The sequence below is a fragment of the Cynocephalus volans genome, chromosome 8 (assembly GCF_027409185.1).
Source record: "Cynocephalus volans isolate mCynVol1 chromosome 8, mCynVol1.pri, whole genome shotgun sequence".
Taxonomy (NCBI): domain Eukaryota; kingdom Metazoa; phylum Chordata; class Mammalia; order Dermoptera; family Cynocephalidae; genus Cynocephalus; species Cynocephalus volans.
The window spans coordinates 81,265,388-81,523,701 of NC_084467.1; the positions used below are offsets into that span (position 1 = coordinate 81,265,388).

Below are 258,314 nucleotides of genomic sequence, written 5' to 3' on the forward strand. Positions count from 1 at the left end.
AGATAATAAATGTTTAGCCTGATTTAATCATACCACATTGTAAACATATATCAAAACATCACATTGTATCTCATAAATACATACAATTATTATGCCTATTAAAAATGAAATGAAATAATAATAAAAAGAAACAAAACAAAAAGTAAGTGTTAATGAGGATGTGTAGAAATTGGAACCCTCATCATACACTGCTGGTGGAATTGTAAAATACTGCAGACACTTAAAGCAGTTTGGCAATTCCTCAAAATGTTAAACATAAACTTATCACATGGCCCAGAAATTCCACTCCTAAATATATATTCAAGAGAATTGAAAACCTATGTCCACACAAAACCATGTACATAAATGTTCATAGCAGCATCATTCATAATAGCAAAGAAATGATAGCAACCCAAATGTTCATTAACTGATGAACAGATAAAATGTGGTATATGCATACAACAGAATATTATTCAGCAAATAAAAAAAACACAAAAAACAAAGTAATGAAGTACTAATACATGCTCCAACATGAATAAGCCTCAAAAACATTATATTGAGTGAAGCACACACAGAAAGCCACATATCGTATGATTCCATTTATATGAAATCTCAGAATAGGCAAATTCATAGAAATAGAAAGTAGTTTAGTAATTGCCAGGGCTTGGCAGGAGGGAAAGGAGAGTTACTGTTAATGGGTATGAGGTTTATTTTTGGGGGGTGATGAAAATATTCTGAAATTAGATAGTAGTGACGGTTGCAGAACTCTGTTATACTAAAAACTATGTAATTGTACACTTTCTTCAGGCTGAATTTTATGGTGTGTGAATTGTACTGTAATAAAATATTATTTTAAAAATATACTTAGAGTAGTTGTTGGTACAGAATAAGTACTACCTTCCAAATATTCACTGCTTCTCCCTAGGGGCATCTTAGTCATGCGACTTACCTTAGCCAATAAAATGAGCCTGGAAGAGATGTACATGACTTCCCAGCAAGAATTTTGGGGGCCGGCATGTGGTTCACCATATATCTCTTTTCCTTCTGCCATAACAATCAGCAATTTCCAAAACAGAAGTGACTACATTAGCCTGGGTTCCAGAGAAAAAACAATGTAGAGCAGAGCAGTAGCCAACTTTTGATGGACATGTAGCATAAGTAAGAAACAATGTTGTAAGACACTGAGATTTTAGGGTGTTTGCTACCACAGCATAATCCAGACTATTCTGACTGATACAGGATGTTATTCTTATACAATAATAATAATAACTATATTATTATTACCATCAGTAATAGAAATCAGGAAATAGAGATTGTTGAGCCATCACCTCAAACAATACATATGTGAAAACACCATGTAGACAGTGGAACTATAACTGCAGCACAGATGAGAAGTCAACTCAGAAGAAACACTCAAATCAATAACTATTTACTGAGTGGCCTGTACTGGTCCTGGGGAATTCAGAGATACAATGTACAATCTCTCTTTTTTAAGGAACTCAGCTAGTAGTAGCAGCTAACATTAATTGAACACTTACTATGTGCCAAGCCCTTTTGGGCTCCAGCACATGCATTGTCTCCAGTCCCACCAAAGAGCAGTTTGGTGATGAACAAGAAGCTTCTCCAATTTTGACCCACAAATAAACAATTCTATTTTAGAGAAATTAGTGAAGCAAATGAAAGGTTGTGGGATACGTTTAAAATAGCTACAGAGTGCCAGGGGCTGTGAGCCAGACCAAACAACACACCTTCCCACACACACCCCACTTGGGCCTGTGATTACTCAAATCCCAGCACTGGCCCAGGGAGCTGCCCACCAGGAATATCCCTCTAAAAAGCACAACTAGAAGGCAGTTTGCCAGAAAAGGGCAGAATTGGACCTGACTTTAGCCTTTGAGTTGACTGACTTAACTGGGGGGAGATGCATGAAGTTTTTCTTTAAATTTGTGCTTAACATCATGACTCTCCTCTCTGGTTTTCCACCACCTTACCTGGCAGTTTGCTTTTGCAGTTGTGGCAATAGCTCAGCTGGGCTGAGGGGGTGAGGGAGAAGGATGTGGCTCAGAGACTCCTCTAGGACAAGCAGCCGAAGCCTGACCATGGGTTTATGTGGTGGTTAAGAAGCTTCAGAGATGAACATTTATTCATATACCAAAGATTTTTTAACTCTCTTTATAAAAAACAAAATGTGGTTGGTCCAATCCTGTGCTCCAGTGACAGAAGCTGGACCTCAAGACATACAAAACAGAAGGGACAATGCAGGCCAGTGGGGAATAAGATGTCTCTTCCACCGTCAGGGAAGATTCATCCTGGTTGGGACTAGGCAGGTCCACACACAATTGTGCCTTGAATGGAAGAGTATGGCAAGCACCAAGGAGAGGCATCTGGTCCAGTCCTGGGATGGGAAGAGCAGAGGTGACACCAGAGACCAGGAGAGCCTCTGCTGGAGAGGAAGAAAAGCCCCGTGGTGGGGAGAAGAGACGAGGTTTAGGGAATGGTGACTTGACTGCCTGTTCTGCTCTGGCCCACTGTGGAGGGCTGTGCACAATGACTGCCTGTCTCTGCCCCCACCCCCCCACCCCCTTGAAGCAGAGGCAGGGAACAGTTAGGAGCTCCCAGGTGCATCTCAACTGCCACAGCATCGCTCAGCCTTGGAGTCTCTCATGTATGGAGTATGCATTTCCTTTAAAAAAAAAAAAAATCAGAGAAACATTTTTAAAGTTAACTAGTTTCTTTCCACCTAACCCTGCTCTCTCCTCTTACTGAGGACAGCCTCAGAGAAGACCCTATAGTGGCCAGCCCTGGGCAACAAGGAAATGAGGACACGGTGCTTTCTGATCTTACTGTGGACACAGCAGCAGCTACCTTCTGAGTCAATTCATTAGGATTTAAAAAGGTTCTCTGGGCCTAACTCCCCCCCTCCCCCCAACACACAGCCCTCCACTGGTTTAAGATGCTGCATTTCCAGACATTCTTGGTAAAACCCGGAGTGCAGGAGAGATGTAGCTATAGACCCAATCAGGTGACACTAGCACCTATTGAGTAGGTCATAGGACAGGAGAATGGGGTATAGTACGTAAGAGTTGTGGTAGGGTTATGAGCCTCGCCTTGGTACACAGGATGGTGATTTTGGATGGGCAGGGAGGGGGAAGGGATAGGAGAGAGGTCCCTCCCATAAGTTGGATGTAATCTCTCAATTCCCACAGCATTGCATGTGTACCCCTATATCTCTTATCCTACCTGTGAGGAGAGGAGCTGGTCTGGCTCATCTTTGCCTCAACAGTGCCTGGTCTATACCTTGTGCCAAAGCGGTATTCAGTATTAGAGGACTCGAGCTAGGCTGGCTGTATTGGAATTCTGGGTTTTCCACTAACATTTGTATGAGGGCACTTCAAAAAGTTTATGGAAAGAGTCGTATTTTTTAATTCTATTTTTCCACGAACCCCTTTGAAATACCCTATTTCACAGACTTCCCCGTTTGAATAGTGAAGAAACTGAGATAAAGTGACTTATTCAATTATTCATTCATTCAACAAATATTGAGAGCCAAGGCACATTTGTGCATACTGGGGATAGAGATAAAAATCTCTGCACTCATAAAGCTTGCATTCTAGTGTGAGGAGAAAAACAATAGACAAATGAAGACGTCAAATGTGCAGGACATCAGACTGTAATCAGTGCTATGGAGAAAAGTAAAGCTTGACTTCTCATAGGCTTTTTAAAAGGAAGAGTCTGAAAAGCACTCCTGTGCAGGTGATACTTGAGCAGAGGCCTGAAGGAGGTAGGAAGCCAGCCTCATGGTATCTGGCAGACGACCATTCCAGGAAGGGCAAGGCCCTGGCTGCGAGTCTGGTGTGTACAAGGAACAGCAAGGTGGCCATGAACTTCTGTGATTTATCCAGGTTTACTCAACACAGAGCTCGAGTTCCAGTCTAATGTCAGAATTCTACACCTATTTTTTTTTTTTAATTTCATGAGCACTGTAAGTTTTATAACTCTTCAGGATTTACTTTTTCCTCTTCTATATATCTTTATTTGAATATCTTTAATTTATAAGCCAACTCTAAGTTCGTAACATGCCTGTTTTTTGTTTGTTTTACCATTATAACCATTTTTAAGTGTATAATTCAGTGGCATTAAGCACAGTGTTGTGAAACCATCACCACTATCCATTTCCAGAACTTTTTCATCACTCCAAACAGAAGCTTTGTATAACCCCCATCCCCTGGTAACATCTGCTCAATTTTTCTCTATAAATTTGCCTATTCTAGGTATCTCATATAAGTGGAACCATTCTGTGTGTCTGATTTATTTCACTCAGCACAATGTTTCCAAGGTTAATCCATATTGTAGCATGTATTGGAATTTCATTCCTTCATATGGCTAAATAACATTCCATTATATGTACATACATTTTATTTACCCATTCATCTGTTGATAGTCATATGGGTTATTTCTACCTTTTGGTTATTGTGAATCACCAAACAATTGTGCACAAGTATCTGAGTCCCTGCTTTGAGTATATATCTAAAAATGGAACTGCTGGGCCATATGGTATTTCTATGGTTAACTGTTTTGAGGAACCACCAAACTGTTTTCCATAGTGGCTGCACCATTTTACATTCCCAGCAGCAATGCACAAGGGTTCCAATTTTTCTACACCCTTGTCAACCCTCGTTATTTTCCTTTCTTAACAGCTGTCCTAATAGGTGTGAAGTGGTGCTTTACTGTGGTTCAGTTTTTACTTTTATTCACTGACTACTAGAAATAGTCAAATTTGTGACTCATCTTCAATAGGTATATATATTTTTATGTTTGGCCTTAGTGGCTCTGTTGCTTGATCCACTTCTAAATTTGTAGCAGTGGTTCTCAACCAGGGGTGATTTTCATTCTCCATCCTCCCTGCTACTGACATTTGGCAATGTCTGGGGACATTTCGGGTTGTAGAACTGAAGGAGGGCATCTATTGGCATCTGGTGGGTATAGGCCAGGATGCTGTTAAATATCCTATAACGCACAGGATAGCCTCCTATAACAAAAAATTATTCAGCCCCAAATATCAATGGTGTCAAGATGGAGAAACCTGGATTATAGTTACCTTGTCATATTTCATATATCTTCATAAAATGCCATAAATCCTTTTGGAAAAAAAGCATAATATATAGTGAACTATTACTTCTGAACTAAATGACATTAACATTGTGATAAGATGAAGCCATAACTTTCCTTTTACAATAGCCTCCATATGCATATCCAAGCTCTATATATTTGAATGTATTTATTAAATTTGTTGCTAATTTAATAACCTAAAGTAGAATTTGAGATGAAAATATTGCCATCGATATCTTCACAAAATTACCGTTTTCCTGAAGGAAACAAATCTAGACATCTGGCCTTTCATTAAACTGAAAAATATTTACTGATTTCACATCACGTACCTGACTCGCTGTTTGGCACTAAATATACATGTGTGAACCAGATGGATGTAGTCCCTGTACCCATGAAGCACAAACCTCAGTAATGATAATTTCATATAAGGCCAAGCATTCTTTAACAATGTTTTGATGTCCCTTCTCTTTTAATGTTGAATAGTTTAAGGAAACAGAAATTCTTATAAAATGGAAAACTTTAATTGTTTAAAGCAAAGGCACAAGTAAACATTTCAGGTTATCATACAATGTTACAATTAAAAAATTCCGACAGTAAAATGAAATACATTATAACTTTGCATCTCTGTAGTATATGGAATGTATTATTCTGTCATCTCTTCTCTGGAGTGAAAACAAGGGATAGGTATATTAATGGATGTGATGTAAAAATTTGAGATTATAAATAGCATTCACTCCACCTTTAACCAGAAATTTAAAATTCAATAGAATTAAAACTAATTGATTTAAAAACTTACTGTTTTGTTAATGATAGAGCAGCAGTAACTTTCAAGCTAACTCATTGTTTTGAAAAGTAGATCACTGATTTCATGAAATGTTAGTTGTCAATGTCTGGTATTATACAATAATCAAACTGGTCACAAAACAGCTTTACCAAGACACAACTCATAAACTTACTTTAATTCTGAATATTACAGTGCATTATGTAAAAGATAAATGAGAATGAGGAACCAAATGATTTCTTATGGATGTCAGAAATAATATACTTAAAAATGTCTAGACCTTATTTTCAATCAAAGGCACTATCTGGAGATTAACAAGCTGCATCATGTTCAAAACTGAGAAAAAGTTTTTTTCTTCCAAAATAACTGGCCAGTAAGTTTGCATGTGATGTCTGAATTAGTCAGCAAACACTGACTGCCTATTATCTAGGCAAAAAAAAAAAAAAAGGAAAAGAAAAAAAATTGTGTATATTTACATCTATGACTTCCTTTTTCAGGAAGAAAAAGTTTACTATTAATTTTTTAAAAGGCTGAAGAATTTTCTTGCTCTAAAAGATCTGTTTGATTACCTCAGTGCAATTTCCATTTTATTCAGATCACCTCTAGTTTATACTCTTAGCATTTCAATCCAGGATAGCAATGGCACCAGGAAGGTAACTATCCCAAGGGAGCTAGTTTTCCTATTGTGAGTCATTTCATTCATACATACTCTTCCCCCCACCCCACCAAATATTCCTGAATTCTAAGTGCTTAATTGAATAACATTTAAATGACACAAAAATATCAGTATTAAATAAAATCTATCAAGAGAACATTGTCCAAGACCTCAAAGTCTTGAACAACATACTTATATTAATTTGAATGAAATGGAATCAAATCAGGGCATAGTATTCTATTGCATCCTAAACGCCAGGAAAATTTTTAAACTCTTTGAAAGTGTGTTTGAATCAAAGACCTTGAGTGAGAAGAATGCTGTTTCTAGTTTTCCCTTAACCAAATTACAAGCATTATCAATGGATAACACTTAATTCCTAACCAGAAACCGTTCTTAAAAAATTCTCTAAGAATATCTTTCCAAGTTTAGAATTCAAGCATGATTCTAGAAAGATGTTCTTATAATTAAGTCAAATTATAACATTTACTCAATGAAGCATATCCTAAAGGTCAATGATGCATGCTTTAAAGAACAGTGCTAGGATTCTGGAATTCTTTCCTTTCCTTCTCCTCCAAAGGTACACGTATCCTTCCAAATTTTCTATGGAATCAAAAGACTTCATCATATAAAATAACTACGACACTTTCCATTTTGAATAGTTCTGAGCATAAGATCCACCAGGAAATTTTACATCTTCAAATCATTAGCTCAACAGCAAAAGCATATGATTTCATCTTCTATTGAGCCAAACTGAAGAAGTAAACCTACATTTTAGAACTTCTAGATCAAGGGTTAGCAAACACATTCTGTAAAGGGCCAGACAGTAAATATTTTAGGCTATGTGAGTCATATGGTTTCTATCACAACTACTCAACTCTGCATTGTAGCACAAAGCAGCGACAGACAACATGTAACTGGATAAGCACGGGTATGCTTCAGTAAAACTTTATTTAAAGACACTGAACTTTGAATTTCATATAATTTTCCTGTGACACAAAATATTATTCTTTTGAATTTTTCCCCCAACTATTTCAAAAAGTAAAAACCAGGCAGCTGACTAGAACTAACTTGTGGGCTGCAGTTTGCTGACCCCTGGTCTAGATCACTGAGATTTCTTGAAGTGGTGCTAAAAGCAGTAATGTGGTCATGAATCATCTCACTTCACTTAGGCACTGGAAGCCTTCTGGCTGACAGTACAGAACCCCAAAAGAGAATTCCAAAGCACCAGGTGATTCTAAGTGTAGTATCTACCCTCATAAACTGTGTAGAGCTTAAGAGTGTTGATCCTCATCCATCTATCTGACTATCTATTTATCTCTATATATATATATTCAGGAAACATATTTAAATCAAATTTATTTAAATCACATTGTCAGAAAAGCAGGAAATTGAGAAATTCATTAGCCGAATCTTTTCAAAAGCTTTAGTGTCAGAGAGGCCCGGATTAAAATCCTGGCTCTGCTACTTACTAGCTTGTGACCACAAGTAACTTACTTAAACACTAGAACTTAGCCTGGTGCTACAGACACAGGGCATGTTTTCAGTATGATTTCTCAGACAATCAAATAGCTACAATGGTTTTGCTGAAAAAGCCTAGTTCACAGTGTACCATAAAGCTTAACTCCTGGTTTTAGACAGAAAACTATTTTCATTTCTTCTATACCATTCCATCATAATTTTTTTTCTGCATGCAACATACTGTGCAAAACTGTACCTCCATACATACTGAATTCTACTTTCTTTTTACCCTCCAAGGCTATTTTTTTCACAGGCTGCTAACAAAAATGAGAGTGAAAAGTATCCATTGAATACATTCCTGTTGTCTTTCCATAGTATAAGTGTAATTTGGGTATTCCCTCCAATGATAGGCATTCGGTTTTCTAGGGAAAAAAATCTAAATGATAAAAAAAAAAAGAGAATTTGTAGGAAAGGATTCTTATGGCTTTATCTATAGATTAAAGACTCTGAAGATAATGTTCATAGATTATTTGCAGATATAATTTCTATGTATCTTGGACCTTGGCCCATTGCTTAAATTATATTAAGTAGAATATTAGCACTAAGTAGTATGTGCTAGAACCTCTTTAATCATGAAAAATTTATTAGTTACATACACACAAAGTAAAAGATTTCACCAATAGTGTCTATGAACAGGCATCAGTTATGAATCTGCTAGTGTTGAATGCTAAGCAAAATACTAAAACTATTGAAATATTAGTGTTTGGTTTTACATTTCAATTTTCCTTCAACCTATTATTTACAGAAGTCCTGTTAGAATGCTGAAAACAGTCATTTTGCAGCATGTATGGTTCCTCATATAAAATGATGTTCAGTGTTGGGTAATGCAGATTTATAAATATGTACAAATAAACACTATACTGGTAGTTAACGTACTACTCTGACCAGTAACCAACAAATGGAAGCATCATATGTACAGAATTAGAAATGAAAACAAAACTTAAAACTCTCAAAAAAGCCATTAATTTGTGTTTAAAAAATTATACAGAAAAAAGGCTTTGTGTTTGGGAACTTTCAGTGGCCCACTAATAAAATGGTACTTTTAATTTTAAAAAATCCCCAAAACACAAAAACACAAGGTAATCGATGTACATCTTGGTCAAATAACAGCCACCTTGAAAATAAACTGAAAACATAAATATACAATTTGTTCACTGAGCATAAAATATTGCACAAGAACAGTTTTGTCTGAAGAAAACTCAACTTTCCACAGTTTTCAACTTCAAAATGGTTCTCCCATATAGATATGGTTGCATTTTTTAAACAAGAAATATTAATATTCAGTAATACTGTTAGAACCTTATTATACCCATTAACCATATTCCAATCTACTTTCTGGCAACAGTTAAGTCAGTGGTGAAGATCTGGCAAAGATAAAAAGGCAGATAGGATTGTAAAAAATATATATGTACATATGAAACAGATATATTTCAAAAATCCCTAATCATATGATAACTGATCCCTTAAAGAAATCCACAGCCTAGGTCACAGTGACGGTCAGACAGTGGTTGAGTACGATGCTTTTCTTCTTGGGGGCTGCTCCTTTTGAACCACTTGATCACTCTCTCTGGTCTCCAACACACTGTCTTCTGTTTCACTCTCACTACCACCTGCCACAGTAGGGTCCAAAGACATCGGGACAGATTTTCTGTGCAAAGGAAAACCAACGCCACTTTCCTGTAAGGAATTATCTATAAAATCTTCATCGGAGGAATGGAATGATTCATCATCTCCTATTAAATGGTTGACAATGTGGATTCCATCAAAAGGAGGTTGGCCTGAGAAGCTCCTCTGGCCTTTTAGGCACCTGAGCTGTTAAAACAAAATCCAAGTTAATATTCTCAAATGGGGAAACACAAGCACACACATAACAAGAAAACAAATGTTTCATTTTTAAGAAAGAAGATACCGTGGTTTTTTTTTCTATTTATAGATATAACAACTACCAATTTCTGAGTGCCTTCCATGTGTTATACAATGGACACATAACTTTTTAAAACTGAATCATCACAACAGTCCTATGTGGTAGGGTTTTTTTATTTTTTTTATTTTGTCCATATACAATGTGGTTGATTATTGTGGCCCATTACCGAAACCTCCCGCCCTCCTCCCACCCAACACTGTCCTTTCTGTTTGCTTGTCGTATCAACTTCAAGGAATTGTAATTGTTATGTCTTCCCCCTCCCCCCTGGTTTTTTTGTGTGTGTGAATTTATTTATTTATTTTTAGCTCCCACCAATAAGTGAGAACATGTGGTATTTCTCTTTCTGTGCCTGACTTGTTTCACTTAATATAATTCTCTCTAGGTCCATCCATGTTGTTGCAAATGGCAGTATTTCATTCGTTTTTTATAGCTGAGTAGTATTCCATTGTGTAGATATGCCACATTTTCCGTATCCACTCATCTGATGATGGACATTTGGGCTGGTTCCAACTCTTGGCTATTGTAAAGAGTGCTGCGATGAACATTGGGGAACAGGTATACCTTCGACTTGATGATTTCCATTCCTCTGGGTATATTCCCAGCAGTGGGATAGCTGGGTCATATGGTAGATCTATCTGCAATTGTTTGAGGAACCTCCATACCATTTTCCATAGAGGCTGCACCATTTTGCAGTCCCCTATGTGGTAGGTTTTACAATGCTCATCTACAGATTAGGAAACGGAGACTCAGGTAGAGTAACTTGCTAAGGGCACATAACAGCAGAGTTTAGATTCAAACTGAATCTTCATTATACTAGAAATAATATAATGATAATATAACTTAAAGACCATACTCTTAAACTATCCCACACAATCTGAAGAGCATGTCTCTATAACTCTGAAAATTCACAAATGATAAGTCATTAAAATTTGCTAAGAGACTCCATCATGTTACAATGCCTCAAAGACCACTGTCATGGTTAGGGCAGGAATGCTTCTTCCTACTTATGATGTTTCCTTCTGTGTGTATGTGTGTGTGTGTGGGGGGGGTGCCAGTCATGTATAACATTTCTGCCTCCTCTCGCCTACTCCTCCCCAGAAAGAGGAGGAGCAACTTCTCTCACCAGGGAGTAGGCGACAAGAATTGCATGCATTGCTCAGCTCTTTTCCCTCTCCTTCCACCTTTGGGAACCAGGCTCTGTCTGCTCTTCTATCCCTAGAGTCTTACAGGTGCAGACCGTCATGGGCGGAGGGCTAAGGGGGTCAAATTCTATCTGTTACTGGTGGGCAAGTCCAACGAATTCTAGAGTTTAGTATTGAAAAACTGTTGTCACATCGAAATCTAAACCACATTCTCCAAAACAAGTTTTTATCAGGATTAAAGGTGATTTCTTTTCATCATCTGCCACTTCTTTGCCTAAGTTCCCTTAAACCACTAAACCCACCATCACAGATACCACTTTCATTAACAAATAATTTACATACCAGCCCTGTCCTCAAGAGTTTATGTTTTAAATATAAAGTTTAATTTTGATATTCTATCACTTGTTTTATTTTCCCCATACACCATGAATTTTCTCTTACAATAGAGCAGAAGAGTTAAAAAAAAAAAAAAAAAAAGAAAGAAAAAAAAAGAACCAAAACAACAACAAAAACCAATAATATCTACCAAATACCAACCCTGACAATTAAGAATCTTGTTAAAATATACTACCCCATGTCTCCTACCCTTACCGTTACTATCAACCATCATCCTTGTTTCTCAGGGACAAACTTTCAAGTCCTGAGATAAAGGCATATGAAACATTCAGGAAATATTACATATACTTTCAAAACTAACGGTTCTTAAAGTAAAGGCATTACAGCCTTGCCATAATACCTCTCAGCTTTCCTGACAGACTTCCAGGAAGAAGTGAAGAAACCCTGGCACTTCCCTGCTTGTATGTGACAACAGGAAACAAGAGGGATGCTGGGTCTCAGTACAGTGATGTCTGGCCCAGGCAGACTTAGAACTATAAAGAAATTCCTGTGCCCTAGACCAAGAGAACAAAATTATATAGGCACCATGTAATTTAAATAATATCTTTCTTTGTGGCAGAACAGAAGGGATCTAAACTTGGGGTTGAATCTTTAGGAAAAGGGCACAGAGTGCCACAAAGACCTCCCCAAGGTTGTGATACTCAATGCATCATTACAACTGCTACACTCTGATGCAACATCCTATCACCATATTGCAACACATGATTTATAGCTCCAAGTGTTAAATTAAGACAGTTAATCTCTTCCTTTCTTTTTTCCTCAGACCCTTTTGAAGAAATAATTTGGAGCACATGTCTTCCTTCTTCCTGGCTGTTATAAAGGAGGAGTACGACAGAAGAACCACAACTTCCCAATTGTTTGGAAAGCTGTGGCTTTTCTTTGCTCCAACAAAATTTATTGCAGTTAAAATACTGCAGCCTCATATCAGATGTAATTATAGAAAATTAACTATAGGTTGAGGGGTCATTTTCCTCAACATCAAAGGAGATACTTAATGCCTCTTTATTTTTAGACTGCTAACATAGAATAGCAAAAGCAGAGGAATTTTTTGATGGAGAGAAGAAAAAGGTGAAAGTAAGGGATTATCTGGCAAAACTGAAGCTACACCTTAACTATCCCTTGGACTTAGGAGTATGCACATTGGTTCTGATGAGGGAGGAGGCCTGTATAGGCTCTGGAAGTGGGTTTTTGTGAAAGGAATTCCAGGGTACTGAGTACCCAGAGTACACTCTAGAAGGGGTTGCATAAGCTTCAGGTGGGCATGTCCTCTGGGAGTCCTCATCCTGTGGAGTGGGATTTGGCTGGAAGGCAGCCAAAGCTGGGCTCTCTAAAGTGTCAGAGTCTTGGCTGCCTGGATATAAATGCTGCACTGCTTATCGTTATTACACCAGACTTTCAGGAGCTGATTATATTTAAACAACAACAAAAAGCAGACAATTAACCTTCCCAACCCCCCTTCCCTCCAGAAAAAATAACAACAAACAAATTTCATGGGTATTATCGGTAGCAAACTTAGATTAGCATATTTAAAAATATGACCCACTAATCATCTGCATCGGGGTACTGAGGATACCTGTTAAATATGTAAAATCCCTCCCCAGATCTAAATCCTGAGAGTGAAACCACAGAATCAACATTTTTTTACAAGTCTTCTAAAGTTGGAGAATCACTGCGGTAGAACTTCTGTTCAAACCAAATGGGGCTGAGCCAGAAAGGAATTGATTTAGCTGAAATAGAATTCTTAATTATTTAGGACAAAAGTGCTTCTGCATTATGAACATCTGCCTTGTGTGCGTCTGGTATATACAAATAGACACATCTTTCCAGTAGTATATAACCAAGCTGTTCTGGGCCAACTCCACCATCTGGTGGTTGACACAACAAACACTCTGTTTAAACAAAGTCTTTATCTGGAAATTCCTCCTGGTATAAATGTAGGGTCTAGGAATGCATATGCTTTTGAAGCTCATTGCCTTTACTAATTTTTGGATAAATAATATAGGAATACCTTCATGATACTGAGCAACAACAAAAATTCTTTCATTGTGAAATACCAGTAACACATTCATATCACTGAAAAAAAAAATGTTTCCAGGTAAAATTAGATATAGGTTTTAAAGTCACTGAATGTGCGTGTAAGTACTTTTGAGATTCACCAAGGAAAAAGAGGCACCAGGACTCTCTGGAATTATAAGGGACACTTTTCTGGTTAATCTTGGGATTCCCCAAAGAAGGGTCTCAGCTACATCATCCTGCTATGAAGGTCACAGTCAATAGGTCCTGCCGAAGGATTCAGAACTTACAAGCATTTTAGTTCTCCAGTCTTAAAGTTTGACGAGAGAGTCAAATATTATGAGAGATTTGAGGATAGCATCTAGGAGAAGACCAAAAAAAAAAGGCAACTAGGAGGGAAGAGACTATCTGGGAGAAGAAAACTTTTAAAAAATCATTTATTCCCTCTGAAGACACTTCATCTATGCAAAAGAAACAACAGGATGCTCTAAAAAAAAGAAGTCTTAGACATAAAATTCTCTAACCTGAAAGACACAAGCTTTGTGATTGAAAAGGCCTATCAAGTGTCAAGGACAATGGATAAAAGTGGACCTATACCATGGTACGTCACAGTGAAATTTCAGGACACTGGAAACAAAGAAAAGACAGAGCTTCCAGCCAAAAACAAAAACATGTTTTATACACAAGATTGAGAATCAGAATAGCATCAGTCTTCTCAATTGCAAAAGACAATGGAGCAGTGCCTTTAAAAATCTGAGAAAAAATGATGTCTAACCTACATTTAAAAAATTTATAGTTATTTTTTCAATTTTTTCAATATCCACCCAAACTATCAAATAAGTGTGAGGCTAAAATAAGAATTAAAAGCTGCAAGGACTTTTTTAAAAAGGCTCTTTTGGGTCAATCATGAGACTTGAGAATCTGATAAAACCTTTTTATGGTTTATCTCCCATAAACCATTTTTTCAGCAGGTAGTTAATATTCTTCACCCAAAATGAAGTACACCAAGAATGAAAAAGACATCTTTTGTCTTTGATTGAGGAAAGAATAAGTCCAGCACAAAAATGGGCTAAAGGAATCCCTAGGATGATGAAAAATGCCCCAAAGATGATAGCTGTGTAGAGGCCTAGAGGTATCCAGTCCTGAAGAATATTGGAGCAGGTGAAAGGAAAGATTTCTTCAAGAAGATGAAACTAATAGAACATCTAAATTGTTTGAACAGAGGAGATTAACATATAAGAAGAGATCTACATGGAACTAGAGGAGTTACACATAAGAGAACACACCAAGCAAATGAAAAAACTAAGACAATCATTTGAGTAAAATATAAGCAGGCAAAACAATCACATTAAGACACTGTTTCCATGCAACTGAATGCTATTTAGCAATAAAAAGGAATAAAGTCCTAATGATGCATGGAAGAACCTCAAAAACATTAAGCTGAGTGAAAGAAGCTAGATACAAAAGACTATATATTGTATGATTCTATTTATATGAAAAAAAAAGTTGTTTAGTGGCTGCCTAGAACTGGAGTAGAGGGGAGAAGAAAGGGAATGACTGCAAATAGTTATGATGTTTCTTTCTGAGGTGATAAAAATATTTTAAAATTGATTGTGATTATGGCTGTACAACTTTGTAAATATATAAAAAGCTATTGAATTTTATACTTAAAATGGAAAACTTTATGACACATAAATTGTCTCTCTGCTCAACATCACTAATCGTCAGGGAAATGCAAATCAAAACCACAATGAGATATCACCTCATTCCAGTTAAAATGGCTATTCTAAAAAGACAAAAGATAACAAATACTGACAAGAATGCAAAGAAAAGGTAACTCTTATACTACACTGCTGGTGGGAATGTAAATTAGTACAGTCATTATGGAAAACAGTATAAAGATTCCTCCAAAAACTAAAATTAGAACTACCATATGATCCAACAATCCTATTGGTGGGTATTTGTTCATAGGAGGAAAAAAAAAAAAAAAAAAAGAACCATACCAAAGAGATATCTTTACTCCCTTGTTTACTGCAGCACTATTCACAATAGCCAAGATATAAAGTCAACCTAGGTGTCCATCCACAGATGAATGGATAAAGAAAATGTGGAATGGAATACTACTTAGCCATAAAGAAGAATGAAATCCTGTCATTTGTGGCAACATGAATGAGCCTGGAAGGTATTAGGTTAAATGAAATAAGTCAGGCACAGAAAGATAAATACTTCATGTCCTCACTCACATGTGGAAGCTAAAGAAGAAAAAAGGTTGAGCTTATAGAAGTAAAAGAACTATGGTTACTGGAGGCTGGAAAGGGGAGAAGAGAGTGGTGACAGAGAGAGGTTGGTTAACAGATACAAAAACATAGCTAGGGAAGACAAATTCTAGTAGTCTACAGCAGTGCTAGGCATCTATAATTAATAATAATTTATGGTATATTCTCAATTGGCTAGAGGAGAGGAGCACAAATGCTTTCATCACAAAGAAATGATACATTTTTTTGATGACAAATATGCTAATTACCCCTATTTGATCATCATAGGCTGTACAGATGTATTGAAATACAACGGTGTACCTTGTAAATAGGTACAATCAATACATGTCAAATAAAAAATAAAATAATCGTATCTCAATGAAGCTGTTTTTAAAAAGTGCAGCCACAAAAACAACCAAAAAAACAAACTCCATTATTTTCTAACTTCCCTGTTAAGACCACCTTCAAAATTTGTAAAAAGTAAAACTTCCCAGGCCTGTCTTCGGTCTCTACTCCAAAGGAGAGGCCTGAGAAGAGGTATACTCTTCTATATATGTGCGCTTGCTGTTCCACTATGAATGACATTTATATAGTCCTAATGATGTAAATGCAAAATAATGTAGGTCCTGAATACTAGTCTAAGAAAAATCATTACATTATATTAGAATAGAGGGATGAAAAGTTTGCGTGTTTGCCTAAAACTGAAAAATCAAGAACTAGCACTTAAAAAAATGACCTGCAAACAACAACAAAAGGCAAGTAGGAGACTTTTTATAAAAGCCTTTTAATTATTCTTTGACTCTTTAAATTATATATATGATAAATGTAAACATTTAAAAATTAAAAATTCTTTAGAAGAAAGAAAATATATGCTTCCTCTGAAAAAGGCATGTAAGTTTAAACTGGGAAATCCTTCCTGTTTCTCCAGTCCCACTCCCTATGGGTAGCCACTATTGAGATTTTGGTGTTACCAATACTAATTTTTAATTTCTTTGTGTTAAATGTGATACAGACCAGTCAGCCTTCCAATTTTCTGCTTTTTAAGATCAGCCTGTCTAATTACTCATCAATATCAAAGACTGATGCTAAATAATAATCAATTATTGTCCCAAAATTATTAATAATTTCATATACTTCTTTTTCTGTAGGTATTTCCACAGAGAAGTCAACAGCATGAGAAATTACTGAGAGTGACGTCATCAAGATGGTAGATAGCCAATATCAAGAGGTAGCCAATTGACAGCTATTGAAAAGCAAAGACTGCCCACCTAGGGAGGTGAAGAGGAGGAGAGTCCCTCAGAGTTCATGAAGGTGAAAGAGGCCACGGTAAGAGGGTTTAGGGACAGAGCCTATCATTCTGGCCTCTGGCTGCTTCCAAGCCAGCCTGCTACAGAAGTGAAGAGTAGCTGCTACCCACAGATTGAAGCTGGACAAACATGCAGCAGCACCCTTGGCATATACCTTCTTGGAGTCTGCAGGGGAGATGAGAGCTTCAGAGTGCACTATACCAGCCCACAGGCCATAAAGACAACTGGCAGGACTTCCCTGGGCCTGCACAGGAGCAAGCTACAGCAGCTGACTGGAGAAAGGAGACACCCAGAGGCGGGTGAGATATTGTGGGGGACACATTCATGGCCTGCCCCACGGGAAGCAAATGGAGTGCAGGGGAAAGGCTGTCCCGCTAGGGGAACACTGGGAACAGTTTGGGCAGCTGGTCTCTGTGGAAATTGGTCAGGGCAATAAAACTGCAGGGGGCACAATCTGCAGGAGAGACTCAGCCCCAGCCAGAATTTCCACACAGCCCAGACCCAGAAGTTATTAATGATCTACACAAAAACCCTTCCCCAGAGAAGCAGCAGCAAAGCAGCAATTTAGCTCAACCACAGAGTTCAAGTTCTGGTCCCCACAAGAAGTTCCCCCAACTCAGAAACTACCCACAGGACAGCACAATAGTTCCAGTGCAGAGTCTAAGTGGTGGTGGTAGCTATTAATCTACCACAGAACAGAGACAAAGCTCTGATGTTAGCCAGTAAAGGTCTAACACAACCAAAGAACACCTATATTTGAGGTACCAGTCTCCTCAAATGCCTGGGCATCAGCATAAAGACACAAAGACTGAGAAAGAAGAGAGAAATATGTTGCCACCAAAGGAAACAAAGCATGAGCAATGTACACAGAGGAAAAAAATCTATGAAATCAGAGGCAGATCTATGAAATGTCTGACAGAGAATTCAGAATAATCCTCTTAAGGATATTCAGGGAGTCATAAGAAAATACAGATAGAAAATTAAAGGATATCTGCAAAAAAATTCAGGAGCTGAATGAGAAATTTGACAAAAAAATCAATTAAAAAAATAGAAATTCTAGAAATAAAGAATACATTATCTGAACTGAAAAACTCAATAGAAACCTCCAATGGCAGATTTAATCAAACAGAAGAAAGAATAGGTGAGCTCAAAGACAAAACATAAAATTATCCAGAGGAACAGAAAAAATGAAACAAATACAACAAATATGGGACTCCCTCAAATGAAATAACCTCCACATAATTGGCATACTCAAAGGAAAAGAAAAAGAAAAAGTCATATTCAAGAAAAATAATGACTGAAAATTTCCCGAGTATGGAGAAAGATGACAATATCCAGATACAGGAAGCTCAGAGGTCACTAATCAAATTCAATCCAAAGAGGAACATCCCACAAGGCACATCATAATCAAATTATTAAAAACCAAAGAGAGAGAGAATACTGAAAGCAGCAAGAGAAAAGAAACACATAACACTCCATAGAACCCCAATACATCTCTCATCAGATTTCTCAGTAGAAACTGTACAGGCCAGAAGAGAATGGGATGATATATTCAAAGTGCTGAAGGAAAAAGACTGTCAGTTAAGGATTCAGTAACCAGCAAAACTAACCTTCAAATATGAAGGAGAAATAAAGTCTTTCCCTGACAAACAAAAGCTAAGGGAATTTATCAATACTAGACCTGCCTTACAAGAAATGCTAAAGGGAGCTCTTCAATCTGAAAGAAAACATCTGAAGGTATATAACTCACTAGTAAAGAAAATACACAGACAACCTCAGAATACTCCAATGTTGTAAGGATGGTAAATAAACCACTTACATTAGTATAAAGTCTAAAGGACAGACCTAACAAGACAATAACATATACAACAACCAAAGAAGAGATAGGCAATATTAAAAGATGTTACTTGAAATAATAAAATAGCAAAAAGTGGGGGAATAACACCAAAATGTAGAGTTGGCTTTAGTTTTTTCTTTTTTCTTGGATATAAAAGTTAAGTTGTTGTTAGTCTAAAATAAATTGTTGTACCTATAACATGTTTTTTGTAAGCCTCGTGGTAACTGTAACACAAAAACTAATGAGACATACTAATCCACAGAGTGGCTGAGTGGATTATAAAACAAGAACCAACAATATGTTGCCTACAAGAAACTCAGTTAACTGACAAAGACACACACCATGGATGAAAGTGAAGGGATGGAGAAAGATATTTCATGCAAATAGGAACCAAAAAAAGAGCAAGAGTAGCTATACTTACATCAGATAAAACAGACTTCAAGCCAAGGAAAGTAAAAAAACATAAGAAAGGTCATCATATAATGATAAAGGGATCAGTTCAACAGGCAGATGTAACAACTCTTAGTAAATTAAACAAAAAAAAAAAGGACAACAATTCTAAAGACATATGCACTCAACTCCAGAGCACCCAGTTATATAAAGCAGTTACTACTGGACATAACAGGAGAGATAGACTCCAACACAATAATAGCTGGGGATTTTAATACCCAATTTTCAGCAAAGGATAGATCATCCAGACAGATAATTAACCAGGAAACATTAGAATTAATTTCCACTATAGGCTGACTTGACCTAACAAACATTTATAGAACATTTCAGCCAACAGCTGCAGAATACACATTTTTCTCAGCAGCACATGGAACATCTCTAGAATAGACCAGATGTTAGGGCACAAAATGAGTCTCAACAAATTTAAAAGAATCGAAATCATATCAATTACCTTGTCCAACCACAATGGAATAAAAAAAGAAATCAACAACAAAAGGGACACTAGACACCATACCAGGAAATTAAACAATATGCTCCTAAACAACGAATGGGTCAAAGAAGAAATCAATAAGGAAATTAAAAAATTCCTGGAGATGAATAAGAAAACAACATACCAGAACCTATGGGATACAGCAAAAGCAGTTCTAAGAGGGAAACTTATAATAATAAATGACTACATCAAAAAAGAAAAAAGCCTCCAAATAACCTAACGTTACACCTCAAGAAGCTGGAAAACAAGAATAAAAATCCAAAATCAGTAGAAAGAGAGAAATAACAAACATCAGAGCAGAAATAAGTGAATTAGAGATTTAAAGAACAATACAAAAGATTGATGAAACAGTTGGTTTTTCAAAAAGATAAAATTGATAAACCTTAGCTAGATTAATGAAGAAACAAAGAGAAGACTCAAATAAAATCAGAAATGAAAAAGGAGACAATACAACTGACACCACAGAAATACAAAGGATCATAAGAGACTACTATGAACAACTATATGTGAGCAAACTGGAAAACCTAGAAGAAATGGATAAATTCCTGGATATACACACCTTACCAAAATCGAATCATGAAGAACTAGGAAACCCAAAGAAAACAATAATGAGTAATGAGATTGAAGCAAGTCTTCCAACAAAGAAAACTGCAAGACCAGATGGCTTCACTGCTGGATCCTACCAAAAAGAACTAATACCAATTCTTCACAAACTCTTCCAAAAAACTGAAGAGTAAGGAATACTTTTAAATTCATTCTATGAGGCCAGCATTACCCTCATACAAAACTGGAAAAAGACACAACAAAAAAAGAAAACTATAGACCAATATCTGTAATGAATACAGACACGAAGATCCTCAACAAAACACTAGCAAACACATCAAATGGATCATACACCATGATCAAGTGGGGTTCATCCCAGGGATGTTAAGATGGCTCGACATACAGAAATTTATAAACGTGATACATCACATCAACAGAATGAGGAAAAAAAACTGTTATGATCATTTCAATAGATGCAGAAAAAAGCATCTGACAAAATCCAACACCTGTTTCATGATAAAAACTCAAATTTCTCAGAAATAGAGAAATAGAAAAACTGTTCCTCAACACAATAAAGGCCATATATGACAAACTCACAGCTAATATAACACTGAATGCACAAATATTGGAGAATTTTCCTCTAAGATCTGGAACAAGACAAGGATGCCCACGTTCCCCACTCTTATTCAACATAGCACTAGAAGTTCTAGGCAGCAAAGTAAGGCAAGAGAAAGCAATAAAGGTCATCCAAATTGGAAAGGAGGAAGTCAAACTATCCCTATTTGCAGATAACATGAGTCTATACATAGAAAACCCTAAAGACTCCAGTGAAAAATTACTAGAATAAATGAATTCAGTATAACGGCAGGATACAAAATCAACACACAAAAATTAATAGCTTTCCTATATGCCAATATACACCAAAACAGCCAAAGAAGAAATTGAGAAAGTAATCCCATTTCCAATAGCCACCAAAAAAAAAGAAATAACTGGGAGTAAATCTAATGAAGGTGGTGAAAGACCTCTATGATGAAAACTATAAAACACTGGTGAAAAAAACTGAAGAGGACACAAATAAATGGAAAGATATATCATGTTCACGGGTCGAAAGAATTAACATCATCAAAATGCCCATATTACCCAAAGCAACATGCACATTCAACACAACTCCTATCCAAATGCCATTTCTATTTCTTCATAGAAATAGAAAAAATGATTTTAAAATTTGTATGGAACCACAAAAGACCCATATAGTTAAAGCAATCTTGAACAAAAAAAGAACAAAGTTGGAGGCATTGCATTTCTTCACTTCAGAATACACTATAAAACTATAGTAACCAAAACGGCAATTTGTCTGACATAAAAACAGACAAATTGACCAACAGAACAGAATAGACAGCCCTAGAATAAACCCACATATTTACAGCCAACTGATTTTTGACAAAGGTGACAAAAATATACAATGGGGAAAGGACAGCCTCTTCAACAAATGGTGCTGGGAAAACTGGATATCCACATGCAGAAGATTGAAGATAGACCCCCTATCTCTCACCATGCACAAAAATCAAATCCAAATGGATCAAAGACCTAAATTTAAGACCCAAAACTATGAAACTACTAGAAGAAAACACAGGGGAAATGCTACACGAAATGGGAGTGGGCAGTGCTTTTTTGAGCAAGACTACAAAGGCACAGGCAACTAAAGCAAAAATAGATAAATGAGACTACATCAAACTACAAAGCTTCTGCACAGCAAGGAACATTGTCAACAAAGTGAAGAGATAAGACTACAGAAAGGGAGAAAGTGTTTGCAAACCATATCCCAGACAAGAGGCTAACATCCAGAGTATATAAAGAACTTTACTGCAAAAAACCAAATAACCCAGTTAAAAAGTGGGCAAAGGACTTAAATATTTTTCTAAAGATGACCTATAAATGACCAAAAGGCACATGAAAAAATGCTCAACATCACTAATCATCAGGGAAATACAAATTAAAACCACAATGAAATATCATCTCACTCCAGTGAGAATAGCTATTATTAAGAGGACAAAAGATAAATGTTGGCGAGGATGTGAAGAAAAAGGAACTCTCCTACATTGCTGGTGGAAGTGTAAATTGGTACAGCCACTGTGGAAAACAGTTATGGAGGTTACTCAGAAAACTAAAAATAAACCTACCCTATGACCCAGCTATCCCACTATTGGGTATATACCAAAAGGAAATGAAATCAATATATTAAGAAACACCTGCACTGCCTTGTTCATCACAGCTCTATTCACAATAGCCAAGAGATGGAATCAACCTAAATGCCCATCAATGGATGAATGGATAAAAAAAACTGTGGTATATACACACAATGGAATAATACTCAGCTATTTAAAAAATGATATCCTATCATTTGGAACAACATGGATGGAACTGGAAACCATCATGTTAAGTCAAGTCAGGTACAGAAATACAAATGCTGCCTGATTTCACTCATATGTGGAATCTAAAAAAAAAGAGAAAAAAAAGTGGTTGTCACAGAAGAGCAGAATAATGGTTACCAGAAGTCGGGGGGTTAGGGGGATGGAGAAAAAGTGGTGGACTAATGGCCACAGAACTATGCTATGTACCGTAAATGAATCATTGTACAGTATATGCATGTATTAAAACAACACACTCTATCCCACAAATATGTACAAGTAAATGCTAAAATAATTTGAATAAAAAAAAGAAACTATTGAATAACTGTGCCAAACTGGTTTTCCATATAATTTTAGTTTTACTATGTATTTGCCGACATAAACAACATACCAACTAAAGACAACTTAGAAATAAAGAAATCCCATAATCCACATTCCTGAGATAATCCATTAACATTTCAATATATCTTTCAAGAGAATTTTTCTAGCCTTAAATATGTTGGTCACTAATACATATTATTTTATGACCTTTTTTGCTTAATATCATAAATGCTTTTCAGTGTCATAACCTTTTAATGATTGCATGGTATCTCATTTAGGAGTGTATCATCATTTGCTTAACCAATCCTCTTGCTGGAAAATTCAGGTTTCCATCTCCTCACTTGTTATACATAGCACTGCCATGAACATTTCTGAACTCACAGCTTTGCAGAGTTGCCCTATTATTTCTTTAAGACATATAGCAAAAGTATAAAATACAGCGCAAGGGTTTCAACATTCTTAAAGAACTTTATTCTATGTTTACACTGCCCTCCAGAAAGACGGTAAGAATTTACACCCTCAACAACATTGCCTGAAAAGTTCTGGTTTCCCTACAATGTTGCAACACTTTTTTTTTCATTTTTGTCACTCAAATAAGCAAAAAGTTTTAAGCTTTTACTATGGAATATTTTTTTAAAATAGAGAGATATACAGAAGATAGAGAATAATTCAGTGAACCTCCATGTTTTTATCACCCAGCTGTAACAATCATCAAATTATGGTCACTTCTGTTTCAACATAACACACTGACTCCCCAAACCTGGACTACTGGAAGCAACTGAAAAAGAATATATGTATATTTTTTTGCAGCTGGCTGGTGTGGGTATCCAAAGCCTTGACCTTGGTGTTACCAATCAACTGAGCAAACTGGCCAGCCCTGAAAAAGAATTTTTAAATAATAACTTTGACCTGTGGAAGTGGAAGATTTTTAGGAAAAATCTAATTCCAACCTTCAGATTATTTTATCCTCAAACATGGGTATGTAAAATAAGTAAAAACTAATTGTTATAACCTTTGTTTCCTTCTGATGAATGCCTTCTAGTTTCTATAACATTTAAGAATAACTTATTTTAGGTATTAATTAGATTTGCCATTTTCCAAACTACATCAGCTACAAGAGTCACAACTACCAGAGAGATGATCTCACTAGCTATTCAAAACTCAACAAGTTGCTTACTTCTGGTAAGAATGTCAGTGATGTTAAGGATACCCTTCTGACTTCCTAATTCTCTAGCTCAGTAATTCATAAATTTTGGTATGTATAAAAACTACCTGGGTTTTTTACTTTAAAAAGTACAGATTCCTGAGCCCTACTCTCAGAAGTCTAGATTCAGCAGGTAGGACTGAGGAATCTGTATTTTAAACAAGTTCCCCAGCTGATTATGAAAAGGGTGGTCGACAGATTACTCTTTGAGAAATACTGCTCTAAAAAAAATCATATTTAGGAACTGACTATAATAGGATCATTTTAAGAAAATTTGGTAAGGGTAAATAAACTTAGACTTAAAGATTTCTTGTTAATTTATTGCTGCTATCTTCACACTATCCACTGTCATATTTTTAAAATATTTGGGCCTAAATGTGGACACACAACCAAGTAAGGATAAAAAGTAAATCAAAATGGACAGCAGCACGAGGCTAGCAAAAATTTCTTTTAAGATATGACCTATTCTTTGGGGTTTATAGACACCTTCACCATCTAGTTTCAAGTCTAGGCCCAATGGTGGGAGTCATCACTGAAGAGTACCACCTAATTTTAGACACTGGAACATTTCAGTCTATACCTAAGCAACAGAACATGTGCGTGTGTGTATAAACAGTTCCAGAACCTTCTTTTCCTGCTACCAAATGTCAACCTTCAAGTTCAAGTTTTATTCTAAGGACTAGCTTCATACCTAGGTAATGGGCCACACATCCTTTAAGGAATAACATGTCTACCCTTCAGAATATAGCTCTAGTTTACAGACCTTGACAGAATAACTGCTTCTTAATACAACAACTCAACAGCCATATGAGACACATACATGGTTATATGCACGTGGTGGGTTCAAGAGGGTGTTTTGTTACAATAATATATAAGTCAATTCAGAATCGGTGCTGATGACAGTACTACTTTGATAAAATGTTTGAAATTTATGTATTAAAAATGATTAGGTACCACTGCCAACATTTTGAAAAACATTCCCCATGGTTAGCTCATCAGACATTGGTACTATTACCATCAGTCTACTGCTTCTTTTGGATCCAGATTCTCTCATTAGAACAGTAGAAAAGTTTTACTGCAGTTGTGCTCCAGTTTTAGACAGATCTCTAAAGACCATCTCCAGGGAAACTCAGAGGCTTTAAATCACACATGCACACACACAAATTAAATACACCTTTCTTAAGAGCAGAGCCCTTTCCATCACTTTGAGTAGAGTCCTGGATTCTCTCCAAATGACTGAATCTGCACCAATTATTCTTTCTGGTTAAAAGTAGCACATGGTCACCACAGGAAGCTCCCTGGGCTCCTGAGCTGAGGTAATGGGGGGCCTCGGGCCTCAGCCATGCCCCCCCCAACACCTGCAACCAGCCCAGCAACAACCACCAAGCTGCTGCAGTAAGCGCTCTGGGCTCCCGAGCCAGGGCAGTGGGGGGCCAAGGGCTTCAGCCACACCCCACCCAACACCTGCAACCAGCCCAGCTATGATCACCAAACCACCGCTAGAGACCCCCTGGTCTCCCGAGCTGGGGCAGTTGGGGGCCGAGGGCTTCGGCCATACCCCCCTGACATCTGCACCCAGCCTAGCAATGACCAAGCCACTTCTAGAAGCCTCCGGTATTCTCTGCAGGAATGAGGGGGTTGCCAAAGGCCTCAACCATGCCCCTCTTCCTTCTCCCACCCTATTTCCTTTCCCTTCTCCTGTCCCCCTCCCCACCAACTGCTCCACCATATCTTATAGTGTAAAAAAAAAATTAATAAACTTAATAAGAAAACAATTAAAAGAATGAAACAAAACAAAACAAATTTTCTTTCTCTACAGTTAAAAAAAAAAGTATCACATGGTGCTACACATCTGAAAAGCTTTGTTAGGTAGACGAAGCATGTGCTTAAAGTATGGAGGTGAGAGGAAGCATAGTAGGTCTGAGGAATTGTTAAGCAGTTTAATATTAGGGTGCTAGGGTGTTGGGGTTAGGAGAAGTAACAGAGGAATCTTTAATTCATATTGCTAGTCAAAGAAGTTTATCTGAAAAAGCTACATAGTATATGATTACAACTACATGATATTCTAGAAAAGGCAAAATTACGGAGACAGTAAGTAGAACAGTGGTTGACAGGGGATCGGGGGAAAGAAGGAGAGATCAATAGGTGGAACACAGAGGACTGTTAGGCAGTGCAACTATTCTGTACACAAGTCATTATACATTTGTCAAAACACAGAATTTACAACACACAGAGTAAATCCTAATATAAACTACGGACTTCAGTTAATAATAATGTATCGATATTGGCTCATCAATTATAACCTATGTATCAACCTAGCCCAAGACGTTAATAACAGTGGAAACTGGTGGAAGATGTTGAGGGGGTATACAGGTACTTTCTATATTTCCTACTCAATTTTTCTGTAAACCTAAGACTATCTCCCAAGATAAAGTCTACCGATTAAACATTAGATTTTCTGTCGTATTAGTCTATGGCTACAACGCTCAAATGGCAAAACTGCTTAAGAAAATTTTGAGACTATGTCTGTTTCAAGACTATACTTAGGCTCATTTTTTCTTTAAAAAAAAAAAAAAAAGCAAGAGTAACCACAGTAACATGCAGATTTTAAGCATACAAATTGATATATTTTTATTTATGTATATCCAGATCAAGATATAGAACATTTATAGCACCCTAGGAGGCTCCTGTGTATTTTCTCCTCATACAGAGATTACTCTCCAAAGGTATCCACTGTTCTAACATCTATCATCATAGAATTGTTTTGTCTGTTCTTGTACTTAATAAAATGATCATACAGTATGTATTTGTTTGTGTCTGGCTCCTGTTACTCAACATTATGACTGTGAGATTCACCAATGTTGGCATGTAGAGCAATAGAGCACTCTCTTTTTTCAGTGTGGCACAGCATTCCATATGACAATACATCATAATTTACTTATCCATTCTACTGTTAATAGCCATTTGGGTTGGCTCCAGCCTATTACATATAATGCTGCTATGAACATTCTTAAACACGTCTTTTGGTAAATATAAGCACTCATTTCTCTTAAGGATATGCCCAGGAGTGTAACTGCTGGATCATAAAGAATATGTATGTTAGGCTTTAGTAGATACTGACAAACAATTTTCCAAAGGATTTGTAACTCCTTAATTTTTGCAAGAGAACTTTTGCCTTATCCTCTTCCAGGTTGGTTGTCAAAGCAATTTAACTGGTTGGTTGTCAAAGCCCCATAATTGACCATATGAATAATTTCATTCCATGTTCTTAGTAGAAAATACAAGCTGAACATGTGGAGGTTCCTGGAGGGTGGTGTGCCCAAAGAGTGCATGGAAACTCTGTGCTCCTTCCCCCATATGTCACCCTATGCATCTCTTCATCTATATCCTTTATGATATCCCTTTATAAGAAACTGGTAAATGTCTCACCCTTACTGTTTTTAGCTAAGTAAAATATATGGAAACAAATGAAAAAATAGTCTTTGGAAACAAAACATTGAGAGACTTCCAGGAAAATGGCAGAAGAGGTGCCCAGGGTGTGTTCCTCCCACAGAACATAGAAAAAGGCCTACTACAACCACAGTTGACAGAGCCATTGTCTGGTCCCAGAATCAATGCCCAGTGCAAAGCAGCTCCCCACAGAGCAGCCATCCTGTGGGTGGCCTGTCACTGCAGCCATGGACTCTGCAGACAAAAGGGAGGCATCTGTACCCACTGCCACCATTACCACCACAAGTTAATCCCGCTGCTGCCAAATACACTGCAGATGCGAGAGAGATAGCTGCAGCCACTGTGACCATTATGAGGTAACCCTGCTACCACTGTGGACGCCACAGATGCAAGGGAAGCTGTTGCAGCCATTGGTGCTGCTTCTGCCCCCATGAGGTAACCCTGCTGCTGCTGCAGATACCACAGAAGCAAGAAGGCACTGTAGCTGCCAGTGCCACTGCCACCCCTATGAGGTAACTCTTCTGCTGTCAAGGACACTGCAGACACCACAGAGGCAGTTGCAGCCACCAATACTGCTGTTAATGCCACAAGGTACCTTGCTGCCACTGTGGACACTAAAGCTGCACAGGCCACCACTGTGGACACCACAGCCAAGTGGGACAGCTATTGCAACTGCCACTGCTGTAGTTGCCACCACCACTGGCACTGCCAGACAGCCACCATTGTTGTACAAGCAGCCTACCACAGCCACCGCCACTGCAAGGGTGTCCTGCTAATACAGCAGCAGCCACAGTAGCCACTTCTCTTTTGCAGGTGGACTGCTGACGACTTGACTGCATTGACCCAAGGAGAGTCTAGGTAAGGACAGTAATGGAAGAAGCAACTGTTCTACCAGATGACCAGACATCAATGTGGAGATACTTGAAATATGAAAAAACAAGAAAATATGAGTCTACCAAAGGAATACAATAATGCTCAAGTACTAGACCCCATGGAGCAGGAAACATCTGAAATGAATGAAAAAGAATTCTAAGTAAAAATCATAAGGAAACTCAATGAAATACGAGAATATGCAGTTAGACAACACAATGAATGCAGCAAAACTACTGAGGATACAAAGGAGGAAATTTACAAACAGATTAATACTTTAAAAAAGAATATAGCAGAACTCATGGAACTGAAGTAGTCATTCAATAAAATAAAAATCAGAACCGAGAGCTTAAGTAGCAGGCTAGAGCAAGCAGAAGAATTTCTGATCTTGAAGACAAATTCTTCGAAATAACTCAGACAGACAAAAAAAAAAAAAAAAAGAAGAAGAAGAATAAAAGAATTTAAAAAAACAAAGACATTTAGGAGAGCTAGCCAACCACCTTAAGTGCACAAACATCCAAATCATGGGGAGGAGAAAGGAAAAGGGATTGAAAAACATATTCAATGAAATAATAGTGGAAAACTTCCCTGGTATAGGGAGGGACATGGACCTTCAGATCCATGAGGCTCAAAGATCCCCAAACTGATTTAATCCAAAAACTTCCTCTCTCAGACACATTATTATCAAACTGGCAAAACTCAAAGACAAAGGGAGTCTCCATCAGACTAACAGAAGACTTCTGAACAGAAACTCTACAGACAAGAAAGAAAATGGGATGATATATTCAAAATACTAATAGAAAAAAAAAATGCCAGCCAAGAATATTATACCCAGCAATTATATTCTTCAGAAATGAGAAATAGTGTATTTCCCAGACAAAAAAAAAACTATAGTTCACCATCACATGATCAGTCCTACAAGAAATCCTCAAGGGAGTCCTGCAACTGGAATCCAAAAGATGATAAACACTACCATGAATACACAAGAAAGAACAAAACGCACTGGTAGAACAAAAAGGCAAATGAGAAATAGAAAGAAACTGTACCTTACCTCCTACAAAATCCAACAATCACCGAAGACAAACAATAAAAGGTAAAGAAACAAAAGATATTTAAAACATCTAAATGAAAATTGATAAAATGCCAGAAGTAAGACAATACCTTTAAATAACCCTAAATGTAAATGGATCAAACTCCCCACTCAAAAGACACAGACAGGCTGATTGGATTAAAAAGACAGGCCCAACTATAAGCTGTCTACAAGAGACTCACCTCATCTGTAAAGACACACACAGACTAAGAATGAAGGGATGGAAAAAGACATATCATGCAAATGCAAACTGAAAATGAGCAGCAGTAGCTATTCTTATATCAGATAAAACAGACTTTAATCCAAAAACCATAAAAAGAGACAAAGAAGGCCACTATACAATAACAAAGGGATCTATCCAGCATGAAGACACAACAATAATAAATATATATGCAACCAACATCAGAACACCCAGACATATAAAGCAAACACTTTTAGACATCGGGAAAGAGACAGACCCAAATACAATACTAGCTGGGCCATGAACACCCCTCTCTCAACACTGGACAGATCATCTAGACAACAAATCAACAGAAAAACACAGGATTTAAACCACAGATTAGACCAATTGGACTTGGCAGGTATCTATAGAACATTTCATCCAACAACCACAGAATATACATTCTTCTCATCAACACATGGAACATTCTCCAGGAGAGACCACATGTTAGGTCACAAATCAAGTCTCAACAAATTTTTAAAAACTGAAATCATTTCAAGTATCTTTTTAGACCACAACGGATTAAAACTAGAAATCATTAACAAGTGAAACTCTGGTAGTTATACAAATGCATGGAAATCAAACAATATGTTCCTCAATGACATGCAGGTCCAACAGGAAATTAAACAAGGAATCAAAAAATTTCTCAAAACTAGAGAAAATAAGGACACATCATATCAAAACCTGTGGGATACAGCAAAAGCAGTACTAATAGGAAAGTTTATTGCAATAAACACTTACATCAAAAGAATAGAAAGATTTCAAATAAACAACTTAATGCTACAACTCAAAGATCTAGAAAAATAAGAACAATCCAAATCCAAAATTAGTAGACAGAAAGAAATAATGAAGATCAGAGCAGAACTAAATGAAATAGAGACCCAAAAAATGACACAAAAGATCAATGAATCAAAAAGTTGGTTTTTTGGAGAAGATAAATAATATAGACAAACCATTAACTAGGCTAATTACAAAAAGAAGAGAGAAGACCCAAATAACAAAAATTAGAAATGAAAAAGGAGACATTACAACCAATACCACAGAAATACAAAGAATCACTAGTCTATAATAAATAACTATATTGAAAACCTGGAGGAAATGGATAACTTTCTGGATGCATACAAACTACAAAGTCTGAACCAAGAAGAAACAGAAAACCAGAACTGGTCAATAACAAGCAATGAGATTGAAGCAGTAACCAGCAATCTCCCAACAACAACAACAAAAGCCCAGGGCCTGACGGCTTTACCAAAACCTTAAAAAAGAGATTAATACCAATTCTCTTCAAACTACTCTAAAAAATTGGAACGGAGGCCATTCTCCCAAACTCATTCTATGAGGCTAGCATCACCCTGATGCCAAAACCAGACAAAGATAGAACAAAAAAAGAAAACTATAGGCCAATATCTTTGATGAACATAGATGCAAAAATCTCCAACAAAATATTAGCAAATAGAATTCAGCAACATGTCCAAAAAATTACACAACAATGATAAAGTGGGATTCATCCCAGGGATGTAAGGATGGTTTAACACATGCAAGTCAAAACATGATACACCATATCAACAAAATCAAGGACAAAAACCATGTGATTATCTCCAAAGATGCAGAAAAAGCATTTGACAAAATTCAACATCCTCCATGATAAAGACTCTCAGCAAATTAGGAGAATGAGAACAAGACAAGGATGCCCACTAACTACACCTATTTTACATAACATTAGAAGTACTAGTCAGAGCAATCAGGCAAGAGAAAGAAATAAAGGGCATCCACATTGGAAAAGATGAAGTCAAACTGTTCCTGTTTGCAGATGACATGACCCTATGTAAAGAACAGCCTAAAGATGCTACAAAAAAACTTATGGTTGATAAATGATTTCAATAAAATTGCAGGATACAAAATCAAAATGCAAAACTTGGTAGCATTTTTATACTTCAACAATGAACAGGAAGAAAAAGAAATTAAGAAAGAAAGCCCATTTATAATAGTAACCAAAAAAATATAATACCTAGGAATAAAGTTAACCAAGGAGGTGAAAGATATCTACAATGAAAACTACAAATCACTGTTGAAAGATACTAAAGAGGACACAGAAAGATGGAAAGACATTCCATGATCTTGGACTGGGAGAATTAACATTGTGAAAATTTCCATACCATCCCAAACGATCTACAAATTCAATGCAATCCATGTCAAAATATCAATGACACTCTTCACAGAAATAGAAAAACAATCCTAACATTCATATGGAACAACAAAAGACCCCAGATAGCAAAAGCAATCCTGAACAACAAAAAAATAAAGCCGGAGGCATAACACTACCTCACTTTAAATTATACTACAAGGCTATTCTAACCAAAACAGCACGGTATTGGCATAAAAACAGACATTCGCACTAATGGAACAGAACAGAGAACTCAGAAATCAATCCACATGATTACAGATAGCTCATCTTCAACAAAGGCATCAAGAACATACTATGGGGAAAGATTGTCTCTTCAGTATATGGTTCTGGGAAAACTAGACATCCATATATAGAAGAATGAAAGTAGGCCCATACCTCTTGCCATATATAATAATCAACTCAAAATGGATTTAAGACAAACATACGCCCTGAAACTATAAAACTCCTAAAAGAAAACATAGGGAAAACACTTCAGGAAGTAGGACTGGGCAAAGACTTTATAAATACGACCCCCAAAGCACAGGAAACAAAAGGAAAAATAAACGATTGGGATTATATCAAACTAAAAAGCCTCTGCACAGCAAAAGAAACAATAACAGAGCAAAAAGACAACCTACAGAATTGGAGAACATATTTGCAAACTATGCATCCAATGAAGGATTAATATCCACAATATACAAGGAATTCAAACAACTTAAAAGAACAAGTAACCCAATTAAAAAAATGCGCAAAGGAACTGAATAGGCATTTCTCAAAGGAAGATATGCAAATGACCAACAGACACATGAAAAAATGCTTGACATCACTCAGCAGCTGGGAAATGCAAATCAAAACCACGCTGATAGACCATCTCACCCCTGTCAGACTGGCTATTATAAAAAAGACAGAGGGTAACAAATGCTGGCAAGGATGTGCAGAAAGGGGAACCCTCCTAGACTGTTGGTAGGACTATAAATTGGTGCAGCCATTATGGAAAATGGTTTGGAGTTTCCTCAAACTACTACAGATAGAACTGCCATACCTTCCAGCAATTCCACTTCTGGGTATATACCCAAAGGAATGGAAATCATCATGTTAAAGTGATATCTGCACTCCCATGTTTACTGCAGCTCTATTTACAACAGCCAAGAGTTGGAACCAACCTAAATGTCCATCATCAGAAAAATGGATAAGGAAAATGTGGTTTATACACACAGTGGAATACTACTCTGCCATAAAAATGAAAGAAATACTGCCATTCACAGCAACATGGATGAACTTGGAGAAAATTATGTTAAGTGAAATAAACCACGCACAGAGAGAGAAACACCACGTCCTCACTCATAAGTGGGAACAACAACAACAAAAAATTAAACAAACAAATAATAAAAAGAAAGATTTAACAATCACAATGATATGTTGAACTTTCAAAAGGAGAGAACAGAACTGAGGCTACCAGAGGTAGGAAAGGGGGAAGGGGAGGGAGGAGTAAGGGAAGAATTGGTAAGAGACCATGAAAATCCACTACATTGTATAATATTGAATATATTAATTATCCTGATTGGAGCATCAATCACACAGGTATTAATATTCAACTCTGTTATCCCCCAGGTATGTACAATCAACTAAGTTTCAAGAAAAAAAAATTAAATAAATACAAAAAGAAAAAGAAAAGAGAATACAACACTGAAGTTGCAGCTTTCTAATCATGTTAATGAAGATGTAGAATAGAAACTCTTGTACATTGTTGGTGGGAACATAAACTGGTACATGCACTTAGGTAAATGATTTGGGAGCATATACTAAAGTCTAACACCTGCATACCCTATAGTACCTAGAATAGCCATGCATTTCAGTTTGCTTGGGGACAGTCTTGTCTTTTACCTATTGTCACAACAAAATTAATAATGTCCTGTATTCATTCTCAAAAGTCTCCTGGTTTGAAAAATAAATTATAATAGTCACCCAGCAATCCCATTCCTAGGTATATGAACAAGGGAAATAAGTATAATACACCAAAAAAATTCATAACAGGGTTCATAACAATTTTATTCATAATAACCCAATATGAAAATAACTCAAATGTTTATAAACAGTAAAATAAATAAATGATGCTATAGTCATACAACAAGATATTACTATATGGTAACAAAACTGAACAGACTACTGCTGTGTGGAACAACATGAGTAAATCTCACAGCATTGAGGGAAATAAGCCAAATCCCAAATAATTCATTCTATATGATTTTGGACATAATTTGTGATGCTGGAAGTCAGTACAATGAGGAGACTGGAAGGGGTGGGGAGTAGGAAGTGGGAGGAGTGATGAGGGGATTCTGAAATTCTGTTAATGTTCTAGTTCTTGACTTGGGTGGTAGTTAAGTGGGCATGTTCATTTTTGTGATAATTTGTCAAGCTGGACACTTTTGACTTGTGTATTTTTCTGTATATATCTTATACTTCAATAAAAATGTCTACTAAATAAAAGTCTATGAAATAACAACTATGAAAGGTTGCTGGAAAGATGTGCAATTGCCATTCATTCCTCCACTAGTATTTCTAAACTTTAGCTTTGGATCTAATTAGATGACCACTAAGTTAAGTATTTAGACTGCACTGTTTTAGTACATTATAACACTGCTCTTACTTAGATGTTAGGCCATTAGCCTAATACTTTCCTGTCCATTACATTTTCCTATCCTCTTCATATGGACCCATAAGAAAAATTTCTTTCAAAGTTCAGAAAAAGGAGAATAACTGCTTTGGTTTTGTCTTACTGTACTTCAACATATTATTTTCTTATTTTGCTTTTGCTAACAAATAGGTGGCTCACTTTTATACTCTATGAATTTTTGTGTGCTGTATGAATAATAATTTTTTATAGTGTATGAGTAATGTTAACTGTAATATTACTAGATTTTGCCTTAGCAGTGATTCTTTTAACTATTAGATTGAACCATATGATACTGCCATTTTTGTAAGTGAAAGTCAAGTACCAGCAACTTACTTTAGTATAACCTAATATTCAATTATTTCTGTATTATATGTATTCATGCAAACTGCCTCGAAATCTTTGGGGAACAAAGAAGGGTATAAACCTAAAAATAAACAATTGCCATTCTGCATATTGAGTTTCTTTGTTTCAATTATTTGTTTGGTTGTATTCCAGGAATAAGGTCATCAATAAAACACTTAAATAAGCTTCCAAATTTATTTGTAGCTTGACCATTTTGACAGTAATAGACTAACCAGAACAAAAATCCCCAAATAATCCTATAACAAAACAAAAATGAAAATAGCTTCCTTTATTTTACAAGATTTTTTCTGGTTTCCCAGTATCATTCTGACATTTAGTTTAAAATGTGGGCATTTTTATAAATCATTTTCTATAATTTTTGTACCATTTTAAGTAAATCAGTGGGTATATTTTCATAAATACTTTCATTAATATCACACTTATTAACACACATATGATTGAATACACATATTTATAGATCATATAAATCATATGATTTGGAAAAAACCTGATTTTAACACCGAAGCTAAATATTTAAAACAAGCACTGTTTGGAAAAATATAAAATAATTGGTTGCTGTCCATATCTTCTATTTCTTTCATTAGTCTCTTGATGGTAGAGATTATTGCTTAATCATTTTTATATATTAGAACTTAGCATTCTGACTTGGTAAGAACAGGCAAATAAATGTTGATAAACTACACAGAAAAGATGGCACAATTCTTGAAAAAGACTTTCAGAGACTGATTATTCATCCCATTCTTTTAAATGGTGAATGAGAATATTAATAAGCAGATAGATGGGAGTGCTAACATAGAAGTCCCAAATAATATATTGCTTCTTACCTGATGTTGACTGCCTCATCATGTTATGCATTAAGAGACAAAAGTGAAAAAAAGTAAAAACATGTAGAATTTATGTGAAATAATATTTAAGACATCTGGCTCACTCATCACAACTTAAAAAGTTAACAAAATCTTAATTTTGCACTGTCAAAGAGATTAGACTTTAGGATTTCTCTGCATGTATTAAACAATGCTGGCCCCAAAAAGCACTTAGTAATTAGAAAAGGAAAGTGATAAGATATTATACAATTTACAAAGAATACAGCACAAATGCAGTATAGTTAATAAGAAAACAGGAAACTGTCACGTTCATAGCCTGATGAATGTAGGTTTTGACAGGAAACAGCAGAGTTTCTAACTGCATGATAGTAAAAATTTAAACACTAAAAAAACCCAAAAAACAAAAAAAGATTAAACACTATTACAGCTATTTCACATAAAATTTATCTTTGAAATTTTAAAGCAGGGAGAATCTGCAGGTATAAATATTCTGAAGCCCTAAAGGACTTCATAATCATTAAGAATACATAAGTATTTAAACATTTTTTTATTAGTCTACTTTATTAGCTAAACCACTAAATGTAAAGACAGAAGTTTCTTTTGTGAAACAGAGAAGTGTCACACAGTTTTAGAGGTTCATAGCCTTTAAATACAGGTTGTTTGTAAATAATAGAGAAATTTATGCTGAGAAAATCTGATGACCTGAATAACTGTCCATATGGACAGAGCTGACAACATATTCTCTCTGTGTTTGCTTTCTTTTAACACATCATAGGATACCGGTAACCTTAAAAAGGTAGGGTTGATTTTTACACTTGATTTGAAAGAGACACAAGTTATCTTTCTTCAATTTTAACATTTGGGGTAATGGAATTAATAATGAATCCTTACATTTATATGATGATTTACAGTTAAAAGTGCTTTCATGCATATTATTTCAAGTTAAAAAAAATTTTCCCCTGTGTGTGATTGGAGGTTGCATTGTGCAGACAACTACCACTGTCTGAGATTAAAAAGAATAAGAGGAAGGACTGCATTGGGTATTTTGAAAGACAATTAATCCACAACAAAGTGGAAAAAAGTCATCCACACACCAAAAAAACCCCTAACCAAATGAACTTTGATCACTACTAGACAGGGTTTAAACCATTGAAGTGAGTCATGTGATACCAAGTGAACTGCAAAACAGTTGCAGTAAATTTCCAAGACTGAGTCATATCAGATTATAAAAGCTCCTATTTGATCATTTGGGTTTGTATAATCAATCTTTGTAAAACACAGAGCTATAGCTTTTAAGGTAAATGTAACATTTCTGTAAATAATGTATAATATATAAAAATTTAAATAAGTATACATTATACTCTATATGGGAAGATGAATGTAAAGACCAATAATAACATAGATTTATATTTCTAAGTTCTAGAGGCTTTACTTTTTTTTTTCCTTTCAGAGTTTGGTCAATAATTTTGTTGAATTCCTTATAGAACACTTTTAGTAGTTTTCTCAGTTTTCAAAATTTAAATGTGAATGGAAAATGATATGTTAAATTTATTCTCAACTATCAGCTTCTTTGAAAACTGAACTGCAAACATGACAAAGATTAAACTAGCAACAAGCACACAAACCAAAAGATTTCTAGAGAATCAGAACAGGAAACCAATAAAAGGAATCAACTGGAGGTCACGACTTCTTGATCACTGCATTATGTAGACAACAGCCAAAATTCCAACTAATAGTACTAAAAAATCAGAACAAGTTAAAAAAAACTCAAGAATTTCATTGAAATAATAATAAATAGATAATGCTGAAAATGTTTTTGGCTTTAAGCTAAGTAATTCATTAAAAAAACAGATATAACATTTAAAATTTTTAAAATTATATACTGTATGTAATATGTATAAAATACAAGTTAAAACTCATATTTTTAGAAGCAAGGAAAAAATATGTACTCACATTAATATGTAAAAAAGATGGAAAGGAAAGTTTGGAATGAAGAAACATACTGTCCACTTGTCACCAGAGAAGGAGAAAGATAGAGCCATCTACAGAGAATTCTTAGTCTTTCTATAGTGCATACTTAGATCTATCTAGTATTCTGGGCAAACAAAATGACACTTCCACTGAATGTCTTTTTCCTGGCAGCTGACACATCTTGATAAAATTGAAACCATTAACATTATTTAGAAGGAACTCTAATGTCAATGGTGATGAGGCTAGGAACACATTAGGTTCTATGTAAATTTATGACCAATTACAGGAAAAAAATCACTTCATGCTTGTTTCACTCTGAAACAAGCTATATCAAATTACCACATAGATTTCATTTGATTTAACCTTTAGCTGAACCATTTAAAAAATTCAAACCTTTAGGAAAACACTCTGATGAAAATGAAGTACTTCTTTTCTATCTGGATTGAATTCTGTTAAGAGGAATTATTGTTCTCTAAAACCGTGTCATGGGTTTTACCATTCTATTCAATCACATAACCAAATGTTTACTGAGTACTTAGGTGATGAGCACTAGACTAGCACTGGATGCTGGAAAGGCAAAGACAAATAATGACAAGGCTCATGCCCTCAGTGAGTTAAAAGTTTGGAGGGCGAAACAAAACAACAACAACAAAAACCCAAATAGTTGATTCCAAGATGGCACATTAAGTGTGAAGTAAGCCCACAGTAGAAGCAATGCACCAGCTAGAAGTGAGACTTCTTAAGGAAGAAGTAAGATGAAGATGCTTGAGTTGGATCTTAAAGGATGAGCAAAAGGTATAGGGAAGAGAGATCCAGGCACAGTGCCATGGGGAAAATCCTGGAGGCCAGAGAATGTGTTATGTGTTGGGAAACTGCAAGTAGTTTGGTGTTGCTGGATATAGGTCACAAGAGATCTAACTTGAAGGAAAACAGGGACTAAACTATGAAGACTCTTATGCCATGCTAAAGAATTAGAACCTTATCACAAAGGCTATGAGGGAGTCACTGAAGCAGGGTAGTAGAGTCATTAGATTTACCTAATCATTTATAGTACTACACTCTGACTATATAATGTACACGAGGGTACTTCAAAAAGTTTGTGGAAAAACATAATTAAAAGATATACGAATCTTTCCAAGAACTTTATAAAGATCCTTTGTAAGTGTTTTGTGGTATAGGTGGCACAAAAAGAAGTTATTTAGCCCGTACTATGTCTCAGGCACTTTTTAAAGTGCTTTTCTGGTATTAATTTATTTAATCCCCACAATAACCCCCATGGGATAACTGAAGGACAGAGAGGTTAATTAACTTGCCCAAAGTAACAGCTGGAATGTAGCAAAGGTGGGATTCACACCCTATCACTCTGGCTTCAGTCAGTACTCTTAAATGTCCCTAATAAGTCTGATCTGTTAGCAATAGCTGAGTTTTTTCTTAATATTCATCCATTCATTAGCATTTCCTGAGTGTCTGCTATGCACCAGGCACTGTCTCAGGTCCTATATGGTCTACCTGGGCAGAATACAAACTACCTAAATATTTACAAATAAACTAGAATGTGGGATGGTAAACAGTTAACAGAAAATCAAAGAGGTCAATTTAACCAAATCTAAATACGTTATATTACAATTGCTAAGTAACATGGTCTCAATTAATGGCTTAATAATAGTGATCTTAAATTTTTTAGGTGTCAGATCATCCAAGAAATCTGGTAAAATTATCAACCCATTCCTTAAAAGATGTATATATTTTTATACACAAAATATTTGTAAACACTTTAACAGATCCCATCCATGGACTCCAGGTTAGAGAACTCTCCAGAAGACAAAGACTATGAATTTTTAAAAATGGCTTTATTAAGATATAATTCAGATCCCATAAAATTCACCCATTTAGAGTGTATGATTCAATGTACCACAATCAATCCTAGAATATTTTCAGTACCCGAAAAAGAAGCCACACACCCCTCTCAGCTGTCATCCTTTAAATCTCCCCTTTCCCTCAACCCTATGTAACAACTAATCTACTTTCTGCCTCTATACATTTCCCTATTCTGAACATATAAATGGAATGATATAATATGTGGCCTTCTGTCCCTGATTTCTTTCATTTATCATCCATGTTGTAGCATATGTTGGTATTTCATTCCTTTTATTGCCTAAAATTATTCCACCATAGAAATATACCACATTTTATTTATCCATTCATCAGCTGATTGATGTTTAGGCTGGTTCCACTTTTTGGCTAGTATGAACAATATTGCTAAGAACATTCATGTTCAAGTTTTTAGTGTGAATATGTTTTAATTTAGCGTGGGTATATATAACTAGGAGTGGAATTGCTGGGTGATATGGTAACTCCATGTTTAACTATCTGAGGAACTGCCAAACTGTTTTCCAAAATGGCTGTATCATTTTATAGTCCCAACAGCTTTGTATGAGGGTTCCAATTTCTTCCACATCCTTGCTAACACTTATTTGTCTTTTTGATGATAGCCATCCTAGAAAGTATGAAGTAGCAACTTATTGTGCTTTTAATGTACATCCCTTTGATGGCTAATAATGTGTGATTATTCTTTATGCTTATCTGACCAATCACTCCCTAACTCCCTTCCCCCAACCTCTAGTATCTTTAGGTTTGTTCTCTCCTTCTGAAAGTTCAACAGATTCCCTCCCTCCTTCCCTTCACACCCAGTTTTGAGTGAGGACAAGCAGTATTTCTCTTTCTGTGTCTGGCTTGTTTCACTGAACACAATTTTCTCCAGGCTCATCCATGTTGCTGCAAATGGCAGAATTTCTTTTTTTTTTTTTATGGCTGAGTAGTATTCCATTGTGTATATATACCACATTTTTCTTATCCAGTCATCTGTTGATGGATATTTAGGTTGGTTCCATATTTTAGCTGATGGGCATGTTTTCATATGCTTATTGGCCATTTATATCTTCTTTAGAGAAATATCTGGATCCTTTGACGATTCTTAAATTGGGTTGTCTTTTCATAATTGAGTTGTAAGAGTTCTTTATATATTCTAAATATATGTCCCTTGTCAGACATATGATTTAAATTTTCTTTCCCATTCTGTAGGTTCGCTTTTCACTTTCTTGATGATGTTCCTTGAAGCACAAAAGTCTTAAATTTTGATGACGTTCAGTTTATCTATTTTCTTCTTCATTGTTTGTGCTTTTGTATTATATCTAAGACTATGATTTTTTTTTTTTTTTTTTTTTTTTTTTTGTGGCTGGCTGGTGCAGGGAAAAGACTATGAATTTTTAAACAAGTTCCATTTCCTTTTCCTATCAAAACAGAGGCTTAATCTAGAAAGTCAACTACTTTCTCCCTTAGCAATCCACAGAAGAAAGCCTAAAAACCATTCTAGTCATATAAAAGTTGTTCTGGTTTAAAAATATACTGAAGAAAGATGTTTAAAAATCAGAAATCATATATCTGATAAGGGACATGTATTTAGAATATATAAAGAACTCTTAAAACTCAATTTATGAAAAGACAACCCAATTTAAGAATGGGTAAAGGATCCAGATATTTCTCTAAAGAAGATATAAATGGCCAATAAGCATATGAAAACATGCCCATCAGCTAAAACATGGAACCAACCTAAATGTCCAACAGATAACTGGATAAGAAAAATGTGGTATACATACACAATGGAATACTACTCAGCCATAAAAAGGAATGAAATTCTGCCATTTGCAGCAATGGATGAGCCTAAAGAAAATTGTGTTCAGTGAAACAAGCCAGACACAGAAAGAGAAATACTGCTTGTCCTCACTCAAAACTGGGTGTGAAGGGAAGGAGGGAGGGAATCTGTTGAACTTTCAGAAGGAGAGAACAAACCTAAAGATACTAGAGACTGGGGGAAGGGAGGGAGGGGAGTTAGGGAGTGATTGGTCAGGTAAGGAGCATAAAGAATAATCACACATTATTAGCCATCAAAGGAATGTATATCAAAACCACAATAATTTGCTACTTCATACTTTCTAGGATAGCTATCATCAAAAAGACAAACAATAACAAGTGTTAGCAAGGATGTAGAGAAATTGAAACCCTCATACATAGCTGGTGAGAATGTAAAATGGTACAGACACTTTGTTTTATTTTGTTTTTTATTGAAACAATTGATTATTCATATTTGTGGGGTTCAGAGTTGACTATCGGTATTTATGCAGAATATGTGATAAAATCAGGACAATTAGCATATTCATCATTGCAAGACATAATCATTCTTTGTGACCATTAACTAATTTTTCCCTAACCCCCACCCTGTCTCTAGTAACCACAGTTCTGTTCTCTTCCTCTGAAAGTTCAACATATTATTGTGATCTTTTCTTTTTTTTCTTTTTCTCTCTCTCCCTTTCCCTTTCCTTCTTCCTCTCTCTGTTCCTTCTTTCTTAGCTCCCACTTATGAGTGAGGACATGTGGTATTTCTCTTTCTGTGCCTGGAGTATTTCACTTAACATAATTTTCTCCAACCTCACCCATGTTGGTGTGAATAGCAGAATGCCATTCTTTTTTTATGGCTGAGTATGTATACCACACCTTCTTTATCCAGTCATCAATAGATAGACATTTAGGCTGGTTCCAACTCTTGGCTATTGTAAATAGGTCTGCAATAAAAACGGGAATGCAGGTATCACTTTGACATGATGATTTCCACTCCTTTGAGTATATATACAGTAATGAGATTGTTGGATCATATGGTAGTTCTATCTGTAGTTGTTTGAGAAACCTCCATACTGTTTTCCATAATGGGGTACAGCCACTTTGGAAGACAGTTTGGCAGTTCCTCAAGACAGTTAAACACAGAGTTACCATGTGACCCAGCAATTCCACTACTATGTATATACTCAGACAAAGGAAAACATATGTTCGTAAAGAAACTTATCCATGAAAACTCTCAGTAGCAGTAGTTATGATAGCTAAAATGTGGGAATAAATCAATCTCCATCAACTGATGAATGGATAAATAAAATGTATTATCCATATGATGGAATATTATTAGGCAATAAAAAGTAATGAAGTATTGACAGATGCTACAACACAGATGAACCTTGAATACATTATGCTAAGTGAAAGAAGCCAGTCACAGAAGACCACATATTGTATGATTCCATTTATATTAAACATCCAGAATAGGGAAAGCTATAGAGACAGGAAGTAGATTAGTGGTTGCCTGGGGCCAGGGGTGATAGAGGCATGTGGGGAAATGGGGAGTGACTGCTAATGGGTACAGGATTTCATTTCGTAGTGATAAAAATGTTCTATAATTGATTGTGGCAATGGATGCATTACTCTGTACATATACTAAAATCCACTGAATTGTAAACTTTAAATGGGTGAATTATACCAAGTGGTAATAGTATCTCAGTCAAGTCGTTATTTATATATATAAAATCAGACAGCCATTGTGTGTTTATGTTTCTAATGGAGATGTTGCCAAATTAAAAATAAGTACTTCTCTATTTAGGAAATGTAGAAATAATTTTAAATTAATTTTTAAAAATTCACCAACAATATAAATCTTCTATATCCAATTTTTCCTCAGCAGAAAAGACATAGTGGCCACCTCTTAAACTTTCATTTTAAATTGGCAGAAAATATCTGTAATAAAAAGCATAATCCTTTAGACTGAAGATTTAATAAGTAAAAAGAGATGAATGCATTTATGATATTCACTTTTTTCAGAAACTATAACTATTGATGGAAAAATAATTTTAAAATATACATAATATACATATATAGCCATACAACCACACTATTTTGTCATTGAACACAAAATAAGCTGTCAAACAGACAATGTTAGTATCCATCTCTTCCTCATTCTGAGGTGCTTACAAGCTGCTCAGTTAAGATTGGGCACTTGCAAACCACATGACCTAATGAATGCTATCTTATCATATCACAGGTTCCTCAGACTGACCACAACAACTTAAATCAGACAGGCAGCAAAGTTGCTCTAAGTCTTTGACGCATACTATGGGTATGACATTTTCAGCTGTCCAGCTTGTGGGGAGTGAAAATCTGATTACCTCATGTCCAACTGCATCGGTGAGATATAATTCATGAAAAGCACATGATTTACTGCACTAAAGACTTCCAGCCACAATTTAAAATGTAAGGTTTTTATAAATCTGAGAGAAATAGCCATTCATCTTTTATCAATTGCCCTTGAATTGAAACTTAGTAAATTAGTGGAGCAGATTTTCAAATGTTCCTAGTTTGAAAAACTGTCAATACGATTTTATTGTTTCTTTAACTATCAGAATTTTAAAATGAAATTGATCTAAAAAAATCTTTAAAATAATTGACTACATTTCAAAATCCTGGTATAGTTGGAGAAACTGGACTTTTGTATTTAAGAATACACAGCATTAAAAAACAAGTGTGAAGTATTGGATAGCTCAGTGGATAACAGCAGAAGAATATCTAAATTAGACTGAAAAGTTTCAAATTGGTTTTGAAACACACTGTATGGACCAAGACCTCAAAAGGCACATATTCGAAACTATTTCAAAACATAATCAAGGAAGTAGGTTATATTTTATTGATTTTCTCTTGTTTGATTAAGAAAGCTTTACATTCAGCCATCAGACCAATCTCTATGAACACTATTTTCAGTACCACATAATAAAAACAAACTGAGCAAGAGAGTTCTCTCTCTCTGGTTTCAGAGGTGACCCTCTCTACTGATTTCCCTTCCTACTTTACACTGCTCCTTCTCAATCTCTTTTGTGAGTTCTTTATTTGCCTCTTAATCTTTGTACATGCCTCTCTGCTTGAAATACTCTTCTACTCTCATTTCCTTGGCTGTCATCTACTTCTTTAATACAGTTTAGGCTGCTCATTACCAGAGACTTTCTGACATGGCGCCATGTGGTTCTACCATAGCAATGCCCATACTAACTGCCTTTCTCCATCAGTCTGAACTCCTTTTTACATTTTTTTCTATTTTTCATTATTTAAAAAAGAAAAAAAGAAAAAAACCCTTGTGTCTAGGGCTGACTCTCAATAGATCGCAGTGAGGGAACTTCTCTGCTATGTATGAAACCCTGACCCAGAGGCAGGTCGTCTATGAATGGTTTAGCACCAGGTCTCCCAGGAACGTGAGCTGTGTTCTGGACACAGGGGCAGCCCCCTTTCCCAGGACCAGGGGCTCTCAGCACTGGACCCAGGTCTTGGTGTGCTGCAGGGCACGTCAGGCTGGCACTCAACTCCTAACAACAGGGACTATGATGTTTACACACCAACAGCACTGGGGTGGAAGGAACTTTAAGGACCATTCTGTATAACTGCTTTGGGATGAAGAAACAAGGCCTAAGGCATGCCTGGGAACTAAAAGATGGTCAAATGTTCACTGATTGAATATATGAAGTGAATTGAAATCCTAAAGTCACAAAGATGGACCTAGAATCCAGGTCTCCTGACTCTGAGTCCTCTGTACTAAAGATGACAATTTCCCAACCACCTGTAATAAGATGGAGAACGAAGATATGCAAAATCTAGAAACAAAGCTTAACATCAAATTTTAAAAGACAAACAAAACTCTAGAACTGCTATTAAGAACAATATAAACTGGGCCGAGCCTGTGGCGCACTCAGGAGAGTGCGGAGCTGGGAGGCGGCGACGCTCCCGCTGCGGGTTCGGATCCTACATAGGAATGGCCGGTGCACTCACTGGCTGAGTGCTGGTCACGAAAAAGACAAAAAAAAATAATAATAAAATAAAATAAAAATTAAAAAAAAATAAAAATTAAAAAAAATAAAATAAAAAAAAAAGAACAATATAAACTGCACAGCTATCTATTTCTCCCCCTCTTCTCCATTTGTGAACGTGTTTAGAAGTACTGGTATGATAATGAAAGGAGAAAGCAGAAGTTAGATGACGAGTAGGAATAATCAGCTTTTCAAAAAATGGAAGAAATTTTAAAAATGAATATACTCAAGACTTGAAACCTGAGTATCTAAGTTCACAGGGCTTTAAAACTGTAGCTCATTTTGGCATGCCATATCGATTTGAATAAAACCTTCAAGCACATCCTATTAGTATCGCTCTAAATGTTGATAAATATATTTAATACTATAGTCATCCTAAAAGTTTACATATAACTCAAATGGTTTTATACATTTATATTTCATTTTCCTTACGTCTAAGATCTAAGAGTATGCTACTCGTATGATCTCTTCATGGGAACAATGAGAGAAAGAGAATCTCTTCCACCCTTATTGAATTAAATCTTCTTAAGAACAGCTTTTAAAAACTATAAAGCCTGTCAGTGAAGGCTTCATATCTCCATTTGCTTCAAAAAATACTTATTACCATCTGCCTTAATTTCTCATAAACCTAGTGGTATCATGACTTCCAGTTTTCCTTGAAGTGGTTTCTTATGGTTTATGTTTCTATCCTAATTGTCATAGAGTAATTGTTGGAACCATCTTTTAAGAAATTTACTGATCAATACTAATAAACATTGTTCCAGTACTATACATTTGAAATGTAGCTATACTCATGTACTGTAAAGTACTATTTAAAAACTTGCCAGCAGCTCCCGGAACCGAGGGAGGATTCGGGCTCAGTGGGGACGCCCTCCGCTCCCTCTCGCAGCAGCACCAGACGGCGAGTGGGGCCAGGGGCAGGGACGGAGGCCCCGGGACCCTGTCCCCGCGCCCCGAGACCCGCTGGAGTTCGGAATTGTGTAACTGTTGGCACTTTCGGTCCATGTTCCGCTGTTCACGCCTCTCTCCTTGCTGCCTTGAAATCTAAGCTCCGTCCTCCCGCCGCCCTCGAGCGCCCGCCCACCGCCACCGGGGAGCAGCCCGGTGCACACTCGGCACCATGGGGGGACTTGGGACTTGACTGGCGACTTTGGCCGGACTTTTGCTAACTGCGTCAGGGGAGAGGTTTTCAGACTTCTACTTCTACTAAAATAATATTAAAGAGGTTTGTTCTGGACACTCAAAAAAGAGAAAGAAGATTCTTCAAGATGGCGGTGGCTGCGGCAGTTGGCACGGAGTAGCTGAGGTGGAAAAGGTGGCCACTGGGCCTTAGGCAGCCGGGAAACTTGTGGACCTTCCTCTTGCCATATCTTAAGGGAGGACCGCTGCTGGTGGCCAGTCGTGGGGGCTGACCGCCACTTTGCCCTTGGCAAGAGAGGCTGCCTCGTTTACAGGCAACAGCTTTGAAGTATGGAGCGGGAATAGAACTGTTTCTTAGCTGCAAAAGCGAGTCTCGAAACAGGGAACACGGCGCCAGGGCTGCTGTGGATGCAGCCAGGATCCCGGAGGCCGGGGCCGCGCTGAAGGCGGCCAGCTGCCCTATCCAGGATTCGAGGTTTCAGGCCGGCATAAAAGAAGATTCCTGGGAGTGCCCGAGCCGCACCGTGGACCAACTGAGAAGCCCGAGGCGGCGGTGGACGAGAATGGGATGGCAACAAAGCAGAGGCAGTGAGGGAGCAGCCCGACCCGGCCCTGCTCGGGGGGCAGATGCCTGCCCAGCTTCCGCCTGCATCACCGGGCCACTCACCGCCCCCGGGGCTGCCTCCATTTTCTCAGGTGGTGGCAGCTCTGGCCCGGCTCAGCCAAGCCTGTCCTCCTCGCCCGGCTCAGCTCCTCACTGAGCCTTCCCACTTGCTTGCCCTGGCGCGGGGCTTCCCGGGGCCTGCGGGCCAGCCTCCCCTCACACTCCCTCTGCGGTTCTCTGGCGAGGCTGGTGGCGTGCGGCATCCCCGGCCAGCGTCGGTAGGGCAAGGAAGTATGGGCTGGGCTGACTGTCACTCCACTGTACCCTGGGCTCCGGCCCCTGGTAAACTTCCTGTTACTGGGAGGCAGATACCATCTCTGTGGCCACCAGTTCGGAAAAACGCCTAACCGATTTCGGGTTAGGAATAGTGTGGCTGGAGAGTTCCCAAGTCCGCTTGAACCTGCCAGAGAGCTGACTGCGGGCGGGCACTGGACTCGGTCCACGCTGGGGGAATACAAAGGTGAACCGTGTGCTGCGGGCTCCTCCCCCGAGGAGCTCACGCTCTGGTGTTGGAGATAAGACAAGTACACAAATAACCGCGATACCAGGAGGAAGGTGATAAGTCCCGAGAAAGATCTACACAGTGCTACAAAGGCACCCAGAGTGACTGGTTGTCTGCGCCTAGCAGAAACCTGGTAGACTTCCTGGGCAAGGCGGTGCCGAGCACGGTCGTGACGGCCCAGCTGATAGACGAGGGTTGCAGAAGACATGTCCCAGCCCAGCCCAGTGCGCACAGAGTGGGGAGACGTCCAGCTAGGGAGGTGGAGACTCGACTGAAACCACACACCCTGTGGGGTCACCACTGCACGATCCAACAGCCTGGGTCAGAGCGCACAGAACAGGGAGAAGTCCTGCACGGGAAGTGAAAGCTCAGCAGAGAACACACACCCTGAGGTACCGCCCCGTGATCCAGCAGCCCAGCACAGTCCAAGCTGACCAGAAAGGTGGCTCCCCGGAGAGGCCCAAGACCCAAGGCAACCATACACACAAGGCACTAGAGGCCAACTGAGCAGTCACGGAGGTAGCCATACCAAATTGGCAACCACAGCAACATCTTAGTTAGTCAATAGTCTCAAACCGGTGGACTGTGAAACCCCCTGCCACAATGAATAAACACCAAAAAAAAGATACCAGAAATACAAAAAATCAAGAAAGTACACCACCAAAAGTTAATAAATCTCAAACTCTAGATCCTATAGAACAAGAAGCCCTCGAAATGACTGACAAGGAATTTCGAGTGATAATTCCAAGGAAACTGAATGAGATACAAGAAAACTCAGCTAGACATCATGATGAAATGAGGAAAAGTACACAGGACCCGAAAGAGGAAATGTACAAGGAAATCAATGTCCTGAAAAAAAATGTAGCAGAACTTGCCGAACTGAAGAAGTTATTCAGTGAAATAAAAAACACAACGGAGAGTTTAACCAGCAGGCTTGTCGAAGTTGAAGAGAGAACCTCTGAACTTGAAGATGGGCTGTTTGAAATAACACAAGCAGACAAAATGAAAGAAAAAAGATTCAAAGATATTGAAGAAAATCTGAGAGAGACATCAGACAACCTTAAGCGCTCAAATATGCAAGTCATGGGTATTCCAGAAGGGGAGGAAAACAGACATTGCATTGAAAACATATTCAACAAAATAGTGGCAGAAAACTTCCCAGGTATAGGAAAAATCACAGATCTTCAGATCCAGGAAGCTCAACGATCTCCAAACGTACTCAACCCAAAAAGGCCCTCTCAAAGACATGTCATAGTCAAATTGGCAAAACTCAGAGACAAAGAGAGAATCTTAAAAGCTGCAAGAGAGAAGCATCAAATCACCTATAAGGGAGCCCCAATCAGGCTAACATCAGGCTTTTCATCACAAACCCTAAAAGCTAGAAAGGAATGGGATGATATATTCAAAATACTAAAAGACAAAGATTGCCAGCCAAGAATACTCTACCCTGCAAGGCTATCCTTCCGAAATGAAGGGCAAATAGTATATTTCTCAGACAAACAAAAACTGCGGGAGTTCACTACCACACGAACACCCTTACAAGAAATCCTCAAGGGACTACTGGGTTTGGTTCCTGAAAAATAGCTACCACTGCCATAAAAACCCAAGAAAAACCAATACCCACTAGTATAATAAAAATGGCATTCATGAAGAGAAAACAAACAAACAAAAATGCTATCTACAACCTTAGGAACCAACAAACACAGAAACCAAACAGTAAATCAGAAAGCAAGGAACAAAGACACCTATGACAACCAAACAATCAATAAAATGCTAGGAATAAATCAACACCTTTCAATAACAACTCTTAATGTAAAAGGCTTAAATTCCCCGATCAAAAGACACAGACTGGCTGACTGGATCAAAAAGGAGGACCCAACTATATGCTGCCTACAAGAGACCCACCTCACCCATAAAGATTCACATAGACTAAGAGTGAAAGGATGGAAAAAGATTTACCATGCAAACAGAAAAGAAAAACGAGCTGGAGTAGCTATTCTTATATCTGACAAAATAGACTTTAAACTAAAAACCATAAAAAGAGACAATGAGGGACACTACTTAATGATAAAAGGACTGATCTATCAAGAAGACATAACAATCATAAATATGTACGCACCCAATGTTGGAGCAGCCAGATTTATAAAACAAACTCTATTAGACCTAAAGAAGGAAATAGACACTAATACCATAATAGCAGGGGACCTGAACACCCCACTGTCAATATTAGACAGATCATCTAGGCAAAGAATCAGTAGAGAAACACAAGATCTAAACAAGACTCTAGACCAATAGGAATTGGCAGATATCTACAGAACATTCCATCCAACAACCTCAGAATATTCATTCTTCTCAGCAGCACATGGATCATTCTCCAGGATAGATCACATATTAGGTCACAAATCAAGTCTCAATAAATTCAAAAAAACTGGAATTATCCCATGTATTTTCTCAGACCACAATGGATTAAAACTAGAAATTAATAACAAACGAAACTCTGGAAACTATACAAACACATGGAAATTAAACAGTATTCTACTTAATGACATATGGGTCCAAGAAGAAATCAAGCAGGAAATCAAAAAATTTATTGAAACTAATGAAAATAATGATACATCATACCAAAACCTGTGGGATACTGCAAAAGTAGTATTAAGGGGGAAATTTATTGCATTAAATGCTCACCTCAGAAGAATGGAAAGATGGCAAGTGAACAACCTAACACTTCACCTTAAAGAACTAGAAAAACAAGAACAATCCAAACCTAAAGTAAGCAGACGGAAAGAAATGATTAAGATCAGAGCAGAACTGAATGAAATTGAAAACCAAAAAACAATACAAAAGATCAACGAATCAAAAAGTTGGTTTTTTGAAAAGATAAATAAAATGGAAAAACCATTAGCATGGCTAACAAAAAAAAAGAAGACTCAACAAAAATTAGAAATGAAAAAGGCGATATTACAACTGATTCATCTGAAATACAAGGAATCATTCGAGACTACTATAAATAACTATATGCCAACAAATTTGAAAATCTGGAGGAAATGGATAAATTTCTGGACACACACAAGCTCCCAACACTGAACCGTGAAGACGTAGAAAATTTGAACAGACCAATAACAATAAAGGAAATTGAAGCTGTTATCAGAAGGCTCCCAACAAAGAAAAGCCCAGGACCCGACGGATTCACAGCAGAATTTTACCAAGAATTCAAAGAGGAATTGACACCGATTCTTTACAAACTATTCCAAAAGATTGAAACAGACGCAAATCTCCCAAACTCATTCTATAAAGCAAACATCATCCTGATACCAAAACCAGGTAAAGATATAACCAAAAAAGAAAACTACATGCCGATATCCTTGATGAATATAGATGCAAAAATCCTCACTAAAATACTAGCAAACAGAATACAGCAACACATACGTAAAATCATTCAGCACGATCAAGTGGGATTCATCCCAGGGATGCAAGGTTGGTTCAACATACGCAAATCAATAAATGTGATACACCATATTAATAAAGCCAAACACAAGGACCATATGATCATCTCTATAGATGCTGAAAAAGCATTTGATAAAGTTCAGCACTCATTCATGACAAAGACCCTCTATAAGTTAGGTATAGAGGGGAAGTATCTCATAATTAAAGCCATATATGACAAACCCACTGCCAATATCATCCTGAATGGGGAAAAGCTGAAAGCTTTTCCTTTAAGAACAGGAACTAGACAAGGATGCCCACTCTCACCACTCCTATTCAACATAGTGTTGGAAGTACTAGCCAGAGCAATCAGAGAAGAGAAGGAAATAAAGGGCATCCAGATGGGAAAAGATGAGGTCAAACTGTCCCTGTTTGCAGATGACATGATCCTATATATCGAACAGCCTAAAACCTCTACAAAAAAACTGCTGGAATTGATAAATGATTTCAGTACAGTAGCAGGATACAAAATCAACACACAAAAATCAGTAGCATTTCTTTTCTCCAATAGTGAACATGCAGAACGAGAAATCAAGTAAGCCCGCCCATTTACAATAGCCACCAAAAAAATAAAATACTTAGGAATTGAGTTAACCAAGGAGGTGAAAAATCTCTATAATGAGAACTACAAACCACTGCTGAGAGAAATTAGAGAGGATACAAGAAGATGGAAAGATATCCCATGCTCTTGGATTGGAAGAATCAACATAGTGAAAATGTCCATACTACCCAAAGTGATATACAAATTCAATGCAATCCCCATCAAAATTCCAAAGACATTTTTCTCAGAAATGGAAGGAACTATCCAGACATTTATATGGAATAATAAAAGATCACACATAGCCAAAGCAATGCTGAGCAAAAAAAATAAAGCTGGAGGCAGAACACTACCTGACTTTAAGCTATACTACAAAGCTATAATAACCAAAACAGGATGGTACTGGCATAAAAACAGACACACTGATCAATGGAACAGAATAGAGAATCCAGAAATCAACCCACGCACTTACTGCTATCTGATCTTTGACAAAGGCACCAAGCCTATTCACTGGCGAAGGGAGTGCCTCTTCAGCAAATGGTGCTGGGATAACTGGATATCCATATGCAGGAGAATGAAACTAGATCCATACCTCTCACCGTATACTAAAATCAACTCAAAATGGATTAAGGATTTAAATATACACCCTGAAACAATAAAACTTCTTAAAGAAAATATAGGAGAAACACTTCAGGAAATAGGACTGGACACAGACTTCATGAATACGACCCCAAAAGCACGGGCAACCAAAGGAAAAATAAACAAATGGGATTATATCAAACTAAAAAGCTTCTGCACAGCAAAAGAAACAATTAACAGAGTTAAAAGACAACCAACAGAGTGGGAGAAAATATTTGCAAAATATACATCTGACAAAGGATTAATATCCAGAATATATAAGGAACTCATACAACTTTACAAGAAGAAAACAAGCAACCCAATTAAAAAATGGGCAAAAGAGCTAAGTAGGCATTTCTCTAAGGAAGATATACAAATGGCCAACAGACATATGAAAAAATGCTCAACATCACTCAGCATCCGGGAAATGCAAATCAAAACCACACTGAGATACCATCTAACCCCAGTTAGGATGGCTAAAATCCAAAAGACTCTGAACGATAAATGCTGGCGAAGTTGCGGAGAAAAAGGAACTCTCATACATTGTTGGTGGGACTGCAAAATGGTGCAGCCTCTATGGAAAATGGTATGGAGGTTCCTTAAACAATTGCAGATAGATCTACCATACGACCCAGCTATCCCACTGTTGAGAATATACCCAGAGGAATGGAAATCATCAAGTCGAAGGTACACCTGTTCCCCAATGTTCATCGCAGCACTCTTTACAATAGCCAGGAGTTGGAACCAGCCCAAATGTCCATCATCAGATGAGTGGATACGGAAAATGTGGTACATCTACACAATGGAATACTACTCAGCTATAAAAACGAATGAAATACTGCCATTTGCAACAACATGGATGGACCTAGAGAGAATTATATTTAGTGAAACAAGTCAGGCACAGAAAGAGAAATACCACATGTTCTCACTTATTGTTGGGAGCTAAAAATTAATATATAAATTCACACACACACACACAAAACTGTGGCGGGGGGGAGAAGATATAACAAACACAATTACTTAAAGTTGATACGACAAGCAAAGAGAGGGGACATTGGTGGGGGGGAGGGAGGAGAGGGAGGAGGGAGGGAGGTTTTGTTGAGGGGCAACAATAATCAGCCACAATGTATATCGACAAAATAAAATTAAAAACTTGCCATCTAGTGTCAGAGAACAACAGAAGTGCTCAATGACTAATGAGGTCATAGAAAAAAACGAAAACAAAACCAAAAACAACAAAACCAAAAAATCAAAAAACAACAAAACACTGATGACAGTTTCAAAGAGTTCCCACTGGCCAAATTTGGGACAATCTGAATATCAATAGAACTGATTGAATCCATGAGTTCACAGAACTATGCTAGGACTTTCAAAAGATCCTAAGAAATATAAGGCTGAATACGACATAATCTTTGCTATCAAGTAATTCACAATTTAGCTTGCCCCTGAGCATCAGGGAGAATATAACAACCAATAATTAGAATTTAAAAAATTAAGTGCTGTGTTCTCTCTTATTTTTGATCTATTAAGTACTCACTATAAGTACCAACCATAAATCTTTATCAAATTAACTTTTCCACTTTTCCCCACCAGAAAGGATGTTCCTTGAGAGTAAATCTACACAATACTTCTCATAGCGTCTAGTACAATGTCAGAAAAAAATTCCATCTAATGCAGCTTAACATCCAAGTCTGACATTATAATTCCATCTGGTTCTGTTCCTTGACTAGTGTGATATATTCCTTGAGGATATTTATTTGGTCCTATAATTCTGAGTACCAGATCCAAATCCCTAGTTTTAGGTTGATTCTGTATTCTCTAATTTGGCTGCTCACCCAGACTTTATTCTAGAAATCCCTTAAAAGATAAGGCTTTATTAGCACCCACTGGAAACTGAGGCAGAACCTGAAGTGTCAAGTCAGACAAATTCCCCAATCTCGAGTGGAAGAGAAGTCCAGAACCTGCTGCATTAAGAAAGGTAAAGAATATGAAGTGAGAGGAGATTTCTACTAACTACATGTTGGGTTCTCATCTGAGAAAAGTAACTCATTTTAATTCAACTAAACAAATATTAACAGAACTCCTACTAAGTTTATTATGTGACAGTTAAGTGGGTCAGCAGGATTATGGAAGGGCAGCTGGATACAGTACATCAGAAGCCAGAATGCCTGAGCATTAGTTCCATCTCACCTACTAATTAACTGTGTAACTTTGGGTAAGTCACTTAACTCTTGGGACCTTATCTTCCTCATTTTTCAAATAAAATACTAGACAAACTTTAAGAACATTTCTGGTTTAAGATATGAATAAGTCTTAAATCTCAGGTTTAAGTATTTTACATAGTGATATTATTCCAGACATAAAAAATTGTACATAGTAAAATAATTTTTTTAAATCTATAACTTCAAATAAGATAAACTGCTTATACAAGATAAATGGGAACATATAAGAGGAACAGAAGCAATAGCCATTCATTTAAAGAAGTCATCAAGGGGCTGGCCCGTGGCTCACTTGGGAGAGTGCGGTGCTGGTAACACCAAGGCCACGGGTTTGGATCCCTATATAGGGATGGCTGGTTAGCTCACTTGGGAGAGTGTGGTGCTGACAACACCACATCAAGGGTTAAGATCCGGTCATCTTTAAAAAAAAAAAGAAGTCATCAAGAGTTTTTAGGGGCTGGCCAGTTAGCTCAGTTGGAGTGCAGCCTTGTAATACCAAGGTCACGGGTTTGGGTCCCCATACCAGCCAGCCACCAAAAAAACAAAAACAAAAATATCTTTAAAAAAAGAATGAGTTTTTAAAATATAAATGGAAGTTGTAAGATTAAAAAACAGTGTTAAACATTTAATTTAAGGGCTTTAAAGTGATTTTCACAGGAGGACAAATATGATTTCTCACTATCTACATGGGACATTTTGGGCAGTGAAGTAAAGCTATTTACTTGCCCCTCAGGCTTGTGTGAATTGCTGCATAGTATTTTACATTGCTCTAATTAGAGAAAGAATAAATTTAAGGAAATAATTTCTTTTATTAAGAAGCTGCCACACTGAGAAAAGTAACACTTTCTACTGTAAAACCATACATGAGATAATCTTCCGGCCAAGATGGCAGAATAGACAGTCCACAGCATCACTCTCTCCCACAAATCAACCAATTTACAACTATAAAAAAGTAACAACAGCCAAGCTGGGGCCACTAGAGCTCAGGGGAAGAGGAGGAGAGACCTCCGGAGTGCATGAAGGTGGAACAAGCCAGGATGAGAGAAAGAAAAACCCTTTTGATCATTTTGTGCTGCAGCCGCTGTAAGGCTGGAGCTGCTGAGTGCATGGAGCAGGAGCTGGCAAAAGCCTCAGCTGTGCCCTCCGGATGAAGTTGCTTGGAGACGGCAGGGGAGAAGAGGGCCCTGGTGGCCTCCAGGCCAGCAATACCACTAACAGGGTTCCCATGGACCCACATAGGCACAAGAAGGCACAACAACTGAAAAAAATGAGCCACTCAGGCTGGTGAGTCATCACAAGGGACCAGCACATGGCCCATCTCATGGGAAGTGTTTGCAGCACAGGCAGTGGTGGAGACAGGCCCACCAGGGGAACACTGGGGCACAGCAAAGACAGCTAATCTGCACCTCAGTCAGCGAAGGACCACTCAGAGGAGACCGGTCAGGAATATAGAATTGCATGGGGGGCAGTTTGATGAAAAGATTTAGGCCCAGATCAGAGTTTCTACACAACCCAGGTACACTGGGTCTCTGGAGAGCCAGAAGTACCTATAAAGTCAACCATTAAAACCTGAGCTGCACAAAGAGCCTTCCCTAGGGAATCAGCAGCCAAGCAGGAATTTAGCTAAACCACACAGCTCAAGTACTGGTCTCCACGGGAAGTTCCCCCATTTTAGAAGTAAGCAAAGGACAAAAAATTAGTTCCAGCCCCATCCGGGGTCCTGAGGCACGGATCTGGGGACTGGACCCCCCCCCCCCACAATCAGGCATACCACCAGCACCAAGGAGCATGTCAAAAACATCACCTCCATGTTGGTGGCCCACCACAGCCACCACAATAATCACAGCTGCTGCGAAAGCAGCTAGACACCACAACCAATGTGCAGATGGTCCACCAGACACTGGAGTGCACTGACACTAGGAAAGTCACCAGCATAGACCAAAGAAAAGAAGAGGATGTCTCTCTCCACAAAGCCCATTCCAGAGTGACAGAAGCAGCATCTGCTCTACGATAATACTGCGGGAACTGAACACACCTCTCAGCAATGAAAAGATTATCTAGGCAACAAATCAACAGAGTAACCATTACTCTTTCAGAGGGAGAGAAGAAATCTAGGGTAATTAGAGGGGGGAGGGAGAGAGGGATGGGGAGAGATTAGACAAGGGGCATAAAGAATAAGTACAATTTGTAACAATATATATGCTAGTAATATTGATTTGATCAACATATGTCAACAATGAACCCCCAAAATATGTATAAACAAATATGATTCAATAAAAATTTTTATAAAATTAAAGTAGAACTATACATGAAAGGTTATAACTCCATACATTGAAGTTTTTCTCAAACATCAAAATTTTTTCAAAAATTAAAATTCAATCATCGGCAGCCATCAGTATGGACAGAAAGTACTATCTTTGCTTCTTATTTCTACCTCCAGAAGTAGACTGTTGCTATCAATGTTTTTGTGGGTAAGAATGTCAATTCTATTTCTGGGTACCACTCTATAGACTAGGCAACATACTTGGAGCTTTGCAATATCTAAAAGGAAATAAGACCAGTAGAAACAGGCAGTACAGAATAAGTATGCACTTACAAACAAATGACTAAGTGCATTCCTACCTTTAATATTTTGATTTTAATCCCTAGATGAAGATCAGTGTTGAATGAATCTTTAAAAAAAGATTATATATAATCTTTTATATAATAAATTCAAGTTCAAGTGACTTTATTAGCTACTTTTAAATTGAAAACTACAAGGATAAGGGAAAAAAGATTCAAAGAATACAAAAAGGTAGACTGTCTTTTGATTCTTAAAGTTCCTTATTTCAAAAATTCCAGTTTAACAACAAAGTAAGAATGCATATTAAAAACTATATTAAGAATGTTGAGGACATTAAAAATACTTCTTGGTAGATATTTAATTAATTCCATGTCTCAGCTGTACATAAACAGTTATCAGAATTTAAAAACTTAAGGAGTACTCATGCATAAACAGTTTCTAAGCCAAACATTAGTAAGAGTTTTGTTTAGATTTCCTTTTGTTTACTCAATTTCCTAATTCCGTACTTAGCTGGTAGAAATAATATAAGAAGATTTCTATGACATATGATAATTTAACTTAAAAAATTGCCTCCCCAACACAAAGGAGATAGGATGCCACATGACCTTCTGAGTAATGGAAACCAATACAATAGTTATTCCTAGAAAGAAAGTTGGTTCTAACTACCTGAGTTGTATGTTGTTTATAGCATACTATAAGAGTTTCTCTCTCTTCCTTTTTTTTTTTTTTTTTTTTTTGTCAGCCTTGTCCTGAAATAGCTAACAATTCTCTAATTTCTTTAGGAAAGATATCTCAATAATGTTCAGTGACAGAACATTTCTCCTCTCAAGTTCTTTATTAAGTCATCCATCATTCTCTGATAAGTGGTGAAAAATCCTGAAGAAATCTTTCTTAATGAGTTTATTCTTCAGAAAGATCAGGGAAATTTTAAAAATCTAATTAAAATAACTATGCTGAAATGCTCTCTTCTTCATTCTGGGGACTTCTGAGTCTCCATACTCCCCAGTTTTCCTCCTACCCCGCTGGTGGTTTTGGTCTCCTTTGGAGGCTCTCTTGACCTTGAAGGTTGAGAGTATCTCAGAACTTGTCCCTGGACTCCATTCTCTTTGCATACAAATGCCATTGATATGCCAATGACTGCTACAACTATTTTTTAGCCCTGACCTCTCTTCAGAATTCAGATTGACATATACACTGCCGTCTGATATCTTCCTCTGAATGTTTCATGGGACTCTCAACCGTAACATAAAAACAGAACTCTTGATCTTCCACCTTTCCTTAATCTATCTTTCATTAATCTTCTACTTTCCCTTAATCTTAATGGCACCAACCAACCATTCATTCTATTGCTCCAGCCAAAAAATCTATGGAGCCATTGAATGCTTTCTCTTATGAGAGAAACATACCTCTAATACATCCACATTGCAACATTTCCTCTTCTTCCATCCTTCTAAGCCCCCTCTGCTCTTACTTGGATTGTAAGAGACTCCTAATGAATGTCCTTGTTTCCATTCTTTTCTCTCCTATAATCAATTCACCATATGGCAGGCAGGGCAAATGAGATCACATCACTCCCTGCCTAAAACCATCCAAAGGCTTTTCCACTATACTAAGAATAAAACCCATACTATATATCCTGGCTTACAAAGCACTATATATGATCTGACCCTACCTACCTCTCTAATCTTATACTATTTTTCTCATCCTCCACTACACTCCAGTCACACTAGCGTGGTTTCTAAAAAACGGCACTTTATTTTCTTCTACGGTCTTTGTGCTAGTTGTTTCTTCTGTCTGGAATGTTCTTTCCACTCTTATTCACACATCAGGAAGTTTCTTACCATTGCTATTGCAGCTTATAAGTTACATTATCTGCAAAGCTTTTCACAAACATCATTTATTCATTAAAAACATTTTCACAAGGACTGAACTAGTCAGGCAGCAGCCCAGTCTCCTCCACATGCTCCCTGCTCCCTGGACCACTTCCCTCTTCTGCCCACCTGTCTAAGCACAACAGCCTCAGGGCGTCCGCCCCCTGCTTGTACAGAGCCCATTACTGGGACAGTGTCCTGGCCTTTGCCAGAGGAGGAGGATGTTCTCAGATTCAGGCCCGCCGCAGGGCAGGGCTGTCAACTCCTGAAGAGAACACTTCCCATCCATTTTGTCTCTTCCCACCTTCCATATCTGGACACACACACACACACACACACACACACACACACCCTGAACACACACACACCCCTGAAGTGGGGACAGAGGGACAGCCTGGCTAGCAACCTTGGGAACATGTAGGTTCTGCCACCTCAAGGTACATCCATGTTGAGGGAATAAGCCTGGCAGATCAGAACATCAGAAGGATAGTTTTGTGTCTGGACAGACAGTGTGCAACTTCCCCTTCCACCCCCAACTCCTCACATTTCACAGGCTTCCAGATACTTTCCCTTTAAAACACTAGAACACTAGAAGAAAAACGGAAAGATCCCTCCAATAATTAAAAGAAAAAAAAAGAAAAAGGAAGAAACTACAGGAAGAAAACTACAGACCTCAAAATTTCATTTTCCTCCCACCTCTGCTGAGTAACTAACAGGTGGAGGTGGCCCTTGACAGCAAAATAAGGATGTCTAGGTGGTAGCCTGAGAACCTGTTGAGGTCCCACTTAGGTCCTGTCACCAAATTCCCCTTTCCCCAAGAAAATCGTTCAAGCCCTTGGTAGGGAGAGTGGGGGGGCAGGGGGGCAGATTAGCCTGGATCCTGGGCTGCTCCAGAACACACTACATTGCTATAAAAACGTTAAAAAACAAAATTTTTTTACGAAGTAACTCCTACATGCCAACATTGTTCTAAATGCTGTGGAAAGTTACCCAGTCTCATTAGTAGTCAGGGAAATGCACATTAAAACCATAATGAGAAACTTCTTTATAGCCACAAAATGGCTAAAATTAGAAAGACTGACAATTCCACATGTTGATAAGGATGTAGTACAAGAACTTTCTTCACTGCTCATGAGAGTATAAATTGGCATAACCACTTGCAGCAATGTTCTTAACAGAACAAACCAGAAATAATCCAAATGTTCATCAACAAGATAGATAAATAAATCATGCTATGTTTTTACAAAGGAAAATTATACAGCAATAAGAATAAAACAACCTACAGCTGCATTTAAAAATGACATAGTAAAATCTCACAATGTCGAGCAGAAGCAGCAAGGCACAAAAGAATACATATGAGGGGTACTTCAAAAAGTTCGTGGAAAAACAGAGTTAAAAGATAATATAAATCTTTCCATGAACTTTTTGAGTACCACTGTACTGAAGGAAGCCATTTATATAAAGTTCAAAAACTTAAACTATTGTACTAGAGGTAGAGATCATGGTTACCTTTGAGGAGGAGGGAGTGAGTAGTTGCTGGGATGGAGTATAAACAGGGATCTGCGGTCTATTTCTTGGATCTGTGTGATAGTTACATGGGTGTGAACACTTTGTGATAATTTATTAAGCTGTAAACTTGCAACCTGGGCATTTTTCTGTATATTATGTCTCCATATAAAAGTTTTTTAAAAAGAGGTTCTGTTCTTTAAATTGTTTAATTTTTATAATTATGAATCCGTTTTATTATTGAATGCTAAGGATAATAACCAGGGAACTCATACAAGGTCTCCTTTATAAAGAAGCAATGGAGAAACTGCTGTTTAGTCTTAGTATCAGGAATAGTTGTAGCTCTTCTAGATAATTAGTCTGTTTTTATCACACAGACACACGGAAAGGTTTAAGTGACCAGACGTGTTGACTGCTGAAAACCTTAGAGCCAAGTCTGAGGCCAACTTACAGGAAATATATAGATATTTTTGTGGTATGCATTATTTTTTAATAAACAAAAAGACTTATTCATAACTTTCTTTTCTGAATTCACTTAAAACAAAAAACAATTCACCCCAAAATAAAGCCCTTTCCCACACTGATTCCATCAACTATGACTTACAGTATGCATTTTTGTACTGGTCTTAACGGTTCCATATTATATTCCTACAGTTGTTTTCCTTTCCTTTTTCTCACAAAATTGTAGTTTGCTATTTTGTAGCATTTGTAAGTTTCCTTAATTCTATCTGGAACAAGGAAGGGTATTAATAAATAAAAATGCTTCAAAGGTTTTTTTTTTCTTTCTTTCTTTTTTTTTTTTTTTAAGACATATGTAGTTTGTTTGGTTTCGCTTCATTCTAGTTTAATACATTGCAGACTGGTTCAGAATTCCCATTCCTGAATTCTAGCTTCTGCTACTTACTAGGTATGTGACTTCAGACAAGTTACTTAACCTCACTGAGCCTGTAATATGGGAATAATAATAATTTTTACAGGTTAATTATGAAGATTAAAATACTTATGCAAAGGATCTGTAACTGTTTTAGCAGCTACCAAAGAGAAATCTTAAAAACAGGGAAAATTTGCTCTACATAGAAAAGCTGATAAGCAAATAGAATTAGAATTACTTTTGTGAGATTTTTAAGGACATAAAGCACATCAAAACTACTAAGACATCATAAAAATTCAGCAAAGCTGTTTAATGGGGAAATAATTAATTTTTAGTATAAGTGAACTATCCTTAGTCTGAAATAAATTTACCTATTCTTAGAACATCTCTATCAGAACTACAACCATCACATCACTATCAAGAACAAATGAAAATATACCTGTAATCCAAAAATATTTTCAAATCAGTTGTTCTGTATGCATTTTCCCATGAAAAAATACTGTAAATGGCAGCAAGACTCCAAAGGACCCAGAGAAGTCCAGTTAACTGCTAATTTGGTTGAACCATAGGACTATACTTCCCAAGATGTCTATACAGTACTTAAATGAGTCCTGAGTTCTTTCCTTTAGCTTGTAAACCAGAACACCTTTCTGCCTTCTTCTATCTTCCTTTCCTTGCATTTATAAGATACTGTCTTTTTTTTTTTTTTTAAAGATGACCGGTAAGGGGATCTTAACCCTTGACTTGGTGTTGTTAGCACCATGCTCACCCAGTGAGCTAACTGGCCATACCCATATGGGATCCGAACCCATGGCCTTGGTGTTATCAGCACTACACTCTTCTGAGCGAGCCACGGGCCAGCCCCTATTATTTGTCTTTGTTGGTCAACAAAAGTAGAGGGTTTATTACTTCCTGGAACCTTCTGTTTTGTTTCATGTTTCTGATTTAAATGCTCCAGATGTCTAATCTGCCTGATAAATATTTCATTTTACAAAACCCAGCCCCAGATGTTGTTACCATCTTATCCCTGTATATGTGAAAGGAGACTATATAACATATGTTGGTTTGGCTTGGGGTGGTAGGGCTTGGAGTCATATAGCCTGAAATAAAAAATCCTACCTCTATTACTGACTAGAGTATGACTGGGGGGAGTTATTTAATCCCCTGGAACCACATGTAAAATATGAATGATAATGATGCCACCTACATCATAGGACTGTTGTGAAGATTAAAAGAAATAGTGGAAGGGGCTGGACGGTTAGCTCACTTGGTTAGAGCATTTTGGTGATAACACCAAGGTCATTGGGTTTGGATACCCATACCAGCCAGCTGCAAAAAAAAAAAAAAAGAAAGAAAGAAAGAAAATAATGGAAGTACAACACTTAGTACAGTGTTTGGCACAGACCAACTGTTAAATGAATGGTAGCTATTATACTGCTACACTTTTCATAATGTATTGCAATTTGTTTATTTGTATGCCTATTTCCACTGTAGACGGTGAGGCCCTTGACGGTATGGACTGTGTTTCAATATTCTTTATTTTCACTTCTAAATCCAGTGCCTGGTATATAGTAGGTGCTCTGATGATAGATGGGTGGAAGAGACCCAGGAAATCTCTTGAATTGGAGACCCCGGTTCTTTTCTGTGTGGACTAGAGGTAGCAAGTAAGGGAGGATTTAATCTCAACTCTTGCTAGGTCTGGGGAAGCAAGGGTTTCCACAATGGCTCCTGTGAAGATTTTGGCAGGGTATAAGAGGCTCCAAATTAAAAAATTTCTGTGGAAAGCAGGTAAAATTAGGAGCAAAACTAGTCAGGTAGTAAGGGTAGGAATTGCAGGGGATGGGTATCAGAGAAGGCACTAGGATGGATCAGAGTTAGCAGCAGGAAGTGAAGATAAATCCCCATTTGTAACAAGGAGAGATACGAAGTTCTTGTGGCTGCATCAACTGCAGAATTCATTTTCTGGATATGTGCAAATTCATGTTGTCAGGAACATGGGAGGAACAACATAGTTAAAATACTGCTAACTGCCATTCTTAAAATTTTAGATATTGATGACATGTCTAATCTAATGTCTGTGTAACCAGCACAGGAAAGAACAAGCCAAACTTAATTCAATCCAGGCTCAACCATTTACTGCTTGTGTAATGCTTGGCAAGTTACTTAGTCATTATGAGTCTCAGTTTCCACGCCTACGCAACTACCTTCATGTGGGATTGTTAAGAGAATTAGTAATAATAAACATGAAGTATCTGATATAATACTTGGCCCATATGGGTACTCAATAAATAGTTACTATTATTGTTATTTTTATAGATCAACGATGTATTCAGCCATTCATAAAAAATAACCTGCTCTTCATTATTTCTCTTTACTATTTTATTCCTCTTTATTTTACTATTTCATACAGCTGACTATGCTAAGTGGTCACAGTTGTTATAACACTGTTGTATATTCAGGAAAATGAATGTGCAGAGTTTCTCTTAACATTTCCTTCAACATTTACAGAAGTACAAAAATCATCTAACACAGTGACTATTAAGAGTCACATGCCCAAATACAACCTTAACATTTCAAAGTTAATTTTTATGTTGAAAGCTAAAGATTCTGGCAAATCCTAGCATACAGGCAAATGTTAAATTGGAGAGATTAGACTGACTTCGGTTATATATTCTCCATTGTGAAGTGCTATATCAAAGAAGAAAAATACTGCAATAAAAAAGTAACACCTTACTTAACCCTCTTAAAAAAGCTGGCCCCAAAAGTAGTGATTTTTGTAGTAAGTCTACTACAACCAGTATCTTGGTTTAAACTTTCACTTGTTTTCACTTATCTTCTCTTTAGTGATATAACTTTAAAACAGGTGAATAAATTAAAATCTGCCCAGAAAGCATAATAAAAAAGAATCTCAAACTGAATACCCATAACGATTTCACATAACCTAGTAAATTTAATCTCTTCTAGCTTTGAAGATTCACCATAACCTGGTTCTACTCAGTCTACCCATACTTCCCATAACTCACATTAATCCTTCAGTCTGGCTTCCTCTAAACTCCCACCCCATGCTCACTCTCATCACCTCTGAACCTTTTTGTGTGTGGTCCCCAGCTGCACTGTACTCTTCCCTCCTCTCTACCTGACTGAATCCTGCTTAAATCCAGGATTTTGGCTAATCTGAACTGCACAATTAGCATCTCATCACAAACAGTTCCAGTCTTTAATTTGTACAATCTAGCTCTTTATTTTAACAGTATAAAATTCTACCCCGTTGATTAATTTTCTTTTCACGTTTGTATAAGAGACTGCTTTCTTAGGCCACAAATAAAAAACCGACATTGAAGTTAAACCTCATGTGATTATCTTTCTGCCAATCCTGACAGGAAAAATTAGTTTGTTGGCTGATTTTCAAACTAGTTTTAGAAATAAAGTCAATCTATGTATAATTTTCTTAATTCAGCAACATTAAAACTTTCTTATCATTAGACATCAAAATTTTTAATTGGAGATTGCTTTATTTTAGTCACAATTTTCTTTGAGGACAACTTGGAACACAAAACATAATTCCAGGGTTCTCAAAAGAATAAGAATTTATAGAATGCTTATTTGTAACTGTTCTTTCATACATGACAACAGATAAAAGCAGATTATAAAAAAAAGCACACATATTGGTAAATATTATATATAAGATCCTGAATCACTCAAATAATACCATGGCTGAAAATTAATATTTAAAGGAATGATCCCCCAAATTTCAGGACAAATTAAATTGAACCACATCTAAGATTTATCATTTTTGTTTGTTTTGTTTCCTCCTTATTCAGAATTTACTCTTAGATTGACAACCTCCAGGAGCTATTACCCAAAACACTCAGACTTTAACTGAAGGGTGTAACACCAGGAAAGGGTAATGTCTAAACTTTTTCCTCTGAGGTTTAAAATCTTTAGTGGCCAAAATGAGTTTCTTGTTTCTTTTTTCTTTCTTTCTTCTTCTTTTCTTTTTAAACAAATGAAATTTATGTTACACTTTCAAATCTAATCACTGTGAATAAACATAATTTTACAAATAATTCAAAATAAGAAACATGCTTTTCCTTTCATGTTTAGCCAGATATTTATCATTAGAAAATAATAAAGGACAAGGAAACTGACCTAGAGCCACATTAACAAAAAGTATCTCTCTTATCAAAACACATTAGTTTAAGTTGCTCAGTATAAACCTATGAAAACTATGAAAATTTCATGAGTTGGGTCTCACAGATTCAAGGTAGTGCCAGTTTAAAAAGTATTCAAATACTAAGAAATCTGTTAACTGATATTAGGCAAGTATCCTTTTTTGCAATCTCAGTAATACCACCATGAGGGAGAAAGAAGACAAGAGTAAAAAGACTTCCCTCTACCTACAACGGTAAATACCACAAATTTATACTACCCACATAAGGACAATTTTAGTTTAACTGAAGTAACTTTGACTCCTAGGCAAGCTATCAAGGGTTTCCACACCACAATAAAAAAAATTTGCCATGGAAATATCAATTGATCATTTTAGATCATGATTAAGAGGATTAAGGAAAATAAATCCTCAATATTAGAACAGAAAAATCCTTGTAAAAAAGAAGACAATCCTCTAAAATACTATTATCATAATTTATACTCAAGGACTCATAGAAAGTATTTAGCATGAAAAGAGTCTGTCTTATACCAGTAATAAAATGTTGTTACAATACAGAGGAAGGAAGAAAGAAATATGTGAAGATCAAAATTTATCACTTACCTCATGATTCAGCTCTGCTATCTGATCTTTCAGTTCCCTAATGTACTGGTTAGAATCAGACTTGTTAAGCTGTCCTTGAAGCTTTCCTTCTTCTTTCTGTTTTGTGACAATACAACAAAGCAAAAACAAGACACAATTTTCACAGCATGTAATTGTCCAAGATATAGTACAGCATAAGTGTATATCCTTTAATTAGCTGAATTCTGAACAAATTAATTCTCAAATCATCTCTGAAAAATAATCCATATTGAACTATACGGAAAATTTCTAAATAATGCTTAATGGAGTTGTTCACAATAAATACAATTTACATAGTGTACCTTTTGAGGGAGTCTTAGAAATCAATAATTAAATGGGACTAGCAATGAAAAAATTACCCTAGAATTTCAAGGCCATTTGTCTAGTTATTCTTGAGGGCAGATGATTCTTCATCTACACCATAAGAGATTCAATGCTTAGTCAAGAAGATGGCTAGCCTCCCACAGCTACACTGGGATTGCTTTTGTTTAGTTAACAGAGAAGGGGAAAAAAGAAAAAGTTCTCTAAATTACTCTAAAAAGGGGAAGACAGCTCTGAGTCTCCTCTGTTTAATTAAATTAGCTCAGGAATGTGTGTTGGGAGTCCTAGATACAGTTGATTAAAAGGTGCTCCTAATCCTAACAGTTTCAGAAGAGTGCTGGAACCATTTTTTAGGAATGTAAACTGCAAAGGGGAAGAGCTGCCTTTTTCTTATACCACTTGAAAACAAATGTGAACTCTTTAGATAAAGGGCTTATTGATGAGCAAAACCAGAATTGTTTTTTATATCTCCAGGTTATCTATAATTAGGAAGCCCTGTGTTGATGGGTAAAATGTTAAGAAGCTCTGATCCAGAGACATCTACCAAAATTACTGATACCAGAAGAATATGGGCTTACTTTTAACAGTTGCCAATCACCAAGTTTCCTTCCATGGAGACAACCATTGTTAACAGTTTTTTAGTGTAGTCTTCACATGATATTTTGTACAGATATAATCAAACACACAAATACATGCACATGTGTTTTTCCCATACTACAAATAGTATACATGCTGCTCTGCACTTTGCTATCATCTCTCAACAATACAACTTGAAGAACATTCAATATCAGTACATATACAGCAGAAAGATATACATTCTGATTTTAGAGAGCTTTGAAGTCCCTGCAAAAGTTACCTTAGTGTTACCTGAGTACTTACAGTTTTTTAAAAGTAATTTTAAAATGTGTCTTAGGTCCTGTACAATTAATTACCTTGAGAATAATGGGTTGCAGCGAAGATCATTTTCCAATACGGAGATTCCTATTGCTCTTTCAAATCACAGTAAACATCTCTGGTTTAGTCCTCTGACTGCAGCCAAGTACACACTCTACTTTCTTCACCCACACCCTTCCCTAACATCCTTGGCAGGAGGAAGAACTAACTAGAACTGATTCAGCAACAGAATAGGTAGCTCCCCTGCAGAGTCAGGCCCCCATTTCAACAAGACTGTTCTTCTGCATTAACTGCCCTTACTAACTCGACTGCATTCCTAACCACCCTTAAGTCTGTTCTTCAAACCCTTTCATCAAATTATTCTTATAATTCCCCCGTTTGTTGCTTTGTTCTTTCTTTTGCAATCTATCTTAAAAACCTTTAATTGGCATTTCTCAAAGGAAGATATAAAAATGGCCAACAGATATGTGAAAAAATGCTCAGCATCACTCAGCATCAGGGAAATGCAAATCAAAACCACACTTAGATATCATCTCACCCTGGTTAGATTGGCCATTATCAAAAAGAATGAGAATAAGAAATGCTGGTGAGGATATGGAGAAAGCGGAAACTTCCCACACTGCTGGTGGGACTGTAAATTAGTTCAGCCATTATGGAAAACAGTATGGAGGGTCCGCAAACAACTACAGATAGAACTGCCATATGATCCAGCAACCCAACTGCTGGTTATATACCCAAAGGAAAGGAAATCATTATGTCAAAAGGATACCTGCGGGCCAAGCCCGTGGCACACTAGGGAGAGTGCGGCGCTGGGAGCGCGGCGACGCTCCCGCCGCGGGTTCGGATCCTATATGGGAATGGCTGGTGCACTCACTGGCTGAGTGCCGGTCACGAAAAAGACAAAAAAAAAAAAAAAAAAAGGATACCTGCACTCTCATGTTTACTGCTGACCTATTTACAATATCCAAGAGTTGGAACCAACCTAAATGTCCATGACAGACAACTGGATAAGTAAAATGTGGTATATACACACAATGGAATACTATTCAGCCATAAAAAAGAATGAAATTCTACCATTTGCAGCAACGTGGATGAACTTAGAGAAAATTAAGTAAAATAAGCCAGGCACCGAAAGAGAAATACTGCATGTCCTCACTCATAAGTGGGAGCTAAAAAAATAAATAATTTTTAAAAAGATATAACAATCATAATAATTCACTGACCTTTCAAAAGGAGAGAATAGAACTGAGGCCATCAGAGGCAGGAAAGGGGAAGGTGGAGGGGGGTTAATGAGAAATTGGTAAAGGGCTACAAAAAATGATTATATTGTGTAATGTTGAATATATCAATTATCTTAGTTTAAGCATCACATATTGCACACAGGTATTGATATTTAATGCTGTACCCCACATATACGTACAACCAATTGTTTCACTTTAAAAAATTAATAATAAAAAAGAATTTTAAAAAACAAAGAGAAAAACTTTATATATTTGATTAAAACCAATTGTATACAGTTATTCTTTTCAGATTAAATAAAATTTTACAATGCTTAATGTTGGGTTTCTTCTACAAAACTTTTACCTACAAAAAGTCTGACTATGATGCCCAGTAAATCATTGTTTCTGTAGACACACACACATATACACAGAACACGAATAACAACTCTTAAGGCACACTGGGTAAACAGAGGAAAGAGGAAGGGTGATTAAGTAGCTCCAAGCTCTAGCAGTGACCCCAAGAGAAGACAATTAACTATCTCAGCATACTTCTCACACATTAGTGTCGCACCAGTGTAACAGACACACCAATTGGAAAGCTCTGCCTGGGGTATTCTGAGTCAACAGTCTGCCTTAAGGAATATAGCTGATATTTCAAAAACAGAAGTAAAAAGTGAGAGATGTCTTAAATACTATTTAATGAATTAAAATGAATAAATGACCTTTTTTCTAGAAGTCTGTGGTTTTTATAGTCTACCAATGGGCTCTCACTTAAACATGTTAATTCAAAGATTTTTAGGATCCTCTTTAAATGTAAAACCTAAACAGATCCTCTTTGGTATTATATTTACAATACCAAAACCCATACCAATGCACTACTATATTCTAAGAAGTGAATATCAATTTAATTACACTTCTGAGACAGTTCATTCAATTATCTACTGTTTAAGGTTTTTTTCAAATATTTCTATAACTTTCTATTTTCAAACAGTGTCCGCATGGTTGTTTCTGATAAGCAGGTGGGAAAATGTCAGCTACACTAATAAATTTACCAGGAACCTGCATTTTCTTGAGGTTTTCTTTTGGTCTAGCTGATAACAACAGAGCCAGTTAACTGGTTTCCTAAGTAAAACTAATAGGGTAAGTTACAACTTAAAGACAAAGAGACCCAATATATCAACAATTTTGGTTGATTTCTGTACTTTCACTGAAGAGACCCTAAATGCATGCCTTTTGTCACACCAAAAATGAAACTTTATATTAGGAGAGTATAAAGTAACATTTGTAAAAATATAAATGCTCATTTCACTCTTGGATCTATTTCTGAATAATTATTTTAGCAATTACCATTATGATGTCTACAATAATCTGATTCACATTAAGGCCTTAAGCTAGAGAGCTTTGTATATGAGGCTGTTAATCAAAAGGTCATCAATAACTCAGTTAATAAGATGACTGTTTAAATGGCTAAGAGTAAAGTATAACAATGTAAGTATTTTAAAATCCATCAAAAATAAGATGGCTAGAATGATAGACAAATAGCTGATAAATGACAGAAAAAGCAAATAAATCAAAAATATTAATAGCAGAATGGAGGTAGTGAATTTACAGGTGTTTACTGCACAATTCTTTCAACTTCTGTATGTTTGAAATTCTTCATAGTAAAATACCGGGAGGAAAAAATCATCAGTGAAAAACAATTCATTCCCCCTTTCCTCTCACCCTCTGTTAAAAAGTAAGTACTGGTCTACAATGTATTTCACTTACATAAAAGCGTATTTCAAAAACTTCACGGAAAAACAGAATTAAAAGATAATATGAAAATTTCCATGAACTTTTTTTTTTTGGTGAATGGCCAGTATAGGAAATCCATGAACTTTCTGAAATACCCTGGTATATGAAAAGATATAGGTCTCCCAAAGGTAACTTAGTAATTCTTCATTTAAAATCTACTTTTTGGGTCTGGCTGGTTAGCTCAGTTGGTTAGAGCATGGTGTTAACACCAAGATCAAGAGTCTGGATCCCTGTACTGGCCAACCACACACAAAAAAATAAAAGTAAAATTTAAATCTACTTTTTGCTATAGGAATGGATACTACTGTCTTCACATTTTACTGAAACTTAAACTGCAAAGTAATATGACTAAATCATATAAATTAAGGCCTTATTAAAACAATATAATTTCAGAGTAAGCTGAGTTACAGTTCATCTCTATAATATTTTGTAGTTGATTTTGTGGTTGTTACCTCAAGATCTATTCCATCTCTCCCATTATGTAGTGGTGATGGGACTGGAATTATTGCACCTTAACCCCACAGATAGGAGCTGATTGGTAGGGTCTAAACCAAACAGGATAATCACATCTGTTTCGCACAGTGTGATTGGTTCAGTGGATGCTCAAACAGTGTGCCTCTCAAAACTTATTCTGGAAATTATGGGGCATGCCTTCTTATTCTGGACATTGTCATATATGGATATAAAGCTCATCTGTTAGCCATTTGAACACAATTAGGAAAACTTTCTGAGGATAGAAATGATGAAGAGGGCAGAGCCTTCAGAATCATGGTTAACTGCAAGTTGGAGACCAAACCAAACTTTTCCTACGGCACATTCTGCTTCTAGACTTTTCAGTTACATAAGCCAATAAATCCCCTTTATTATTTAAGCCAGTTTGAATTGGATGTTTTGTTACCTGCAATAAAAACATATTACCTAATAAATATTTTTAAAGATATGGGTAAGTAAATGAATACAATAATATAAACAAAATAACCTAGGAAATATTTAAAACAATAATTCCCAAAGATGATTATATAGAAATATCACTTTGGGATTTTTGTAAACATAAAGATTAAGGGAACCTACACCTGACCTACTGAATTTTAAATATTTGAGAACGGGACTTGAAAATCAGTATACTTTGAAAGCTATACAAGGGGTGATCCTGACATAGCCACTGTGTAGACCTACGTTTGAAATGCACTGGTCTGAATCACCTATGAAAATCAACTTTTTTTTTATGGAAATTCAGAATTCTATTTAGATGCCAATAATAAAACACTTTTCATCCTATTTCCCAAGGATCTCAAATAACATTTTACACGTTTAATCTCATTATAGTTTTCTTTAGAATAATTTTACACATAACAAAGATATAAATATTTCTTTCAACTACCACCATCAAGGTAAATGTGGTAAATGACCAAGTCTCATAAACTTATTTACAAATAGTCGCCATATTTCCAGAGTAAATATATTTAAAAACAAAAATAGAGGAAAACTGTCAAGGGTCCTTAAATTAATTTCTTTCATTTCTGCTATCAGTTTCACTTCACATTATTTCCATGTTAGTTTCAGCTGGCCAGTTCCCTGTCTACAGAGGTTGATTCAATTTTAATTCAAATCCTTTTCTTGGTTAACCCAGCTCTCAAAGAGAAAATATTAATTTAAAGCTTAGTAATGTATGATGAGGAACTAAATAAAATGTTCAGGATCTGAGAAAATTCCACATGTATGACCCCTATGACTGAAAATAAGTATTTTAAAGAATGAAGAAAAACCAAAGATTTGGAGACCAGCAGAATAATTCTTCAAATACTTAAAAGCATCAATACCTGTGAAGAGAATGGCAATAAATAAGAGAAATACAGAATCCAATTCTCTAACCTAGCTATTAGGTAACAGGTTTACATAGTAAAAAGAGCCATGTTCTCTAACATAACACATAAATGTATGTAGATGAATACTATATTAAGTGCAGTGATTCTGCTTTTCAACTACCTGGACTGTTTGTTAATGATCTTACGCACCTTAGGTATACACATTCAACTGTTTTATCCCAGAAACCATGGGGAGCTCTAATCAGAGAAAGGATGAGAAAGAGATAAAATGTTCCCAGGATGTGTCACATATTGTTACACTTTATTGAAAAATCAGTAAATGCTGTATGTAGTCCACAGGAAAATAAAAAGTAAATATGTATTTGCCACAATAGAAAATGGACATTTTTTTTCAGAGGTACCTTCACCTACATCTACTGCACTCCAATATATCATTTAAAAAGTTGAAAAATTAAATATGATAATGGTGCATCAAACTAGAAGATTGAAGAGAAAATGAGAAAAGCTTTTCTCTATAGATCTAAGCAGCTGGTTTTGCATGTTATAGTGCAGCAAAACTGAGATAAAATACGATGTTAAGCTGCTTTGAACAATGATTGAGAGAGAAGGGAAAGAAAAGACAGGGACCCCAGGCTTGTTTAAATCCACAAATTTAGTCAGGCTCATTTTTAAAGAGAAATTGTAATGGGCACACCTAAGAGTCCATTCTTGTTTATTTCTTTCTCTATGTTTTTAATGTTGGTTATAACTTACCCTATCTTGCCACAGGAAGGACACTTCCTTAGACAGGAAGATAAGAGATTTCAAAAGCTGTGTTTCAAGCCATAGCTTTTTAATACTCTATACAATCAGACAATTTGCTTACAAGTTTTTGTGTTTTTTGAGAATTTAACCAGTTAACACCTACTTAATGTACAGGATGCATAGTTGAGGTAGTACAAAGCACCTTAGGCCAGAAGACAAATATATAAGCATCAAGTCTATTATTTATATCTTGCAAAAACTTCCCCTACCTTTTTTGTTTTCAAATTTTTCAAATCTATAGAAGAGTTGTAATAATAGTACAATGACACCCATATGCCCTTCAGCTATATTCATCAATTACCATTTTGCCTTGTGTTGGTGCAAAGAAAATTGGCTTTTGTTCTTTCTATGTACATATGTGCACACACAGATTTTTTTTCTGAAACATCTGAATGTAAATTACAGATATGACATTTTACAACTATTTCAGTGTGTATCTCCTAAGAATAAGAAACCGTCCTACACAACCAAATACCATTATAAAACCTAAATTAACAGTAATTCCATAATATCATTGAACATACAGTTCCTATTCAAATTTCCCCCCAAAAGACCCAACATGTTTTATTACTGTCCAGAATCAACCAAAGTTCATGGTTATATATGGTTGCCATATCTCTTTAGCCTCTTTTAATATACAATAGTCTCTCTGTATCTTTTATTTTTCATGACACAATTTTTTCGAAGAGTTCAAATCTATAGATTACGTACTACCCAAGATGAAACAAAGAGATTTCCCATTCTAACAAAACTCCAAATAAAGTACTATTTTTCTTTTCTTTTTCAAACCAAATACACAGCAGAGTAAAACTAATATAATGTATACTTAAGGGTTGGTTGAATTAAGGGAGTAAGTACAGAAGGCACGGGCACAGAAACTTAAATATCGGAAGTCAAAGACTTGGAAAACGTATAGTAAAAGCATCAGAAGACAGTACTTTCTATATTATACTGGTAAATATGTATTTTATTATTTATATATAACATACATTTTATAAAACATAAATATAATAAATATTAGTAGTTACGATTTTTTTCCCCATTTCTTAAGAGACTAACCTATATGGGTTTAACTTTTCAATCCTGTGAGGTCCAAAGAACTCTCTCCACATCTGGCATCACTTTAAACATACATAAAAATCTTTCAGCCTTTTTTTTCTATCATTTGTTTCTCTGGATGAAATATTCTGTAGAATAGGTAGATGACTTTAAATTCTGAGACAAAGATGGGGTTAGTCAAAAAGAAATCTCTAGGAAAAGGAGGACTTGCCATAAAAGGAGAGCATCAAGTAGCTACTCAGTAAGCTTCATCTTGCTCATTGAGACAGTGCTCACACAGCTGGCTTCACCTTCCGGAAAGCTGGAATTATCATATTTTAGTATCCTGATATTCTATGTTATGGGGGTTATCTCAGTGAAAGATTCATCCCCATTTTTGTTTTCTGGCTTTGTTTTGTATTTTTTAGCTTGTTTGTTTATTTTGGATACCACAGAGTTAACCTCCAAATAGATGCTCTTGTGCAGTGTAAAGCAGCTTCTGTCTTTTCCCTATAAGGAAATGATATACAGTGATAACATTCCATTTATTAATGATAAACACTGGAAGCTAGGCTAAGTTAGATCCGGACAAGCCCTTTGGACACTGGTGTGCATCGGATACCAAGACTTTCAAAGAATTAATTCCAAAAGGCCTTTCTGGATCCATGTGAATGTCAATTATCTTTTTGTCATTCTACTACCCACCACTGATATTTCTCTAGATTCTCTTCTCCCAGCTTGATGACTATTATGGCCTACACCTATTACTTCTGTACTCTGGATTCTTATCACCACTTCTTTCTTTTAGCCAGTCTTTCTCTGCAATGAAAAAGTAATAATAAATCCTCTTTTTTAGCATGGTCCCTTTCCTGTGTTTGTCCTCATAGGTGGCTTGAACTAAGCATAGCCTGGCCCCAGCAGCACTAGAGGATTGAAATGGACTTATCAAGAACAATTGCTAGGCCAGGAAAAAGCAAAGAGTTCAGAAGCCAAGTTTCACGCCTAGTTTCATACTCTTTATATCACTACATATTACTCCAATATAAACCATGATTTTATTGGAGAGAGACTACAGCAGCATATATGCTAGAATTACTTTTCTAAAAATGCTGTTGCTTATTTTATGTTATTCATGGATCTTTTCTGGGCCCTCTGTAAAGAGTGACAGCAAGCCAAAGCTGGGAAGTGCAGCTGCTAGTTGTCAGAGTTTTCCATGTACCTTCTTTAGCATCAGGTGACCAGAGTGCTCATACATATTCAACTTATTGATAAACCACTCTCTTCCCTAGCCTGTTTGAAGGACCCATGTAGAAGTGATTTTGCCAACAAACATTTTTGAATTTGATAGGGAATGGGCATTTTAATTTAAGTATGGAAGAAGGCCAGTATGGATAACCAAATTATAATTATTCATGAATTCAGTAGTCCCCTCTCATAAGAAGTCAAGATACAAAGAATAAAATAAGGATAAATAAAAGACAGCCTATATTAAGATAAAAATAATATTTTATTCATTTCAGATAAATAACACATAATACAAAATTAATTTACTTTCTCAACAGTTTCAGTGAGATGGTTTATCCTGGCTGTGACTAATAGTTATTAAGAGTCATTTTCCAATATCTTGCAAATAACACCTTAAATTTAAGTACATTAAATACTCTACTCAAAAGACACAGACTGACAGATTGTATTAAAACACTAGACCCAACTATATGCTGTCTACAAAAGACTCACCTCACATGTAAACACAAACACAAACTAACGAGAGGAATAGAAAAAGATACACCACGCAAATGGAAATTAAAAAACAAGCACGAATACCTATTCTTACATTGGATAAAATAGACTTTAAACCAAAAACCATGAAAAGAGACAAAGAAGGCCATGATATAATGAAAAAGGGATCTATCTAGCAAGAAGACATAACAATCATAAATATGTATGCACCCAACACCACATCACCCAGACATATAAAGCAAACACTATTAGACCTAAAGAAAGAGACAGACACAAGTACTTTAATACATGGGGACCTGAATACCCCTCTCTCAGCACAGCACCCCACTCTTGGCACCTGTCTCTCAGCCCTAAGCAACAAATCAACAGAAAAATACAGGATTTAAATTACACTCTAGACCAATTGGACCTGGCAGATATCTCTGAACATTTCATCCAGCAACTACAGAATATATTTTTCTCATCAGCACATGGAACATTCCTCAGGATAGACCACATGTAAGGCCACAAATCAAGTCTCAACAATTTTTTTTAAATTGGAATAATTTCAAGTATCTTTTCAGACCACAAAAGAGTAAAACTAGAAATCAATAACAAGCAAAACTCTAGTAACTATACAAATACATGGAAATTAAACAACATGCTCCTGAATGAGCTACAGGCCCAAGCATGAAGTAAACCAGAAATCAAAACATTTCTTAAAACTAATAAAAATAAAGACACATCATGCCAAAACCTGTGGGATAGAACAAAAGTAGAACTAAGAGGGACATTTATTGCAATAAATGCTTATATCAAAAGAATAAAAAGATTTCAAATAAACAACCTTTCCTCAAAGAACTTAGAAAAGCAGAACAATCCAATCCCAAAATTAGTAGAAGGAAAGAAATAATTAAGATTACAGAGGACCAAATGAAATGGAGACTCAAAAAATACAAAAGATCAATGAAACAAAAAATTGGTTTTTTGAGAAGATAAACAAAATAGACAAACCATTAGCTAGGCTAACTAAAAAAAGAGAAGACCCAAATAACAAAAATCAGAAATGTAAAAGGAGACATTAGAACTGATAATGCAAAAATACAAAGAATCATTTGAGTATTTTAAACAACTATACACCAACAAATTTGAAAACCTAGAGAAAATGGATGAATTTCTGGACACATACAAACTACCAAGTCTGAACCAAGAAGAAACAGAAAACCTGAAGAAACCAATAGCAATCAACGTGATTGAAAAACTAATCAGCAGTCTCACAACAAAGAAAAGCCCAGGGACTGATGGCTTTACAGTTGAATTCTATCAAACCTTTAAAGAGGAAATAATAGCAATTATCTTCAAACAATTTCAAAAAATTGAAAAAGACATCATTCTCCTAAACTCATTCTATGAGGCCAGAATCATCCTGATAACCAAACCACACAAAGATACAACAAAAAAAGAAAACTACAGGCCAATATAACTGATGAACATGGACACAAAAATCCCCAACAAAATACTAGCAAACAGAATACAGCAACACATCAAAAAATTAGATACCATGATCAAGTGGGATACATCCCAGGGATGCAAGGATGGTTCAGCTTTAGCAAATCAATAAATGTGATACACTACATCAACAAAATCAAGGACAAAAACCATATGATTATCTCCATAGATGTAGAAAAAGCATTTGACAAAATTCAATATCCCTCCATGATAAAGACTTTGAGCAAATTAGGTACAGAAGGAAATTATCTCAACAAAGTAAAAGCCATATATGACAAACCCACCACCAATATTATCCTGAATGAGGAAAAACAGAAAGCCTTTTCCTTAAGAACAGGAATAAGACAAGGATGACCACTCTTACCATGCCTATTAACACAATATTAGACGTACTAGCCAGAGCAATAAGGCAAGAGAAAGAAATAAAGGGCATCCAGATTTCAAAAGATGAGGTCAAACTGTTCCTATTTGCACATGGATGTATATAGGCATATATATAACATGATATTATATATAGGAAAACCTAAAGACTCTATCAAAAAACACTTAGAGCTGACAAACAAATTCAGTGAAGTTGCAGATACAAAATCAACACCCCAAAATCAGTAGTGTTCTTATACTTCAACAACAAACTAGCAGAAAAAGAAATCAAGAAAGGAAGCCCATTTACAATAGTAACCAAAATAGGGAAAAAAAAAGTAGGAATCAATTTAACCAAGGAGATGAAAGACCTCTACAATGAGAAAAACAAATCACTGCTGAAAGAAACTAAAGAGGACACAAAAAAACTGAAAGAATTCCATGCTCTTGTATTGGAAGAACCAACACTGTGAAAATGTCCATACTACCTAAAGCAATCTTCAGATTCAATTCAATCCACATCAAAACACTAATGGCATTCTTCACAGAAACAGAAAAAACAATCCTAACATTCATATGGATCAACCAAAGACCCTGAATAGCCAAAGCAATCCTCAGCAAAAATAAATAAATAAAGCCAGAGGCATAACACTACCTTACTTCAAATTATACTACAAAGCTATAATAACTAAAATAGCACTATACTGGCATAAAAACAGACACTCAAACCAATAGAACAGAACTGAAAACCCAGAAATCAACCTACATACTTACAGCCAACTCATCTTCAACAAAGGCATCAAGAACATACAATGGGGAAAAAGACTACCTCTTCACTATATGGTGCTGGGAAAACTGGACATCCATATGTAGAAGAATGAAACTAGACCCGTACCTCTCACCATATATCAAAATCAACTCAAAATGGATTAAAGACTTTAATATAAGACTTGAAACTATAAAACTCCTAAAAGAAACATAGGGGAAGCACTTCATTAAGTAGGACTGGGTAAAGACTTTGTGAATATGACCCCAAAAGTACAGGCAACAAAAGGAAAAACAAACAAATGAGATTTTATAAACAAAAAAGCTTTTGCACAGCAAAAGAAACAATTAACAGAGCAAAAAGACCACCTACAGAATGGAGGAAAATATGTGCAAACCATGCATCCAACAAGGGATTAATATCCAGAATATATAAGGAATTCAAACAACTTAACAGTAATAAAACAAGTAACCCAATTAAAAAATGGACAGAAGAGCTGAATAGGCATTTCTCCAAAGATGATACACAAATGGACAACAGGCACATGAAAAAATGCTCAAGGTCACTAAGCATCAGGGAAATGCAAATCAAAACCAAACTGAGATATCATCTCACCCCATTTAGACTGCCTCTTAAAAAAAGAGAATAACAAATGCTGGCGAGGATGCAGAGAAAGGGGAATCTTCCTACACTGTTGGTGGGACTGTAAATTAGTGCAGCCATTACAGAAAACAGTATGGAGGTTCCTCAACAGCTACAGATAGAACTGCTACATGATTCCACAATTCCACAGCTGGGTATATACCCAAAAGAACAGAAATCATCATGTTGAAGGGATACCTGCACTCCCATGTTCATTGCAGACCTATTTACAACAGCCAAGAGTTGGAACCAACCTAAATGTCCATCAACAAATGACTGGATAAGGAAAATGTGGTATATATACACAATAGAATACTACTCAGATGTAAAAAAGAATGAAAGTCTGCCATTCACAGCAACATGGATGAACTTAGAGAAAATTATGTTAAGTGAAATAAGCCAGGTACAGAAAGAGAAATACCACCTGTCGTCATTCATAAGTGAGAGCTAAAAAAAATTAACAAAATTTAAGAAAAATAAACAAACAAACAGTCACAATAATACACTGAATTTTCAAAAGGAGAGAACAGAACTATCGCTACCAGAGGTGGGAAGTGGGAGAAGAGTGGTTAGCGAGAAATTGCTAAAGGGCACAGAAATGATTACATTGTGTAATGTTGAATATACTAATTGTCCTTATTCGAGCATCACATATTGCACACAGGTAATGATATTCAATGTGGTACCCCTCAGATACGTACAATCAATTATGCTTCAATAAGAAAAAGAAAAATAAAACTTATTTCCAAAAAACTAAAATGAAATGAGTCCTTTCCCCCCGTACATATTCCTCCATCAAACATTCATTCATAACCTTTATCTTATGATTGATAGTTCACCTTTTGTACAGAGGGATTTAAATGTTTCAGGCAGAAAAAATTAGAAAAAATTTTTAGTTAAAAAAGAAAAAAGAGAATAACAATAATTTTTCTTCCCATTTCTCAGAATCAGTGTTACTATCTTAGAATATGTCCAGCCAGTTTTTTTAATGAAAAATAATTGTTTTTGTAAAATTATACATGTTTAACTTAAATAATGTAAGCAAAGCAAAAAAAATACAAAGAGAAAAATTAAAGTTAAAATTTAGCTAAAATTGATAGAAAAAGAAAGTAAATTGAATGAAAGTGTTTCTTCAATATAAGAGATACATTGGAAATAAAATTTCTTTTTTAAAAAACCTCTAACTTTAAGAAAAGAGATTATGAATATATTAAGATATCGGAGTCCATTTTTTAAATTACATGCTTTAGATTTAGATGGTATTGGATGACTACCTTGCTTTAAAATACGAGATATGAGTGCATTTCTACTTGCTTCCATCTCCCCTCCTTATACTTCCAGATTTTTGTTAGCTATATTATTTTTACACTTTCAAAATTTGTAGGAACATTCTAACCTCTAACCATTATTCTCATATTTGTTTACTGTTAGTATTTAAGTTGATTCAAAATTCACCACTCATTTTTCCTAACAGAGCATGCATTTCTTAATTCTTTGCCTCATTTTATGCTGGATTTCATTATCCAGCTTTTTTTAAATAAAGGATCATGAAACAGTATTCCAGCAGCTTTTTTTCACATTGGAAAATCCCAACCTGTTCCATTTTTAATTGAAACATCATTGGTTATCCACATCTGTGGGGTACAGAGTTGAATATCAATACCTGTGTGCAATATGTAATGATCAAATGAAGATAATTAGCATATTCATCATTACAAACTAAGCATTCTTTGTGTCCATTAACCAATTTCTTGCCAACCTCCCTTCCCCTCTCCCTTTCTTACCTCAATTAACTACATTTCTGTCCTCTCCTTCTGAAAGTTGGACCTATTTTGTGATTGTTGTTTCTCAATTAATTAATTAATTAATTAATTTGCTCCCACTTATGAGTGAGGACATGTGGTATTTCTCTTTCTCTGCCTGGCTTATTTCACTTAACATAATTTTCTACAAGCTCATCCATGTTGCTATGAATGGCAGAATTTCTTTTTTTTTTTTTTTTATCGCTGAGTAGTATTCTTTTGCATATGTATACCACATTTTCCTTATCCAGTTGTCTGTCAATGGACATTTACCAACCTGTTTCTTTCATATATTTGAATGTTATCTTGTTTGGCTATCATATTTTTGGGTCATCCAAACTCAGAATTTTGTAGACTAGAACAGAACTTTCTGTGATAATGGAAATGTTCTATATATGCATTGCCCAATATGGTAGCTAGTGGCTACCATGTAACATGAGGAGCTAGTGTGATTGAAGGACTAATTTTAATTTTGTTTAATTTAAATCAGTTTAAATAAAATTACATGTGGTCGGGGCTACTGTATTGGAGAGTACAGTATAGACACTGTTCCATTGGTTTAGGGCATTGACTATGCAGTGAAGAAATCTGAAGGAGAAGTCTCAATCTTCCCATCCCAGCTTGTAGGTAAATTGCTTCATGTGTTTATGGAGCATTCTATATCAAGTTTTCTTGGAACACAGAGTATTCTTTTAATTTGCACATTTAAATCTTCCTTAATTTCAGGGAACTCTTCTTGTTTATGTCTTTGAATACATCTTCCTTCCATTTGTTGTGGGATACTAATTACCTGTAGTGTTAGATTATGTCATTTATATTTATTAGCTAAAAATTGTTTTACACTCTACTTTCTGCATTCACTGTGATTATCTCAAACTTCCTCCATGCCAGAATTTCACTTTTCAGCATTGTCTAATGAAGTCTATTCTTTTATGATTTCTGCAATGATGTTGTATTGAGTTTTAATTTGTTTCCTTAGAAGTACAATCTTCCTACTCACTTCATTGCTATTTTATCATTTTATCTTTTGATCTCTTAATTTTATTTAATTCATGTTAAGTTGTATTAAAGTATGAATCAATTTGCAATTCCTCTCTTATCTTTGAATTACCTTTCTTTTTGGTTGGAATCTTTTGTTTTGTGAATGGTATTTCTCTCTTCCTCTTCTATAATAACATAAACCAAGTTGCTGTGGTATTTCTTTTCATTATGTTCATGGCTAGGTGACTGTCCACATATTCCAATGCTCTAATAACATGGGTGACAACCCTCTTTCCACCATATTTGAGATCTATTTCCTTTGTCTTTCAAGCTCAAGTTTGTTCTTACTTTTGTATAAAAAGCACAGGAAAAGGAAGAACTTGGTTAAATAAAGGCTCTGCTTACTCTTCTGATATTTTGCTAAATATCTTGTATTATCTAATTTGGGGAATGTATTAGTCCATTTGTGTTGCTTATAAGAATATACGGAACTGGGTGATTTATAAGAAAATGAAATTTATTGCTTACAGTTTCTGAGGCTGGGAAGTCCAAACTCCATCTGGTGGTGGCGACAGTGACCCAAGGGTCTCAAATTGCAAGATGGTGGAAGTAGAGAGAACAGAGAGAGAAAGACAGACTCTCCTCTTCTTTTAAAGCCCTCAGAACCATGACCCTGACCACCATTTTTAATCCATTCACTAATGCACGGTCCTATAACCCAATCACCTCTTCAAGGTCCCACCTTACAATTACCATAATAGGATTTCCCACCCTCTTAACAGTCACAGTTGCTAATACGTAAAACCTGAGGGACACAACTCAACCTTCAGGGAGTTTTGGGGGGACATAATTCAATCCACTATAGGGAATATATTCCAAAACCTGCGTTTTAGGATTCAGATCATTTCCCAAATTCAGGATGTTGTCCTAGGTCCTTCACTTTAGTTAAGAGTCAGATGTTCACTTCCTAATCTCATTCATTGGGTTGTTCCTTGTAGAAGTTTCTGCCACTCCTCAGTCAGATTATCACATGCTCATTTTTATTCTCTCTGCATTTTGGATATAAATAAGTCCTCTTGGGATCTTGCTGACTTACTTACACAGCTTGGAGAGTGGGACAGGAGGGGATAGAGGGTTGAGGTTAGAAGCCAAGCCCTGCTGAGCCTCTACTCTACAAATGTCTATTTCTTTCACTAGCTGTCACTTTTTAAAATTTACTGCATTAGATTATGCTCCTTTTCCTCTCCAGTTGCTTTTCGTGGTAAAGTTCTTGCCTTAAAAAAAACAACTATTATTTACTATTTTGTGAGATGGTTGGGGTAGGTAATTCTAGTATCAGTTTCAATTCACCCCTGGGGCAACATTTATTTAAACAAAAGAATATTTACTAATGAAGTACTTAGAACCTGTTAGCTCCTATGGCACAGAATGTCAAATCTCTTATACATGACTGTTTTCTTCCTCCAGTAAGTCATTCAGCAACTACTTGTGGAGCAGGTGTTATATACTAGGCACTAGGCATACAGCAGTAAATAAGACAGACAAGGTTCTATATGTGGTATGAGAGTTCATTTTTAAAGTGAAGACAATTTCAGACACTGATAAGAGCCATAAAGAATATAAAACATGATGATGAGCTACAAAAAGTAATAGTGTGAGGGGTCTACTTTACAAAGGAGGTCAGGAAAAATCTCTATGAGTCAGTGACTTCTAAGCTGATATTTAAATGATGACAAGGAACCAGCCATGGGAACATGAAGGAGCAAACAATTACAAACACAGGAAAGAACAAGAGCAGAAGCCTTAATGTAGGAATGAAAATGCTTGATTCAACAAATAAAAAGAAGGTCAGTGTTGCTAGAACTAACTTGTGAAAGGGAATGTGGTTTAAGATGTGGTCAGGGAATCAGGAAGGAGGCAGACAACTCAGGGACTTTAAGGCCAGAGAAGGAGTATGGTACTTTTGCTAGGCGGACCAAGTTTCCTTTGTTGCTTTTTTCCTGTAGTTATTTGGAAGTTCTAATTCTTATTTCCCTTCTAGCAATGGCTGCCTTAAAAGTTATTTAAATGTATATACTTCTAAAAAATTATAATGGTAATCATATAAATTCATAGAGAATAAAAAGTGAATTCCGACTCTCTACTCTTTTGCACCAAGTCCTTTGCTGTACTCTCCTCAAAGGGAATATTTCAATAGTTTTGATGAAAATCCCTACATTTCCAATGCACTTAAACATATATGCGCATAACATAGGTACATATTAATATACATGTAAGCTAATGTACAAATTGTATTAAATACATATAATATAGATACACATACATGTATTACATACATATGCATGTGTTTAATATATAAAAATGCACATAATATATATACTTATATGTGCTTTTTAACATATACAAATGGAAATATGATATATACTCTGTCCACAATATGCTTTCCCCCTTCATATGTTTTGCTGATCTTTATTTTTTCTTAAAGATGTAGAATATTACAGAATATGGATATACCAGTTTAACCATTATCCTATTGATGAATAGTTACCAATTTTTTTAAATATTAAAAATGATGTTCGATATATGCAACCACCTTAAGAAGTTACATAAAGAACATGAAAGAAATCTAAAATGGAATGAAGAAAATAAAAATAAAAACAGGAATTGATAAAACAGAAAATAAAACTTATTTAAATTTGCAATTCTTTTTTCAGGGGGGGTTATAAATATTTATTTGAGCATATATTTTGTAGAAATTTTACACTTTGACTTAAATATGAATACCACAAAATAACTAGAGAACTAAAGTGAAAGCTTTGATACCTTTTGATTGGTATTTGCGTGGTCAATGACTACTGTGTACAAGATTTCCTCTATACACATTCATTAAAACTACTGACATGAATTTCCCATTTCACCTTCACAGTCTGTTTTAGTAAAAAAAACTCACTGCCGTAGCTTTGTAGTTCTCTTCCTTTAATTTTACACAAATGAGAAAAAATTTTGCTGATTAGTTGGTATATTCAGAAGTTTCAAATAGGTATGTTTTTTTATTTAGCATTTTTAATAACCTCACAATTTCCTGAGGACATGGTTTCAGCTTCAAAAAGCCAAGCTCAAACTGAGGATCTTGAAGCTAACAGAGATGAGAGTTTTCACAGTAATTAATTTAAAACCTTATAAAATTATTTTCAACTTAATTCAGGAGAACTTTTTTCCCATGGTTCATGAATATGTATACAACTATTTTTTAAATTTCTTTTGTAGTATATCCTTCCAGTTGTGGTATTTAGATTACAAGTATTGGCTAGTGGAAGTACCACTGCTTTCCCCTTTTTAAAACTCTTTTCTGATGTCTAACACACTATCCAATTCTCAGCTGAAACTTATACTTAGTTAATAAATTTTTATGTATTAACTTTAGAATAGGAAATCACTACAGTACTTAATATATTTTAAATTTTTAATCCTGGCAATTAAAATTAAAAACATGGCTTACAAATAGACATCACACCCTTAAAGGAAATAACAGAAACAATTAGTAATCTCTCTATGCTCTTTTCATAGAGATTTCAAAATAAATCTAAGGTTATACATAGGATGTGGGTTTTTCTCTGGGAGTAGTATTACAGAAGGTTTGTGGTATTAGAAGGGTCATGACACAATGCAGGTTGCTAAGTCTCAAATGCAAGTGTAAAGCTTACATTTTAAAAATATTTCATATTATACCCATGGATGAGAAATCTAACAAAAAGAGATATGTTACATAAAGATATAGCCAAGCTCTCTCTCTTTTGTAAAAAGTCCAATCACTTTAGGAACAATTTAAAAAGCAATCTCTTGACTGTTTTAAAGGTTAGATAACACTTTTTTTAAAGGCTATATTATGAAACTATGTTCAACCGTCACAGAAACAACCATATTAACTTACAGCATGGGCACAATTTTTAAGTTCGAATTTGATATTTTCAATTCAAACATTATAGCAAAATGTCAAGAAAATTATAACTGCACATAAAATTACTATAGTACAAGAAAACCCAATGATTTGAGTAAATCGTGACAGTTGATAAGTAATCACCCTGATTAATCAACATAACCTTACTGCAACATCAATAGCAACCACTAAGCTTTAGTAAGTTATTACTGATTTGTACTCTGTCCCAAGAAAAATTAATCAGAACAGTAAATGTGGTAAGCAGTAGCCTCTCTGTGACTTCAAGGTGACTCATTTGAAATGTCTAAAAACAAATCATACTCATAACATGTACTACCGATAAGTTCTTAAAACAGTTTCCTGTAATTTAATGTCATGGAAACAAAGGTTTGAATATTCTTTTTAGTAACTAGAAAAAATAAAACTACATATAAATATCTTTTAAAAAATAATGTAATCTGAATAGTATAGATGGGAGAAAAGAAATCAGATTTTTTTCCCTAGCATTTTTCAACGCTAAGATTGACTGAATTCCATTTCAGAAGAGAAATACACACACCATTTTAAAAATGATGTTTCTTATAGGGTCAGCTAAATTTGCACACATGAAAAAAAACCAGCATTAACATAAGGTTAAAAAGCTAGAAAATGTTCCTTATACGTTATAGTTTAATTGAAAACGAATCAATTTTTGACCAACACTTAAAACTCTATATACGATTCTGTGGGTTCCTAAAAACCATGGAATCACAATTTTCTTATATTAGATATGTTAGAACAGCTTTAAATTTACAGAAAAATTTAGAAGATAGAGTTCCCATACATCCCCGCACTCAGTTTCCCCTACTATTAATATCTTACATTAGTATGTATGTATTAGTATGGTACCTTTGTTACAATTAATGAACCAATATTGATATATTATTACTAACTAAAGACCATAGTTTATTCAGACTTCCTTTTTTTTTTTTTTAACTTAATGTCTTTTTTTTCTGTTCATGGCTCTTTTGGTTCCTTTTGGCTGTGACAGTTTCTCAGACTTCTTGTTTTTGATGACCCTGACTGCTTTAAGACTTACTTGTTCAGGTACGTTAAGGAGTGCCCACAGTTGAATCTGTCTGATATTTTTTTCATGGTAAGACTAGAGTTATGGGTTATTGGGAAGAAGACCACAGAGGTTAAGTGTCATTTTCATCACATCATATCTAGGGTACATACTACACTATCAATGTGATTTATGACTGTTCAAGTTGACCTTGAGCATCTGGCTCTGGTAGTCTGTCAGATTTCTCCACTGTTACTCCTTTTTTCCTCACACTTTCCATACTGTACCCTTTGGGGGGAAGTCACTATATGCAGTCCACACTTAAGGAGTGGGAATTTATACTTCTCTTCCTTGAGGGTGGAGCATTTACAAAAATTACTTGAAATTCTTCTGCATATTTGTCTCTTCTCCCCCATTTATTAATTTACTCATTACTATCAATAATGATATGGACTCATGGATATTTATTTTATACTTTAGGTTATAATCCACTGCTATTTTAAATATTTCTTTCCATCAAATTGTTTTACCTTTGGCCATTGAGAGCTCTTTCAGTTGGATCCTCTGTCCCTTTAACATACCCTTATTAATGTAGGGGTTTTTTTTTGTTTGTTTGTTTTGAGTACTTGCTTACTTTCTGTCATTACAAGATGCTTCAGGCTTATATTTCTTGTCCCGGGTCTAGAATCAGTCATTTCTCTGAGGAGCCCTGGTTCCTTTTTTTGGAGAATGGTTTTACAAACCAAAATCTGGAGGCTAAATGTACATAAACATTTTTAATAATACCAAGATTATCACTGATACCATGGTACTTAAAAGTCCAAACTTCCTTCACTAATTCTTAACTAAGTACCCTACTAAGAGCTGGTCTTGAAAGATCCAAATGATGTCTTTCATTTCTAGATACAGCACTATCCTAAAAACCTCTAGATACTTAATCCCTTTAAATTTAACTGAATACTGAAGTTAATACCAAAGAATCTCTGAACAGTTTAGGGAAAAAGATTTTTAAACAGAATTTCATAATCCCTAATGATTAGATAGCAATTTGAGTAAAACAGTCTACACACCTAACTTCTTTTATTGAGAAGTAGTGTTAGGACTAAAAACAATTACAGAATAGCTATTTTTGCAAATTTTAAAATGCTTAAAATTGAGAAAGTCCTTACAGAAAAATGAAAAATATTTTAATATTTAAGAACCTTGCTAAAAACAGAAACCATAAACTTTAAAATTAAAAATATAATATTTTAAAATCAATGATAAAGGTTTTATCATTTCCTTTCCATCTCTGTCAAAACTACATACTGATCTGGGTACACTGATTTAAACGTAGCTCCCTCATTCTATGTCAGAACAGAATTTTGAGTGGGTGTATTTTAAGCCAAGAGTGGTTGGGGTATTGCCCATCTGAGGCATCCCTAGAGGTTATCTGTTGGGCAAACTAACCAAAGTGGGTAAATGTTACTGGGTACCAGGAAAAGAACCAAAAGTTGGATTTGAATAGACCCGCACTCTTTTAAATGAAAAACTTTCCATTATTTATAACAAAACAACATTAATTTTTATAGATGTGCATAGTCCACATAACCTTTTAATATAATTATGACAAATCAATGTTTATCTTTATAATAACCAATATACAAACTCAATTCCAGGTTAAATATCATAAGACTTGGGTTCGATTCACACCTAATTTTCTTCAACTAACTGGGCAAAAATTAACTATTCTGCATTCTGCTCCACTACCTGGAAAGTAGAGATAGTTCTATTTAGTATTAATGTAAAAATAGATCATCAAATAATAAATAACACTTGGATCAATAGAAGAAAGATGGAAAATTCCACTAACCAAAGGAGAAAACTTAATTTTTAACCACCATTTCCTCCGAATTTAATATTATAAATTCGTACAAGCATTTTTGTGAATTAAGTTCAATTAAGTCTTTTGAATAGGTTAAATGTCATCTAACTGATCATTCCTACACTCAGAACCCTCCAATAACTTTCCATCTTACTCAGAGAAAGGCCAAAGTTCTTAAGCTATACATATTTGGCCCTATTTACCTCTCAGACTTCCTCTACTCTTCCCGTCTCCACCCACACACACTACTCACACTTGCTCCTTTCTTATAGGCCCTTTGCCTTTACTATTTTCTTAGAAAGGAATTCTTCCCTCAAATCTGCATGCCTCACCTGCTTCAAATCTTTGTTTAAATGTCCCCTTCTAATGACTCTTTCCTGATCACATTATTAAAACAGCAACAGTCCTGCACCCTCAATACCATCATCTTCCCTTTCCTACATTTTTTTCTCCATTGTATTCATCTTCTAAATCACACACTATATGATTTATTTATTTTGTTCACCTAACTCTTCCTTCTACCATTAAGTTCAATGAGGAAAAAGATTTTTGTGTTCTGTTCACTAATTCAGTGTTTAGATAGTGACTGGCACATAGTAGGTATTACATAAAAATTTGCTGAATTGAAACCAATACCTCATTTAAATTCATAATGTAATCTGTTCTTCACACCTGAGATTTTAAATGAGAACATTTAATGTCAAAATGATTCAAAAAATAAACTATTACACATGCAGTCTTTCAGTAAATAAACATATTTTGACTGTCTCTAGTATGCTAATGTTAGAAATATGAAGTCAAATAATGGTCCTTACTTTCAACAAGCTTCAGTTGCACACAGTGGATGGAACAGTTGAAAAAAATTAAACAATCACAGTAGTGTAAGATGACATGATAAAAGAGGTCTATTATGAGATATGAGGGTGTTAGAGGAGCAGAGACACACAAAATCATCTGAGTTGGCATTATCTGGGAAGGCTGATCACAACAGGTCAAACTCAAGCTGACTTTTTAAATAACAAGCAACATCAGAAGAAGAGGGAGAAAAACAGTGAGTAAAATGGGCTGACAGATTTGAAGGATTCTCAACTAGTATATTGTGGCTCAAGTACAGGGTACATATGCTGGGAAAGTAGGAAATAAAGCTACAAAGGTAGGCAAGAATCTGAGCAGGAATGGTCTTGTCAGAAGAGCCAGAATTTGAATTTTTCCCCGAAACCTAGGGGAAGCAACTGAAAGATTTTAAGTGATGAACAGAGAACTAGCAGTAACTTTAGCTGTATAGTAAGCAGAGTTACAGGAAGTAGTCAATATGCTATTTAAAAAATTCTTAAAACTACAATGATAGTATTTTCTAACACTAAAGAAAAAATTTCACTTTAATGCTGGAAAGAATTGAAGACTGGGTTCTCATACAAACAACAAAATCTCATTTTAAAATTTTCTCTGTGCTTCAGTTTTCTAACTACAAAGTGGGGACATTAACAATACTTATTTTATATGATTGTTGTGAAGATAAGTGCATATACTTACACGGCTTAGAACACTGCCTGGCATATACTAAGTGTTCAGTAATGCTAGCTATTATTACTTTTATTATTAGTATCCTGGAAGAATTAAAGTTGTAAGTAATAAGTTCTATATTTCCAAACATGATAAATACATAAAAAATGACGAGTAAGTTAAAACAGGGTTTCACAGTGGACAGAAATAAGCTTACTTAAGTATATATTATAGAAAAAAACCAAAAAGCCAAAATAATTCTTACTTTCAAGATATATATAATTTTTGGAAAGGGATAAATTCATAATTTGGGGTTGGTAAAAACTATCTCCAAGAAAACCCCAAAATTTTCAGCACTTTCTAGCTTGGTTGTAATTTTTGGAAGCCCATACAATGTTGAATGTGATGTTTTATATAAGGCTATCTATGAGCTGTTTTTCTGGAGACTAAGTAAGGAAGAAAGAACACTTTTCGTGTGCTTTCTCATTTAACTGCAACAACTCTAAGGCAGATCACTTTAGGATCCTCAGTTTTATTTTATTTATTTATTTTTTCCAGTTCCTGATGGTAACTTCTTTTTTTTTTTTTTTTTTTTTAATTTTATTTTGTCGATATACATTGTAGCTGATTATTGCTCCCCATCACCAAAACCTCCCTCCCTTCTCCCTCCCCCCCTCCCCCCCAACAATGTCCTTTCTGTTTGCTTGTTGTATCAACTTCAAATAATTGTGGTTGTTATATCTTCTTCCCCCCCCCCCGGTTTGTGTGTGTGTGTGTGTATGTGTGTGTGTGAATTTATATATTAATTTTTAGCTCCCTCCAATAAGTGAGAACATGTGGTATTTCTCTTTCTGTGCCTGACTTGTTTCACTTAATATAGTTCTCTCAAGGTCCATCCATGTTGTTGCAAATGGCAGTATTTCATTCGTTTTTATAGCTGAGTAGTATTCCATTGTGTAGATGTACCACATTTTCTGTATCCACTCATCTGATGATCCTCAGTTTTAAATGAGTAAATCAACATATGCATTGAATAACTTGTCAATGATCAGACAGTTAATAAGTGGTTTGACTCCAAAATCCACACCTTAACCAATAAAGAATCTCCAGCAACTAGAAGAATACAAAAAGACCAAAGGTTGTGACCACAGAGTATTTTAGGATTCTAAAACCCTCTTATTCCTAGTAATTAAATTTCCTGAAGCTCATTATTCTGATTGGAGTATATTATTTTTATTTTAGCAGGCCACTGAAATTCCATTAACCTGAGACATTCAACCAAAAAATTAGCTTGTGAATTATATGTAAGGATAATACAAAAGAAAATAAAATTCCTCTTTTTGAAGATAACAATTGGCATCATCTCACATGTAATTAAAGCCATTAAAATCAACAATAAATGCACATAAGTTTTCACAGGTTTAACTTCCATTCAACAACATTCCAAAGAAGGGACCCATGCTCAGTCATTCATTCTGTGTAATGGTAAATACATTTAGGTAGAGGCTGAGTTCATTTTCTCCTTCCTAACCAGTAGTGACCTAATAATAAAAGAATGTATACAAACTGATGAATGTGTGACTATAGCAATAATCTCTGCATTTTAGAAATTTGAACACTCAAATTACACACATTAAAAATCACTTACTGGGACTGGCCGGTTAGCTCAGTTGGTTAGAATGCAACTTTATAACACCAAGGTCACAGGTTTGGATCCCTGTACCAGCCAGCTGCCACTCCCCAACCACCCGCTGCAAAAAAATCACTTCTTGCAGAAAACAAGATCAGGAGATGAGTGAATTACTATATTAATTTGTTCAAATACAAATATTTATTGAGTGATGGTTATATACCAGGGATTATATACTAAGCACTTGGGAATACAGTAAGGAATAAGACAGACAAAAATTATACTCTCATGGAGTTAACATTCTGGTGGGGAATGTGGACAACAAAAAATAAAAATATGTATTATTTATGGTAAAAAGTAATAAATATTTTGAAGAAAAGTAAAGCAGCAGAAGAATATAGTGATTAGGATGAAAATGTTATTTAAGATAGAAATTTTGCCAAAGGAGCTTTACCTGAGAGAGAAATAGAGACCTGAATCAAGTGAGATGACTATATGAGGACACATCAAAAAGTTTCTGGAGAAACAGAATTAAAAGATAATATGAGGGGCTGGCTGGTTAACTCAGCTAGTACAGTGTGATGTTGATAACAATGAGGTCAAAGATTCGGATCCCTGAACTGGGCAGCTGCCCAAAATAAAAAAGATAATATGAATCTTTCCATGAACATTTTGAAGTACCTTTCCATGATAATTACAATTCATAATGGTAACTCTAAATTGTCAAAATATATTAAAATGATATGCATAATAGTTTTTTGTATTTGATGGAAACTTAGAATTTAACTCCTTAACTTTATAGGTATATAATCTGCCCCCAAACAAGCACTATAGCAGAATAGTGACTAAAATCCACCAATAAGTAACAGTCATTGTATTTGAGAAGAAACCTACATAGTACTATTAAAAAGTTTCAGGAAAATGTCTAAAATTTGAAAGCTGCCACACTTAAAAATGGTTAAGTTCACTGTAATACACTAATATAAAAACTGCTCTGTCAAAGATGGGGTGGGGGGTGGGGGAGGCATTATTATAAAGAATATTAAGTAGGTTACAGATACAGTTATATCAGAATAATAACATGGAAGTAGAATATGAACTGTAAATCAAAACAGAAAGTTTCAAGTTGGCAGAAGAATCTTTGAAAAAAATTTAATAAACTTCAGCTTCATTAGTATATATACTACTGATGTTTACAAAAGTATAACTTCCAAAAACTACATTAAAAAACAGGGTTTAATTATATAAAAAGCATACTACATAATAACATTACTTATTAAATGAAGAATCTGAAAGAATTTGGTTTGAGAAAAAATTTTATTCATAAAGATTAACAATAATCAGAAGAGTTAATCTGAAGAGATTTGAAGTACAAAAATCTTTGACTAAGTTGAGTTCTCCCCCTAGTGGAACCTGAAAATGAACTAAGATATTTTCATGACTAAGAATGACCTAAAATGTATTATTTTTATAATTGAAAAAGGAATTTCAGGTTTTAACAAAAGATCTATTTATGGATCTAAATGTACATTAAAATTAAATGCTACAAACACATTTAATAAACAAATTAACAGCAAGTTAGCCAAGGAGTACTCAGTCCTCAGTCCTGAAAAAGCAGAAATATCTCAAAAGTAGAGAAGTAGGAGGTGCAGAAAAATACAGCAATTTAGGAAAACACAGCAGCATGCAGAGTGGTACAGAATTTTGAAAGAATGTGAAAGTTGCAGGAACAGGGTAATTCAGAGTGTAGAGAGAACAGTGTATGTTGAGGAGAGGAGGAGCTAATGATGAGAGATGAAGCTAGAAATACAAGTTTGGGCAATAATGAAAAGATAAGGATTTCATGCTAAGGAATATTGATGTGATTTGGAATGTAAAAGGCAGTCAATAAAAGTTTTTATGTTTTAGAAAGCTCTGATAACTCTGTAGAAGAGCTGAGGCTGGAGAAAAGGAAACTATGAGAGGTTACTATAATAGTTCAGGTAAGGGGTAAGCAGATAAACTAAGGGAGAGGCCAGGGGAAGAGTAAGAAAAAAGTGAAGCTACTACTAGGATGAAGTTACTACTAGGTTGAATAATTTGATAAGATATGATCCACTAAATCGACTTGAGATGCAAAAGAAGGAAAACATTCTGGATATAATAACATGTCTGATTTTAAAAATGTTGAATTTAAAGTACCTGTACCACTTCCAGGTAGAACTGTTTAGTGTCCATTAAAACTGCTGTTCTACTCATCAAAAGACACAATAAAGAAAATTACGGACCAGCCCATGGCTCACTCGGGAGAGTGTGGTGCTGATAACACCAAGGCCCTGGGTTCGGATCCCAGATAGGGATGGCTGGTTAGCTCACTGAGTGAGCATGGTGCTGACAACACCAAGTCAAGGGTTAAGATCCCCTTACTGGTCATCTTTAAAAAAAAAAAAAAGAAAAGAAAAGAAAAGAAAAGAAAAAGAAAATTACAACGACAACAAAAGCCCCCGGGAGTAGATATTGGTAAAACATAAAATCAATATATAAAGAACTATACATCCATAAGGAAAAAAGAGACAACCCAATAGAAAAATATAAACAAAAGTCTTTAACAGGTACTTTAACAAAAAAAGAAATCCAAATTGCCAACCTCCTTAGCAATCAAAAAAGGTAAATTAAAACCATGAGAAAATATCACTGCATACCCACCAGATTGGCAAAAATTAAAACATGTGACACCACCAAGTGTTGGGGAAGATGTGGAACAACAAGAACTTTCATATGCTGCTGTTGGGTGTTTCAACTACTTCAAGCACGTTGGAAATTAAAGTTGAATATTTGCATGCCCTACAACCCAGCAATTCTACACCTTGGTATACATGTTAGGCAAACCTGTGCAAATGTGATCAATGTAGTGTACAAGATTGCTCATCATCAGATCATTGCTCATAACAGCCCCAACCTGGAAATTCCCTAATGTACACTAATAGTAGAATGAATAAATACATTATGATATATTCAAAAGTAAAATATGTACAGCAATAAAAATAATGCCTCTTACAAAAATAATGTTGGACAAAGAATGAAGAGACACAAAAGAAAATATTCAATATGACTACAAAATTGAGAAACCAGGAAATCTAAAGGGTATTGATCAGAAATGCATACAAAGATGACACAACTATAAGGAAAAGAAAAAGAGAGATTATCACAAAAGTCAGGAACAGGGAGAAAGGTGTGACCGGGTAGCCTTCTTGAGTGCTGGCAACATTCTCTATCTTGACCTTGGTAGCATTTATATGTGTAATGGTTTTATACATATTATAATGTAGTTTTATTTTTTGAACTTCTATGTATAAGTTCAAAAAATTATAATTTTTAAAAAATCATAACTTTAAAAAAATGCTTAAAAATTATTAGTCAGGGGAAACAGGCTAGGGCTGAAGATAAATTAAGATTCACTCTTGCAAAGGTGGCTCCAAAAGCCACGTAAGTGAGACCATTCATTTGAGTAAAGGTTTTTAAAAACTTAAACCTCAGATTCTCAGAGGAATACACATACCCAGAACAGATAGACAAATGAAAACAGTCAAGCAAGAAAGAAGAGAATGTCCTGCTGCACACTCAAATGCACTAATAAAAGAAGAGCCACCAGAGAAGCATGCAAATAGGGGAGGAAGTCTTTCCCCTTCTAGCCCACTACGGAATAACAGAAGAAACAAGTGTTCTACCAGATGACCAAACATCAACAAGAAAAATACTAGAACTACAAATAAACAAGAAGATATGACACCAAGGAGGAAATACAGTAATTCTCAAGTACCAGACCCCAGAGAGCAAGAAACACTTGAAATGTCTGAAAAGGAATTCAGAGCAATGATTCTAAGAAAATTCAAAGAGATAAGAGAAGACTCAATTAGAGAACACAATGAAACAGGAAAAAATATCCAGGATATGAAGGAGGAAATTTACAGCAAGATTAATACCTTAAAAAAGAATGTACTAGAACTCCTAGAACTGAAGGATTCACTCAGTGAAATAAAAAACACAACAGATAGCTTGAGCAGCAGGTTAGAACAAGCAGAAGAAAGAATTTCAGATCTTGAAGATGGTCTTTTCAAAATAACCCAGGCAGATACACATACACACAAAAGAATTTTTTTAAATGAAGAAAATCTAAGAGAACTAGCAGATACCTGCAAGCACACAAACATCCAAATCATGGGTATTCCAGAAGTGGAGGAGAAAGGAAAAGGCATAGAAAACCTATTCAATGAAATAATAACAAAAAACTTCCAAGGTATAGGGAGAGATGCAGACCTTCAGATCCAGGAAGCCCAAAGACACCCAAACAGATTCAATCCAAAATGATCCTTTCCAAGACACATTATAGTCAAACTGGCAAAGCTCAATGACAAAGAGAATTCTAAAAGCAGCACGAGAAAAGAATCAAGTCACCTATAAGGGAGCCCCTATTAGACTAACAGCAGACTTCTCAACTGAAACCCTACAGGCCAGAAGAAAATGGGATGATATATTCAAAATAACAAAAGAAAAATTTTGCCAGCCAATAATTCTATACCCAACAAGGCTATCCTTCAGAAATGAGGGAGAAATAGTGTATCACCCAGACAAACAAAAATTGTGAGAGTTCACCACCACATGAGCAGCCCTGAAGACAAAAACTAAAAGGGGAAGAAAGGAATGAAAGATATTTAAAACATCTAAACAAAGAGCAATAAAATGACATGTGTAAAACAGTACCTGTCAATAACAACCCTAAATGTAAACAGATTAAACTCCCCATTCAAAAGACACAGACTGACTGACTAGATTAAAAAGACAGACCCAACTATGTGCTGTGTTCAAGAAACTCACTCACCTGTAAAGACAAACAAAAACTAAAACTGAAGGGATGGAAAAATAAATACCATGCAAATGGAAACCAAAAGGGAGCAGGAGTAGCTATTCTTGTATCGGATAAAATAGACATTAAACCAAAAAACTTGAAAAGAGACAAAGAAGGCCACTATATAATGATAAAGGGATTTATCCAGCAAGAAGACATAACAATCATAAATATGTATGCACCCAACACTGGAGCAACCAGATTTATAAAGCAAACACTATTAGACCTAAAAAAAAAAAAAAAAGACTCTAATACAATAAATGCTGGTAACCTGTCTCAGCATTAGACAGATCTTCCATGCAACAAATCAACAGTGAAAAACAGGATTTAAATGACATCTTAGACCTGGCAGATATCTACAGAACATTTCATTCAACAACTATAGAATATATGTTCTTCTCATCAGCACATGGAACATTCTCCAGGACTGACCACGTTAGGTCACAAATCAAGTCTCAGCAAATTTTAAAAAACCAAAATCATTCCAAGTATCTTTTCACTAGAAATTAATAACAAGTGAAACTCTGGAAACCATACAAATGCACTAAAACAACAGGCTCCCAAATGACCTATGGGTCCAAGAAGAAATTAAACAAGAAATCAAAAAGTTCCTTGAAAGTAATGAAAATAAAGACACATCATACCAAAACCTATGGGATACTGCAAAAGCAGTATTAAGAAGGAGTTTATTGCAATAAATGCTTACATCAAAAGAATAGAAAGACTTCAAATAAATGACATAATGCTACACCTCAAAAAACTAGAAAAACAACAATCCAGTCCCAAATGAAGTAGACAAAAAGAAATGATTAAGATCAGAGCAGAACTAAATGAAATAGAAACCAAAAAAATGATACAAAAGATCAGTGAAAAAAACCTTGGTTTTTTTGAGAAGGTAAATAAAATAGACAAACCATTAACTAAGTTAACAACAACAAAAAGAAGACCCAAATTACAAAAATCAAAAATGAAAAGAGAAGCATTACAACCAATCCCACAGAAATACAAAGAATCATTAGAGACTATTACAAACAACTGTACATCAACAAATATGAAAACCAGGAGGAAATGGATAAATTTCTGGACATATACAAACAACCAAGACTGAACGAAGAGGAAATAGAATACCTGAAAAGACCAATATCAAGCACTGAGATTGAAGCAGTAATCAGCAATCTTCCAACAAAGAAAAGCCCAGGGCTGGATAACTTTACAGCTGAATTCTATCAAACCTTTAAAGAGTAATTAATACCAATTTTCTTCAAACAATTCCAAAAAAAATTGAAACAGAAGCCATTCTCCCAAACTCATTCTCTGAGGCCAGCATCACCCCAATACCAAAACCACACAAAGATATGACAAAGAGAATTACAGGCCAATATCCTTGATGAACATATATGCAAGAAATCCTCAACAAAATATTAGAGATTAGAATACAGCAACACATCAAAAAATTATACACCAGGATCAAGTGGGATTCAGCCCAGGGATGCAAAAATGGTTCAACATAAGCATGTCAATAAATGTAATACACCACATCAACAAAACCTGGGACAAAAACCACATGATGATCTCAATAGACGTAGAAAAAGCACTCAATAAAATTCAACATCCCTCATGATAAAGCCTCTCAGTAAATTAAGTATAGAAGGAAATTATCTCAATACAGTAAAAGCCATTTATGACAATCCAATTGCCAATATCTTCCCAAATGGGGAAAAGCTCAAAGCTTGTCCCTTAAGAACAGGAACAAGGAAGCCCACACTTACCTCTTCTATTTAACATAGTATTGGAGGTACTAGCAGAGCAATCAGGAAGGGAAAGAAAAAAAGGGCAACCAGATTGGAAAGGACAAAGTCAAACTGTCCCTGTTTGGAGATAACATGATTTTTTAATATAGAAAAACCTAAAGATTCTACCAAAAAACTCTTAGAGCTGATTAACAATTTCAGTAATGATGCAGGATACAAAATCAACACCCAAAAATCAGTAGCGTTCTTACACTCCAATAATGATCTAGCAGAAAAAGAAATCAAGAGAGCAAGCCCACTTAAAAAAAAAAAAAAAAAAAGAGAGAGCAAGCCCATTTACAATAGTCACCAAAAAATAAAATACCTAGGAATCAATTTAACCAAAGAGGTGAAAGATCTCTAAAATGAGAACTACAAAACAGTACTGAAAGAAATTAAAGAGGACAAAAAATGGTGGAAATACACATACCATGCTCTCAGATTGGAAGAATTAACATCGTGAAAATGTCCACACTACCCAAAACAATCTACAGATTCAATGCAGTCCCCATTAAAATACTAATGACATTCTTCACAGAAATAGAAAAAACAATCCTAACATTCATATGCAACTACCAAAGACCCCAAATAGCCAAATCAATTCTGACCAAACAAACAAACAAACAAACAAACAAAAACACTAGAGGAATAACACTACCTAACTTCAAATTATATTACAAAGCTATTGTAACCAAAAGAGTATGGTACTGGCATAACACAAATACTCAGACCAATGGAACAGAATAGAAAACCCAGGAATCAACCAACATACTTACAGCCAACTGATCTTTGACAAAGCCAACAAGAACATACACTGAGGAAAAGACTGCCTCTTTAATAAATGTTGCTGGGAAAATTGGACACCCATATGCAGAAGATGAAACTGGACCTGTACCTCTCACCATATACCAAAATCAACTCAAAATGGATTAAAGACTTAAATGTAAGTCCAGAAACCATAAAATTACTAAAAGAAAACAGGGGAAACACTTCAGGAAGTAGGACTGGGCAAAGACTTTATGAATAAGACCCTATAAGCACAGGCAACAAAAGAAAAAATAAACAAATGGGATTATATCAAATTAAAAAGCTTCTGCACAACAAAGAAAACAATCAACAGAGTGGAAAGACAACCTATTGAATGGGAGAAAATATGTGCAAACTATACATCCAACAAGGGATTAATATCCAGAATATATAAGGAACTCAAACAACTGTATGGTAAAAAAACCAAATAATCTAATTAAAAGATGGGCAAAGGAGATGAATAGACATTTTCAAACGAAGACACACAAATGGCCAACAGGTATATGAAAAAATGTTCAGCATCACTAAGCAATCAGGGAAATGCAAATTGAAACCACATTGAGATATCATCCCACCCCCATTGGGCTGCCCATTATTAAAAAGACCGAGAGTAACAAATGCTGGTGAGGTTGTGGGGAAACAGGAACTCTTCTACACTGCTGGTGGAACTGTAAATTAGTATAGCCACTATGGAAAACAGTATGGATGTTTCTCAAACAACTACAGATAGAACTGTCTTATGATCCAGCAATCCCAGTACTGGTTACATAACAAAGGAATGGAAATCATCATGATGAAGGGATACCTCCACTCCCATGTTCATTGCAGCTCTATTTACAATAGTCGAGATATGGAACCAACCTAAATGTCCACCAGTGGATGACTGGGGGAAAATGTGGTATATATACACAATGGAATACTACTCAGCCATAAAAAAAGAAATTAAATTCTGCCATTTGCAGCAGCATAGATGAGCCTGGAGAAAATTATGCTAAGTGAAATTAAGCCACACACAAAAAGGGAAATACTGAATGTCCTCACTCATGACTGAAAAGAAGGAAGGAATCAAGGAAGGAAGGGAGTGAGGGAAGGAAGAATAAACAAAACTTAGTATATACATATAATGAAATATTTTTCATCCCTAAAAAGAAAGGAAATTCTGACAAATGCTACAACATGAATGAACCTTGAGGACATTATGCTAAGTGAAATAAGCCAGTCACCAAAGGACAAATATTGTATGATTCCACTTATATGAGGTTCTTAGAGAGGTCAAATTTATAAGAGACAGAAAGTAGAATGATGGTTGCCAAAGGCTGGGGGGAGGAGGGAATGGGAATTTAGTGTTTAATGGGCAGAGAGTTCCAGTTATGGAAGACAGAAAAGTTCTGGAGATGGATGGCAGTGATGGTTGCACAACAATGTGAAGGTACTTAATGCCATAGAATATACCTTAAAATGGTAAGTTTTATGTTGTATGTATGCTACCACAATAAAAAAAAATGGACTGAAAATGAATAAGTATCAAAAATAGAATCACAGTCATATAAATATATAAGTCTCTGTTCAGGCGCAGAGGGAAGGGAGAGCTATTACATTATTTTTATATGTACTCTACTATTTTCATATGGTACCTGAATTTCAAGCTCAGCAATGTGCTGTTGTAATTCAGCCAGAGCAGCTATGCTATCTGCTTCCCGAAGTCTCACAGCCATCACTTCTTCTTTGTTCTAGGCACACAAAACAAAACAATAAACCAGGAGCATTTGAAATTCAGAATTTTTAGATTTTAGAAAAGTGAAGAGGTGCACAAACCATACATTAGTATTATCCAGCAGGGCCTGAGGCAGCAACCGTAATGAAACAGTATATTCAATGTGCACAATGAAGTTGTAAAGTATAATTATCCACATTAAATGGGATAAATAAAAATTATAAATGGTCTTATATCAATCCAAATCAGATTTGCCTCCAAATGAATTTGTGTAAAATCTGTGAAAAACTTTTGGGTTTCAGAGTGTTCTGAATTTTGAAATTGGGATTCATAGATTTGTACTATTTCATCTTTAAGTGAGAATATTCAAATCCAGTTGTAAAAGGAAAATAGCATTAATATCATAAACAATATTCTGACATTTACTTACTTTTAAAATAAGCTTTAATGATTATCAATTAATCATAAGCTATAATCATATAAAACTAAATGAAAATGAATCAGATTTATACAAATCAAGAAAAGGATTCCCTGAAAAAATAAGATTTGTTCCTTAATTGTTCTGACATAAGGTTAAAATACATACATTTAATCAGAATGTACTAGGGCTAGGGTGACATTAATACACCAGTCATTCTCAAAATCTGCAAAAAGTGTTACAAAAGATTCAATAAATCAATATATAGCTTAAACACTGGGAGATATCAGAGTAGTATCTGTAACATACTTCATAGAGGTTTTAATGAACAATTAAAAATTAAATAAATTCACATATCAGTTCTTAAAATACTCTAATAATCTGAATCTGAGCCCATTACTGCAATAAATTCAGAGTAAATACTTACCTTCATCAGCAAGTTCCCCATATATTTCCAAAGAACACTTTGCTTAACAGGTAGGTGTTAAGCTATTTGAGAAGCAATATTAAATCCAGTAACAATGTTATCAAAATATGTTTAAGGAAAACTTATACCAATAATGAGAAAAGGCTAAATTTAGTTTTCTAGTAAAGATAAGTCAGCACCGACAATACAGCGTCATAAAAACTCAATCAGATATTGGTATGACAAATCGCATTGATATAACCTCATTTCACATCATTTATTTTTAAATTAGTATAGTCATATCCTTCAAAAGGAATTATGCTTAAGTTAGTAAAAATTTCAGTAGTGCCTACAGATTTCTGTCAGCATAAATTGCAACAGCCATGAATATTTATTAGGATGTAATTTCATCTCTGGATTTCAATGACACTGATAAACCACTCAAGCTTCACTCTTGGTTTTTAATGACACCAGAACAAGTTGATGGAATTACAGCTTTATATGTGCCATTGAAAGTCTTATTTCTAATAGAATAATAAAGCTGTATAATCTTTAAAGAATATCATTCCTACTATCTCAGCATGGAAAGGTGGATGTCTAGTTTATTTTTAAAATCCTATAACTTGACTTTAGTAATGTATTCTAATGCTCAGACTACAATCCTCTCTTTAGTTATTTCACACACACACACACACACACACACACACACACACACACACACACACACACACACACACACACACACACCCTCCCCTTCCTTCCATCGCACTCTCTATCCCCTTTCTCTCACCACTGCTATACTGTAAACTTATTTTAAGAAAAAAATGTTCTTTCAAATTCTTTTGTTGCTTTTTAATCCAAACACTTCACAAAAAAAGAAAAAGCGATTAAAGAATCATGGGTAATGTACCCTTTTTTTCCCAACTCCCTGGTACATACACATTTCTTTTGTTCTCTACTCTATACAGAAAACATTTATTAATACTAACTGCTTACTAATCAGTAATCAATGCAGAGGAGCCCTAACCTCTCTAAACTACCTGTCTTTTTTTTTTTTTTTTTTTTTAAATTTTATTTTGTCGATATACATTGTGGCTGATTATTGCTCCCCATCACCAAAACCTCCCTCCCTTCTCCCTCCCCCCTTCCCCCCCAGCAATGTCCTTTCTGTTTGCTTGCTGTATCAACTTCAAGTAATTGTGGCTGTTATATCTTCTCCCCCACCCCGGTTTTGTGTGTGTGTGTGTGTGTGAATTTCTATATTAATTTTTAGCTCCCACCAATAAGTAAGAACATGTGGTATTTCTCTTTCTGTGCCTGACTTGTTTCACTTAATATAATTCTCTCGAGGTCCATCCATGTTGTTGCAAATGGCAGTATTTCATTCGTTTTTATAGCTGAGTAGTATTCCATTGTGTAGATGTACCACATTTTCCGTATCCACTCATCTGATGATGGACATTTGGGCTGGTTCCAACTCTTGGCTATTGTAAAGAGTGCTGCGATGAACATTGGGGAACAGGTATACCTTCGACTTGATGATTTCCATTCCTCTGGGTATATTCCCAACAGTGGGATAGCTGGGTCGTATGGCAGATCTATCAGCAGTTGTTTGAGGAACCTCCGATACCATTTTCCATAAAGGCTGCACCATTTTGCAGTCCCACCAACAATGTATGAGAGTTCCTTTTTCTCCGCAACCTCGCCAGCATTTATCATTCAGAGTCTTTTGGATTTTAGCCATCCTAACTGGGGTTAGATGGTATCTCAGTGTGGTTATGATTTGCATTTCTCGGATGCTGAGTGATGTTGAGCATTTTTTCATATGTCTGTTGGCCATTTGTATATCTTCCTTTGAGAAATGCCTACTTAGCTCTTTTGCCCATTTTTTAATTGGGTTGCTTGTTTTCTTCTTGTAAAGTTGTTTGAGTTCCTTGTATATTCTGGATATCAATCCTTTGTCAGATGTATATTTTGCAAATATTTTCTCCCACTCTGTTGGTTGTCTTTTAACTCTGTTAATTGTTTCTTTTGCTGTGCAGAAGCTTTTTAGTTTGATATAATCCCATTTGTTTATTTTTCCTTTGGTTGCTCGTGCTTTTGGGGTCGTATTCATGAAGTCTGTGTCCAGTCCTATTTCCTGAAGTGTTTCTCCTATGTTTTCTTTAAGAAGTTTTATTGTTTCAGGGTGTATATTTAAATCCTTAATCCATTTTGAGTTGATTTTAGTATACGGTGAGAGGTATGGATCTAGTTTCATTCTCCTGCATATGGATATCCAGTTATCCCAGCACCATTTGCTGAAGAGGCAGTCCCTTCGCCAGTGAATAGGCTTGGTGCCTTTGTCAAAGATCAGATGGCAGTAAGTGTGTGGGTTGATTTCTAGATTCTCTATTCTATTCCATTGGTCAGTGTGTCTGTTTTTATGCCAGTACCATACTGTTTTGGTTATTATAGCTTTGTAGTATAGCTTAAAGTCAGGTAGTGTTATGCCTCCAGCTTTATTTTTTTTGCTCAGCATTGCTTTGGCTATGCGTGGTCTTTTATTGTTCCATATAAATGACTGGATAGTTTTTTCCATTTCTGAGAAAAATGTCTTTGGAATTTTGATGGGGATTGCATTGAATTTGTATATCACTTTGGGTAGTATGGACATTTTCACTATGTTGATTCTTCCAATCCAAGAGCATGGAATATCTTTCCATCTTCTTGTATCCTCTCTAATTTCTCTCAGCAGTGGTTTGTAGTTCTCATTATAGAGATTTTTCACCTCCTTGGTTAACTCAATTCCTAAGTATTTTATTTTTTTGGTGGCTATTGTAAATGGGCAGGCTTTCTTGATTTCTCGTTCTGCATGTTCACTATTGGAGAAAAGAAATGCTACTGATTTTTGTGTGTTGATTTTGTATCCTGCTACTGTGCTGAAATCATTTATCAATTCCAGCAGTTTTTTTGTAGAGGTTTTAGGCTGTTCGATATATAGGATCGTGTCATCTGCAAACAGGGACAGTTTGACTTCATCTTTTCCCATCTGGATGCCCTTTATTTCCTTCTCTTCTCTGATTGCTCTGGCTAGTACTTCCAACACTGTTGAATAGGAGTGGTGAGAGTGGGCATCCTTGTCTAGTTCCTGTTCTTAAAGGAAAAGCTTTCAGCTTTTCCCCATTCAGGATGATATTGGCAGTGGGTTTTAAACTACCTGTCTTTTTGATAGAGATAATTAAAAGCTTCAGTTTTAAAGTCAAAAGAAAAATTGTAAAGAGATACTAGTAAATGCCAATGCAGGAAATTAAGTTAAGCAAGGAAGTGGTTGAAAATGAGGTTTCTTGCCTGAAATCTACCCCAGAAACAAGATGAGCTACTAAGCTGGTCCAAAAACCACCACCAAAACTAAGTTCAAGAAACGTGGGAAGTAAGACTGGCTTTGATTTTATTTTGTCTTAAGACAATATACTTTTGATGCGACAAACCCCCAAAAAGGCACTGACAAAACATAAACCAGCTAGTTGACATATTTACCTTGCATTCAATCTCTGCTTGTTTGCGCTTTGCTTCACTTAATTGAGTAAGTAGTCCTTTGTTCTGTGCAGAAAGATACTGCACCTTCCCCTGTAGACTGATTACCTCTTGTTCTGCTCTTCGAAGATGGTTACTATTGATCTGGTTCTAATAATCAGAAATAGAAATACCCACATAAGAAATATTTATAAAAGGCCTGAAAATTTTTACAAATTTTTATCTACACATTTTATACCTCAATAATATTATAAAATATGTTGTCATTAGTTATGGGTCAAAATTATTTAACAAATAAATACTTAAAAAAATAAGATATTAAACTTCTTTAAAAATTGAATCATCAAAAGATATATATATGGTCCATATTAGAAACCCTCAGTATAGCTTAATATATCATTTATACAAAAAATATCTGTAAACTATAAAGATGTTTGCACACAACTTAAAGGTATTCATTTCTTTTTTTTTTTTTTTTTGTCTTTTTTGTGACCAGCACTCAGCCTGTGAGTGCACCAGCCATTCCTATATAGGATCCAAACCCGCGGCGGGAGCATCGCTGCGCTCCCAGCGCCGCACTCTCCCGAGTGCACCACGGGCTCGGCCAAAAGGTATTCACTTCTAAAATAGGCAATAGGGATACAAAGTGGGTAGATACAGGAATGAATTTAATTCCTCTTTCCAGTTCCCAATAGAAAGCACAAACTGATCAAAAGTTACCATTACCATTTACTAGACTATAAACTCCTTGATATCACAAAATGTGTCATATGTATGTCTACATTCCCCCAATGTCTAGCACAGTCTCTTTTTAAGAAGCACAAAGTAGTTTTGAATTCTGGCTTTGCTATTTGGTGATTAAGCAAACTAGCTAATATACCTGCCTCTCTATATCCTCATTTGAAAAATGCATATAAAAATATTTCCTAGTTCTTACTTGGTTGTCTTCAGAATAAGATAATACGTAAAACAGGCCTAATTCATAGCAGGAATTCAATAAGCTAGCTGCTTATTGTATTATATATAAAACATGCTAAAAAAAAGATAGACCTTGAACTGACTAACATCAGGTAGTTTTCCCATTCAGGCTTGACATAGCCTTGAATTATTCTATCAGTGGCCTGAAAGAAAGACTATGCACTTTCATAACCAAAGACAGGTAAAATCTAACTCCTCATTTAACAGTCTTAAACATTGGCCAAATTATTTAATCCCACCAATTTCAGTGCACTGGTAAAAGCACAGATACTACTACGTGGCTTTCGAAGCTGTGTTGTGAAGATTATATGACAAAAGTTCACGAAAGGAGTCTCACACAATGCCTGACATTTTACAGATGTTTAACAAATGCTTGGTTGTTACTATTATAATACCTACTCTACCTTGCTCTATGAAAATGACCCTGCCTCCAGTTTTAACGAAAAAATCTGGATCACCTAATAGATTTAAGCTCCCAAACTTTCTACCACTTCTGTGTTTCTTCATCTTTACTTTTACTTATCTTCCTGTCTAACAGGAGAATGCCATTGATAGAGTCTGGATGTTACTGTCCCCCTAAAACTCATGTGGAAATGCTGGGAGCTGTTTGAGTCATGGAGGTGGATCCCTCATGAATGGATTAATACTCTCTCTGGAGTGTGGGGGCAGTGAGTGAGTTCTTGCTTTATTTCCATGAAAGCTGGTTGTTTAAGGACTTTGGCACTCCCCCCTCTCTTTTTCTCTCTCTCTCTCTTACTTCCTCTTGCCACATGATCTGCTTGTAGCTGCCTGCTGCTTTCCGCCATGAGTAGAAGTAGCCTGAGACCCATGTCAGATGCAGCTGTCCCAGAATCGTAAGCCAAATAAACCTCTTTTCTTTATAAATTACCCAGTTCCCGGTATTCTGTTATAAGCAACACAAAAACAGATTAACACAGCCATTTTTCTAAGACTATCCTCTATTACTCTCTTCTTTCTAACTTTCAGTCACCAAATACTGTCTGTTTACAAAATTAAGTGAACTTCTTAGTACTTATTCAAAATGTTCCATAACCTCTTTTTACTATCTTACCTGCTATCAGAGCAAATTACTACACTTTAGAAGGACATACTTCAACACAAGCTGCGAAGACAGTTGAGAATTTTTCACAATTGAAGTAAAAGATATAAATCCACAGTTCAGAAAGCACAACTAGTCCCAAGCCAGGACAAATACAAATAAATCCTCACCAAGATACACTATAACACAGCGCTGAGGAAACTGGATATGTACATGCAGAAAAGTGAGACTAGACCCCTACTCCCTCACCATATACAAAAATCAACTCAAAATGGAATAAAGATTTAAATGTAAAACCTGAAACTATGAAATTACTAAAAGAAAACACAGGGGAAATGATCCATGGCATGAAGCTGAGCAAGGATTTTTTAAAATAAAACTTCAAAAGCATAAGCAATAAAAATAAAAATAGACAAGTGGGATTACATCAAACTAAAAAGCTTTTGCACATCAGAGGAAACTGTTAACAGAGTGAAGAGACAACCTGCAGAATGGGAGAAAATATTTGCAAACTACACATCTGACAAGGGGTTAATATCAAGAATATATAAGAAATTTAAACAACTCAACAGAAAAAAAACCCAAATAACCCAATTGAGAAATGGGCAAAGGTTCCTAATAAACATTTCTCAAAAGAAGACATACAAATGGCCAACAGGCATATGAAAAAATGCTCAACATCACTAATCATCAGGGAAATGTAACTTAAAACAACAAGATACTACCTCAGTCCTACCAGAATGGCTATTATCAAAAAGACAAAAGAAAATGAGTGTTGGCAAGGATATGAAGAAAAGGGAACACTTTCACACTGTTGGTGGGAGTGTATACTCGTACAGCCATTATGAAAATCAGTATAGAGCTTCCTCAAAAAATTAAAAATAGAACTACCATTTGATCCAGCAACCCCACTCTGGGTATACACCCAAAGGAAATGAAATTGGTATGTGGAAGAGATTTCTGCACTCCCATGTTTATTACAGTACAATTTACAACAGCCAACGTATGGACTCAACATTAGAGTCCAACAATGGACAGATGAATGGATAAAAAGATGTGGGATATATACACAGTGGAATACTACTCAGCCAATAAAAGGAATGAAATTCTGTCATTTGCAGCTACAAAGATGGACTTGGAGGGCATTATTTTGTTAAGTGAAGTAAGCCAGGCACAGAAAGACAAATACCATATGACCTCACCCATTTACAAAATCTAAAAAAAAAAGTTGATATTACAGAGGCAGAGAGTAATGGTTACCTGAGCTGGGGGCGGGGGTGGAGAAAAGGAGAGGCTAGCCAACAGGTACAAAATTCAATTAGGTAGGAGGAATAAGTTCGGATGTTCTATTGCTTAGTAGGGTGACTACGGTTAACAGTTCAGTAAGGTTTTGTATATTACATAATAGCTAGAGGAGAGGCTTTTGAATGTTTTTGCCATAAAGAAAATGATAAATACATGAGGTGACTGATACATTAACTACCTTAACCTGATTATTATACAACATATATATATGCATCAAAACATCAGATTGCACCCATAAGTATATAAAATTATAATATGCAGATTACATTTTTTAAAAAAGGAAAAAGATATATTATAACAAAACTCTGCATAGGATGTTAAAGAAGGGAAGCAAATCAAGGGGAAAACAGAGTATCCATGAAGGAAGGACAGTAAAAAGTCCTGCAAAAATTTGTAGTGCTTAAAAAAATAAACTTTATCCTACAATAGTATACTCAGTTAAAACTATCATATAAAAGTGAGAAAAAAGTAAATTTATTTTAAGAAGTGACAAAGTTTACAACTCAAGATTGAAACCAGAAAGAAACTGTCAAATAAAAGAAAAGAGAGCAAATTACTGGCAAACAGGTGGACAAATCCAAATGAGCACTGACTCCATAAAACAAAAATAAGAATGTCTAATAATTTTCAGGTATAAAAAAACAATAACTTGTAAGATGGAAGAACACATGAAGTTCTTTTCTATACTGTCTGGGATGGACATAGAGATAAGTACCAACTTTAAACTTTGCTCAATCAGGTAAGCATTTTCAATTTTTTCAGGTAATAAACACTAATAGGAAATAAAAGGAATTATAAAAGTCAAACCAGACCTGAGGCATGGAGAAGGGGACTGGACCCCCTCCCACAACCAGGCACACTGCCAGCACCTCAGGGCCCATCTGGGGACCCGAGGGATGGAGACAGGAACCAGACCCCCCCAACAACCAGGCACACTGCCAGCGCCAAGGAGCATGCCAAAGATATCACCTCCAGTGGGTTGCACACCACAACCACCACAATAACCATGGCTGCTGCGATAGTGGCTAGACACCAAAACCACTATGCAGATGATCTTCCAGCCATGGAGTGCACTGACACAAGGAAAGTCATCAGCAGAGATAAAGAGGATGTCTCTCTCCACAAAGCCCACTCCAGAGTGACAGAAGAAGCATCTGCTCTACGATAACATTGGGGGACCTGATCACACCTCTCAGCATTGGACGGATCATCTAGGCAACAAATCAACAGAGTAACCATTATTTTTTCAGAAGGAGAGAAGAAATCTAGGGTAATTAGAAGGGGGAGGAGGGAGAATGAGGGAGATGGGGTGTGATTGGAGAAGGCGCATAAAGAATAAGTATGATTTGTAACAATATATGTGCTAGTAATATTGATTTGATCAACATATCTCAATGTTGAACCCCAAAAATATGTAAAATCAATTTTGATTCAATAAATTTTTTTTAATAAATTTTTTTTAAAGTCAAACCAGTACAGAGAAAGTGAAAACAAAACAAAACAAAACAAAACTAAATCAATCCAATAAAAAGCAGGAAACAAGAAAAAATAGGGGGCAAAGGAAGTAATAGAAAGTACAAAATAAACAATTCCAAATACATCATAATCAGGACTTTTGATTTCTGATTGGGGAGGCAGAGAGTTGGAGCACTGCTCCTGCCCTTTCCACTAAAAAAGAAGAAAAAAGGGGGCAGACAAACTCTAAGCTCAACCCTGGAGCCTCCTAGGAGAGATAGGGGATTTAAGAACTTTCTCACCTGGGGCAGATATAGCCACGATTCAGCTAGAATATCAAACTTGTGGAGGCCCCGTGTTGGCTACGTAGAGTGTGTAGGGCCCCACAGGCAGCAGATCTAGGGAAGTTCACAAACCCTTGAACACTTTTTCTTCATATACCTCAGCAGGCACACACAAAAAAAGATTAGCAAGAATCCTAAGAAAGAGACCTCACGGCACAGACCTTGGAGAGGGGAATAGCAGCCACGACAGGAGGGGCACTAAACCTTGCCTGTCTCCTCTAGGGAATAAAAGCTTTAATTCATGTGGAGCAGGGTCAACAAACACAGCTGCCCTTGGGATACCAGTGCAAGCCATTGCACTGGGGGAAGGGGCAGGACTATATTTTGGGCCTAGGTCTACAGCTGGGGATAAGCAGAAACACTAAAAGGCCAAATACCCCAATCCAAGGATATAATTCAGTCTAAGACTGGGGAATTATCAGAACAACAGGAAACATTCTGCCCCTCCAGCTCCCTGTAACAAGTAACAGTGGAATACTACTAGAGAGAGGCCCTCTTCTAAGGTGTTGTGCAAAAGGAAGACCCAAAGACACTGAGAAAAACCCTCTGGCAAAGCAGCCCTGACTCTAAAAATAGGGTATTGCTAAAGGAATTTGAAGCCTGTGGTACACTGAGGATAACGACAGAAACAATAAACCTCAAACACAGCTCATCTCCAGACAATATTAACTCAAGTCTCCCACATTAAAAATGTAGCAGGAGGAAAAATGTGCCCATTTCTATGCATAAAAACTATTTACCTTAGTCCACCGTCCTACACAAAATATCCAGCTTTCAACAAAAAATTATAGAGCATAGGAAAAGGCAAGAAAAAGCAAAACACTACCAAGAGACAAAGCAACCAACAGCAGTAGCCACATATGACACAGATATTAAAATTTTCTGACAGGGAATTTAAAATAACTACAATTAATATGCTAAAAGCTCTAAGGGAATGGTGAAAAACATATAAGATCAGATAGGTAATATCAGCAGAAAAATGAAAACTATAAGAATCAAACAGAAAAGCTAGAAATGAAAAACAGTAACAGATGTGAAGAATGCTTTCAGTGGCTAATCAGAATACTCAACAAAGTGAAGGAAAGAATGAACTTAATATGTCAGTAGAAATATTTCAGCCAACAGAAACTAAAAACATGAAGAGAAAAAATAATGTGGGGGAGGGGGAGGAAAACAGAGCATCCAAGACTTGTTAGACAACATCAAAAAATCTAACTGTAAGTGGAATTGGAACCCCAGAAGAAGAGAGTATGGGCAAAAGAAATATTTGAAGAAATAATGACCAAGAATTTTCTAAAATTCAAAGCAGGCACCAATCTACAGATTCAATAAACTCACAGAAAAAATGCAAAAAATCTATCTAGCCAGCTGCCAAAAACAAAACAAAACAAAAACCCACACATCTAGGTATATCACATTCAAACTGCTGAAACAAAAGACAGAAAATTTTGAAGGAAGCTAGAGGGGGGGAAAAGATTACATGGAGAGGAACAAAAATAAGAATTACAACAGAATTCTGGCTTGCATGGTTTCTGACAAGAAGATAAAGGACTGATTTAAAGTTTTGGGGGTCGGGGGGGAAGAAACAGTGGATCCAGAATTCTAACACCCTGCAAATATATCTTTCAAAATTAGAGAAATAAACTTTTTCTCAAACAAAAACTAAGAGAATCCATTGCCAGTAGACCTGCACTATAAGAAATGTTAAAGAAAGTTCTCAAAGCAGAAAGAATAAGACGCCAGACAGAAAGATGGATTTACACACAGAAATGAACAGTGCTCAAATGGAATAACTGAAAGGAAAATAAATTTCATTAGAAAAATTTTAATTTCTATGATAGGTAACTGTCTAAAACAAAATTAGGGGCCAGCCCTGTGGCTCACTCTGGAGAGTGTGGCACTGGTAGCACAGAGGCTGCAGGTTCGGATCCTATATAGGGATGGCTGGTGCGCTCACTGGCTGAGAGTGGTGCAGACCACACGGTGCCAAGGGTTGCAATCCCCTTACTGGTCAAACAAACAAACAAACAAATAAATGGATGGATGGATGGATGAATAAATAAATACATAAATTAGAAAAATTAGTAGCACATATTATGTTTGTACCATGTGTAAAAGTAAAATGTATGGCAACAATAGCACAAAGGAGGGGAGAAGAATTGAGAACATACTATGGTAAGAACCTTATATTTCACATGAAGTACATACTTATCATTTATTATTCATAATTTGTTTATAACAAACTTTATTATTTGAAGGTAAGTTCTGATTAAAGATGTACATTATAAAACCTAGAGAAACAACCAAAAAAATTTCTTTAAAGGAATGATATGTAAGTCAATTGTGAAGATAAGATGGAACCGTAATAAATGTCCAATAAATTCAAGAGAAGGCAGAAGAAGAGGAAGACATAATGAACACCTGGAGCAAACAGAAAATAGCTTAGCAAGGTGTCAGACATCAATCTAAATAGAATCACAAAATGTGAACTAAATATGACAGCTAAAAGAAACGAGGAATGGATTTTTAAAATAGTTTTACTGAGATATAGTTCACATGTCATAAAATTCACCTACTTCAAGTGTACACAGCTCAGTAGTTTTCATTACATTCATAGACTTGAACAACCATTTATCAGATTGGATTTTAAAAAGCATCCATCTGTATGATGTTTATGAGAGATATAAACACACAGATAAGTTAAAATTAAAAGGATGGGAAAATTACTGCACAATTTAACTTATAAATATATGTCCAAAAAAATCTAAAATATTAAAACCTGAATCCAGCAATGGGAATGTGTTGTGTGTGTCTCTGTGTATGTATTCTAGACCACAAATTTGTTTTAGTATTTTGACAACTGTAACTCAATACAACTGGTTTGCTTTGCAATCCTATGTATATTTTATGCAGTAAAACCATTATTTTGAGAAGTAGTCCATAAACTCCAGACTGCCAACAATGTACACAGCACAAAAAAGATAAGAATTCCTGTACTTAAACTCTTGGAAATATACACAAGGAAACACATGCAAGAATGTTCAGAGCAGCACTGTTTGCAACAGCAAAATATCCGTACACAGCAAGAGGAGAGTGGCTCAATGAACTGAGGTATGCTTACTAGATGTACTTTTCTAAAGGTCCTTAAAATGAAGAAATTGGCGTTACACACATCAATACAGACAAATCTCTTAATCTGGATGGTGGATACATGAGTGTTTGATACAATACTCTTTAGATGACTATATACCACCACCATTACATCACACTGTTTTTATTTACCTTTTCTCATTTTTCAATGAGAAAATTTCATGGGTCATCATCAGTCCAAGTACTGGCATTTAGGAACCACTGCCTCACACCATCACCTTCCAGAGAAATCCATCCAAATTCACACTTATTAGTCAGTCATGGTTCAAAACACTAATTTCCTAGGAAGCCTTTCCCAAAAATGACCTAGTTGGAATTATTTTTCCCCTCCTAGTCTCCATAACAATTTCTACCTAACTCTCTACTTACAAGATTTCTGAATTACATTAAACACAAGAGTACTTCAAAAAGTTTATGGAAAGATTCGTATTAACTCTATTTTTCCACAGACTTTTTGAAGTACCCTTGTGTAGCCTGTGCATGCCTGATTTCTCTAGCCTAAGTCCTTTAATGACCGGGACAGTACTTTGTGTTTGACAAGTTCTCAAAACAATGTTTGCTGAATTTAATTCATTCACCTCCACCCACTGTGAAATAAATCCTCAACACTGGCTTAAAAGCTGTGTCTGTATCTTTAATATCTTTACTAAAACACAATCTTATTATAAAAATAAAAATCCCCATTATTAAACCTAGATCTGTATTCTTCAAAATCTTATAGTATCTCTTCCCTGTTATTTTTAATTACACCAAAAAATACAATAATTTTGAACAATATAAAACAAAACATTTATTCTAAAGAAATTACATATTCATGTTATCATGTTTGAGATGAGATGACTGTTTTGCACACTGGAATACAGAATGATACATGAGTTAACTATGCCCCCTACTGACTGAATAAATAATTTGAAAACCGAATGACATTCACAGAGTAGTATATGGAATATGATTCATACAAACATACCACATAAAAACTAAGTGATTTTACAATGCAAATGGATTTCATAAAAAGTCTTCTGCAGATCTTAAGTCAAGTATACTTAAGATAGAATTTATTAGAGAAAGGGGAGACTTGAGAAGAAGGGCAATATTTAGAATTGACTACTCAGGGCCACCACATTTTACAACTTCAGGAAGCATTATTCACACTATGTTCCACATCTGTAGTTCTCAGCTAGCAGTAATCCCATCCCCCCCCCCCCCCCTCGGGGACATTTGACAATGTGTGGAGACATTTTTGGTCATTACAACCCGGGGTGGGAGAGATGTTACTGGCATCTAGTGGGTAGAGGTCAGGGATGCTGCTAAACAACCTACAATGCATAGGCCAGCTCCACAAAACAAAGAATTTTCTAGCCCAAAATGTTAAAAGTGTTAAGGTTGAGAAATTTTGTTCTACATGAATGTTCCCTCTCAAGTCATGCAACAAGGCAACCCTCTGAGTTTTGCCTAATAAAGTCAAATGGAGTTTGATTTGTTTAAACTTTGTTGAATGGGTCAAAGAGATTAAATCTCCAAAATCAAAGAAAACAATTTTTAGCCCTCTTCCTCTGGGCTAGAAAATTGGCAGTCTACACAGTTTAATATCATCACCTCTTACCTCTATTTTGGGATGATACAATCTGTGCATAAACCTTTGATCTGCTAATGATACTTTTTAAAGCTATTTGACTTTCCCATCATACCTGTGTTTCCATTTCCATCATCCTTTGCTTTATTTCTCTTATTTCTGCCTGTGTTTCAGCTTCTCTAAGTCGAATGGTCATCAACTCATCTTGTAATTCATTCACAGTATTTTTCTTAGCTGGATCTTTCCATCTCCCAGTAGTACGAGCTAAGTGGCGCTAAAGCATAAAAATTATATTGCAACAAATACTCTCAGTATCAAAATAAGAGCTAATTTTACTGAACCCTTATTTCAGACTGGGTACTACAGTAAGCACATTCCACACATTATTTTATTTCACCCCCAGAAAATCTTAAAAGGTAGGCACTATTATCTTCATTTTACATTTAAAAAACTGGACATTGTGATTAAGTAACTTCAGGAGGGTCATACAGCCAGTAAGTGGCACATCTGCGATATAAAATCAGATACAGTTCAAAACTTTTTTTCTATATACTGTGGATTAATTTTTGTAAAGAATATAATTTTCACTCTAATTTTTTTATGAGAGATTTTTCACATTATTGTCAATGAAATCCCAAGAAAGCAAAAAAAAAAATGGGGTCATTCATTAAGGAATCAATATTGGAAGTTAAGGGCAGTGTTTCTCAAAATATCTGTGGTGAAGGACCAGTTTTGTTTTGTTTGTTTTTAAATTTCCAGTTTATTGTAGCCTGATACTTCTGTAAAATACATCTAAGTAAAAAAAAAAAAAAAAGCAGCAGCAGCAGCCAGGGCAATGTCAAGGACTTATTCGAGTCCTCGCTAGATGTCCCTTCCTTCCCTCAGTTCAAACCAAGATCACTATTCTGAAACTATGTGTAGTGTTGTTTTTTTTTTTCTTCCTCTCTCTCTTCTGTCTTAAAGATCATTGTACTTTGTTCCTAATCATTAGTTTTCCTAATACATGAATACATTTGTGGGCATACAACTAGCTTAAGGTCATTTATTTTGTGAGATAACTAATTTTTAAAAGAAGTTACAAATTTATAGACAAATTTATATTGGAGTCACCATTCTGATGTTTCACACTGATCAACAATGAACTTAATATTAACATAAGAAAAAAAAATATACTATATAAAAGAAACATTTTCTTACAGTTTTTTAGGAAAAGTTATATAAGCACAGTGGTGCAACAACAAAAATATGACTTGATTTCTATCTTATCTTTTATTTCATTATAAGAATTAGGAAGGGAGAAAGCTTAAACTTACTCTCAAATTTATAAATGCTCTAAATTTTGACATAAGCAGGGTCTTTATCAGTTTAAATTCATCTCCTACTCATCAGCTACCTCAAACTCTCACAAATTGGATATTGGGGTTTTATACTTTTTTATAAAGCACATAAAATATATCGATATACCTGCCAGTGTTCCTCTAAATCCTTGACTTGCTGTCTAAGTTCCTTCAAACCCATAATAGCTTCTGCTTCTCTCAGTTTCACAGCAATTAGTTCTTCCTGAAGACTTGCGATGTTATTCTCATCAGGAAGGGAGTTGTTCCTCTAAAGCAACAGAAAATTTAATTTGGGATTGTTAAATTTAAGGAATAAAATAAAATATAGCACACATAAGAGCTATTTTGTCTCATACATAATTGTACTTAATTTTATACAGCTTTATTGAAATATAATTCACAAATCATAAAACTCACCCTTTTAAAGTATACAAGTCAGTGCTTTTTAGAATATTCACAGGGTTGTTTAACCATTCCCATGATCTAATATCAGAATATTTATATCACCCCTCCACCCCCCCCAAAACTCTATATCTATTAAGCAGTCATTCTATATTTCCCATTCCCCCAGCCCATGGCAACCACTAATCTACTTCCTCTCTCTATGGATTTGCTTATTCCAGACATTTCACATAAATGGAATCAAACAATACGTGGCTTTTTGTGACTAGCTTATTTCACTTAGCACAGTGTTTTCAAGGTTCATTCCTTTTCATTGCCAAATAATATTCCTTTGTATAGACATAACACATTTTTTTAATCCATTCATCAGTTAACAGAAATTTAGGTTGTTTCCACTTTTTTATGAATAATGCTATGAACATTTGTGTAAAAGCTTTTGTGTGGAACTATGCTTTCAATTCTCTTAAATATATACTTAGGAGTAGAATTGCTGCCTCAGAAGATAATTATTCTACATTTAACTTTTAAGAAACTGCCAAACTTTTCCAAAGCGGCTGCGCCACTTTACGTTTCCACCAGCAATGTATTAAGGTAATTATTTTTAATTTTGAGAACACAGAAAGTCTAACTCTGTTTTGTTAATAAAATACTAATCAGAGTTATGGAGCAACAGAATTAAAAATATTTTTCAATATGGCAACAAACTTACTAACCTCTGATTAGAACTCAAAATAAAACATGAACATCATTTACATTTTAAAGATTTGCAGAACAGAAATATTCCAAAACCTGTTTCTGTGGTAATTTCCTCAGCATGTCATTTTAGGAAGAGGTGTCAAGTGTATCAGTCACTATTTACATCAACAGTCAATAAATCAATAAATACCAAGGTAATCTAAACATTTGCATTATGGATACAAGATTTAGGTCAATCTGCTACCATACTAAAAGACTTACATAGGATATAGGGTAGCCATACTGAACTGCTCTAGAGAGTTATCAAGAGATACAAAATCAGTCCCTAACAAAAGCTCCCTCAGTAAACTGAGGTACTACTGACATTTCAAGGCCTGCTTCTATGAAATTTTCTATCTCTAAAATAGTACATTGTAGGCATGAAGATTTCAGTCCACAGGGATGATGGAACAAAATTATTCTCATCAATTACACATTCTTATGGTGAACTATAAATATTTTCTGAACAGAAAGCAGAAATTTACTGCATGTATATTAAAAAGATTGTCAGAGACAAAGAAAAAGAGGATGCTGCACAAAGAAATAAACAATAGGAAGCATGCAACCTTCCCATGTCCCTTCTACTCTATAACATATATACTAACACAGTTGCTTAAGAAATCCATTTTTAAACCAGACCCAAGTACACTTCTTTCTACCAAATATTCAAAATCTTTCTAACTGTAAAACCCAGATTCTTAACTAAATCACAGAGCCCATAATACTCCTAAGTTAGAGACCAAATATTCTGTTACGCATTTCTTTCAGCATTTTTGCTGGCTTTCTCTCTCAACAAATCAGAGAATAAAATTTCCAAAAATAATATAAAAATAGCAAGCATATTTGTACCAAAATTATTCCACTACTGATTCTCACTATACCTATAACATTTCATTAAGAAAATAGTTAAGAACAACTGAGACTGTTATATCCATTACCTGAGACTTTTTGATTCACTAGCTAGATATTACCTAGGGATAAAAAGGAACAAACTCAACAAAAAGCCCAGGCTGTCAATAATTTCATGGAGGGGAGAAGAGAGATTCAGAATTTGTGATCTAGAACACAGACAGACTCTCAATTATGATAGTTATAAGAAACCTAAAAGTTTTTCTATTTCCACTACTTTTTAAATCCTTGATGTTCTTTCATATCCTTCAAAAGAGTAAGTTAACCTTCTGTAAGTACACCTCAGACTAAGGGAAACTTCCTATATTATATCCTGAAGTGACCTTTTCTAGCTTGGACAATTCTAACAATTAGACTCAGATGAAATTTTCCCTGAAATGTCTATGTATTAGTCCTATTCTATCTCTTCTAAATGATATTGGATATTACAATGTTTGAATATAACAGTTAATTTCTGTTCCCTAAGTTTCTCTCCTGCAACATTTAAATATTCTCCCTATGAAAATTATCATGGTTGCTTTCTTCTAAAAGGCCTCTAATCAGCATTTTTGTCCTTAAATATGGGCACTTGAGGAGTATGGGAGCCACGAAGAATAATGTGCAATCTTAAAAATTTTTTTCCTTTCCTCTCTTAGTAACTAATATGTAAGATCTCTACAGTGTACAAACACCATCTCCAATTTAATTGCTCAGTAAGTACAAGGGTACTTCAAAAAGTTCATGGGAGAAGAGAAAGAATCAGAGATCAGAAGGAGAAAGAGGACCTGGGCAGAAGATTAAGGAGGAACTCTCAATGAGAACATGGATGCCTGCAAATCAGGCTGCAAAGTAACTGTACAGCCCTTGTGGACAGTGAGCCCAGTGTGAGGAGCTGCTAGGAGCCCACATGACTGCATTTTTCCAGAAGGAAAGTACACACTGAGTCCTTGCAGCCCCTGTGGTCCCAGACTGCCACTGGATGTCAACATTTTGGGATAAGAGCCAGGGGAAGTCAGAGTCCCACAGACCCATCAGGTTCACCCATTCCGGCAGAGAGCATAGGGAGAAGGTGCCAGCCACGAGGATCCACTCCCACCTTCTTCTAGGGAGCTCAGAGCCCTGTCCGACCCAGCAACCCCATCCCCACAGTGAAGAGCGAGCAGGGAGTGCATCAGTTGTCTCGGATCCATTCCTACCTGATCCAGCAGGCTTGCCCACACCAGCAGAGAACATGCAGGGAGTATAAGGTCCACCTAGATTTATGCCCACCTTCCCTTTCCCCAGGAGCTCAGCATCCCACCTGATACAACAGGTCCACCCACCCCAGTGGAGAGCATGCAGGAGGTGTGCGGGCCACCTGTGTCTATGCCTACCTTTTTGGGGAGCTCAGAGTCCTGTCTGACCCAGCTAGCCTGTGTGCACCAGTAGAGAGTGTGCAGTGGGTATGCAGGCCACCTGGATCCATACCCTCCCTCCCCAAGAGCAAGAAGTCCTGCCAGACCCAGCAGAGAGGGTGCAGGGAGCAAGCTGTCACCTACTACAGTACTCACCGAGAACCAAACCTATGACACCCAACTTGACTATCAATATAGAACACTTCTACAGGTAAGAGATTCTCCCTTCAAAAACTACTCCAAAAATTAAAAGAAGCAACTACACCACCAGATGTCCAGGCATCAATGCAGAGATATGAAAAGTATGAGAAAACAGGGAAACATGACACCACCAAAAGAAGAAAATAATTCTCCAATACCAGACCCCAAAACACAGGAAATGGGGGAAATGCTTGAAGAGGAATCACCAACAGCGATCTTAAGAAAACTCAACATGATGCAAGAAAAAATAAATAGAAATTACAATGAAATAAAAAATAATAATAATCCAGGAAAACCATAAAAATGAACCAAACAAATCCTGGACCTGAAGAATTCATTCAACAATACACACACAGCAGAGCTTAACCAACAAGCTAGAACAAGCAGAAGAAGGAATTTCTGAACTGGAAGACAGGCTTTTTAAATTAACCCAGCTAAATTTAAAAAAAAAAAAAAAGAATTTTAAAAAATAAAGAAAGCCTACAAGATATATCGAACAACCTTAAGCATAGAAACATCTGTATTATGGGTGTACTGGAAAAAGAAGAAAAAGGAAAAGGCATTAAAAGCCTATTTAATGAAATAATAGATGAAAATGTCCCAAGTATTGGGAGAGATATGATCTCCCAGATCCAAGAAGCTCAAACATTGCCAAACAGATTCTACTCAAAAAGGTCCTCCCTGAGACACATTATAGTAAAATTGTCAAAAGTCAAAGACAAAGAAAGAATTCTAAAAACATCAAGAGAAAAGTATCAAGGCACTAAGGGTTTCCCCACCAGACTAACAGCAGGATTCTCAACAGAAACCTTACAGACCAGAAGAGAGTGGGATGATATATTCAAAGTGCTAAAAGAAAAAAACTGCCAGCCAAGAATATTATACCCAGCAAAGCTATCCTTCAGAAATGAAGGAGAAATATTATTTTTCCCAGATTAAAAAAAAAAAAAAACTGTGGGAATTCACTACCATGAGAAATCTTCAAGGGATGATTCAAAAGAGCAATAACATCTGGAATCAAAAGAGCAATAACTATCATCACAGATACATGAGAAAGAATAAAAACCACTAGTAGAGCAGATACACAAATGACAAAGAGAAAGAAAATGTACCTTATCACTACAAAGAAACACCAAACAACAAAGACAAACAATAAAAAGGAAAGAAAGGAACAATAGAAATATAAAACCATAAAAAATTAATAAAATGGCAGGAATAAGGCAGTATCTTTCAACAACAACCCTGAATGTAGATGGATTATATTTCTCACTTGAAAGATATAGACTAGCCAAATGGATTAAAAAACTAGACCCAACTATATGCTGCCTCCAAGAAACCCATTTCACCAATAAAGATACACATAGACTAATAGTGAAGGGATAGAAAAAGATATTCCATGAATATGCAAACCAAAAATGAGCAGGAATTGCCATACTTATATCAGATAAAATAGACTTCAAACCAAGAACTATAAAAAGAGATAATGAATGACATTATATAATGATAAAAATATCAATGCAGCAAGAAGATATAATAATCAAAAATATATATGCACCCAACATCAGAGCACCCAGATATATAAAGCAAATGTTACTGGATCTAAAGGGAGAGATAGGCCCCAATATATGGGTCTTTCTGTATATGTCTGCGTATGACTTGACAGACATATACAAAACATTTCATCCATCAACTGCAGAATCTATATTCTCATCAGCACACGGATCATTCTCCAGGACAGACCACATGTTAGGCCACAAATCAATTCTCAACAAATTTAAAAAGACTGAAATCCTAAAGTATCTCTTCAGACCACAATGAAATAAAACTAGAAATTAACAATGAACAAAACTTTGGAAAATACACAAATACACAGAAATTAAACAACATGCTCCTGAATGACCAATGGGTCAAAGAATAAAGCAAGGAATAAAAAAATTCCTTGAAACAAATGAAAATACAAGTACAACTTATCAAAACCTATGAGATATTGCAAAAGCAGTACTAAGAGGGAAGATTACTGCAATAAGTGCTTACATCAAAAAAACTTAAAGATCCCAAATAAACAACCTAATGTTACACATCAAGAAAGCAAGAACAATTCAACCCCCAAATTAGCAGACAGAAAGAAATAATAAAGATCAGAGAACTAAATGAAATAGAGACCCCAAAAATGATACAAAAGATCAATAAAACAAAAAGTTGGTTTCTTGAGAAGATAAACAAAAAAGACAAACCATTAGCTAGACTAACCAAGAAAAGACCCAAATATCAAAAATCAGAGCTGAAAAAGGAGACATTACAACTGATTCCACAGAAATACAAAGACTCATTAGAGACTATTATAAACAACTAAATGCCAACAAACTTGAAAATCTAGAGGAAATGGGTAAATTTCTGGACTTATACACCCTACCAAGACTGAACCAAGAAAACATGGAAAACTTGAACAGACCAATAACAAGTAACAAGATTAAATCAGTAGTCAACAGTGTCCCAACAAAGAAAAGCCCAGGACTGGATGGCTTCACTGCTGATTCTACCAAATGTTGAAAGAAGATTTAATGCCCATTCTTCTCAAAGTATTCTGAAAAATCAAAGCATTCTATGATACCCTGATACCAAAACCAAACAAAGACACAACAGGAAAAAAAAACTATAAGCTAATATCCTTGATGAACTTAGACACAAAAATTCTCAACAAATTACTAGCAAACAGAATCCAACATTATACATCATGATCAAGTGGGATTCAAGGCAGGGATGCAAGGATAGTTCAACATATGTAAAATAATACATTGGATGTGATATACCACATCAACAAAATGAAAGATAAAAACCAGAATGATCATCTCAATAGATGCAGAAAAAGCATTTGATAAAATTCAACCCCTTTATGATAAAAACTCTCAACAAATTGGGTATAGAAGGAAAATATCTCAATACAATAAAAGCTATATATGGCAAACCCACAGCTAACATCATCCTGAATGGGAAAAAGTTGAAAGCTTTTCCTCTAAGAACAGGAACAAGACAAGGATGCCCACTCTCAACACTCCTGTTTAACAAAGTACTGGAAGTACTAGCCAGAGCAATTAGACAAGAGAAAGGAATAAAGGGCATCCAAATTGAAAAAGAGGAAGTCAAATTGTCCCTGTTTGCAGATGACATAATCTTATATATAGGAAAAGACTCAACCAAAAAACTCTTAGGGCTGATAAACAAATTCAGTAAAGTTATAGGATGTAAAATCAGTATACAAAAATCAATTGTGTTTCTATACACTAACAACAAACTAGCAGAAAAAGAAATCAAGAAAGCAATCCCATTTACAATAGCTACCAAAAAATAAAATACTTAGGAATAAATCTAACAAAGGAGGTGAAAGATCTCTACAATGAAAACTACAAAACACTGACGAAACAAAGAGAACACAAAAAAATGAAAAGATATTCCATGCTCATGAATTGTAGAATTAATGTCCATACTACCCAAAGCAATCTACAGATTTAACCTGATCCCTATCAAACTACCAATGACATTCTTCACAAAAATAGAAAAAGCAATCCTAACATCATATGGAACAATAAAAGATCTCAAATAGCCAAAGCAATCCTGAGCAAAAAGAGAAAAGTGGGAGGCATTAAACTACCTGACTTCAAATTATACTACAAAGTTACAGTAACCAAAACAATCTGGTACTGGCATAAAAACAGACACTAGGACCAATGGAACAGAATAGAAAGCCCAGAAATAAACACACATGCTTAAGCCAATTGATCTTGGATAAAGGTGCTAAAAACATACACTGTGGAAAGGACAGCTTTGTCAATAAATGGTGCTGGGACACTAGACCTCTATCTCTCACTGTATACCAAAATCAACTCAAAATGGATTAAAGAATTAAATATAAGACCTGAAACTATAAAACCTCTAGAAGAAAACACAGAGGAAACACTCCAAGACACAGTACTAAGCAATGATTTTATGAATAAGACCCCAAAAGCATGGGCAATCAAACTAAAAATAAACAAATGGAATTTTATCAAACTAAAAGGTTTCTGCACAGCAAAGGAAACAATCAACAGAGCGAAGAGATAATCTACAGAATGGGAGAAAACATTTGTGAACTAGCATCTGACAAGGAGCTAATATCCAGAATATACAAGGAACCCAAAGAACTCAACAGTAAAAAAAACAAGTACCCCAATTAAAAAATGGGCAAAGGAGCTCTATAGACATTTCTCAAAAGAAGACATACAAATAGCCAATGGTTATTTGAAAAATTCTCACCATCACTAAACAACAAGGAAATGCAGATCAAAACCATACTGAGATACCATCTCATCCCAGGTAGACTGGCTATAAAAAGACAGAAAATAACAAATGCTGGTGAGTATGCAGAGAAAGGGGAACCCTTATACATTGTAGGTAGGACTGTAAATTAGTATAGCCATTATGCAAAACAGTAGGGAGGTTTCTCAAACAACTACAGATAGAACTACCATATGGCCCAGCATATGACCCTGCCACTATGTATCTACCCAAAGCAATGGAAAGCATCATGTCAAAGGGATACCTGACCACATGTTTATTGCAGCTCTCTTCACAACAGCCAAGATATGGAGCCCACCTAAATGTCCACTGACAGATTACTCAATAAGGAAAATGTGGTACATATACACAATGGAATACTATTCAGCCAGAAAAAAGGGTGAAATTCTGCCATTCATAGCAACACAGATGAGCTTGGAGAAAATTATGTTAAGTGAAATAAGCCAGGAACAGAAAGAGAAATACCACGTTTTCTCTCAGATGTGGGAGCTAAAAAAAAGAGAACAAAACAAAACAAACAAAAAATCAAATAAATAACAATAATAATAATAAACTAAACTGTGAAAAGGAGAAAGAAGAACTGTGGTTACTAGAGGTAAGAAAGGTGAGGGGGAAGGAGAGATAGTGAGAGACTAGTCAATGGACACAAAAGCATGGAGAGAGAGGAAAAATAAGCCCTACTGGTGCAAAATCAACCCAGAAATCTACAATCAATAATGATTTACTGCATGTAACCAAATGACTTGAAGAGAGGAGATCAAATGTGTATACCACAAAGAAATGATTAAGTTTTGCAAAGATGAATAAGCTGATTACCCTGAACAGATAAATACACAGTGTATACGTGTAATGAAATATAACTCTATACCCCATAAATATGTACAATCAATATGTTTCAATTTTTTTTAAAAAATGTTCATGGGAAGATTTGTATTTTCTTTTAATTTTATTTTTCCACAAATTTTTTAAAGTACACTTGTACTTAAATATCTATGATATCTTCCCTCTAATTTGGGAGTGACAGCATTTATGTAGTTTCTTACCTTCTCTATATCCAGAAGTTTATCTTGCATCTCCTTTAGGGCGCACTGAGACTCAGCTTCACTCAGTCGGGCTTGGACCAATTCCTTCTCTAGCTGTAGCACAAAATCTTCGTTGTAGTTGGAACTGCATTTATGCTAAAGGTTATTAGACATATACTGAAATCTCATGGAAGTATAAACATGTATACACAGTAAAAATAACACAATTACATAATACAGATATTAAGGGCAACTACGTAAAAGTTGCACCTACCCAATATTCCCAGCATATTTCCTCCAATTAACTTTCAAATGAGTAAAAATGCCCAGTTTTGATATCTATAAAGACAACTACAACTTTCGGCAACTAGTTATTACACTGGCCAAATCCAATTCATATACAATAAATCTCTCCTTTTATCTGTCCATCCATTCAGATACTAAGAATTTGTTCTGACTCTCCAGACCTGCACTGTACAATGAGGAGCAATTAGCCACATGTGGCTACTGAGCACTAGAAATGTAGCTAATTCAGATTGAAAGAGGCTGTAAGTATAAAATACAAACTGGATTTCGATGACTTAATATGAAATAAAAAAGTAAAACATCTCAATGATTTTTGTACTGATTACATGTTAACATAATATTTTGAATATTTTGAGGAAAACAAAAAATATTAATTTTACCTGCTTTTACTCCTTTTAACGTGGCTACTAGAAAACTTAAATTGCATATATGGTTCACCTTATATGGCTATTGGATAGCACTGTCATAGACTACAGAAGACAAGTACACATTTACTGAAATTTCTATTTTAATAAAATGGAAATAAAAACGAGGTACTGACAAAAGAATGATAAATAACATCTTGAATTCCAACAGAACAAAATTATATTTGCCTTTAGAAGTGTAGATGTCTTTAAAAGATATGCATTTAAAATAAATGATTTCTGGAAACAGAGAAAAAGCAGACGCTGTGCAAGGAAATTAACCACAGAAGCATGAAACCTTCCCATTTCCTTTCCTACTCTATAATGTGAATACCAATGTAGCCACTTAAGAAATCTTTTTTAAGTCAGTTCCCATACAAAAACTTTTGTACAAAAGCAAAAAAGATACCTAATTCATCTTTATAAAAGACGTCCTAAAATAAATTGTCTATTACTTTACACTTAACTCATGTAGTAAAGAAAAGGTGGCAACTAAAAATTTCAAAATAGAATCATAGAGAACAATCTCCTACTGAAATCAGCATAAATAAAGAATGGTTCTTTTTATTCTTTAATACATTAGGAACAAAATAAATGTCAAATTAAAACTCTATTAAAATGATTACATGCTTAATTAAAATATATGGTACTCTCCTGCCCTGGTTACCTAAAAAGATGTGCAAATGGAGACTTTTTAAGCAGTGCAGTGCACATTATTTCTCCTAGTAACACAATACTTCATACCATAAGTGCATCTGCAACAGGCATATCACCTCAGCAAATACTTACCTTATCAAATAGGGGGAAAGCACTCTTCTGTAATGACCACATTCAAACTGGAGGTGCCATAATTTGTTTAATGAGATCATAGTTATTTTATGGGTACTACTAGGATTTTTTGCCCTAAAGCCCTGGCAACTGTAGTTCAGTTTTGTTTACCAAGACTGTATATTAGGAGAGCTAGCTGGTTAGTTCAGTTGGTCAGTGGTGTTAATAACACCAAGGTCAGGGGTTCAGATCCCTATACTCACCAGCCGCCACACACACACACACAAAAAGACTATATTAGGAGATTCCCAAGAAAACGTCAAACTCAAACCACCTACATGAGAATGGAACCTTTGGTCTGGTATAAACCAACTAATCCAAGCAAGTACAAAAATCTTCAGTAATATTGGAAACAAATTGTTATCAATAAAACTTACAGAGCAGAAATGCTTTCATAACAAGATATTCTGGATAATACACATCTTATGCTTTTTATACACCAAAACATATTATTTTAGCCTTCTGACTTAAAATCATTCTAAATGTATTACGTAATGTCTTTGCCAATGACAGTCTATAGAACATAATTCTTAATACTTAGGTCATCATGATGATTATCAATTAATACACTCCAAATTATATACTGTCTGAGGAATACAGAGTATTTCTGGTGGTATAATAAATAAAACAAGTATCTGTACCTTTTTTAGGTTTCTGTATGTCTGGTATAATAGTTCTCACTTTCTCTTCCTCTGTTGTCATTTTCTGTAACTTTCAGTCTTAATTTTACCTTGGTTCTCTAGTCTTGGTGTTTAATCTTGACTTTATAGTCAGTCACCTGCTTCACTCTCTCTAGCAGTAATTCTTACCCTTTGCATCAGACTCTTTGGGAATCATATGAAGGCCACAGAACTCTTCCAAAAAAATTATACTCACAAAATTTTGTATATAGTTTCATACCTCCTTAATAGCTTCCATATACTAAGAATATATTAAGAATCTCTGCTCCTACAAGATACTCCCTTTACTTCCCTGGCTATTTTTATGATCATTAATTCTACGTAAGAGACCACACTAAATATCTAATACCAAGTATTGCCACTCTCAGAAGCTCTAGTTCCTGACTGACTGCTGGTCATTTCCACACAAATGTTCTATATTTAAATCAAACTTAACTCAAAGGTTGATGATCATCTTCCCCAAACCATTTCCTTTCCTTGGTTTCCTTATTTGCCACTGGCCTAAAATCCCTCACATGTTCCTTCCATGTTGCTGCCTGTCATGGAACAATAAGATTTTTTGCTGTACAATCTTTCCTTTGTCATTCTTTCCTTTTCAATTCCCACCATTACCCTAGTAACTGGTCTCTGCATTGCCATTTTGACCCTCCAATAATGCATTGTGTATGCTGGCTCCAGAGTTCCCAAAATACCACTTTCAATCATGTCATTCCTTAAATCAAAAACTAGTAATTATCCTCTAATGTTCGAGGGATAAGTTCTAAATTCCATAGTTTACATGTGTTATTTCTCCTTTTGTATTTTCCATTTGTTCCTAAACCCACTGCAATCTAGCTTTAGTCCTTATCTCTAGATAAAACTGCTGTAATCACTAACAATATCAATACTCAATAACAATATGGGTCTTTTATTCGGGTCTTTTGTTCTTAACTTCAATGGACAGTCTGTGACATTTAATACAACTAGCCACTCTTACTTAAAACTCTCTCTTCCCGTATATTTTGAGGCACTACTCCTTCATTGTTCTCCTTCCTATTTTCTCTGTCTCCTCTGCAAATTCTACTACTTCATATAGGTGTGTATGTGTGTATGTTTTTATGTATTTGTATGTGTGTATCAATCAGTAGTCCCCAGGGTTACATCACTGTGTATTCTCGCTCAACCTTTCCTTATTTCCCCTTATTTTATAGATTCATCCTACATGTTTTCACGTACTGTCTATATAGTCTGTATGCATATGCAGTATCAGATACTATCTATCAGACATTGTCTAGATAGACAATGGTTAAAATCATCAAGAAATAATCTATAAAACAGTAAAAAAGGAGATGGTAGAGGGAAAGAGAGATAAAGAGAGCAAGAGAGAGGGGCAGAGAAAATACAATGTTGAAACCCTGGGGACCACAGACATAGACAGATAGATATAGATAGAAAGAGACAGAAAGATAAGACAGACAGACAGTCATAGATAGAAAAGTCAGTATTTCCAATATTTCCAGCCCAGATCTTCCTACTAAGCTACAGATCCATATTTACAACTTCCAAATGGTTAACTCCATCTAGTTGGCCTCATATTCACCATGTCAAAACTGAACTCCCCATCTTTTCTTCATCTCATATTTACTATCCCACAAAAGACACCACCATCTAACAATTGACCAAGTCAAAACTGCTCCTCTATTTAACCTGTACCATTCAATCACAAAATCTTAGTAATTTTTCTTCCAGATATCTCATAAATTTGTCTGCTTCTCTCCATCTTCATTGTCATTATCTCTATTCATGCCCTCATCTCTTCCTTTGTAATCTCACATATATTCCCTCCTAACTGTTGTAGCATATCCTGTTGGTATTATTATTCAATATTTTATGTTCCTTCTCAGACTAAATTATAATGAATAGAAGGCATTTTTACAATTCTACCATCTTGATCGGGTAGGTGTTTTCTGACCCTACTGTTTGGAGCCTGAGGAAGTTTTGATCCCAGGCTTATTAATACAATAATAGATAATAGCTATTAGCCTTCTCCAATTATATCCATATCCATTTTTATTGGACAAAAAGTATTTTCATTAGAATGAATTCTTAATAGGTAAATTTTCCAAATAATTTTAAATTTATTGATTAGAGGTTTTATTGTTTGTTATTTGTTGCATTTCAAATTTGACTCAGTAGAATTTCTTCAACTGAATTTTCTTTTTTAAACATTATTTCCACCATTTCCAATTTTTCCTGTTCAACTTTTTGCAGATCAAAATTTGGACAGGAAGGTGATACTTCTGTCAAAGTTTGTCTATTACAAATTTTACCATGTCAATTTCAGCTCTTTGTACATTTTGGCTTTTATTATTATCAGTCTATGCCATTAGCCAAGCAAACTGGTAGACCTGTAATAATGGAATAATATTAACACTAATTCTAATAATGGCTACCATTTATTGAGCACTCAATATGTGCCAAGCATTGTTTTAGAGTATCAACTCAGTTAAGTCTCAATAACCCTCTATTATTATTACCTCTGTTATACAAAGGCCAAACTGTAGCACAGAGAGGTTAATAACTTGGCCAACGACAACCAACCCGTGAGTGGCAGAATTCACATCAAAATGGCAACATAAAAAGATGCTGCTGTGGACTACAACTGACCTGAAGCTTGCCACTATATTTTCACTTTTTAAAAATTCTCCACAGAAAAAATAGTTTTATAAAACATGTTTTAATGTTTATAACAACAAACATGTTGATAGCAGGTAACATCTACTGAGTGCTTACTATATGCCAGAGACATGCTACGTACTTTATATTCTCATTTAACCTTCACCACAACTACTACTTTACTAATAAAGAAAAAATAAGACTCAGCAAGGTCAAATAACAATTGATAGTGTTGTTAACTGGTATGGCTTATAGAATCCATGTTCCTAACTTTCAAGCCATAAGTGTTGAAATGAAGAGCTTAATGTATTGTTTTAAAATACACCATTCTAAGAATTGATGGTATAATATTTTTAAAAATCTAAGCTTCTAAAAAAGAAACTAAGCATCTAGGTCTCACATATTAGTCTTATAATGAATTTCTAGAAGAATGTATTTCATTTTCAAATTAGTAACTTGGACAGATACATTTGTTTTATCAAATGACAACTGCCACAATTATGATGGCTGATAGTCAGTAAGGGGCCATTTATTGAAAAGTCTATAAACAGTAAATAACTTGTCTACACTTACATCAAGTTAATTTCTGTCAGTGAATCTCCTAATGTTTCTGTGATACCAGCAATCTAATTCCAATGAAACTGACAGAATTTTTTCTTTTTTTTTTAGTAAACAGTTTGTTTTTCAATCCCATGTGCTTTTCTACTGTTGCAAAAGTTTAGAAAGGTAAAGATAAGTTAGAACGTCCTTAATAATCTTTTTTGCTTGTGTCTTGAGTTTTGTTTTTAAAAAACCTCATATTAAATGGTTGAAGGATGTATCAGTGATATAGGGAAATATAAATATTTCTATTTGGGGAAGTTTCTTGCGTTACTAAGTGAAAAAATTCACATTGGAAAAAAGACTCTACACAGATGGAGCAAATATTGCTTAAATTTAATTATACATTAAGCTCCTAACTAATTTCAAGATGTGACATTTTTATGTCCTTTTCAGGAATCCACACATTTCATGAAACACTGTACTTTTCTCTTCTGTAACATTTATTGCAACTCAAATTAAATAATTGAGTAATTTAATGTTTAAAATGTGCATCTCTATATATACTATACAAGCAATGCCAGGGACATTTTGGCTGATTCATCACTGTATTAGCAGAACCAAACTGAGCTTTTCATAGTACGTAAGCACACACTATGTGCTGAATGAATTAGATCGTTAACTCTTGGTTTAACAAAAATAAAACCTCTATACTTTATAACTTACATTAAACATGGAAAGTGGGAGTTCAATGCTGCAAAAAATAACCTACAAAATTGATGGTTAAACTATTTTTTATTCAAGTGCCCATTGATCAATCTTGAACTACTTTTCCAAAAAAAAAAAAAAAGATTTTATTTGTTCCCAAAACAAAATTTTTAAAATCTGGAAAAGAAACACGATTACACAAGGCAAGCACTGCAGAATAGGTTTCTATACCACAAAATCATAGCAGAAAAAAATAAAATAAAAAGTTGTATCTTTCTCTTCCTCAGCATATAACTCCGAAAAGATGTTTATAATCCTTACCACATGCTTTAAAACAGCATTAAAAAACAAAACAAAACAAAACAAAAGCCCTACCAATATGGATGTACTCAAGATCTAATATGCTGATTTGTTGAAAAATTAACACATCATTTTTTTTTTTTAATTTTATTTTCTCGATATACATTGTGGCGGATTATTGCTCCCCATCACCAAAACCTCCCACCCTTCTCCCTCCCCCATCCCCCCCAACAATGTCCTTTCTGTTTGCTTGTTGTATCAAATTCAAGTAATTGTGGTTGTTATATCTTCTTCCCCCACCCCGGTTTTGTGTGTGTGTGTGTGTGTGTGTGTGTGTGTGTGAATTTCTATATTAATTTTTAGCTCCCACCAATAAGTAAGAACACGTGGTATTTCTCTTTCTGTGCCTGACTTGTTTCACTTAATATAATTCTCTCGAGGTCCATCCATGTTGTTGCAAATGGCAGTATTTCATTCGTTTTTATAGCTGAGTAATATTCCATTGTGTAGATGTACCACATTTTCCGTATCCACTCATCTGATGATGGGCATTTGGGCTGGTTCCAACTCTTGGCTATTGTAAAGAGTGCTGCGATGAACATTGGGGAATAGGTATACCTTCGACTTGATGATTTCCATTCCTCTCGGTATATTCCCAACAGTGGGATAGCTGGGTCGTATGATAGATCTATCTGCAATTGTTTGAGGAACCTCCATACCATTTTCCATAGAGGCTGCACCATTTTGCAGTCCCACCAACAATGTATGAGAGTTCCTTTTACTCCGCAGCCTCGCCAGCATTTATCGTTCATAGTCTTTTGGATTTTAGCCATCCTAACTGGGGTTAGATGGTATCTCAGTGTGGTTTTGATTTGCATTTCCCGGATGCTGAGTGATGTTGAGCATTTTTTCATATGTCTGTTGGCCATTTGGATATCTTCCTTAGAGAAATGCCTACTTAGCTCTTTTGCCCATTTTTAAATTGGGTTCCTTGTTTTCTTCTTGTAAAGTTGTTTGAGTTCCTTATATATTCTGGATATTAATCCTTTGTCAGATGTATATTTTGCAAATATTTTCTCCCACTCTGTTGGTTGTCTTTTAACTATTTTAATTGTTTCTTTTGCTGTGCAGAAGCTTTTTAGTTTGATATAATCCCATTTGTTTATTTTTCCTTTGGTTGCCCGTGCTTTTGGGGTCGTATTCATGAAGTCTGTGTCCAGTCCTATTTCCTGAAGTGTTTCTCCTATGTTTTCTTTAAGAAGTTTTATTGTTTCAGGGTGTATATTTAAATCCTTAATCCATTTTGAGTTGATTTTAGTATACGGTGAGAGGTATGGATCTAGTTTCATTCTCCTGCATATGGATATCCAGTTATCCCAGCACCATTTGCTGAAGAAGCAGTCCCTTCGCCAGTGAATAGGCTTGGTGCCTTTGTCAAAGATCAGATGGCAGTAAGTGTGTGGGTTGATTTCTGGATTCTCTATTCTATTCCATTGGTCAGTGTGTCTGTTTTTATGCCAGTACCATACTGTTTTGGTTATTATAGCTTTGTAGTATAGCTTAAAGTCAGGTAGTGTTATGCCTCCAGCTTTATTTTTTTTGCTCAGCATTGCTTTGGCTATGCGTGGTCTTTTATTGTTCCATATAAATGTCTGAATAGTTTTTTCCATTTCTGAGAAAAATGTCTTTGGAATTTTGATGGGGATTGCACTGAATTTGTATATCACTTTGGGTAGTATGGGCATTTTCACTATGTTGATTCTTCCAATCCAAGAGCATGGGATATCTTTCCATCTTCTTGTATCCTCTCTAATTTCTCTCAGCAGTGGTTTGTAGTTCTCATTATAGAGATTTTTCACCTCCTTGGTTAACTCAATTCCTAAGTATTTTATTTTTTTGGTGGCTATTGTAAATGGGCAGGCTTTCTTGATTTCTCGTTCTGCATGTTCACTATTGGAGAAAAGAAATGCTACTGATTTTTGTGTGTTGATTTTGTATCCTGCTACTGTGCTGAAATCATTTATCAATTCCAGCAGTTTTTTTGTAGAGGTTTTAGGCTGTTCGATATATAGGATCATGTCATCTGCAAACAGGGACAGTTTGACTTCATCTTTTCCAATCTGGATGCCCTTTATTTCCTTCTCTTCTCTGATTGCTCTGGCTAGTACTTCCAACACTATGTTGAATAGGAGTGGTGAGAGTGGGCATCCTTGTCTAGTTCCTGTTCTTAAAGGAAAAGCTTTCAGCTTTTCCCCATTCAGGATGATATTGGCAGTGGGTTTGGCATATATGGCTTTAATTATGTTGAGATACTTTCCCTCTATACCTAACTTATAGAGGGTCTTTGTCATGAATGAGTGCTGAACTTTATCAAATGCTTTTTCAGCATCTATAGGGATGATCATATGGTCCTTGTGTTTGAGTTTATTAATATGGTGTATCACATTTATTGATTTGCGTATGTTGAACCAACCTTGCATCCCTGGGATGAATCCCACTTGATTGTGATGAATAATTTTTCGTATGTGTTGCTGTATTCTGTTTGCTAGTATTTTAGTGAGGATTTTTGCATCTATATTCATCAAGGATATCGGCCTGTCGTTTTCTTTTTTGGTTATATCTTTACCTGGTTTTGGTATCAGGATGATGTTTGCTTCATAGAATGAGTTTGGGAGGTTTGCGTCCGTTTCAATCTTTTGGAATAGTTTGTAAAGAATCGGTGTCAATTCCTCTTTTAATGTTTGGTCAAATTCTGCTGTGAATCCATCTGGTCCTGGGCTTTTCTTTGTTGGGAGCCTTCTGATAACAGCTTCAATCTCCTTTATTGTTATTGCTCTGTTCAAATTTTCTACGTCTTCATGGTTCAGTTTTGGGAGCTTGTGTGTGTCCAGAAATTTATCCATTTCCTCCAGATTTTCAAATTTGTTGGCGTATAGTTGTTTATAGTAGTCTCGGATGATTCCTTGTATTTCAGATGAGTCAGTTGTAATATCGCCTTTTTCATTTCTAATTTTTGTTATTTGAGTCTTCTCTCTTTTTTTTGTTAGCCATGCTAATGGTTTGTCAATTTTATTTATCTTTTCAAAAAACCAACTTTTTGATTCGTTGATCTTTTGAATTGTTTTTTGGGTTTCAATTTCTTTCAGTTCTGCTCTGATCTTAATTTCTTTCCGTCTGCTAACTTTAGGTTTGGATTGTTCTTGTTTTTCTAGTTCTTTAAGGTGAAGTGTTAGGTTGTTCACTTGCCATCTTTCCATTCTTCTGAAGTGAGCCTTTAATGCAATAAATTTCCCCCTCAATACTGCTTTTACAGTATCCCACAGGTTTTGGTATGATGTATCATTGTTTTCATTAGTTTCAATAAATTTTTTGATTTCCTGCTTGATTTCTTCTTGGACCCATATGTCATTAAGTAGAATGCTGTTTAATTTCCATGTGTTTGTATAGTTTCCAGAGTTTCGTTTGTTATTAATTTTTAGTTTTAATACATTGTGGTCTGAGAAGATACATGGGATAATTCCAACTTTTCTGAATTTATTGAGACTTGATTTGTGACCTAATATGTGATCTATCCTGCAGAATGATCCATGTGCTGATGAGAAGAATATTCTGAGGTTGTTGGATGGAATGTTCTGTAGATATCTGCCAATTCCAATTGGTCTAGAGTATTGTTTAGATCTTGTGTTTCTCTGCTGATTCTTTGCCTAGATGATCTGTCTAATATTGACAGTGGGGTGTTCAGGTCCCCTGCTATTATGGTATTAGTGTCTATTTCCTTCTTTAGGTCTAATAGAGTTTGTTTTATAAATCTGGCTGCTCCAACATTGGGTGCGTACATATTTATGATTGTTATGTCTTCTTGATGGATCAGTCCTTTTATCATTAAGTAGTGTCCCTCATTGTCTCTTTTTATGGTTTTTAGTTTAAAGTCTATTTTGTCAGATATAAGAATAGCTACTCCAGCTCGTTTTTCTTTTCTGTTTGCATGGTAAACCTTTTTCCATCCTTTCACTCTTAGTCTGTGTGAATCTTTATGGGTGAGGTGGGTCTCTTGTAGGCAGCGTATAGTTGGGTCCTCCTTTTTGATCCAGTCAGCCAGTCTGTGTCTTTTGATTGGGGAATTTAAGCCTTTTACATTAAGAGTTGTTATTGAAAGGTGTTGATTTATTCCTAGCATTTTATTGGTTGTTTGGTTGTCTTAGGTGTCTTTTGTTCCTTGCTTTCTGATTTACTGTTTGGTTTCTGTGTTTGTTGATTCCTTAGGTTGTAGATAGCATTTTTGTTTGCTTGTTTTCTCTTCATGAATGCCATCTTTATTATACTAGTGGGTATTGATTTTTCTTGGGTTTTTTATGGCAGTGGTAGTTATTTTTCAGGAACCAAACCCAGTACTCCCTTGAGGATTTCTTGTAAGGGTGGTCGTGTGGTAGTGAACTCCCGCAGTTTTTGTTTGTCTGAGAAATATACTATTTGCCCTTCATTTCGGAAGGATAGCCTTGCAGGGTAGAGTATTCTTGGCTGGCAATCTTTGTCTTTTAGTATTTTGAAAATATCATCCCATTCCTTTCTAGCTTTTAGGGTTTGTCATGAGAAGTCTGATGTTAGCCTGATTGCGGCTCCCTTATAGGTGATTTGATGCTTCTCTCTTGCAGCTTTTAAGATTCTCTCTTTGTCTCTGAGTTTTGCCAATTTGACTATGACATGTCTTGGAGAAGGCCTTTTTGGGTTGAATACGTTTGGAGATCGTTGAGCTTCCTGGATCTGAAGATCTGTGACTTTTCCTATACCTGGGAAGTTTTCTGCCACTATTTTGTTGAATATGTTTTCAATGGAATCTCCATTTTCCTCCCCTTCTGGAATACCCATGACTCGGATATTTGAGCACTTAAGGTTGTCTGATATCTCTCTCAGATTTTCTTCAATGTCCTTGATTCTTTTTTCTTTCTTTTTGTCTGCTTGTGTTATTTCAAACAGCCCATCTTCAAGTTCAGAGGTTCTCTCTTCAACTTTGACAAGCCTGCTGGTTAAACTCTCCGTTGTTTGTTTTATTTTGCTGAATAACTTCTTCAGTTCAGCAAGTTCTGCTACCTTTTTTTTCAGGACATTGATTTCTTTGTACATTTCCTCTTTCAGATCCTGTATACTTTTCCTCATTTCATCATGATGTCTAGCTGTGTTTTCTTGTATCTCATTCAGTTTCCTTAGAATTATCACTCGAAATTCCTTGTCAGTCATTTCAAGGGCTTCTTGTTCTATAGGATCTAGAGTTTGAGATTTATTAACTTTTGGTGGTGTACTTTCTTGATTTTTTGTATTTCTGGTATCTTTTTTTTTGATGTTTATTCATTGTGGCAGGGGGTTTCACAGTCCACCGGTTTGAGACTAATGACTAACTAGGATGTTGCTGTGGTTACCTATTTCGTATGGCTACCTCCGTGGCTGCTCAGTTGGCCTCTAGTGCCTTGTGTGTGTGGTTGCCTTGGGTCTTGGGCTTCTCCGGGGAGCCACCTCTCTGGTCAGGTTGGACTCTGCTGGGCTGGTGGATCACGTACCACAGGGTGTGTGATCGCTGTTGAGCTTTCACTTCCTGTGCAGGATTTCTCCCTGTTCCGTGTGCTCTGGCCCAGGCTGTTGGATCGTGCAGTGGCGACCCCACAGGGTGTGTGGTTTCTGTCAAGTCTCCGCCTCCCTGGCCACACGTCTCCCCACTCTGTGCACACTGTGCTGGGCTGCGGCGTGTTTTCTGCAACCCTCGTCTATCAGCTGGGCCTTCAAGACCCTGCTCGGCACCGCCTCGCCCAGGAAGTCTACCAGGTTTTTGCTAGGCACAGACGACCGGTCGCTCTGGGTGCCTTTGTAGCACTGTATAGATCTTTCTTGGGTCTTGTTCACCTTTGTATCCCCCCGGTATAAACCGAGTCTAGCGCCCGCCTGCAGCCAGCTCACCGGCAGGTTCAAGCGGACCTGTGAACTCTCCTACCACACTATTCCCAACCAGAACTTGGTTAGGCTTTTTTCCAAACTGGTGGCCACAGAGATGGTAACTGCCTCCCAGTAACAGGAAGTTTACTGGGGGCCGGGGTCCAGGGTGTGGTGGAGTGACAGTCGGCCCGCCCGTAGTTCCTTGCCCTCCCGACACTGGCCAGGGACGCCCCACGCCACCAACCCGCCAGAGAACCGCGGAGGGAGTGGGAGGGGAGGCCGGCCCGCAGGCTCCGGGAAGCCCCGCGCCGGGCCAAGCATGTGGGAAGGCTCAGTGAGGGCCGAGCCAGGCGGAGCTGCCAGCACCTGGGAAAATGGAGGCAGCCCCGGGGCGGTGAGTGGCCCCCCAAACAGGGCTGGTCCAGGGGTCACTCACAGGGCTGTGCCAGGTCGGGCGCTCACTCTCTGCCTCTGGTTTGCCGCCTTCCCCATTCTCAGCTGCTGCTGCCTCCGGCTGTTCAGTCGCGGCGCGGTCGCGGCGCGGCTCGAGCGCTCCCAGGAATCTTCTTTAATGCCGGCCTGAAACCTCGAATCCTGAATAGGGCAGCTGGCCACCTTCAGCGCGGCCCCGGCCTCCGGGATCCTGTCTGCATCCACAGCAGCCCTGGCGCCGTGTTCCCTGTTTCGAGACTCGCTTTTGCAGCTAAGAAACAGTTGTTTTCCTGCTCCACACTTCAAAGCTGTTGTCTGTAAGTGAGGCAGTCTCTCCTGCCGGGGGCAAAGTGGCAGTCACCCCTCACGACCGGCCACCAGCAGCGGTCCTCCCTTAAGAGATGGCAAGAGGAAGGTCCACAAGTTTCCCAGCTGCCTGAGGCCCAGTGGCCGCCTTTTCCACCTCAGCTACTCCGCGCCAACCGCCACAGCCACCGCCATCTTGAAACGCCCCTCAATGTATGTTCTAATTTCCTTTTAGACTCCCCTTTAATGCATGAGTAAAATGTATTGTTTAATTTCCAAATATCTGGGGATTTTCCAGACATCTATTATTAATTTCTAACTAAATGCTGCTAGAGTCAAAGAAGATACTTTGTATGGTATCAATTCTTTTAAATTTGTTAAAAGTTCATCTTACGGCCCAGAATACATTCTATCTTCATAAATGTCCTATCTATACTTGAAAGGAATATGTATTCTGCTGTTATAATGTACAGTGTTCCATAAATACCTGTTAGGTCAAGCTGGTTAATTGTTCAGGTCTTCTATATCAATACTGACTTGCCACCTACTTGCTTCATCAATTACTGAGACGGGTGTTGAAGACGCCAACTGTACTGTGGATGTGTTCACTCCACCTTTCAGTTCTACCAGTTCAGCGATATGCTCCTCTGTTGTTAGGAGCTTACATGTTAGGAGACATACACTCCTAAATACATATAATCCTAAATAAGATTTTTATCTCTTCTTGAATTGACTCTACTGTTATCATAGATAGTCCTCTTTATTCCTGGTACTTTTCTTGTTCTGAAATATACTTTGTCTGATATTAATATAGACACTCCAGCTTTCTTTTGCTTAGGTTAGCATATTATATCTTTTCTATCCTTTAATTTTTTTTTCCCAGTTGTAATTAGCATATTGTGTCCAACAGTTAGAGGCAAACCACCTTGATCCTTCACTTCTGGAAATTCACTGTAGGGGAAGAGTCACTTACTAGCTATCAAGCTATAAAATTTCCAATAACCATATTAGCTATCTACTTGGCCTCTTTTATTTCTAAACTTTCCACCTGAGGCCACTTCACCTCTACCTACAGGCTCAGATTCACTGAGATTCTGGGACTAAACTTATTCCTAAGTAGGGGAACATAAAGAACTCTGTCTGCTCTACTCTGGCATGTTAAATAGAGCTGGCCTATCCAAATATCACATCCCCAAATCATATAAAATTATAGTCATGAGTAATAGCCCTGATAATCACCACTTGTCCAAGTTGCTCTCCCATTAGTCTTCTAACCACTGATACTCCAAATTCTTGTCTCCTCTATTTCTTAATCACCTTGCCTTTGGGTTATAGTTCTATAGGCCACTGGTCTGACAACCTGTTGCAATTCACTTCTCTAGCTGCCACCCCTCACCCGTTCTGCTTCACTTCACATTGCATTCCCTCTTTAGTAGCAATGCGACCACAACTCTGATGAAGAAATGCCCAACTCCAGCACTGAGGGACTCTCCTAATCTTCCCAGGCTCCTCCTACACTCCAGATCACTTGCTTCTGGTTCTAACCTTTCCCCAAAGGATTCTAGAAGTGGAATTTTATATGTTCTCCCAAAAGTTCATCTTTTACCATGATCACTCAAGTTAAATGTGTCACGTTTCTTGGAGCATTACACCTTCGTTTCTTTAGTCTTTTTTTTTTTTTAAACAACTTATTGAAGCAAAATTCAAATAACCATTTTAAAGTAAACAATTCAGTGGCATTTAGTACATACATTCAGAATGTTGTGCAACCACCAACTCTATCTAGTTCCAAATCATTTCCATCACTTCAAAGTAAAACCCCTTACCTATTAAGCAATTTCTCTCCCCTTCCCTTTGAAAGTTTGGTAGAATTCAGCAGTGAAGGCATCCGGTCCTGGGCTTTTCTTTGTTGCGAGACTGTTGATTATGGATTTAATCGTGTTACTTGACAATGGTTTGTTCAAGTTTTCTATGTCATTTTGGTTCAGTCTTAGCATAGTGTATGTGTCAAGAAATTTATCCATTTCCTCTAGATTTTCAAATTTGTTGGCAACTACCAATCTGTGTCCTGTTCTCTATGGATTTATCTATTCTGAATATTTTATGTAAATAGAATCACAATATATGATCTTTTATGTCCAACTTCTTTCATTTAGCTTAAGGTTTTGGAGGTTCATCTGCATTATAGCATACAGAGCATGTATTAGTACTTTGTTCCATTTTATGGCTGAATAATATTTCATTGCATGTACGTATGACATATATGTATAATTTGTTTATCCATCCTATCATTGACTTTTAGTCCACTTTTTTGTGAATAATGCTGCTACAAGTGTATGTACACATGTATGTCTGAGTATCAGTATTCCATTCTTTTGGGTACCTAGGAATTGAACTGCAGGGTAGATGTTTATGGTTCATTCAACAGCCAACTTTTTCTTTCTGTTTTTAGTTTTCTGATTTCTGTCCCAGATAATACTGAATAAAATAAAATCCAGCTTTGTAGTCATTCTATTTGACTTCTAGGCCTGTATAGAGTTCTAGATTTAACACAACTTTTTCTGCCTACTCCTATTACAACCTAGCTCCTATGTGATAACAGAAAATTGAAATGAGAAATAATATCTTTTCAAATATAAACAGTTGGCTTTTCTTTTTAGCCCTCATATTCCTGATTAGGATCACCCTAGTCTGAATCTGACAATAGAAAATATCTAAGTTGCAAGAGATACCAGAGGCTATCTATACCATCAGTAGCTGTTTTTTAAAGGGTTAATTTTTTGTCCTGACAACTTTTCTCCTGTTGGAAAAAGGTAGGAATACACCTTAACCCATAATTCAATGTCTTAATGTAGGAAGTTTAAGCTATAGTATTTCATAAGATATAAATTGCCTCCTTATCAAATCTTTAAATGAGATGATTACATACATTCTGCATGCTGGGTAATATTTTATCTGCACAATGAATAAAAACTAACTGAAATTAGGATTTAAAAATTACCCTTGGCAAAATGATGCCTATTACAAAACAGATTTCTAAAACCCAGCAGGTTTGACATACAGTGCTTATTTTCTATGACTTAGAATATAATGTAAGGAAATATTACCTACTTCTAACAAAACTGTGTAGACAGAAAAAATAAAATGTTAGAAGAAGGAGTCTCTAGGCCACGATAAAACCCCTAAGTATTATAGAACATAAAATGGGGTAATTAAGAGTTAATGTAGAAAACAAATTATTTAAAACAAGAGCACAAAACTTGTGCTTTCAAAAATTGGTTTAAAGGGAGGGGGATGAGAAAGGTGAGAAAAAGCACTACCAGACTCCTTACCCATTGTTGTTGGTGCTGGAGCTTCCTGATGGTATTTTCAGCTTGCTCCAGCTTAGCACTGGCCTCATCACTCTGCTGTTTGATGGTGGCCAACTCCCGTTTTATGAGGTAGTTTTCCTCAGCCTCCTGGGCTCTTGTCACTTGTCCCTTAGGACATAATTTTTGTGTGTATAAAGCAACTTAGGATAGATTCAAGAAAGACTGCCTTGTGAGGTTTAGTTATTTACTTTGACATGTTAAAAAAAAAAATCACCTCAAAGAATAGAACAGCCTAGGTAATTATTAGCTAGCAGCTTGTTATTGCCCCAGCAAATTTTGGGAAACTAACTGAAAAATTCATCTGACAATCTTAAGAACACTTCTTCTTTCAATGAATAAAAATTCAATTCATGCAATATTACTGAATTGTACATGCAGAACTAAATTTTTCCATGAAGAGTTGTTAATTTCTCAGAATCCACTGATTGCCATTTTGAAATAAATACTTTAAAAAATAAGGTTAGCTTTAGAACGTGCAAGAGGAGCCTATTTTAATAAACCAAGATAACACACTGTTATCAAAAATTAAGTTTATACACGCATATTACCACCCCCAAAAAATTATTTCTAGGAAAATGCATGTAAAATTGCATGCATTAATATATGAATTTCTAGGTTTAATACTTTCCTTAGAAGTTAGAGAAAATGCTAAAAAAGAAAAACAAACAAACAAAAAAACTATACCTGTATCAATCTATCTGCCAAGGAAGCACTTTCCTACAAAAGGAAAAATTCAGATAGAAATACAAGAGAAAGAAATAAAAGTGATAAAATTAGGAATAAGAAGAAATAAGCATACCCAAATTCCACCTACTTTTCATTGCTAATTAAAATGGACATTTAAATTTTTAAAGTATTTTTTACTACATTTTTATTCTTAAACCTTAAGAAAAATATATCGAAACAAGGATAGACTGCAGAAAATCGTGTGTTTCTAGAAGAGACCAAACACATATTCCATGTGGTTTTTCCTTGGGACAATCAAATTACCTTCTTTTGAAAGCATACATACATACATCTTCATTTTTAGACTTATACGAAAGGGAGAAGGAATTTGAGTAAGGAATTCCACTTAGAAAGTGCGACGGCAATTTGTGCAACAGCAACTTCCAAAGAAACAAAGCAAGGAAGATATGACAAATGAAATTAATGAGCTCAACTTAATAAACTAATAATAACTGAGTAAGTGACTTTTTGGTTACAAAATCCAATTCATACGTAAGTATTTATAGAATTCTAAGTGCTAAGTGACACTCCTAGGCCATCTAAGCCAGTAAAAAACGGTATTGTACTTAATTTTCTAGAAACAAAATCCGAACTTACTTTCCTACTGCATCTTTACTATTCTGAAGGTTCAATGAAATAAGAATGCTTCTCTGTGACAAGTCTCCAAAGATTAAAAATAAAAAATAAAAAAAAAACTAAGAGGTATATTTTACTGTAAACTAGGTATTTATTGGGGAAAAAAAAGGAATATATAATTAAAATAACTTGAAAACAATTAAGATCAACCTTCTTGTGGAGTCACCAAAAAGGTAGGATTATTCCTAAAGAATCTCTAATATGATGAGGGAAATATAGGAAAACTATTTTGACTAATATAATGTATCTGCAGTTATTATACAAAACAGACACATAATAAACATCCTGTCCTTATGCACTGCTATTTAACATGAAATCATCAATATTTTTCAAATAAGACAGATACTGTCAACTATTCATATTTCCATTTATTTCTTTCTTGAATATTTACCTATAAAATAAAAGCACCAAGAGTTTGTGAATTCAGATATTTTTCTTTTAATACAGAAAAATTCTTAAACTATACTTTTATTACTCAATTCATTCGTACAGCATCAGAAATACAAGTACAAAAGACATTACATCAAAAGCACAATATGAAAGATATGCAAAATTCTCACATTTGCCCAGTTATTTTATATGAAAGAGAAGAAGAGGTAACAAGTAGATATTAAAATAATTCTAAGAACCAAAAGTTTATGCACAATTCTTATGCGTTGAAAACTCAATGTGAGAATGAATTTTCATATAAGAAAACAGTCAGTCACTTTGACTAAATTTAAAGCAACCTCAGGCCTTAAAGCAATCATTGCCACATGCAACATGTGCTAGAAGTTAGGGCAGCATTTGAAACTCATCTTTAAAATGCTGTGTCGGAATGGATCCCCAACTAGATTCTAAAAGAACATACTTTTTAGAGATTATTTCTAAAGAAAACAAATAGCATCAATATGTTACTCTAATAATAACCTTAGTTAAAACTTAAACATGAAAGTTGAAGAACTAGTACGGACAAATTTTTAGTAAGAGCAAGTTATTTGGTTAAACAATAAGCTAGGCAAGCTAAGCAATCAATACTACAACTTACAGGTCATATATGCCAGATTCTTTGAGGATTTATTTAAAATACACAGAAAAAACACTATGCATTTAACAGAAGCTTGTGTAAGTAGTCATTTACTTACTTTTTCTAATGTTTCAATGCGCTGTTTTAAAAGTCTATTTTCTGTGCGTAACCTCTGCCAAAAAAAAAAAAAAAAGTTTTGTTTGTAAGCATTCTCGAGAGGAAGATTACTAAATCACAGTTCTGAAAGTGTACCACCTTTTATAAATAAGAAAAGACCATATGTGAAATTGTTAGAGGCTCAAGGTAAGAAATACATGGCAAAGGAAATGATCACATTTATCATTTCAGCTGTGATTAAATTTTAAATGTAAACTACAGTACATACACAAATAACCCTTCTTTACTATATTTATCATAATTACTAATAATCAATATTTTATGTTTTAACTCTCCATTAGATAGAAAAGATTCTAACTTGCCTATCTCCTACAGAGCCTACCTATATAATTAGTACTCAGATGGCAGTTGAAAGAATAAGAAATCTGAAAAATGCATGTCCATAGAATATCAAATTAAATTCAGTTTAGATTAGACCAGTCTTCATTTATATGTTATAGATGACAAGCTGCAAAATGACTTACATTCTGAAAATATAAAATAACTTGTGAATTGTTTTCTACTTAACAAAATTAAAAGCTCATTACGGCATTTTCTCATAGTTTAAAAAGAAAAACCAGATTTAAAAAAAAAATTTCCCTAGTTTTTGAGTGCCTGACTCCCAAAAACTTTCAAATTACTGTCACTAAGAATTAAATCCAAATCACTCTACATTAAAATCATTTTTTTACACATTCCACCAATATTATTTTTAATCCCCTATGTTATCCCTTCATTTTCAAATCCCTTATATGTTGTTCCTTCAATTTGTCATCACTCAAATTTCAACCCCCCTCATACTTTTATGTAGCAATTTGTTGTTTTTTTGTTTTGCTTTTTGGCAGCTCACCAGTATGGGGATCTGAACCTTGGTGTTAGAAGGCTGTGCTCTAATCAACCAAGCTAACCAGCCAGACCTATGCCAGTTTGTTCCTGAGCTCAATCCAGCCTTCTTCCAAACCTGCCTTCCTCAAAATTTCTCCAAAAAAATTTCTTCCTCAGAAAATTCTTCCATCGATTCAATCTATTCTTTTTGCCAATAAAGACTTAAATACTGTATAGTTTATATAGCATATAATGTCTCAGTTCAGGGAAATAAGAGATTCTATGAATTATGGTATCTTATTAAGTAGATCATCAATTGGAACAATTCTTTGAGTTATTACAAAGATACTTTGCAAATTAAATTTTCTTGTTCCATTCACTAAAACATATTTAGATGATTTGAAATGGACATTATGTATAATCCTAGACTACAAAATAACAGCCTGAGGAGTAGAAAATGTTTCTCATTTTTTGGCTACTCCTACTATGTGCAGCTTAGTGGTCTACACAAATAAGCAATGATTAAATGCTGTTAGTTTGGAAAAATCAAAGAAACATAAAGGATTCTCAAAATGTTCTCAATCATATTTCATCAACAAAAAGGAACGTTTTGTTTATCCTAAAAGATTTAGAAAATTAGATTCCAGCCAGACATCTGAGTGAATAAATTAGTTACAATAAAAATAATACCAATATAATAAAATTTAGAACTAAAATCATTCACCTGGATTTCCTCCCCCCAGCCCTTTTAAATCTTCTAAAATCTGTTTAGCTATACACAAAAATCTAATTTTTCCCCTAACACTTACCCAAATATCTTAATACCACTTTTTAAATAAATCATCACCTCCTCATTTGTAATATCTACTTCATCATGAATTGATAAATAGACTTTGATGGCTTACCAACCATTTCAGGGTTACCTTTAAGTTCAAGTCTTACTAATAAAAAAAAAAAAAAAGGTATCATAGTATTTTGGTAATTATAGCTTTGCAATTCTTTTTAATATCTGGTAGAGCTAATTTCCCCCATTCCTATATTGTTTTATTTATCCTCCCCAAATGCCAATTACTAGTATAACTAAAGTTGTTAAGAGACTGAGTTTTGAACTTAGGCAGATTTAGGTTCAAATCCTCATTTTACAATGAATACCTGTGCATGTCATTCACTGCCTTAGAATCTCCATTTCCTTATCTAGAAAATTACAGTTGTAAAACCTTCAAGGATATCAGGAAAATTAAATGATAGCACAGTGCCTAACATATACCAAACACTCAAGTAATAAGTACTACTCACAATATTTTTGAGGTTAGACATGAATATTGTTTTATTACTTTCATCTATTCTTTAGAACTATTCTTTAGACTTACTCTGGAATTTCACAAGGAATTAAAATTTGAATTTGTTAATATGTACTTTCTTAGGAAATTCATATCTTTATATAACATGGAGTTATTTTTCTCTCTCTCTTTACTCATTTTTTAAAATGTTTATATGTACAGTTTTTTTTTCAGTATTTGTTGGGTTCTATCCCATTTTTCACTTGGGTTACCCCTAGACATGATTTTATTTTTATTTTAAATGAAACTTCTGTTTCTAAGATATTTTTCAACTGTTTATTGATGATATAACTAAAATCTACCACTTGACTGACTTCTCATTAATTTTTCAATATCTTCCTCAAATTTTCTAGAATATTTTCTAAACTTTAAACTGAAAACTGCAAGAAAGATAACTAAAAATGGCTATATAAAAATGTACACCCTGTACATTAAAAAAAGAGAGAGAGACTTTTTGACCTACCAAATTAGGAATGAAAAAATGAAACTAACAGTGAGAACAAGAATTGAAATACCAAGTATTGGCAAAATAGCAGTGAAATGGAAACTCCCTGCTAAGAATATATCCTGGAAACATTCTTTAGGAAATTTACTTAATACCCATCAAAGCCTTAAAAATGCTAATATCCTATAATTCAATAACTCTACTTTTTACAAGTAGAACTTACTGGCACTATCTTATAACAGTAGGTGCTAAAAAAATTTATATACAAAGACAGTAGCTATGGTCATTATTTTTAATAATAAAAAATGAAAAACAACCTAAATATCCCAAAATAGGGGAATCAAAGTTGCAAACAACCCACTCTTCATCATCATCATCTATTCTTTCCAGCTTATTCACTTTATAAAGTAATCCAACCCCAACAATCCTTTTAATTAGAACAATCTAGTGATCCTAACAACTTTTCATTGTCCCTCAACCCCTGATGTCTTCTCTTCCCTCTTTACCAAGTTTAATTTCCAGTCATTATACACCCTGCTTATCTTTTATCTCCCTTTGCTCCTCTCCCCTTAGTAGCATACTTGCCTGATGAAATCACTACTCTGGATTGACTCTCTGACAATTAACTCTGTGTCTGCCTGTACCTATACTGGTAAATTTGACTGAAGAAAAACAAAACCATGATGTTTATTTAAATTAATGATCATTAAATTCAGTTGGATTCTTAATGCTTCCTAGCAATAATAATGCAATGTATTTCCTTAGTCAATTCCTTCCCCCACCCTCCTAGATCACTATTTCATACTTACTCCTTTCTTCAAACCAGCAAACCCTCCACCCCATTGTCACTCAGCTGATAATCTTGCTTGCAATTTCAGTGAAAAAACTGAAGCAATCAGAAAAGAACTTCACAAGCTGCCAAACCACATCCTACACCTAACCTGCATTTCTGCCCATGTGTTTTACTCTATCTCCTGTTACTGCAGACAATCTATTTCATTATACTAAGTTAAGTCTCCTATCTATGCACTAAATCTCATACTCTCCTGACTCCGGCAATTATCCTTGCTCATTCATAATCATCAATTTTTTCCACTTGATTATCACGATAAAAGCTTGTAGTTATCCCTCCCATCTAAAACCAAAAAAAACCTCACATCACTACCCTCTCTAGCTACTGTCCCATTCCTTTTTTACAGTAAATTCCTCAAAAAATATCTCCAATTGTTCTTTCATTCCAGTCAGGTTTTAGTACTCACCACTTCTCAGCTCTTTTCCAACTGTTGCCATTCTGATAAACCCAATGGTTATTTCTCCAGCCTCATCTCACAAAAAATATCTTTGGCATGTAACACAGTAAATACTTCTTTTTCTGAAACACTTTCCCTTGGTTTCCAGGACACTACATTTACTCAGTTTTGTCCTACTTTTCTCCTGACTGGCTGCTTCCTCCTCATCTTCCTACCTTTAAATGTTGGCTTACTCTTAGGCTCATTCCCCAGGTAATCTCATCCATTCTCATGGCTTTCAATACCATCATACTACCAATAACTGCCAAATTTATATTTTAAGCCTGTCTTCTCTTAACTTCAGATTTGAATATTCAAGGGGCTACCTAGACATCTCCTAGCCATCGCACTCTCAAAATACCCAAAATTGAGCTCTTGATATTCCCACCTAAACCATATCTTCCTGTAGTCGTCTCAATCTCAGATAATGGGAACTCCATTTTCCTAACTGCTCAAACTAAAAAGCTTGATTCCTCTCCCTCTCACATCTCTACATTCAACCTATCAGCTTTATCTTTAAAATCTACTCAGAATCCAACTAATTCTTACCACTTTAGTCCAAACCCCCATCTTTTGCCTGCATTACTTCATCAGCCTTCTAGTCAATCTTCCTGCTTCTCCTCTCACCCCCTGCAATTTACTCTAACTATAGCAGCCAAAAGGATCAACTAAAAACTTAAGTCAGTTCTTGTTCTTCTCTACTGAAAACTCCCAGTGGCTTCCATCTCACCAGAGTAGAAGCCAAAATCATTACCATGGTCGACAGCACCCTACATTATCTGCAACCTGCTCTACCTTACCTCCTATCATTTTTCTCATCATGTTGTCCCATCCACAGTGCCTCCTTACTGTTGGTCACCAAGCACAATTCTGACCAGGTTCTGCCCTTCTTCCAGAAGGACACACACCTAACTTGCACTTCCTCAGGTCTTTATTCAAAAATCACCTGGTCAGCTTCTCTAAATTTCCAACCCAAACATTACCATTTTATATTACTACTCCCTGAGGTATTTTTTTCTCCTTAACACTTATCACCATCTCAAATACTATACATTTTATGTTTATTGTCTGATTTCCATATCAGAATGTTAGCTCCATGAGGACAGGAATTGGTCTGTTTCATAACCACATCTCAAGTGCCTAGAACAGTGCTTGGGCATGTAGTAGGCACTATAAATTTTGCCTGTTAAATGAATGAATTATCAAATAAATTATGCTATTGTGCCTCCAGTGAATATTACTATGTAGCCGTTAGTATTTTAATGAAAAAACTGTAATGCCACAAAATTATGGGCATCTGAACTCTTACACGACAAATACATCAAAGTTTCTCTTGGAAAGCAGCACACTATATATGTTAAAGAACAAATATGGGCCTTAGAATAACTAATAAATTAGAGTTCAAATGCTTGACTTTCACCGTTTTCTAGCAACATGACCACTGGCATAATAGTTGAGCTTTCTGAAGCTTAGTTTCTTCACAGAAAAATGAGGATAAGAACCCTTTTATAGGCTGTTTTAAGAATAAGGAGAGAGACTGCATGTAAATGACACATCCTATAATAAATGTTAAATAAATGTGAGCTGATTCAATTCAATACCTCACAATGATTGTTAAATATAATTCCTGGACAACTTAGATGATATTTATCCTGCTTCTTTTTTTATGCCAGGCAGCAGATACACGAATGTTTTTATAGTATTCTCTGGCTTTCAGCATATCTTAAATATTTCACAATTTTTGAAAAAGGAAGAAATATTTAACTTCTGACTAATATTCAGTCAGAATTCCCAACACCTCCCATTTGCAGGGCTTTAGACCTCTATGTCCCAAAGCACACATTTAAATATGTAAATTAGACTATCAGTTTGTATGCCTGTCTAAAGTAGAGTGGGGGAATAATGGTTTTTCTTTTTTAAAGATTTGTAGATTACCCTAATATAAGCTAGAATTTTAATATTCTTACCTCCTCCCCCTCAGGTGGAGCATCAATAGATTGGAAGAAGATACTGATAAAGATGTTTCTAGTAACAAAAAATTTCACACAGTAAAATGTACGATTCTCCATATGAAACCATTATTATCAAAACCTTCCTATAACACTTTTAGAAAAGGGGTGGAAAAAATACTTAAAAGTCACATCTTGACCAAGGAGCTCACTGACAGATATAATTCTTAGAATAAAAGGTCACTACTGCAAAGGTCTTAGAATTTTATAAAATAAAAACAACAGAGACCTTAAACACATTTCACAACACCAAAGGCTGATTTTATACCGCCATATAAAAACATCAAATAATTTGATGATCTTACTATTTGCCTGTGCAGAGAATGGTACAAAATTATCTCCCTGAAGGCTTTTGAGGACGAAGGCAAGAAAGTATTAGTTTAACATAACCCATTCCCTTGTAAAAGAGACCTGCAGGAGAGGGAAGGAGTGTGAGTAAGAAGTGGCATTTCCCATTTTACAACAAGGCTCAATTAATGCATGGCTAATGAATTATAAATAATGTGATCATCTGATCATGACTGAAATGAGCTGTCAGGCCCAAGTCAAAAATTGGACAGACCCAAGTCACTCAAAAATTGTTTTGGTTTTGTCCTTTGGGGATAGGGAGAGGGAAGAAAGAGATAAAAATGATAAGAAAGAACTGCGTGGAAACAAGATTACAAAAAATGAACAGACTACCTTTGAAGTCAGCATACTTTATCTGATAAGTTTTACTAACTTTTTAAACTTTTTTTTTTTCCAAATTCTTCTCTATAAACAATTTTATGCTATCCGCCTGAGACTCATGGAGCTAGTATTCAAAATTATTTTGTGAGGAAAATGAACTATGACTTTCCCAAAGTATGAAAAAAACTGCAAATGTAGGCTAAAGACTACTAAAGTTTTTTGTTGTTGTTTTCTGAAAATGCCTTTTTGTGTTTCTATATTCATGTAACAGTTTTATAAGAAACTTCTTCAAGAGCAACGATTGTTCACAGAACTGTGTTTTTTTGTTCAATCACATAGCATGGTGAAATGAACAGGATGGCTTCCCCATCCTCAGATTCTTGATTTGTAGTTCCAAATACTTATGGTATGCGATAACCCATACTCTCTCCTCATTCATCAGGATGATGTACTTTTTACTTTCAGGAGATTGAAGTGCAGGATATGATTTAGTATTACGCTTACTCATGGTACCTAAAAGAAAAGCAAATGGTAGAGCAGAAGTTGGGTGACAGAATTAAAAAAGGCAGGGAGGGGAGGGAAAAACATCCTCGGTGCTCTTTTCTCTCTCCTTCTATGAAAAATACAAAAGAATCTGTTTCCAATGTATAGGGAACAGGTGATAGAAATGTGAATAGAGCATCTAAAAAAGGGAAGACAGAGTTGATAAGAAAGAGTTCACATAGAAAAACAGGACAGACTATTTCCCAGGAGGCTTTTGAGGAAGATCAAAACAAGAAAGAATACTAGTTTAACAGAATCCATTCCCTTGAAAAGGGACCTGTGGGATGTAAGAAAGTGATATTTTATAGCAAGGTTCAATTAACGCATGGCTAATTAATTGTAAATAAGGTGGTCATCTGATGTCTTACCAGGTCAAAGTCAAAAATCAGACCCAACCCAAACATAAAGTTAAAAAGAGTGAGGGGAAGGGAGTCACTCAATACAAATTATTTTATTTTTGACCTTCTGAAATTAGGGGGTAAAGAGATTAGAAATTGGATCAGCCAGTCCCTGAGTTCCTTGACTCATGCTCCTACTCATCATCCCCATCCTGCAATATCAGCATAAAAGCTAACACAACTTTTCTTAAGTCCCAGCTCCAACAATGCCAAAGATCCTCAACTAAATAATTTCTTGGCTTATAGGGAAACAAATAAGAATTTTAGGGTGATATAGGATATTCATAAGCCCTTCAAATTGAAAATCTACCTGTTTCTCTGGAAAGTAGTTGTTCAAAAGTATAACCCTTGCTTAGAGAAGAAAAAGTTGTATTCGTCAAAGATTCCTGCGGCCCTAAGGTGGCCATAATTAGTTCTTGTGTAATGATTTGCTCTATTTAGTCTGCCTCAGATTATACTGCTACTAGTCTCAACATAGAATGTGTCATAGACTGTCTTCTCTGCCACTTTTTAAAATATGCTTAAATGGAAAGATAATAGAAATTTCCCCATGGGGGGAAAAAAAAATTTCCCCATGGAAGTATTTTCTCTTGATGACCCCCAACAACTCTAGAAAAAGGGAAGAGCTGCTTTATTTCACATTGGAATGAAAGCCACTTCAGTCCCATTATTCTGCCTTTTGAAATATCTATTTTTAACCATAATCTAATAGGATGGTAAATAAATTTATCTATAAATAAAGTAAATACAAACTTCACTGCTAAATTTACTGCAAAGGGGTAACAATATATCAACATTACCTAACATCTATTGCCAAATAATTTCAATCAACTTATCTTCAGCACTTAAAAAGCCCTGAAATGCTTACTTTAATTTCAACTTGCTCTTCCATTTCTTTAGTTTTTATTGTAGTATATTCCTTCTCGAGCCTAAGAAGAAGAAGAAAGTTAAAGATATGTTTTCATTCAAAAGTAGTTATTAAATTATAAGATTTAAAAATAAATATTAACACAAAATATAATTTCTTGAGTTTTCCCCAGCTTATAACTTCAGATACTTGATATGAGAAAAATCACCTGAATAGTTTACAAAAAATCACTTCACAATTGACAAAAATAAGAGAACTATACAAAAGTAAAGTTTAGAAAATGAAATATGTAAAGCAACAAACAGAAAATTTAGTTTACAGATTCTATTCAGACCTAAACTTACAAAAGAACCATCTATCCTTTCCCCTCAAATTAAAACATACCTGTACAGTTTAACTGGCTGTCAACAAAAAAATCCTGGTACAAAAACTGGCTTAAAATATTTTAGTGAAAGAAAAGGGACAACTCTTTCTTACAGAAGAATTTCAATTAATAAATGTAGAAGGAATGAGGTAAATATTAAAATCACTGTTAGAATTCCACAATAATAATTGCCACAGGCAAGAACTACCAATGAATGCTAAAATTAGTATGTCAAAGTATAAGCATACTCTCAAACTATCTCTCCCAAAATACTTAGTAAGTAGTAAGGAAAACAGTATATTTACAGTACAGTAAGGGAAAACAGTATTAAACATTATATTTAGTAAGTACTAAGGGAAAACAGTATATGTGCAATATATTTACATTAATACTTGATAGAGTTTGGATGTGTTGTCCCCACCAAAACTCATGCAGAAATCTGATCCCCAATGTGGCAGTGTTGGGAGCCATTTGAGTCATGGGGGCAGATCCCTCATGAATTGATTAAGGCTCTCCCTGGAGGTGGGGGGCCTGAGTGAAATCTTGCTCTATTAGTTCGAGAGCTGGTTGTTTAAAAGACCCTGGCACCTCCCCGCCCCCCCTTGCTTCCTCTGGCCATGTGATTTGCTTGTACCTACTGGCTTCCTGCCGTTTTCCTGCCATGAGTAGAAGCAGCCTGAGGCCCACACCAGATGCAGCTGTCCCAGAATCATAAGCCAAATAAACCTCTGTTCTTTATAAATTACCCAGTCGCAGGTATTGTTATAGCAACACAAAATGGACTCCACTAATAGAGTTTTTTAATAAACTAGAACAGTTTTAGATTTACAAAAAGACTGCAAAGAGAGTACAGAGTTTCCATGTACCCTTCCTAGTTTCCCCTATTATTATGTTACGCTATTATCATAATTGTTACAATTAACGAACCAAGATTAATATATTATTATTAACTAAAAGTCCACCCTTGAGACAGCACCTGAACTAACTGATCAAGGTTAACATCGCCGGTACTGTATATTGACATTATACATTCCCTGTTAAGATGTACTTTGGCACATCACCTCTGTGGCATCCTTCCCAATAATGCATATCCCCTATCTAATTAAGAGCAGACATCAAACAAACCCTAGTTGAATGGCATTCTACAAAATAACTGACCAGCTCTCTTCAGAAGTATCAAGGTTATGAAAGACAAGAAAAGACTGAGGAACTGTCACTGACTGTAGGAGAGTAAGACATAACAAATGAATACAATGTACTATTTTTGCAACTCTAAGTCTAAAATTATCTTTAAAAAAATATATACGCCACTCAAAAATTAGTCCCACCAAATTATTCATCTTGCTCTCAGCCAAAAATATCAATGCCAAGTTTAACCAGACCAGGCCCCAAATAACTTACAGCTGCTTTCAAAAATCAAATTCTCCCTCAAAGAACAAAAATCTCTTACTTACTACATGCATAATCTCATTTAGCTCATAGCAACTTTACAATACAGGTTGCTACACCCACTCTGAGATTTAGTTTTGTTATTTGGGGGGTTCTTTGGTGGCTGGCAGGAACCCATTCTGAGATTTATAAAATAGGTGGAGAAACTTGCCTAAGGTCACACCCTTAATTGCTACACTACTTTGTCTCTCACAAAAGTATGTACTAAAGCATATCTTAAAAGACTATAAGATAGTCGAAAGAATTTATAAAAGACTAAAAAGAGCTGCAAAATATTTTGAACAATGCCTGCATTGTTGAAATAAATTTATAGCCTTTGCAATCTACCATTATGTACTGTGCAAAAATGTCATTGCTCATCTAAAAAAACTAGGAGTCATCACAATTCTTGCTTCTCAATTCAGTCACCTAGCATGTTTGATTCAACCTCCTAAACAATGCTAGAAAATACATTAATTCTTCATCTCCATTGATAGTGTTTTTTAATAAACTAGATCAGTTTTAGATTTACAAAAAGATTGTGAAGACAGTACAGTTTCCATGTACCCCTCCTAGTTTCCCCATTATTATGTCATACTAGTATGATAATTGTTACAATTAACAAACCAACATTAATACTTTATTATTAACTTAAGTCCATACTTTCTAAAGATTTCTTTAGTTTTTGCCTAATGTCTCTTTCTTATTCCAGGATACTACATAACATTCAGTTGTCAGGTCTCCTCCTCAGGCTTCTCTTGGCTGTAACAGTTTCTCAGACTTCCCTTGTTTTTGATGACCTTGACAGATTTGAGGAATCCTGGTCAGTTATTTTGTAGAATGTCCCTGAAATAGGATTTGTTTCATATTTTTCTCACGATTATACTGGGGTTATAGGTCTTTGGGAGGAAGGCTACTGAGGTCAGTGCCATTTTTATCACATCATATTAAGGGTACAAACTACCAACAAAACATCACTAAATGATGAATTTGATCATCTGGCTGAGGTACTGCTTGTCAGTTTTCTCCACTGTAAAGTTTACTTAGTTCCTCCTTCACTGACAGTGTTTTCAGGCCTTCATTATGGCTTGTCGAAATTACTAGAATAGACTTATAATTGTTCTCTCCGCTGCCAGTTTCATAACTCAGTCTTTTCTGCACACTATTACCAGAGAGGTCAATTTAAAATGTTGATTTGGATCACGCCACTCCCAGAGGTACACTGCATCAGTGATCACCCATTACCTTCAGACTAAATTTCAAAGGCTTACAAAGAGTAATCAAAGCTCTTTGGAGAAATGGCTTATTCCTGAGCAGGAGCAGGGAAGATATAAGATGAGCCTAGAACATTATATTGACCTAAAGAAAGAAAATTCTCAAGGAATCATGGAAACATGTCTAAAGGATATAGCAGCCAGCTTGAAGGGATTCCCACTGGACAGGGACAATTTGAATAAAATAAGAATCCATGAATTCACACTGATATAAATAAATGAAGAAATAAATAAATGAGGGAGAATGAAAAGTTCTTCCTTAAAGTAGAACACCGACTAATAAAGAAGGAATGAGGGAATGAGAAAATAATAAAATGTAAAATCGATGAGGGAAAGTTTGCTAAAGGAAGGGAATATTACATAATGTCAACATACCTTGCCACAAATTACTTATTAATTACAAAAGAGAAAATAACTTTATAGTAATGATACCTGGCAGACATCACCTTAATCAAGTGATCAAAGCTATTGTCAATTTTGATAGAAACCAACATCGTGTATCTATCACATCATGAACTGAGAGGATACATCATTGGTATACCTGCCAAAAATGAACAACCTGAAACTAATCACAAAGAAATCTCAGACAAAATCAAACTTTGGGACTGCCTACAAAATAACTGGCCTGTACACTCTTCAAATATACCAAGGTCAAGAAAAACAAAGAAAGGCTGAGGAACTGTTTCAAATTAAAGGAGATCAAACTGATATGACAACTAAACCCAATACACAATCCTGGAGTGGACTCTGGACTAGGCAGTGAGGGATGGGAGTGGGGAGGTATCTATAAACGATATTTATTTGGAAAAAAATGATAAAAATTTGAACATGCCCTGTGGATTAGGTGACAGTATTGTACCTATAATTTCCTTATTTTTATTAACTACTGGGCTTACATTTTTTAAAAAGTTCTTGTTCTTAAGAAGTATATATTAGACTATTTAAGAATAAAGGGCATAATAACTCAGCTTACTCTTAAATGGATCCCTCCAAAAGTGGGTATGGATTTTACTTATGTATATACACAAATACACACACATTATTATTCATATGTATGGAGGAGAGGGGATAAAATATAAAGTAAATGGGACAAAATGTAAAAAGGTGAACCTGGGTAAAGAGTACATGGGAGCTCCTAGTATTAAATTTGTGAGTTTTTAATAAGTTTGAAAGTATACCAAAATTAAAATCAAAGGTTAAGACTCATCTCTTGCAACTTTCATGTCTTAAAGGAACTGCTGAGCCTCTGTACATCACCCCTTTGTCTAAAATGCCCTCCCCTTCTCTTCACGTAACCAACCCCTGCTTACTCATCTAGACAGAAAAAAGAGTGAAACTTTTAAAATGAGATCATGTCACTCTTTCTCAAAATTCTCTAATAGTTTCCCCTCAAACTTAAAGTCTGGCCCATGAGGAGACCAATAATGTCCAATGGGGCTTTAAACACCAATGAAAATCTGTGTTATATATGTGCTGTTCAATACAGCAGCTACTAGCCACATGAGTAACTAATGAGCACTTGAAATCTGGCTAATACAACTGATGAAATGAATCCCTAATCATATTTAATGTGAATAGCCACAGGTGGGTAGTGGCTACCACAGTAAACAGCATTGCTTTAAATATTCCTAGCTCTCTACCACATTTCTGATTTCATTGCCCATCACACTCTTTGCCTCTGCTATTCCAGTCATGCTGGCTCTCTTGCTGTTCCTTAAACATATCGATCTCATTCTTGCCTCAGTCTTTACACTTAACTGTTCTCTCATCATAGAATACACTTCTCCCAGATAATCACACGACTCCCTCTCGCACTTCCCTCAGGTGTCTGCTCAAATGGTACCTTATCAGACTGTGTGCCTTCTCTCTGAGTGCCCTATCTACAAGAGTTGTCCCAAAACAGGCAAGATAGTATGCCCGGGGTCCTAAGGCAGGAGCCGAGAGCAAACCCCTCCACCTGGAAGCAGGCAAGAGAGCACACCCGGGGGCCTAAGACAGGAGCAGAGGACAGCCCCCTCTGCCCGGAAGCAGGCAAGAGAGCACACCCAGGATCCTAAGGTAGGAGCTGAGGGCAGCCTCGCCCACCCAGGAAGAGGCAAGGGAGCATGCCAAAAGCACCACTTATGTGCCGGTGGCCTGCTGCAGCCACAGCAGCCATAAAAGTGGCATGATGCCACAGCAGTAGCCTCAGCCACCATGCAGGCTGTCCACCAGACATTTAACTGCACTGAAAGGAGAGTCAAAAGTGGAGACCAGAAAAAGAAGAGGACACCTCTCTCCTCAAAGCCCACTCTCAAGTAATAGAAGAAGCAACTTCTTACCAGATGACCAGACATCAACATAAAGACATTAGAAATACAAAAACCCAAGAAAATATGACAACAAAAGAATACAGTAATGCTCAAATACCAGACCCTACAGAGCAGGAAACCCTTGAAAAGACTGAAAAGAAATTCCAAGCAACAATCTTAAGGAAGCTCACTGAGATATAAGAAGACTCACCTAGACAACATAATGAAATGAGAAAAAAAAATCCAGGTTATGAAGAAGGAAATTTCCAAAGAGATTAATACCTTAAAAAAGAATGTAGCAAAACTCATGGAACTAAAAGATTCACTCAATGAAATAAAAAACACAACCAACAGCTTAAGCAGCAGGCTACAACAAGCAGATGAAAGAATTTCTGATCTTACAATCTTTTCAAAATAACCCACGTGTACAATAAAAAGGAAAAAAGAATTTAAATGAGGAAAATGTGAAAGAGCTAACAGACCACAGTAAATGCACAAACATTCAAATCATGTGTGTTCCAGGTAGAGAGGAGAAAGGAAAAGGCATGGAAAACCTATTCAATGAAATAACAACAGAAAACTTCCTAGGTATCGGGAGAGACATGGACCTTAGGTCCAGGAGGCTCAAAGATCCCCAGAGTCAACCCAAAAAGATCTTCTCCAAGATACATTATAGTCAAACTGGCAAAGCTCAAAGACAAAGAGAGAATCTTAAAAGAAGCAAGAGAAAAGCATCAAGTCACCTATAAGGGAGCCCCTATCAGACTAGCAGCAGACTTCTCACCAGAAACTCTACAGCCAGAAGAAAATGGGATGATATACTCAAAATACTGAAAGAAAAAAACTGCCAGCCAAGAATACTATATCCAGAAAGGCTATCCTCCAGAAATGAGGGAAAAATAATGTATTTTCCAGACAAACAAAAATTGTAGGAATTCACCATCATACGACCCGCCCTACAAGAAATCCTCAAGGAAGGCCTGCATCTGGAATCTGAAAAACGATAATCACTACCACGAATACACAAGAAAGAACAAAACCCATTGGTAGAAACTAAATCTTACCACCACAAAAAACCATAATGACAATGTAATAATGCCACTGCTTTATTTCTGATTTTAGTAATTTCAGTCTTCTCTTTATCTTGGTCAGTCTTGATAAAGGTTTGCAAAATTCGTTGATCTTTTTAAAGAATCAACTTTCAGTTCTGTTGATTTTTTTCTATTGTTTTTTAATTCCTATTTCATATATTCCTGTTGTAATCTTTGTTATTTCCTACTTATATTTGCTTTTGGTTTAGTTTGCTCTTCTTTTTCTATTTTCTTAAGGTAGAAGTTTACATTACTGATTTGAGATTTTTCTTATTCTTAATATAGGTGTTTACAAGTATAAATTTTCTTCTAAGCACTGCATGAACACTGCATCCTATAAATTTTGATATGTTGCAGTTTGATTTTTATATCAAAGTACTCTGTAATTTCAGCATGATTTTTCTTTTTACTCACTGTCTATTTAGTAGAGTGTTCTTTAATTTCCACACATTTGTGAATTTTCTGTTTCCTTCTGTTATTGTAGCCAAAGAACATATTTTCTATGATCTTAGTCTTTTTAAATGTATTAAAAGATTTCTTTTGTGGCCAAAAATAAAGGAAGGAAGGAATAAATAAATAAATAAAATTTAAAAATAAATAAATAAAAGAGTAGTCCCATCACTCTATGTCCTTCATCCTGCTTTGTTTCCTTCATGGCACTTTCACTAACGGACATTATACTGTATATTTGTTCTGAGTCAGTCTTCTGCATTTCTGTAAGTTACACATCACAGGGATTTTCTGTTGCAGTTATTGTTTAAACCCTAGCAATTAGAAACAAAGCTCTTCAAAACTGTACCCAGGTGTCATCTCCTTCAGAAAACAACCCAAAATTTCTTCTTCTGCCATCCTCCTACCCGACAATGTCAGTGATCTTCATATTTTTCTGCCCATGTCCCTGCTAAAAAAAATTCCCTCATCTACAATTTAAAGACTTAAAAAAATTCTTTTTCACCTAAAGTGTATATAGTTTCAAAGGATGTAATTTAGATGTGCTTTAAAATCTTTCCACTGAAACTTTAAATGAAATTTATCTCATTTAATTCATGGAAAACGTCTATTCTATGACTTAACTGGCAAAGGCAATTATTGTTATTAAATCAGTGAGTCAAATAATATTTACTTTATGTCATTAAAATCTGCCTTCGTTTTTCAACTCAAATAAACATGTTAATACTTGCCCCATGATTACTAGTCTACTTTTGAATTCCAATTGTAAGAAAGAAAAGGCAGCCTTGCCAAGTGTTTGTTAGCTAGATCAAATAAGAAGTTGCTGCATTCAATTTTTCTTGCTTTGCTCTCTCAGGGGACACTCTCTCGGGAGCAAGGCATTCTGAAATCATACCTTTTGTTTGGTGTCCCAGATATATTTATGACCCACAGTAGTGTCCCATCATAAGATCTGGCATGGGTGACAGGTTTGCCTTCCTTTTATAATGTGGGAGAAGGCAGATTATGAAAGGGATGTTGAAAAGGAGAACCAACAGACCTATACCATAGGAATGTTATTAGATAAATTTTAGGAAAGAATATAGATTGGAATTAAAAATCTAGTTACCAGGACTTCTGGTCAAGATGGCGGAATCAACCGTCCCCAGCATCACTCTCTCCCACTAATCAACCAATTTACAACTATAAAAAAGTAACGACAGCCAAGCTGGGGCTGCTAGAGCTCAGGAGAAGAGGAGGAGAGACCCACAGAGTGCATGAAGGCAGGAGAAGCCATAATGAGAGAAAGAAAAAACCACTCTGACCATTTCGAGCCCCAGCCATGTCCAGGCTGGAGCTGCTGAACACACAGAGCAGGAGCGGGCAAAAGCCACAGCTGTGCCCTTTGGATGAAGTTGCTTGGAGGCAGCAGGGGAGAAGAGGGCCCTGGTGGCCCCCAGGCCAGCAAAGCCACTAATAGGGTTCCCGCAGACCCATGCAGGAGTGAGGAACCACAATAACTGAAAAAAAGGAGCCACTCGGAGGTTGGTGAGTCATTGCAAGGGACCAGCGCATGGCCCGTCCCATGGGAATTGTCTGCAGGACAAGTGGTAGGGGAGACAGGCCCACAAGGAGAACACTGGGGCACAGCAAGGACAGCTGACCTGCACCCCAGTTAGCATAGGACCACTCAGAGGAGACTGGTCAGGAATATACAATTGCATGGGGAGCAGTTTGATGAAAAGACTCAGGCCAGACCAGAATTCCTACACAACGCTGGTGCACCAGATTTCACTAAACCTAGAAGTACCTATAAAGTCTACCATTAAAACCTGAGCTGCACAAAAAGCCTTCCCTAGGGAATCAGCAGGAGAGCAGGAATTTAGCTCAACCATAGAGCTCAAGTACTGGTCCCCACAGCAAGTTCCCCCATTTTAGAAGTAAGCTAACGACAACAAATTAGTTTCAGTGCAGAGTTTAAGTGGTGGTAACAGCAAGTAATCCAACACAACTGAAAGAAAAAACAAAGTACCTGCAACCAGAGACGAAGTTTGATACTAACCAGTAAAGGTCTCATTTCACCAAAGAATACCTATAACACCTAGTAGGGCTGGAAGTCCCCTGGACTACCAAGCCAGAAACGGTGGAGGGCCCGGGTCCTCAGCAATGCCCCCAACACCCGCAACCAGTCTCAAGGGTGGGGGCCTCAGCCATGCCCCCCCCCGCCCGCCCACACAGCCAGCCCAGTGGCGACCACTGAGCTGCCACAGGAAGCACCCTGGGCTCTCCCTAACCAGGGCAGTGGAGGGTCAAGGGCCTCAGCCACACACCCCTGACACCCACAGCCAGCCCAGTGACAACCACCGAGCCACCGCAGGAAGCACCCCAGGCTCTCCCAAGCCAGGGTGTGGGGGGCCGAGGGCTTTGGCCATTCCCCCCTGACACATGCAACCAGCCCAAGCAACAACCACTGAACCACAGCAAGAAGGTCCCCAGGTTCCTGAGCTGGGGTGGTGGGGGTCGAGGGCTTTGCCACAGCCCCCTGACATTTACACCCAGCCTGGCAGTGACCAAGCCACAACTGGAAGCCCCCTGGTCACCCCTGTAGGAATGAGGGGCTGCCACAGGCCTCAATCCTGCCTCTCGTCCTCCTCCCTTCTTCCTTCACATTTCCTTCCCCTTTCCCCTCTCCCCCTCCCTCCCAACTACTCCACAACTTACACAGAATGTAAAAAAATTATATTAATAAAAAAATAAAGATCCTATAATTACTTTTTTAAAAAAATCTAGTTACCATGCTCTGAACATCTTCCTGACTCCCAGCAGACTATATATGCTAATTTAAAGACATATGGGTTAGGCATCTCTTACATGTTATATCAATAGCCAGTTAGATTGGTATCCACAAGACTGTAACTGTAATAAGCTATTTATTTCTCTCTTCTGCCACCCTCCAACCCACAGGAAGCTTGAACATTTTTCAGAGACAGGTCCAAGACTTAGTTTGTTAAATGTTCCAAAAGTGGTTCCTTAGAGAAATGGATAAGGCTCATCTTTTAATACTAACAGAGAATTACTATCCAGTATATACATAAACTACTAATCACTAAGAAGTAGTCAATACAATAAAAAGTAGACACTGCAATAGAAAAGGGAGGCAAAAAACAAGAAAAACATGAGGCCAATAAACATATGAAAAGATGCTTACTCTTATTAACAATCAGGAAGTTGCAAATTAAGTACAAGATGAGATAATATTTTATACTCAATAGACTGGCAAAAATGAAGAATAACCAAGTGTTGGTGATGAAGTAAAACAACGAGAATTTTTATATGTTGCTAGGTGAGATGAGTACCACTTTGCCAAAATTTTTTAATGCTGAATATGGCTTATTCTGCAACCTAGTAACCCCACTCTTAAATATGTATCATAGAAAAATTCTTGCACAAATATACACAGCATTTTAACTGCATAATAACAAACAAATGTCCATCAGAAAAATGGATAGATTATGGCAGATTCACCCAATGGACTATTATGCAACAGTAAAAATTAATGAACTAAAACGACACAAAAAAAACCTAATAAATTGTATCAATGTTACCCAATAAATGCAAGTCACAGATAACATACAGCATGATACAATTTTCATAACACTCAAACATAAGCATAACCCCTTATATATGAATTTTTAAAAAGCAAGAGAATGAATAATAAACCCAAAATTCAGGACAGTGACTACCTCTTGCAGAGGGGCACTTAAGCCAGGTGATGGGTTCATATGCATTTGTTTTACTGATAGGCTTCATAACTTAAAAACATATTATATATATAGTTTTGTTTTTATCAAATATTATATGATAAAAGTTAAAAAAAAATAAAGAAGAGGTGATCACCCATATCCAACAGGGCACGGTAGTACTAAGAGACGTCCTAATAAGGGATCTCTTCGTGCGTCTGAGTCAACAGGCTTCAAAAGGAGTTATGGTGTTGGCTGGGGTGATTGACCCAGACTACCAAGAGGAAATTGGACTACTACTTCACAATGGAGGTAAGGAAGATTATAACTGGAATACAGAAGAACCCTTAGGATGTCTCTTAGTACTACCATGCCCTGTGATTAATTAAGGTCAATGGAAAATTACAACCAAATCCAGGCAAGACTACAAATGGCCCAGGCTCTTCACAGATGAAGGTCTGGGTCACTCCACCAGGAAAAGAACCACAACTAGCTGAAGTGCTCGCGTAAGGCAAAGGCAATACAGAATGGGTAGAAGAAGAAGTTAGCTATAAATACCAGTTTCAACTGTGTGACTAGTTACAGAAATGAGGATTGTAATTGTTCTCTTATTGTGTTAAGAATATGTCTCTATGTATATATACTGTACACATATTAAGCAATTATCTTTATTTTTGTTCCTCTTATTCTTTACCATGTACCATGAGATTTACTGACTTTATACTAGCATTTAAATATTGTTAACCTTACCTCATAGTATTTGCATTTACGTTATGGGATATTGGGAGAAGGGTAAATATCATCTAAGGTCTTTACCTCCTCTTCTGGGAAAGGGATTAATGCATTTTTGGTTGTACGCAGGATAGCTGTATCACGTTAGGTGAAACTATTATATTATTGTACCATCTGAAGATTAAGTATGACTTAAGGAGATCGTACAGACACCAAGTTGACAAGGGGTGGGCTAGTGAAGGGGAATTCTAGGTGTCAACTTGACAGTATGGACACCAAGTTGACAAGGGGTGAACCTGTGAAGAGTTATTTTAGGTGTCAACTTCATTAGAGACATGGAGGTGGAGAAACCTGATAAAGCTATCTTTCTAGGTGTGTCCATGAAGGTGTTTACAGCAGAGATTAGTATGAGAGCCTGAGTGGACTAGGTGGGAAAGATCCAACTTCAATGTGGGCAGGAACCCCATCCAGTTCTCTGGGGACCCAGAAGAACAAAAAACAGAGAAAAAAGGTGAATCTCTCTTTCTATCCACTGGAGCTGGGATACACTCTTCTCTCCTGTCTGTGGACACCATCGGCTTCCCTGGTTTTGAGGCCTTTGGACTTGGACTGAACCATGCTATCAGCATCCAGTTGCACATGGCCTATCGTGGGACTTTTCTTCATAATTTATTAGCTAATTCCCCTAATAAATCCCCTCTCATATATTTATAACATATCCTATTGATTCTGTCTCTCTGGAGAACCCTGATTAACACAGGAATAAAACCCATCTATTAGATTTGCAACTGGGAAACAATTACTTCTTAACATCTCAACTGCTACCCATTCTAATGCAAGTTCTCATTATTCTCTTGTTTGGACTATCTCAATAGCTTAACTTCTCTCCCTAAATCCACCCTGGCCCTATCTCCTCCACTGTCTACTCTTGAAACAGCAGCCAATGTGGTTTTGTTAAAACATAAGTACTTCCTCTACATTTACTCAAAAAATAAAAGCCAAAATCTATCCCAAAGGCCACAAGATCCCTGTTTCTTCTCCAACCCATTTCCTACCTCTTTCCTCCTGGCCCACTGTGCTCCAGGCACCCTGGCCACACTGACCCTTGTCAAATATACCAAGTACACGTCTGCCTCTAGGCCTTTGCACTGCTTACCCTCTACACATCTGGAAAGCTCTTCATAACTTGCCTCTTACTTCAGGAGATCCCCTCTTAAATGCCTCCTTTTAAGAAAGGCCTTTGCATACCACCCTATTCAGAAAAGAATATCACTCACCTGTCACTCTCTAGTCTCTTTACCCAGACTGTTCTTTTTCATAGTACTTATCACAACCTGACATGTAATTTTGTTTAATTTCTGCCTCACCACACAGGCACCAAATAAGCTTCATGAGAATGCATAAATCCAATATTTTACTTCAGGCACCTAGAACAGTGTCAGCACATACTGTATACTCAAGAAATGTTTCTTGAATAAACGAATAAAAAGGAAGATTTCCAAAGAACTAGTTTTAATGGAACAGTAAGAGCAGACACCAGATTACAAAGGATTAAGAAATGGTTAAGAAATTGTATGAAGTCATATTTATTTTCTAATTCTATCCACTGAAAGATCCTAAAAGCTTGCTGATAACAACAAGGTTTAGGGGTTTGCATTCCCTTACCATCCAACCCCCCCCCCACACACACACAAAATCCTAAAAGCTATGATATCCTACATAATAATGAAGACACCTTACACCCAGATTTTATTCTCTAAATACTACTCCTCACTAAAAGAAACCAAGTCTGGGGCAGAAAATATACATAATGAAGCTGAAACATCATCTGTACCTGAAAACAAGGGAATGTTTAGAGACTAGTCGAGTCATGTAAAAAGGACACAGAAGCCATATTAAAAGGGCTCCTGCCGGCTAAAATTGAGACTATTTGAGCAACAAAAATAATGACAACATTAGGTTAAAGCATATTGAATATAAGCCCATAAGTCCTTTCCCCCCACTAAAAAGATAGAATAATTTAAAGAAAAACATCATTTCCATTAACTCCTTTCTCTGGGAATTGTTAATTAAAGGGAAATAACGAAGCATTTACATGTGTTTCCAGCAGGGCAAAATTAGCTCCAGTTAATGAAGCCAACAAATAAATGCAATAAGAATGACAGATTTAGAAAATCATGGTTTTGTTAACCTAAATGAAATTATTTAAAAATGAAAAGTATCACCAATGAAACTTTCGAGCAGACTGGGCCAAGAGGTAGAAGATCACAATGAACTGGATATTCTCATGGTGACAAAGTATCAATTTACAGAGTATTCACTGGTTGCAAGAGGGAAAATATAACTTTATAACAAAGTAATCTGACTGTTATTACCTTAATCCAGTCATCAATCACGGCATCACTATATCAATGAGACAGATAGACATTATGAATCTTTTAAGGTGAATATGAAATACACAGTATCACTTATTAAATATTCTTGCCAAAAGTACTCCTGCTGTTGACCTAATTAAGCCTTTACATTTAGCTTCCAGTTTACAGAAAACACAAGAGATAGAGAAGTTTCATGAAATTACGAGGAAATAATCAGATAAATCCTTAAGATTGGATATTGTCTGCACAACTGATTTGCTCTCTTCATCAAATCAATATACTAAAAAGAGGGTTTGGAGTAGGCAGTGCTGATCTAAATTAAAAGAAATCTAAGAGGCAGAACAACTGAATGCAATGCAATCAATGGCAAAAGCCATTTTTGGCACAGCTGGGGAAATGTGAACACAGACCGGGTATTAGGCACTACTACAAAATTATTAAGTGGTAAAAGTAATGTGGTAGGGGAGATAAATGCTTTTATTTTATAGAGATGAATACTGAAGTATTAGGAGTGAACTGTCACAATTTTTATAATTTACTTTGACATATCTAAGAAATAAAATAAATATGGCAAAATATTAACAATTGTTAAGCGTAAATCATAAGCATATGAATATTTATAATTCTACTTTTCTGTATGTTTGAAAATCTTCCCAATTGGGAAAAAAGGGGGGGTGTGAAATATGATCTGGAGCTAATGATTATAAATTATTCTTTTCCTTCACAGTTAAGCTTCATAAAGGAGAACAGAATGCTAAGCTGACAAAGGTTTCGTTGTGTTGTTTCTAAGTCAGAAGTCAAAATTACCTTCTTAGATTGAAGAAATTGAAATAACAGAAAGAGAGGTTGAAGATAAAAAAACAGAAGGAATAACTAATGGAGAAAGGACCTGAAAGGTATGGAAACCAAGAGCACCCTGTATTCTGAAAAGGGAAAAAAAAGAAAATGGCTAAATCTATAAGACGGAGGACAAAAAGTTCAAGAAGTCTGAAAATAATGGATGTTGACGCCCAGGGTCTCCCTTCCGAGGACTCAGTCTCAGAAGTGCCCAACATGCCTCACACTTTGGCCTAGGAGCCTGGCCCCTTGATATATACCTCGAGCCTGTGATCATTTGGATGGTCTAATCTGACAAGCCCTCGGCCACTGCTTCTCACAGAAGCAGTATAGCTGACCGGAGCTCAGCCCTCAGATATGTAAATATCAGCTGCCTCCTATTTTACTGTTCTTTGGATTTAATACTTGTAAATAAACACACAATTAAGGAAATATTAAACATTTTGGCTAAAAAAAAAAAAGAGAGAGAGAGAAAGAACAGAAAATGATGGCTGATGAATTAAGAATAAGGTAATCTCCTGAAAATTAGATATGGCAAAAAGGGGATGGGAGCTTGAGAAGAATAGTAAGGCTTGAAATTACCACTGTAGGGAATGGGAGAATTACTCAAAGCTAATATAAATATACTTGGAGGGGCACTGGAAACATAATTTACTGTCAGCAATCTCACTAACTATGCAATAACATGGCTACATGAATAAAAGATACAAAAAAGGCAGAAGAGATATACTTATTCAGATGAGAGGAAGGCTACCAGACATAAGACTAGGGATCCTGATAAAGCACAACAGGGATAGTATTAGTAAAGGAATGAAAGAACTAGAGGGTCAGAAATTTGATAAATAAACAGGATAACTGAAGTTTTGGAAATGTATTGTACAGGTGATAAAATCTAAAAGATTCAGTAACCAAGAAACTCATTCTCTATCAGACTTTTAAGGAAATAAATTCTCTTTTTAACTAGTGTGATTTAAATGCGATTTTACCAAAAAGCAAAAATTGAGATGACTTCTTTAAGTTTTTATCAGTTACAGAATAGAGCAGCTTTTCAGTCTATAATGCTTCAACATGACAGTGGTTATAAGAAATGTCACAGTAATTTATTAATAATAAAAGTTGAAACTCATAAATTGGCTTGCTTTTGCCAATTAGAGCTAACTAATTTTAATAACATAATTCTCACTTATATTCTAATATACTTTCTGGAGTAGGAACATCCATGGGAGTATGCTGTACATGTTAATGTAGTTTCGTGTTGTAGCAGAAAAGATATTGATAATTGCTAGCATATTGTACTGTTATCATTTTACAGCATTTTATACCATAGAATTTAGTGTCAGGAATGCTATGACCTCATACTTAAGAATTATTTAAGTATTGGAAGCTAGAAGAATAACAGCTAACATTCTTAATTAACATACTTACCCTATTTCAAGAATAAAACTAATGAGCAAAGACAGCTTATCTTAAACTTTTACGAAATATATACCAAGAAAAGCTTCATTAGAAAGCAACACAATGAATAAACTTTTAAGTTCTCAATCCATACCTCTTGTCTATCTTGCTGGTTATGCTTTGTTTTTGTTTTTTTATAGCCTTGGTGTTATAACAACATGCTTGTTACACAAATCTCGAACTTAAGTGACACCCTGGGGTCAAACTGAGAGGAAAAGAACATCACCGAATGGGACCACACCATAAAAGTAGTTTTTAATATAATAGCACACGCACATATATACCCATACCAGGTTCCTAACTCCTGTCAATGTGGAAAAGGAAAGGGGAATTTTAAAGGTAGTACACAGTAGTCCCATGCACTGCTATTAAAAATATTATGACATTCCAACATTAGCTTTATGTGATACTGAAACCAATACCACCAAATATAATAATGCAGTTCTATAATCTAAAAGGGAAAAATGTACTTATCACAAGAATGTTTTGTCATTTCCATTGAATTTCCTATGTGCTTCAACAACCTCCATAATTAAAATCAAAAATATAAGACTTACTTTTTGGGCCGGCCCCATGGCGCACTCGGGAGAGTGCAGCGCTTGGGAGCGCAGCGGCACTCCCGCCGTGGGTTCGGATCCTATATAGGAATGGCCGGTGAGCTCACTGGCTGAGCGCAGTGCGGGCAACACCAAGCCAAGGGTTGCAATCCCCTTACCGGTCACAAAAAGACAAAGAAAAAAAAAAGACTTACTTTTTCATTTTTTTTGAATTGTATTTCACTTGGTAAGCTGCTTGTATTAATTTGTCTGGACCACCATCAAACTGATGTGGAATGACCTTCTGAAAGTGCTAAGATACAATAAAAGAAAAACATAAGAACTACTTGTACTGTTTATTATTAAATAATTAATAGTAAAATCTAAAGACATTCAAGATATCATAAACTGACTTACCTGTAACATCCCTTCCATGTCAAGTTGCATCAGTTCTGTCTGATTCATTTGAAGAAGCGCTAGTCCTACTCGAAACACTATTTCTAAACCCTGAGGAACAAATTAAATAAAGTCAAATTTGTCTTACTGTTCCATCAATAAAAACTAACTACTCAAAATAATACTAAGGTAAAGATTTAGGGATCTAAACTAGGGGCTGGCAAACATTTTCTGTAAAGAGCCAGAGAGCAAATATTTTAGGCTTAGTGGGCCATATGGTCTCTGTCACAACTACTCAACTCTGCCATTGTAGCCCCAAATCAGACACAGACAGCACATAAACAAATGGGCAGGGCTGTGTTCCAAGAAAACCTTATTTATAAAAGCAGATGGAAGGACAGATTTGGCAGGCAAACCAGGACGATTGGTACATACTTTGGAATGCCAACTCCAATCCAAAGTAATTTAGATAGGTAATACAAATTGACCTTCCCAAAATGTAATTAGTAACAATTAACATGGGGTTCAGAGAATAGAAAAAAAGGATCGCTACTACGTGTCAATGACAATTAAAAGAATAACATGCAAAACATTCACAGAAGAAATTTAACTACACTAATTACTTCTTACACTTTGGATAACCGATGCATTACAATATTAATTGTCAGGCAAATTTTACCTCTCAATAACTCACTATGTAAGTCAGGAGGTGACAAAGAGGTTTGATTAAGAGTATGGGCTTCAGGGGCCCAGCCCGTGGCTCACTCGGGAGAGTGCGGCGCTGGGAGCGCAGCGACGCTTCCGATGCGGGTTCGGATCCTATATAGGAATGGCCGGTGCACTCACTGGCTGAGTGCCCGTCATGAAAAAGAGAAAAAAAAAAAAAAAAGAGTATGGGCTTCAGAATTTCACTGTCTACATTTAAATAGTGGTTACTATACCACTTAAGTGCTGTGTGCCCACAGAAAAGCTATTTAGCTTTTCCTTAAGTCTTAGCTTCCTCGTCTATCATCTAACAAATGAGGACAATAACAGTACCAGGTAGATATTAAAAGGTTTAAATAAGATTATCCCACATAGGCAGTTTAGCATGGGACACATGGGTCTCCCTCATTGCTCTCCTCATTGCCCTGCTCTCATTAACTCAACAACCCCTTTGCTCAGCTCTTGCTTCTAGTCTGTCCATTAGCTTACCTCAGACATAAAGATATCAAATATCCTTGTTGCAATTGGTAGTGGAAAAGTTGTAAGAAAGATAGTAAGAAACCAGGATGATGCATACATTGAGGTATGAAAACTCTGAGACTGAAAATGTACAAAGAGCTCTGGAAGATGCTCCTAAAGAGAAGAAAAGAATTAGTTAAATCATAGGGAAATTGAGTATTTTAAATCAGATCATTGTATTTAACTAGATTAGCCTATACCAAACAGAAAGATAAGATCAAGCATCATATGGAAAAACTAAGATGTAGAAATTGACACATTCAGGATAATAATGGCTATCTGGGAAGAGATGAAGGGGGAAAGGATGTAGAGCTGGAGTTTTGGGTGTATCTATATAACATTTGATTTTTAATAAAAAGAAAAACTGAAACAAAACTTCTATATTTATTTAATCCTATTGGTGGGTACATGATGTCTGATATTTTCTATACTTTTCTATCAAATATAACAGTTCAAAAAATATTTTTATAAGAAAGGAAATGCTATGCTGAAATAGTTTCAGGTTCTATCTAGTATTGATCACCTATCCCTACCTTCTTAAGGAATAGGAAAAATACACAAAATACAGATGCTTCAGACACTCTAGTAATTCAAAACATCAAAGATGCATTAAACTAAAAATGTAACACTAAGAGAGTTTAAGGTTGATAAAAACAAGCTTAATATTTCAGAAAAAAAAATTTTAATTAAGAATCATCTCAAGTCCTATTTTGGCTTTTTCTTTAAAATGTAAAAACAGGGCTGGCCAGTTGGCTCAGTTGGTTAGAGTGCAGTGTTGATAACACCAATGTTAAGGGTTTGGATCCCTGTACTGGCCAACCACCAAAAAAAAAAAAAAGGTAAAACATTTAACATATCACTGTCCTCCCCTAACACATAGAAGAGATTAAAGATTTTATAATTCCTGTGGATTAGGCTGCCAGGGAAAAGAGGACTTAAAAATGGCTTTCATGCCAGCTGAACCACTAACCTTACATTCTTCTCATTTAATTGAAATTTAAGTAAATGAGAATACTTATACCATTATAGGACAATATAGTAAACATACTCATATATATAAAATATAAAAATTAAATCCAGAAAGATAAAATATTTCAAAGGTATTTTTCACTTGATTTTGATCCCACTCCTCTTCTCTCCACCCTCATGCAGTTACTAGACAATATGAGTCTTAAACTAGCAACATAAAATGATGTAAACACTATGAGAAAAAAAAATGTTACAGGCTAGCTAAAAAGTAAAATAAAAAGGGACAGGAAGGGGAGAAGATTGAAAGAGACTCAAAGTAAATGGACTGACATCAGTATCATAATGTCACAAAGCTCTTATAAGACAGTCTACACTATATAACATTAATAGGATATAAGGAAACTCACATGTGCTTAGGTAATGGGTTTATAGTACATTTGGCACAAATGGTTAAAATTTGAATATGAAAATTGCAGTCAAGTTCTAGGCTATAATCTACCAGCAGATAGCACCTAATTTAAAAGAGAGATCTTAAAAATAATAATAATAATAATAATAACAAAATTTTTTTAAAAAAGCAAGGTCTAATTGTGTTAGCCAACCAACAAATGACCACATGATTAAAACACTGATTTTTTTTTCTCAACTGCTTTAATGCTTTTAACATTACATTTTCTTAGTTGTCACTCAGACCAATATGACAAAAAATACAAATGCAATTAATTGCCTTTTTCCAACACTACACTTTTTACCTGTATCATGCATTCAAACTGGTACATACAAAGGCCCAATTCTGCCATACTTGGTTTAAAAAGTTCACGAAGTCTATAATCCTGCATTAATTTAACAAATACACAGAAAGCTTCTTCTTCTGGCATCTACATTAGGAGGAAAAAAGCAACCTATGTTAAAGTTCTGTGATATGCAAATAAGCCAAGTACCCATCCAACCATAAACACTCTTTTGAGTGATCATGTGACACAACATTAAGAGCAATGGACTAAAAATCAGAAAGTTCTAGTCTCCCATTCTATCACCAAGAATTAGAAGTTAGACAAATCTTACAACCTCTGAAACTACCTCAACTTACTAATTAATTCAACCAGCAAATAATCATTTAGAGCCAAATACTTTTCTCTCTCTGCATATATACCAGTGAACAAAATAAACACAACTCTACTTTCAAATAGCTTGAACTTTCTAGTGGGAGGAGAAAGACAGTACACAGAATTAATCAACAAATACATATGTCAGATGGTGACCAGTATTACGGGAATAAAATAAAGTAGGATAATAAGGAGTACTGGGGAGATACACTGCTATTTATGTAGGTCAGAGAAGGTCCCTTGAAAAGGTAACATTTGACCGGAATCCTGAAAGGGGCATCTGAGGAAAGAACAGTCCTGGAAGACAAAAGTACAAAGGCCCTGAAATTGAATCACAGCTGGCATGCTCAAGGAACAGCAAATAGGGGACTACTGTATTTGAAGTAATGTTATGAGTGGAGGTTAGGCTATGGAGGTGAAATAACAGGGAACCAAAATACATGGGGCTTTAGAGGCCACTGTGAGAATTTTGACTTTTGCCTTAGTGAGATGGGAAGGCTTTCCAGGATTCTGGGCAGAAGTTAAATGATATGGCATAAGTGTTAAATGAATTTGTAAAATAAGTTTTCAAATGATCTATAATTGAGGTTTCTGAAAGGTACCAATTTCACATTTTATGTGTAAACCACCAGGAAATTACATTAAATAGGGTAATGGATGTGAAAGCCGGGAAGGGCTACAAAGATATTCAGAATATCTAAGCAAATAACATTATCCAAGGGCCAGCCTGTGGCTCACTTGGGAGAGTGTGGTGCTGATAACACCAAGGCCAAGTTTCGGATCCCTACATAGGGATGTGCAGTTAGCTCACTCGGGAGAACGTGGTGCTGACAACACCAAGTCAAGGGTTAAGATCCCCTTACCGGCCATCTTTAAAAAAAATAAATAAATAAAAATAAAAATAAAATAACATTATCCAATTGTCAAGCCATCTTTTAAAAAATAATAATATTTGCTTATTCTTATTCACTCACATTATGCCACTGTATTTCAAAAGAAAATACCCCAAAGGATCTCCAGGCATTCTTCTTACTAAAGACTGTTGCTAATAAACAATACATTTTCCCTGGACTTGACACAGCCATGGACAGGTTCCAAGACTTACTTGGTGAAACCCACACTTCCTTCCTTCCTCCCAACACACATAGCCACAATTCTGCCTTGGAGACCATCTACATTAACTCTAAGCTCTGCAGTCCCATTGATTGATGTCAGTCACTACAAGAAGCCCAGGATCCCAGAATTCTCATCCTATATAGTTCTACTGTTCCCTAATCTGACCCCATTTCCAATCTTTCCTAAATCTTTTTCATAGCACTTTCTGGAACTCATAATCTGCCATCAACAAAATATTCTACCTATATCCTCAGTCTCTTTTCCAAATATTCCTAAACACTTTCTTTAGCTGAAACCTGGCTCTCTCCTCAGGTAGTTTTCTCTCCCATAGCAATGAAAGGGCACTGGGGTTAGCGAAGTATATATCCCTCCTTGAACCTTATAGCCACTTCCACTGCATTCCAACACATGCCAACAGATATTATCCATTTACTCCTCTTTTTCACAGTACCTACAAACTTCTGGGTCACCTCCCCACCCCATCAACCCGGTAGTCATTTTCATAAAGATTAATTCTCTGGCCTAGGAGATCTTTGACTTCTTTCCTCCAATGATCCTGGGTAGGTAGTTATTAGCTCAGGCTCTAGAGCCACACCAAAACTTGAAATCCCAGTTTCTCCCATAACTATGTGGCCTTGGACAAATTATTTAACCTCTCTATTGCTCAGTTTTGCCATCTATCAAATGAGTAAAATAATAGTACATATTTCACAGGGTTGCAATGAAGATTAATATACATGAAGTATTTACAATTATCTGGCCTTGCCAGGCATACCATTCATTTATACTACACTATCTTTTTTTCTGTTCCCAACTCTTTCCTGTACTCATTTTCCTGATTACCCTGTAATATTTATTCATTTGTTTAAATCCACAATTACCTTGTCTTTCTCTCTATTCTAATTCCAGCTGGCAAAACACCCTTTGACGGATCACCACACTTGCCAGCTGCCAATAAATAAATACATGAATTATCTCCAAGGTTTCTTCTCAGGACTAAAATTCTGAGACTAAAGAGTAAGATAAAGAGTAAGATGGCCTCTTTAAAAAAATTTCAACAAGGTAAAGAGATATCACTATCTGATATTTCCCTGCAAGCTTTGATTGCTGTGTCCCTGAATTCTAAAAACATCCCACCCAGACCCACTCCAAAATAAGTCACTACCAATGTTATATTCCTGGGGCAGTAAAGGTGGCTGAGTAACACTATTTAGAGCCTATAGCAAGATATGCATAACAAGCCCGTAGATCCATGACAAGTAAAATTCTGAATAAATTGCCAAAGATATTATACAACATAAATAAGATTTTCATATCCACAGATTTATCATGTCCTCCTTTGTTAGGAAAAGATTACTCAAATGCTGACAAATAGTTAAGACTTAAAAGTAAATACAGGCTTTAGTAGAATATTATGGTATAAGTGTATATACCAAGAAGCTGAAATTTCATTTGGTGGCAAGGTATTATTATATGTTATTTCAACATTTTCAATCTTTTAAAGTGCAAATTAAATATTTCTATTCAAATTATAACTGGGGAAAAATATTCAATATCCACTTAAACTTAATAAAAACATAATTTTTAAACTCTCCAATGAAACTTTAATAAGGAACTTAATTGGACATTTAATATTTGTACTAACTTACCTGCATAAGCAGCAATCCAACTATAAAAGCACTTCCTTGACAGTAACCAACCTCACGATCCACTAAAGAATATGCCTAAAAAGTAAAAACTGTTGTTCAAAATACTTCAACATGGTATAACTTCCTTCTCGAAAAACCTAAAACTGGTAAGACAAGTAGATTAAAAGACCATTTATTGTTTAGAAAAGCTCTTGCTTGCTTATTGTAGATGTTATCCTATAATTATTTAAAAAGCACGTTTTATTATACAAAATTTTATTTTGACAATTTCCCAACTAGATATTGGCAGCTCCTAAGGACAAGGAAAGAAAGGAATTTGTACTCAGGAAAGTAATAGAGCTCTAAAATCAAATAAAATTTATATCTGATAAAGATAAATAAAACTAGAATAGGGTTAAGGTAGAGCAAAATTGAAATAGTTTAATAAGAAATTAGTATTTCACAGAGGTAGCTGAAAGAGACAGAAACTTTGGAACAGCAAAAGGCAATACTGAAGAAAAAATTACAATGGTAAGTGCTCTTAACAACGCTGTCCACAGCAAGCAGGAAAATTTGCTAACTGTATGGAATACAGTCATAATAGGAGAAACCCACATTCCAGATTGTGAACTTCACATAAGATGAATTATTCATTTTCACAGAGTATCTATAGAATGTAATTTATAAGTATTTTATTTTCATCAACTAATGCCAAATAATATGATGAATTTTCTATCAAGTTCTCCAAACTAGACAGTGATACAGTAACAGAATTAAAGCAGACATTATGCTAAAACCAACTTTTTTGCCAAAACAATTGATTATTGTGGTGGGAATTCATGCCTTATCATGGGAAACGTGTAATTTCAACCTTCTGAGGATTCATTTCATTTCCAAAAATGAATAAATAGAACTTACCTTCATTACATTAAATAAAACTTCCTGTCCAAGGCTATCTTTTTCCTTAAAAAAATTGTGTTCAGGATAAGTTCTAGCAATGTCCCTTCGGATCAACTTTTCACAAGGTGATGTCATTTTCAGAAGTTCTGAATACTGATCCTTAATTGGCATACTTTGTGCACTGCATAAAAGCTGCCAAACTATTGCTCTAAAGTGGTGGGGTATCCCTTTACGAACAAGTTCCTAAAAATAAAAAGTAAAATAAAAATTTTTAAATAAATCATTTAAGTCTCCTACCTTGCAAGCCAAAGAAGACCTATTGGGGGTTGGAGTGGAATGGAAGACTTTATCAATTTATAATTCACAAAGCTAGTTTTATAATAAAACTAGGGAACCTCTACCCAAGGCTAAGATTTGGCCCTTGTGTATATCCTGTTCTCGTCCAGGGGACTACAATGCCATTGATAAATTCTGGTCACCTTGCACAGAGTGTAAACCTTAAAAGTATTAAGGACTTAACCTGTAGAGCTGAGAATGATGGTATAGTAACCATCATGCTTCAAAAGGCTGTTTAGGGTAAAAAAAAAAAAAAAAAAAGTAAAAGACTGCTAATTTCAAGCATGTAGGATGCCACATCTTCATTTCTGAATCTATAAAATAAGAGAATTGAACTAACTTCTAAAATAACTTCCAGCTATCTACTTCTTTTATTTCTACATTTTGAGGACCTCTTATAACAACTGATATTTACAAATCAAAATTTCTATGGATACAAACAAATGAAAACACATAAAGCAGACCTCTTTATTATACAGCTTGGAAATTACTAGAATCTGTTTTTTTTTTTTTTTTTTTTTCCAATCCTCTATTAATCCATGCCTGATGCCCTTTGGGACACGAAGAAGAACTGCAACAAAAACATGAATACCTTAACTTGCTTTTCCTTCTTTCTGCGTACATCTTCCCATTCATTAACAATTCTTCCCCAAAGAATCCAAGAATCTTCTTCAAGGTGGCTGAGATTGCTAGAGGCTGATGAACTTGATACAAGGGAGGAGCCGCTGTTTCTTCTTGACCCATTTACAGATCTTAAAGACTTACTATCCGTCTCTAACAATCTAAAACATAATTAAAAATTGCTCAAGATCTCATCTCACAATAATACCAGATGAAACACAGATGGCACTTCGAGCTTCACTACCACAATTTATCCATTGTTTTAAAATAAAGTTTTAATAATATGCATAATTTCAATAATTTTTGGTTGATATCAGTAAGATAACTGCTATGCATTGCAGTTTCAAAATCTGAAATGGCAAATTATATTAAATATGTTATAGCACTATTAGCCCCATTTTATAATGCTATTAGCCCCTTTCATCACTATAAAAACTCAAATTAGGAAATCTGGTGAGAAAAGTGGTCAAACAGTCTTCAAGAAAAAAGAACCTATACATGAAAGAAGTACACTAAATTCTATGGAATAACTAATCCTATAGTGTGTACAGTGCGTCCTGGGCTAAAAAAGTAAGACAGAGCCACAGAAATTAACCAAATTCCTTCTCTTTTTTCATTTTCCTTAAAGCATACATAACTAATCTTTTTTTTTTTTTTTAAGATGACCGGTAAGGGGATCTTAACCCTTGATTTGGTGTTGTCAGCACCACGCTCTCCCAAGTGAGCCATGGCTAGCCCTATACATAACTAATCTTCCCAAACAAAAAGTGCTTTTTGTTTATGGCTGACATGTTAGCTCAGTTGGTTAGAGTGCAGTGTTATAACACCAAGATCCCCAGACTACCTAGCCACCAAAAAACACTAAACTAAATTTTTAAAAAGTGTTTTGTTTGACCCATGCAGTGTTTGTGTAAAACACTGAACTATTACTAATATTCAAACTGGGATATTATATACTTGTTTATATACATACTTTATTAATAATTCTAGATTCTGTTGAAAAATATAAAGATAGGGCAAAACCAGCCTATAATCTTTCCTGTACAGTAACAACAGGGTGTAGCTAAGTAAGGATCTCTTCCTTTAGATGAGGAAGAACTTCAATTCACTCAATCTCTACAATCCCTACCTTTTCCCCAAAACTCAGGCCAATTAACTGCTGCTATTTATCATTGGTCTTACACTGTTAAACTGGGACCTCTTCACATTCAAGATCCCTATTGACTTTTGAGTTTGCAACCTTGTTTTAAGTCTTTTCCTTATCTGTAGAAAAATGGGCCGAGCTAATTTCAAAGATCCATTCCATGACTCATCACATTAAATCCTTTATTTTTTTGACATATGCACAACCTATAAAGGAGGGTTGGAAAATGTGGCTCTGTAACTATAAAGATGTAAATTGTATCTCATTCAAATAATAAGGGCCCTAAAACATCAATTTGTGTATTTAACAGGCTACCACTCACTTCCAGTAAGTCTTTGAGAAAAAGTCATCTGCATAGGATAGAACAAATGCTCCCAATATTAACTTATGAAATATAAAAACTGAGAAAGAAAAAAAATATAGGCTAAATCCTGTTCAACAGATTATTGAACTACCCTTTGAGAACCAGATTTATAACCTACTCACCTTTACATCCCTTAGAACATTTAGCTCAATGCAATGTACATTAACTATTTATTAAATTTAAATAAATCATAATTCCTATATTTCTTTTCTTTTTTTTTTGTCCTTTTTAAAATGTGACCGCACTCAGCCAGTGAGCGCACCAGCCATCCCTATATAGGATCCAAACCCGTGGCGGGAGCGCTGCTGCGCTCCCAGCGCCGCACTCTCCCAAGTGAGCCACGGGGTCGGCCCATAATTCCTATATTTAAAAAAAACTTCCAAATCTCAAATATGTCATATCGAATAACACAATAGTATAAATTAAACAAATTCTATCTCTATTTAGGAAAAATTTAATATATTTTCATGGCGACAATAATTTAAATAAAATTTCCCAAATATTGCTAGAAACATAAAATTTTATCAAACAGCCAAGTTAAGCTTCAACTAACCGCCATAAATATTTTTTATTTAAAAAGTATTAGAGATGATGTTTTACTTTAAATACTGTTTTTCATAAATGTTACTTCAGTATGTCCATAATATATCTTACGAAAAAATTAGTGTATCTGTAAAAGTAATTTTCTATATGACTCTAAGCCCTAAAAAGTCTAAATGGAATAGAGAAACAAACTTAACTAGTTCTTTGCTTTACTTATTTATTAAATGCTTGCTATATGCCAAATAATTTATACTGCATCAATACCATCAATAAAGAGACATGCAGTTAAAAGAAAATAATGGTATTTCCTAAGTTAAACCTAAGCTTGAAGTACTATGGCAGTCTAGATTTTTTTTTTTAAAGTACCTAAATAGAAGGCTTTTAGAGAGTCAGAAAGGTCTCAGAGATGCTGAGTTGCAACTTTTAGGATAAACAAGAATGCCAAGTGAATTCATGGGTGGCTTGGAGAAGGTTAAGCTGTTCACCTTCAGAGAACACTGAAATAGCATAGTCACTTATACAAAGTTGTGACAAATGCTTACAAATAAAATATTCCAAGTAAAGACATTACTTTTTTAAAGATACCATCCTTATTTCATACACAAAATGACTCAAAATGGATGACAGACCTAAATATAAAACTATAAAGCTTCTAAAAGAAAACACAGGAAAACCTTTTTAAACCTGGGTTAGGCAGAAATTTGTTAATGGGACACAAGAAAACACTAACTGTAAAAAAAAAAAAAACTGATTAAAACATTGGACTTCACCAAAATTAAAAATCTCTGCTCTTCAAAAGATACCATTAAAAAAATGAAAAGGAAGGCCATAGACTGAGAAAAAATATTCTCAATACATGTATCTGACAAAAGATTGGTATCTAGAATATATGAAAAATTCTTAAAATCAATAATTAAAAAGCCAACTACCACACTTTAAAAAATACATAAGAGACACACTGACACTTTCCAAAACAGATAATCAAACAGACAATAAGCATTTGAAAAATGTTCAACATCTTTAGTCATCAGGGAAATGCAAGTTAAAACCACACTACATACACATTAAAACTTTAATTTACATTTATAAAGACTGACCATACCAAATGCTGGCCAGAATGGGAGCAATTGTAACTCTTGTATATTGATATAAGACGTATAAAACAGTACTACCACTTTGAGTAACTGTTTAGCAATTCCTTATAAAGTTAAAATGCATTTCCACATGGCCCAGCAAGTAATGAAAATAAATGTCAAAAAAAGGCTTCTCGTTGAAATTTCATAGAAGCTTTATTCATAATAGCCAAAAACCAGAAACAACCCAAATGTCCAGGAAATATTAAATGATCAAATTGTAGCATACTACCAGCAATTAAAACAAACTGCTGACACATGCATCAACATGGGTGAATCATATAAACGTTAGTTAAATGAAAGAAGCCAGATGCAAAAGAGGTTCCACTTATATAGAGTTCAAGAACAAGCATAATATACAAGAAAATATAGGAGTTAAATCCTCATGATTTTGAATTAGGTAAAGCCTTCTTAAATATGACACCAAAAGCACAAGTGACAAATGAAAAAACAGATAAACTGGAATTCATCAAAATTAAAAACATTTTGTACTCTACTGGCTACCATTAAGAAAGTGAAAAGACAACCCACCGAATGGAAGAAAATGTTTGCAAATCATAAGAGACCTCTATCTAGAATATACATAAAAAATCTAACAAATCAAAAATAAGATGACAAAAATACCCAATTTTAAAATGGACACAATATCTGAAGAGACATTTCTCCAAAGAAGAACTACAAATGATCAATAAGCACATGAAAAAATGCTCAACAGCACTAATCACCAGGAAAGTGCAAATCAAAACCACAATGAGACACCACTTCACAACCACTAAAATAACTATCATCAAAAAGACAGTTAATAACAAGTATTTGTGACAAAAGGGAGACAATGAAACTCTCATACACTGCTGTTGGGATGTAAAATGGTGCAACCACTTCAGAAAACAGCCTAGCAGTTCCTCAAATGGTAAACACAGAATTTCCATGTGACCCAGCAATTCTACTCCTACACATATATTCAAGAGAAATGAAAAATTATTTCCATACAAACTTATACATGAATGCTCATAACAGACCAAATGTCCATCAACTGATGAATGGATAAAAAATGTACAATATATCTGCACAATTTAATATCATGCAGCCATGAAAATGAATGAAGTTCTGATACATGCTACAACATGGATGAACCTTGAAAATATTATGCTAAGATAAAGAAGCCAGTCACAAAAGGACACATATCATGTGATTATACCTTTATGAAATATCTAGAAAACAGAAAGTAGATTAGTTGTTGCTGAGGGCTGGAATAGGAATGGAGGAAGCCAGGGATCCATAACCGCTAATGGGGTGATGAAAATGTTCTAAAATTGATTGTGGTGAGAGTTGCACAATTCTGTGAATACACTAAAAACAATTGTATACTTTAAATGGGTAAGCTGTACAGTATATGAATATCTCAGTAAAGCTGTTATATAAAAAAAAGAACAGGCAAAATGTATCTATAGAGATAAAAATCAAATGAGAAGTTTTGGGGACCTGGGGTTGCTAGAAATGACACACAGAAATTTGGGGGGATGATGGGAATTTTTGTGATAGAAATTTTCTAAGTCTTAATAGGCATTTGGGTTATACTCAGGTATATATATTTGTCAAAACTCAAACTGTACTCTTAAGAACTATGCATGTCTCTGATTGCAAGTTATTCATACTTCTATAAAGATTTATAAAAAAATTTTGTCTCTGTTTAATGGAACTAGGGGTAATAAGAATTAGGTAAGAAACTACTGCCTTTCGTTACTGGAAGCCCTTCAGAACTTTTTAAAAACAATGACTATTACTTTCAAAAGGAAATTTTGGGGTATATTTTGTAAAGGAAGGTATAAGCATTACTTCATTTCTGCCTTTTCAAAACTCTTGGTTATTCCAGCAAATCTTAGAATTCTCTAAAGAAAAACTTTAGAATTTTTACAATGAAGAACTCCTGTCTGAGAGAGTCAGAACACTCTGTAGAAAAAGTAATACCTAAACTGAAACTATCTCTCTCCAGTTAGCTACTTAGTCATGGTATGCTGGAAAAGAATCTACATATTCCTAAAGAATATATATATTCCTTTACAGAATATATAGTTAGAATCAAATATTTGTATTCCTTATTGCTAAAAGTAGTGATAAAACAACTTGGGAAGGCTCCTAAACAGATTGCCACCTAGTATCAACATAAATAAGATACTCTGACTGACGGTAGAAGGGCACATTACCTGAAAGCAAACAATTTCCAAACACCTGACCCTGACAACTGAGAAAATGGTAATACAGCATTACTCATAGATCTGTGGGCTACTGAGAAGTCCATCTAAAACTTATTCACTTATTTTCCTCTTCCCAGATCAGATGGGTTCATTGCCTTGCAGAGATTTTTTGCAAAAAAGTAAACTACCCAATCTGCCCCCAACTCCATCATAATTTCCTTCTGACTATATAACACAAGTGTGCTTTAAAAAGTTCATGGAAAGATTCATATTTATTTTCTTGGATTCATATTATCTTTTAATTTTGTTTGTCCACAAACTTTTTGAGGTACCTTCCTACAAGAAGAAATTAATCAGATTAAAGGAAAAGAAATGGCCCAGCAGGAATATTGTACATTGTAACCAAAGGCATTCCTTCTAGGTTTGTGTGGTTTCCTGTTATTTCTTATCTGCCACTGCTTTACAATAATTCACAGACCCAGATTTGCCCATCCTCCCAGAATGCTGCCAGACATCAGAGGTTGGATTTCTATTAACTGGGGAACAAACAACCCTCAGTCTTCTAACCAGGCAACTCCAAGGTTCTTAGAATAACTCCAGAATCTATGAGCAGCCATTCAAAATGGAGTCACACGCTTTCTTATCAATAACATGAAGCACATATTCATGTCTCAGAGCAACAGAAATAACAAAGAGAGAATTGAGAAAACATAATTAGCACAGGAAACAACTGAGAGACAACAGAAGTGCACAAATGATAGGGATCTCTCCAGGTCTGAAAAACCTGGATTTTTCTTTTGCTTTGTTTCTTTAAGATGAGGGCTCAAAGAAGGTGAATATGTGAAGCTTAAAGCCTCCTCCCAAATATTCTGATCAGAAACTGATGGTTTGGAGATCACTTTATACAGACAATCCAGACAGACAAGCCTAGCAGACTTCGTAGACTTCTTAATCTTAAAATAGACTATCTGAAGCTAAGCTACTTGCCACAGAAAGGGGAGTACAATATATTCTTTTAATTAATTATATCATCAAATTCTTTAGGGAATCAGACAGTTGATAAAAAGTTAAAAACAATCCTCAATCATAAAAAAATAATAAAGAGTTTGAGTGAAGATCTAAAGGCCTTTCCTATGATTAAAAATACATGAGTTTTTAAAACAGAGACTTGAAAATATCTGTTGATGGATGTTTCATGAAGAGTATTTTCAGAAAAACTGAAATGCTGCGGTGGTAAAATTATAATATAAGATGAACATTAGATCATCTAGATCAGTCTGTCCAACAGAAATATAATGTAAGCCATGTATGAAATTTTAAATGTTCTAGTAGTCACATTTAAAAGTTTTTAAAAAAAGGTGAATTTTAATAATTTATTTTATCAAATACAGCCTAAATGTCATTTCAACATGTAATCAAAACATTTTAAGTGAACTAGATATTCTTTTTTTCCCAAATCAAGCTTCAAAATCCTGATGTATATTTTATTCTTACGGCATATTGCAAGTCAGACCAGACACATTTCAGGTGCTCAACTGCCACATATGGCTAGTGGCTACTATATTGGACAATGCAGATCTAAATATTGGTAAAACAAAAAGATATATATAAATTAAGGTTTCAAAGATTCCTGTTTACCTTTTTTATTTTTTTTTGTAGTTGGCTGGCATGGGGATCCAAACCCTTGACCCTAGTGTTATAACACTGCACTCTAACCAACTGAGCTAACCAGCCAGCCAACCATATCTTTAAAAAAAACATAAAATACATTTACTTTAAAAGAACCCTTTCCATTTCTTCATTCTCATATTTCACCCCCCAAAAAATGCTAAAAAGCAAAATCTGGTTACAAATAACAGAATGTAAAAGGAAATAAACATGTTTGCAATGCCAAACTTTTAAACCACACAAATAATGGTCTGTTCAAATTTTAAATTAGCAACATTCCCCTCCTTAATTAAAATACATTGCTATTACACTTAAACTTACCTCCTTAAATTCATCTCTGCCAAAGCCTTTGTATTTTTAAAATAAAAAAGCACATTTAACACATGAGGGGGAAAGCTATTCCTATTTCAACTTTTTTAAGGCTATCAATTATTAACGTTCATCAAACAGATCTCTGACATTTCATTAAACTGTTTCTTCACATCTTTCTGGAGTTGCCACACATACTTATTTTTAAAAAGTAATAGCTGCAGTAAAACTATGGGAAGGAAAAAAGTTTCTTTAAGGAATTGGATATTTTCATGTTTCTTAAATTGTAATTCTCTAAAATATTGCCATTTTTATACTTTCTGAATCAAACAAAGTTAAATAACACAATTAGAGACTTATTTACATTTGGGAAAGAGAAGAATAAATCCTAAATAAAAGCATCTATTCTGTAAAGTGGCAAGTACTTGGGTCTCATAATTTTTACTTTAGATATGTATTACACATCTATATTACAAACCACAGAAGTAGTCATAGAAAATTTAAATTATTGGTTTTATAGGGGGAAGAAGACATAACAACTACAATTCCTTGAAGTTGATACAACAAGCAAACAGAAAGGACATTGTTGGGTGGGAGGGGGGAGAGGGAGGAGGGAGGGGGGTTTCGGTGATGGGCCACAATAATCAACCACATTGTATATCGACAAAATAAGATTTTTTAAAAAATTAAAAATAAAAATAAATAAATTATTGGTTTTATAACAACAAGGTCAAGGGTTTGGATCCCACTACAGCAAGCTGCGCGCCACCCCCCAAAAAGAAAGAAAATTTCAATTATTATTTTTTTAATTTTTCCCTAGACTTAATATGTTGGTGTGGATGAAGGGCAGAAAAGGAGAAAGAGGGCTAGATCTTAGGGTTTTTCATTTTGTTTTTTTGTTTTGTTTTGGGCAGCTGGCAGGTACAGAGATCAAACCCTGGACCTTGATGTTATCAGCACCATGCTATGTCATTTTGTATTAAAGTCAGAGAGATGCGTTTTACCACCAGGATTGTTCTCCTAAGGCAAATGAGATGTCACTAAATTCACCCATTCTCTACACATAAATCCTTCCCATGGATTCTGGGTTTTAATGATTCAAAAAAAAAAAAAAGTTCAACTTTTTCAGTACTTCCACACAAGAACAAAGGGTGACTTAACCTTTCGCTCCTTTTATTTCTTGAAATTCTTATCAAAATCTTTCTGAACATCTTTAAACAATGCTAGTAATTACTCTTTAAATTGTTACCATATACATTAAGCACATCTGGTATTCTGGAGTAAATTGTGAATTACTTAGGAAGAAGTTCATCTATATACCCAAACCTCACCTAGAAGAATTTTTAGAATGGTGCTTTGTGTATTTTAATTGTATAATAATTATTGATTACAACCATAAAAATGTTCAACCTTGGTCACTTGACAAACTCAGTACCAAAATTTATTTTTTGTGCAAACTATATCATCCATGTAATAACCAATTCTGTTGTGGAAATGGGCTCAGCAAGGAAGCGTCTGATACTCAGAGGGTTGGAGAGTCAGGTATTTATCATGCTGGTGGGCCCAGACAAGTTAATGCTTGAAAATCTGGACCCCAAGCTCAGGTCTCACAAAGTAAAGCAGACTCTTCCAGAGTTTTTACTTTTTCTTTTTTTTTTTTTTTTCCCTTTTCTCAGCATTCACTAGGATAGCATATGTGGTCGGTGCAGATAAGCGAGCTTGGTTACAGAAGCCAAAAATACAAGCAGTGATTAACAGCCAGACTAGTGGAGCAAACAAATATAGTTTCAAGGACAAAATATTACTTCGAGGCTTATGAGAAAATTATTTTGGCATTTTCCCCAACAATTCAAAACACACAAATCCTTTATACCTTGGCACTATCTATTAATGCTTTACTTAACCAGTCCGCTCTAGCTTCATATCTCACTAATTTTTCCACCCCCTACCTCCTTTTGCTCTACTGAATGGTCCCTACCATATTTCTTTTTCCTCTGAGGACAGAGAGAAATTATGTTATTTGCTCATAACAGCCTTCACACAACCTAACACTCTACATTTGCTCTTTCAAGATCCTCTTCCGGTCTCACCTTATCCAAGAAACACTGCCAACCTGCATATTATGTTAGAAGACTATCTCTTCCCAAAACCTCTAACGAAAGGTTTAGCTCAAAATCTTTCAAATGTAATAAGCAAAGAGGTAAAAGTTAAAAGCAATACACACATACATACATTAAGCCCACAAAGTTATCACATGCACACAGCTCTCTGCCTTACCCATCAAATCCTGAGAGCCAAAGAAAATCTTTTAAAAGGACATTCTAGAAAATGATCATCAGAAAAGGGTAATTTCTATCACCAGGTTTGCATGAGCTGATATTAGGACCTCTTGTATGTGGCTCAATTAGGTCCAGCTGAAAATCCCTAACTCCTAAATTCTATTCCCCACAAATTTCCCTCATGCCTTTATTTTCTGTCTCCATTACAACAGGAAGGGATCAAGTCCAAGGATAGGTCTTTTTAAAGCAAAAATTTGAATAATTATCTCAGCAGTAAGTTTTTTAAAAAGCTGAGCAGAGGTAACACTCAGAATACACTCATATATGGTATTAATTCCTAAATTTAATTGTCAAATAATATAAATCAATTTTTCTAATCTTATTCAGACTTCTTTCCCATGGCAAAGGAAAATGTAAAACTATAAAAAACTATTTCAGAAAAAAAAAAAAACTATTTCAGGACTGGTCGATTAGCTCAGTGGGTTAGAGCATGGTGTTGTAACACCACAGTCAAGGGTTTAGAGCCCTGTATTAGCCAGCCACCAAAACAAAAAATATATATATTTCATTCTTCCCGTGACAGATTAAGAGAGACTAGATTTACCCTCTTACCTGAAACCAAAAAAAGAACGAACACAATATATGAAATTATATGAAAACAATGGTTTTCAAGACTTTGGACAATAGGCAACAAGGGAGAACAATTCCTAAGATTCAGGAAGTAAGTTACCTGTCAAAAGACAAGAACCCTGTCATTGTTGTCTTACCTGCCTTGAGTTTCTAGGCCCTGATACATACAGGGAAAATTGAGACAGAGCCTAGTGTACTCCCTGAATAGAGGAGATGGAGCTGGGGTCATGACAAGTCAGACAAGCCACATTTCAGGTACTCAACTGCAGTTAGACCAAGGTGGCTAAAGTTCATAGGAAAGAGTACTAGAGAGGAAAGAACTACACAGAGATCTTCAGAGGGTTGGTTGAGTATCCCCACCAAGTATTCAGTTGGAAACTGATCAGTGCATTCATGTAAGGAAACTACCTAAGGCTAAAGAACGAACCACAAGAAAAGATTAGATGTAACCATGGCCAACATTCGCACAGGGCTGGGAATAGTACCTATCCCCACCAGCCAATCTGGAAAAACTGTTTCAAAGCATACTAGATAAACTATATAAAAGAATCTTGTCTCAGTAGAAAGGAATAATAGTCCTAGGCTGTGCACTACTCTAGAGCAAAGTCTTTCCAAGTAATTTAACTGCATTGCAGAACAAAACTCAAGAGTATTTACAGGAAAATGTCAAACGTGATGAGGTAAAACTCATGTCAGGCATCTAGTCAACAATTATCAAGTATGTAAAGAAGCAGGAAGATATAACCAATAATGAAGAGAAAAAAATAAATTAATCAAAAATAGTATTGACTCAAAAGTTAGAATTACCAGACAAGGCCATTAAAAGTTATTATAATTGCATTTCATATGAAATAAAAATTTTTGTTTCAATTCAAAAGTTTAATAGAGACATACAAAAAACACTCAGCTCCAACTTCTAGAGATAAAACTACAAAGTGAAAGATGAAAAATACACTGGATGAAATTAATAGCAAATTAGACATGACAAGACAATATTGAGGGCCGGCCCATGGCTCACTCGGGAGAGTGTGGTGCTGATAACACCAAGGCCATGGGTTCGGATCCCATATAGGGATAGCTGGTTAGCTCACTAGGTGAGTGTGGTGCTGACAACACCAAGCCAAGGGTTAAGATCCCCTTACCAGTCATCTTAAAAAAAAAAAAAAAAAAAAAAAAAAGACAATATTGAATCTGAATACATTAAAACTTTCCAATAACTGAAAACATTATCAATGAGCTGTGGAACAACTTCAAGTGGCCTAATCTTTGTGTAATTAGAGTCTTTGAAGAAGAGGAAAAGGACAAAAAAATTTTGAAGGAAAAAAATTTTTCAAACTTTAAGAAAACTATAAATCTACAAGAAGTTCAAAAAACCCCAAATGTAAGAAAAATGAAGAAAATTACAAGACACCTCAGAATCAAATTGCTTAAAGTCAGTGATAAAGCAGACAAAAGAAAAAAAAAAGATACACATAGAGAAACAGAAATAAGGAACATATCAGATTTCTTGTTTAAAACAATGTAAGAGAGAGAAGTTACTGAAACAACATCATTTAAATACCAGGGGAAAAAAGCTGTCACCCTAGAATTCTATAGTCTGAGAAAATAAATATCTTTAAAAATCAAACAGAAAAATGAAAATTTTCTCAGACATACAAAAGTTAAATAATTCATCCCCAGCAGCTCCACACTACAGGAAATGTTAAAGGAAGTCCCTAGGGAAGAAGGAAAATGATATCAAATAGAAACCTGTGTCTAAAGAAAGAACAGAAGAGCACCAGAAATGGTAGCTACACTGGAGAATACATGAGGTTCTTATACCACACATGAAGTGCTATCATATCCCTTGAAAGTAGACTGTGATAAGTTAAAGATGTATACTAAAAACCTTAACAAAATCACTAAGATAGCAGTTACAGCTTATAAAGCAACAAAGGAGATAAAAAAGAATTATAAAAATATTAAATTAAGTCAAAAGAAGGCAGAAAAATTAAAAGAAACAAAAGTGGAAAACAAGATGACAATAAAATAATAAAAAAGGAAACTAGTAGATGACAGATTTAAATATAACCATATTAATAATCACATTAAATGTAAATGGCCTATTTTCCTCAAAAATCTCAAAAACATATTAAGTAAAAAAAGCCAGTCACAAAAAACCACCTTTGCACAATTCCACTATGGAATCATAATGCAATTCCCAAAATAGGATAATCCATAGAGACAGAAGTAGATTAATGGTTACCAGGCACTGGAACGAAGGTGAAATGGGGAGACTAATGAGTAGTTTCTTTGGGAGGCAAAGAAAATGTTCTGAAATTGGATAATGGTAATGGTCACACAATTTTGTGAATATACTAAAAATCACTAAATTGTAGCCTTTCAAAGTGTGGATTTTATGGTATGTGAATAAATTTAAAATAAAAATACCAAAAAAAGGAGCTGAAATAATAATAATAATAATATACTTTTTCTTAGATCCATCCCTGTAAGATTATACTTCCAATCTCACCCATAAAAAATTTGGCCATTAGATTTGCTCTGGCCAATAAAATGTAGGCAAAAGTTATGTGTACCACTCCCTGGCACATGTTTTAAGGTATTTCTTTTTTGTTTTGTCTTGTTTTTTGTTTTGATGGCTGGCTGGTTCAGCATCTGAACCCTTGACCTTGGTGTTATCAGCACCACACTCTAACCAAGTAAGCTAACTGGCCAGCCCTAAGGTATTTCAACTATATCTCTTTTCCATCCGTCATGAGTCCAGTTTATCGTGGACAGGGGCTGGGTGCTGGTCCTGGAGTGAAGAAGTGTAGAACAAAGAGATGAATGGAAATGAGAGCAAGAAACAAAACTCTGTTTTAATTTTTAAAAACTATAAATACCCCAATTAAAAGGCAAAGATAGATTGTATTTAAAAAAGCAAGACCAAATTATATGCTGCCTAACAAACTTTAAAGATAATAAAAAATAGAGTAAAAGTAAAAGGGTGGAAAAATAGAATAGATAAAATAGAAAAATAGATAAAATGTTAACACTATTGAAAAGAAAGTTACAGTGACTATATTAATGAGATAAAGTAGATTTCCAAGCAAATACTACCAGAGATAAAAAAGGTCATTTCAGAAGAAGACATAATAATCCTAAATGTTTATATACCTAATAATAGGGAACTTCAGATTACTTGAAACACAGAATTTAAAGATAAATGTACAATACTTCTCCCTCAATACCTGATATAACAAGTTTGCAGAAAACCAGCAAAGATATAATAGACTTGAACAACACTGTCAACCAAATTGAACCAACTGATATTTATGTAAACATTTCACCAAACAAAAGCTGAATATACATTCTTCTCGAGTGCACATAAAACATTTACAAAGATAGACCATAACCAGGGCCATAAAATAAGTCTCAATAAATTTGAAAGGATGTTGCTAAAGCAGGGCTTGTAAAGAAATGTATAGCACTAAACACCTATACTAGAAAAGAAATAGCCCATGGACGTTACAAGGTCACAAGACATCACAGATAAAGATCAAAGACATTTCAAGACAACTACAGACCAATTTCCCTCATGAACATAGACGCAAAAATTCCAAACAAAATTTAAGCAAATCAGGGGCTGGCCTGATTGATTAACTCAGTTGATTAGAGTATGGTGCTGATAACATGGAGGCCCAGTGTTCAATCCCTGTACCAGCCAGCTGCCGAAAAAATAAATAAATAGAAAATAAAGACATGGGGCTGGACCACGTATTAGTCTGAGAGAGTTGAGCATTGTGTGTAATTGATGAGTCTGAGCCCAGTCCTCATGGAGCGCTTCAGCTTCAGTTAGGTCAGGTAAACTGTTGTGCCACTGTGGTCTGATAACACTGCACATTCTGAGTGGCTTATTTACCAGGTGAATGTTCCTAACTCACTGGACTTTCTGTAATTAGTGTGGCAATCACCAACCCCATAAAGCGACATAGTACAAGAAGGGAAAGGATTCTCTATGTGCCCACGGAAAGCAGAATGACGACAGGAAGCAGAGTGGCTATGGTGGGCAGACTAAGCCGATTTTCCAGAAAAAGGCCAAAACTACAAAGAATACTGTGCTGGGGCTTGAGTGCATTGAGCCCAACCACAGATCTAAGAGAATGCTGGCTATTAAGAGATGCAAGCATTTTGAACTGAGAAGAGGTAAGAAGAGAAAGGGCCAAGTGATCCAGTTCTAAGCTTCATCTTTTGTTTTATTATGAAGAAAATAAAATCTTGAGGTTATTTTCACTTCATTTTGTTGCAGTTGGTGTTTTGCAAGGGAATAAACTAGAGCCTTTAATAAAATTTCCCTTGTGAGGACAAAAAAAAATTGAAAATAAAAAATATAAGCAAATCAAATGCAATATTTTATAAAGACAATACATCACAATCCCAGGAATGCAAAACTGGTTTAACATTTAAAAATCAAAAGCTGGCCAGTTAGCTCGGTTGGTAAGAGCACAGCCTTAAAACACCAAGGTCAAGGGTTCAGATCACTATATCAGCCAGCTGCCCTCCCTGCCAAAATGTAATTTGACATATTATCAGACTAAAGGAGGAAAACCATATGATCCTGTCAACAGATTCAGAAAAAGAATTTGATAAAATTAAAAATCTATTTCATATAAACTCTCAACAAACAAGGAATAGAAAAAAACTCTCTCAACTTGATAAAAGGCATATGCAAAAACCTCCAGTTAACATCATATTTAATGCTTTCCCCCTAAGATCAGGTAAAAAACAAGGATGCCTGTTCACCACTTCCATTCAAATTTATACTGGAGGTTCTGGTCAGTAATAAAAGTCAAGAAAAAGAGATAAAAAGCATCTAGATTGGAAAGAAGTAAAAGTGCTCTTATTCACAGATCATATACTCATCTACACAGAAAATCTAATGGAATCTTAAAAAAAAAAAAAAAAAACTTACCAGAATAATAAATGAGTTTAACAAGGCTGCAGGATACATGATCAAGTTTTTAAAATTTTATTTCTATATACTAGCAATAAACAATTAAAAATTAAACTTACAAAAACAATACCATGTACAAATAATAAGTAATTGAGAAATATACTACATTCATGGGTTGGGAGACAATATTGTTAGGCATTCAATACAATCCCAACCAAAATTTCAGCAGGCATTTCTGTAGAAGTTAACAACTTGACTGTAAAATTCATATGGGAATGCCAAGGACCAAAAATAGTCAAAACAAAAGAACAAATTTGTAGGACTAACACTATCTGATTTCAAGACTTATTATAAAGCTACAATAATCAAGACAGTATAGTATTGACATCAAGATAGACAAATAGATCAACAGAACAGAATACAGCCCACAAATAGATTCACACATATATGGACAACTGATATTTGACAAAAGTGCAAAAAAAAATTAAGTGGAGAAAGGGTAGTCAATTTCAACAAATGGTATAGGAACAATTAGATGTGCATATTCAGAAAATGACCTTTGATCTACAACTTGCGCCATATACAAAATTAACTCAAAATGGATCACAGAGCTAAATGTAAAACTTAAAACTATAAAACTTCTAGAAGAAAACATAGGAGAGAATCTGTGTAATCTTGAGTCACCAAAGCCATAATCCATAAAAGAATCTGAAATTGGGACTTCAAAACTTTAAATTTCTGCTCTTCAGGGCCGAGCCCATGGCGCACTTGGTAGAGTGCCGCGCTGGGAGCGCAGCGACGCTCCCGCCGCGGGTTCGGATCCTATATAGGACTGACCGGTGCACTCACTGGCTGAGTGCCGGTCACGAAAAAACGACAAAAAAAAAATAAAAATAAAAAATAAAAAAAATAAAAATAAAATAAAATACATTTCTGCTCTTCAAAAGACACTTTTAAGAGAATGACAACCCACTGACTAGGAAACAATATTTGTAAATCATGTATCTGATAAAGAACTTGTATCCCAAATATGTAAAGAACTCTCAAAACATAATAATAAGAAAGCAAACAACCTAACTTTTTAAAATCAAAGAAGATATATAGATGGCAAATAAAAACATAAGATGATGCTCAACGCCACTAAGGAAATGCAAATAAAACCACAAAATACCAATACCTATTAGAATGGATAAAATTAAAAAGACTCATCATACCAAGTATTGGTGAGGATACAGAATAACTGGAAATTTTATGCACAGCTGGTGGGAATGTGAAAAAGTACAGGCCCTTTGGAAAACAGTTTGCCAGTTAAACATACCCCTACTATATTATCCAGCCATTCCATTCCTAGGAATTTTGCAAAAGCTTATACACAAACGTTTACAGTATTTCATAGCAAAAGGTAAGTGGATAAACTGTGATATAGCTATTGTACATAATACTACATATTACTAGGTAATAAAAAGGAAAAAACTATAAATATGTGACATAACGTGACAACTATCAAAATAATGTTGCTGAGTGAAATAATCCATACAAAAAAGGTATATACTGTATGATTCCATTTCTATAAAATTCTACAAAATGCAAGCTAATCTACAGTGGCTGCCTGGGGATGGGAGAGGGATAATAGAGATGTTCATTTTCTTGGTTTTGGTGACAATTACACAGGTGTACACATATGTTGAAACTTACCAGATTGCACCTTTTAAGTATGCATAGTTTATTATATCAATTATACACCAAAAAAACTATTTTAAATGATCTTTGCTATTACCCTTAAAGCCAGTGGTATTACATACTTTAAGCACAAAAGGGTGCTCTTCCTTATATTCTTTTGTAGATGATGCCTTTAAAGAGTTTCTAACAATACACAGTGAAGAGATACAGAGGGTCCAGAGTACACATTCCTAGCGGAGTAAACAACTATTCTATTTCATACCCATAATGAAAAAAGGATATTTTGTTTTCCATGGATAAATTTATGAAAATATTTCCCACTCTAAGTCACAAATCAGATATCCATATTGAATTAAATTATTTTACACTTTAACTAAAGGGGACTATTTAGAGAGTTTAAAATAAAAACAATAGTTTTATTTGCCTTAAAAAATTGATAAAAATCAGAAGAATCTGTGGAATTGGCTACATTAAAAAAAAAAATCTCTAAAGCCATCTGAGCCAGAAGGAAATTTTAGTCTGTTTTAAGACCAACCTCCCCCCCAAAAAAAGACTTAAATACTTCTGTTAAGTAATTTTGATAAACAAGGAGCCAAAAACTAATACTCATCTATATAGAAAATCTAATGGAATCTTAAAAAAGATTCTCACCTCCAAAAAAAAAAAAAAAAAGTTCTTAATATGAGTAAATTTAAAAATTTTGCCTATGGTACATGTATACTCTATATGTGTGTGTATATATATGTGTGCGTGTGTCTGGGTTTGCACAATAAATGAAGCGAGAAAAGCCAAGCAACCTCACTCACCTATTTTGTTCCTCCAGTTTAGCCAGGAGTTCTAAGTCGTCTGGACTCAACTGTGATGGGGAAGATGGTGACAGGGCTGGTGTTGATAGTGTGGTAGATGAGGATGTAGTGTGTAATGAAGCAGATGGACTTGCCACCTGACTGGCCATCTGACTGACTGTATGCGATACTGTGTTCTTCACCCATGAGAGAGTAGAACTCAGCTTTTCTGCAACCTTGTCTGTCGCCACCTAAGGATAAAAATTAAAATTGCATATATTTTAGTTACACTGCATTCATTACCATGAACCTGATAATCCTGGTAAGCTTTACTTAATAATTACCATCAGAATATTCTCTTTGAGGTGATAAAGGTAAAACCTATTTTAGCAACCATAACCCTAACATCCAGCGTTTGAAAACTGTTTATTTCAGTTCTGCAGTATGAACACACCAGAATAGTGTTTTTCAAGCCAAAAGCTGAAATCCATGAGAGTGATAAAATCTTTCTAATAGGTAACATCAGCATGTTTTAAAAGAAAAAGAGCAGAAAATATCAAAGAATGTGTTATCTTATGAAATTTTTGTTTCAGTTACATATATATTAAAAAATATGTACTACATGTATGTATGTATATGGGTATATCGAATCAGGATGTAAAATGTATTGTTTATTGGGGTCTCAGTCAAAAACATTTGAAAGCCAAGGAATTAAAACATGTCCATTAGGTGATCAGGATAGGGAAATCCTATAACATGACAAACAATTCAACAAAAACTGGGTGTGTTTAGTATAAAACATTATGAGACCCTTGATCACTCTGTCTTCAAACCACTAAAGTGTGTTTTTATAGAAGAGAAACTAGCTCCTCAGAGAAACAAAATTATGATAAATGGTTAACAGAATGAGAGAGGTTCAGGGTAGAATAGTTGGAGCTATTCAGAAATAGAATAGGATGCCTAGGAAGAGTATACATTCCCTACCAATAGCTATGGTTAAAGCAGCAATTGTTAAGAGCCAAATGTCAACAGTTGGTTAAGGATGAGTTTCTTTCCGTTTTAGGTGCACAAACAAGAGAGGAAAAGTTTTTAAGACTCCTCTCCTCTCTAACATTCAATGAATTATACATTTGTCCATATATTCATCACACACCATGCCAACCTCCTAAACACAGATATGTATACAACAAATTCAGCTAAAAGAGAAAATCTAGATAAATAATATGCAAACAGGCATTAGCTCTTCAGTAATAAATATGAACAATATGAACAATAATCATATATGAATACCTATTAAAACTAGACATTCTTAATGATGAGTTTACAAAATAAGGTATAATAGGTTTTCTAAGGGATTGTACTTTTAAAAAATGATCATTAAAAGAGCTTCTTGATTGTGAAATACTTAGACATACAAAGCCTACGGTCTATGAAGTGCTTTTATGTACTTTGAGATCTTAAGTTTTATGCAGTAGGTAAATAGCTAAAGCACTATAAATTATTTTCTGAATCAACACATTCTCAGCTAACCTTGGTTTATATATATAGCAATTCATACACACACACACACACACACACACACACACACACACACAAAATAAAACACCAACACATACACACAAATAAAAATTCCACCCAGACTTCTAGTAGTAGATACCACTCTCATCATGGGTCCTTCTCACCTCAATACTAGACAATATCATTGGCATTCTCTTTGTTCCCACTTCCTCCACCTCAACCTAGCAGGAAAATTCAATACAGAGAAAGGATAAAATGGAAAAGGGATTCTAAGGACATTAGATAAGCCACTCGACATGAGGGAATGTCTAAGACAACAAAGATTAAATTATAAGTGCTGAACAGGGGCAAGAGTTTTATTAAGCTGAGTATCTCTCATTTTCTTTTCATTTTCAATGATTTTCCCCTTTTACAACTTACTTCCCTTGGGAATGGTATTATAGAAGGGACCAGGGGGCTCTTACAGTTGAGGGAAGAACTCCCAAGTTAAGACAAGCATGATGAAACATGGCACCCAAGGGCAAGAAGCATGGAAAAGCTCATTTATGTCTACCTCCAGGCAAAAGAAGCCCTTCATGCCAACTCATAGGTCAGCACAGTTCATCAGGGCAAAAGGCCAGATAGGAATCAAAGAATACTTTAGCCAAAACTTTCTTTATGCCAGGAAACAGAAGAAACCATGGCAGGCAACAAAGTAACCTACTGTGTGATTTATTATCCTAGTGATCTGATCTTTAAAGAAAAAACTACAAATTCAATTGTGAAAATGGCACTAGTTTGCATCCCAAAAGCACATGATAATATTTTAAAACAGAAAACCTAATGTGTAAAATTTATAGAAAATGGTACACTTTCCCAATATCAACAATTAATTTCAAATATACTTACAACTTTTAAGAATTAATGCTTTACATTTCCATTATATAATAGTCCCCTACTCAACTGAATTGCTGCAAGGGCAAAAGATATCATTATTTGCTTTAATTTATTAAAACAAGTAAATTTATCATATCCCTTCTGCACACTGTAGCAACAGACTTCCATTTAAAGAGTGTGGAGTAACCAAGAGCACAATTCTGACTCCTTTCAACTCTGCTAAAATGGGGTTCAGCTTATAACTACAAAGACTCAAAACCCATCTTCAAGTTTTAAATTCTTAAAGATAGCTGGAATATTTAACTGCACAGTTGCAATTTAATAAGGTTTAATATTCATGGTTCTAGAAATCCCACAGGACTGAATTATTTTTGCATATATCATCAAGTCCTATTTTTCCTTTAACTCTACTTTTCCAAACTTCCACCTTACCACCTCTCAACCTCTTTCCCTCATCCTATGGTAAGCTGAGATCATAAAGACATAATAAATCTCACAATGTAACTATGTCACAAAGTTCCTATCTACCTCATAGAGGTGTTATACATTTATTTTGAGACGTGAACATACATTGAAAATGCTAAAATCATCATCATAAATGCTTAGTAATCACACACAAAAGGCCACACATTGTATGATTCCATTTAAAGAAAATGTCCAGAACAGGCAAATCCAGAGATAAAGTAGATTAGTAGTTTCCAGGGGCTGCGGAGTAGAATGGGAAATGGCTGCGATGAGTACAGAGTTTCTTTTTGGGGTGATGAAAATGTTCTGGACTGACTAGCAGTAATGGTTGCACAACCTTGTAAATAAAGTAAATGCCACTAAATTGTACATTTTAAAGTGGTGAATTTTATAGTACATTAATTATATCTCGTTTTTTAAAAAAGCTTAGAAAAAACTTTAGATACTACTACAATATTTGAATAGTCTCTCTGATATGTGATGAATGTTTGTCTCCTCCAAAGCTGATGGGGAAGACTGATCCCCAATTTGGTGGTGTTGAAAGGTGAGGCCTTTAGGAAGTCACTGGATTGTGAGGGCCTGCCCTCATGAATGAACTAATCCATTAATGGGTTGTCATTGGTGTGGACTGGTGGCTTTATAAGGAGAACACATGAAAGTGCTCTAGCCATTTTTGCCATGTGATTCTCTATGTTGCCATGGGACTCTGTAGAGATATCCCACCAAGAAGGTCCTCACCAGATCTGCCCCCTAAACTTGGACTTCCTGGCCTCCAAAACTAAGAAATAAATTTCATTTCTTTATAAATTACCCAGTTTCAGGTATTCTGAGTGACAAAAAATGAACTAATACACTCTCCCATGAGAACAGTCACAGTTACTACATCACCTTATATTTTATTAGAACTTATAATGATGCTCTTAACTTCTCCCCCAAAAGGACTACTTCTAAAGATTCTAATTTTAGGGCCGAGCCCGTGGCACACTCAGGAGAGTGCAGCGCTGGGAGCGCGGCGACGCTCCCACTGTGGGTTCGGATCCTATATAGGAATGGCCGGTGCACTCACTGGCTGAGTGCCGGTCATGGAGAAAGACAAAAAAAAAAAAAGATTCTAATTTTAGATCCAAAATCATGGGAGGGAAAAGACCACAGCTATGGTTAATTATTTCCTGAATCACACTATGAAACTGAGTACCATTTCTAGGGCACAAAATTCCCCTATGAGGAAGCGGAATTTCATAGCTAAAGAGGAACTATGAGTATGTGCCTGTGTTATGACTGCGTGTCAAAAGCCCAATAGACCTTTAAGTGTCAAAAGTCAAATTTCTAAAAAAAATGTGTAGGGTCGCACTACACATTTCATAATGTCTATATTTCAGGTCAAAGAGATACCATCCTTTACTTTTCATGAATCTTCTTGATGACTTAAAAACAAAGTTATGTGCACAGTAGTGTTAAACCAAATTTAGCCTAAGGATGCCTCTGTACTTAAGTCCTTACATAATAAACTACAACCTAACTTAGTACATAAACTAACTGAAAGCCCGATTTAGTAACATACTTTTGTAACAAATAGCTGAATCTCAGCCAATCACACCAGCCAAGCTTCAATTAAGCCCATGTTCAGATAAGGCAAACGCTGAAGCTGTCTCTGCACCTCACTTCCATTTTCCATGTATAAATGCTATCTGACCACATTGCAGACCAGAGTTCCCCAAACCTGTTCTGGTTCTGAGGGCTATCCAATTCACAAATTGATCTTTGCTCAGTTAACCCCTGTTAAATTTAATTTGTCTAAGGTTTTTCTTTTTAACAGTAGGCACTCAATAAATAGTCTCTTAATTTTGCTTATTAAATAGTACATTTCAATGAATGTACCTCCTATTCCAACTTCCCTTTGCAGCTATACACACTAATAGTAATTTTAAAATACTATACTCAATCATCAAAAAAGGTTAACACATAAACTTGGCTGATGGCTATTAAAACAGTCCCTCCTGATAACTTTCTATTGGATGTAGCAAAGTGTAAATGGGCAAAATAAACATGTCATTACCAGACACAAGTGAAGAAAAAAAAGCTATAAAATAATTTTTACAACACATCTGTAGCAGACTGTATTTTCCGAAGGAGACCTATAGAGCTTCTGGATAGCTAAACATGTGGAGGTTCCTCGAGGATGGTGCACCCCCTCCCCCATACCTCACTCTATGCATCACTTAATCTGTATCCTTTCTAATATCCTTTACGACAAACCAGTACATTGCTGGACCCAAAGTAGACAACATTTATGAATAGAGATCAACTATATGGGACCCCCCCAGGATCTGTCTATGAAGGAGGGGTGTTCTTTTCTTCTCAGACTATCCATTTAAACTCATGAAGGAGCATCAATGGAAGAGTGTGGGAGTGCAACAGGAGACTGGTAAGATCACTGTGGAGAACGAAAACCAGGATGATAGCATAGAAAGGAGAGGCATACAGCCTCAGCTGCCACATCTCCGACACCAGGATCAGCACAGGAGGAATTTTCCCTTGGAACAAAAAAGCAGGAGAAAAGAGAAAAGAGGGAGAAGCAAGCACACAGGAGAAGCCTCTGTCTGCAGAAAAGAGGAAAGAGAAACCCCATGCAGGGTCATCCATTCAAGCTGAAGAGCTTCAGTAAATCCCAGTGCACCTATCAGGGTCACTGTACACCAGTTGGGGTGCCAGCAAGTCTGCCTGGGGTCACTCATCTCAGCCAATGAATGACAGAGAATGCTGGTACTTCTCCCAAGAACTCAAGATCTCACCTACGTCCCTGACAACCCAATAGTCACTAACTTCAGCAAGGAATCATTGACTGCCCCATTGCCTATGCCACGGAGGCATTCACAGACAACTCCAACATTCGGTATGGCCAAAGTAACCACACAGAGATTATACTACTACATCTATCCGGAACCAAAACTAAAACACTACCCAACAGTCAATATAAAACAAATCTACAGGAGAGAGTCTCTCTCCTAAAAGACACTGTACCAGATGACTAGACATCAACATAGAGATAATAGAAACACGAAAAAACAAGAAAATGACACCACCAAAAGAATATAATAATTCTCCAGTACCAGACCCAAAACAGCAGGAAACCTTTAAAATGACTGAAAAAGAATTCTGAGCAACAATCTTAAGGAAACTCAATGAGATAAAAGAAGACTTAGATAGATGACACAACGAAATGGGAGAGACAATTCAGGATATGAAGAAAAAAACTTACAAAGACATAGATACCTTAAAGAAGAATATAGTAAAACTCCTGGAACTGAATGATTCATGCAGTGAAATATGAAAACACAACTGAGAGCTTAAGCAGCAAGCTAAAGCAAGCAGAAGAAAGAATTTTAGATCTCAAAGATACTCTTTTTTAAATAACCCAGGCAGATGAACGAAAGAAAGAAAGAAAGAAAGAAAGAAAGAAAGAAAGAAAGAAAGAAAGAAAGAAAGAAAGAAAGAAAGAAAGAATTTTTAAAAAAGAAGAAAATCTACAAGAGCTATCAGACAACTTTAGGTGCACAAACATCCAAATCTGGGGTGCTCTGGAAGGGGAGGAGAAAGGAAAAGGCAATGTAAACCTACTCAATAAAATAATAACATAAAACTTACCAAGTATTGGGAGAGATACAGACTTTCAAGTCCAAAAGACCCAAAGATCCACAAAGAGATTTAATCCAAAACGGTTCTCTCTGAGACACATTGTAGTCAAACTGGCAAAAGTAAAAGACAAAGAGAGAATACTAAAAACAGCAAGAGAAAAGCATTAGCACCTATAAGGGAGTCCACACCAGACTAACAGCACATTTCTCAGCAGAAACCTTAGAGGTCAGAAAAGAATGTGATAATGTATTCAAAGTACTAAAAGGGAAAAACTGCCAGACAAGATTATACCCAGCAAGGCTATCTTATAGAAACAAAGGAGAACTGACCAATGGCATAAAAACAGACACACTGACCAATGGAATAGAATAGAGAATCCAGAAATCAACCCACACACTTACTGCCATCTGATCTTTGACAAAGGCACCAAGCCTATTCACTGGCGAAGGGACTGCCTCTTCAGCAAATGGTGCTGGGATAACTGGATATCCATATGCAGGAGAATGAAACTAGATCCATACCTCTCACCGTATACTAAAATCAACTCAAAATGGATTAAGGATTTAAATATACACCCTGAAACAATAAAACTTCTTAAAGAAAACATAGGAGAAACACTTCAGGAAATAGGACTGGACACAGACTTCATGAATACGACCCCAAAAGCACGGGCAACCAAAGGGAAAATAAACAAATGGGATTATATCAAACTAAAAAGCTTCTGCACAGCAAAAGAAACAATTAACAGAGTTAAAAGACAACCAACAGAGTGGGAGAAAATATTTGCAAAATATACATCTGACAAAGGATTAATATCCAGAATATATAAGGAACTCAAACAACTTTACAAGAAGAAAACAAGCAACCCAATTAAAAAATGGGCAAAAGAGCTAAGAAGGCATTTCTCTAAGGAAGATATACAAATGGCCAACAGACATATGAAAAAATGCTCAACATCACTCAGCATCTGGGAAATGCAAATCAAAACCACACTGAGATACCATCTAACCCCAGTTAGGATGGCTAAAATCCAAAAGACTCTGAACGATAAATGCTGGCGAGGTTGCAGAGAAAAAGGAATTCTCATACATTGTTGGTGGGACTGCAAAATGGTGCAGCCTCTATGGAAAATGGTATGGAGGTTCCTCAAACAATTGCAGATAGATCTACCATACGACCCAGCTATCCCACTGCTGGGAATATACCCAGAGGAATGGAAATCATCAAGTCGAAGGTATACCTGTTCCCCAATGTTCATCGCAGCACTCTTTACAATAGCCAAGAGTTGGAACCAGCCCAAATGTCCATCATCAGATGAGTGGATACAGAAAATGTGGTACATCTACACAATGGAATACTACTCAGCTATAAAAACCAATGAAATACTGCCATTTGCAACAACATGGATGGACCTTGAGAGAATTATATTAAGTGAAACAAGTCAGGCACAGAAAGAGAAATACCACATGTTCTCACTTATTGTTGGGAGCTAAAAATTAATATATAAATTCACATGCGCGCGCACACACACACACACACACACACACACACACACACACAAATCGGGGGGGGGGAGAAGATATAACAACCACAACTACTTGAAGTTGATACGACAAGCAAACAGAAAGGACATTGTTGGGGGGGAGGGGGGAGGGAGACGGGAGGGAGGTTTTGGTGATGGGGAGCAATAATCAGCCACAATGTATATCGACAAAATAAAACTTAATAAAAAAATAAAGAAAGAAACAAACAAACAAACAAAGAAACAAAGAAACAAAGAAAGAAACAAAGAAAGAAACAAAGGAGAAATAGTATATTTCCCAGACAAACAAAAACTGCAGGAGTTCATCACTACACAATCAGCCAACAAGAAATCCTCAAGGAAGTCCTGCATCTGGAATCCAAAAAACAAGCACCTCCATGAAAACATGAGAAAGAACAAAACCCACTGGAAGAGCATATTTACAAATAAAAGATAGAGACTATATCTCACCACCTCAAAAAGCCAATGAACACCAGAAACAAACAATAAAAGGGGAAGGAAGAAGCAAAAGATATTTAAAACAACCATGCAAAATGAATAAAATGCCAGGAGTAAGACAACACCTTTCTATATAACCCTAAATGTAAATATATTGTATTCCCCACTCAAAACACATACAGTGGCTGAATTGATTTAAAAACTAGACTCAACTATATGCCACCTACAAGAAACACAACTCACCTGTAAAGACTCACAAGGACTAATAGTAAAAGATACACCACACAAATGGAAACCAAAAATGAGGAGTAGCTATTCTTATATTGCATAAAATAGCCTTTAAACAAAAACTATAAATAGAGATGAAGAAGGTCATTATATAATGATAAAGGGACCCATCCAACCCATCCAACAAGAGGATATAATAATCATAAATATACATGCACCCAACACTTGAGCACCCTGGATATATAAAGCAAAAACTATTAGACCTGGGCCGGCCCGTGGCTTACTCGGGAGAGTGCGGTGCTGATAACACCAAGGCCCCGGGTTCGGATCCCATATACGGATGGCCGGTTCGCTCACTGGCTGAGCGTGGTGCTGCCAACACCAAGTCAAGGGTTAAGATCCCCTTACCGGTCATCTTTAAAAAAAAAAAAAAAAAAAAAAAACTATTAGACCTAAAGACAGAAATAGACCCCAATACAATAATAGCTGGGAACCTCATCACCCCTCTCATAACATGGGAAACATCTAGGCAAAAAGTCAACAAAGAAACACAGGATTTAAACTACACTTTAGACCAATTGGACTTGGCAGGCATCTACAGAACATTTCATCTAGCAACTACAGAATATACATTCTTCTCATCAGCACATGGAATGTTCTCCAGGATAGACCACATGTTAGGTCACAAATCAAGTTTCAACAAAATTTTAAAAGCTGAAATTATTTCAAGTATCTTTTAGACCACAATGGACTAAAACTAAAAATCAATAACAGGCAAAACTCAGGAAACTATATAAATAAATGGAAACTAAACAACATGCTCCTGAACAACTACAGGCCAAAGAACAAATTAAAGAGGAAATCAAAACGTTTCTTGAAACTAATGAAAATAAAGACACATCATACCAAAACATATGAGATACTGCAAAAGCAGAAATAAGAGGGAAGTTTATCACAATAAATGCTTACATGAAAAGAACAGAAAGACACTAAACAAACTAACATTATGCCCTTAAGAACTGGAAAAAAAAGAACAACCCAATACCAAAATTATTAGACAGAAAGAAATAATTAAGATCAGAGCAGAACTAAATGAAAGAGACCAAAAGCATGATACAAAAGATCAATGAAACAAAAAGTTGATTTTTGAAAAGATAAACAAAATAGACAAACCATTAGCTAGACTAAAAAGGAAGGGAGAAGTCCCAAATAACAAAAATCAGAAATGAAAAAGGAGACATTACAAGTGATACCACAGAAATACACAGAATCATTAGAGGCTATTGTGAACAAGAAATCCTTAAGGGATTCTATATGCCAACAAATTTGAACACCTGGAAGAAATGGATAAATTTCTGGACACATACAAGCTATCAAGACTGAACCAAAGAGAAATAGAAAATCTGAACAACCAATAACAAGCAACGAGACTGAAACAGCAATCAGCAGTCTCCCAACAAAGAAAAGCCCAAGACCAGATGACTTCACTGCTGAATTCTACCAAACCTATAAAGAAGAATACCAATTCTTTTCAAACTGTTCCAAAAAACTGAAAGAGGCCATTCTCCCAAACTCATTCTATAAGGCCAGCATCACCCTGATACCAAAAACAGACAAAGATACAACAAAAAAAGAAAACCAAAGGCCAATATCCTTGATGAACATACATGCAAAAATCCTCAATGAGCAAACAGAATACCACAGCACATCAAAAAGATTATACAACCCGATTAAGTGAGATTCATCCCACAGATGCAACGATGGTTCAACATATGCAAATCAATAAATGCGATACACCACATCCACAATTCAAGGACAAAACCATATGATTACCTCAAAAGACAAAGAAAAAGCATTTGACAAAACTCAACTTTCCTTTACTATAAAGACTCACAGCAAATTAGGTATAGAAGGAAAGTATCTCAACACAATAAAAGCCATATATCACAAATCCACTGCCAATATCATCTTGGAGAAAAGCTAAAAGCTTTTCCTTTAAGAACAGGAACAAGATAAGGAAGCCCACTCTCACCACTCCTATTTAACATAGTATTAGAAGTACTAGCCAGAGCAATCAGGCAAGGGAAAGAACTAAAGGGCATCCACCTCAGAAAAGATGATATCGAATTGTCCCTGTTTGCAAATGACATGATCCTATAAACAGAAAAAACCTAAAAACTCTACTAAAAAACTTTTAGGGCTGATAAATTGATTCAGTAAAGTTACAGGATACTAAAATCAATATACAAAAATCAGTAGCATATTTACACTGCAACAACAAACTAGCAGAAAAAAAAAAAAATCAAAGAAGCAAGCCTGTTTACAACAGCTACCAAAAAAAAAAAAAACAAAAAACTACTAGGAATCAATTTAACCAAGGAGGTGAAAGGTCTCTACAATGAGAACTACACATCACTGCTGAAAGTAATTAAAGAGGACACAGGAGATGGAAAAACATCCCATGTTCACGAATTGGAAGAATTAACATGAAAATGTCCGTACTTCCCAAAGAGATCTACAGATTCAATGCAACCCACATCAAAATACCAATGACATTCTTCACAGAAATAGAAAAAACAATCCTAACATTCATATGGAACAATAAAAGACTCTGAATTGCCAAAGCAATCCTCAGCAAAATAAATAAATAAATAAATAAAGCCAGAGGCATTACACTACCTAGCTTCAAATTATACTACAAAGCTATAATAACCAAAACAGCATGGTACTGGCATAAAAACAGACACACAAACCAATGTAACAGAATAGAGAACTCAGAAATCAATCCACATACTTACAGCCAACTGATCTTCAACAAAGGCACAAAGAACATATACTAGGGAAAGGACAGACCCTTCAATAAATGATGCTGAGAAAACTGGATATCTATGTGTAGAAGAATGAAACTAGACCCACACCTCTTGCCATATGCCAAAATCAACTCAAAATGGATTAAAGACTTAAATATAACACCTGAAACCATAAAATTCCTAGAAGAAAACATAGGAGAAACACTACAGGATGTAGAACTGGACAAAGGCTTTATGAATAAGACCTTAAAAGCACAGGCAACAAAAGAAAAAAAAATGGGATTATATGAAATTAAAAAGCTTCTGCACAGCAAAGGAAACAATCAACAGAGTGAAAAGATAACCTACAGAATGGGAGAAAATGTTTGCAAATTATACATCTGAAAGGGGGTTAATATCCAGAATATACAAAAAACTCAAACAACTTAACAGTAAAAAAATAAATAACCTGATTAAAAAATGGGCAAAGGAGCTGAATAGACATTTCTCAAAGGAAGATATACAAATGGCCAACAAGGACATGAAAAAATGTTCAACATCATTAATCATAAGTGAAATGCAAATCAAAACCACATTGAGACATCATCTCACTTCAGTTAGACTGGGTATTATTAAAAAGACAGAAAATAACAAATGCTGGTGAGAATGTGGAGAAAGGGGAAGCCTCATATATTGCTGGTGGGATTGTAAATTAATGTGGCCATTATGGAAAACAGTACGGAGGTTTCTCAACAACTACGGATAGAACTACCATATGACCCAGCAACCCCACTTCTGGGTATATGCTCAAAGAAATGGAAATCATCATGTGGAAGGGACACTTGTACTCCCATGTTTATCACAGCTCTATTTACAATGGCCAAGATATGGAACCAACCTAAATGTCCATCGATTGACAACTGGATAAGGACAATGTGGTATATATACACACAATGGAACACTACTTAGCCATAAAAAAAAAAAAAATGAAATTTTGCCATTCACAGCAACAAAGATGAGCTTGGAGAAAATTGTGTCAAGTGAAATAATCCAGGCACAGAAAGAGAAATACCACATGTCTTCACTCATAAGTGGGAGGGAAGGAGGAAGGAAGGAAGGGAAAGAAAGAATGAAAGAGGGAGAATGAAAAAGAAAGAGAGAGAGGAAAGAAAAAGAAATGGAACGAGAGAAGAGGGGAAAGAGAAAGAGAGGGAGGACAAAAGAGGCAGAAAGGCAGAAAGAGAGAGATGAAGGAAGGAAGGAAGGAAGGAAGGAAGGAAGGAAGGAAGGAAGGAAGGAAGGAAGGAAGGAAGGAAGGAAGGAAGGACAATCACAATAATACGCTGGACTTTCAGAAGAGAACAGAACTGTAGTTACTAGATGTGGGGAAGGGGGAAGGGGGAGGAGAGGGGTTAGCAAGAAATTGTCTAATGGACACAAAGATTGCTTACATTTTGTAATGATGTACATGCTAATTATCCTGGTTTGATCATCACATATTGTACACAAGTATTGACAGTCAACTCTGTACCCCAGACATGTATAATCAATTATGTTTCAATTTTTAAAAATAAATAAATGTTTTTAAAAAAACCAAACAAAGATGACCAATATTACTTTCCTAGGGCTGCCATAACAAAGTAGCACAAACTGGATGGCTTAAAACAATCAAAATTTATTATCTCACAGTTCTGGAGACTACAAGTCCAAAATCAAGGTTTCAGCAGGGTTATTCTCCATCTAAAATCTGTAGGGAGAATCTTTCCTTGCCTCTTCCTCGCTTTTAGTGGTTTACCAGCAATGATTGGTGTTTCTTGGCTTGTAGATGCAGCACTTCAATCTCTGCTTCCATTGTCTCATGGCACTGACATTCTCCCCTTGGGTGTCTGTGACTTCCATAATTATATTTGCAACAACCCTATTTCCAAATAAGATCACATTCTGAGGTTCTGGGGTATTAAGATAGCAGGGCTTCAACATATCTTTTTGGTTTGGGGGTGGTTTTTTTTTTCTTTTTGGCAGCCGGCCATTAAGGGGATCCAAACCCTTTACCTTGGTATTACCTGCACCACGCTCTCCCAAGTCAACATATCTTTTTGGAGGACAAAATTCAACCCCCAACATGGCCATATTTCCTATCCCACATTTTCCCTTTGACTAATGTAGTCCACATCTCCTTCCCGTGAACCTGAACACAGCTATTTGACTGCATCAAACAATAGTGTACACCAAAAGTGATTACTGAGGTTCACTCTTGGAACACAGCCACCATGCTGTTAAGAACCCAAACTAGCCCACAAAGAGACCACATGCAGAGGACAAGTGTAGGTATTCTGGCCAACAGCCCAGTGGAGGCCCCAGCATCAACTACCAGACATGAATGTGAATGTATCTCCAAACAATTCTAGGCCCTAGCTGAAGAGTCAAATCCAGCCTCTGAGTCTTCCTTCCCAGCTGAGACCACAGACTTTGTGAAGCAGAGAAAAGCCCTCCTCGTAGTGCTCTGTCCAAATTCCTGACCCACAGAATTCATACGTACATATCAAAATGATTATTGGAAGCCACTATGTTTTATGGTGGCTTATTATACACAGTAACTGGAACAATATCATATTATCTCACAAAACAAAATTAAGATATTTAACAATGCTTAAAATAAAACCAGGAAATTAAAAGCATCAGGTATCAATAAAGACATCACACTGAAATTGTTACTGTTTTTGTTTTTGAGGAAATGGAGGATTCAAATAATTGAGACAACATCTTTTCACATGCCTGTAGTGTGCTGTAAGTACAATGACAGTACAGTAAGAAATACAAATAAATATTAGAATCAGAAAATTACATTAATGCTCTGGAGGCCTGAGAATAACATTTAATTAAGCTAGGAAAACTTACTGATTTGTAGCTCAGAGTTAAATGCATATAAAACCTGAATACAAAGTCAAACCACATCATTACTTTTTCACTGTTATTAACATGGCATCTTGATTAGCATGCTAAAGCAATAAGAAGTAAGAACTTCAAGTAAGCCTTTTGTTGAATAAGTAGAATATTTTCTTGAAACCAAAATTTTCCTTTTTAAGTAACACAAGAAATAATTAAATTGAAGACCTTACTGTAAATATTTATATTTTCACTAAGGCAAGTTACTCAAATAAAGTACAAACATTTCAGTAAGGATACAGAAAAGAGTTTAGTTCAATGCCATAGCAGCTTCTAATTAAATTAACATTTTAGAACATTATGTCACAGCCATAAAAACAACAAAGTACTGACATTCTACAACATGGATTAATTGAGAAAATATTATGCTAAGTAAAAGAAGCTAGTCACAAAAGACCACATATAATTCCATTTACATGAAATTCCAGAACAGGCACATCTATACACAGAAAGTAGATTAGTGGTTGCTTAGGGCTGGGGATGATAGAGAGATGGGGGACAATAGCTAAACAGTACAGGGTATCTTTTTAAGGGGATGAAATGTTCTAAAATTGACTATGATAATGGTTGCACATACCTACAAACATACTAAAAGCCACTGAATTTTATACTTTAAATGGTGAATTGCCTGGGGTGCATGAATTATATATGAAGAAATCTGCTTTAAAAAATTTACAACAGAATAAATTTCTCCATAAAATAACAAAGAGCAGACTATTACACAAGCAATACTTGACAACCCTACTCACCTCTAATCAAGTCCCTACCATATTCCTATCTTCATGTCTTTTTCCAACTTTTTTCACCATGTGGCTCTTTAGACATTATCAAACAGCCTAACCTTAATAAAGCAGAAGTGATCTAACATTAAGTTCCTCATTTACTTCTCCACCCACTTTGAAACATCTTTATCTCTTACCTAAGGACAAGTTACCTCTCCTACTTGCCAATACACCCTTAAATTTTTAACTTTTTAGAAGGCAACCATTCTACAATGTGAACAATGAAGACTTAGCATTCATAAGCTCTCAATAAGGTTACTCTAACACATCTTGAATGACATATACAAAGTTCAGTTTCATCTACTATTTGACTTCCCAAAAGGAAAGACTGTCTTAAACATCTCTATATCCTCAGTAATATCAAAGATCATGTTTATCATAAAGCAGATGCTCAATAAATGCCTGTGGAATAAAGGAAGAGTAATTTCTACATGTGATAAATGATAAAAGCAGGAGAATGATTAACTAGTAAATATAACGCATATTCATTTTAATTTGCAAAATCATGATGACCTCAGACAGTTGGGGGAAAACTCCCTCCCCATTTAGAGCACACAAAAATGTTATGAAATAAAATAACTTGTTGGGCATTCAAAGAGTCACTAAAATGTAGATCCAACCTTATACGTAATCGACATCCTGTTAAAACTGGGCCCACAGCCTCAGATTTACAAATATCCATACTAATTCATGTTCATTCTTGACTAACTGATCTTGAAGTCCCTTTACTTAAAATACTCAGTCAAGACACCGAAGTTGACACAGATGGAAATAAGCTCATAATTCAAAAATATAATGCACACAAGAAAAAAACTCAGTAAATGGCAGCTAAGCACAGAATTAGACCCATAAGCACTTCAACTATTGGAATTACCAAATATAGAATATAAAATAAGTACTTCTAAAATGCTCACAGCCATAAAAGACAATTTTTTAAATAAGCAAGGAATAGGGTGCTAACAAAGATCACACAAATGTTTAAAGTAGACAAATGAAACTTCTGGAAATAAAACTTTAGTGAGTGAAATGAAAAAGAAAAAAAACAAAGGTTAGAGATAGGGAAGATGGAGGCATAGAAGGTTAAACAGGTTATTAGCCGCCTATGAAGAGAAAAGCAGTGAACTGCAACTTAGAAAGTAGCACAAAAATACAAAGCAATATTTAGGAGATTTATTTTGATAAGTGATTTTTTTTAAATGGCATTTGATCTAATTTACCAGCTAAAGTCATTTTTCATATAATCAGATGACAATACATAAAAACATAAAAATTAATCAAGAATCAACACCAAAACTACCACATCATATGAACATACTGAAAAACACAACCGTCACCACACCGCCCTATATCCTCACTGGACAGTTTAGGAGTCACAAACCCCTTTGAGAACTTCATGCACATATAAACATAATTTTGCCAACAATTTTTTTTGAAGGTTCACAAAATCCACAGATCCAGAAATAGAATTCCTGACTGTCCTGTGGCTATAATAAATGTCTAGTTCACTGCCTTCCTCCCCTTTAATTTTAATTTTTACCAGTTATGAGGCCAATGACCAAACAAAAAAGTTAAATATTTTATCTACTGACCTCTCACTGTGAAAAAGGTCAATTTAGTTCTCTTTCCCCATCGCCTACACTATCCACATTACCCACCATAACATATACACACTTACTTCCATCATCTCTGTATAATTAAAACATACTTGTTGTTTGATCAGTATTCAATATCTACATTAACATGACTATGTAACTTTAGTCACAGCTGTTCTATGAGGTATACTCAAATTACTTTTACTTTCTTGAACCAACTTTTTACTTTCCCTGGAGTTAATAAATGTCTTAATTGTTTAGGATCCCCATACCAGCCAGCCGCCAACCCCCCAAAAAAGTCTTGTTTAGCTTTATATGTACTTATTATTAATTCATCCCCAACTGTTCCCCAATTCATCCAGTTTTATAAATCTCAACATATTCAAGCATATCACATGTGCTATCAATTTTATATTTTTGGACAAGTCCTTTCTAGAATCTTCTGACCTGCTCCATTCTGGACTGGTTGTTCTCTATACCCGGTGCACAACTGTGAACCCAGGTATTCCCTTCACCTCTCTATTGGGTTGGATCATTTGTTTCCTAATCCCCGTCTCCCCTTTTCTCAGTATATTCTCTCAGTACTTCCTCTAGTAACTTCCTGAGAGGGGTTGCATACGGTAAATTTGAGACACTGCATAGATGAAAATGCCTTTTTTCTATTATCATACTTGAAAATTTGGCTGTATTATAAACTCCTACATTAGAAATAATTTTCCCTCAGATTTTTTGAGATATTGCCCTCTATTGTCTTTTAGCTTCCAGTGTTCTTGATGAAGAGTCTGAAACTTCTCTAATTTTATTAAATAACCCATTTTCCCTTGACCTCTAGGAACTTCTCTGTCCTCTCTTTGGCTCCTTACTTGTGAAAATTCAATGAGATGCCTTAACACAATTTTTTCCATCTATTGTGCTTAGCACTCTGATGGGCCCTATTAATTTAGAAACTTGTATCCTTCAGTTCTGGGAAGTTTTCAATTAGGTGTTTGTAAGGACAGGGGAAATATTAATGTAAGAAGGGCAAGAGTGGAATGACAAGAATGGAAATGATGGAATGAGAAGAAAACATCAGCTAGAATCTTTGTCAGTGTGACCAAAGCTATCCCATAAAATCTTTGAGCCCTTTACTTTCCTAATTTATTTTTTTGATAAAATCCTCTTCTATATTTTCTCTTTATTAAACTCTTATTACTCCACTCTTCTACCTCCTGGCCTTCTAATTTTACTGTTTCTCCCAATTTGTCACAACTTACCACAATTCCTCTTCTCACATAACCTTACTTGATACACCTAATTGTTCAATGAATTTAATCAATTATCTTAATTCCTCCACTTATTAATCCCTTCTTATTTTTACACTTTCAAGTGAGGGTAGGATGATTTTAAAAAATGGGGAGAGGTTTAAAGATATAGCATTATACAAATTTTGCAATGTAGACATTAATATTGTCATTCTTTCTAGCCACTCAACATCTGAATTCCCAGTAGTGTTTTGGAATTTCCTTATCTTGATAAGTCTGAAAAAATACTGGAAATTCACTTTCCCAGTCGCCTTTGAAAATAATTCACAAGCACAGGATCAGGACTCCCTACTCTATCTGCCTACCTACCTCTCTCTTTCTCTCATCCATTACTACCAAACCTAGTGGCTCAATACACCAAACATTCATTATCTCACAGTTTCTGTATGTCAAGAATCAGGGTACAGTTTAGCTGGGTGATTCTGTTTCTCATAAAGTTGTAGATAAGATCTTGGTCAGTGCTACTGTCATATGAAAGCTTGACTGCGGCTGGAAGATCTGCTTCCAAGATAGCTCCTTCATTTCACCATGTGGCTCTCTCTAAGACTGCTGAGTATCCTTGCAATGTGGCAACTGACTTCCTCCAGAAGAAGTGAGCAAAACAAAAGATGCAATACCTTATATGACCTAGCTTCATAAGTCACACTCTGTCATTTCTACAATATTCTGTTGGTTAGACAAGTCAGCACTATTCACTGTGGGAGGAAACTACATAAGAGAATAAATATTAGGAGGTGGGGACCACTGGGAGCTGTCTCGGAGGCTAACTACCTCACATGACATATTATGGCTATATGTTGCAAACACACAGAGTTGAGGAAAAAAATAAAAATGCAAAAGGATATGTTTAGAGGATATATTATTTATAAATACATATATATTCTTAAGTGTGATAATATATCTGAAAGAAGAGGAAGACTATGGCTACAAGTATATTTATAATGTTTTATTTCTTAAGGTGGGTGATGGGAATACAGGTATTACATTTTTATTTGTACTTTTTTTGCGTCTGAAATATTTCATTATAAAATCTTTGCCTAAAGAAAATTAGTATTTTCAAAATATTATTGCTGAATACATACATTAGTATAGCTTTTTTTAAATCTTTTTCTTTTTGGTGGCTGGCCAGTACAGGGATCCAAACCCGTAAGGGTGTTATAACACACTCTAATCAACTGAGCTAACCAGCCAACCCTGTATATGTTTAGAAGGATCATTTGCAAGTATCCATGATACATGTGCATAGATTGACTCAGGAATCTGTTCCAATGAAACATTTACTGAAATAAGCAAGGACATGTGTACTAAAATAAATCACAGAATTATTTATAATAGGAAAACATTGGTCATAACCACAATATTCATCAATCAGAGAAGGAGCAAATTAGTTATGACACCTTCGTACAACAGAATGCAATAAAGTTGTTAAAAAGAACGTGATTACCAGAATAATAAAACCAATTACATATTGGTGAAGAATAGGATACACAGTATTATTCCATTTTTTGATAGGCTATATATCAAGCTATTAATAACTACCTCGAGAGAGAATTTAACAAACTAAATAAAGGCAAAGGGAGAAAACTTTCCTTTTCCACCTTAGAGATCTCTGTATTTAAAATTTTTTAGTATCATATAAGCCTTTTGTAATTTTGTTCTTAAAAGACAGGTAAAAAGACAATAAGGCAGACCACATGCAAAATGCTAATGCAACAAAAAGTATAAAAGCAAGAACTCAAATTATTTATGCATTCTAATTATAACAAAGGTATAGGCAAAGAAGAGAATGGAAGAAAATACATCAACATTACCACCAAGGTCAAGGGTTCAGCCCCATACCAGCCAGCTGCCCCCCACCCCCAAAGTTTGGGATCATACAGTCCTCTTCTCTCTTTTCCAACTATCTCCAATGCAGTTATATAAATCCTGTATAATTAAGAAATGATATGCACACATAAAAAAAAAATAGGTGAGAGATGATCAAGAAGAGATCAAAGAAAAAGAAAAGAACACTAGAGAACAGCTTAAAGGAGATAAAAATTTTCTGATGTGATTTTGTTTTTGAAGTAATTCTTATCTGTGGATTTTTTCATCAGAAGTAACCCATATTTATGGCCCCCCAAAAAAGAAAATCAAGAAGAAAAATTATCCATAAACTCACTACTCAGATAATCAGAGCTAGACTTTTATTTTCTGAAAATGATAAAGCATGAATGAGAAAATAGAGAAAGACCTAAGCTTTGCTCAGAAGTAAAACTGTGAACTAGCCACAAGCACTTAAGGATCCCAGACTCTAAAAGAAAAAAATGTATATATGTGGTAAAACACATATAACATAAAATCTGACATTTTAACAATTTTTAAATGTACAATTCACTGGCATTAATTACATTTACAATGTTGTACAACCATCACCACCATTTCCAAAACTTTATCATCCCAAACAGAAATTTTGTATCCATTTCCCCTGCCCCCATCCCTGGGAAATCTCTAATCTACTTTCTGACTCTATGAATTTGCATATTCTAGATATTACATTTAAGTGAAATCATACTATATTTTTCCTTTCCTGCCTGGCTTATTTTACTCAGCACGTTATCAAGGTTCAACCATGTTACATGCATCAGAACTTCATTCCTTTTGGGCCGAGCCCGTGGCGCACTCGGTAGCGTGCTGCGCTGGCAGCGCGGCGACGCTCCCGCCGCGGGTTCGGATCCTATATAGGAATGGCCGGTGCACTCACTGGCTGAGTGCCGGTCACGAAAAAGACAAAAAAAAAAAAAAAAAAAGAACTTCATTCCTTTTTATGGCTGAATAATATTCATATTCATACACACACACACACACACACACACACACATTTTGTTTATCCATTCATCTGTTGATGGACATTTGGGTTGTTTCCATCTTTTGGCTTTTGTGAATAATACTGCTCTGAACACGGGCATATAAATACCAAACTTTTGGGGGTAGAGGGTGGTGTATCTGGTCTGTATGGGGATCCAAACCCTTGACATTGGTGTTACCAAACTAACTTTTAATAGTTTGCTCTGGCTAGAAAGGCAGCAGAGGGACTGCAAAGTAAAACAGTAACAGAAGCTGACAAAAGCAATTACCACAACAGAATTCAACAGACTATAAGACATTACGGCTGGTTTATTAGCTCCGTTTGTTAGAGCATGGTGCTGATAATACCAAGGTCCAGAGTTCAATCCCTGTACCAGATAGCCACCAAAACCAAAAAGACTTTAACTTTATGATTTTATACTTCTGATTATTCCAAATTTTTTTTAACAAATATGTACTGTTTGCACAAATGAGAGGAAATTACTTTTGAGTCCTTTGTCACAACAGTATAAATACGTTTTAATCTGAAAAAATATACAATAAGAAAACAAAAGGGGGAGAGGAACACGATGCTAAAGTAAGATAGTAAGAGATCATTATTGAGGTCAGGATTGCAGGTTAGCAGCACTACTGGAAAAGGAGCAGACTTGGAACCAGAAAGCATCTTGTTTATTCTGTTCTGACCAAAGAGAAGGTACTACTCTGCCCTCCAATAATGCTTAGCATAATACCTGATATATACTAGACACTCAACAATGAAAGGTGGCTGAAAGAATGAATGCATGGATACTTCTAAAAATCTCTAAGTTCTACCACCTACATCATATTTTTAAAATTATTTATACTCTTAGTCTGAAATTGACTATTAAACATCTCAAGTTTCATAGTAAGTTTTATAGGAACCATAAACCTAGGGGGAAATTGGCAGGTAGGGGAATGACAGGAAATTATATTTCAGAGATTATTTAAACTGCAACTTCGACTACTTAAATAAGATACAAACCACAGAGCTCATCAACTTACAGCACAATATTTTTTTAGTGGGTATTTGTCTAAGCATTTGTAATGCCAAATGGGTCCAGAAAGGTCTTTTCTTATCTGCTTCCAAAATAAACAGCAATATGTCAAATTTACAAGTACATTCTAAAATGTTTGCTCAAATTTCAAAATGGTCTATGTCAACATAAATATAAAAAGCCATTAATTTGTACCTGTATACACTGTTAGTCTCTTCAAGGTGTTAGAAACTCTGAGCCCATTAAAAACCTGATATAGCCACCACCCTAGGGCACCATTGGGGTCCTGAGGCACAGAGCCAGGGGAAGCCAAACCCAGCTGCAACCAAGCACACTGCTGCCACCACAGGACCCCATGATGGTCCTGAGGCAGGAACTGGGGGAAGACAAACCAGGCTGCAATCAGGTACAGAGCACAGAAAAACCCCATTTCCACATGGGTAACCCACCATAGCCACCTCAACTGCCACGGCTGCTGCAAAAACAGCTAGTCGCTATAGCAGTAGTCACAACCACCATGCAGATGGCACGCCACTTGGTAACCACCATGCAGATGGCACTGACACAAGGAGAGTCACCAACAAAGACCAAAAAAGGGGGGAAAAAAAGAAGTCCACACTCCAGAGCAACAGAAGAAGCATCTGCTATATGATAATAGTGGGGGACCTGAACACACCTCTCAGCACCGGACAGATTATCTAGGCAACAAATCAACAGAGAAAAAGTTAATCAGAAGAAGAAAACAAATCTATGGTTATTAGAGGGGGGAGGGGGAGGGGGAGAGATTGGATAAGGAGCATAAAGAATAAGCATGATTTGTAACAATGAATATGCTAATTTTAAAAACCTGATATACAACTCAATAAACACGTGGAAAATTAAAAAATAATTTATATTCAATCTGTTCCACTGGATTTAAGATTAAGGCAAATATAACATCTATCTTCAATCTTTTAAGCATGCTATAAGATTATTGTTTTAACTCTATAAATGGAAATAAACACATCATATAAATAGCAATGCCTTGCAATGTTAAAATTATTATTGATACATATGAAATACTGGTTTTAAAACATAGTCTGTAAATATCCACAAAGAAGAATTTCAAACTGTATATTTCACTTATTTAAGATAACAGCTGTCAAAAACAGATGGAAGAACAATTACAGAGAAAGGGGAAAAACAGGAAATAACAGACACTGCTGACAATTCTCTTTCCTTAGATGTCTACATGACAAGTTTCTCCAAGTTAATGTGTTTTCTGCAGGCAAGCAGCATATTTCCATCTCTCTCTGATCCTTCCTACCTTTAGAACTAAATTTTAGAAAAGCATAACTTGTACACAATAATATACTACTGCAGCTGCTACCACCATCATCTACTATGTGCTTTACTATGTGCCAGGCACTGTGACAAGACTTTACATTCATTATCTTATTCAATCCTTACAATAACCCTAAGATAGATTTTAATGAAGCTGATGGAGATTAAATAACTTGCCCAAGATCCCTTGGCTGATAAATGATGGCGCCAGGATTACTAAACATTCAATCCTAAAACAAATGTGCTGACCACTGTAAATCACTAATAAGGTAAGCTAAAACTAACTGCAGAACATAAAAGTAAAGGGCCGGCCCGTGGCTCACTCGGGAGAGTGCGGTGCTGATAACACCAAGGCCCCGGGTTCGGATCCCATATATGGATGGCCGGTTTGCTCACTGGGTGAGCGTGGTGCTGACCACACCAGGTCAAGGGTTAAGATCCCCTTACCAGTCATCTTTAAAAAAAAAAAAAGAACATAAAAGTAAAAAGACAGCACATCAAAATATGTCATGACCTTGAGAATATTATTTGAAAGGGTCTGCCTAAAACTAATCTGACACCCATTTAAGAAATTTGATTAACTAAAATGTGATGGAAATTATATTTGAAAATGAAATTGTCAACACATCACATTAAAATTCCTAACTTCCTTGAAAACAACCTATGATAGACTGAACTTGATCTTTTTCTCCTAGATCAGTGTAATAATACTAGCATTAAAAAAAACCCTCGAGAACATCAATAACAACCTCTTTCATAGTTTTTACATTAAATGCACATCCTATAACAGATCTGGAAAAACATTTGACATTTTCCTTACTCCAAAATTAACATTTTGAACAAAACGAAACCTTCTCACTTTATAAACTATAACAATAGTTTCTAAAGAAAAAGAAAGGAAGAAAAGAAGAGAAAAGGAATGAAAATTAATAGAGAAAAGCAACCAATGACTACCACATCACAATTGCATGCCTATATCGGAGGTAAATGGAGCTAAGTAGAAGTTCTACTTCTATAGTTCTAAATTCACTCAAAAACATTTCACTCAAAAACAATTAATAAAATATTTTAACTGGCCATTTCATCTCCTACCCAGTATCAAAAGATGTTTCATGTTAAAACATTCAGCATATCCATTGCTAGATTACACTTATTTCTTATGAAGAAATAGTGACCCTTTAAACTACCTTGATCAAATAACAATTATCCATGAGCTGTGGATCTCAATTAAGTTTTGTTCATGCTAAAAAATGATGATTTAATGCTATGCACTTCAGTAAACATAATGTATAAAAAAATTATACAGACCCAAAACCTCTCTTGGTACTAGGCCAACGCTGTCATTCAAGGAATAAGATAAATAATACTTTTAAGCCATACCATGCATCAAACAACAACTTTGAGGTAGACAATATAATTCTTCCTATTCACATGTAAGAAAACTGTCTTATACAGGCAGTTTTGGTAATCCACTTAACCTTCTAGTAATTCAACAAAACTGAAATCAACCTTGTTGTTAGACAGATCTTCTACATATATACCTTCAATTCCATTTGAGCTTTCTGCATTATTTTAGTCTTCCTTTAAAAATACCATAATCACAAAATCATAACAGCTGCCATTTATATTGAGGGCCAAAAGATATGTCAAATACTGTTTCAGGTACTTTATATAAATTATTACCATTCTTCATAACCAATTTTGCACAGTAAATATAAAAACACACATTTTTCTAATAAAAAAACAGACCCGAAAAAGTTAAATAACAAGGGCACAAAATGAAACCCTTGATCTTTCTACTACACTATCCCACTTTTTTTTTCTGTCAATTCTATTAATAATCAAATTCTTTGCAACACAGAATTTAACTAGATTCCCAAGAAAACCTAACGTTTTCCTTCACAGAGGGGGAGTTATTTTAATGTAAAATATATCATTGTTATGTATTACTAAATTACTAATGTAATTTCCCCACAAATACTTTTGTATTAAAACTGAGAGGAGAGAATGTTGTCTAAAATACAATGAATTAGAGCACTGGAAAACTAAAATTCAATCATTCAAGCCGCACCTAAAATGCTATAGCTAAGGGGTTCAAATTCATGGGTAAGGATCTAAGCCTATTCCCTAATCTCAACCTTCCAACGTCACGAACACAGAATTGTTTGTTGGGTTTTTTTTAAAGGCGTATCCCCCCTGAGTTTTTTCCTGGCAGCAGCAAGGATATTAAAATATCTGTTTTCGGGCCGGCCCATGGCTCACTCGGTAGAGTGCGGTGCTGATAACACCAAGGCCCCGGGTTCGGATCCCATATACGGATGGCCGGTTCGCTCACTGGCTGAGTGTGGTGCTGACAACACCAAGTCAAGGGTTAAGATCCCCTTACCGGTCATCTTTTAAAAAAAAGAATAATAAAATAAAATAAAATAAAATACCTGTTTTCAGGCTGGCCAGTTAGCTCAGTTGGTTAGAGTATTGTGTTATAACACCAAGGTCAAGGTTTCAGCTCCCCTTACCAGCCAGCCTCCAAAAAAATAAATAAATAAACAAACAAATCGGTTTCCCTTTGTCTCAATCTAGTATTAAACAGTAAAAATTCAGAACAAATACTTCTTAAAATATATAATATATTGCACAAATTTTTATTTCAGTATACAGTATATATCAAGTACTATGTCAAGTGTACTGAATAGCATTATCACTCCAAACCCAAAAAGAATGAATTAGCACTGCTTTGAAAAACCTAAAAAGGCAATAATAAGAATCTTCAATATAATTTTCCAAATGGGTAAAGTGTACATAGATAATGGCAAAGGCCTAAAAATTCTATTTTAATGCTAGTTATTTTAATTACTTTAGTTACACTACTACCGTAGTCCTCCTCTTATCCATTGTTTCGCTTTCCAAAGTTTCAGTTACCTAAGGTCAACTGAGGCCTAAAAATATTAAATGGAAAATTCCAGAAATAAACGATCCATAAGTTTTCAATTGCATACCATTCTGAGTAGCATGATGAAATCTCACATCATCCTACTCCCTCTTGCCTGGGAAGTGAATCATCCCTTTGTCTAGCACATCCCTACCAGCCCCTTAGTCACTTAGTAGCCACCTCAGTTATCAGATCAACTGTTAGGGTATCACAGTGCTCATGTTCAAGTAACCTTTACTTTACTTAATAATACTTTACTAATAATAACTTAATTATTAGCTATTATTGTTAATCTCTAACTGCGCCTAATTTACAAATTAAGCTTCATCATAGATACGTATGTATAGGAAAAAAACATTATGTACAGGGTTTGAACTATTGACAGTTTCAGACATTCACTGGGGGTCTTGGAATGCATCTCCTGCGGATAAGGGAGGAACTATTGTACTGGTTTAAAAAAAAAAAAAGTAATGAAATTATGAGGGGAAAAAATGTTCTATCTTAATCAAAATTGGATAGAAAGATACATATGAAAAATCAGGAAATCCTGGCACAAATACATTAAGTATCAACGAAATAATTTTTTAAAAAGGTCCCCAGCATCTCAGCAAGATAAAGTACCATGTTTTATTAACAAGATTTGTGGCCTTAACAAATTATCTAAGCTCTTTGAACCTTGGTTTCCTTGAAGCAAATGATACCTCTAATGTTTTCCTGTTGTGACATTCTAGTCAAAAGAAAATTGATACAAACTTATATAAGCAGATTTTTTATGCGGTGGTTAGTTTCAATGATAAGAGGGGGAAAAAATCCCCCAAATCCCAAAAATGTTACACTAAAAAACTAAGGTCTCATTCTCTGAACCCCATTTACTAGGCTTCAGAAACAATCAGATATTTCTAGGACAAGTCAACACAATGAGAGTATATTAGCAAGACTAAATGTGTATACATAGCTACACGTTAAATGACTTTCAGAAGATGCCAAAGAGACATTCAGGATTGCAAGAGGTATTTTTTAAATCTGATATTAAAGAAAATAAAAACATCATATACTTATTACCCACATTTTTTTCTAGTTCTCACCTGCCATTGAAAAGTGGGTCTTCAGGGCCGGCCCGTGGCTCACTCGGTAGAGTGCGGTGCTGATAACACCAAGGCCCCGGGTTCGGATCCCATATATGGATGGCCGGTTCGCTCACTGGCTGAGTGTGGTGCTGACAACACCAAGTCAAGGGTTAAGATCCCCTTACCGGTCATCTTTTTAAAAAAAAAAAAAAGAAAAGAAAAGTGGGTCTTCAGTCCAAAGTCAGAAGACCAGGCTGCCCGGTTAGCTCAGTTTGGTTAAAGCAGTGTTATAACACCAACGTCAAGGGCTTGTATCCCTACACAGACCAGCCACCAAAGAAAATAAAAGTCAGAAGAAACTGGAGAGGTGTTTAGCTTTTCACTCTTTCCTTCCTCACCTCCCATTTTTTCATTGTAAACTGGCTTCTACTCTACATACCATTTTACTAAAACTGCATTTACCAAGGTTAGTCACCAAGAGCCCCTTGCTAAATCCAGTAAACACTTCACAGCCCATATCTTCCTTGATCTCTCCACAACACGGGACCCAAAACAATACTCTCTCCTTTTCATTTTTCTAATCAGAAAATACACGTTAATTAAGAATTCAAATATCACAAGCACACATAGCTAAAAAAAAAAAAATTCAAATATCAGAAAAAAATGAAAGACCATGTACTCTGTAATCCCTCATTCAGAGAAAGCTACTGTTAGTATGGTATATATTCCTCAAGATTTCTTTTCTAATATATATACTAACATATGGGTATATATGTAATTTTTTTAATTTTATAAAAATTAGATCATTTTACACACACTTTTTTGAGAATTTTTTAACTTAATATATCCTGATCCTTTGTCCTTGTATTTGTGGTATGTGATTACAGCCCCCCAAAGAGCTCCACATCCTAATACCCAGAACCTGTGAATATGTTATCTTATATGGCAAAAGGGACTTTGCAATTGTGACTAAGTTAAGGATCTTAAGATGGTGGGAGTTATCCTGAATTATCCAGGTTAGGCCTGATGTAATCACAACGATCCTTATGAGGGAGAAGAAGATGTGAAGGCATAAAGAGAGAGAGATTGGGAGATGGAGGAAGAGGGCAAGGAATGCAATACAAGGAATACAAGAAATGCAGTTCTAGAAGCTGGAAAAGGCTAGGAAACAGATTCTGCCCTAGAGACTCCAGAAGGAACTAACCCTGCCAATATTTTGACTTTAACCCAGTAAAACATTTTAGACTCTGGTCTTCAGAACGATAAGAAACTAAATTTGTGTTGTCTTAAGCCATTAAATTTGTGCTAATTTGCACAGGAAACTAACACAGTATATATACACTATATTCCATCAGCTGTATAACATTCTATTATGTGAGTGCACCATAATTTATTTAACCAATCCTCTATTAATGGACACTTGGGTTGCTTCCAATTTTTTACTGTTATATACTAGGTGCCATGAACTCTCTAAGCATATCTTTCCATTTGTATGTTTCTCTAGGATTTATTCCATAAATTGCAACTTCTAGGTCACGTAATATAATAAGTTTTAACAGAAAAAAAACCTCCAAAACTCTGTACTTATTTTTACTTACATTAATAACATTCAAGCCTCTCCCTCCTCCAAAGTTCTATTCTTTTAGCTTCTGTTAAATCACTTTCCTGAGTTTCCTCCTATAGTGGCTACTCCTTCTGTTCATTTGCAGGCTCCTTATCATCAGCTCATTTCTTAAATGTCAGTGGTCCCCAAAGTTCCAATTCCATCCTGTACTCTCCCCTTACTGCACACACTCCCTGAGTTATCTCATCTATTTCCTTTTACCCCAATTACTACTTACAAACAAAACAGAATTCATCATACCCTCTTCCCTGCAAATCAATTCCTCCACTGTGTTCGTTCTATTAATGACTGGCATACCAAAGTCCAGTAGCCTATGAAAGATATATAGAGGTCACCTGATCCCTCCTTATCCTCGCCCTATATACCAAGTCTAAGGATTCCATGTCCTTAAAGCTCTAAAATACATAAGCTTCTCTCCCTCCCTACCAATTCCTTGGAATAAGAATACATCAATTTTCAACTGTATTACTTTACTGTGTGTTTTCCCTATCTCAAGTCTTATACCCACTGTACCAAAATCTTTCTGAAACTCCATTCTGATTTGTCATTCAACTAGACCTTTCATACATTGCTGGTTAGAATGTAAAATGGTATAACCTCTTGAGGAAATTCTTTAGCAATGTCTTCTAAAGTCAAACATACATCTGTTCTATGATCCAGTAATTCCACTCCTAGTTATTTATCCAAGGGAAATGAAAATGTATGTCTACAAAAAGGCTTGTACTCAAATGTTCATAGCAGCTTTATTCATAATAGCCAGATGGGAAAATGGATAAACAAAATTGTGGTATATTCATACAATGGATTAATATACATGGATTTAAAAGAACGAACTACTGATCAATGTGCAACATGGATAAATTTCAAAAACACATTATGCTAACCAAAAGAAGCCAAAAACAGAAGAATACATACTATATAATTCTATTCATGTGACATTCAAGAACAAGAAAAAATAATATATGGTAAATGATAACACAACAGTGGAGATTAACTAAAAGAACCATGGGGGAGAGCGGAGTTTGCAGAGGTGTAAACATTTATCAAAACTCTTGAATTGTACAGTTAAATCTGTGCATTTCACTATATGATTTTTTTATTTAAAAAAGTAAAGCAACTATTAAGATTTAAAACTTTAATTTACTCAGCATTTTTTCTTAACTAGTTACAAAATGCCTCAAGATTTAAGAAAAATTAAACTATCACTAAATTACCGTTCTTAAAAAAAATTATCAACTCAGAAACAAAAATACATCAAATGTGTCTCTGTCCTTGGTTTGTAAATTTTGTGAGCAAGGACTTATCTGTGTGGAATAGATCGTCATTATCTCCCCAATACCTATCACTACACTTGCCACATAGGAGATGCAGATGACCAGTACAGGTATCTGAACCTGTGACCTTGGTGTTATAAGGCTGTGCTAAAACCAACGGAGCTAACTAACTCATTTTACTGACAATGTAGGTTAAACCTAAATATACCATCATGCTTGACAACTTCCCTATAACCTTGTTCATCTAGCAGTAGAACAGATGCTTCTCCATATTTTCAAAAGGCAGCCAAGTTGAATCTTTAATTTTGTGCTCATCTATTTATTACATAATTCCAAGTAAATTCCAAACCCTATATGTACTGTTTTTTCCTATACACACACACCTGATAAAGTTTAGTTTGTAAATTAGGCACAGTAAGAGGTTAACAACAGTGACTAATAATTAATTTAGTATTAATAAAGTATTATTAAGCAAAATAAGGTTTACTTGAACATAAGCACTGTGATACCGACAACTGATATGACAACCAAGACAGCTACTAAGTGACTAACAGGCAGATAGAGTATACAGGGTACATATACTGGACAAAGGGATGATTCACATCCCAATGGAGCGGATGGAACACAATTGAAAACTTATGAATTGTTTATTTCTGAAATTTTCCATTTAATATTTTTGGACTACAGATGACCTTGGGTAACTGAAACTGCAGATAAGGGAAGACAACTGCATTCAAAGGCATTACATTTTTCATGGGCTTATTCCCTAAAATTCATTCTCAGTTTACTTCAAGGTCTATCTTCCAACCATCAAATTATGGCTCAGGCTGGTCTGATGGTAGTGGGTTATCAAAATTTACTAATATTAAAATCACTAAAGTTGTCATATAACCCCCCTCTGCCAAATTTGACTGGCTTTTAAAAAAAAAAAAAAAAAATTATGGCTCGGGGCTGGCCCGTGGCTCACTCGGGAGAGTGCGATGCTGAGAACACCAAGGCCCCGGGTTCGGATCCCATATACGGATGGCCGGTTCGCTCACTGGCTGAGCGTGGTGCTCACAACACCAAGTCAAGGGTTAAGATCCCCTTACCGGTCATCTTTAAAAAAAAAAAAAAAAAAAATTATGGCTCAGTTTTCTACACTACCCTGATTTCTGGTATACTTGAAGATAATTACATTTTTCTTCTATCTTTCTCATGTATTTCATTCAAATACTATATAATTGCTCATTAAAGCCGTAATTTTATCCAGTATCTGCTAACACTGTTCTAATAAATGTACTAGTATTACTTATGAGAATACTGGATTCATTTCTGACATAGCAAAAAATCCATATCAGGCCAAAGAAGACAGCAACAAATCATTTGAGCACCAACTCAAAGACAAAATCCCCATCCTCACTTCTGTTATCAGTGCTTACACTTTGCTATGAACAAACAAAAAGAGCAATGATCCATAACAAAGCCAGTTTTGTTCCTCTCTCTCATCAAGGTCACTTTCTAGAACATAGGAGCTAGCAGTTCCTTAGAGAAAGAGTACTAATAATGAACTTACAAAGCACTGAATAGCAAAACCAACAATAAAAACCCAGATAATAGCCAGTTTAACCAGCTTTAGAGAACACTTTTCAGAGTACAACTGTGAGGTTTGAATAAGTATAAAGAACAATTAACAAGCAATAATCCCACACTGTCTTCAGCCACTTAAAAGGATAAACTGCAAACAGCACAGGCAAGGAAAGCTCTCTTGAAGGACAGATACAGTCATAAACAGCTAGAAATGCAATAAGTAAAAATACATCAGGGAAGTTGCAATAATGAGAAATGAGATGACACTTTTCGAGCAAACTTATGGGGCCACAGTCAACAGGTTCTATCTACAAAACACAAATTAAGAGGAACAACTATCATAACACCATGAAGCTACCAATGTCATCTCTGACCTGTATCTTGAATTTTATATGCCAAAAGGAAAGACACATACACTGGAGATAGCCTCGAATAGTCTATCCAGACCAATGGTGTTCGGTCTTGGCCATACACTGGAATCACCAGAGCAGCTTTAAAAAATACTGATGATAATCTATGGAGATAGAAATCAGAATAGTGATCACCTCTGGGCAGGGAGTGGGGACAATAGAAAAAAGGGATATGAAGAAGTTTTCTAGAGTTTTTGCCATCTTGTGTTAGTTACAAGGTAAAAATCAAACTATACACTTAAATTTTGTGCATTTTATTATATGTAACCACAACTAAATTTCTTAAAAATACTGCTACCTGGGTCCTATCCCTAGAGATTCTGATGTATTTGGTCTAGCAGCAGCATGAGTTTTTTTTAAAAGCTCTCCATGTGAGTCTAATGCACAATCAAAGTTGAAAACCACTGCTTTAGATTCTATATTACAGGGTAAAACTGGAAGTCAGTAAACCCTGCTTACAATCTCAGGGCTCCCAATCAGCTTTTAGTCAATCATTCTTAATCATGAACAGACAACCAAGGATTACCAGACCTCTGAGGAAGGCATCTACTAATGAGACTACACCAAAAAGAAAAAAAGAGGATTAAAGGAAACAAACCATGCAAGGGGAAAAAAGCCTAAAGAAACAATCTTTAACAGCCTCAGATAAGAGAAAATGTGGCACCCACGAAACAAGAAAAGAGATGGAAGAATAAGTAGAGGAGAGAAAGCTGAACCTACTGGCCTTCAAAAGGGAATATGGTCAAGAAGCAAACTGATGTGGCTCATTCACAGAACTCCAGAGAGGCTCAGGACCTGGGAGTCTCCAGGTATAACATCAGTGGTGGAGAGGCATGGAGCTGAAGAGCAGGGCTGTGGTTGAAAACCTCTACAGAGTACAGTTAGACCTTCCAGGTTCCCTTCTCCACCACCATCCCTAACCTCTCATAAATTTATTCTGTGGAAACAATGACTTGGAGAGACTCCAGACTCAAGAATAGAGTGAGGTTCAAGGCTGAAAAACAAGGCATTAAGCAGAAATGTATTTAGCAAACAACCAACCCCGTCCACAGCCCATTCCTTTACCAGCTCACAGAACAGTGGGAGCCAGGCATATACCCCCAATACCCTCCCCTGAGTTTGATTTAGATTTCTCCTTTTGCATGCTGCCAAACCAATTTCCATCATAAGTACCACTCCTAGTAAAGGACAATGGTCTTTTCTTTCTGTTCTACTACCCCCACTAGACTCTAAGCTCCTCAGGGGCAGGGCAGCATCTTAATCAGCTCTGCATACCCATAGCCTAACACAATGACTGTCAATATACTAAACACTATAAAACCTTAGTGGTTCTAGACACTGGAGACACCATGCAAAAAATAAAATAAAAACTTAGTTGGACTACTAGAACATACAAGGTGTAATTTGGACTAGGTCATGAATAAAGAATGAAGACTTGAGAAGGAAATAAAGGGCATCCAGATTGGAAAAGATGAAGTCAAACTGTCCCTGTTTGCAGATGACATGATCCTATATATCGGACAGCCTAAAACCTCTACAAAAAAACTGTTGGAATTGATAAATGATTTCAGCACAGTAGCAGGATACAAAATCAACACACAAAAATCAGTAGCATTTCTTTTCTCCAATAGTGAACATGCAGAAGGAGAAATCAAGAAAGCCTGCCCATTTACAATAGCCACCAAAAAAATAAAATACTTAGGAATTGAGTTAACCAAGGATGTGAAAAATCTCTATAATGAGAACTACAAACCACTGCTGAGAGAAATTAGAGAGGATACAAGAAGATGGAAAGATATTCCATGCTCTTGGATTGGAAGAATCAACATAGTGAAAATGTCCATACTACCCAAAGTGATATACAAATTCAATGCAATCCCCATCAAAATTCCAAAGACATTTTTCTCAGAAATGGAAAAAACTATTCAGACATTTATATGGAACAATAAAAGACCACGAATAGCCAAAGCAATGCTCAGCAAAAAAAATAAAGCTGGAGGCATAACACTACCTGACTTTAAGCTATACTACAAAGCTATAATAACCAAAACAGTATGGTACTGGCATAAAAACAGACACACTGACCAATGGAATAGAATAGAGAATCCAGAAATCAACCCACACACTTACTGCCATCTGATCTTTGACAAAGGCACCAAGCCTATTCAGTGGCGAAGGGACTGCCTCTTCAGCAAGTGGTGCTGGGATAACTGGATATCCATATGCAGGAGAATGAAACTAGATCCATACCTCTCACCGTATACTAAAATCAACTCAAAATGGATTAAGGATTTAAATATACACCCTGAGACAATGAAACTTCTTAAAGAAAACATAGGAGAAACACTTCAGGAAATAGGACTGGGCACAGACTTCATGAATACGACCCCAAAAGCACGGGCAACCAAAGGAAAAATAAACAAATGGGATTATATCAAACTAAAAAGCTTCTGCACAGCAAAAGAAACAATTAAAAGAGTTAAAAGACAACCAACAGAGTGGGAGAAAATATTTGCAAAATATACATCTGAGAAAGGATTAATATCCAGAATATATAAGGAACTCAAACAACTTTACAAGAAGAAAACAAGCAACCCAATTAAAAAATGGGCAAAAGAGCTAAGTAGGCATTTCTCTAAGGAAGATATACAAATGGCCAACAGACATATGAAAAAATGCTCAACATCACTCAGCATCCGGGAAATGCAAATCAAAACCACATTGAGATACCATCTAACCCCAGTTAGGATGGCTAAAATCCAAAAGACTGTGAACGATAAATGCTGGCGAGGCTGCGGAGAAAAAGGAACTCTCATACATTGTTGGTGGGACTGCAAAATGGTGCAGCCTCTATGGAAAATGGTATGGAGGTTCCTTAAACAATTGCAAATAGATCTACCATACGACCCAGCCATCCCACTGTTGGGAATATACCCAGAGGAATGGAAATCATCAAGTCGAAGGTATACCTGTTCCCCAATGTTCATCGCAGCACTCTTTACAATAGCCAAGAGTTGGAACCAGCCCAAATGCCCATCATCAGATGAGTGGATACGGAAAATGTGGTACATCTACACAATGGAATACTACTCAGCTATAAAAACGAATGAAATACTGCCATTTGCAACAACATGGATGGACCTTGAGAGAATTATATTAAGTGAAACAAGTCAGGCACAGAAAGAGAAATACCACATGTTCTCACTTATTGGAGGGAGCTAAAAATTAATATATAAATTCACACACACACATACACACACACACACAAACCGGGGGGGGGGAAGAAGATATAACAACCACAATTATTTGAAGTTGATACAACAAGCAAACAGAAAGGACATTGTCGGGGGGGAGGGGGGGAGGGAGAAGGGAGGGAGGTTTTGGTGATGGGAAGCAATAATCAGCTACAATGTATATCGACAAAATAAAATTAAAAAAAAAAAAAAAAGTGAAAAAAAAAAAAAAAAAAAAAAAAAAAAGAATGAAGACTTAAATTTATTAATGAAATGATGTCTGGGACTAATTTAAAATAATCCCAGAGGCCCCACCCCCACCCACCCAACCCAAAAAAAAAAAAAAAAAAAAAAATCAGTGGTATTCCTATATGCTGGCCACAAATGTATTAAAATATCATTTACAATAACATCAAAAAACACCAACTACCTAAGAATAAGAAAGATGTGCAAGACTTCTACACAGAAAACTACAAAACATTACTGAAAACTTTAAAGACCTAAATAAATGGAAAGACATATACCATGTTCATAAATTAAAATACTCAATATAATTAAAATGTCAGTTCTCCCCAAATTAATATACAAATTTAATTCCAATCCCAAAATTTGTAGAAATTGACAAGCAGATTCTAATATGAAAATGCTAAGAGCCAAGAAAACTCCAGACAGTTTAAGAAACAAAGCTGTAGGACTTATACTACCACATACCAAGGCTTATTATAAAGTAACATTAATACTGTAATATCAGTGCAAGGATAACAAATAAACAAATGAAACAATAGAGTATTCAGAAACAGACACACAATTATACAGTCATCTGATTTATGAAAAAAGTGCCACGCAGTGCAGAAGGGCAAGGATGGTATTTTCAATAAATGGTACTTGGTCAAATAGATATCCACATGGTAAAAAGTGAATCTTGACCCCTACAATCCATCTGGAATTTACTGTAAATTGTACACCTTAAAAGAGAAAAGTAAATAAAATTTCTATAAGGTAACACAGGAAAATATATAAATATTCTTAGGCTAGGAGTAGATTTTTAACACAAGACACAAAAGCAGCAACCGTAAAAGAAAAAATTTTAAATGTATATTTCATTAAAATTAAGAATCTCAATTCATCAAAAAAACTCCTTTAAAAGAGTGAAAAGAGTGAAAAAAAGAAATGTAATATATGTACATATTCCAAAAGGACTCATATCCATACTAAGGATTATAAATCAATAGAAAAATAAGAATACCAATGAAAACTGGGCAAAAAGACTTAACAGGCACCTCACAAAGGAGGACAAATAATTGGCCAATAAAAGATACTCAAATGCAAAACAAAACCACACTGATACATATTACTGCACCTCTACCAGAATAGCAGAAATTTTTTAAACTGACAAGCATCGGCAAGGATGTGGGGTATATGGAATATCATTCCCTGCTAATTGATACAACCACTTCGGGAAAGTGTTCAACAGTATCTAATACTAAAGTTTTATCATTCACATACCTCAAAACCCGACAATTCCACTTCTTGGTACATACCCCAACCTAGTAATGTTGAATTTCTTGATCTGTGGTGGGTCACTTAGTAAAAGTTCATTGTCTGCACACTTTGAATTGCGACCTTTTCTGTATATTATACTTCAATGAGTTTTCTAAGATTTCTTTGACACAAAATTCTCAGAGATCTTTTTTTTTTTTTTTTTTTTTTTTAAAAAGATGACCGGTAAGGGGATCTCAACCCTTGGCTTGGTGTTGTCAGCACCACGCTCAGCCAGTGAGCAAACCGGCCATCCCTATATAGGATCCGAACCCGTGGCCTTGGTGTTATCAGCACCGCACTCTACCGAGTGAGCCACGGGCCGGCCCAAAATTCTCAGAGATCTTAAGGCTAGCGTTTTGGAATAGAAAAAGAGCTTCTGATACACTGCAGAAATTTTACTAATAAAATTAAAACACAATAAGAAAGCTACTAACATATCAAACCAGAACAAAGATAAAGACTACCAACAGATCATTTTTCTTTAACTTCATGAACCACTAGAATTCATTCTTTCAGCAAAGAAAAGAATTTTTTATCCTACACGGTAAGCGAAGAAAAGATATTCTTGCAAGAAAATGCTGCTGCCTTTCGAAATCACCTCTAACAGCGACAGATAGGAGGAAAGCGAACGAAGCATTCCAAAAGTTTTGGTTAAGTCTTCGGTGAAAGGATGCCAACTGACATGATCTAAGATGCCCAAAAGTCAGACAGAAATAAATCACAGCAACTCTTAAAGCAAACACCAACACCGCAATCCAACCTACCGGAAATCCTGCGGCTAATTTGAGGCTTGCCCCGCTAGTCATAAGATGATTCAGTGATGGCTACAAAACGCTCAAGTACATTCTTTGGAGTCACCTGGCACACCCGGTTTGCCCATCATCTGCCTGGAGACACGGCCATGCACAGAATCCCGGAGGCCAAATAAAGACGCCAACTTTGCAAGTCAGGAGTGCGGGTGGTCTCTCCCCTCAGGTCACCTAAAGGGAATTGACTTCTAGCCCCAAAGGCGGGGGTGAAGGGTCAGTATCCGCCACATGATTTAAGAGGAAGTGCCCCCCGAAGCCTCTCCGTCCCTCCACCTTCCTGGGACTCCACAGGAAGACCCGGCGGCGGGTTTCTTCCCCGGCGCCCACGGGAGGATGGTTGCGGGAGGAGGCAGCAGGCGAGGACACTAGCGCAGAGAACTTAGGCCCCAGCGGGGCCGGGCGCTCCCACCCCGCTCGCGCGACAAGTTTGGCGGCGGCCCTCGCCCGCCGCGCCTTGGCCCAGCTGTGCGCCCCGCAGAACCCGGGCTCCCGGCCCGCCCAACCTGGCGCCGCGCCCCTCACCTTGGAAACGTTGGGTGGACTTCGCGGTAAACATTAACTTCCCATCCAGCCGGCAGCCGCGCCGCCGCGTCTCAGAGCCTCGGCCCCGCTCCCGGCTCCGCGGGCCGCCCTGCCCGTGTTCTCAGGCGCACCACGCTCACGCAGCAGCTCCGGGCCTTCTCCCGACCCTCACCCACCCCTCTGCGCAGTCCGGAGTGCTCAACGACCGCCCAGCCCCTCGCCCGACCGCCAGCCAGCCAGCTCCTCCGGGGACTGCCGGCCGCGTCAGGAAAGCCCAAGGCGCAGGCGCGGTAGAGCCTTAAAGAGACCCGGCCGCCTCTAACAGCATACTGGGTTCGAGCAGGTTAGGGGCCTGGCGGGCCGGCAGAAAAAAGAAGAAGTTGAAGGGATTGGACCGAGTGGAGTGGGGGCGGGGAAATCCCTCTGTCGCCTCCGCCTCCTTTTCAAAGCACCAACCCTCGGTCCTGCAAATTGCTGACTTCTCCAGTCACTTGAACCGCCCCTTCCTTGTTAAAGCTGCAAAAGACACACCCCCTAGGGGGCCCGGGCGACCCGGTGCTTGGGGCTGCTGACCTCGCATTGCCGCACAGCCCATGCGCCTGTCCCGTAGGCCGGGGGCACACGGTGCAGACGCTCTGGCTTCGAAAGGTCACCCCGAGCTCCCCAGAGAGGTGGCCTTAGTTCACTCTCAGAAATAATCAACGTGTAATGGCACTTGTGATGGTAAAGCACTTTTCCATCAGTAGTCTAGACACACTGGATTTACGCAAAGTCCGGCATTGGGCAGAACATGGGCACAAATATGTGAGGTCTAGCCGGGCAGCCATCCAACATCAACCAAGAAATTCTTAGAAGGAAAGCACTTAGTTTGGGACAGAAAGAGCCTAATGATTCTAGTCCTATCCCACGAAAGGCAGGCAAGAAAAATAATAAAGGCAATATAAATTACTTTCATTATACATTTAGATGTGACAAAAATGATAGTAATTATCAACACAAAAAATTCCAAAATTATTTGTCTAGAAATTAGATATCCCTGGTGATTTTCTAATTTAAATTTATAAGACAGAATCCCCAGAAGGGGTTTCATTGTAACAAGCATTTCAGAAAAAGAGAAATTTTTTTTTCAACAAGATTAGGAAATACCAAGAAATAGGAAGTAAAGCCATGCCCTTCCCCCAGCTAAAAACTCTGAAAGCTTGAAAATTTATCTGAGGCAAATTTTTGCATAACTTTAGGTCATGCCATTATTTAAAGTCAATTCCAATCAACAATTTCTTTGCAACTGAATCCATTTTGTATAAGAAAACTAGAAGAGAAAAATAAAAAACAGAAGAAGAAAACTAGGAGACACGCTTAACTACCTCTCCTTCCTATATTCAATCTATCAGCAGATCCTGTTGATATTTACCTTTCAATTTTTCCTTGAAACTGTCCTCTTCTCTAGCCTTCATCACCTTCCAGTCTAAGCTACCTTCACCTGGGGTGTGAGGGTGGACAGACTACTGACCTAGTCTTTTTTTTTTTTTTTTTTTTTTAGCAGCTGGCTAGTTAATGGATAGAAGAACCCTGGGCCTTGGTATAGTCTGCTAATTGGTCTACCCATATCCCCTCTAGCCCCTCTCTAATCTCTTCACACAACAGGCAGAGTGACTTTTTCCAAATATAAGGTGACCTTGTCACTTCCCAGCATAAACCACTTCAACATCTTCCCATTCTTTAAGACAAAACCTCCTAACAAGCCTCACTGCTCAGGCCACATTTCATCTTACTCTCTCTGCTCTAGTCACACTGGCCTCTTCCATTCCCTGCTACGTACCAGCTTCCTCTCTCCAAAGAGCTTTTGCTCATGCTTTGCTTTATGCCTGGAAAGTTCTTTCAACCCTCATCCTTCTGACCTCAGCTCTAGTCTCTACCTCTGTGAAGCACCTTCTGACCTCTTAACTTGGTCCCTTACTCCTAACATATTGTATAAAACTGTAACTGTATTACTATTTTTGGTGAATTTTTGTTTCCTCCCTAGACTATTAGCTCCATAAGGCCAGGAGCTTGGTTTTGTTTGGTTCACGGTTGTATTCCATATTTGTTCAATATTTATTTGTTCAATGAATGAGAATCATAGATGCTAGAACTTGAACTAGATGTGGCTTAAAGGTTACTTAAGTCACAGAAAGGAGAAATGTCACAATTTGACATTTGGAATCAAAGTCTAAAAAGAGCTCCAGTTATTTTTAAACGGATTTTATATTGTTTTAGGTGGGCTGTCAGAAAATTCTTTGGGTAACCCTTAAAGTTGAGATCTCAAAGCACCTCGTATAAACCCCTAAATTAATGATGATAGCTATGGGATGGTCCACATGAAAGTAATAACATTGGTTGCTTCAACAGAGAAAGACTGGGTGACTGAGTGACAGGGTGAAAAGGAGACTTTTTACTGCATGCCTGAAAGGTTTAAAATTATACCTTTTCAATTTTAAAGCATGTTAATGTATTACCTATTTGAAAATAAATGAATGACACAAGAGTGCACACTGTATAATTTTATTTATTTGAAAGTCTAGAAAAAGCAAAACTAATCTGTGGTGAAAAAAATAACAGTGTTGCTTCTGGCAAGGGATTGACTGGGAAGGTACATGAGAGAATTTTCTGGGTGATAAAAATGGTCTAGGCCCATTCAACTCCCACCGGACCAAAAAAAAAATTTCTATATCTCGATAGGGGTATGAATTACATAGGTGTATTCATTTGTCAAAAAATGTACAGTTAACACTTCAATGAATGTAAATATTACCTAAAAAACTATAAAAATAAATGAAATTTTGAAAAATAATAATAGCTAACATATAGTTGAGCACTTATTGTATATGGGTATTGGCTAAGATCTGTAGGTACACTATTTCTTTTAATCCTCATACTATTTTCATGAGGTAGGTGTTATTATTATAAGCCCCTTGCAAATGTGAAAACTGAAATTTAGTAAATACCATGCAACTTGCTTACATTTATAGTAATTGAAAATAGTGGCAGAACTTTGAACATAGCCAAAGGCCAGAAATGTTTAAATACTAAACTTTATAGCACTTCTCTGAAATTGTAATTTTTTGGTTTATGTATATTACTCGCCTCCTAGATCAAGAGCTTCACAGTGATTGAAACCATATTTGTCTTGAGCTTCTCAGTAGCCCCAGCACTTTGCATAGCAGCTGTTCAGTGTATTTTGAATACATGATTAAAAACAAGCCTGAGGGCTGGCCAGTTAGCTCAGTTGGTTAGAAAGCAGTGCTGATAACACCAAGGTCAAGGGTTTGGATCCCCATACAGGCTAGCCACCAAAACAAATACAAGCCTGGTGTTGATTTTTTGGGGGGGCGTGGGCAGCTGGCCAGTAAGGGGATCCAAAACTCATCTCAACCTTGGTGTTATAACACCGCACTATAATCAACTGAGCTAACCAGCCAAACCTGGTGCTGATTTTATTGGTATAAATTATGTTTTTTTATATTAATATGTATGTATATATATAATTATATACCAACTTAGAAATGCTGAGCTAAGTGCGTGAAATGTATTATCTCAAATGAATAGGCCTGAGGAGAGAAGCTTGTATCATCAGCTCTGACCCACCAACACTACCTCTTGTTCACCCCTTTCTTTCACTCATTCTTCACACATTAATTTATTTGGTGAAAAAACTCACACTCTAATGTCTCACTGAAATAGCTACTGTAATTCTAACCAGAGAAAGAGCTAAATCTAACCTCTCAGGAGTGCTTGAACACTTGCGTAAGTGAAATTTCACCGTGTGAATTCCACACCAACAGCACCTCTGCTCCAGGTCCTGCCACTCCGCTGTTCACACTCTGGAATCCCACATGTGGAATAGAAGATAGAGGAAGCGCGGTGCAGTGGACATTACCACTCTCCTCAGAGATGGTTTTATTTGCAGTAAATTCAGTTAGCAATTTATAGTTTTCTATGTTCTGATACTGCATACCCTTAGCAGTGATTTGGGTCACTGTCTGGGAGGGGAACTCCTCTAAACCTGGCAAGGGTTAAATCCCAGAAGACCATGCTTTTAACTGCCAAATGTGTTTAAGCCAGCCAATGTGAGCCCCATTACTCACAGAAAGGAAAACAAAGCAGACATTCCCCTGAGAGGCAAAAACAGGATTGTGCTGTCCAATACAGCAGCCACTAGAGCCACTAACCGCATGACTATTTACATGTAATCTTAAATTGAAATTTGCAACCCCCAGTTAATGTTCAAAACTTGTTTTTTTTGGGGGGGGGGGTTGTCAGCTGACCAGTATGGGGATCTGAACCCTTGACCTTGGTATTATAATACCACTCTTCAACTGAGCTATCAAACCAGCCCTCAAAACTTTTTGCTTTGGAAAAATGAAGGCTCACAATGAAATAGTGACAGCCTATCTCACCAGGCTCGTTACTTTCCACAATGCGAATCTAAAAGGTACTCAAGGATGGCCGGACAGTTCATTTGGTTAGAGTGTGCTGTTGGTAACGCCAAGGTCAAGGGTTTGGATCCCCATACCACCAGCCTCCCCAAAAATGATTAAATAGAAGGTACTCAAGCACAAAAGTTATGGTTGCTCCATGTATTGGAGTAAGAATTTTTTTAACCTTACCACTTTATTCTGTCATACCTATTGTTTGTAAGACACTGACATCGTGTTAGAAAAGAACACTGTTAAGAGGCACTAAATTCTGTTGCTATTTCTTGGCATTTGTGCACAGGTATAGACTAGATCTGTCACAACTGTGGTAAAGAACACATTCTCTGGCTCTAGAGCTCAGACATCATTTCTATGTGTAATATTAGACATTCATTAATACCATCAACCCAAACAACAGCTTTTGAAATTACAACACCAAAATGGGACATCAATAGAGTGAGAATTTCTATTCCACCCAACAGAAGGAGAGGACTGTTCATTTCTTGACTTTCTGAAATATCTGTTTTAAAGCAAGATAAAATTTGTTACAACTAGAGATAGTAATTCCACTTAAACTATCCAATTATCTGGGAACTAGTAACTTCTATACTAATGCAAGTAACTAGACTGTGACCTAAAATTTCAAGTGTACTTGCCAAAAAGTGTGTTTAATCTCTTTGAGCCCCAATATTCTCATCCATAAACTGGAGATAATAATATTTACTTAAGCATTGACGTGGCAATTAAATGAAATAAAACATGCAAGACACATAACAAGTATTCAACAAATGGTAGCTATTGTGGTTGTTATTTTCCAAAGTCACAAAGCACCAATGTGCAAAAATAAAAAGACAAATAAATTAAAAGACTCTGAATTAGAAAAATCCTGACTCCATCACCTGCTAATTGCCTGGTCTTCAACCTCTGTAAGCTTTAGTTTCTTCATCAGGCAAATAAAGATAAGAATTGTGAGATATGTTTTTATTTCATGTGAAATGGTCTAACAATGGTAAAACCATGTACAAACTTTAGCTAATGTTAGTACTCTGTCCCAACCTCCACCAAAATAAAAAAGATGAGGAAACTATGTTAGGAAAGTGTTGCTTTACAGGAAAATTAATTTAGCTTTTTTTTTTTTTTTAAAGATGACCAGTAAGGGGATCTTAACCCTTGACTTATGGTTGTCAGCACCATTCTCTCCCAAGTGAGCTAACCAGCCATCCCTATATGGGATCCGAACCAGTGGCCTTGGTGTTATCAGCACCGCACTCTCCCAAGTGAGCCAAGGGCTGGCCCTAATTTAGCTTTTATTATGCACGGTGCTCCTAAATAGACTGAGAAGCAACACTGCTGAAATAATCATTGAAAGGCCACACAACCATCAACATTGCCACCAAACTGAATTTGTGAATGAATACTATTGTAACAGTCATTTTCCATGGCTAATCTTTTCCTCTGTATGAGTAATTTGAAGTCCATACAAATACACTAGACCTCCTCTTTGAATGTACATTTTAAAAAAAGATAAAGAACAGCCAATTATAGCAAGGAAAGAAGCAGTGTTGAATTACAAAAAGCCAATTACTAAAATACCTTTCTTGCAGGTGTGGAATTAAACCCAACGCTTCATAAATTCTTATTCATCATTCGAATGGCCACAAAACAATGAGATAACATTCTTAAAATAATACTGAAGAAATGGTAACAAGCTGTTCTTGTGTTTTGAAGCAAAGTATACAAATCCTGACTCAGTAACAAAATATTTCCTGTTGCAGCAATTACATTTTTGTAAGTTTTAATATAAAATCAAACATCATTTTATCCATTTACCTGTTTCCCATTAGGGTTTCTAAAGGCAGCAGTCATTTTGGTGGTAACCATGATAAGCAGAGAAGACCGGGAGACTGGGGATTTGAATTTATAGCTGACTCATAGGGAGTGTTTACAATGACATTGCCACTGGGATCCACCCATTTAACACCCTTTCAGTTCCACCCTATACATTTGTTCGGTAGTACCTTTAAGGGAAGCTGGGAATGTGGAGAACTAGGAATGCTGAAACCAAAGTTTTCTGGTCTTATGAGTGCTGATTTTGTTTTTTTTTTTCTATCTTTCGTTCTCTCCCTCCCTCCCTTCCTTCCTTCCTTCCTCTTTTCCATGACTTGATTTGTCTCAGAATGACCTTATAACTGTTATTGTGTTTGGGGTGCTGATTCTGAGGCATTGGCTAGAAGCGTCTATAATTAGACGATTGCAGTTCTTGGAATTTGACACTAAACAAAATTATTAATTGAATAGAACTTGCTTTTTTGGCTTCTTTTTCACTTTTCAGCTGAGGTTTTGGAATTATGCAGACTATTGTGTTCTATTAATGATATTGCAGTTATATTACCCAGGGGCTATTAATTGAGAGTTTACTATGCTGTACAGAAGCAAGTGATATACCTTGTAAGAGTTATCTACAAGGTAGAGAGATAACTACTTTCATTCTCTTTAAAGAGATCTGATAATACATTAGTTTTAAAGGATTACTTTTCCCATGATGGCTTGTGTTTTTAGAGCACTTACCAAGAACTGGGCACTGTGGAAGCTATTTTATCTTTCATCTCACTTAATCTTCACCATAACTCTATTGTAATCTTCATTTACAAGTGAATCCCAAGCTAGTTACTAAGAATGCTTCATATATTTACTCACTCATTCATTCACAAACACATTCAGGATATTCATCTGTGTCAGACACTTTCCTAAGGGGAAGGACAATAACTAACATTTTCAGCTCTGACAATATATGAGCAATAATGTTATGTGCTTCTGCATGATGAAGCCTTTATTAAGCCCATTTAAAAGATGAGAAAGCTACAGCTGGTCCAAAGTCACACTGTTAGCAAAAGAAAAAGCAAAAATGCAAGCATTAAGTCTCTCTTGACTACAAAACCTTCATCATATGGAGTTACAAAAATGTGGTACCTGTGCTCACACTTTGGTGTAGAAGACAGAGATGTGAACAAATTGGACAAACTGGACAATAGTTTGATGTGTTCTGTTGTATGGAGATATAATATGGTGGGAACATATGGAAAGGGGAGTACCTAGCCTGTCTGAGAGAGTTATACTATCTTTATCTGTCCATACCATTTTCATCTTCTTTTATTAACAGGTGTAGTTGCCTGACTCAAGCTAAGCCAATCACATTTCTTCAACTCTCTGACCATACTGATTGATTCAAGGGGGCAGGCCTGGGAGAGTCCTGCCCAAGAGTTTTTCAAACCAGAGCTGGAAAAGTAAAAGCCCTTTTCCTTCTCATTATGAAGATCCAAGGATGTGAACCCAGAGATCCTCAGAGGAGCAAAATGAGACAGAGGACATCCTGAGATATTAGAATCCCTGGTTCCAGTCAATCCTGCATTTCCTAAGTCTTCGTTGCTCCTATCTTTCTTTAATACTGTGACCTCCTCTGTAACTTTCAAGTGACTCATTCACTCTTTAAATATTTTTTGAATATCTTATACTAGGTACTGTTCTAGGCACTGGGGATAGATACGTGAGGTAGCCATCCTCTAATTTGGCCCCCAATGATCCTTGCTGCCTGTTATTCATCCCAATATATACTCCCTCCCACATTGAGTAAGGACTTGTCTGTGTGACCAATAAAATACAGCAAAAGTGACAGGGTGAAACCTCTGAGACTAGGCCACTGTAGTTGTCTTGTTTTCTTAGTCTGCATGCTTTGGGAGAAGCCAACCACCACGTGTGAGCATCTCTGTGAAGAAAAATAACTAAGGCCTCCCACCGATATCCAGAACCAAATTGTCAGCCGTATCAATGAGCCACCTCAGAAGCAGAACCTTCAGCCCAGTCAAGCTTTCAGATGACTTCAGGCCTGGCCCACATCTGACTGGATCTCATGAGAAACCCCAGCCAGAATCAATCAGCAAGCTGCTGCCAAATTCCTGACACATAGAAACTGTAAGAGATAATAAACGTTGGTTTTTTTTTTTTTTGTCTGTTTTTGGCAGATAGCCAGTATGGGATTCAAAGTAATAAATGTTTATTGTTGTGTTAAGGCATTAAATTTCAGGGTGAATTGTTTCCATAAATAGCAATAGCAATAGATAACTAATACAAAATTATCAGTGACAAAAACACATATAACCCCTGCCCTGATGGAGCTTAAATTCTAGAGGGATAAAACAGACAATAAATACATACTGTAAGTAAAAAATATACTAAGAAAAATATCCTCATACAAAAGAATAAAGTTGAACCCTAACCTTACAATATAAATGTAAACTAAGACAAAATGAATCAAAGACTTAAACTTAAGAACTAAATCTATAAACCTCTTATAAGGAAACACAGGGGAAAATCTTGATGCCAAAAGATATGGAAATATTTCTTAAATATAACACGAAAAACACATGCAATAAAAAATATACATTAATTGGACTTAATTTTAAAAGGTTTTGTGCATCAAAGGACACTATCAAAAGAGTAAAAAGGCTCTTTTTTTTTTAACCCATAAAATGGGAGAAAATACTTGCAAAGCATATATCTGGTAAGGAATAATATCCATAATACATAAAGAAACTCCTAAAACTCAACAACAAAAACCAACAAACACCACGATTTAAAAATGGGCAAGGGGGCTGGCCGGTTGCTCAGCTGGTTAGAGCGCAGCCTTGTAACACCAAGGTCAAAGGTTCAGTTCCCCATACCAGCCAGCCACCAAAAGAAAAAAAAAAATGGGCAAAGGACTTGAACAGACATTTCACCAAAGAAGATATAAAACAAGCACATGAAAAGATGCACATTATTAGTCATTAGGGAAAGGCCAATCAGAACCAAAATGAGATACCACTTCATACCTCCTAGGATGCCTATTATGAAAAACAGAAAATTAAAGATGTTGGTGAGGATGTAGAGAAATTTGAACCATTGTGCATTGCTGGTGGAAATGTAAACTGATGGCAACCACTGTGGAAAACAGTTTGTCAGTTCCTCAAAAAGTTAAAAATAGAATTACTGTATGATCCAACAATTCCACTCCAAGCTACTCAAAAGTATTCAAAACAAGAACTCAAATAGATACTTGTACAACAATGTTCATAGCAGCCCTATTTACGATAGCCAACGGGGGGAAACAACTCAAGAGTCTATCAAGAAATGAATGAATATACAAAATGTGGTAGATTCAGCCAATGGAATATTATTCAGACATAAAAAGGAATAAAGTTCTGATATATACAACATGGATGAACATGGAAAACATTATGCTAAGTGAAATAAGCCAGGCATAAAAGGGTAAATATTGTGTGATTCCACTTACATCAGGTGACCGGAATACTCACATTCATAGAAACAGAAAGTAGAATAGAGGTGACTAGCATCTGGTGGATAGCAGAATGAGAGTATGGCTTAATGAGTGCAGAGTTTCTGGTTGAGGCGATGAACGGGTTTTAAAACTAAGTAATGGTGATGGTTACAGAATATTGTGAATGTACTTGATGCTTCTGAATTATACACCTAAAAATGGTTAAAATGGTAAACTTTACATGATGTATATTTTTCCACAATAAAAAAAAAAGAGAAAAGGGCTGGCTGGTTAACTCAGCTGAATAGAGTGTGGTGCTGATTAAACAAAAGAAAAGAACACCTCCTGGGAATTTAGATCATCCTGGAAAAGAAGAATAAATAGAAAGAGAATCTTGATTTGACTTTAAACACATAAATTACAAAATATACAGATATAGTATATGAGGTGGTATAAGAGTACGAAGGAAACTGAAACAGGAAAGGGGAAAGGGAATGTAGAGAAGGGTTATTAGGATTTTAACTAGGATTGTCAGGGAAAACCTCACAAAGAAGGTGATGGGAGAACAAACCATATCTGGCAAACAACATTCCAGGCACAGAGAACAGCAAATACGAAGGCTTTAAGGCAGGTATGTGCCTGGTTCATTCCAGGAATAACAAAGAGACTGGTGGTGTGGTTAGAATGGAGTAAGCAAGATAGGAAATGCTAGGATATGAAATCAGAGTGAAAATGGGATCAGATTACAAAGAGGGCTCTGAAGGACATTTTTAGGACTTTGGCTTTTACTTTAAATGGGATGTATAAGCAGAATGACATGATCTGACTCACATTTTATGTTTAAAAGTATCAACTGGTTGCTGTGCAGTGAACTGACTCCAGGGGGCAAGGGCAGAAAACTGGATACCAGTCGGAAGGTATTGAGATGATGTGATGACTGTTCGGTCTAGTGTGGCAAGTGTAAGTGTTGAGAAGTGATCAGATTTGGATATACTTTCAGCCAACATAATTTGCCTTCAGATTGGCTATGGGACAAAAGAGAGAGAAATCAAAGATGACTCTGAGATTTGGGGCCTGAGCAACTAGAAGGATGGAGTTGCCATTTACTAAAATAGGGAAGACTGAGGGAGGACCAGGCTGGGAGATGGTGGGGAACTAGGGTTGGGTTTCTGTCATATTCAATCAAGAGTCCTGAGTAATACTGGGATAGTCGGATAAGTTTCCACTAAGTAAGTGATATGTGAGGCAGATCCTGGTGAGCAAGAATTCTACTTTTTCCAGAAGGGAATGAAGAGTGTGTGGGTGTAGTTAGTTAATGTTTACTGAGCTCACTTTCTTTGGAATCTCATCTGTTGGTCTATCTTCTGCGTAAGTGTATTCTATATGCTGTATCATGGGACCATTACTTAGTTCCAAAACTCTTTCATCATCCCAACCAAAAACTCTGTACCCATTAAGCTGTATCATTGTATAATTTGCTAGGTTATGCTGCAGTAGCAAAAACCCCAAAATCTTAGCAACTATACCAACAAAGATTTATTTTTCTTTTACGTTTCCTTCCATGGCAGGTTGACTGTGGCTCTGCTCCACATAAGCTTCATTTTATTTTTTAGAGGGTGAAACCTGTATTATTTCAAGAATTGTTGAATATGGCATCAGTATGTTCATTAATTCATTAATTCAACAACTATTTATTGTTTTTCTTTTCTACCAAACAATTATCTATTCAGTGTCTGTTTCATGCCAGGCAAAGTTAAGCACTTTTAATGGTGAATGAAATAGATAAAATCCCTAATTTCCTGGAGCTTATGTTGAAAATGAGAGATTAAACACATACAAAATAATAATAATAATAATAATAATGAATACTATATTCATAAATAATCACTGTAAAAGATTTAATTACTTTTAAATTAGATAAATATAAAAATTATTAGAACTAAAATGTGTCTAATTTGCAAATTTACATTTTTTGTTTATTGTTGCACAGATAGTGGCTTCCCTACCCTGACATTATTAATTCTGTAATAATTGGAGGGGAGGAAGTGATCAAAAGGAGTATTTTATCTTTGTGATTCACAACGAGTTCTCAGGCAAAACTCATCTTACTAGTCCTGGCCCCTAACCTGTGCTCTTTTCAGCATTTAATATTTTAATCTCTTTATGTAGACCTGAAACTATGGTGTAAAATTCTATCAACTGCATCACATCAGTCTTTTAAAGGGCTTAACTCCTTTTTAGGTATGATCCATAAAGTTTTCTGGATAATTAAGTATACTTAAGCACGATTAAGTATAAAAGAGCCAAAACTAGCTTTGTGAGGCTCAGAGAACACCAAATTCAAATCACAATGAACATCTAGTAATAATTCAGAAAAACACCAAGCAATTCACCTAATACATTTTGCCTGAACCACCATCAGGTCTGACTTACCATCACCTGTACATAGCCAAGAAATTGTCAATCATTTGTAAATTATCACCTATGACTCATCAGCTCTATCCACTTATTTTTTATACACTTATTTTAAAAATATAATTATTTCTTTTAAATTTTTAACTTAGATCTTCCCAAATTTGTAACACAAGAAAAATTCCTAATGTATCCAAAGCTAGAAACATTGCAGTAAAATAGAAGAATATCAAAGAAAATATCTCAACAGCAGCCAAAGAGAGATAAGTAGCAATTATCTGGACAGCAGACATAAAAGCAAGTAAAGCAAGCTAGAAGACAGTGATATAAGGTCATTAAAAATGCCAAGAGGGGTCCGAGCCCGTGGCGCACTCGGGAGAGTGCGGCGCTGGGAGCGCGGCGACGCTCCCACCGTGGGTTCGGATCCTGTATAGGAAGGGCCGGTGCACTCACTGGCTGAGTACCGGTCACGAAAAAGACAAAAAAAAAAAAAAAAAAAATGCCAAGAGGAAGTAATTGTAGAATTATTTGCTCATTCAAGAACAATGGTGAAATGAAGACCTTTTTGGGTAAACAAGAATTGCCAGTGTTTAGCATAAGACACTTGCACCAAAGGAATTTCTAAAAGAAACACTTTGGGGCAGTGCTTCTCAAACTTTAATGTATATATAAATCACCTAGGGATTTTATTAAAATGCGGATACTGATTCTGCATTTCTCATAATTGCCCAGGTAATGCCAGTGCTGCTGGTCTCAGAGCAGGAACAGCAAAAGAGAGAAGAAAAATAATCTTAGCTAGAAGGTGGGAGACAAACTAATGAGCAAAGGTATAGGTAAGCATGTAGTTAAATCTAAACAAACATCTGTATAACAATCAATACTTCTAATTTGGAGGATTAAGAAAAGGATAGAACTAAAAAACTGGAAATAATAGCATTTATTTTATTTATCTATTTTTAAAAGATGACTGGTAAGGGGATCTTAACCCTTGACTTGGTGTTGTCAGCACCAAGCTCTCCCAAGTGAGCTAACCGGCCATCCCTATACAGAGATCCGAACCCATGGCCTTGGTGTTATCAGCACCACACTCTCCCAAGTGAGCCATGGGCTGGCCCAGAAATAATAGCATTTAAATTGGGAAGGCATTGATCAGAGTTAAATGTCCTTATATAGTTCAGGAGGGAAGTTAAGATATTAACTTTGGATATTGTTAAGAATGTTTCCAAGGTAATCAATAAAAGAATAGAAACAGAATATGCAATTTCCAAGCTAATAGAAGGGAGAAAATGGAATAAAAAAACATAAAATAACAATAAATTTTTAAATCTTAATATAAAAACAAAGGCATTAAGGAAAAAAGCATAGAAAAACAGAAAAAAAAATAGAAAGTGGAAACGAGTAGAAATGTTGGTAAGATAGTAAATATTAATAGGTTAAACTGATCTGTTAAAATAGTCAGACTGGATTAAAAAGAATAGAAATAAAATCCAAGCATGAACTGTTTACAAGAGACATGCCTAAAACATAAGAACATGGAAAGGTTTAAAGTGACAGAAAAAGACAAATCATCAATGTCAATCACCTGTTTGTGGTACACTACAGTTTTGCAAAATGTTACCCTTGGGAGAAACTGGGCAATAATACAAGAGATTTCTCTGTACTATTTCTTACAACTATACATGAATGTACATTTATCTCAATAAAATTTCAGCTAATAAAAGATGAATAAGGCAAAAAATGAAAATGTAACTGTGGTAGTTATAAATATTAGATATGTTATATTTTAAGATAAAAGACATTATTGGGATAGAGAGTCACTACATAATGAAAACATATCAATTCACCAAGAATATAAATATAACAAATCCTTGTTTTTAAAACATATTATAAGGCGCTGGCCGGTTAGCTCAGTTGGTTAGAGAGCAGTGTTATAACACCAAGGTCAAGGGTTCGGATCCCAGTACAAGCCAGCCACCAAAAAAAAAAAAAAGTTCATGTAAAACTTATTATGGAAATGTTCACACAAAAATAGAGAAAATACTATGTCATGTCATGGTTCTCAAAACTTTAGCATGCATAGCAATCACCTGGAGAGTTTGTTAAAACACAGATTGTAAATTCCATCCCCTGAGTTCTGATTCTGTAGGTCTCAGGTGGGACCCAAGGATTTGCTTTTCTAGCAAGTTCCCCAGTAATGTTGATGCTGCTGTTTGGGAGACCATATTTTGAGAAACCCTGGTACGATATAATGAACCTCTAAGTATTATCACCCATTTTGACAATCTCATTTCAGATATTTGCCCAACTTTTTCTAGAGGAGTAAGGAAAGAGGAACTGGAATATTTTAAACCAAATTCTGGCAGTATATCATTTCACCTGTAAATACTTCAAAATTTTTTTAAACAAAGAAATTAACAACCTTGATTTATTAATAAAGATAGAATCCTATATCCAATATTTTGAGAATGTTTATCCTTCTCAAGCACACGTGGAACATTTATAAAAATGAACATAGGACATTTACAAAAATTTACCACTTTTTCAGACAATGAGGCATGTCTCAATAAATTTCAAACATTAGTATTATATGAAATATTTTCTCTGACCACATTGCAATTAAATTAGAAGTCAACAACAAAAATGTGATCTATTTATCTTTCTATCTTTAAGACACAAAGATAATCAATTCTACTTCCCAGAGCTCTCAACATTTGAAAATAAACTTCTAAATAAATCCTGTTTTCAAGCAATAAGTCAACAGTATGGAATGTATGAACAACTAGATATCTGTTTCATATAGAAGTACTGAACTGCAGGGCAAACATGTACTTACTTCATGAGTTACACCGAAAAAAGCATGAAAGCTGTTGCCCTACAAAACTCATACACATGTATTAGGAGATAGGTTCAAGAAAGTTCATAGTAGCATAGTAGTAATAAAATAAATAAACAAACAAACAAACAAATAAATAAATAAATAAAACTAAAAACAATTGAAATATCCATTGACAACTGAATGTATATGCTTTATTAACACAATGGGATATTATATAACGGTGAAAATGAATGAACTACAGCTCCACACAACATGGATGAATCTTAGAAACATAATATTGAGTTGCAGAAGCAAATTGTAGAAAGCTTCCCAAATGAGACTATTTTAAGAAGTTCCAAAAAGAACTAAATTATACATTATTCAGGAAAATATACATACCCAATAAAACTATTAAAAGAGATATGGGAATGATAACATTCAGATTAGTGTTTTTTCCCCCTTACCCAGGAATAATAATATAAAAAAGTAGTAGTCCAGGTAGGTGCAAAGGTATCAGTAATGTTTAAGTGAAGTTTAAGTGAAGTAATGTTTAAGTGAATGTTTAAGTTAAGTTCTGCATTCAAAGCCATTTGTTTTTGAGTTTCATTAGACACAGATGTTATTTTTTTGAGTAAATATTACACACTAAAAGAAGAATTAAAAAAGAAAAACTGATTTAGTGAACAAGATATAATACTTTTAAAACTCCAGATGTAGGGAACAAAAACGTCCAGTGAGTTTTCATTCTACTTCAAAGAAAATCCCACAGCCTAAGGATTCAGGAACTGGGATCATCCAGCCTCAGGCTCTCCCATTGTCCTTCCTGAGGGAATGCCCCTGACTCTCTGTTACTCACAGCCTAGGAAATATAAAAAGGTCCCACCCAGGACAATGCAGGCAAGTTTTGTTGACCAAGGCTTTCTCTCTCCCACCACTAAGGAATTGCTCCAAGTCTTCATGCTTCTTATTCACTTCCAAAGTGTTCTGATGCTTAGGATGGGAAAGCAATATTTTAATGTTTATTGGGTAAGAGTTTCTGCACCCTTCCAGCCATGCATTCTTTTTTCCCTACCTAATTAAAGAAATATTACATATTAATTGTATAAAATGTGATTGCAGAATAGCACAAAGATTAAAATTTCTTGTAATCTCATCACCAAATGATAATCACCATTGATTTTGGTCTATTTCCTTTCTGTCTTATTTCCAAATATATGACTACATAGAGTTTGTTTATAGCTAAAAATTGGGATTAGACTTTCTGGTATTTTTTTCCTAGTATTTTTTTTTTTTTTAAGATGACCGGTAAGGAGATCTTAACCCTTGACTTGGTGTTGTCAGCACCATGCTCTCCCAAGTAAGCTAACCAGCCATCCCTATATAGGGATCCAAACCCAGGGCCTTGGTGTTATCAGCACCGCACTCTCCCAAGTAAGCCACAGGCTGGCCCCTTTTTCCTAGTATATTTAAAGCCGTGAAATTGAATGAGATCACTAAGGAGTAAATATAGATGGAAAAGAGAAGAGGTTCAAAGACCAAGTCTCAGCTAGGGCACTATTAGAAGCTGGGGAGAAGAGGAACTAACAGACTGAGAGAGAGCAGCCAGTAAAGTAGAAGAGAAATCAGGACAGTGCCTGGGAAGACAAGAGAAAAAAATACTGAGCCAAAAATACCGAGTCAATCGCTACTGATGGGTCAAGAGAAATAAACATTGGATTTAGCTACATGGAAGTCATTGGTGACCATGATGAGAGCTGTTTCTATGAAATGGTGGAGGCAAAAGCCTGACTAGAGCAGGTCCAAGAAAAAACAGAATAGAAATTGGAGTCAGAGGAACAGATAAATCTTTGAAAGAATTTGTTATAGAGGAAAGGAGAAAAAAGGAGGGTGGTTATAAAGAAGAGTGTTTTTTGTTTGTTTTTAAAGTGGGATAAATAACAGCATGTTTGCATGCTGGTGGGAAAGACCCATCAGAGACAAAAAAATTGAGAGTGCGGTAGAGAAGTGGGAGAATTACTGGAGGAACATTACAGAGTAGGGGAGAGGGGATGAGATCTAGTGTACTAGTGGAAGGGTTAACCTCAGGTTGGAGCATGGACAATTCATCCACTGTTACAGAAGAGAAGGCAGAGCATATGCATACAAAAACATGTAGACAATGGATGTGCTGGGAATTTGTAGGCATTCTTTTCTGATTGTGCTTATAATTTTTGTTTGTTTGTTTTGTTTTGGCAGCTGGCTGGTGTGGGGATCCAAACCCTTGACCTTGGTGTTATCAACACTATGCTCTAACCAAATGAGCCAATGGGCCAGCCTTGAATGTGCTTATAATTTCTCAGAGAAATAAGAAGAAATCTGAGAGTGGAGAGTGGGAAAAAAATATTGCCAGTTTGAAGGGTATAGAGAAGGTATGAAATTGTTGTTTAGGAACTCTGGTCTGAATGTTTGTATCCCCCTCAAATTCATATATCAAAAACCTAATCACCAATGTGATGGTATTAGGAGGTGGGGCCTTTGGGAGGTGATTAGACCATGAGGGTGAGCCCCTATGAATGGGATTAGTGCCATTTTAAAAGAGGCCCCAGAGAGTTGCCTTGTCCCTTCCACCATGTGAAGACGCATCGATAAAGCACCATCTATGAACAAGAAAGTGGGTCCTCACCAGACACCAAATCTCCTACTGCCTTGATCTTAGACTTCCCAGCTTCCAGAACTGTGAGAAATAAATTGCTGTTGTTTATAAACTACCTGATTTATGGTATTTTGTTATAGCAGGCTGAACAGACTAAGACACTTGGAAAGTGAAAAAGTAAATTCACTATAGAAATATAACATAATTGCCAGTCATCATCAACCCACTTGTAGTTCATGGTCATGAATTAAAAATGAAAGCAGTCAGCATGGTTGTGTGTTTTATCCTAGATACATTGAGCCTCCTGGGTATAGATACATAGTAGGCAAAGATACGATAAGATCAAAATTCAGATTTTGGTCAATGAATTATTTTTCTGTGACTTTACAACTACATTCTTCCCATTATTTATCCCAAGGAAAATAGGATGAAACATATTTCTACCAATACAGAGTTTTTAACCAATACCTATTCACTCTTCCCCTCTTCATTCTAGTCTTTCAGTTTCATGGTCATCAGTTGTACTGTCTATCTCATTTATGCTGCCCCCTTAGTTTGATGGCTTAGTCAGTCTTCCAAGTTTTTATCAACAGTTTTCACCTATAGCTACATATCTCCTCCCTATCACCTCCTTTTTGTTTTTTTGATTTTGCAAATTCTTAGATACCCTATGGGTCACACCTTTCTCTGCTTGTCCACAAGACCCTCTTTCCCTGTCCTTGAATAGGACGTAAGACACATAAATTCCTGATGGGATGTAACTAGTTACTCAGTCAGACCAAACTTTTTCAGAAGTAATTTGTCCAACCCATGACATATTTTTCAATAAATACCCGCTGACATTACAATGATCTTTTTGCTCCATTTTTGGAAATGCTTTTTACAAAGGAAGAAAATTTTATCAAGTTTTAGTTAGAAAGTATAAATAAATACTACTGTTTTATGTACTTGGATTTAAGTCAGAGGAAGCTCATTATTAACCAAGAGCTGATAGAAGTGGCGTTTTAGGAAAGTGAAACTTATGAAAGTATGGAGAATAGATGGAGAGAGAAAATGCTCATAATAGGTTGGCAAATTAGTGTGTTAGTCCATTTTTGTTGCTTATATCAAAGTACACTGAACTGGGTGATTTATAAAGAAAATTAAATTTATTGCTTATAGTTTCTGAGGTTGGGAAGTCCAAAGTCCATCTGGTGGTGGCAAGTGACCCAGGGGTCTCACATTGCAGGATGGTGGAAGCAGAGAGCACAGAGAGAGCAAAAGGCAGACACTCCTCTTCTTCAAAAGCCCTCAGAACCACGCCCTCGGCCACCATTTTTAATCTATTCACTACTGCAGGACCCTACAATCCAATCACCTCTTCAAGGCTCCACCTTTCAATCACCATAATAAGATTTCCCACCCTCTTAACAGTCACAGTGGGGGCCAGGTTTCTAATACATAAAACTGAATGGACACAACTCAAGCTTCAGAGAGTTTTGCGGGGACATACTGCAATCCACTAGTTAGTGATGGTACAAGTAATTTAAGTGAGATAAAAGAGTGTATTTAACCAGTCGTGTTGAATCAGACAGTCATTTAATATTTATAATGCAAAAAATGTTTCTCACTGAGACACATTTATTATTATGTTATTATGTCTATTAGGTTTCCCTTTGTTTGGATGGTCTCTAAAGTATAGTAATGACTCGATATTTAAGTAAGTTAAGCAGCATGTCATGTGAATAGTTTTTTGAGTCATTTGATGAGTTGAATTTTTAAAATCTGAATCTTTAATATGAGTAATGTCTAAACAAATCCTACTTAAGTAACTGCTTCTTGCCCAGATGCAGCAATTAGTTTATCTGAGTTATAATCAGTAGCTGGGTGCCCTTTGAGACCCCAAAATATCAATTTTCAACTATAATTCCAACCAATATGTTATAACTATAGCAGTTTTGGAAACATGCAATAGCGAATATGTAACATAAACCAGGAATGAGTCCATCACTTGGAATCCTTAGGGACTGGAGGGGATTTTTGTTTCCTATGCAGTTTCTTGCCAAATATCTTTTGTCCAGGGCCACTAAAGGATAGGAAGCTGGGAAGGCAGGACTTCTTCCAATGATTCTGGTACAGCAGGATCTTCAGCCTAACTGTAAAGTCCCTGAGCCATGCAGAAAGAGACACCTCTGATAGCTCATCCCTGTGAATCCCACAGCCACAAAGGAAGGTGGCAGAGCAAGCAACTCACAGCAAAAGAAGGTCCTCACTTATCGTGAAATTAAAGTTCCCTGGAAGGACCAGGCCCACTTTGTTGTGAGCACTAGTTGAGGGTTTCCCACTTCCTACGGAAGTTCTAATTGGGTCTATGAGGTGTTTGGAGGATCCTATTTTTATTAGAATCTCTCTTGCATTCCTTCCCTCCTTTCACTGTCTCTACTGGATTTTCTAAAACTCTCATGTTGATCTATGTCCAAAGTATATCCCATGTATCAAAGAAACAGAACCAATAGGACACCAACACACACATGTACACTTTCTTTAGGAATTGGCTCATGTGATTGTCAGGGTTGGCTAGTCTGAAGTCTACAGGGTAGACTGGCAGGCTGGAAACTCATGTAGGAGTTGACAGAGCAGTCTTGAGTCTGAAATTTGTAGGGCAGGCCAGTTGGCTGGAAACTCACGCAGATTGTTACAATACATTTCTTCTTCTCCAGGAAACCTCAGATTTTGCTTTTTAGGACTCCAACTGATTAGATGAGGCCTATGTGCATTATCAAGGGTATTCTCTACTTAATGTCAACTGATTGTAGATGTTAACCACATCTATAAAATACCTTCACAGCAGCGCCTACATTAGCACTTGATTAAATAACTGGATATTATAGCCTAGCCCAGTTAACACATAAGACTAACTATTATACCCCACATAGAAACAATTAGAAAAATAGGGCCGAGCCCGTGGCGCACTTGGTAGAGTGCTGCGCTGGGAGCGCGGCGACTCTCCCGCCGCGGGTTCGGATCCCATATAGGAATGACCAGTGCGCTCACTGGCTGAGTGCTGGTCACGAAAAAGACAAAAAAAAAAAAAAAAAAAGAAACAATTAGAAAAATAGCTATATTTAATTGGACATTTACTATGTGCCAAGTGTAAGTCTAAGCACTTCAAATAAACTATATTATTTAATACCCACAACAACCCCAAGAGGTAAGTAGTAGTATTAATTCCATTGTACAGATGGAGAAATTGAAGTTTAGGAGTAGTTAAGTAATTTGCTTAAAGTTATGCAATGAGTGAGCCATTGAGTCAGAACTCAAACCTGGGCTGGTCGGTTAGCTCAGGTGGTTAGAGTGTGGTGTTATAACACCAAGGTCAAGGGTTCAAATCCCCTTATTGGCCAGCTGCCAAAACACAAAAACAAAAAACTCAAACCTAAGTCTAACTCCTAAAAAGTTCATGTTCTAGGATGTTCCTTTGGTCTCATAGATTTCCTGTGCTTAATCCCTCAGTCTCTAGTGAAATCACTGAAATTGCCTCAAAGCTAAGAGCCACACAGCCTAAGAGTGACCAACACACTCAATGTGATCCTCAGTTCTAGCTCTCAGCTTCCAAGACCACACTAACTTCTAGAGAAATTAGCCCAACTTCCAACAGTGCAGTTAAGCAGCATAAGAATGAAAGACAGGTAGGCAAGCCCAACCACTTACTCCACAGATGGAAGTTTCTACTCTCTATGTTGGCTTGTCAAACATTGCCCAGATTCAAAATCTGCTACAATTTCAAGATTTTGCTGACAGACTTTCTTAACTCCTAATATTTTAATTACTAAATCCAAGTTTGCCTTTGGGACCCACCTCTTCTCTATTTTCTAAAATTTTTTTCTCTTTTTATCATTATCATAAGCCATTGCCCCATACCTTCTCCACACTAATCTCATTTAAAATCCCTCTTCTTGGAAAAAGAATGCTTAAAATTATTCACTCCTAGGTGTGAATAATTATTCCTTCCAAGGTTATCTTTCCTAGCAGCATTTGCATTTACACTTGAGGAAAACCTTTATTTAGATGACTAGATTTCTAATCATGGAATATTAGGCCTTAGTCAAGGAAGCATTTAGTAGCTATAGAGACTTCTGGCTGTGGCTATTCTGTGTAATCCCCCATTATCACTTGCCTGCCTTGTCTGTGTCTGGCCCTTTTCAGGACAAACTTTCTTTGTGTTCAGTTCCTGACATTTTCCTTATATCTATTTGAAGAGATAAGCCTGAAAACCAAGAAGATTATGAAACATTAGGGTAGAAGTTAGGCTTATATGTATTTCTATCAATACTGCTAATAAGAATGAGCATTGGGTGTTTAATCTTCACAGTAACTCCGGGAGTTAGGTACTATTGTTTTTGTCATTTTACAGATAAAGAATTTGGGGCTCAGAGAGGTAGTAAGTGGTGGAGCAATGCTGAAACCTAAGGCCTGTTCACTCTAAGACTCAGGCTTTAACAGGTACAGCTTTAACACATATCCCAGAGAAACAGGGTGCAGAGGAATAAAGCATGAAAGTAACAAATAATCTCTGGGGAAATTTATCAAAGTTGACTTCCTTGAGGATTATTTTAGATGACAGATGGGGAACCCTTTTTCCCCTCAGAGAGCTAGTTAAATTCAGCTCAATCCCCCAGTTTGTGATACCTGTAAAATCCAATGTCTTGACCAGGATTTCTGCTCATTGCCAGTAGCTCATGATTTCATGATTATCTCTGCCCTTGGCTTATATGTTGGGGCTTCTTCTTTTCATTCCTCTTTCATTAATGCCAATTCAGAATTCAGCCCTTCATGAGTTTTCCCAAGAAACTCACTTCTGGCAACATTTTATGAATTTTAGTCGACTTCACTGAAGATACGTGGGTCACGGGGAGGGGTCAACTCACAGAAAGCCACCGTGGTGGCTTCACTCTCCTCTCTCTCCTTTCCCCTCTTTCTCACGTGTACTACTCCCTGGTAGAAGTAAAGCAAATTTGTCGCCTGGTATTCTCTAGAGCAATACATCAAACTTGATGCTTGAGCATGTCCTTTAGGTCCTATCCACAGCAGCATTCTTATCCAAGTATTTCCTCCAGCAAATACTGTACTCTCCCTAAGAGGATTCTGGTAGAAAAAGAAAAATGTATCTATCCTATTATAGAGAAAAAACTTACTTTTTTCTGAGAAAGGACTTGTTTCATGATTCTTTAACAAACATGTAAGTAAGGGTGACAGCAAAATTTAAAAGGTCATGTTACTTTTGTACTTTGGGTTGATGAAAAAGTATTCAAAATCGAGTGATTTTAAAACAAAGAGCCATTATAGAAATTTTCCTGCCTGGGCCTTTACTTCACCTATGCTGGGAATGACATCATGTTTTAATGATTCTTTCAGTGATAAACGACCAAGGAAAATACACATGATTAACTAAAGGTAAATATTCCAGTGTAGCAGGAAAGTTAAAATTATACCTATTTGTACCCATACTAATGCTGATCAGACCTGTCATTTCAGTGTAAATATGACAGCTATACTAGTTGTGTGAGACTTGAAGTGGAGCAAACTTCAAAGGATCGCAATTGCACCTACTCGAACACTGAAGATAAGACTGTAACCATCACAAATAGTCAACTCTGTACCCCATAAATATGTATGACCAATTATGTTTCAATAAAAAAAAGAAGACTGCAACCACTAATCTAGAAAAACAAATGTTATGGGTCACTGCAGATAACTAACCAGTGATGGCTTTAGGATCTCTACATAGTAGGAACATAGGGCTGCTTTCTAGGTGGGAAGGTGGGGTGAGGGAACAGGTCTTGAAGCTGCATCACTTTACAGAAATTGAGAAAATACCAATTGTCTATATCAAAGACTGGGGGCACTAATGAAGATTGTGCAGATACTAAGGCCCATTTTCCCCTTCGGTGCTATCCCTGTCCCTGAGGGCTGAAATGGTCTGGAGTCTTTCCCGCTCATTGGTTTCAAACCTGAAGCCATCGCATAATTGATTCATCCCCTTATGGCCTTCAGAATATACAAATTCACCACTACTGATAGCCTCAGACATTCTTGAAAAAGGGTCCTCACTCTGGGCTGCTCTTTGCCTCAACCAAAGACTGGCAACAGATATTAATAGGTTAAAGAGAGGGGCAAAAATTAGCAGACAGTGGGGCTAGGAGGTACAATCAATTCTGTAGCTGAAGGGAAAGTGTCCATCTGGGTACTACAGAAGATAAAATATAAAAGACAGTTGTGGCACACAAATAGGGTATCCCACATTTTGGTGCCAAACTCAGTAGCACACATGAATATGACCTGTGTAAAATTGATGAAGTCCTGTGCTTACTTCCTGTTTTTAGGATAATACCTTGATTGTGAAGTCACTTACTGACATCTACTGACTCTGTCATTAATCACCTTCTCTTCCAGAGGCATTCCCCCAAACCTCGCAATACACACACACACACACACACACTCTCTCTCTCTCTCTCTCTCTCTCTCTCTCCCTCTCTCTGTCTCTCTTTCTCTCAAACTGACCTGATCCTGCCCCTCCATTATTGGAAATACAGGAGGCTTGGTAAGCTTCTCCCAGGATTTCACCTGTATCTTTTTCCCCTTCCCAATTTTCGGGCCGGTAGCCAGTAGCTGCGCCCTTCTTCAGGTACACTTGGATGGAGAGGAATAGGTCACTTGTTCATTTCCCTATTTTCCTTCTGCTG

The 258,314-nt window shown here is 36.0% G+C and overlaps 1 protein-coding gene and 1 pseudogene across 6 annotated transcripts; one reads left to right on the forward strand and one right to left on the reverse strand.

Annotated features, from left to right (window-relative positions):
- Window positions 1–6,339: 6,339 nt before the first annotated feature.
- EVI5 (ecotropic viral integration site 5) lies at window positions 6,340–240,295 on the reverse strand. 6 transcript variants are annotated; one of them, XM_063103859.1, is made up of 20 exons: window positions 240,250–240,295; window positions 195,708–195,937; window positions 177,995–178,184; window positions 177,085–177,309; window positions 176,188–176,262; window positions 173,069–173,194; window positions 171,318–171,461; window positions 170,145–170,234; window positions 169,943–170,040; window positions 153,176–153,236; window positions 144,752–144,805; window positions 142,950–142,982; window positions 142,227–142,373; window positions 125,835–125,927; window positions 116,967–117,107; window positions 115,618–115,776; window positions 105,641–105,787; window positions 101,218–101,313; window positions 66,429–66,524; window positions 6,340–9,854 (listed from the first exon to the last, which is right to left on the reverse strand). In XM_063103859.1, exons 1-20 carry the CDS (start codon window positions 240,283–240,285, stop codon window positions 9,540–9,542), a joined length of 2,556 nt encoding a protein of 851 aa, XP_062959929.1. In that variant the 5' UTR covers window positions 240,286–240,295; the 3' UTR covers window positions 6,340–9,539. The 6 variants fall into 6 exon arrangements, with proteins under 6 accessions (XP_062959929.1, XP_062959928.1, XP_062959931.1 ...); XM_063103858.1 differs by having other exon boundaries at window positions 125,835–125,969; XM_063103861.1 differs by lacking the exon at window positions 240,250–240,295 and adding an exon at window positions 233,966–234,118 and having other exon boundaries at window positions 125,835–125,969.
- LOC134383257 (large ribosomal subunit protein eL42-like) lies at window positions 188,320–192,508 on the forward strand (annotated as a pseudogene).
- Window positions 240,296–258,314: the final 18,019 nt, after the last annotated feature.

Bases quoted from the DNA above. Each gene is read 5' to 3' on its own strand.
- EVI5 (XM_063103858.1), bottom strand. From the start codon at position 240,285: ATGACTGCTGCCTTTAGAAACCCTAATGGGAAACAG. The intron at 153,237-169,942 runs GTAAGTCTTTTT...TCTTCTTCTTAG, and splicing joins AATTCAAAAAAAATGAAAAA to GCTCGAGAAGGAATATACTA. The intron at 125,970-142,226 runs GTAAGGAGTCTG...AATAACCTTTAG, and splicing joins TCCAGCACCAACAACAATGG to CATAAATGCAGTTCCAACTA.